This window comes from Aptenodytes patagonicus, chromosome 1 (genome assembly GCF_965638725.1).
Source record: "Aptenodytes patagonicus chromosome 1, bAptPat1.pri.cur, whole genome shotgun sequence".
NCBI classification, from domain to species: domain Eukaryota; kingdom Metazoa; phylum Chordata; class Aves; order Sphenisciformes; family Spheniscidae; genus Aptenodytes; species Aptenodytes patagonicus.
The window spans coordinates 105,319,711-105,593,669 of NC_134949.1; positions in this window are offsets into that span (position 1 = coordinate 105,319,711).

The following is a 273,959-nucleotide window of genomic DNA, read 5'->3' on the forward strand; positions in this document are numbered from 1 at the left end:
CTGCGTGAAAGGAGAGGAAGAGTCGGCGGTGGAAGGCGGCAAAGGCGAGAATATGGCGGCAACTGCGTGAAAGTAGAGGAAGATTTGGCGCTGGAAGGCGGCAAAGGCGAGAATATGGCAGCCCGTGCGTGAAAGGAGAGGAAGAGTCGGCGCTGGAAGGCGGCAAAGGCGAGAATATGGCGGCACGTACCTGAAAGGAGAGGAAGATTTGGCGCTGGAAGGCGGCAAAGGCGAGAATATGGCAGCCCGTGCGTGAAAGGAGAGGAAGAGTCGGCGCTGTTAGGCGGCAAAGGCGAGAATATGGCGGCACGTACCTGAAAGGAGAGGAAGAGTCGGCGCTGTTAGGCGGCAAAGGCGAGAATATGGCGGCAACTGCGTGAAAGGAGAGGAAGAGTCGGCGCTGGAAGGCGGCAAAGGCGAGAATATGGCGGCAGCTGCGTGAAAGGAGAGGAAGAGTCGGCGCTGGAAGGCGGCAAAGGCGAGAATATGGCGGCACGTACCTGAAAGGAGAGGAAGAGTCGGCGCTGGAAGGCGGCAAAGGCGAGAATATGGCGGCAGGTGCGTGAAAGGAGAGGAAGAGTCGGCGCTGGAAGGCGGCAAAGGCGAGAATCTGGCGGCAAGTACCTGAAAGGAGAGGAAGATTTGGCGCTGGAAGACGGCAAAGGCGAGAATATGGCGGCAGCTGCGTGAAAGGAGAGGAAGAGTCGGCGGTGGAAGGCGGCAAAGGCGAGAATATGGCGGCAGCTGCGTAAAAGGAGAGGAAGAGTCGGCGCTGGAAGGCGGCAAAGGCGAGAATATGGCGGCAGGTGCGTGAAAGGAGAGGAAGAGTCGGCAGTGGAAGGCGGCAAAGGCCAGAATATTGCGGCAACTGCGTGAAAGTAGAGGAACATTTGGCGCTAGAAGGCGGCAAAGGCGAGAATATGGCAGCCCGTGCGTGAAAGGAGAGGAAGAGTCGGCACTGGAAGGCGGCAAAGGCGAGAATATGGCGGCACGTACCTGAAAGGAGAGGAAGAGTCGGCGCTGGAAGGCGGCAAAGGCGAGAATATGGCAGCCCGTGCGTGAAAGGAGAGGAAGAGTCGGCGCTGGAAGGCGGCAAAGGCGAGAATATGGCCACACGTACCTGAAAGGAGAGGAAGAATCGGCAGTGGAAGGCGGCAAAGGCGAGAATATGGCAGCCCGTGCGTGAAAGGAGAGGAAGAGTCGGCGCTGGAAGGCGGCAAAGGCGAGAATATGGCGGCACGTACCTGAAAGGAGAGGAAGATTTGGCGCTGGAAGGCGGCAAAGGCAAGAATATGGCGGCACGTACCTGAAAGGAGAGGAAGAGTCGGCGCTGGAAGGCGGCAAAGGCGAGAATATGGCGGCAGGTGCGTGAAGGGAGAGGAAGAGTCGGCGCTGGAAGGCGGCAAAGGCGAGAATATGGCGGCAACTGCGTGAAAGGAGAGGAAGATTTGGTGCTGGAAGGCGGCAAAGGCGAGAATATTGCGGCAGCTGCGTGAAAGGAGAGGAAGAGTCGGCGGTGGAAGGCGGCAAAGGCGAGAATATGGCGGCAACTGCGTGAAAGTAGAGGAAGATTTGGCGCTGGAAGGCGGCAAAGGCGAGAATATGGCAGCCCGTGCGTGAAAGGAGAGGAAGAGTCGGCGCTGGAAGGCGGCAAAGGCGAGAATATGGCGGCACGTACCTGAAAGGAGAGGAAGATTTGGCGCTGGAAGGCGGCAAAGGCGAGAATATGGCAGCCCGTGCGTGAAAGGAGAGGAAGAGTCGGCGCTGTTAGGCGGCAAAGGCGAGAATATGGCGGCACGTACCTGAAAGGACAGGAAGAGTCGGCGCTGTTAGGCGGCAAAGGCGAGAATATGGCGGCAACTGCGTGAAAGGAGAGGAAGAGTCGGCGCTGGAAGGCGGCAAAGGCGAGAATATGGCGGCAGCTGCGTGAAAGGAGAGGAAGAGTCGGCGCTGGAAGGCGGCAAAGGCGAGAATATGGCGGCACGTACCTGAAAGGAGAGGAAGAGTCGGCGCTGGAAGGCGGCAAAGGCGAGAATATGGCGGCAGGTGCGTAAAAGGAGAGGAAGAGTCGGCGCTGGAAGGCGGCAAAGGCGAGAATCTGGCGGCAAGTACCTGAAAGGAGAGGAAGATTTGGCGCTGGAAGACGGCAAAGGCGAGAATATGGCGGCAGCTGCGTGAAAGGAGAGGAAGAGTCGGCGGTGGAAGGCGGCAAAGGCGAGAATATGGCGGCAGCTGCGTGAAAGGAGAGGAAGAGTCGGCGCTGGAAGGCGGCAAAGGCGAGAATATGGCGGCAGGTGCGTGAAAGGAGAGGAAGAGTCGGCAGTGGAAGGCGGCAAAGGCCAGAATATTGCGGCAACTGCGTGAAAGTAGAGGAACATTTGGCGCTAGAAGGCGGCAAAGGCGAGAATATGGCAGCCCGTGCGTGAAAGGAGAGGAAGAGTCGGCACTGGAAGGCGGCAAAGGCGAGAATATGGCGGCACGTACCTGAAAGGAGAGGAAGATTTGGCGCTGGAAGGCGGCAAAGGCGAGAATATGGCAGCCCGTGCGTGAAAGGAGAGGAAGAGTCGGCGCTGGAAGGCGGCAAAGGCGAGAATATGGCGGCAACTGCGTGAAAGGAGAGGAAGAGTCGGTGGTGGAAGGCGGGAAATGCGAGAATATGGCGGCAGGTGCCTGAAAGGAGAGGAAGAGTCGGCGCTGGAAGGCGGCAAAGGCGAGAATATGGCGGCACGCACGTGAAAGTACAGGAAGAGTCGGCGCTGGAAGGCGGCAAAGGCGAGAATATGGCGGCCTGTGCGTGAAAGGAGAGGAAGATTTGGCGCTGGAAGGCGGCAAAGGCGAGAATATGGCGGCAACTGCGTGAAAGTAGAGGAAGAGTCGGCGCTGGAAGGCGGCAAAAGCGAGAATATGGCGGCACGTACCTGAAAGGAGAGGAAGAGTCGGCGGTGGAAGGCGGGAAATGCGAGAATATGGCGGCAGCTGCGTGAAAGGAGAGGAAGAGTCGGCGCTGGAAGGCGGCAAAGGCGAGAATATGGCGGCACGTACCTGAAAGTAGAGGAAGATTTGGCGTTGGAAGGCGGCAAAGGCAAGAATATGGCGGCACGTACCTGAAAGGAGAGAAGGAGTCGGCGCTGGAAGGCGGCAAAGGCGAGAATATGGCGGCACGTACCTGAAAGTAGAGGAAGATTTGGCGCTGGAAGGCGGCAAAGGTTAGAATATGGCAGCCCGTGCGTGAAAGGAGAGGAAGAGTCGGCGCTGGAAGGCGGCAAAGGCGAGAATATGGCGGCAACTGCGTGAAAGGAGAGGAAGAGTCGGCGCTGGAAGGCAGCAAAGGCGAGAATATGGCAGCACGTACCTGAAAGGAGAGGAAGAGTCGGCGCTGGAAGGCGGCAAAGGCGAGAATATGGCCACACGTACCTGAAAGGAGAGGAAGAATCGGCAGTGGAAGGCGGCAAAGGCGAGAATATGGCAGCCCGTGCGTGAAAGGAGAGGAAGAGTCGGCGCTGGAAGGCGGCAAAGGCGAGAATATGGCGACACGTACCTGAAAGGAGAGGAAGAATCGGCAGTGGAAGGCGGCAAAGGCGAGAATATGGCGGCACGTACCTGAAAGGACAGGAAGAGTCGGCGCTGTTAGGCGGCAAAGGCGAGAATATGGCGGCAACTGCGTGAAAGGAGAGGAAGAGTCGGCGCTGGAAGGCGGCAAAGGCGAGAATATGGCGGCAGCTGCGTGAAAGGAGAGGAAGAGTCGGCGCTGGAAGGCGGCAAAGGCGAGAATATGGCGGCACGTACCTGAAAGGAGAGGAAGAGTCGGCGCTGGAAGGCGGCAAAGGCGAGAATATGGCGGCAGGTGCGTGAAAGGAGAGGAAGAGCCGGCGCTGGAAGGCGGCAAAGGCGAGAATCTGGCGGCAAGTACCTGAAAGGAGAGGAAGATTTGGCGCTGGAAGACGGCAAAGGCGAGAATATGGCGGCAGCTGCGTGAAAGGAGAGGAAGAGTCGGCGGTGGAAGGCGGCAAAGGCGAGTATATGGCGGCACGTACCTGAAAGGACAGGAAGAGTCGGCGCTGGAAGGCGGCAAAGGCGAGAATATGGCGGCAGGTGCGTGAAAGGAGAGGAAGAGTCGGCAGTGGAAGGCGGCAAAGGCCAGAATATTGCGGCAACTGCGTGAAAGTAGAGGAACATTTGGCGCTAGAAGGCGGCAAAGGCGAGAATATGGCAGCCCGTGCGTGAAAGGAGAGGAAGAGTCGGCACTGGAAGGCGGCAAAGGCGAGAATATGGCGGCACGTACCTGAAAGGAGAGGAAGAGTCGGCGCTGGAAGGCGGCAAAGGCGAGAATATGGCAGCCCGTGCGTGAAAGGAGAGGAAGAGTCGGCGCTGGAAGGCGGCAAAGGCGAGAATATGGCGGCAACTGCGTGAAAGGAGAGGAAGAGTCGGTGGTGGAAGGCGGGAAATGCGAGAATATGGCGGCAGGTGCCTGAAAGGAGAGGAAGAGTCGGCGCTGGAAGGCGGCAAAGGCGAGAATATGGCGGCACGCACGTGAAAGTACAGGAAGAGTCGGCGCTGGAAGGCGGCAAAGGCGAGAATATGGCGGCCTGTGCGTGAAAGGAGAGGAAGATTTGGCGCTGGAAGGCGGCAAAGGCGAGAATATGGCGGCAACTGCGTGAAAGTAGAGGAAGAGTCGGCGCTGGAAGGCGGCAAAGGCAAGAATATGGCGGCAACTGCGTGAAAGGAGAGGAAGAATCGGCGCTGGAAGGCGGCAAATGCGAGAATATGGCGGCAGCTGCGTGAAAGGAGAGGAAGAGTCGGCGCTGGAAGGCGGCAAAGGCGAGAATATGGCGGCACGTACCTGAAAGTAGAGGAAGATTTGGCGCTGGAAGGCGGCAAAGGTTAGAATATGGCAGCCCGTGCGTGAAAGGAGAGGAAGAGTCGGCGCTGGAAGGCGGCAAAGGCGAGAATATGGCGGCAACTGCGTGAAAGGAGAGGAAGAGTCGGCGCTGGAAGGCAGCAAAGGCGAGAATATGGCAGCACGTACCTGAAAGGAGAGGAAGAGTCGGCGCTGGAAGGCGGCAAAGGCGAGAATATGGCGGCAACTGCGTGAAAGGAGAGGAAGAGTCGGCGCTGGAAGGCAGCAAAGGCGAGAATATGGCAGCACGTACCTGAAAGGAGAGGAAGAGTCGGCGCTGGAAGGCGGCAAAGGCGAGAATATGGCGGCACGCACGTGAAAGTACAGGAAGAGTCGGCGCTGGAAGGCGGCAAAGGCGAGAATATGGCGGCAGCTGCGTGAAAGGAGAGGAAGAGTCGGCGGTGGAAGGCGGCAAAGGCGAGAATATGGCGGCAACTGCGTGAAAGTAGAGGAAGAGTCGGCGCTGGAATGCGGCAAAAGCGAGAATATGGCGGCACGTACCTGAAAGGAGAGGAAGAGTCGGCGGTGGAAGGCGGCAAAAGCGAGAATATGGCGGCAGCTGCGTGAAAGGAGAGGAAGAGTCGGCGCTGGAAGGCGGCAAAGGCGAGAATATGGCGGCACGTACCTAAAAGTAGAGGAAGATTTGGCGCTGGAAGGCGGCAAAGGCAAGAATATGGCGGCACGTACCTGAAAGGAGAGAAGGAGTCGGCGCTGGAAGGCGGCAAAGGCGAGAATATGGCGGCACGTACCTGAAAGTAGAGGAAGATTTGGCGCTAGAAGGCGGCAAAGGTTAGAATATGGCAGCCCGTGCGTGAAAGGAGAGGAAGAGTCGGCGCTGGAAGGCGGCAAAGGCGAGAATATGGCGGCAACTGCGTGAAAGGAGAGGAAGAGTCGGCGCTGGAAGGCAGCAAAGGCGAGAATATGGCAGCACGTACCTGAAAGGAGAGGAAGAGTCGGCGCTGGAAGGCGGCAAAGGCGAGAATATGGCCACACGTACCTGAAAGGAGAGGAAGAATCGGCAGTGGAAGGCGGCAAAGGCGAGAATATGGCAGCCCGTGCGTGAAAGGAGAGGAAGAGTCGGCGCTGGAAGGCGGCAAAGGCGAGAATATGGCGGCACGTACCTGAAAGGAGAGGAAGAATCGGCAGTGGAAGGCGGCAAAGGCGAGAATATGGCGTCACGTACCTGAAAGGAGAGGAAGAGTCGGCGCAGGAAGGCGGCAAAGGCGAGAATATGGCGGCAGGTGCGAGAAACGAGAGGAAGAGTCGGCGCTGGAAGGCGGCAAAGGCGAGAATATGGCGGCAAGTACCTGAAAGGAGAGGAAGATTTGGCGCTGGAAGGCAGCAAACGAGAGAATATGGCGGCAGGTGCGTGAAAGGAGAGGAAGAATCGGCAGTGGAAGGCGGCAAAGGCGAGAATATGGCAGCACGCACCTGAAAGAACAGGAAGAGTCGGTGCAGGAAGGCGGCAAAGGCGAGAATATGGCGGCAGGTGCGTGAAAGGAGAGGAAGAGTCGGCGCTGGAAGGCGGCAAAGGCGAGAATATGGCGGCAAATGCGTGAAAGGAGAGGAAGATTTGGCGCTGGAAGGCGGCAAAGGCGAGAATATTGCGGCAGCTGCGTGAAAGGAGAGGAAGAGTCGGCGCTGGAAGGCGGCAAAGGCGAGAATATGGCGGCAACTGCATGAAAGTAGAGGAAGATTTGGCGCTGGAAGGCGGCAAAGGCGAGAATATGGCAGCCCGTGCGTGAAAGGAGAGGAAGAGTCGGCAGTGGAAGGCGGCAAAGGCGAGAATATGGCGGCACGTACCTGAAAGGAGAGGAAGATTTGGCGCTGGAAGGCGGCAAAGGCGAGAATATGGCAGCCCGTGCGTGAAAGGAGAGGAAGAGTCGGCGCTGGAAGGCGGCAAAGGCGAGAATATGGCAGCACGTACCTGAAAGGACAGGAAGATTCGGCGCTGGAAGGCGGCAAAGGCGGGAATATGGCGGCACGTACCTGAAAGGAGAGGAAGAGTCGGCGCTGCAAGGCGGCAAAGGCGAGAATATGGCAGCCCGTGCGTGAAAGGAGAGGAAGAGTCGGCGCTGGAAGGCGGCAAAGGCGAGAATATGGCGGCACGTACCTGAAAGGAGAGGAAGATTTGGCGCTGGAAGGCGGCAAAGGCAAGAATATGGCGGCACGTACCTGAAAGGAGAGGAAGAGTCGGCGCTGGAAGGCGGCAAAGGCGAGAATATGGCGGCAGGTGCGTGAAGGGAGAGGAAGAGTCGGCGCTGGAAGGCGGCAAAGGTGAGAATATGGCGGCAACTGCGTGAAAGGAGAGGAAGATTTGGTGCTGGAAGGCGGCAAAGGCGAGAATATTGCGGCAGCTGCGTGAAAGGAGAGGAAGAGTCGGCGGTGGAAGGCGGCAAAGGCGAGAATATGGCGGCAACTGCGTGAAAGTAGAGGAAGATTTGGCGCTGGAAGGCGGCAAAGGCGAGAATATGGCAGCCCGTGCGTGAAAGGAGAGGAAGAGTCGGCAGTGGAAGGCGGCAAAGGCGAGAATATGGCGGCAACTGCGTGAAAGTAGACGAAGATTTGGCGCTAGAAGGCGGCAAAGGCGAGAATATGGCAGCCCGTGCGTGAAAGTAGAGGAAGATTTGGCGCTGTTAGGCGGCAAATGCGAGAATATGGCGGCACGTACCTGAAAGGACAGGAAGAGTCGGCGCTGTTAGGCGGCAAAGGCGAGAATATGGCGGCAACTGCGTGAAAGGAGAGGAAGAGTCGGCGCTGGAAGGCGGCAAAGGCGAGAATATGGCGGCAGCTGCGTGAAAGGAGAGGAAGAGTCGGCGCTGGAAGGCGGCAAAGGCGAGAATATGGCGGCACGTACCTGAAAGGAGAGGAAGAGTCGGCGCTGGAAGGCGGCAAAGGCGAGAATATGGCGGCAGGTGCGTGAAAGCAGAGGAAGAGTCGGCGCTGGAAGGCGGCAAAGGCGAGAATCTGGCGGCAAGTACCTGAAAGGAGAGGAAGATTTGGCGCTGGAAGACGGCAAAGGCGAGAATATGGCGGCAGCTGCGTGAAAGGAGAGGAAGAGTCGGCGCTGGAAGGCGGCAAAGGCGAGAATATGGCGGCAGCTGCGTGAAAGGAGAGGAAGAGTCGGCGCTGGAAGGCGGCAAAGGCGAGAATATGGCGGCAGGTGCGTGAAAGGAGAGGAAGAGTCGGCAGTGGAAGACGGCAAAGGCGAGAATATTGCGGCAACTGCGTGAAAGTAGAGGAACATTTGGCGCTAGAAGGCGGCAAAGGCGAGAATATGGCAGCCCGTGCGTGAAAGGAGAGGAAGAGTCGGCGCTGGAAGGCGGCAAAGGCGAGAATATGGCGGCCTGTGCGTGAAAGGAGAGGAAGAGTTGGCGCTGGAAGGCGGCAAAGGCGAGAATATGGCGGCAACTGCGTGAAAGTAGAGGAAGAGTCGGCGCTGGAAGGCGGCAAAAGCGAGAATATGGCGGCACGTACCTGAAAGGAGAGGAAGAGTCGGCGGTGGAAGGCGGGAAATGCGAGAATATGGCGGCAGCTGCGTGAAAGGAGAGGAAGAGTCGGCGCTGGAAGGCGCCAAAGGCGAGAATATGGCGGCACGTGCATGAAAGGAGAGGAAGATTTGGCGCTGGAAGGCGGCAAAGGTTAGAATATGGCAGCCCGTGCGTGAAAGGAGAGGAAGAGTCGGCGCTGGAAGGCGGCAAAGGCGAGAATATGGCGGCAACTGCGTGAAAGGAGAGGAAGAGTCGGCGCTGGAAGGCGGCAAAGGCGAGAATATGGCGGCAACTGCGTGAAAGGAGAGGAAGAGTCGGCGCTGGAAGGCGGCAAAGGCGAGAATATGGCGGCACGTACCTGAAAGGAGAGGAAGAGTCGGCGCTGGAAGGCGGCAAAGGCGAGAATATGGCCACACGTACCTGAAAGGAGAGGAAGAATCGGCAGTGGAAGGCGGCAAAGGCGAGAATATGGCAGCCCGTGCGTGAAAGGAGAGGAAGAGTCGGCGCTGGAAGGCGGCAAAGGCGAGAATATGGCGACACGTACCTGAAAGGAGAGGAAGAATCGGCAGTGGAAGGCGGCAAAGGCGAGAATATGGCGGCACGTACCTGAAAGGAGAGGAAGAGTCGGCGCAGGAAGGCGGCAAAGGCGAGAATATGGCGGCAGGTGCGAGAAACGAGAGGAAGAGTCGGCGCTGGAAGGCGGCAAAGGCGAGAATATGGCGGCAAGTACCTGAAAGGAGAGGAAGATTTGGCGCTGGAAGGCAGCAAACGAGAGAATATGGCGGCAGGTGCGTGAAAGGAGAGGAAGAATCGGCAGTGGAAGTCGGCAAAGGCGAGAATATGGCAGCACGCACCTGAAAGAACAGGAAGAGTCGGTGCAGGAAGGCGGCAAAGGCGAGAATATGGCGGCAGGTGCGTGAAAGGAGAGGAAGAGTCGGCGCTGGAAGGCGGCAAAGGCGAGAATATGGCGGCAAATGCGTGAAAGGAGAGGAAGAGTCGGCGCTGGAAGGCGGCAAAGGCGAGAATATTGCGGCAGCTGCGTGAAAGGAGAGGAAGAGTCGGCGGTGGAAGGCGGCAAAGGCGAGAATATGGCGGCAACTGCGTGAAAGTAGAGGAAGATTTGGCGCTGGAAGGCGGCAAAGGCGAGAATATGGCAGCCCGTGCGTGAAAGGAGAGGAAGAGTCGGCAGTGGAAGGCGGCAAAGGCGAGAATATGGCGGCACGTACCTGAAAGGAGAGGAAGATTTGGCGCTGGAAGGCGGCAAAGGCGAGAATATGGCAGCCCGTGCGTGAAAGGAGAGGAAGAGTCGGCGCTGTTAGGCGGCAAAGGCGAGAATATGGCGGCACGTACCTGAAAGGAGAGGAAGAGTCGGCGCTGTTAGGCGGCAAAGGCGAGAATATGGCGGCAACTGCGTGAAAGGATAGGAAGAGTCGGCACTGGAAGGCGGCAAAGGCGAGAATATGGCGGCAGCTGCGTGAAAGGAGAGGAAGGGTCGGCGCTGGAAGGCGGCAAAGGCGAGAATATGGCGGCACGTACCTGAAAGGAGAGGAAGAGTCGACGCAGGAAGGCGGCAAAGGCGAGAATATGGCGGCAGGTGCGTGAAAGGAGAGGAAGAGTCGGCGGTGGAAGGCGGCAAAGGCGAGAATATGGCGGCACGTACCTGAAAGGACAGGAAGAGTCGGCGCTGGAAGGCGGCAAAGGCGAGAATATGGCGGCAGGTGCGTGAAAGGAGAGGAAGAGTCGGCAGTGGAAGGCGGCAAAGGCGAGAATATTGCGGCAACTGCGTGAAAGTAGAGGAAGATTTGGCGCTAGAAGGCGGCAAAGGCGAGAATATGGCAGCCCGTGCGTGAAAGGAGAGGAAGAGTCGGCACTGGAAGGCGGCAAAGGCGAGAATATGGCGGCACGTACCTGAAAGGAGAGGAAGAGTCGGCGGTGGAAGGCGGCAAAGGCGAGAATATGGCGGCACGTACCTGAAAGGAGAGGAAGAGTCGGCGCTGGAAGGCGGCAAAGTCAAGAATATGGCGGCAGGTGCGTGAAAGGAGAGGAAGAGTCGGCGCTGGAAGGCGGCAAAGGCTAGAACATGGCGGCACGCACGTGAAAGGACAGGAAGAGTCGGCGCTGGAAGGCGGCAAAGGCGAGAATATGGCGGCAACTGCGTGAAAGGAGAGGAAGAGTCGGCGCTGGAAGGCGGCAAAGGCGAGAATATGGCGGCACGTACCTGAAAGGAGAGGAAGATTTGGCGCTGGAAGGCGGCAAAGGCGAGAATATGGCGGCAGCTGCGTGAAAGGAGACGAAGAGTCGGCGGTGGAAGGCGGCAAAGGCGAGAATATGGCGGCAACTGCGTGAAAGTAGAGGAAGAGTCGGCGCTGGAAGGCGGCAAAAGCGAGAATATGGCGGCACGTACCTGAAAGGAGAGGAAGAGTCGGCGGTGGAAGGCGGGAAATGCGAGAATATGGCGGCAGCTGCGTGAAAGGAGAGGAAGAGTCGGCGCTGGAAGGCAGCAAAGGCGAGAATATGGCAGCACGTACCTGAAAGGAGAGGAAGAGTCGGCGGTGGAAGGCGGCAAAGGCGAGAATATGGCGGCACGTACCTGAAAGGAGAGGAAGATTTGGCGCTGGAAGGCGGCAAAGGCGAGAATATGGCGGCCCGTGCGTGAAAGGAGAGGAAGAGTCGGCGCTGGAAGGCGGCAAAGGCGAGAATATGGCGGCAGGTGCGTGAAAGGAGAGGAAGAGTCGGCGCTGGAAGGCAGCAAAGGCGAGAATATGGCAGCACGTACCTGAAAGGAGAGGAAGAGTCGGCGCTGGAAGGCGGCAAAGGCGAGAATATGGCGACACGTACCTGAAAGGAGAGGAAGAATCGGCAGTGGAAGGCGGCAAAGGCGAGAATATGGCAGCCCGTGCGTGAAAGGAGAGGAAGAGTCGGCGGTGGAAGGCGGCAAAGGCGAGAATATGGCGGCAACTGCGTGAAAGTAGAGGAAGATTTGGCGCTAGAAGGCGGCAAAGGCGAGAATATGGCAGCCCGTGCGTGAAAGGAGAGGAAGAGTCGGCGCTGGAAGGCGGCAAAGGTGAGAATATGGCGGCACGTACCTGAAAGGAGAGGAAGAGTCGGTGCTGGAAGGCGGCAAAGGCGAGAATATGGCGGCAAGTACCTGAAAGGAGAGGAAGATTTGGCGCTGGAAGGCGGCAAAGGCGAGAATATGGCGGCAGCTGCGTGAAAGGAGAGGAAGAGTCGGCGGTGGAAGACGGCAAAGGCGAGAATATGGCGGCACGTACCTGAAAGGAGAGGAAGAGTCGGCGCTGGAAGGCGGCAAAGGCGAGAATATGGCGGCACGTACCTGAAAGGAGAGGAACAGTCGGCGCTGTTAGGCGGCAAAGGCGAGAATATGGCGGCAACTGCGTGAAAGGATAGGAAGAGTCGGCACTGGAAGGCGGCAAAGGCGAGAATATGGCGGCAGCTGCGTGAAAGGAGAGGAAGGGTCGGCGCTGGAAGGCGGCAAAGGCGAGAATATGGCGGCACGTACCTGAAAGGAGAGGAAGAGTCGACGCAGGAAGGCGGCAAAGGCGAGAATATGGCGGCAGGTGCGTGAAAGGAGAGGAAGAGTCGGCGGTGGAAGGCGGCAAAGGCGAGAATATGGCGGCACGTACCTGAAAGGACAGGAAGAGTCGGCGCTGGAAGGCGGCAAAGGCGAGAATATGGCGGCAGGTGCGTGAAAGGAGAGGAAGAGTCGGCAGTGGAAGGCGGCAAAGGCGAGAATATTGCGGCAACTGCGTGAAAGTAGAGGAAGATTTGGCGCTAGAAGGCGGCAAAGGCGAGAATATGGCAGCCCGTGCGTGAAAGGAGAGGAAGAGTCGGCACTGGAAGGCGGCAAAGGCGAGAATATGGCGGCACGTACCTGAAAGGAGAGGAAGAGTCGGCGGTGGAAGGCGGCAAAGGCGAGAATATGGCGGCACGTACCTGAAAGGAGAGGAAGAGTCGGCGCTGGAAGGCGGCAAAGTCAAGAATATGGCGGCAGGTGCGTGAAAGGAGAGGAAGAGTCGGCGCAGGAAGGCGGCAAAGGCGAGAACATGGCGGCACGCACGTGAAAGGACAGGAAGAGTCGGCGCTGGAAGGAGGCAAATGCGAGAATATGGCGGCAGGTGCGTGAAAGGAGAGGAAGAGTCGGCGCTGGAAGGCGGCAAAGGCGAGAATATGGCGGCAAGTACGTCAAAGGAGAGGAAGATTTGGCGCTGGAAGGCGGCAAAGGCGAGAATATGGCGGCAGCTGCGTGAAAGGAGAGGAAGAGTCGGCGGTGGAAGGCGGCAAAGGCGAGAATATGGCGGCAACTGCGTGAAAGTAGAGGAAGAGTCGGCGCTGGAAGGCGGCAAAAGCGAGAATATGGCGGCACGTACCTGAAAGGAGAGGAAGAGTCGGCGGTGGAAGGCGGGAAATGCGAGAATATGGCGGCAGCTGCGTGAAAGGAGAGGAAGAGTCGGCGCTGGAAGGCAGCAAAGGCGAGAATATGGCAGCACGTACCTGAAAGGAGAGGAAGAGTCGGCGGTGGAAGGCGGGAAATGCGAGAATATGGCGGCAGCTGCGTGAAAGGAGAGGAAGAGTCGGCGCTGGAAGGTGGCAAAGGCGAGAATATGGCGGCAGCTGCGTGAAAGGAGAGGAAGAGTCGGCGCTGGAAGGCGGCAAAGGTGAGAATATGGCGGCACGTACCTGAAAGGAGAGAAGGAGTCGGCGCTGTAAGGCGGCAAAGGCGATAATATGGCGGCACGTACCTGAAAGTAGAGGAAGATTTGGCGCTGGAAGGCGGCAAAGGCGAGAATATGGCAGCCCGTGCGTGAAAGGAGAGGAAGAGTCGGCGCTGGAAGGCGGCAAAGGCGAGAATATGGCGGCAACTGCGTGAAAGGAGAGGAAGAGTCGGCGCTGGAAGGCAACAAAGGCGAGAATATGGCAGCACGTACCTGAAAGGAGAGGAAGAGTCGGCGCTGGAAGGCGGCAAAGGCGAGAATATGGCGACACGTACCTCAAAGGAGAGGAAGATTTGGCGCTGGAAGGAGGCAAAGGCGAGAATATGGCAGCCCGCACCTGAAAGTACAGGAAGAGTCGGCGCTGGAAGGCAGCAAAGGCGAGAATATGGCGGCACGTACCTGAAAGTAGGGGAAGATTTGGCGCTGGAAGGCGGCAAAGGCGAGAATATGGCAGCCCGTGCGTGAAAGGAGAGGAAGAGTCGGCGCTGGAAGGCGGCAAAGGCGAGAATATGGCGGCAGCTGCGTGAAAGTAGAGGAAGAGTCGGCGCTGGAAGGCAGCAAAGGCGAGAATATGGCAGCACGTACCTGAAAGGAGAGGAAGAGTCGGCGCTGGAAGGCGGCAAAGGCGAGAATATGGCGACACGTACCTGAAAGGAGAAGAATAATCGGCAGTGGAAGGCGGCAAAGGCGAGAATATGGCAGCCCGTGCGTGAAAGGAGAGGAAGAGTCGGTGGTGGAAGGCGGCAAAGGCGATATATGGCGACACGTACCTGAAAGGAGAGGAAGAATCGGCAGTGGAAGGCGGCAAAGGCGAGAATATGGCGGCACGTACCTGAAAGGAGAGGAAGAGTCGGCGCAGGAAGGCGGCAAAGGCGAGAATATGGTGGCAGGTGCGAGAAACGAGAGGAAGAGTCGGCGCTGGAAGGCGGCAAAGGCGAGAATATGGCGGCACGTACCTGAAAGGAGAGGAAGATTTGGCGCTGGAAGGCAGCAAACGAGAGAATATGGCGGCAGGTGCGTGAAAGGAGAGGAAGAATCGGCAGTGGAAGGCGGCAAAGGCGAGAATATGGCAGCACGCACCTGAATGGACAGGAAGAGTCGGCGCAGGAAGGTGGTAAAGGCGAGAATATGGCGGCAGGTGCGTGAAAGGAGAGGAAGAGTCGGCGCTAGAAGGCGGCAAAGGCGAGAATATGGCGGCAACTGCGTGAAAGGAGAGGAAGATTTGGCGCTGGAAGGCGGCAAAGGCGAGAATATGGCAGCCCGTGCGTGAAAGGAGAGGAAGAGTCGGCACTGGAAGGCGGCAAAGGCGAGAATATGGCGGCACGTACCTGAAAGGAGAGGAAGAGTCGGCGCTCGAAGGCGGCAAAGGCGAGAATATGGCAGCACGCACCTGAAAGGAGAGGAAGAGTCGGCGCTGGAAGGCGGCAAAGGCGGGAATATGGCGGCACGTACCTGAAAGGAGAGGAAGAGTCGGCGCTGGAAGGCGGCAAAGGCGAGAATATGGCAGCCCGTGCATGAAAGGAGAGGAAGAGTCGGCGCTGGAAGGCGGCAAAGGTGAGAATATGGCGGCAGCTGCGTGAAAGGAGAGGAAGATTTGGCGCTGGAAGGCGGCAAAGGCAAGAATATGGCGGCAGGTGCGTGAAAGGAGAGGAAGAGTCGGCGGTGGAAGGCGGCAAAGGCGAGAATATGGCGGCAGGTGCGTGAAAGGAGAGGAAGAGTCGGCGCTGGAAGGCGGCAAAGGCGAGAATATGGCGGCACGTACCTGAATGGAGAGGAAGATTTGGCGCTGGAAGGCGGCAAAGGCGAGAATATGGCAGCAGCTGCGTGAAAGGAGAGGAAGAGTCGGCGGTGGAAGGCGGCAAAGGCGAGAATATGGCGTCAACTGCGTGAAAGGAGAGGAAGAGTCGGCGCTGGAAGGCGGCAAAGGCGAGAATATGGTGGCAACTGTGTGAAAGTAGAGGAAGATTTGGCGCTGGAAGGCGGCAAAGGCGAGAATATGGCGGCAGGTGCGTGAAAGGAGAGGAAGAGTCGGCGCTGGAAGGCGGCAAAGGTGAGAATATGGCGACACGTACCTGAAAGGAGAGAAGGAGTCGGCGCTGGAAGGCGGCAAAGGCGATAATATGGCGGCACGTACCTGAAAGTAGAGGAAGATTTGGCGCTGGAAGGCGGCAAAGGCGAGAATATGGCAGCCCGTGCGTGAAAGGAGAGGAAGAGTCGGCGCTGGAAGGCGGCAAAGGCGAGAATATGGCGGTAGGTGCGTGAAAGGAGAGGAAGAGTCGGCGCTGGAAGGTGGCAAAGGCGGGAATATGGCGGCACGTACCTGAAAGGAGAGGAAGAGTCGGCGCTGGAAGGCGGCAAAGGCGAGAATATGGCGACACGTACCTCAAAGGAGAGGAAGATTTGGCGCTGGAAGGCGGCAAACGAGAGAATATGGCGGCAGGTGCGTGAAAGGAGAGGAAGAATCGGCAGTGGAAGGCGGCAAAGGCGAGAATATGGCAGCACGCACCTGAAAGGACAGGAAGAGTCGGCGCTGGAAGGCGGCAAAGGCGGGAATATGGCGGCAGCTGCGTGAAAGGAGAGGAAGAGTCGGCGCTGGAAGGCGGCAAAAGCGAGAATATTGTAGCCCGTGCGTGAAAGGAGAGGAAGAGTCGGGGCTGGAAGGCGGCAAAGGCGAGAATATGGCGGCAACTGCGTGAAAGGAGAGGAAGAGTCGGCGCTGGAAGGCAGCAAAGGCGAGAATATGGCAGCACGTACCTGAAAGGAGAGGAAGATTTGGCGCTGGAAGGCGGCAAAGGCGAGAATATGGCGACACGTACCTCAAAGGAGAGGAAGAGTCGGCGCTGGAAGGCGGCAAAGGCGAGAATATGGCAGCCCGTGCGTGAAAGGAGAGGAAGAGTCGGCGCTTGAAGGCGGCAAAGGCGAGAATATGGCGGCACGTACCTGAAAGGAGAGGAAGATTTGGCGCTGGAAGGCAGCAAAGGCAAGAATATGGCGGCACGTACCTGAAAGGAGAGGAAGAGTCGGCGCAGGAAGGCGGCAAAGGCGAGAATATGGCGGCAGGTGCGTGAAAGGAGAGGAAGAGTCGGCGCTGGAAGGCGGCAAAGGCGAGAATATGGCGGCAGGTACCTGAAAGGAGAGGAAGATTTGGCGCTGGAAGGCGGCAAAGGCGAGAATATGGCGGCAGCTGCGTGAAAGGAGAGGAAGAGTCGGCGGTGGAAGGCGGCAAAGGCGAGAATATGGCGGCAACTGCGTGAAAGTAGAGGAAGATTTGGCGCTAGAAGGCGGCAAAGGCGAGAATATGGCAGCCCGTGCGTGAAAGGAGAGGAAGAGTCGGCAGTGGAAGGCGGCAAAGGCGAGAATATGGCGGCAACTGCGTGAAAGTAGAGGAAGATTGGGCGCTAGAAGGCGGCAAAGGCGAGAATATGGCAGCCCGTGCGTGAAAGGAGAGGAAGAGTCGGCGCTGTTAGGCGGCAAAGGCGAGAATATGGCGGCACGTACCTGAAAGGACAGGAAGAGTCGGCGCTGTTAGGCGGCAAACGCGAGAATATGGCGGCAACTGCGTGAAAGGAGAGGAAGAGTCGGCGCTGGAAGGCGGCAAAGGCGAGAATATGGCGGCACGTACCTGAAAGGAGAGGAAGAGTCGGCGCTGGAAGGCGGCAAAGGCGAGAATATGGCGGCAGGTGCGTGAAAGCAGAGGAAGAGTCGGCGCTGGAAGGCGGCAAAGGCGAGAATATGGCGGCACGCACGTGAAAGGACAGGAAGAGGCGGCGGTGGAAGGCGGCAAAGGCGAGAATATGGCGGCAACTGCGTGAAAGGAGAGGAAGAGTCGGTGCTGGAAGGCGGCAAAGGCGAGAATATGGCGGCAAGTACCTGAAAGGAGAGGAAGATTTGGCGCTGGAAGGCGGCAAAGGCGAGAATATGGCGTCAGCTGCGTGAAAGGAGAGGAAGAGTCGGCGGTGGAAGGCGGCAAAGGCGAGAATATGGCGGCAACAGCGTGAAAGTAGAGGAAGAGTCGGCGCTGGAAGGCGGCAAGGGCGAGAATATGGCGGCACGTACCTGAAAGGAGAGGAAGAGTCGGCGGTGGAAGGCGGCAAAGGCGAGAATATGGCGGCAGGTGCGTGAAAGGAGAGGAAGAGTCGGCAGTGGAAGGCGGCAAAGGCGAGAATATGGCGGCACGTACCTGAAAGGAGAGGAAGAGTCGGCGCTGGAAGGCGGCAAACGAGAGAATATGGCGGCAGGTGCGTGAAAGGAGAGGAAGAATCGGCAGTGGAAGGCGGCAAAGGCGAGAATATGGCAGCACGCACCTGAAAGGACAGGAAGAGTCGGCGCTGGAAGGCGGCAAAGGCGGGAATATGGCGGCACGTACCAGAAAGGAGAGGAAGAGTCGGCGCTGGAAGGCGGCAAATGCGAGAATATGGCAGCCCGTGCGTGAAAGGAGAGGAAGAGTCGGCGCTGGAAGGCGGCAAAGTCGAGAATATGGCGGCAGCTGCGTGAAAGGAGAGGAAGATTTGGTGCTGGAAGGCGGCAAAGGCAAGAATATGGCGGCACGTACCTGAAAGGAGAGGAAGAGTCGGCGCAGGAAGGCGGCAAAGGCGAGAATATGGCGGCAGGTGCGTGAAAGGAGAGGAAGAGTCAGCGCTGGAAGGCGGCAAAGGCGAGAATATGGCGGCAGGTGCGTGAAAGGAGAGAAAGAGTCGGCGCAGGAAGGCGGCAAAGGCGAGAATATGGCGGCAGGTGCGTGAAAGGAGAGGAAGAGTCGGCGCTGGAAGGCGGCAAAGGCGAGAATATGGCGGCAAGTACCTGAAAGGAGAGGAAGAGTCGGCGCAGGAAGGCGGCAAAGGCGAGAATATGGCGGCAGCTGCGTGAAAGGAGAGGAAGAGTCGGTGGTGGAAGGCGGCAAAGGCGAGAATATGGCGGCAAGTACCTGAAAGGAGAGGAAGAGTCGGCGCTGGAAGGCGGCAAAGGCGAGAATATGGCGGCAAGTACCTGAAAGGAGAGGAAGAGTCGGCGCTGTTAGGCGGCACAGGCGAGAATATGGCGGCACGTACCTGAAAGGAGAGGAAGAGTCGGCGCAGGAAGGCGGCAAAGGCGAGAATATGGCGGCAGGTGCGTGAAAGGAGAGGAAGAGTCGGCGCTGGAAGGCGGCAAAGGCGAGAATATGGCGGCAGGTACCTGAAAGGAGAGGAAGATTTGGCGCTGGAAGGCGGCAAAGGCGAGAATATGGCGGCAGCTGCGTGAAAGGAGAGGAAGAGTCGGCGGTGGAAGGCGGCAAAGGCGAGAATATGGCGGCAACTGCGTGAAAGTAGAGGAAGATTTGGCGCTGGAAGGCGGCAAAGGCGAGAATATGGCAGCCCGTGCGTGAAAGGAGAGGAAGAGTCGGCAGTGGAAGGCGGCAAAGGCGAGAATATGGCGGCAACTGCGTGAAAGTAGAGGAAGATTGGGCGCTAGAAGGCGGCAAAGGCGAGAATATGGCAGCCCGTGCGTGAAAGGAGAGGAAGAGTCGGCGCTGTTAGGCGGCAAAGGCGAGAATATGGCGGCACGTACCTGAAAGGACAGGAAGAGTCGGCGCTGTTAGGCGGCAAACGCGAGAATATGGCGGCAACTGCGTGAAAGGAGAGGAAGAGTCGGCGCTGGAAGGCGGCAAAGGCGAGAATATGGCGGCACGTACCTGAAAGGAGAGGAAGAGTCGGCGCTGGAAGGCGGCAAAGGCGAGAATATGGCGGCAGGTGCGTGAAAGCAGAGGAAGAGTCGGCGCTGGAAGGCGGCAAAGGCGAGAATATGGCGGCACGCACGTGAAAGGACAGGAAGAGGCGGCGGTGGAAGGCGGCAAAGGCGAGAATATGGCGGCAACTGCGTGAAAGGAGAGGAAGAGTCGGTGCTGGAAGGCGGCAAAGGCGAGAATATGGCGGCAAGTACCTGAAAGGAGAGGAAGATTTGGCGCTGGAAGGCGGCAAAGGCGAGAATATGGCGTCAGCTGCGTGAAAGGAGAGGAAGAGTCGGCGGTGGAAGGCGGCAAAGGCGAGAATATGGCGGCAACAGCGTGAAAGTAGAGGAAGAGTCGGCGCTGGAAGGCGGCAAGGGCGAGAATATGGCGGCACGTACCTGAAAGGAGAGGAAGAGTCGGCGGTGGAAGGCGGCAAAGGCGAGAATATGGCGGCAGGTGCGTGAAAGGAGAGGAAGAGTCGGCGCTGGAAGGCGGCAAAGGTGAGAATATGGCGGCACGTACCTGAAAGGAGAGGAAGAGTCGGCGCTGGAAGGCGGCAAACGAGAGAATATGGCGGCAGGTGCGTGAAAGGAGAGGAAGAATCGGCAGTGGAAGGCGGCAAAGGCGAGAATATCGCAGCACGCACCTGAAAGGACAGGAAGAGTCGGCGCTGGAAGGCGGCAAAGGCGGGAATATGGCGGCACGTACCAGAAAGGAGAGGAAGAGTCGGCGCTGGAAGGCGGCAAATGCGAGAATATGGCAGCCCGTGCGTGAAAGGAGAGGAAGAGTCGGCGCTGGAAGGCGGCAAAGTCGAGAATATGGCGGCAGCTGCGTGAAAGGAGAGGAAGATTTGGTGCTGGAAGGCGGCAAAGGCAAGAATATGGCGGCACGTACCTGAAAGGAGAGGAAGAGTCGGCGCAGGAAGGCGGCAAAGGCGAGAATATGGCGGCAGGTGCGTGAAAGGAGAGGAAGAGTCAGCGCTGGAAGGCGGCAAAGGCGAGAATATGGCGGCAGGTGCGTGAAAGGAGAGAAAGAGTCGGCGCAGGAAGGCGGCAAAGGCGAGAATATGGCGGCAGGTGCGTGAAAGGAGAGGAAGAGTCGGCGCTGGAAGGCGGCAAAGGCGAGAATATGGCGGCAAGTACCTGAAAGGAGAGGAAGAGTCGGCGCAGGAAGGCGGCAAAGGCGAGAATATGGCGGCAGCTGCGTGAAAGGAGAGGAAGAGTCGGTGGTGGAAGGCGGCAAAGGCGAGAATATGGCGGCAAGTACCTGAAAGGAGAGGAAGAGTCGGCGCTGGAAGGCGGCAAAGGCGAGAATATGGCGGCAAGTACCTGAAAGGAGAGGAAGAGTCGGCGGTGGAAGGCGGCAAAGGCGAGAATATGGCGGCACCTGCGGGAAAGGAGAGGAAGATTTGGCGCTGGAAGGCGGCAAAGGCGAGAATATGGCAGCACGTACCTGAAAGGAGAGGAAGATTTGGCGCTGGAAGGCGGCAAAGGCGAGAATATGGCGACACGTACCTCAAAGGAGAGGAAGAGTCGGCGCTGGAAGGCGGCAAAGGCGAGAATATGGCAGCCCGTGCGTGAAAGGAGAGGAATAGTCGGCGCTGGAAGGCGGCAAAGGCGAGAATATGGCGGCACGTACCTGAAAGGAGAGGAAGATTTGGCGCTGGAAGGCGGCAAAGGCAAGAATATGGCGGCACGTACCTGAAAGGAGAGGAAGAGTCGGCGCAGGAAGGCGGCAAAGGCGAGAATATGGCGGCAGGTGCGTGAAAGGAGAGGAAGAGTCGGCGCTGGAAGGCGGCAAAGGCGAGAATATGGCGGCAAGTACCTGAAAGGAGAGGAAGAGTCGGCGCTGGAAGGCGGCAAAGGCGAGAATATGGCGGCAACTGCGTGAAAGTAGAGGAAGATTTGGCGCTGGAAGGCGGAAAAGGCGAGAATATGGCAGCCCGTGCGTGAAAGGAGAGGAAGAGTCGGCAGTGGAAGGCGGCAAAGGCGAGAATATGGCGGCAACTGCGTGAAAGTAGAGGAAGATTGGGCGCTAGAAGGCGGCAAAGGCGAGAATATGGCAGCCCGTGCGTGAAAGGAGAGGAAGAGTCGGCGCTGTTAGGCGGCACAGGCGAGAATATGGCGGCACGTACCTGAAAGGACAGGAAGAGTCGGCGCTGTTAGGCGGCAAACGCGAGAATATGGCGGCAACTGCGTGAAAGGAGAGGAAGAGTCGGCGCTGGAAGGCGGCAAAGGCGAGAATATGGCGGCAACTGCGTGAAAGTAGAGGAAGAGTCGGCGCTGGAAGGCGGCAAAGGCGAGAATATGGCGGCACGTACCTGAAAGGAGAGGAAGAGTCGGCGCAGGAAGGCGGCAAAGGCGAGAATATGGCGGCAGGTGCGTGAAAGCAGAGGAAGAGTCGGCGCTGGAAGGCGGCAAAGGCGAGAATATGGCGGCACGCACGTGAAAGGACAGGAAGAGGCGGCGGTGGAAGGCGGCAAAGGCAAGAATATGGCGGCACGTACCTGAAAGGAGAGGAAGAGTCGGCGCAGGAAGGCGGCAAAGGCGAGAATATGGCGGCAGCTGCGTGAAAGGAGAGGAAGAGTCGGCGCTGGAAGGCGGCAAAGTCGAGACTATGGCGGCAGGTGCGTGAAAGGAGAGGAAGAGTCGGCGGTGGAAGGCGGCAAAGGCGAGAATATGGCGGCAACTGCGTGAAAGTAGAGGAAGATTTGGCGCTGGAAGGCGGAAAAGGCGAGAATATGGCAGCCCGTGCGTGAAAGGAGAGGAAGAGTCGGCAGTGGAAGGCGGCAAAGGCGAGAATATGGCGGCAACTGCGTGAAAGTAGAGGAAGATTGGGCGCTAGAAGGCGGCAAAGGCGAGAATATGGCAGCCCGTGCGTGAAAGGAGAGGAAGAGTCGGCGCTGTTAGGCGGCACAGGCGAGAATATGGCGGCACGTACCTGAAAGGACAGGAAGAGTCGGCGCTGTTAGGCGGCAAACGCGAGAATATGGCGGCAACTGCGTGAAAGGAGAGGAAGAGTCGGCGCTGGAAGGCGGCAAAGGCGAGAATATGGCGGCAACTGCGTGAAAGTAGAGGAAGAGTCGGCGCTGGAAGGCGGCAAAGGCGAGAATATGGCGGCACGTACCTGAAAGGAGAGGAAGAGTCGGCGCAGGAAGGCGGCAAAGGCGAGAATATGGCAGCAGGTGCGTGAAAGCAGAGGAAGAGTCGGCGCTGGAAGGCGGCAAAGGCGAGAATATGGCGGCACGCACGTGAAAGGACAGGAAGAGGCGGCGGTGGAAGGCGGCAAAGGCGAGAATATGGCGGCAACTGCGTGAAAGGAGAGGAAGAGTCGGCGCTGGAAGGCGGCAAAGGCGAGAATATGGCGGCAAGTACCTGAAAGGAGAGGAAGATTTGGCGCTGGAAGGCGGCAAAGGCGAGAATATGGCGTCAGCTGCGTGAAAGGAGAGGAAGAGTCGGCGGTGGAAGGCGGCAAAGGCGAGAATATGGCGGCAACAGCGTGAAAGGAGAGGAAGAGTCGGCGCTGGAAGGCGGCAAAGGCGAGAATATGGCGGCACGTACCTGAAAGGACAGGAAGAGTCGGCGGTGGAAGGCGGGAAATGCGAGAATATGGCGGCAGGTGCGTGAAAGGAGAGGAAGAGTCGGCGCTGGAAGGCGGCAAAGGTGAGAATATGGCGGCACGTACCTGAAAGGAGAGGAAGAGTCGGCGCTGGAAGGCGGCAAACGAGAGAATATGGCGGCAGGTGCGTGAAAGGCGAGGAAGAATCGGCAGTGGAAGGCGGCAAAGGCGAGAATATGGCAGCACGCACCTGAAAGGAGAGGAAGAGTCGGCGCTGGAAGGCGGCAAAGGCGGGAATATGGCGGCACGTACCTGAAAGGAGAGGAAGAGTCGGCGCTGGAAGGCGGCAAATGCGAGAATATGGCAGCCCGTGCGTGAAAGGAGAGGAAGAGTCGGCGCTGGAAGGCGGCAAAGGCGAGAATATGGCGGCAGCTGCGTGAAAGGAGAGGAAGAGTCGGCGCTGGAAGGCAGCAAAGGCAAGAATATGGCGGCACGTACCTGAAAGGAGAGGAAGATTTGGCGCTGGAAGGTGGCAAAGGCGACAATATGGCGGCAGCTGCGTGAAAGGAGAGGAAGAGTCGGCGGTGGAAGGCGGCAAAGGCAAGAATATGGCGGCACGTACCTGAAAGGAGAGGAAGAGTCGGCGCAGGAAGGCGGCAAAGGCGAGAATATGGCGGCAGGTGCGTGAAAGGAGAGGAAGAGTCGGCGCTGGAAGGCGGCAAAGGCGAGAATATGGCGGCAAGTACCTGAAAGGAGAGGAAGAGTCGGCGCAGGAAGGCGGCAAAGGCGAGAATATGGCGGCAGCTGCGTGAAAGGAGAGGAAGAGTCGGTGGTGGAAGGCGGCAAAGGCGAGAATATGGCGGCAAGTACCTGAAAGGAGAGGAAGAGTCGGCGGTGGAAGGCGGCAAAGGCGAGAATATGGCGGCAACTGCGTGAAAGGAGAGGAAGATTTGGCGCTGGAAGGCGGCAAAGGCGAGAATATGGCAGCCCGTGCGTGAAAGGAGAGGAAGAGTCGGCAGTGGAAGGCGGCAAAGGCGAGAATATGGCGGCAACTGCGTGAAAGTAGAGGAAGATTTGGCGCTAGAAGGCGGCAAAGGCGAGAATATGGCAGCCCGTGCGTGAAAGGAGAGGAAGAGTCGGCGCTGGAAAGCGGCAAAGGCGAGAATATGGCGGCACGTACCTGAAAGGAGAGGAAGAGTCGGCGCTCGAAGGCGGCAAAGGCGAGAATATGGCGGCACGTACCTGAAAGGAGAGGAAGAGTCGGCGCTGGAAGGCGGCAAAGTCGAGAATATGGCGGCAGGTGCGTAAAAGGAGAGGAAGAGTCGGTGGTGGAAGGCAGCATAGGCGAGAATATGGCGGCAGGTGCGTGAAAGGAGAGGAAGAGTTGGCGCTGGAAGGCGGCAAAGGCGAGAATATGGCAGCAACTGCGTGAAAGGAGAGTTAGAGTCGGCGCTGGAAGGCGGCAAAGGCGAGAATATCGCGGCAAGTACCTGAAAGGAGAGGAAGATTTGGCGCTGGAAGGCGGTAAAGGCGAGAATATGGCGGCAGCTGCGTGAAAGGAGAGGAAGAGTCGGCGGTGGAAGGCGGCAAAGGCGAGAATATGGCGGCAACTGCGTGAAAGTAGAGGAAGTTTTGGCGCTGGAAGGCGGCAAAGGCGAGAATATGGCGGCACGTACCTGAAAGGAGAGGAAGATTTGGCGCTGGAAGGCGGCAAAGGCGAGAATATGGCGGCAGGTGCGTGAAAGGAGAGGAAGAGTCGGCAGTGGAAGGCGGCAAAGGCGAGAATATGGCGGCACGTACCTGAAAGGAGAGGAAGATTTGGCGCTGGAAGGCGGCAAACGAGAGAATATGGCGGCAGGTGCGTGAAAGGAGAGGAAGAATCGGCAGTGGAAGGCGGCAAAGGCGAGAATATGGCAGCACGCACCTGAAAGGACAGCAAGAGTCGGCGCTGGAAGGCGGCAAATGCGGGAATATGGCGGCACGTACCTGAAAGGAGAGGAAGAGTCGGCGCTGGAAGGCGGCAAAAGCGAGAATATTGTAGCCCGTGCGTGAAAGGAGAGGAAGAGTCGGGGCTGGAAGGCGGCAAAGGCGAGAATATGGCGGCAAGTACCTGAAAGGAGAGGAAGATTTGGCGCTGGAAGGCGGCAAAGGCGAGAATATGGCGGCAACTGCGTGAAAGGAGAGGAAGAGTCGGCGCTGGAAGGCGGCAAAGGCGAGGATATGGCAGCCCGTGCGTGAAAGGAGAGGAAGAGTCGGCAGTGGAAGGCGGCAAAGGCGAGAATATGGCGGCAGCTGCGTGAAAGGAGAGGAAGATTGGGCGCTAGAAGGCGGCAAAGGTTAGAATATGGCAGCCCGTGCGTGAAAGGAGAGGAAGAGTCGGCGCTGTTAGGCGGCAAAGGCGAGAATATGGCGGCACGTACCTGAAAGGACAGGAAGAGTCGGCGCTGGAAGGCGGCAAACGCGAGAATATGGCGGCAACTGCGTGAAAGGAGAGGAAGAGTCGGCGCTGGAAGGCGGCAAAGGCGAGAATATGGCGGCAACTGCGTGAAAGTAGAGGAAGAGTCGGCGCTGGAAGGCGGCAAAGGCGAGAATATGGCGGCACGTACCTGAAAGGAGAGGAAGAGTCGGCGCAGGAAGGCGGCAAAGGCGAGAATATGGCGGCAGGTGCGTGAAAGGAGAGGAAGAGTCGGCGCAGGAAGGCGGCAAAGGCGAGAATATGGCGGCAGCTGCGTGAAAGGAGAGGAAGAGTCGGCGGTGGAAGGCGGCAAAGGCGAGAATATGGCGGCAACTGCGTGAAAGTAAAGGAAGATTTGGCGCTGGAAGGCGGCAAAGGTGAGAATATGGCAGCCCGTGCGTGAAAGGAGAGGAAGAGTCGGCGCTGGAAGGCGGCAAAGGCGAGAATATGGCGGCAACTGCGTGAAAGTAGAGGAAGATTTGGCGCTAGAAGGCGGCAAAGGTGAGAATATGGCAGCCCGTGCGTGAAACGAGAGGAAGAGTCGGCACTGGAAGGCGGCAAAGGCGAGAATATCGCGGCACGTACCTCAAAGGAGAGGAAGAGTCGGCGCTGGAAGGCGGCAAAGTCAAGAATATGGCGGCAGGTGCGTGAAAGGAGAGGAAGAGTCGGTGGTGGAAGGCAGCAAAGGCGAGAATATGGCGGCAGCTGCGTAAAAGGAGAGGAAGAGTCGGCGCTGGAAGGCGGCAAAGGCGAGAATATGGCGGCACGCACGTGAAAGGAGAGGAAGAGGCGGCGCTGGAAGGCGGCAAAGGCGAGAATATGGCGGCAACTGCGTGAAAGGAGAGGAAGAGTCGGCGGTGGAAGGCGGCAAAGGCGAGAATATGGCGGCAACTGCGTGAAAGTAAAGGAAGATTTGGCGCTGGAAGGCGGCAAAGGCGAGAATATGGCGGCAGCTGCGTGAAAGGAGAGGAAGAGTCGGCGCTGGAAGGCGGCAAAGGCGAGAATATGGCGGCACGTACCTGAAAGGAGAGGAAGATTTGGCGCTGGAAGGCGGCAAACGAGAGAATATGGCGGCAGGTGAGTGAAAGGAGAGGAAGAATCGGCAGTGGAAGGCGGCAAAGGCGAGAATATGGCAGCACGCACCTGAAAGGACAGGAAGAGTCGGCGCTGGAAGGCGGCAAAGGCGGGAATATGGCGGCACGTACCTGAAAGGAGAGGAAGAGTCGGCGCTGGAAGACGGCAAAGGCGAGAATATGGCAGCCCGTGCGTGAAAGGAGAGGAAGAGTCGGCGCTGGAAGGCGGCAAAGGCGAGAATATGGCGGCAGCTGCGTGAAAGGAGAGGAAGAGTCGGCGCTGGAAGGCGGCAAAGGCAAGAATATGGCGGCACGTACCTGAAAGGAGAGGAAGAGTCGGCGCTGGAAGGCGGCAAAGGCGAGAATATGGCGGCAGGTGCGTGAAAGGAGAGGAAGAGTCGGCGCTGGAAGGCGGCAAAGGCGAGAATATGGCGGCACGTACCTGAAAGGAGAGGAAGAGTCGGCGCTGGAAGGCGGCAAAGTCGAGACTATGGCGGCAGGTGCGTGAAAGGAGAGGAAGAGTCGGTGGTGGAAGGCAGCATAGGCGAGAATATGGCGGCAGGTGCGTGAAAGGAGAGGAAGAGTCGGCGCTGGAAGGAGGCAAAGGCGAGAATATGGCGCCACGCACGTGAAAGGAGAGGAAGAGTCGGCGCTGTTAGGCGGCAAAGGCGAGTATATGGCGTCAGCTGCGTGAAAGGAGAGGAAGAGTCGGCGGTGGAAGGCGGCAAAGGCGAGAATATGGCGGCAACTGCGTGAAAGGAGAGGAAGAGTCGGCGGTGGAAGGCGGCAAAGGCGAGAATATGGCGGCACGTACCTGAAAGGAGAGGAAGAGTCGGCGGTGGAAGGCGGCAAAGGCGAGAATATGGCGGCAACTGCGTGAAAGTAAAGGAAGATTTGGCGCTGGAAGGCGGCAAAGGCGAGAATATGGCAGCCCGTGCGTGAAAGGAGAGGAAGAGTCGGCGCTGGAAGGCGGCAAAGGCGAGAATATGGCGGCAACTGCGTGAAAGTAGAGGAAGATTTGGCGCTAGAAGGCGGCAAAGGCGAGAATATGGCAGCCCGTGCGTGAAAGGAGAGGAAGAGTCGGCACTGGAAGGCGGCAAAGGCGAGAATATCGCGGCACGTACCTGAAAGGAGAGGAAGAGTCGGCGCTGGAAGGCGGCAAAGTCAAGAATATGGCGGCAGGTGCGTGAAAGGAGAGGAAGAGTCGGTGGTGGAAGGCAGCAAAGGCGAGAATATGGCGGCAGCTGCGTAAAAGGAGAGGAAGAGTCGGCGCTGGAAGGCGGCAAAGGCGAGAATATGGCGGCACGCACGTGAAAGGACAGGAAGAGTCGGCGCTGGAAGGCGGCAAAGGCGAGAATATGGCGGCAACTGCGTGAAAGGAGAGGAAGAGTCGGCGCTGGAAGGCGGCAAAGGCGAGAATATGGCGGCAGCTGCGTGAAAGTAAAGGAAGATTTGGCGCTGGAAGGCGGCAAAGGCGAGAATATGGCGGCAGCTGCGTGAAAGGAGAGGAAGAGTCGGCGCTGGAAGGCGGCAAAGGCGAGAATATGGCGGCAACTGCGTGAAAGTAGAGGAAGAGTCGGCGCTGGAAGGCGGCAAAGGCGAGAATATGGCGGCACGTACCTGAAAGGAGAGGAAGAGTCGGCGGTGGAAGGCGGCAAAGGCGAGAATATGGCGGCAGCTGCGTGAAAGGAGAGGAAGAGTCGGCGCTGGAAGGCGGCAAAGGCGAGAATATGGCGGCACGTACCTGAAAGGAGAGGAAGATTTGGCGCTGGAAGGCGTCAAACGAGAGAATATGGCAGCAGGTGAGTGAAAGGAGAGGAATAATCGGCAGTGGAAGGCGGCAAAGGCGAGAATATGGCAGCACGCACCTGAAAGGACAGGAAGAGTCGGCGCTGGAAGGCGGCAAAGGCGGGAATATGGCGGCACGTACCTGAAAGGAGAGGAAGAGTCGGCGCTGGAAGGCGGCAAAGGCGAGAATATGGCGGCAGCTGCGTGAAAGTAGAGGAAGATTTGGCGCTGGAAGGCGGCAAAGGCAAGAATATGGCGGCACGTACCTGAAAGGAGAGGAAGAGTCGGCGCAGGAAGGCGGCAAAGGCGAGAATATGGCAGCCCGTGCGTGAAAGGAGAGGAAGAGTCAGCGCTGGAAGGCGGCAAAGGCGAGAATATGGCGGCACGTACCTGAAAGGAGAGGAAGATTTGGCGCTGGAAGGCGGCAAAGGCAAGAATATGGCGGCACGTACCTGAAAGGAGAGGAAGAGTCGGCGCAGGAAGGCGGCAAAGGCGAGAATATGGCGGCAGGTGCGTGAAAGGAGAGGAAGAGTTGGCGCAGGAAGGCGGCAAAGGCGAGAATATGGCGGCAAGTACCTGAAAGGAGAGGAAGATTTGGCGCTGTTAGGCGGCAAAGGCGAGAATATTGCGGCAGCTGCGTGAAAGGAGAGGAAGAGTCGGCGGTGGAAGGCAGCAAAGGCGAGAATATGGCGGCAACTGCGTGAAAGTAGAGGAAGATTTGGCGCTGGAAGGCGGCAAAGTCGAGACTATGGCGGCAGGTGCGTGAAAGGAGAGGAAGAGTCGGCGGTGGAAGGCGGCAAAGGCGAGAATATGGCGGCAACTGCGTGAAAGTAGAGGAAGATTTGGCGCTGGAAGGCGGAAAAGGCGAGAATATGGCAGCCCGTGCGTGAAAGGAGAGGAAGAGTCGGCAGTGGAAGGCGGCAAAGGCGAGAATATGGCGGCAACTGCGTGAAAGTAGAGGAAGATTGGGCGCTAGAAGTCGGCAAAGGCGAGAATATGGCAGCCCGTGCGTGAAAGGAGAGGAAGAGTCGGCGCTGTTAGGCGGCACAGGCGAGAATATGGCGGCACGTACCTGAAAGGACAGGAAGAGTCGGCGCTGTTAGGCGGCAAACGCGAGAATATGGCGGCAACTGCGTGAAAGGAGAGGAAGAGTCGGCGCTGGAAGGCGGCAAAGGCGAGAATATGGCGGCAACTGCGTGAAAGTAGAGGAAGAGTCGGCGCTGGAAGGCGGCAAAGGCGAGAATATGGCGGCACGTACCTGAAAGGAGAGGAAGAGTCGGCGCAGGAAGGCGGCAAAGGCGAGAATATGGCGGCAGGTGCGTGAAAGCAGAGGAAGAGTCGGCGCTGGAAGGCGGCAAAGGCGAGAATATGGCGGCACGCACGTGAAAGGACAGGAAGAGGCGGCGGTGGAAGGCGGCAAAGGCGAGAATATGGCGGCAACTGCGTGAAAGGAGAGGAAGAGTCGGCGCTGGAAGGCGGCAAAGGCGAGAATATGGCGGCAAGTACCTGAAAGGAGAGGAAGATTTGGCGCTGGAAGGCGGCAAAGGCGAGAATATGGCGTCAGCTGCGTGAAAGGAGAGGAAGAGTCGGCGGTGGAAGGCGGCAAAGGCGAGAATATGGCGGCAACAGCGTGAAAGTAGAGGAAGAGTCGGCGCTGGAAGGCGGCAAAGGCGAGAATATGGCGGCACGTACCTGAAAGGAGAGGAAGAGTCGGCGGTGGAAGGCGGGAAATGCGAGAATATGGCGGCAGGTGCGTGAAAGGAGAGGAAGAGTCGGCGCTGGAAGGCGGCAAAGGCAAGAATATGGCGGCACGTACCTGAAAGGAGAGGAAGAGTCGGCGCAGGAAGGCGGCAAAGGCGAGAATATGGCGGCAGGTGCGTGAAAGGAGAGGAAGAGTCGGCGCAGGAAGGCGGCAAAGGCGAGAATATGGCGGCAAGTACCTGAAAGGAGAGGAAGATTTGGCGCTGTTAGGCGGCAAAGGCGAGAATATTGCGGCAGCTGCGTGAAAGGAGAGGAAGACTCGGCGGTGGAAGGCAGCAAAGGCGAGAATATGGCGGCAACTGCGTGAAAGTAGAGGAAGATTTGGCGCTGGAAGGCGGCAAAGTCGAGACTATGGCGGCAGGTGCGTGAAAGGAGAGGAAGAGTCGGCGGTGGAAGGCGGCAAAGGCGAGAATATGGCGGCAACTGCGTGAAAGTAGAGGAAGATTTGGCGATGGAAGGCGGAAAAGGCGAGAATATGGCAGCCCGTGCGTGAAAGGAGAGGAAGAGTCGGCAGTGGAAGGCGGCAAAGGCGAGAATATGGCGGCAACTGCGTGAAAGTAGAGGAAGATTGGGCGCTAGAAGGCGGCAAAGGCGAGAATATGGCAGCCCGTGCGTGAAAGGAGAGGAAGAGTCGGCGCTGTTAGGCGGCACAGGCGAGAATATGGCGGCACGTACCTTAAAGGACAGGAAGAGTCGGCGCTGTTAGGCGGCAAACGCGAGAATATGGCGGCAACTGCGTGAAAGGAGAGGAAGAGTCGGCGCTGGAAGGCGGCAAAGGCGAGAATATGGCGGCAACTGCGTGAAAGTAGAGGAAGAGTCGGCGCTGGAAGGCGGCAAAGGCGAGAATATGGCGGCACGTACCTGAAAGGAGAGGAAGAGTCGGCGCAGGAAGGCGGCAAAGGCGAGAATATGGCGGCAGGTGCGTGAAAGCAGAGGAAGAGTCGGCGCTGGAAGGCGGCAAAGGCGAGAATATGGCGGCACGCACGTGAAAGGACAGGAAGAGGCGGCGGTGGAAGGCGGCAAAGGCGAGAATATGGCGGCAACTGCGTGAAAGGAGAGGAAGAGTCGGCGCTGGAAGGCGGCAAAGGCGAGAATATGGCGGCAAGTACCTGAAAGGAGAGGAAGATTTGGCGCTGGAAGGCGGCAAAGGCGAGAATATGGCGTCAGCTGCGTGAAAGGAGAGGAAGAGTCGGCGGTGGAAGGCGGCAAAGGCGAGAATATGGCGGCAACAGCGTGAAAGTAGAGGAAGAGTCGGCGCTGGAAGGCGGCAAAGGCGAGAATATGGCGGCACGTACCTGAAAGGAGAGGAAGAGTCGGCGGTGGAAGGCGGGAAATGCGAGAATATGGCGGCAGGTGCGTGAAAGGAGAGGAAGAGTCGGCGCTGGAAGGCGGCAAAGGTGAGAATATGGCGGCACGTACCTGAAAGGAGAGGAAGAGTCGGTGCTGGAAGGCGGCAAACGAGAGAATATGGCGGCAGGTGCGTGAAAGGAGAGGAAGAGTCGGCAGTGGAAGGCGGCAAAGGCGAGAATATGGCAGCACGCACCTGAAAGGACAGGAAGAGTCGGCGCTGGAAGGCGGCAAAGGCGGGAATATGGCGGCACGTACCTGAAAGGAGAGGAAGAGTCGGCGCTGGAAGGCGGCAAATGCGAGAATATGGCAGCCCGTGCGTGAAAGGAGAGGAAGAGTCGGCGCTGGAAGGCGGCAAAGGCGAGAATATGGCGGCAGCTGCGTGAAAGGAGAGGAAGAGTCGGCGCTGGAAGGCAGCAAAGGCAAGAATATGGCGGCACGTACCTGAAAGGAGAGGAAGATTTGGCGCTGGAAGGCGGCAAAGGCGAGAATATGGCGGCAGCTGCGTGAAAGGAGAGGAAGAGTCGGCGGTGGAAGGCGGCAAAGGCAAGAATATGGCGGCACGTACCTGAAAGGAGAGGAAGAGTCGGCGCAGGAAGGCGGCAAAGGCGAGAATATGGCGGCAGGTGCGTGAAAGGAGAGGAAGAGTCGGCGCTGGAAGGCGGCAAAGGCGAGAATATGGCGGCAAGTACCTGAAAGGAGAGGAAGATTTGGCGCTGGAAGGCGGCAAAGGCGAGAATATGACGGCACGTACCTGAAAGGAGAGGAAGAGTCAGCGGTGGAAGGCGGGAAATGCGAGAATATGGCGGCAGGTGCGTGAAAGGAGAGGAAGAGTCGGCAGTGGAAGGCGGCAAAGGCGAGAATATGGCGGCACGTACCTGAAAGGAGAGGAAGATTTGGCGCTGGAAGGCGGCAAACGAGAGAATATGGCGGCAACTGCGTGAAAGGAGAGGAAGAGTCGGCGCTGGAAGGCGGCAAAGGCGAGAATATGGCGGCAACTGCGTGAAAGTAGAGGAAGAGTCGGCGCTGGAAGGCGGCAAAGGCGAGAATATGGCGGCACGTACCTGAAAGGAGAGGAAGAGTCGGCGCAGGAAGGCGGCAAAGGCGAGAATATGGCGGCAGCTGCGTGAAAGGAGAGGAAGAGTCGGCGGTGGAAGGCGGCAAAGGCAAGAATATGGCGGCACGTACCTGAAGGAGAGGAAGAGTCGGCGCAGGAAGGCGGCAAAGGCGAGAATATGGCGGCAGGTGCGTGAAAGTAGAGGAAGATTTGGCGCTGGAAGGCGGCAAAGGCGAGAATATGGCGTCAGCTGCGTGAAAGGAGAGGAAGAGTCGGCAGTGGAAGGCGGCAAAGGCGAGAATATGGCGGCAACTGCGTGAAAGTAGAGGAAGATTTGGCGCTAGAAGGCGGCAAAGGCGAGAATATGGCAGCCCGTGCGTGAAAGGAGAGGAAGAGTCGGCGCTGGAAAGCGGCAAAGGCGAGAATATGGCGGCACGTACCTGAAAGGAGAGGAAGAGTCGGCGCTCGAAGGCGGCAAAGGCGAGAATATGGCGGCACGTACCTGAAAGGAGAGGAAGATTTGGCGCTGGAAGGCGGCAAAGTCGAGAATATGGCGGCAGGTGCGTGAAATGAGAGGAAGAGTCGGTGGTGGAAGGCAGCATAGGCGAGAATATGGCGGCAGGTGCGTGAAAGGAGAGGAAGAGTTGGCGCTGGAAGGCGGCAAAGGCGAGAATATGGCAGCAACTGCGTGAAAGGAGAGTTAGAGTCGGCGCTGGAAGGCGGCAAAGGCGAGAATATCGCGGCAAGTACCTGAAAGGAGAGGAAGATTTGGCGCTGGAAGGCGGTAAAGGCGAGAATATGGCGGCAGCTGCGTGAAAGGAGAGGAAGAGTCGGCGGTGGAAGGCGGCAAAGGCGAGAATATGGCGGCAACTGCGTGAAAGTAGAGGAAGATTTGGCGCTGGAAGGCGGCAAAGGCGAGAATATGGCGGCACGTACCTGAAAGGAGAGGAAGAGTCGGCGGTGGAAGGCGGGAAATGCGAGAATATGGCGGCAGCTGCGTGAAAGGAGAGGAAGAGTCGGCAGTGGAAGGCGGCAAAGGCGAGAATATGGCGGCACGTACCTGAAAGGAGAGGAAGATTTGGCGCTGGAAGGCGGCAAACGAGAGAATATGGCGGCAGGTGCGTGAAAGGAGAGGAAGAATCGGCAGTGGAAGGCGGCAAAGGCGAGAATATGGCAGCACGCACCTGAAAGGACAGGAAGAGTCGGCGCTGGAAGGCGGCAAAGGCGGGAATATGGCAGCACGTACCTGAAAGGAGAGGAAGAGTCGGCGCTGGAAGGCGGCAAAAGCGAGAATATTGTAGCCCGTGCGTGAAAGGAGAGGAAGAGTCAGGGCTGGAAGGCGGCAAAGGCGAGAATATGGCGGCAACTGCGTGAAAGGAGAGGAAGAGTCGGCGCTGGAAGGCAGCAAAGGCGAGAATATGGCAGCACGTACCTGAAAGGAGAGGAAGATTTGGCGCTGGAAGGCGGCAAAGGCGAGAATATGGCGACACGTACCTCAAAGGAGAGGAAGAGTCGGCGCTGGAAGGCGGCAAAGGCGAGGATATGGCAGCCCGTGCGTGAAAGGAGAGGAATAGTCGGCGCTGGAAGGCGGCAAAGGCGAGAATATGGCGGCACGTACCTGAAAGGAGAGGAAGAGTCGGCGCTGGAATGCGGCAAAGGCAAGAATATGGCGGCACGTACCAGAAAGGAGAGGAAGAGTCGGCGCAGGAAGGCGGCAAAGGCGAGAATATGGCGGCAGGTGCGTGAAAGGAGAGGAAGAGTCGGCGCTGGAAGGCGGCAAAGGCGAGAATATGGCGGCAAGTACCTGAAAGGAGAGGAAGGTTTGGCGCTGGAAGGCGGCAAAGGCGAGAATATGGCGGCAGGTGCGTGAAAGGAGAGGAAGAGTCGGCGGTGGAAGGCGGCAAAGGCGAGAATATGGCGGCAACTGCGTGAAATAGAGGAAGATTTGGCGCTGGAAGGCGGCAAAGGCGAGAATATGGCAGCCCGTGCGTGAAAGGAGAGGAAGAGTCGGCAGTGGAAGGCGGCAAAGGCGAGAATATGGCGGCAACTGCGTGAAAGTAGAGGAAGATTGGGCGCTAGAAGGCGGCAAAGGCGAGAATATGGCAGCCCGTGCGTGAAAGGAGAGGAAGAGTCGGCGCTGTTAGGCGGCAAAGGCGAGAATATGGCGGCAGCTGCGTGAAAGGAGAGGAAGAGTCGGCGGTGGAAGGCGGCAAAGGCAAGAATATGGCGGCACGTACCTGAAAGGAGAGGAAGAGTCGGCGCAGGAAGGCGGCAAAGGCGAGAATATGGCGGCAGGTGCGTGAAAGGAGAGGAAGAGTCGGCGCTGGAAGGCGGCAAAGGCGAGAATATGGCGGCAAGTACCTGAAAGGAGAGGAAGAGTCGGCGCAGGAAGGCGGCAAAGGCGAGAATATGGCGGCAGCTGCGTGAAAGGAGAGGAAGAGTCGGTGGTGGAAGGCGGCAAAGGCGGGAATATGGCGGCAGCTGCGTGAAAGGAGAGGAAGAGTCGGCGCTGGAAGGCGGCAAAGGCGAGAATATGGCGGCACGTACCTGAAAGGAGAGGAAGAGTCGGCGGTGGAAGGCGGCAAAGGCGAGAATATGGCGGCAACTGCGTGAAAGTAGAGGAAGATTTGGCGCTGGAAGGCGGCAAAGGCGAGAATATGGCAGCCCGTGCGTGAAAGGAGAGGAAGAGTCGGCAGTGGAAGGCGGCAAAGGCGAGAATATGGCGGCAACTGCGTGAAAGTAGAGGAAGATTTGGCGCTAGAAGGCGGCAAAGGCGAGAATATGGCAGCCCGTGCGTGAAAGGAGAGGAAGAGTCGGCGCTGGAAAGCGGCAAAGGCGAGAATATGGCGGCACGTACCTGAAAGGAGAGGAAGAGTCGGCGCTCGAAGGCGGCAAAGGCGAGAATATGGCGGCACGTACCTGAAAGGAGAGGAAGATTTGGCGCTGGAAGGCGGCAAAGTCGAGAATATGGCGGCAGGTGCGTGAAATGAGAGGAAGAGTCGGTGGTGGAAGGCAGCATAGGCGAGAATATGGCGGCAGGTGCGTGAAAGGAGAGGAAGAGTCGGCGCTGGAAGGCGGCAAAGGCGAGAATATGGCAGCAACTGCGTGAAAGGAGAGTTAGAGTCGGCGCTGGAAGGCGGCAAAGGCGAGAATATCGCGGCAAGTACCTGAAAGGAGAGGAAGATTTGGCGCTGGAAGGCGGTAAAGGCGAGAATATGGCGGCAGCTGCGTGAAAGGAGAGGAAGAGTCGGCGGTGGAAGGCGGCAAAGGCGAGAATATGGCGGCAACTGCGTGAAAGTAGAGGAAGTTTTGGCGCTGGAAGGCGGCAAAGGCGAGAATATGGCGGCACGTACCTGAAAGGAGAGGAAGAGTCGGCGGTGGAAGGCGGGAAATGCGAGAATATGGCGGCAGCTGCGTGAAAGGAGAGGAAGAGTCGGCAGTGGAAGGCGGCAAAGGCGAGAATATGGCGGCACGTACCTGAAAGGAGAGGAAGATTTGGCGCTGGAAGGCGGCAAACGAGAGAATATGGCGGCAGGTGCGTGAAAGGAGAGGAAGAATCGGCAGTGGAAGGCGGCAAAGGCGAGAATATGGCAGCACGCACCTGAAAGGACAGGAAGAGTCGGCGCTGGAAGGCGGCAAAGGCGGGAATATGGCAGCCCGTGCGTGAAAGGAGAGGAAGAGTCGGCGCTGTTAGGCGGCAAAGGCGAGAATATGGCGGCAGCTGCGTGAAAGGAGAGGAAGAGTCGGCGGTGGAAGGCGGCAAAGGCAAGAATATGGCGGCACGTACCTGAAAGGAGAGGAAGAGTCGGCGCAGGAAGGCGGCAAAGGCGAGAATATGGCGGCAGGTGCGTGAAAGGAGAGGAAGAGTCGGCGCTGGAAGGCGGCAAAGGCGAGAATATGGCGGCAAGTACCTGAAAGGAGAGGAAGAGTCGGCGCAGGAAGGCGGCAAAGGCGAGAATATGGCGGCAGCTGCGTGAAAGGAGAGGAAGAGTCGGTGGTGGAAGGCGGCAAAGGCGGGAATATGGCGGCAGCTGCGTGAAAGGAGAGGAAGAGTCGGCGCTGGAAGGCGGCAAAGGCGAGAATATGGCGGCACGTACCTGAAAGGAGAGGAAGAGTCGGCGGTGGAAGGCGGCAAAGGCGAGAATATGGCGGCAACTGCGTGAAAGTAGAGGAAGATTTGGCGCTGGAAGGCGGCAAAGGCGAGAATATGGCAGCCCGTGCGTGAAAGGAGAGGAAGAGTCGGCAGTGGAAGGCGGCAAAGGCGAGAATATGGCGGCAACTGCGTGAAAGTAGAGGAAGATTTGGCGCTAGAAGGCGGCAAAGGCGAGAATATGGCAGCCCGTGCGTGAAAGGAGAGGAAGAGTCGGCGCTGGAAAGCGGCAAAGGCGAGAATATGGCGGCACGTACCTGAAAGGAGAGGAAGAGTCGGCGCTCGAAGGCGGCAAAGGCGAGAATATGGCGGCACGTACCTGAAAGGAGAGGAAGATTTGGCGCTGGAAGGCGGCAAAGTCGAGAATATGGCGGCAGGTGCGTGAAATGAGAGGAAGAGTCGGTGGTGGAAGGCAGCATAGGCGAGAATATGGCGGCAGGTGCGTGAAAGGAGAGGAAGAGTTGGCGCTGGAAGGCGGCAAAGGCGAGAATATGGCAGCAACTGCGTGAAAGGAGAGTTAGAGTCGGCGCTGGAAGGCGGCAAAGGCGAGAATATCGCGGCAAGTACCTGAAAGGAGAGGAAGATTTGGCGCTGGAAGGCGGTAAAGGCGAGAATATGGCGGCAGCTGCGTGAAAGGAGAGGAAGAGTCGGCGGTGGAAGGCGGCAAAGGCGAGAATATGGCGGCAACTGCGTGAAAGTAGAGGAAGTTTTGGCGCTGGAAGGCGGCAAAGGCGAGAATATGGCGGCACGTACCTGAAAGGAGAGGAAGAGTCGGCGGTGGAAGGCGGGAAATGCGAGAATATGGCGGCAGCTGCGTGAAAGGAGAGGAAGAGTCGGCAGTGGAAGGCGGCAAAGGCGAGAATATGGCGGCACGTACCTGAAAGGAGAGGAAGATTTGGCGCTGGAAGGCGGCAAACGAGAGAATATGGCGGCAGGTGCGTGAAAGGAGAGGAAGAATCGGCAGTGGAAGGCGGCAAAGGCGAGAATATGGCAGCACGCACCTGAAAGGACAGGAAGAGTCGGCGCTGGAAGGCGGCAAAGGCGGGAATATGGCAGCACGTACCTGAAAGGAGAGGAAGAGTCGGCGCTGGAAGGCGGCAAAAGCGAGAATATTGTAGCCCGTGCGTGAAAGGAGAGGAAGAGTCAGGGCTGGAAGGCGGCAAAGGCGAGAATATGGCGGCAAGTGCGTGAAAGGAGAGGAAGAGTCGGCGCTGGAAGGCAGCAAAGGCGAGAATATGGCAGCACTTACCTGAAAGGAGAGGAAGATTTGGCGCTGGAAGGCGGCAAAGGCGAGAATATGGCGACACGTACCTCAAAGGAGAGGAAGAGTCGGCGCTGGAAGGCGGCAAAGGCGAGGATATGGCAGCCCGTGCGTGAAAGGAGAGGAATAGTCGGCGCTGGAAGGCGGCAAAGGCGAGAATATGGCGGCACGTACCTGAAAGGAGAGGAAGAGTCGGCGCTGGAAGGCGGCAAAGGCAAGAATATGGCGGCACGTACCTGAAAGGAGAGGAAGAGTCGGCGCAGGAAGGCGGCAAAGGCGAGAATATGGCGGCAGGTGCGTGAAAGGAGAGGAAGAGTCGGCGCTGGAAGGCGGCAAAGGCGAGAATATGGCGGCAAGTACCTGAAAGGAGAGGAAGGTTTGGCGCTGGAAGGCGGCAAAGGCGAGAATATGGCGGCAGGTGCGTGAAAGGAGAGGAAGAGTCGGCGGTGGAAGGCGGCAAAGGCGAGAATATGGCGGCAACTGCGTGAAATAGAGGAAGATTTGGCGCTGGAAGGCGGCAAAGGCGAGAATATGGCAGCCCGTGCGTGAAAGGAGAGGAAGAGTCGGCAGTGGAAGGCGGCAAAGGCGAGAATATGGCGGCAACTGCGTGAAAGTAGAGGAAGATTGGGCGCTAGAAGGCGGCAAAGGCGAGAATATGGCAGCCCGTGCGTGAAAGGAGAGGAAGAGTCGGCGCTGTTAGGCGGCAAAGGCGAGAATATGGCGGCACGTACCTGAAAGGACAGGAAGAGTCGGCGCTGGAAGGCGGCAAACGCGAGAATATGGCGGCAACTGCGTGAAAGGAGAGGAAGAGTCGGCGCTGGAAGGCGGCAAAGGCAAGAATATGGCGGCAACTGCGTGAAAGTAGAGGAAGAGTCGGCGCTGGAAGGCGGCAAAGGCGAGAATATGGCGGCACGTACCTGAAAGGAGAGGAAGAGTCGGCGCAGGAAGGCGGCAAAGGCGAGAATATGGCGGCAGGTGCGTGAAAGGAGAGGAAGAGTCGGTGCAGGAAGGCGGCAAAGGCGAGAATATGGCGGCAGCTGCGTGAAAGGAGAGGAAGAGTCGGCGGTGGAAGGCGGCAAAGGCGAGAATATGGCGGCAACTGCGTGAAAGTAAAGGAAGATTTGGCGCTGGAAGGCGGCAAAGGTGAGAATATGGCAGCCCGTGCGTGAAAGGAGAGGAAGAGTCGGCGCTGGAAGGCGGCAAAGGCGAGAATATGGCGGCAACTGCGTGAAAGTAGAGGAAGATTTGGCGCTAGAAGGCGGCAAAGGTGAGAATATGGCAGCCCGTGCGTGAAAGGAGAGGAAGAGTCGGCGCTGGAAGGCGGCAAAGGCGAGAATATCGCGGCACGTACCTGAAAGGAGAGGAAGAGTCGGCGCTGGAAGGCGGCAAAGTCAAGAATATGGCGGCAGGTGCGTGAAAGGAGAGGAAGAGTCGGTGGTGGAAGGCAGCAAAGGCGAGAATATGGCGGCAGCTGCGTAAAAGGAGAGGAAGAGTCGGCGCTGGAAGGCGGCAAAGGCGAGAATATGGCGGCACGCACGTGAAAGGACAGGAAGAGGCGGCGCTGGAAGGCGGCAAAGGCGAGAATATGGCGGCAACTGCGTGAAAGGAGAGGAAGAGTCGGCGGTGGAAGGCGGCAAAGGCGAGAATATGGCGGCAACTGCGTGAAAGTAAAGGAAGATTTGGCGCTGGAAGGCGGCAAAGGCGAGAATATGGCGGCAGCTGCGTGAAAGGAGAGGAAGAGTCGGCGCTGGAAGGCGGCAAAGGCGAGAATATGGCGGCAGCTGCGTGAAAGGAGAGGAAGAGTCGGCGCTGGAAGGCGGCAAACGAGAGAATATGGCGGCAGGTGAGTGAAAGGAGAGGAAGAATCGGCAGTGGAAGGCGGCAAAGGCGAGAATATGGCAGCACGCACCTGAAAGGACAGGAAGAGTCGGCGCTGGAAGGCGGCAAAGGCGGGAATATGGCGGCACGTACCTGAAAGGAGAGGAAGAGTCGGCGCTGGAAGGCGGCAAAGGCGAGAATATGGCAGCCCGTGCGTGAAAGGAGAGGAAGAGTCGGCGCTGGAAGGCGGCAAAGGCGAGAATATGGCGGCAGCTGCGTGAAAGGAGAGGAAGAGTCGGCGCTGGAAGGCGGCAAAGGCAAGAATATGGCGGCACGTACCTGAAAGGAGAGGAAGAGTCGGCGCAGGAAGGCGGCAAAGGCGAGAATATGGCGGCAGGTGCGTGAAAGGAGAGGAAGAGTCGGCAGTGGAAGGCGGCAAAGGCGAGAATATGGCGGCACGTACCTGAAAGGAGAGGAAGAGTCGGCGCTGGAAGGCGGCAAAGTCGAGACTATGGCGGCAGGTGCGTGAAAGGAGAGGAAGAGTCGGTGGTGGAAGGCAGCATAGGCGAGAATATGGCGGCAGGTGCGTGAAAGGAGAGGAAGAGTCGGCGCTGGAAGGAGGCAAAGGCGAGAATATGGCGCCACGCACGTGAAAGGACAGGAAGAGTCGGCGCTGTTAGGCGGCAAAGGCGAGAATATGGCGTCAGCTGCGTGAAAGGAGAGGAAGAGTCGGCGGTGGAAGGCGGCAAAGGCGAGAATATGGCGGCAACTGCGTGAAAGGAGAGGAAGAGTCGGCGCTGGAAGGCGGCAAAGGCGAGAATATGGCGGCAGCTGCGTGAAAGGAGAGGAAGAGTCGGCGGTGGAAGGCGGCAAAGGCGAGAATATGGCGGCAACTGCGTGAAAGTAAAGGAAGATTTGGCGCTGGAAGGCGGCAAAGGCGAGAATATGGCAGCCCGTGCGTGAAAGGAGAGGAAGAGTCGGCGCTGGAAGGCGGCAAAGGCGAGAATATGGCGGCAACTGCGTGAAAGTAGAGGAAGATTTGGCGCTAGAAGGCGGCAAAGGCGAGAATATGGCAGCCCGTGCGTGAAAGGAGAGGAAGAGTCGGCACTGGAAGGCGGGAAAGACGAGAATATCGCGGCACGTACCTGAAAGGAGAGGAAGAGTCGGCGCTGGAAGGCGGCAAAGTCAAGAATATGGCGGCAGGTGCGTGAAAGGAGAGGAAGAGTCGGTGGTGGAAGGCAGCAAAGGCGAGAATATGGCGGCAGCTGCGTAAAAGGAGAGGAAGAGTCGGCGCTGGAAGGCGGCAAAGGCGAGAATATGGCGGCACGCACGTGAAAGGACAGGAAGAGGCGGCGCTGGAAGGCGGCAAAGGCGAGAATATGGCGGCAACTGCGTGAAAGGAGAGGAAGAGTCGGCGGTGGAAGGCGGCAAAGGCGAGAATATGGCGGCAGCTGCGTGAAAGTAAAGGAAGATTTGGCGCTGGAAGGCGGCAAAGGCGAGAATATGGCGGCAGCTGCGTGAAAGGAGAGGAAGAGTCGGCGCTGGAAGGCGGCAAAGGCGAGAATATGGCGGCAACTGCGTGAAAGTAGAGGAAGAGTCGGCGCTGGAAGGCGGCAAAGGCGAGAATATGGCGGCACGTACCTGAAAGGAGAGGAAGAGTCGGCGGTGGAAGGCGGGAAATGCGAGAATATGGCGGCAGCTGCGTGAAAGGAGAGGAAGAGTCGGCGCTGGAAAGCGGCAAAGGCGAGAATATGGCGGCACGTACCTGAAAGGAGAGGAAGATTTGGCGCTGGAAGGCGGCAAACGAGAGAATATGGCAGCAGGTGAGTGAAAGGAGAGGAAGAATCGGCAGTGGAAGGCGGCAAAGGCGAGAATATGGCAGCACGCACCTGAAAGGAGAGGAAGAGTCGGCGCTGGAAGGCGGCAAAGGCGGGAATATGGCGGCACGTACCTGAAAGGAGAGGAAGAGTCGGCGCTGGAAGGCGGCAAAGGCGAGAATATGGCGGCAGCTGCGTGAAAGTAGAGGAAGATTTGGCGCTGGAAGGCGGCAAAGGCAAGAATATGGCGGCACGTACCTGAAAGGAGAGGAAGAGTCGGCGCAGGAAGGCGGCAAAGGCGAGAATATGGCAGCCCGTGCGTGAAAGGAGAGGAAGAGTCGGCGCTGGAAGGCGGCAAAGGCGAGAATATGGCGGCACGTACCTGAAAGGAGAGGAAGATTTGGCGCTGGAAGGCGGCAAAGGCAAGAATATGGCGGCACGTACCTGAAAGGAGAGGAAGAGTCGGCGCAGGAAGGCGGCAAAGGCGAGAATATGGCGGCAGGTGCGTGAAAGGAGAGGAAGAGTCGGCGCTGGAAGGCGGCAAAGGCGAGAATATGGCGGCAAGTACCTGAAAGGAGAGGAAGATTTGGCGCTGTTAGGCGGCAAAGGCGAGAATATGGCGGCAGCTGCGTGAAAGGAGAGGAAGAGTCGGCGGTGGAAGGCAGCAAAGGCGAGAATATGGCGGCAACTGCGTGAAAGTAGAGGAAGATTTGGCGCTGGAAGGCGGCAAAGGCGAGAATATGGCAGACCGTGCGTGAAAGTAGAGGAAGAGTCGGCAGTGGAAGGCGGCAAAGGCGAGAATATGGCGGCAACTGCGTGAAAGTAGAGGAAGATTTGGCGCTAGAAGGTGGCAAAGGCGAGAATATGGCAGCCCATGCGTGAAAGGAGAGGAAGAGTCGGCGCTGGAAGGCGGCAAAGGCGAGAATATGGCGGCACGTACCTGAAAGGACAGGAAGAGTCGGCGCTGTTAGGCGGCAAAGGCGAGAATATGGCGGCAACTGCGTGAAAGGAGAGGAAGAGTCGGCGCTGGAAGGCGGCAAAGGCGAGAATATGGCGGCAGCTGCGTGAAAGGAGAGGAAGAGTCGGCGCTGGAAGGCGGCAAAAGCGAGAATATGGCGGCACGTACCTGAAAGGAGAGGAAGAGTCGGCGCAGGAAGGCGGCAAAGGCGAGAATATGGCGGCAGGTGCGTGAAAGGAGAGGAAGAGTCGGCGCTGGAAGGCGGCAAAGGCGAGAATATGGCGGCAAGTACCTGAAAGGAGAGGAAGATTTGGCGCTGGAAGGCGGCAAAGGCGAGAATATGGCGGCAGCTGCGTGAAAGGAGAGGAAGAGTCGGCGGTGGAAGGCGGCAAAGGCGAGAATATGGCGGCAACTGCGTGAAAGTAGAGGAAGATTTGGCGCTGGAAGGCGGCAAAGGCGAGAATATGGCAGACCGTGCGTGAAAGGAGAGGAAGAGTCGGCAGTGGAAGGCGGCAAAGGCGAGAATATGGCGGCAACTGCGTCAAAGTAGAGGAAGATTTGGTGCTAGAAGGCGGCAAAGGCGAGAATATGGCAGCCCGTGCGTGAAAGGAGAGGAAGAATCGGCAGTGGAAGGCGGCAAAGGCGAGAATATGGCGGCACGTACCTGAAAGGAGAGGAAGAGTCGGCGCTGGAAGGCGGCAAAGGCGAGAATATGGCGGCAACTGCGTGAAAGTAGAGGAAGAGTCGGCGGTGGAAGGCGGCAAAGGCGAGAATATGGCGGCACGTACCTGAAAGGAGAGGAAGAGTCGGCGGTGGAAGGCGGGAAATGCGAGAATATGGCGGCAGCTGCGTGAAAGGAGAGGAAGAGTCGGCGCTGGAAGGCGGCAAAGGCGAGAATATGGCGGCACGTACCTGAAAGGAGAGGAAGATTTGGCGCTGGAAGGCGGCAAACGAGAGAATATGGCAGCAGGTGAGTGAAAGGAGAGGAAGACTCGGCAGTGGAAGGCGGCAAAGGCGAGAATATGGCAGCACGCACCTGAAAGGACAGGAAGAGTCGGCGCTGGAAGGCGGCAAAGGCGGGAATATGGCGGCACGTACCTGAAAGGAGAGGAAGAGTCGGCGCTGGAAGGCGGCAAAGGCGAGAATATGGCGGCAGCTGCGTGAAAGTAGAGGAAGATTTGGCGCTGGAAGGCGGCAAAGGCAAGAATATGGCGGCACGTACCTGAAAGGAGAGGAAGAGTCGGCGCAGGAAGGCGGCAAAGGCGAGAATATGGCAGCCCGTGCGTGAAAGGAGAGGAAGAGTCAGCGCTGGAAGGCGGCAAAGGCGAGAATATGGCGGCACGTACCTGAAAGGAGAGGAAGATTTGGCGCTGGAAGGCGGCAAAGGCAAGAATATGGCGGCACGTACCTGAAAGGAGAGGAAGAGTCGGCGCAGGAAGGCGGCAAAGGCGAGAATATGGCGGCAGGTGCGTGAAAGGAGAGGAAGAGTCGGCGCTGGAAGGCGGCAAAGGCGAGAATATGGCGGCAAGTACCTGAAAGGAGAGGAAGATTTGGCGCTGTTAGGCGGCAAAGGCGAGAATATTGCGGCAGCTGCGTGAAAGGAGAGGAAGAGTCGGCGGTGGAAGGCAGCAAAGGCGAGAATATGGCGGCAACTGCGTGAAAGTAGAGGAAGATTTGGCGCTGGAAGGCGGCAAAGGCGAGAATATGGCAGCCCGTGCGTGAAAGTAGAGGAAGAGTCGGCAGTGGAAGGCGGCAAAGGCGAGAATATGGCGGCAACTGCGTGAAAGTAGAGGAAGATTTGGCGCTAGAAGGTGGCAAAGGCGAGAATATGGCAGCCCATGCGTGAAAGGAGAGGAAGAGTCGGCGCTGGAAGGCGGCAAAGGCGAGAATATGGCGGCACGTACCTGAAAGGACAGGAAGAGTCGGCGCTGTTAGGCGGCAAAGGCGAGAATATGGCGGCAACTGCGTGAAAGGAGAGGAAGAGTCGGCGCTGGAAGGCGGCAAAGGCGAGAATATGGCGGCAGCTGCGTGAAAGGAGAGGAAGAGTCGGCGCTGGAAGGCGGCAAAAGCGAGAATATGGCGGCACGTACCTGAAAGGAGAGGAAGAGTCGGCGCAGGAAGGCGGCAAAGGCGAGAATATGGCGGCAGGTGCGTGAAAGGAGAGGAAGAGTCGGCGCTGGAAGGCGGCAAAGGCGAGAATATGGCGGCAAGTACCTGAAAGGAGAGGAAGATTTGGCGCTGGAAGGCGGCAAAGGCGAGAATATGGCGGCAGCTGCGTGAAAGGAGAGGAAGAGTCGGCGGTGGAAGGCGGCAAAGGCGAGAATATGGCGGCAACTGCGTGAAAGTAGAGGAAGATTTGGCGCTGGAAGGCGGCAAAGGCGAGAATATGGCAGACCGTGCGTGAAAGGAGAGGAAGAGTCGGCAGTGGAAGGCGGCAAAGGCGAGAATATGGCGGCAACTGCGTCAAAGTAGAGGAAGATTTGGTGCTAGAAGGCGGCAAAGGCGAGAATATGGCAGCCCGTGCGTGAAAGGAGAGGAAGAATCGGCAGTGGAAGGCGGCAAAGGCGAGAATATGGCGGCACGTACCTGAAAGGAGAGGAAGAGTCGGCGCAGGAAGGCGGCAAAGTCGAGAATATGGCGGCAGGTGCGTGAAAGGAGAGGAAGAGTCGGCGCTGGAAGGCGGCAAAGGCGAGAATATGGCGGCACGTACCTGAAAGGAGAGGAAGATTTGGCGCTGGAAGGCGGCAAAGGCGAGAATATGGCGGCAGCTGCGTGAAAGGAGAGGAAGAGTCGGCAGTGGAAGGCGGCAAAGGCAAGAATATGGCGGCACGTACCTGAAAGGAGAGGAAGAGTCGGCGCAGGAAGGCGGCAAAGGCGAGAATATGGCGGCAGGTGCGTGAAAGTAGAGGAAGAGTCGGCGCTGGAAGGCGGCAAAGGCGAGAATATGGCGGCAAGTACCTGAAAGGAGAGGAAGAGTCGGCGCAGGAAGGCGGCAAAGGCGAGAATATGGCGGCAGCTGCGTGAAAGGACAGGAAGAGTCGGTGGTGGAAGGCGGCAAAGGCGAGAATATGGCGGCAAGTACCTGAAAGGAGAGGAAGAGTCGGCGCTGGAAGGCGGCAAAGGCGAGAATATGGCGGCAAGTACCTGAAAGGAGAGGAAGAGTCGGCGGTGGAAGGCGGCAAAGGCGAGAATATGGCGGCAACTGCGTGAAAGTAGAGGAGGATTTGGCGCTGGAAGGCGGCAAAGGCGAGAATATGGCAGCCCGTGCGTGAAAGGAGAGGAAGAGTCGGCAGTGGAAGGCGGCAAAGGCGAGAATATGGCGGCAACTGCGTGAAAGTAGAGGAAGATTTGGCGCTAGAAGGCGGCAAAGGCGAGAATATGGCAGCCCGTGCGTGAAAGGAGAGGAAGAGTCGGCGCTGGAAGGCGGCAAAGGCGAGAATATGGCGGCACGTACCTGAAAGGAGAGGAAGAGTCGGCGCTCGAAGGCGGCAAAGGCGAGAATATGGCGGCACGTACCTGAAAGGAGAGGAAGAGTCGGCGCTCGAAGGCGGCAAAGGCGAGAATATGGCGGCAGCTGCGTGAAAGGAGAGGAAGAGTCGGCGCTGGAAGGCGGCAAAGTCGAGAATATGGCGGCAGGTGCGTGAAAGGAGAGGAAGAGTCGGTGGTGGAAGGCAGCATAGGCGAGAATATGGCGGCAGGTGCGTGAAAGGAGAGGAAGAGGCGGTGCTGTTAGGCGGCAAAGGCGAGAATATGGCGCCACGCACGTGAAAGGACAGGAAGAGTCGGCGCTGTTAGGCGGCAAAGGCGAGAATATGGCGGCAACTGCGTGAAAGGAGAGGAAGAGTCGGCGCTGGAAGGCGGCAAAGGCGAGAATATGGCGGCAACTGCGTGAAAGGAGAGGAAGAGTCGGCGCTGGAAGGCAGCAAAGGCGAGAATATGGCGGCACGTACCTGAAAGGAGAGGAAGAGCCGGCGGTGGAATGCGGCAAACGCGAGAATATGGCGACACGTACCTCAAAGGAGAGGAAGAGTTGGCGCTGGAAGGCGGCAAAGGCGAGAATATGGCAGCAACTGCGTGAAAGGAGAGTTAGAGTCGGCGCTGGAACGCGGCAAAGGCGAGAATATCGCGGCAAGTACCTGAAAGGAGAGGAAGATTTGGCGCTGGAAGGCGGTAAAGGCGAGAATATGGCGGCAGCTGCGTGAAAGGAGAGGAAGAGTCGGCGGTGGAAGGCGGCAAAGGCGAGAATATGGCGGCAACTGCGTGAAAGTAGAGGAAGATTTGGCGCTGGAAGGCGGCAAAGGCGAGAATATGACGGCACGTACCTGAAAGGAGAGGAAGAGTCAGCGGTGGAAGGCGGGAAATGCGAGAATATGGCGGCAGGTGCGTGAAAGGAGAGGAAGAGTCGGCAGTGGAAGGCGGCAAAGGCGAGAATATGGCGGCACGTACCTGAAAGGAGAGGAAGATTTGGCGCTGGAAGGCGGCAAACGAGAGAATATGGCGGCAGGTGCGTGAAAGGAGAGGAAGAATCGGCGCTGGAAGGCGGCAAAGGCGAGAATATGGCAGCACGCACCTGAAAGGACAGGAAGAGTCGGCGCTGGAAGGCGGCAAAGGCGGGAATATGGCGGCACGTACCTGAAAGGAGAGGAAGAGTCGGCGCTGGAAGGCGGCAAAAGCGAGAATATTGTAGCCCGTGCGTGAAAGGAGAGGAAGAGTCAGGGCTGGAAGGCGGCAAAGGCGAGAATATGGCGGCAACTGCGTGAAAGGAGAGGAAGAGTCGGCGCTGGAAGGCAGCAAAGGCGAGAATATGGCAGCACGTACCTGAAAGGAGAGGAAGATTTGGCGCTGGAAGGCGGCAAAGGCGAGAATATGGCGACACGTACCTCAAAGGAGAGGAAGAGTCGGCGCTGGAAGGCGGCAAAGGCGAGAATATGGCAGCCCGTGCGTGAAAGGAGAGGAAGAGTCGGCGCTGGAAGGCGGCAAAGGCGAGAATATGGCGGCACGTACCTGAAAGGAGAGGAAGATTTGGCGCTGGAAGGCGGCAAAGGCAAGAATATGGCGGCACGTACCTGAAAGGAGAGGAAGAGTCGGCGCAGGAAGGCGGCAAAGGCGAGAATATGGCGGCAGGTGCGTGAAAGGAGAGGAAGAGTCGGCGCTGGAAGGCGGCAAAGGCGAGAATCTGGCGGCAAGTACCTGAAAGGAGAGGAAGATTTGGCGCTGGAAGGCGGCAAAGGCGAGAATATGGCGGCAGGTGCGTGAAAGGAGAGGAAGAGTCGGCGGTGGAAGGCGGCAAAGGCGAGAATATGGCGGCAACTGCGTGAAAGTAGAGGAAGATTTGGCGCTGGAAGGTGGCAAAGGCGAGAATATGGCAGCCCGTGCGTGAAAGGAGAGGAAGAGTCGGCAGTGGAAGGCGGCAAAGGCGAGAATATGGCGGCAACTGCGTGAAAGTAGAGGAAGATTGGGCGCTAGAAGGCGGCAAAGGCGAGAATATGGCAGCCCGTGCGTGAAAGGAGAGGAAGAGTCGGCGCTGGAAGGCGGCAAAGGCGAGAATATGGCGGCACGTACCTGAAAGGAGAGGAAGAGTCGGCGCTGGAAGGCGGCAAAGGCGAGAATATGGCGGCAACTGCGTGAAAGTAGAGGAAGAGTCGGCGCTGGAAGGCGGCAAAGGCGAGAATATGGCGGCACGTACCTGAAAGGAGAGGAAGAGTCGGCGCAGGAAGGCGGCAAAGGCGAGAATATGGCGGCAGGTGCATGAAAGGAGAGGAAGAGTCGGCGCTGGAAGGCGGCAAAGGTGAGAATATGGCGGCAAGTACCTGAAAGGAGGGGAAGATTTGGCGCTGGAAGGCGGCAAAGGCGAGAATATGGCGGCAGCTGCGTGAAAGGAGAGGAAGAGTCGGCGCTGGAAGGCGGCAAAGGCGAGAATATGGCGGCAACTGCGTGAAAGTAAAGGAAGATTTGGCGCTGGAAGGCGGCAAAGGCGAGAATATGGCAGCCCGTGCGTGAAAGGAGAGGAAGAGTCGGCAGTGGAAGGCGGCAAAGGCGAGAATATGGTGGCAACTGCGTGAAAGTAGAGGAAGATTTGGCGCTAGAAGGCGGCAAAGGCGAGAATATGGCGGCACGTACCTGAAAGGAGAGGAAGAGTCGGCGCTGGAAGGCGGCAAAGGCGAGAATATCGCGGCACGTACCTGAAAGGAGAGGAAGAGTCGGCGCTGGAAGGCGGCAAAGGCAAGAATATGGCGGCAGGTGCGTGAAAGGAGAGGAAGAGTCGGTGGTGGAAGGCAGCAAAGGCGAGAATATGGCGGCAGCTGCGTAAAAGGAGAGGAAGAGTCGGCGCTGGAAGGCGGCAAAGGCGAGAATATGGCGGCACGCACGTGAAAGGAGAGGAAGAGGCGGCGCTGGAAGGCGGCAAAGGCGAGAATATGGCGGCAACTGCGTGAAAGGAGAGGAAGAGTCGGCGCTGGAAGGCGGCAAAGGCGAGAATATGGCGGCAAGTACCTGAAAGGAGAGGAAGATTTGGCGCTGGAAGGCTTCAAAGGCGAGAAAATGGCGGCAGCTGCGTGAAAGGAGAGGAAGAGTTGGCGCTGGAAGGCGGCAAAGGCGAGAATATGGCGGCAAATGCGTGAAAGTAGAGGAAGAGTCGGCGGTGGAAGGCGGCAAAGGCGAGAATATGGCGGCACGTACCTGAAAGGAGAGGAAGAGTCGGCGGTGGAAGGCGGGAAATGCGAGAATATGGCGGCAGCTGCGTGAAAGGAGAGGAAGAGTCGGCGCTGGAAGGCGGCAAAGGCGAGAATATGGCGGCACGTACCTGAAAGGAGAGGAAGATTTGGCGCTGGAAGGCGGCAAACGAGAGAATATGGCGGCAGGTGAGTGAAAGGAGAGGAAGAATCGGCAGTGGAAGGCGGCAAAGGCGAGAATATGGCAGCACGCACCTGAAAGGACAGGAAGAGTCGGCGCTGGAAGGCGGCAAAGGCGGGAATATGGCGGCACGTACCTGAAAGGAGAGGAAGAGTCGGCGCTGGAAGACGGCAAAGGCGAGAATATGGCAGCCCGTGCGTGAAAGGAGAGGAAGAGTCGGCGCTGGAAGGCGGCAAAGGCGAGAATATGGCGGCAGCTGCGTGAAAGGAGAGGAAGATTTGGCGCTGGAAGGCGGCAAAGGCAAGAATATGGCGGCACGTACCTGAAAGGAGAGGAAGAGTCGGCGCAGGAAGGCGGCAAAGGCGAGAATATGGCGGCAACTGCGTGAAAGTAGAGGAAGAGTCGGCGCTGTAAGGCGGTAAAGGCGAGAATATGGCGGCACGTACCTGAAAGGAGAGGAAGAGTCGGCGCTGGAAGGCGGCAAAGTCGAGACTATGGCGGCAGGTGCGTGAAAGGAGAGGAAGAGTCGGCGCTGGAAGGAGGCAAAGGCGAGAATATGGCGCCACGCACGTGAAAGGACAGGAAGAGTCGGCGGTGGAAGGCGGCAAAGGCGAGAATATGGCGGCAACTGCGTGAAAGGAGAGGAAGAGTCGGCGCTGGAAGGCGGCAAAGTCGAGACTATGGCGGCAGGTGCGTGAAAGGAGAGGAAGAGTCGGCGGTGGAAGGCGGCAAAGGCGAGAATATGGCGGCAGCTGCGTGAAAGGAGAGGAAGAGTCGGCGGTGGAAGGCGGCAAAGGCGAGAATATGGCGGCAACTGCGTGAAAGTAGAGGAAGATTTGGCGCTGGAAGGCGGCAAAGGCGAGAATATGGCGGCACGTACCTGAAAGGAGAGGAAGAGTCGGCGGTGGAAGGCGGGAAATGCGAGAATATGGCGGCACGTACCTGAAAGGAGAGGAAGATTTGGCGCTGGAAGGCGGCAAACGACAGAATATGGCGGCAGGTGCGTGAAAGGAGAGGAAGAATCGGCAGTGGAAGGCGGCAAAGGCGAGAATATGGCAGCACGCACCTGAAAGGACAGGAAGAGTCGGCGCTGGAAGGCGGCAAAGGCGAGAATATCGCGGCAAGTACCTGAAAGGAGAGGAAGAGTCGGCGCTGGAAGGCGGCAAAGGCGAGAATATGGCGGCAGCTGCGTGAAAGTAGAGGAAGATTTGGCGCTGGAAGGCGGCAAACGAGAGAATATGGCGGCAGGTGCGTGAAAGGAGAGGAAGAATCGGCAGTGGAAGGCGGCAAAGGCGAGAATATGGCAGCACGCACCTGAAAGGACAGGAAGAGTCGGCGCTGGAAGGCGGCAAAGGCGGGAATATGGCGGCACGTACCTGAAAGGAGAGGAAGAGTCGGCGCTGGAAGGCGGCAAAGGCGAGAATATGGCGGCAGGTGCGTGAAAGGAGAGGAAGAGTCGGCGCTGGAAGGCGGCAAAGGCGAGAATATGGCGGCACGTACCTGAAAGGAGAGGAAGATTTGGCGCTGGAAGGCGGCAAAGGCAAGAATATGGCGGCACGTACCTGAAAGGAGAGGAAGAGTCGGCGCAGGAAGGCGGCAAAGGCGAGAATATGGCGGCAGGTGCGTGAAAGGAGAGGAAGAGTCGGCGCTGGAAGGCGGCAAAGGCGAGAATATGGCGGCAAGTACCTGAAAGGAGAGGAAGATTTGGCGCTGGAAGGCGGCAAAGGCGAGAATATGGCGGCAGGTGCGTGAAAGGAGAGGAAGAGTCGGCGGTGGAAGGCGGCAAAGGCGAGAATATGGCGGCAACTGCGTGAAAGTAGAGGAAGATTTGGCGCTGGAAGGTGGCAAAGGCGAGAATATGGCAGCCCGTGCGTGAAAGGAGAGGAAGAGTCGGCAGTGGAAGGCGGCAAAGGCGAGAATATGGCGGCAACTGCGTGAAAGTAGAGGAAGATTGGGCGCTAGGAGGCGGCAAAGGCGAGAATATGGCAGCCCGTGCGTGAAAGGAGAGGAAGAGTCGGCGCTGGAAGGCGGCAAAGGCGAGAATATGGCGGCACGTACCTGAAAGGAGAGGAAGAGTCGGCGCTGGAAGGCGGCAAAGGCGAGAATATGGCGGCAACTGCGTGAAAGTAGAGGAAGAGTCGGCGCTGGAAGGCGGCAAAGGCGAGAATATGGCGGCACGTACCTGAAAGGAGAGGAAGAGTCGGCGCAGGAAGGCGGCAAAGGCGAGAATATGGCGGCAGGTGCATGAAAGGAGAGGAAGAGTCGGCGCTGGAAGGCGGCAAAGGTGAGAATATGGCGGCAAGTACCTGAAAGGAGAGGAAGATTTGGCGCTGGAAGGCGGCAAAGGCGAGAATATGGCGGCAGCTGCGTGAAAGGAGAGGAAGAGTCGGCGCTGGAAGGCGGCAAAGGCGAGAATATGGCGGCAACTGCGTGAAAGTAAAGGAAGATTTGGCGCTGGAAGGCGGCAAAGGCGAGAATATGGCAGCCCGTGCGTGAAAGGAGAGGAAGAGTCGGCAGTGGAAGGCGGCAAAGGCGAGAATATGGTGGCAACTGCGTGAAAGTAGAGGAAGATTTGGCGCTAGAAGGCGGCAAAGGCGAGAATATGGCGGCACGTACCTGAAAGGAGAGGAAGAGTCGGCGCTGGAAGGCGGCAAAGGCGAGAATATCGCGGCACGTACCTGAAAGGAGAGGAAGAGTCGGCGCTGGAAGGCGGCAAAGGCAAGAATATGGCGGCAGGTGCGTGAAAGGAGAGGAAGAGTCGGTGGTGGAAGGCAGCAAAGGCGAGAATATGGCGGCAGCTGCGTAAAAGGAGAGGAAGAGTCGGCGCTGGAAGGCGGCAAAGGCGAGAATATGGCGGCACGCACGTGAAAGGAGAGGAAGAGGCGGCGCTGGAAGGCGGCAAAGGCGAGAATATGGCGGCAACTGCGTGAAAGGAGAGGAAGAGTCGGCGCTGGAAGGCGGCAAAGGCGAGAATATGGCGGCAAGTACCTGAAAGGAGAGGAAGATTTGGCGCTGGAAGGCTTCAAAGGCGAGAAAATGGCGGCAGCTGCGTGAAAGGAGAGGAAGAGTTGGCGCTGGAAGGCGGCAAAGGCGAGAATATGGCGGCAAATGCGTGAAAGTAGAGGAAGAGTCGGCGCTTGAAGGCGGCAAAGGCGAGAATATGGCGGCACGTACCTGAAAGGAGAGGAAGAGTCGGCGGTGGAAGGCGGGAAATGCGAGAATATGGCGGCAGCTGCGTGAAAGGAGAGGAAGAGTCGGCGCTGGAAGGCGGCAAAGGCGAGAATATGGCGGCACGTACCTGAAAGGAGAGGAAGATTTGGCGCTGGAAGGCGGCAAACGAGAGAATATGGCGGCAGGTGAGTGAAAGGAGAGGAAGAATCGGCAGTGGAAGGCGGCAAAGGCGAGAATATGGCAGCACGCACCTGAAAGGACAGGAAGAGTCGGCGCTGGAAGGCGGCAAAGGCGGGAATATGGCGGCACGTACCTGAAAGGAGAGGAAGAGTCGGCGCTGGAAGACGGCAAAGGCGAGAATATGGCAGCCCGTGCGTGAAAGGAGAGGAAGAGTCGGCGCTGGAAGGCGGCAAAGGCGAGAATATGGCGGCAGCTGCGTGAAAGGAGAGGAAGATTTGGCGCTGGAAGGCGGCAAAGGCAAGAATATGGCGGCACGTACCTGAAAGGAGAGGAAGAGTCGGCGCAGGAAGGCGGCAAAGGCGAGAATATGGCGGCAACTGCGTGAAAGTAGAGGAAGAGTCGGCGCTGTAAGGCGGTAAAGGCGAGAATATGGCGGCACGTACCTGAAAGGAGAGGAAGAGTCGGCGCTGGAAGGCGGCAAAGTCGAGACTATGGCGGCAGGTGCGTGAAAGGAGAGGAAGAGTCGGCGCTGGAAGGAGGCAAAGGCGAGAATATGGCGCCACGCACGTGAAAGGACAGGAAGAGTCGGCGGTGGAAGGCGGCAAAGGCGAGAATATGGCGGCAACTGCGTGAAAGGAGAGGAAGAGTCGGCGCTGGAAGGCGGCAAAGGCGAGAATATGGCGGCAACTGCGTGAAAGGAGAGGAAGAGTCGGCGGTGGAAGGCGGCAAAGGCGAGAATATGGCGGCAGCTGCGTGAAAGGAGAGGAAGAGTCGGCGGTGGAAGGCGGCAAAGGCGAGAATATGGCGGCAACTGCGTGAAAGTAGAGGAAGATTTGGCACTGGAAGGCGGCAAAGGCGAGAATATGGCGGCACGTACCTGAAAGGAGAGGAAGAGTCGAAGGTGGAAGGCGGGAAATGCGAGAATATGGCGGCACGTACCTGAAAGGAGAGGAAGATTTGGCGCTGGAAGGCGGCAAACGACAGAATATGGCGGCAGGTGCGTGAAAGGAGAGGAAGAATCGGCAGTGGAAGGCGGCAAAGGCGAGAATATGGCGGCACGCACGTGAAAGGAGAGGAAGAGGCGGCGCTGGAAGGCGGCAAAGGCGAGAATATGGCGGCAACTGCGTGAAAGGAGAGGAAGAGGCGGCGCTGGAAGGCGGCAAAGGCGAGAATATGGCGGCAAGTACCTGAAAGGAGAGGAAGATTTGGCGCTGGAAGGCTTCAAAGGCGAGAAAATGGCGGCAGCTGCGTGAAAGGAGAGGAAGAGTTGGCGCTGGAAGGCGGCAAAGGCGAGAATATGGCGGCAGCTGCGTGAAAGGAGAGGAAGAGTCGGCGCTTGAAGGCGGCAAAGGCGAGAATATGGCGGCACGTACCTGAAAGGAGAGGAAGAGTCGGCGGTGGAAGGCGGGAAATGCGAGAATATGGCGGCAGCTGCGTGAAAGGAGAGGAAGAGTCGGCGCTGGAAGGCGGCAAAGGCGAGAATATGGCGGCACGTACCTGAAAGGAGAGGAAGATTTGGCGCTGGAAGGCGGCAAACGAGAGAATATGGCGGCAGGTGAGTGAAAGGAGAGGAAGAATCGGCAGTGGAAGGCGGCAAAGGCGAGAATATGGCAGCACGCACCTGAAAGGACAGGAAGAGTCGGCGCTGGAAGGCGGCAAAGGCGGGAATATGGCGGCACGTACCTGAAAGGAGAGGAAGAGTCGGCGCTGGAAGACGGCAAAGGCGAGAATATGGCAGCCCGTGCGTGAAAGGAGAGGAAGAGTCGGCGCTGGAAGGCGGCAAAGGCGAGAATATGGCGGCAGCTGCGTGAAAGGAGAGGAAGATTTGGCGCTGGAAGGCGGCAAAGGCAAGAATATGGCGGCACGTACCTGAAAGGAGAGGAAGAGTCGGCGCAGGAAGGCGGCAAAGGCGAGAATATGGCGGCAACTGCGTGAAAGTAGAGGAAGAGTCGGCGCTGTAAGGCGGTAAAGGCGAGAATATGGCGGCACGTACCTGAAAGGAGAGGAAGAGTCGGCGCTGGAAGGCGGCAAAGTCGAGACTATGGCGGCAGGTGCGTGAAAGGAGAGGAAGAGTCGGCGCTGGAAGGAGGCAAAGGCGAGAATATGGCGCCACGCACGTGAAAGGACAGGAAGAGTCGGCGGTGGAAGGCGGCAAAGGCGAGAATATGGCGGCAACTGCGTGAAAGGAGAGGAAGAGTCGGCGCTGGAAGGCGGCAAAGGCGAGAATATGGCGGCAACTGCGTGAAAGGAGAGGAAGAGTCGGCGGTGGAAGGCGGCAAAGGCGAGAATATGGCGGCAGCTGCGTGAAAGGAGAGGAAGAGTCGGCGGTGGAAGGCGGCAAAGGCGAGAATATGGCGGCAACTGCGTGAAAGTAGAGGAAGATTTGGCACTGGAAGGCGGCAAAGGCGAGAATATGGCGGCACGTACCTGAAAGGAGAGGAAGAGTCGAAGGTGGAAGGCGGGAAATGCGAGAATATGGCGGCACGTACCTGAAAGGAGAGGAAGATTTGGCGCTGGAAGGCGGCAAACGACAGAATATGGCGGCAGGTGCGTGAAAGGAGAGGAAGAATCGGCAGTGGAAGGCGGCAAAGGCGAGAATATGGCAGCACGCACCTGAAAGGACAGGAAGAGTCGGCGCTGGAAGGCGGCAAAGGCGAGAATATGGCGGCAGCTGCGTGAAAGTAGAGGAAGATTTGGCGCTGGAAGGCGGCAAACGAGAGAATATGGCGGCAGGTGCGTGAAAGGAGAGGAAGAATCGGCAGTGGAAGGCGGCAAAGGCGAGAATATGGCAGCACGCACCTGAAAGGACAGGAAGAGTCGGCGCTGGAAGGCGGCAAAGGCGGGAATATGGCGGCACGTACCTGAAAGGAGAGGAAGAGTCGGCGCTGGAAGGCGGCAAAGGCGAGAATATGGCGGCAGCTGCGTGAAAGTAGAGGAAGATTTGGCGCTGGAAGGCGGCAAACGAGAGAATATGGCGGCAGGTGCGTGAAAGGAGAGGAAGAATCGGCAGTGGAAGGCGGCAAAGGCGAGAATATGGCAGCACGCACCTGAAAGGACAGGAAGAGTCGGCGCTGGAAGGCGGCAAAGGCGGGAATATGGCGGCACGTACCTGAAAGGAGAGGAAGAGTCGGCGCTGGAAGGCGGCAAAGGCGAGAATATGGCGGCAGGTGCCTGGAAGGAGAGGAAGAGTCAGGGCTGGAAGGCGGCAAAGGCAAGAATATGGCGGCAACTGCGTGAAAGGAGAGGAAGAGTCGGCGCTGGAAGGCGGCAAAGGCGAGAATATGGCGGCACGTACCTGAAAGGAGAGGAAGAGTCGGCGCAGGAAGGCGGCAAAGGCGAGAATATGGCGGCAGGTGCGTGAAAGGAGAGGAAGAGTCGGCGCTGGAAGGCGGCAAAGGCGAGAATATGGCGGCACGTACCTGAAAGGAGAGGAAGATTTGGCGCTGGAAGGCGGCAAAGGCGAGAATATTGCGGCAGCTGCGTGAAAGGAGAGGAAGAGTCGGCGGTGGAAGGCAGCAAAGGCGAGAATATGGCGGCAACTGCGTGAAAGTAGAGGAAGATTTGGCGCTGGAAGGCGGCAAAGGCGAGAATATGGCAGCCCGTGCGTGACAGGAGAGGAAGAGTCGGCAGTGGAAGGCGGCAAAGGCGACAATATGGCGGCAACTGCGTGAAAGTAGAGGAAGATTTAGCGCTAGAAGGTGGCAAAGGCGAGAATATGGCAGCCCATGCGTGAAAGGAGAGGAAGAGTCGGCGCTGGAAGGCGGCAAAGGCGAGAATATGGCGGCACGTACCTGAAAGGACAGGAAGAGTCGGCGCCGTTAGGCGGCAAAGGCGAGAATATGGCGGCAACTGCGTGAAAGGAGAGGAAGAGTCGGCGCTGGAAGGCGGCAAAGGCGAGAATATGGCGGCAGCTGCGTGAAAGGAGAGGAAGAGTCGGCGCTGGAAGGCGGCAAAAGCGAGAATATGGCGGCACGTACCTGAAAGGAGAGGAAGAGTCGGCGGTGGAAGGCGGCAAAGGCGAGAATATGGAGGCAGGTGCGTGAAAGGAGAGGAAGAGTCGGCGCTGGAAGGCGGCAAAGGCGAGAATATGGCGGCAAGTACCTGAAAGGAGAGGAAGATTTGGCGCTGGAAGGCGGCAAAGGCGAGAATATGGCGGCAGCTGCGTGAAAGGAGAGGAAGAGTCGGCGCTGGAAGGCGGCAAAGGCGAGAATATGGCGGCAACTGCGTGAAAGTAAAGGAAGATTTGGCGCTGGAAGGCGGCAAAGGCGAGAATATGGCAGCCCGTGCGTGAAAGGAGAGGAAGAGTCGGCAGTGGAAGGCGGCAAAGGCGAGAATATGGCGGCAACTGCGTGAAAGTAGAGGAAGATTTGGCGCTAGAAGGCGGCAAAGGCGAGAATATGGCAGCCCGTGCGTGAAAGGAGAGGAAGAATCGGCAGTGGAAGGCGGCAAAGGCGAGAATATGGCGGCACGTACCTGAAAGGAGAGGAAGAGTCGGCGCTGGAAGGCGGCAAAGTCAAGAATATGGCGGCAGGTGCGTGAAAGCAGAGGAAGAGTCGGCGCTGGAAGGCGGCAAAGGCGAGAATATGGCGGCACGCACGTGAAAGGACAGGAAGAGGCGGCGGTGGAAGGCGGCAAAGGCGAGAATATGGCGGCAACTGCGTGAAAGGAGAGGAAGAGTCGGCGCTGGAAGGCGGCAAAGGCGAGAATATGGCGGCACGTACCTGAAAGGAGAGGAAGAGTCGGCGCTGGAAGGCGGCAAAGGCGAGAATATGGCGGCAGCTGCGTGAAAGGAGAGGAAGAGTCGGCGGTGGAAGGCGGCAAAGGCGGGAATATGGCGGCACGTACCTGAAAGGAGAGGAAGAGTCGGCGCTGGAAGGCGGCAAATGCGAGAATATGGCAGCCCGTGCGTGAAAGGAGAGGAAGAGTCGGCGCTGGAAGGCGGCAAAGGCGAGAATATGGCGGCAGCTGCGTGAAAGGAGAGGAAGATTTGGCGCTGGAAGGCGGCAAAGGCAAGAATATGGCGGCACGTACCAGAAAGGAGAGGAAGAGTCGGCGCTGGAAGGCGGCAAAGGCGAGAATATGGCGGCAACTGCGTGAAAGTAGAGGAAGAGTCGGCGCTGTAAGGCGGTAAAGGCGAGAATATGGCGGCACGTACCTGAAAGGAGAGGAAGAGTCGGCGCTGGAAGGCGGCAAAGTCGAGACTATGGCGGCAGGTGCGTGAAAGGAGAGGAAGAGTCGGTGGTGGAAGGCAGCATAGGCGAGAATATGGCGGCAGGTGCGTGAAAGGAGAGGAAGAGTCGGCGCTGGAAGGAGGCAAAGGCGAGAATATGGCGCCACGCACGTGAAAGGACAGGAAGAGTCGGCGGTGGAAGGCGGCAAAGGCGAGAATATGGCGGCAACTGCGTGAAAGGAGAGGAAGAGTCGGCGCTGGAAGGCGGCAAAGGCGAGAATATGGCGGCAACTGCGTGAAAGGAGAGGAAGAGTCGGCGCTGGAAGGCGGCAAAGGCGAGAATATGGCGGCAGCTGCGTGAAAGGAGAGGAAGAGTCGGCGGTGGAAGGCGGCAAACGCGAGAATATGGCGGCACGTACCTGAAAGGAGAGGAAGAGTCGGCGCAGGAAGGCGGCAAAGGCGAGAATATGGCGGCACGTACCTGAAAGGAGAGGAAGAGTCGGCGGTGGAAGGCGGGAAATGCGAGAATATGGCGGCACGTACCTGAAAGGAGAGGAAGATTTGGCGCTGGAAGGCGGCAAACGACAGAATATGGCGGCAGGTGCGTGAAAGGAGAGGAAGAATCGGCAGTGGAAGGCGGCAAAGGCGAGAATATGGCAGCACGCACCTGAAAGGACAGGAAGAGTCGGCGCTGGAAGGCGGCAAAGGCGGGAATATGGCGGCACGTATCTGAAAGGAGAGGAAGAGTCGGCGCTGGAAGGCGGCAAAGGCGAGAATATGGCGGCAGCTGCGTGAAAGTAGAGGAAGATTTGGCGCTGGAAGGCGGCAAAGGCGAGAATATGGCAGCAACTGCGTGAAAGGAGAGTTAGAGTCGGCGCTGGAAGGCGGCAAAGGCGAGAATATCGCGGCAAGTACCTGAAAGGAGAGGAAGATTTGGCGCTGGAAGGCGGTAAAGGCGAGAATATGGCGGCAGCTGCGTGAAAGGAGAGGAAGAGTCGGCGGTGGAAGGCGGCAAAGGCGAGAATATGGCGGCAACTGCGTGAAAGTAGAGGAAGATTTGGCGCTGGAAGGCGGCAAAGGCGAGAATATGGCGGCAACTGCGTGAAAGGAGAGGAAGAGTCGGCGGTGGAAGGCGGGAAATGCGAGAATATGGCGGCAGCTGCGTGAAAGGAGAGGAAGAGTCGGCAGTGGAAGGCGGCAAAGGCGAGAATATGGCGGCACGTACCTGAAAGGAGAGGAAGATTTGGCGCTGGAAGGCGGCAAACGAGAGAATATGGCGGCAGGTGCGTGAAAGGAGAGGAAGAATCGGCAGTGGAAGGTGGCAAAGGCGAGAATATGGCAGCACGCACCTGAAAGGACAGCAAGAGTCGGCGCTGGAAGGCGGCAAAGGCGGGAATATGGCGGCACGTACCTGAAAGGAGAGGAAGAGTCGGCGCTGGAAGGCGGCAAAAGCGAGAATATGGCGGCAACTGCGTGAAAGGAGAGGAAGAGTCGGCGCTGGAAGGCAGCAAAGGCGAGAATATGGCAGCACGTACCTGAAAGGAGAGGAAGATTTGGCGCTGGAAGGCGGCAAAGGCGAGAATATGGCGACACGTACCTCAAAGGAGAGGAAGAGTCGGCGCTGGAAGGCGGCAAAGGCGAGAATATGGCAGCCCGTGCGTGAAAGGAGAGGAAGAGTCGGCGCTGGAAGGCGGCAAAGGCGAGAATATGGCGGCACGTACCTGAAAGGAGAGGAAGAGTCGGCGCTGGAAGGCGGCAAAGGCAAGAATATGGCGGCACGTACCTGAAAGGAGAGGAAGAGTCGGCGCAGGAAGGCGGCAAAGGCGAGAATATGGCGGCAGGTGCGTGAAAGGAGAGGAAGAGTCGGCGCTGGAAGGCGGCAAAGGCGAGAATATGGCGGCAAGTACCTGAAAGGAGAGGAAGATTTGGCGCTGGAAGGCGGCAAAGGCGAGAATATGGCGGCAGGTGCGTGAAAGGAGAGGAAGAGTCGGCGGTGGAAGGCGGCAAAGGCGAGAATATGGCGGCAACTGCGTGAAAGTAGAGGAAGATTTGGCGCTGGAAGGTGGCAAAGGCGAGAATATCGCAGCCCGTGCGTGAAAGGAGAGGAAGAGTCGGCAGTGGAAGGCGGCAAAGGCGAGAATATGGCGGCAACTGCGTGAAAGTAGAGGAAGATTGGGCACTAGAAGGCGGCAAAGGCGAGAATATGGCAGCCCGTGCGTGAAAGGAGAGGAAGAGTCGGCGCTGTTAGGCGGCAAAGGCGAGAATATGGCACCACGTACCTGAAAGGAGAGGAAGATTTGGCGCTGTTAGGCGGCAAAGGCGAGAATATGGCGGCAACTGCGTGAAAGGAGAGGGAGAGTCGGCGCTGGAAGGCGGCAAAGGCGAGAATATGGCGGCAACTGCGTGAAAGGAGAGGAAGAGTCGGCGCTGGAAGGCGGCAAAGGCGAGAATATGGCGGCACGTACCTGAAAGGAGAGGAAGAGTCGGCGCAGGAAGGCGGCAAAGGCGAGAATATGGCGGCAGGTGCGTGAAAGGAGAGGAAGAGTCGGCGCTGGAAGGCGGCAAAGGTGAGAATATGGCGGCAAGTACCTGAAAGGAGAGGAAGATTTGGCGCTGGAAGGCGGCAAAGGCAAGAATATGGCGGCAGCTGCGTGAAAGGAGAGGAAGAGTCGGCGGTGGAAGGCGGCAAAGGCGAGAATATGGCGGCAACTGCGTGAAAGTAAAGGAAGATTTGGCGCTGGAAGGCGGCAAAGGCGAGAATATGGCAGCCCGTGCGTGAAAGGAGAGGAAGAGTCGGCAGTGGAAGGCGGCAAAGGCGAGAATATGGTGGCAACTGCGTGAAAGTAGAGGAAGATTTGGCGCTAGAAGGCGGCAAAGGCGAGAATATGGCAGCCCGTGCGTGAAAGGAGAGGAAGAGTCGGCACTGGAAGGCGGCAAAGGCGAGAATATCGCGGCACGTACCTGAAAGGAGAGGAAGAGTCGGCGCTGGAAGGCGGCAAAGTCAAGAATATGGCGGCAGGTGCGTGAAAGGAGAGGAAGAGTCGGTGGTGGAAGGCAGCAAAGGCGAGAATATGGCGGCAGCTGCGTAAAAGGAGAGGAAGAGTCGGCGCTGGAAGGCGGCAAAGGTGAGAATATGGCGGCACGCACGTGAAAGGACAGGAAGAGGCGGCGCTGGAAGGCGGCAAAGGCGAGAATATGGCGGCAACTGCGTGAAAGGAGAGGAAGAGTCGGCGCTGGAAGGCGGCAAAGGCGAGAATATGGCGGCAAGTACCTGAAAGGAGAGGAAGAGTCGGCGCTGGAAGGCGGCAAAGGCGAGAATATGGCGGCAGCTGCGTGAAAGGAGAGGAAGAGTCGGCGCTGGAAGGCGGCAAAGGCGAGAATATGGCGGCAACTGCGTGAAAGTAGAGGAAGATTTGGCGCTGGAAGGCGGCAAAGGCGAGAATATGGCAGCACGTACCTGAAAGGAGAGGAAGAGTCGGCGGTGGAAGGCGGGAAATGCGAGAATATGGCGGCAGCTGCGTGAAAGGAGAGGAAGAGTCGGCGCTGGAAGGCGGCAAAGGCGAGAATATGGCGGCACGTACCTGAAAGGAGAGGAAGATTTGGCGCTGGAAGGCGGCAAACGAGAGAATATGGCGGCAGGTGCGTGAAAGGAGAGGAAGAATCGGCAGTGGAAGGCGGCAAAGGCGAGAATATGGCAGCACGCACCTGAAAGGAGAGGAAGAGTCGGCGCTGGAAGGCGGCAAAGGCGGGAATATGGCGGCACGTACCTGAAAGGAGAGGAAGAGTCGGCGCTGGAAGACGGCAAAGGCGAGAATATGGCAGCCCGTGCGTGAAAGGAGAGGAAGAGTCGGCGCTGGAAGGCGGCAAAGGCGAGAATATGGCGGCAGCTGCGTGAAAGGAGAGGAAGATTTGGCGCTGGAAGGCGGCAAAGGCAAGAATATGGCGGCACGTACCTGAAAGGAGAGGAAGAGTCGGCGCAGGAAGGCGGCAAAGGCGAGAATATTGCGGCAGGTGCGTGAAAGGAGAGGAAGAGTCGGCGCTGTAAGGCGGCAAAGGCGAGAATATGGCGGCAGGTGCGTGAAAGGAGAGGAAGAGTCGGCGCTGGAAGGCGGCAAAGTCGAGACTATGGCGGCAGGTGCGTGAAAGGAGAGGAAGAGTCGGTGGTGGAAGGCAGCATAGGCGAGAATATGGCGGCAGGTGCGTGAAAGGAGAGGAAGATTTGGCGCTGGAAGGCGGCAAAGGCGAGAATATGGCGCCACGCACGTGAAAGGACAGGAAGAGTCGGCGCTGGAAGGCGGCAAAGGCGAGAATATGGCGGCAACTGCGTGAAAGGAGAGGAAGAGTCGGCGCTGGAAGGCGGCAAAGGCGAGAATATGGCGGCAACTGCGTGAAAGGAGAGGAAGAGTCGGCGGTGGAAGGCGGCAAAGGCGAGAATATGGCGGCAGCTGCGTGAAAGGAGAGGAAGAGTCGGCGGTGGAAGGCGGCAAAGGCGAGAATATGGCGGCAACTGCGTGAAAGTAGAGGAAGATTTGGCACTGGAAGGCGGCAAAGGCGAGAATATGGCGGCACGTACCTGAAAGGAGAGGAAGAGTCGGCGGTGGAAGGCGGGAAATGCGAGAATATGGCGGCACGTACCTGAAAGGAGAGGAAGATTTGGCGCTGGAAGGCGGCAAAGGCGAGAATATGGCGGCAGGTGCGTGAAAGGAGAGGAAGAATCGGCAGTGGAAGGCGGCAAAGGCGAGAATATGGCAGCACGCACCTGAAAGGACAGGAAGAGTCGGCGCTGGAAGGCGGCAAAGGCGGGAATATGGCGGCACGTACCTGAAAGGAGAGGAAGATTTGGCGCTGGAAGGCGGCAAAGGCGAGAATATGGCGGCAGGTGCCTGAAAGGAGAGGAAGATTTGGCGCTGGAAGGCGGCAAACGAGAGAATATGGCGGCAGGTGCGTGAAAGGAGAGGAAGAATCGGCAGTGGAAGGCGGCAAAGGCGAGAATATGGCAGCACGCACCTGAAAGGACAGGAAGAGTCGGCGCTGGAAGGCGGCAAAGGCGGGAATATGGCGGCAGGTGCCTGAAAGGAGAGGAAGAGTCAGGGCTGGAAGGCGGCAAAGGCAAGAATATGGCGGCAACTGCGTGAAAGGAGAGGAAGAGTCGGCGCTGGAAGGCAGCAAAGGCGAGAATATGGCAGCACGTACCTGAAAGGAGAGGAAGATTTGGCGCTGGAAGGCGGCAAAGGCGAGAATATGGCGACACGTACCTCAAAGGAGAGGAAGAGTCGGCGCTGGAAGGCGGCAAAGGCGAGAATATGGCAGCCCGTGCGTGAAAGGAGAGGAAGAGTCGGCGCTGGAAGGCGGCAAAGGCGAGAATATGGCGGCACGTACCTGAAAGGAGAGGAAGATTTGGCGCTGGAAGGCGGCAAACGAGAGAATATGGCGGCACGTACCTGAAAGGAGAGGAAGAGTCGGCGCAGGAAGGCGGCAAAGGCGAGAATATGGCGGCAGGTGCGTGAAAGGAGAGGAAGAGTCGGCGCTGGAAGGCGGCAAAGGCGAGAATATGGCAGCCCGTGCGTGAAAGGAGAGGAAGAGTCGGCGCTGGAAGGCGGCAAAGGCGAGAATATTGCGGCAGGTGCGTGAAAGGAGAGGAAGAGTCGGCGCAGGAAGGCAGCAAAGGCGAGAATATGGCGGCAACTGCGTGAAAGGAGAGGAAGATTTGGCGCTGGAAGGCGGCAAAGGCGAGAATATGGCAGCCCGTGCGTGAAAGGAGAGGAAGAGTCGGCAGTGGAAGGCGGCAAAGGCGAGAATATGGCGGCACGTACCTGAAAGGACAGGTAGAGTCGGCGCTGTTAGGCGGCAAAGGCGAGTATATGGCGGCAAGTGCGTGAAAGGAGAGGAAGAGTCGGCGCTGGAAGGCGGCAAAGGCGAGAATATGGCGGCAACTGCGTGAAAGTAAAGGAAGAGTCGGCGCTGGAAGGCGGCAAAGGCGAGAATATGGCGGCAGGTGCGTGAAAGGAGAGGAAGAGTCGGCGCTGGAAGGCGGCAAAGGCGAGAATATGGCGGCACGTACCTGAAAGGAGAGGAAGAGTCGGCGCTGGAAGGCGGCAAAGGCGAGAATATGGCGGCAGCTGCGTGAAAGGGGAGGAAGAGTCGGCGCTGGAAGGCGGCAAAGGCGAGAATATGGCGGCAAGTACCTGAAAGGAGAGGAAGAGTCGGCGGTGGAAGGCGGCAAAGGTGAGAATATGGCGGCAGGTGCGTGAAAGGAGAGGAAGAGTCGGCGCTGTAAGGCGGTAAAGGCGAGAATATGGCGGCACGTACCTGAAAGGAGAGGAAGAGTCGGCGCTGGAAGGCGGCAAAGTCGAGACTATGGCGGCAGGTGCGTGAAAGGAGAGGAACACTCGGTGGTGGAAGGCAGCATAGGCGAGAATATGGCGGCAGGTGCGTGAAAGGAGAGGAAGAGTCGGCGCTGGAAGGAGGCAAAGGCGAGAATATGGCGCCACGCACGTGAAAGGACAGGAAGAGTCGGCGGTGGAAGGCGGCAAAGGCGAGAATATGGCGGCAACTGCGTGAAAGGAGAGGAAGACTCGGCGCTGGAAGGCGGCAAAGGCGAGAATATGGCGGCAACTGCGTGAAAGGAGAGGAAGAGTCGGCGGTGGAAGGCGGCAAAGGCGAGAATATGGCGGCAGCTGCGTGAAAGGAGAGGAAGAGTCGGCGGTGGAAGGCGGCAAAGGCGAGAATATGGCGGCAACTGCGTGAAAGTAGAGGAAGATTTGGCACTGGAAGGCGGCAAAGGCGAGAATATGGCGGCACGTACCTGAAAGGAGAGGAAGAGTCGGCGGTGGAAGGCGGGAAATGCGAGAATATGGCGGCACGTACCTGAAAGGAGAGGAAGATTTGGCGCTGGAAGGCGGCAAACGAGAGAATATGGCGGCAGGTGCGTGAAAGGAGAGGAAGAATCGGCAGTGGAAGGCGGCAAAGGCGAGAATATGGCAGCACGCACCTGAAAGGACAGGAAGAGTCGGCGCTGGAAGGCGGCAAAGGCGGGAATATGGCGGCACGTACCTGAAAGGAGAGGAAGAGTCGGCGCTGGAAGGCGGCAAAGGCGAGAATATGGCGGCAGGTGCCTGAAAGGACAGGAAGAGTCGGCGCTGGAAGGCGGCAAACGAGAGAATATGGCGGCAGGTGCGTGAAAGGAGAGGAAGAATCGGCAGTGGAAGGCGGCAAAGGCGAGTATATGGCAGCACGCACCTGAAAGGACAGGAAGAGTCGGCGCTGGAAGGCGGCAAAGGCGGGAATATGGTGGCACGTACCTGAAAGGAGAGGAAGAGTCGGCGGTGGAAGGCGGCAAAGGCGAGAATATGGCGGCAGGTGCCTGAAAGGAGAGGAAGAGTCAGGGCTGGAAGGCGGCAAAGGCAAGAATATGGCGGCAACTGCGTGAAAGGAGAGGAAGAGTCGGCGCTGGAAGGCAGCAAAGGCGAGAATATGGCAGCACGTACCTGAAAGGAGAGGAAGATTTGGCGCTGGAAGGCGGCAAAGGCGAGAATATGGCGGCACGTACCTCAAAGGAGAGGAAGAGTCGGCGCTGGAAGGCGGCAAAGGCGAGAATATGGCGGCAACTGCGTGAAAGGAGAGGAAGAGTCGGCGCTGGAAGGCAGCAAAGGCGAGAATATGGCGGCACGTACCTGAAAGGAGAGGAAGAGTCGGCGGTGGAAGGCGGCAAAGGCGAGAATATGGAGGCAGGTGCGTGAAAGGAGAGGAAGAGTCGGCGCTGGAAGGCGGCAAAGGCGAGAATATGGCGGCAAGTACCTGAAAGGAGAGGAAGATTTGGCGCTGGAAGGCGGCAAAGGCGAGAATATGGCGGCAGCTGCGTGAAAGGAGAGGAAGAGTCGGCGCTGGAAGGCGGCAAAGGCGAGAATATGGCGGCAACTGCGTGAAAGTAAAGGAAGATTTGGCGCTGGAAGGCGGCAAAGGCGAGAATATGGCAGACCGTGCGTGAAAGGAGAGGAAGAGTCGGCAGTGGAAGGCGGCAAAGGCGAGAATATGGCGGCAACTGCGTGAAAGTAGAGGAAGATTTGGCGCTAGAAGGCGGCAAAGGCGAGAATATGGCAGCCCGTGCGTGAAAGGAGAGGAAGAATCGGCAGTGGAAGGCGGCAAAGGCGAGAATATGGCGGCACGTACCTGAAAGGAGAGGAAGAGTCGGCGCTGGAAGGCGGCAAAGTCAAGAATATGGCGGCAGGTGCGTGAAAGCAGAGGAAGAGTCGGCGCTGGAAGGCGGCAAAGGCGAGAATATGGCGGCACGCACGTGAAAGGACAGGAAGAGGCGGCGGTGGAAGGCGGCAAAGGCGAGAATATGGCGGCAACTGCGTGAAAGGAGAGGAAGAGTCGGCGCTGGAAGGCGGCAAAGGCGAGAATATGGCGGCACGTACCTGAAAGGAGAGGAAGAGTCGGCGCTGGAAGGCGGCAAAGGCGAGAATATGGCGGCAGCTGCGTGAAAGGAGAGGAAGAGTCGGCGGTGGAAGGCGGCAAAGGCGGGAATATGGCGGCACGTACCTGAAAGGAGAGGAAGAGTCGGCGCTGGAAGGCGGCAAATGCGAGAATATGGCAGCCCGTGCGTGAAAGGAGAGGAAGAGTCGGCGCTGGAAGGCGGCAAAGGCGAGACTATGGCGGCAGGTGCGTGAAAGGAGAGGAACACTCGGTGGTGGAAGGCAGCATAGGCGAGAATATGGCGGCAGGTGCGTGAAAGGAGAGGAAGAGTCGGCGCTGGAAGGAGGCAAAGGCGAGAATATGGCGCCACGCACGTGAAAGGACAGGAAGAGTCGGCGGTGGAAGGCGGCAAAGGCGAGAATATGGCGGCAACTGCGTGAAAGGAGAGGAAGACTCGGCGCTGGAAGGCGGCAAAGGCGAGAATATGGCGGCAACTGCGTGAAAGGAGAGGAAGAGTCGGCGGTGGAAGGCGGCAAAGGCGAGAATATGGCGGCAACTGCGTGAAAGTAGAGGAAGATTTGGCACTGGAAGGCGGCAAAGGCGAGAATATGGCGGCACGTACCTGAAAGGAGAGGAAGAGTCGGCGCTGGAAGGCGGCAAAGGCGAGAATATGGCGGCACGTACCTGAAAGGAGAGGAAGATTTGGCGCTGGAAGGCGGCAAACGAGAGAATATGGCGGCAGGTGCGTGAAAGGAGAGGAAGAGTCGGCGCTGGAAGGCGGCAAAGGCGAGAATATGGCGGCAAGTACCTGAAAGGAGAGGAAGATTTGGCGCTGGAAGGCGGCAAAGGCGAGAATATGGCGGCAGCTGCGTGAAAGGAGAGGAAGAGTCGGCGCTGGAAGGCGGCAAAGGCGAGAATATGGCGGCAACTGCGTGAAAGTAAAGGAAGATTTGGCGCTGGAAGGCGGCAAAGGCGAGAATATGGCAGACCGTGCGTGAAAGGAGAGGAAGAGTCGGCAGTGGAAGGCGGCAAAGGCGAGAATATGGCGGCAACTGCGTGAAAGTAGAGGAAGATTTGGCGCTAGAAGGCGGCAAAGGCGAGAATATGGCAGCCCGTGCGTGAAAGGAGAGGAAGAGTCGGCAGTGGAAGGCGGCAAAGGCGAGAATATGGCGGCACGTACCTGAAAGGAGAGGAAGAGTCGGCGCTGGAAGGCGGCAAAGGCGAGAATATGGCGGCAGGTGCGTGAAAGCAGAGGAAGAGTCGGCGCTGGAAGGCGGCAAAGGCGAGAATATGGCGGCACGCACGTGAAAGGACAGGAAGAGGCGGCGGTGGAAGGCGGCAAAGGCGAGAATATGGCGGCAACTGCGTGAAAGGAGAGGAAGAGTCGGCGCTGGAAGGCGGCAAAGGCGAGAATATGGCGGCACGTACCTGAAAGGAGAGGAAGAGTCGGCGCTGGAAGGCGGCAAAGGCGAGAATATGGCGGCAGCTGCGTGAAAGGAGAGGAAGAGTCGGCGGTGGAAGGCGGCAAAGGCGGGAATATGGCGGCACGTACCTGAAAGGAGAGGAAGAGTCGGCGCTGGAAGGCGGCAAAGGCGAGAATATGGCAGCCCGTGCGTGAAAGGAGAGGAAGAGTCGGCGCTGGAAGGCGGCAAAGGCGAGAATATGGCGGCAGCTGCGTGAAAGGAGAGGAAGATTTGGCGCTGGAAGGCGGCAAAGGCAAGAATATGGCGGCACGTACCTGAAAGGAGAGGAAGAGTCGGCGCTGGAAGGCGGCAAAGGCGAGAATATGGCGGCAACTGCGTGAAAGTAGAGGAAGAGTCGGCGCTGTAAGGCGGTAAAGGCGAGAATATGGCGGCACGTACCTGAAAGGAGAGGAAGAGTCGGCGCTGGAAGGCGGCAAAGTCGAGACTATGGCGGCAGGTGCGTGAAAGGAGAGGAAGAGTCGGTGGTGGAAGGCAGCATAGGCGAGAATATGGCGGCAGGTGCGTGAAAGGAGAGGAAGAGTCGGCGCTGGAAGGAGGCAAAGGCGAGAATATGGCGCCACGCACGTGAAAGGACAGGAAGAGTCGGCGGTGGAAGGCGGCAAAGGCGAGAATATGGCGGCAACTGCGTGAAAGGAGAGGAAGAGTCGGCGCTGGAAGGCGGCAAACGCGAGAATATGGCGGCAGCTGCGTGAAAGGAGAGGAAGAGTCGGCGGTGGAAGGCGGCAAACGCGAGAATATGGCGGCAAGTACCTGAAAGGAGAGGAAGAGTCGGCGCAGGAAGGCGGCAAAGGCGAGAATATGGCGGAACGTACCTGAAAGGAGAGGAAGAGTCGGCGGTGGAAGGCGGGAAATGCGAGAATATGGCGGCACGTACCTGAAAGGAGAGGAAGATTTGGCGCTGGAAGGCGGCAAACGACAGAATATGGCGGCAGGTGCGTGAAAGGAGAGGAAGAATCGGCAGTGGAAGGCGGCAAAGGCGAGAATATGGCAGCACGCACCTGAAAGGACAGGAAGAGTCGGCGCTGGAAGGCGGCAAAGGCGGGAATATGGCGGCACGTATCTGAAAGGAGAGGAAGAGTCGGCGCTGGAAGGCGGCAAAGGCGAGAATATGGCGGCAGCTGCGTGAAAGTAGAGGAAGATTTGGCGCTGGAAGGCGGCAAAGGCGAGAATATGGCAGCAACTGCGTGAAAGGAGAGTTAGAGTCGGCGCTGGAAGGCGGCAAAGGCGAGAATATCGCGGCAAGTACCTGAAAGGAGAGGAAGATTTGGCGCTGGAAGGCGGTAAAGGCGAGAATATGGCGGCAGCTGCGTGAAAGGAGAGGAAGAGTCGGCGGTGGAAGGCGGCAAAGGCGAGAATATGGCGGCAACTGCGTGAAAGTAGAGGAAGATTTGGCGCTGGAAGGCGGCAAAGGCGAGAATATGGCGGCACGTACCTGAAAGGAGAGGAAGAGTCGGCGGTGGAAGGCGGGAAATGCGAGAATATGGCGGCAGCTGCGTGAAAGGAGAGGAAGAGTCGGCAGTGGAAGGCGGCAAAGGCGAGAATATGGCGGCACGTACCTGAAAGGAGAGGAAGATTTGGCGCTGGAAAGCGGCAAACGAGAGAATATGGCGGCAGGTGCGTGAAAGGAGAGGAAGAATCGGCAGTGGAAGGCGGCAAAGGCGAGAATATGGCAGCACGCACCTGAAAGGACAGCAAGAGTCGGCGCTGGAAGGCGGCAAAGGCGGGAATATGGCGGCACGTACCTGAAAGGAGAGGAAGAGTCGGCGCTGGAAGGCGGCAAAAGCGAGAATATGGCGGCAACTGCGTGAAAGGAGAGGAAGAGTCGGCAGTGGAAGGCGGCAAAGGCGAGAATATGGCAGCACGTACCTGAAAGGAGAGGAAGATTTGGCGCTGGAAGGCGGCAAAGGCGAGAATATGGCGACACGTACCTCAAAGGAGAGGAAGAGTCGGCGCTGGAAGGCGGCAAAGGCGAGAATATGGCAGCCCGTGCGTGAAAGGAGAGGAAGAGTCGGCGCTGGAAGGCGGCAAAGGCGAGAATATGGCGGCACGTACCTGAAAGGAGAGGAAGAGTCGGCGCTGGAAGGCGGCAAAGGCAAGAATATGGCGGCACGTACCTGAAAGGAGAGGAAGAGTCGGCGCAGGAAGGCGGCAAAGGCGAGAATATGGCGGCAGGTGCGTGAAAGGAGAGGAAGAGTCGGCGCTGGAAGGCGGCAAAGGCGGGAATATGGCGGCACGTACCTGAAAGGAGAGGAAGATTTGGCGCTGGAAGACGGCAAAGGCGAGAATATGGCGGCAGGTGCGTGAAAGGAGAGGAAGAGTCGGCGCTGGAAGGAGGCAAAGGCGAGAATATGGCGGCAACTGCGTGAAAGTAGAGGAAGATTTGGCGCTGGAAGGTGGCAAAGGCGAGAATATGGCAGCCCGTGCGTGAAAGGAGAGGAAGAGTCGGCAGTGGAAGGCGGCAAAGGCGAGAATATGGCGGCAACTGCGTGAAAGTAGAGGAAGATTGGGCGATAGAAGGCGGCAAAGGCGAGAATATGGCAGCCCGTGCGTGAAAGGAGAGGAAGAGTCGGCGCTGTTAGGCGGCAAAGGCGAGAATATGGCACCACGTACCTGAAAGGAGAGGAAGATTTGGCGCTGTTAGGCGGCAAAGGCGAGAATATGGCGGCAACTGCGTGAAAGGAGAGGGAGAGTCGGCGCTGGAAGGCGGCAAAGGCGAGAATATGGCGGCAACTGCGTGAAAGGAGAGGAAGAGTCGGCGCTGGAAGGCGGCAAAGGCGAGAATATGGCGGCACGTACCTGAAAGGAGAGGAAGAGTCGGCGCAGGAAGGCGGCAAAGGCGAGAATATGGCGGCAGGTGCGTGAAAGGAGAGGAAGAGTCGGCGCTGGAAGGCGGCAAAGGTGAGAATATGGCGGCAAGTACCTGAAAGGAGAGGAAGATTTGGCGCTGGAAGGCGGCAAAGGCAAGAATATGGCGGCAGCTGCGTGAAAGGAGAGGAAGAGTCGGCGGTGGAAGGCGGCAAAGGCGAGAATATGGCGGCAACTGCGTGAAAGTAAAGGAAGATTTGGTGCTGGAAGGCGGCAAAGGCGAGAATATGGCAGCCCGTGCGTGAAAGGAGAGGAAGAGTCGGCAGTGGAAGGCGGCAAAGGCGAGAATATGGTGGCAACTGCGTGAAAGTAGAGGAAGATTTGGCGCTAGAAGGCGGCAAAGGCGAGAATATGGCAGCCCGTGCGTGAAAGGAGAGGAAGAGTCGGCACTGGAAGGCGGCAAAGGCGAGAATATCGCGGCACGTACCTGAAAGGAGAGGAAGAGTCGGCGCTGGAAGGCGGCAAAGTCAAGAATATGGCGGCAGGTGCGTGAAAGGAGAGGAAGAGTCGGTGGTGGAAGGCAGCAAAGGCGAGAATATGGCGGCAGCTGCGTAAAAGGAGAGGAAGAGTCGGCGCTGGAAGGCGGCAAAGGTGAGAATATGGCGGCACGCACGTGAAAGGACAGGAAGAGGCGGCGCTGGAAGGCGGCAAAGGCGAGAATATGGCGGCAACTGCGTGAAAGGAGAGGAAGAGTCGGCGCTGGAAGGCGGCAAAGGCGAGAATATGGCGGCAAGTACCTGAAAGGAGAGGAAGATTTGGCGCTGGAAGGCTTCAAAGGCGAGAATATGGCGGCAGCTGCGTGAAAGGAGAGGAAGAGTCGGCGCTGGAAGGCGGCAAAGGCGAGAATATGGCGGCAACTGCGTGAAAGTAGAGGAAGATTTGGCGCTGGAAGGCGGCAAAGGCGAGAATATGGCAGCACGTACCTGAAAGGAGAGGAAGAGTCGGCGGTGGAAGGCGGGAAATGCGAGAATATGGCGGCAGCTGCGTGAAAGGAGAGGAAGAGTCGGCGCTGGAAGGCGGCAAAGGCGAGAATATGGCGGCACGTACCTGAAAGGAGAGGAAGATTTGGCGCTGGAAGGCGGCAAACGAGAGAATATGGCGGCAGGTGCGTGAAAGGAGAGGAAGAATCGGCAGTGGAAGGCGGCAAAGGCGAGAATATGGCAGCACGCACCTGAAAGGAGAGGAAGAGTCGGCGCTGGAAGGCGGCAAAGGCGGGAATATGGCGGCACGTACCTGAAAGGAGAGGAAGAGTCGGCGCTGGAAGACGGCAAAGGCGAGAATATGGCAGCCCGTGCGTGAAAGGAGAGGAAGAGTCGGCGCTGGAAGGCGGCAAAGGCGAGAATATGGCGGCAGCTGCGTGAAAGGAGAGGAAGATTTGGCGCTGGAAGGCGGCAAAGGCAAGAATATGGCGGCACGTACCTGAAAGGAGAGGAAGAGTCGGCGCAGGAAGGCGGCAAAGGCGAGAATATTGCGGCAGGTGCGTGAAAGGAGAGGAAGAGTCGGCGCTGTAAGGCGGCAAAGGCGAGAATATGGCGGCAGGTGCGTGAAAGGAGAGGAAGAGTCGGCGCTGGAAGGCGGCAAAGTCGAGACTATGGCGGCAGGTGCGTGAAAGGAGAGGAAGAGTCGGTGGTGGAAGGCAGCATAGGCGAGAATATGGCGGCAGGTGCGTGAAAGGAGAGGAAGATTTGGCGCTGGAAGGCGGCAAAGGCGAGAATATGGCGCCACGCACGTGAAAGGACAGGAAGAGTCGGCGGTGGAAGGCGGCAAAGGCGAGAATATGGCGGCAACTGCGTGAAAGGAGAGGAAGAGTCGGCGCTGGAAGGCGGCAAAGGCGAGAATATGGCGGCAACTGCGTGAAAGGAGAGGAAGAGTCGGCGGTGGAAGGCGGCAAAGGCGAGAATATGGCGGCAGCTGCGTGAAAGGAGAGGAAGAGTCGGCGGTGGAAGGCGGCAAAGGCGAGAATATGGCGGCAACTGCGTGAAAGTAGAGGAAGATTTGGCACTGGAAGGCGGCAAATGCGAGAATATGGCGGCACGTACCTGAAAGGAGAGGAAGAGTCGGCGGTGGAAGGCGGGAAATGCGAGAATATGGCGGCACGTACCTGAAAGGAGGGGAAGATTTGGCGCTGGAAGGCGGCAAAGGCGAGAATATGGCGGCAGGTGCGTGAAAGGAGAGGAAGAATCGGCAGTGGAAGGCGGCAAAGGCGAGAATATGGCAGCACGCACCTGAAAGGACAGGAAGAGTCGGCGCTGGAAGGCGGCAAAGGCGGGAATATGGCGGCACGTACCTGAAAGGAGAGGAAGAGTCGGCGCTGGAAGGCGGCAAAGGCGAGAATATGGCGGCAGGTGCCTGAAAGGAGAGGAAGATTTGGCGCTGGAAGGCGGCAAACGAGAGAATATGGCGGCAGGTGCGTGAAAGGAGAGGAAGAATCGGCAGTGGAAGGCGGCAAAGGCGAGAATATGGCAGCACGCACCTGAAAGGACAGGAAGATTTGGCGCTGGAAGGCGGCAAAGGCGGGAATATGGCGGCAGGTGCCTGAAAGGAGAGGAAGAGTCGGCGCTGGAAGGCGGCAAAGGCAAGAATATGGCGGCAACTGCGTGAAAGGAGAGGAAGAGTCGGCGCTGGAAGGCAGCAAAGGCGAGAATATGGCAGCACGTACCTGAAAGGAGAGGAAGATTTGGCGCTGGAAGGCGGCAAAGGCGAGAATATGGCGACACGTACCTCAAAGGAGAGGAAGAGTCGGCGCTGGAAGGCGGCAAAGGCGAGAATATGGCAGCCCGTGCGTGAAAGGAGAGGAAGAGTCGGCGCTGGAAGGCGGCAAAGGCGAGAATATGGCGGCACGTACCTGAAAGGAGAGGAAGATTTGGCGCTGGAAGGCGGCAAAGGCAAGAATATGGCGGCACGTACCTGAAAGGAGAGGAAGAGTCGGCGCAGGAAGGCGGCAAAGGCAAGAATATGGCGGCAGGTGCGTGAAAGGAGAGGAAGAGTCGGCGCTGGAAGGCGGCAAAGGCGAGAATATGGCAGCCCGTGCGTGAAAGGAGAGGAAGAGTCGGCGCTGGAAGGCGGCAAAGGCGAGAATATTGCGGCAGGTGCGTGAAAGGAGAGGAAGAGTCGGCGCAGGAAGGCAGCAAAGGCGAGAATATGGCGGCAACTGCGTGAAAGGAGAGGAAGATTTGGCGCTGGAAGGCGGCAAAGGCGAGAATATGGCAGCCCGTGCGTGAAAGGAGAGGAAGAGTCGGCAGTGGAAGGCGGCAAAGGCGAGAATATGGCGGCACGTACCTGAAAGGACAGGTAGAGTCGGCGCTGTTAGGCGGCAAAGGCGAGTATATGGCGGCAAGTGCGTGAAAGGAGAGGAAGAGTCGGCGCTGGAAGGCGGCAAAGGCGAGAATATGGCGGCAGCTGCGTGAAAGGAGAGGAAGAGTCGGCGCTGGAAGGCGGCAAAGGCGAGAATATGGCGGCAGGTGCGTGAAAGGAGAGGAAGAGTCGGCGCTGGAAGGCGGCAAAGGCGAGAATATGGCGGCACGTACCTGAAAGGAGAGGAAGAGTCGGCGCTGGAAGGCGGCAAAGGCGAGAATATGGCGGCAGCTGCGTGAAAGGGGAGGAAGAGTCGGCGCTGGAAGGCGGCAAAGGCGAGAATATGGCGGCAAGTACCTGAAAGGAGAGGAAGAGTCGGCGGTGGAAGGCGGCAAAGGTGAGAATATGGCGGCAGGTGCGTGAAAGGAGAGGAAGAGTCGGCGCTGTAAGGCGGTAAAGGCGAGAATATGGCGGCACGTACCTGAAAGGAGAGGAAGAGTCGGCGCTGGTAGGCGGCAAAGTCGAGACTATGGCGGCAGGTGCGTGAAAGGAGAGGAACACTCGGTGGTGGAAGGCAGCATAGGCGAGAATATGGCGGCAGGTGCGTGAAAGGAGAGGAAGAGTCGGCGCTGGAAGGAGGCAAAGGCGAGAATATGGCGCCACGCACGTGAAAGGACAGGAAGAGTCGGCGGTGGAAGGCGGCAAAGGCGAGAATATGGCGGCAACTGCGTGAAAGGAGAGGAAGACTCGGCGCTGGAAGGCGGCAAAGGCGAGAATATGGCGGCAACTGCGTGAAAGGAGAGGAAGAGTCGGCGGTGGAAGGCGGCAAAGGCGAGAATATGGCGGCAGCTGCGTGAAAGGAGAGGAAGAGTCGGCGGTGGAAGGCGGCAAAGGCGAGAATATGGCGGCAACTGCGTGAAAGTAGAGGAAGATTTGGCACTGGAAGGCGGCAAAGGCGAGAATATGGCGGCAGGTGCGTGAAAGGAGAGGAAGAGTCGGCGCAGGAAGGCGGCAAAGGCGAGAATATGGCGGCACGTACCTGAAAGGAGAGGAAGATTTGGCGCTGGAAGGCGGTAAACGAGAGAATATGGCGGCAGGTGCGTGAAAGGAGAGGAAGAATCGGCAGTGGAAGGCGGCAAAGGCGAGAATATGGCAGCACGCACCTGAAAGGACAGGAAGAGTCGGCGCTGGAAGGCGGCAAAGGCGGGAATATGGCGGCACGTACCTGAAAGGAGAGGAAGAGTCGGCGCTGGAAGGCGGCAAAGGCGAGAATATGGCGGCAGGTGCCTGAAAGGACAGGAAGAGTCGGCGCTGGAAGGCGGCAAACGAGAGAATATGGCGGCAGGTGCGTGAAAGGAGAGGAAGAATCGGCAGTGGAAGGCGGCAAAGGCGAGAATATGGCAGCACGCACCTGAAAGGACAGGAAGAGTCGGCGCTGGAAGGCGGCAAAGGCGGGAATATGGTGGCACGTACCTGAAAGGAGAGGAAGAGTCGGCGGTGGAAGGCGGCAAAGGCGAGAATATGGCGGCAGGTGCCTGAAAGGAGAGGAAGAGTCAGGGCTGGAAGGCGGCAAAGGCAAGAATATGGCGGCAACTGCGTGAAAGGAGAGGAAGAGTCGGCGCTGGAAGGCAGCAAAGGCGAGAATATGGCAGCACGTACCTGAAAGGAGAGGAAGATTTGGCGCTGGAAGGCGGCAAAGGCGAGAATATGGCGGCACGTACCTCAAAGGAGAGGAAGAGTCGGCGCTGGAAGGCGGCAAAGGCGAGAATATGGCGGCAACTGCGTGAAAGGAGAGGAAGAGTCGGCGCTGGAAGGCAGCAAAGGCGAGAATATGGCGGCACGTACCTGAAAGGAGAGGAAGAGCCGGCGGTGGAATGCGGCAAAGGCGAGAATATGGCGACACGTACCTCAAAGGAGAGGAAGAGTTGGCGCTGGAAGGCGGCAAAGGCGAGAATATGGCGGCAGGTGCGTGAAAGGAGAGTTAGAGTCGGCGCTGGAAGGCGGCAAAGGCGAGAATATCGCGGCAAGTACCTGAAAGGAGAGGAAGATTTGGCGCTGGAAGGCGGTAAAGGCGAGAATATGGCGGCAGGTGCGTGAAAGGAGAGGAAGAGTCGGCGGTGGAAGGCGGCAAAGGCGAGAATATGGCGGCAACTGCGTGAAAGTAGAGGAAGATTTGGCGCTGGAAGGTGGCAAAGGCGAGAATATGGCAGCCCGTGCGTGAAAGGAGAGGAAGAGTCGGCAGTGGAAGGCGGCAAAGGCGAGAATATGGCGGCAACTGCGTGAAAGTAGAGGAAGATTGGGCGCTAGAAGGCGGCAAAGGCGAGAATATGGCAGCCCGTGCGTGAAAGGAGAGGAAGAGTCGGCGCTGTTAGGCGGCAAAGGCGAGAATATGGCGGCACGTACCTGAAAGGACAGGAAGAGTCGGCGCTGTTAGGCGGCAAAGCCGAGAATATGGCGGCAACTGCGTGAAAGGAGAGGAAGAGTCGGCGCTGGAAGGCGGCAAAGGCGAGAATATGACGGCAACTGCGTGAAAGTAGAGGAAGAGTCGGCGCTGGAAGGCGGCAAAGGCGAGAATATGGCGGCACGTACCTGAAAGGAGAGGAAGAGTCGGCGCAGGAAGGCGGCAAAGGCGAGAATATGGCGGCAGGTGCGTGAAAGGAGAGGAAGAGTCGGCGCTGGAAGGCGGCAAAGGTGAGAATATGGCGGCAAGTACCTGAAAGGAGAGGAAGATTTGGCGCTGGAAGGCGGCAAAGGCGAGAATATGGCGGCAACTGCGTGAAAGGAGAGGAAGATTTGGCGGTGGAAGGCGGCAAAGGCGAGAATATGGCGGCAACTGCGTGAAAGTAAAGGAAGATTTGGCGCTGGAAGGCGGCAAAGGCGAGAATATGGCAGCCCGTGCGTGAAAGGAGAGGAAGAGTCGGCAGTGGAAGGCGGCAAAGGCGAGAATATGGTGGCAACTGCGTGAACGTAGAGGAAGATTTGGCGCTAGAAGGCGGCAAAGGCGAGAATATGGCAGCCCGTGCGTGAAAGGAGAGGAAGAGTCGGCACTGGAAGGCGGCAAAGGCGAGAATATCGCGGCACGTACCTGAAAGGAGAGGAAGAGTCGGCGCTGGAAGGCGGCAAAGTCAAGAATATGGCGGCAGGTGCGTGAAAGGAGAGGAAGAGTCGGTGGTGGAAGGCAGCAAAGGCGAGAATATGGCGGCAGCTGCGTAAAAGGAGAGGAAGAGTCGGCGCTGGAAGGCGGCAAAGGCGAGAATATGGCGGCACGCACGTGAAAGGACAGGAAGAGGCGGCGCTGGAAGGCGGCAAAGGCGAGAATATGGCGGCAACTGCGTGAAAGGAGAGGAAGAGTCGGCGCTGGAAGGCGGCAAAGGCGAGAATATGGCGGCAAGTACCTGAAAGGAGAGGAAGATTTGGCGCTGGAAGGCTTCAAAGGCGAGAATATGGCGGCAGCTGCGTGAAAGGAGAGGAAGAGTCGGCGGTGGAAGGCGGCAAAGGCGAGAATATGGCGGCAACTGCGTGAAAGTAGAGGAAGAGTCGGCGCTGGAAGGCGGCAAAGGCGAGAATATGGCGGCACGTACCTGAAAGGAGAGGAAGAGTCGGCGGTGGAAGGCGGGAAATGCGAGAATATGGCGGCAGCTGCGTGAAAGGAGAGGAAGAGTCGGCGCTGGAAGGCGGCAAAGGCGGGAATATGGCGGCACGTACCTGAAAGGAGAGGAAGAGCCGGCGCTGGAAGACGGCAAAGGCGAGAATATGGCAGCCCGTGCGTGAAAGTAGAGGAAGAGTCGGCGCTGGAAGGCGGCAAAGGCGGGAATATGGCGGCAGCTGCGTGAAAGGAGAGGAAGATTTGGCGCTGGAAGGCGGCAAAGGCAAGAATATGGCGGCACGTACCTGAAAGGAGAGGAAGAGTCGGCGCAGGAAGGCGGCAAAGGCGAGAATATGGCGCAGGTGCGTGAAAGGAGAGGAAGAGTCGGCGCTGTAAGGCGGTAAAGGCGAGAATATGGCGGCAACTGCGTGAAAGGAGAGGAAGAGTCGGCGGTGGAAGGCGGCAAAGTCGAGACTATGGCGGCAGGTGCGTGAAAGGAGAGGAAGAGTCGGTGGTGGAAGGCAGCATAGGCGAGAATATGGCGGCAGGTGCGTGAAAGGAGAGGAAGAGTCGGCGCTGGAAGGAGGCAAAGGCGAGAATATGGCGCCACGCACGTGAAAGGACAGGAAGAGTCGGCGCTGGAAGGCGGCAAAGGCGAGAATATGGCGGCAACTGCGTGAAAGGAGAGGAAGAGTCGGCGCTGGAAGGCGGCAAAGGCGAGAATATGGCGGCAACTGCGTGAAAGGAGAGGAAGAGTCGGCGGTGGAAGGCGGCAAAGGCGAGAATATGGCAGCAGCTGCGTGAAAGGAGAGGAAGAGTCGGCGGTGGAAGGCGGCAAAGGCGAGAATATGGCGGCAACTGCGTGAAAGGAGAGGAAGATTTGGCACTGGAAGGCGGCAAAGGCGAGAATATGGCGGCACGTACCTGAAAGGAGAGGAAGAGTCGGCGGTGGAAGGCGGGAAATGCGAGAATATGGCGGCACGTACCTGAAAGGAGAGGAAGATTTGGTGCTGGAAGGCGGCAAAGGCGAGAATATGGCGGCAGGTGCGTGAAAGGAGAGGAAGAATCGGCAGTGGAAGGCGGCAAAGGCGAGAATATGGCAGCACGCACCTGAAAGGACAGGAAGAGTCGGCGCTGGAAGGCGGCAAAGGCGAGAATATGGCAGCACGTACCTGAAAGGAGAGGAAGATTTGGCGCTGGAAGGCGGCAAAGGCGAGAATATGGCGACACGTACCTCAAAGGAGAGGAAGAGTCGGCGCTGGAAGGCGGCAAAGGCGAGAATATGGCAGCCCGTGCGTGAAAGGAGAGGAAGAGTCGGCGCTGGAAGGCGGCAAAGGCGAGAATATGGCGGCACGTACCTGAAAGGAGAGGAAGATTTGGCGCTGGAAGGCGGCAAAGGCAAGAATATGGCGGCACGTACCTGAAAGGAGAGGAAGAGTCGGCGCAGGAAGGCGGCAAAGGCGAGAATATGGCGGCAGGTGCGTGAAAGGAGAGGAAGAGTCGGCGCTGGAAGGCGGCAAAGGCGAGAATATGGCAGCCCGTGCGTGAAAGTAGAGGAAGAGTCGGCGCTGGAAGGCGGCAAAGGCGAGAATATTGCGGCAGGTGCGTGAAAGGAGAGGAAGAGTCGGCGCAGGAAGGCAGCAAAGGCGAGAATATGGCGGCAACTGCGTGAAAGGAGAGGAAGAGTCGGCAGTGGAAGGCGGCAAAGGCGAGAATATGGCGGCACGTACCTGAAAGGACAGGAAGAGTCGGCGCTGTTAGGCGGCAAAGGCGAGTATATGGCGGCAAGTGCGTGAAAGGAGAGGAAGAGTCGGCGCTGGAAGGCGGCAAAGGCGAGAATATGGCGGCAGCTGCGTGAAAGGAGAGGAAGAGTCGGCGCTGGAAGGCGGCAAAGGCGAGAATATGGCGGCAGGTGCGTGAAAGGAGAGGAAGAGTCGGCGCTGGAAGGCGGCAAAGGCGAGAATATGGCGGCACGTACCTGAAAGGAGAGGAAGAGTCGGCGCTGGAAGGCGGCAAAGGCGAGAATATGGCGGCAGCTGCGTGAAAGGGGAGGAAGAGTCGGCGCTGGAAGGCGGCAAAGGCGAGAATATGGCGGCAAGTACCTGAAAGGAGAGGAAGAGTCGGCGGTGGAAGGCGGCAAAGGTGAGAATATGGCGGCAGGTGCGTGAAAGGAGAGGAAGAGTCGGCGCTGTAAGGCGGTAAAGGCGAGAATATGGCGGCACGTACCTGAAAGGAGAGGAAGAGTCGGCGCTGGAAGGCGGCAAAGTCGAGACTATGGCGGCAGGTGCGTGAAAGGAGAGGAACACTCGGTGGTGGAAGGCAGCATAGGCGAGAATATGGCGGCAGGTGCGTGAAAGGAGAGGAAGAGTCGGCGCTGGAAGGAGGCAAAGGCGAGAATATGGCGCCACGCACGTGAAAGGACAGGAAGAGTCGGCGGTGGAAGGCGGCAAAGGCGAGAATATGGCGGCAACTGCGTGAAAGGAGAGGAAGACTCGGCGCTGGAAGGCGGCAAAGGCGAGAATATGGCGGCAACTGCGTGAAAGGAGAGGAAGAGTCGGCGGTGGAAGGCGGCAAAGGCGAGAATATGGCGGCAGCTGCGTGAAAGGAGAGGAAGAGTCGGCGGTGGAAGGCGGCAAAGGCGAGAATATGGCGGCAACTGCGTGAAAGTAGAGGAAGATTTGGCACTGGAAGGCGGCAAAGGCGAGAATATGGCGGCACGTACCTGAAAGGAGAGGAAGAGTCGGCGCTGGAAGGCGGCAAAGGCGAGAATATGGCGGCACGTACCTGAAAGGAGAGGAAGATTTGGCGCTGGAAGGCGGCAAACGAGAGAATATGGCGGCAGGTGCGTGAAAGGAGAGGAAGAATCGGCAGTGGAAGGCGGCAAAGGCGAGAATATGGCAGCACGCACCTGAAAGGACAGGAAGAGTCGGCGCTGGAAGGCGGCAAAGGCGGGAATATGGCGGCACGTACCTGAAAGGAGAGGAAGAGTCGGCGCTGGAAGGCGGCAAAGGCGAGAATATGGCGGCAGGTGCCTGAAAGGACAGGAAGAGTCGGCGCTGGAAGGCGGCAAACGAGAGAATATGGCGGCAGGTGCGTGAAAGGAGAGGAAGAATCGGCAGTGGAAGGCGGCAAAGGCGAGAATATGGCAGCACGCACCTGAAAGGACAGGAAGAGTCGGCGCTGGAAGGCGGCAAAGGCGGGAATATGGTGGCACGTACCTGAAAGGAGAGGAAGAGTCGGCGGTGGAAGGCGGCAAAGGCGAGAATATGGCGGCAGGTGCCTGAAAGGAGAGGAAGAGTCAGGGCTGGAAGGCGGCAAAGGCAAGAATATGGCGGCAACTGCGTGAAAGGAGAGGAAGAGTCGGCGCTGGAAGGCAGCAAAGGCGAGAATAAGGCAGCACGTACCTGAAAGGAGAGGAAGATTTGGCGCTGGAAGGCGGCAAAGGCGAGAATATGGCGGCACGTACCTCAAAGGAGAGGAAGAGTCGGCGCTGGAAGGCGGCAAAGGCGAGAATATGGCGGCAACTGCGTGAAAGGAGAGGAAGAGTCGGCGCTGGAAGGCAGCAAAGGCGAGAATATGGCGGCACGTACCTGAAAGGAGAGGAAGAGCCGGCGGTGGAATGCGGCAAACGCGAGAATATGGCGACACGTACCTCAAAGGAGAGGAAGAGTTGGCGCTGGAAGGCGGCAAAGGCGAGAATATGGCAGCAACTGCGTGAAAGGAGAGTTAGAGTCGGCGCTGGAAGGCGGCAAAGGCGAGAATATCTCGGCAAGTACCTGAAAGGAGAGGAAGATTTGGCGCTGGAAGGCGGTAAAGGCGAGAATATGGCGGCAGGTGCGTGAAAGGAGAGGAAGAGTCGGCGGTGGAAGGCGGCAAAGGCGAGAATATGGCGGCAACTGCGTGAAAGTAGAGGAAGATTTGGCGCTGGAAGGTGGCAAAGGCGAGAATATGGCAGCCCGTGCGTGAAAGGAGAGGAAGAGTCGGCAGTGGAAGGCGGCAAAGGCGAGAATATGGCGGCAACTGCGTGAAAGTAGAGGAAGATTGGGCGCTAGAAGGCGGCAAAGGCGAGAATATGGCAGCCCGTGCGTGAAAGGAGAGGAAGAGTCGGCGCTGTTAGGCGGCAAAGGCGAGAATATGGCGGCACGTACCTGAAAGGAGAGGAAGAGTCGGCGCTGTTAGGCGGCAAAGCCGAGAATATGGCGGCAACTGCGTGAAAGGAGAGGAAGAGTCGGCGCTGGAAGGCGGCAAAGGCGAGAATATGGCGGCAACTGCGTGAAAGTAGAGGAAGAGTCGGCGCTGGAAGGCGGCAAAGGCGAGAATATGGCGGCACGTACCTGAAAGGAGAGGAAGAGTCGGCGCAGGAAGGCGGCAAAGGCGAGAATATGGCGGCAGGTGCGTGAAAGGAGAGGAAGAGTCGGCGCTGGAAGGCGGCAAAGGCGAGAATATGGCGGCAAGTACCTGAAAGGAGAGGAAGATTTGGCGCTGGAAGGCGGCAAAGGCGAGAATATGGCGGCAGCTGCGTGAAAGGAGAGGAAGATTTGGCGGTGGAAGGCGGCAAAGGCGAGAATATGGCGGCAACTGCGTGAAAGTAAAGGAAGATTTGGCGCTGGAATGCGGCAAAGGCGAGAATATGGCAGCCCGTGCGTGAAAGGAGAGGAAGAGTCGGCAGTGGAAGGCGGCAAAGGCGAGAATATGGTGGCAACTGCGTGAACGTAGAGGAAGATTTGGCGCTAGAAGGCGGCAAAGGCGAGAATATGGCAGCCCGTGCGTGAAAGGAGAGGAAGAGTCGGCACTGGAAGGCGGCAAAGGCGAGAATATCGCGGCACGTACCTGAAAGGAGAGGAAGAGTCGGCGCTGGAAGGCGGCAAAGTCAAGAATATGGCGGCAGGTGCGTGAAAGGAGAGGAAGAGTCGGTGGTGGAAGGCAGCAAAGGCGAGAATATGGCGGCAGCTGCGTAAAAGGAGAGGAAGAGTCGGCGCTGGAAGGCGGCAAAGGCGAGAATATGGCGGCACGCACGTGAAAGGACAGGAAGAGTCGGCGCTGGAAGGCGGCAAAGGCGAGAATATGGCGGCAGCTGCGTGAAAGGAGAGGAAGAGTCGGCGGTGGAAGGCGGCAAAGGCGAGAATATGGCGGCAACTGCGTGAAAGTAGAGGAAGAGTCGGCGCTGGAAGGCGGCAAAGGCGAGAATATGGCGGCACGTACCTGAAAGGAGAGGAAGAGTCGGCGGTGGAAGGCGGGAAATGCGAGAATATGGCGGCAGCTGCGTGAAAGGAGAGGAAGAGTCGGCGCTGGAAGGCGGCAAAGGCGGGAATATGGCGGCACGTACCTGAAAGGAGAGGAAGAGCCGGCGCTGGAAGACGGCAAAGGCGAGAATATGGCAGCCCGTGCGTGAAAGGAGAGGAAGAGTCGGCGCTGGAAGGCGGCAAAAGCGAGAATATGGCGGCAGCTGCGTGAAAGGAGAGGAAGATTTGGCGCTGGAAGGCGGCAAAGGCAAGAATATGGCGGCACGTACCTGAAAGGAGAGGAAGAGTCGGCGCAGGAAGGCAGCAAAGGCGAGAATATGGCGGCAGGTGCGTGAAAGGAGAGGAAGAGTCGGCGCTGTAAGGCGGTAAAGGCGAGAATATGGCGGCAACTGCGTGAAAGGAGAGGAAGAGTCGGCGGTGGAAGGCGGCAAAGTCGAGACTATGGCGGCAGGTGCGTGAAAGGAGAGGAAGAGTCGGTGGTGGAAGGCAGCATAGGCGAGAATATGGCGGCAGGTGCGTGAAAGGAGAGGAAGAGTCGGCGCTGGAAGGAGGCAAAGGCGAGAATATGGCGCCACGCACGTGAAAGGACAGGAAGAGTCGGCGCTGGAAGGCGGCAAAGGCGAGAATATGGCGGCAACTGCGTGAAAGGAGAGGAAGAGTCGGCGCTGGAAGGCGGCAAAGGCGAGAATATGGCGGCAACTGCGTGAAAGGAGAGGAAGAGTCGGCGGTGGAAGGCGGCAAAGGCGAGAATATGGCAGCAGCTGCGTGAAAGGAGAGGAAGAGTCGGCGGTGGAAGGCGGCAAAGGCGAGAATATGGCGGCAACTGCGTGAAAGGAGAGGAAGATTTGGTGCTGGAAGGCGGCAAAGGCGAGAATATGGCGGCAGGTGCGTGAAAGGAGAGGAAGAATCGGCAGTGGAAGGCGGCAAAGGCGAGAACATGGCAGCACGCACCTGAAAGGACAGGAAGAGTCGGCGCTGGAAGGCGGCAAAGGCGGGAATATGGCGGCACGTACCTGAAAGGAGAGGAAGAGTCGGCGCTGGAAGGCGGCAAAGGCGAGAATATGGCGGCAGGTGCCTGAAAGGAGAGGAAGATTTGGCGCTGGAAGGCGGCAAACGAGAGAATATGGCGGCAGGTGCGTGAAAGGAGAGGAAGAATCGGCAGTGGAAGGCGGCAAAGGCGAGAATATGGCAGCACGCACCTGAAAGGACAGGAAGAGTCGGCGCTGGAAGGCGGCAAAGGCGGGAATATGGCGGCACGTACCTGAAAGGAGAGGAAGAGTCGGCGCTGGAAGGCGGCAAAGGCGAGAATATGGCGGCAGGTGCCTGAAAGGAGAGGAAGAGTCAGGGCTGGAAGGCGGCAAAGGCAAGAATATGGCGGCAACTGCGTGAAAGGAGAGGAAGAGTCGGCGCTGGAAGGCAGCAAAGGCGAGAATATGGCAGCACGTACCTGAAAGGAGAGGAAGATTTGGCGCTGGAAGGCGGCAAAGGCGAGAATATGGCGACACGTACCTCAAAGGAGAGGAAGAGTCGGCGCTGGAAGGCGGCAAAGGCGAGAATATGGCAGCCCGTGCGTGAAAGGAGAGGAAGAGTCGGCGCTGGAAGGCGGCAAAGGCGAGAATATGGCGGCACGTACCTGAAAGAACAGGAAGAGTCGGCGCTGGAAGGCGGCAAAGGCAAGAATATGGCGGCACGTACCTGAAAGGAGAGGAAGAGTCGGCGCAGGAAGGCGGCAAAGGCGAGAATATGGCGGCAGGTGCGTGAAAGGAGAGGAAGAGTCGGCGCTGGAAGGCGGCAAAGGCGAGAATATGGCGGCACGTACCTGAAAGGAGAGGAAGAGTCGGCGCTGGAAGGTGGCAAAGGCGAGAATATTGCGGCAGCTGCGTGAAAGGAGAGGAAGAGTCGGCGCAGGAAGGCAGCAAAGGCGAGAATATGGCGGCAACTGCGTGAAAGGAGAGGAAGATTTGGCGCTGGAAGGCGGCAAAGGCGAGAATATGGCAGCCCGTGCGTGAAAGGAGAGGAAGAGTCGGCAGTGGAAGGCGGCAAAGGCGAGAATATGGCGGCACGTACCTGAAAGGACAGGAAGAGTCGGCGCTGTTAGGCGGCAAAGGCGAGTATATGGTGGCAAGTGCGTGAAAGGAGAGGAAGAGTCGGCGCTGGAAGGCGGCAAAGGCGAGAATATGGCGGCAGCTGCGTGAAAGGAGAGGAAGAGTCGGCGCTGGAAGGCGGCAAAGGCGAGAATATGGCGGCAGGTGCGTGAAAGGAGAGGAAGAGTCGGCGCTGGAAGGCGGCAAAGGCGAGAATATGGCGGCACGTACCTGAAAGGAGAGGAAGAGTCGGCGCTGGAAGGCGGCAAAGGCGAGAATATGGCGGCAGCTGCGTGAAAGGGGAGGAAGAGTCGGCGCTGGAAGGCGGCAAAGGCGAGAATATGGCGGCAAGTACCTGAAAGGAGAGGAAGAGTCGGCGCAGGAAGGCGGCAAAGGCGAGAATATGGCGGCAGCTGCGTGAAAGGAGAGGAAGAGTCGGCGCTGTAAGGCGGTAAAGGCGAGAATATGGCGGCACGTACCTGAAAGGAGAGGAAGAGTCGGCGCTGGAAGGCGGCAAAGTCGAGACTATGGCGGCAGGTGCGTGAAAGGAGAGGAAGAGTCGGCGGTGGAAGGCGGCAAAGGCGAGAATATGGCGGCAACTGCGTGAAAGTAGAGGAAGATTTGGCACTGGAAGGCGGCAAAGGCGAGAATATGGCGGCACGTACCTGAAAGGAGAGGAAGAGTCGGCGGTGGAAGGCGGGAAATGCGAGAATATGGCGGCACGTACCTGAAAGGAGAGGAAGATTTGGCGCTGGAAGGCGGCAAAGGTGAGAATATGGCGGCAGGTGCATGAAAGGAGAGGAAGAATCGGCGCTGGAAGGCGGCAAAGGCGAGAATATGGCAGCACGCACCTGAAAGGACAGGAAGAGTCGGCGCTGGAAGGCGGCAAAGGCGGGAATATGGCGGCACGTACCTGAAAGGAGAGGAAGAGTCGGCGCTGGAAGGCGGCAAAGGCGAGAATATGGCGGCAGGTGCCTGAAAGGAGAGGAAGATTTGGCGCTGGAAGGCGGCAAACGAGAGAATATGGCGGCAGGTGCGTGAAAGGAGAGGAAGAATCGGCAGTGGAAGGCGGCAAAGGCGAGAATATGGCAGCACGCACCTGAAAGGACAGGAAGAGTCGGCGCTGGAAGGCGGCAAAGGCGGGAATATAGCGGCACGTACCTGAAAGGAGAGGAAGAGTCGGCGCTGGAAGGCGGCAAAGGCGAGAATATGGCGGCAGGTGCCTGAAAGGAGAGGAAGAGTCAGGGCTGGAAGGCGGCAAAGGCAAGAATATGGCGGCAACTGCGTGAAAGGAGAGGAAGAGTCGGCGCTGGAAGGCAGCAAAGGCGAGAATATGGCAGCACGTACCTGAAAGGAGAGGAAGATTTGGCGCTGGAAGGCGGCAAAGGCGAGAATATGGCGACACGTACCTGAAAGGAGAGGAACAGTCGGCGCTGGAAGGCGGCAAAGGCGAGAATATGGCAGCCCGTGCGTGAAAGGAGAGGAAGAGTCGGCGCTGGAAGGCGGCAAAGGCGAGAATATGGCGGCACGTACCTGAAAGGAGAGGAAGATTTGGCGCTGGAAGGCGGCAAAGGCAAGAATATGGCGGCACGTACCTGAAAGGAGAGGAAGAGTCGGCGCAGGAAGGCGGCAAAGGCGAGAATATGGCGGCAGGTGCGTGAAAGGAGAGGAAGAGTCGGCGCTGGAAGGCGGCAAAGGCGAGAATATGGCGGCACGTACCTGAAAGGAGAGGAAGAGTCGGCGCTGGAAGGTGGCAAAGGCGAGAATATTGCGGCAGCTGCGTGAAAGTAGAGGAAGAGTCGGCGGTGGAAGGCAGCAAAGGCGAGAATATGGCGGCAACTGCGTGAAAGGAGAGGAAGATTTGGCGCTGGAAGGCGGCAAAGGCGAGAATATGGCAGCCCGTGCGTGAAAGGAGAGGAAGAGTCGGCAGTGGAAGGCGGCAAAGGCGAGAATATGGCGGCACGTACCTGAAAGGACAGGAAGAGTCGGCGCTGTTAGGCGGCAAAGGCGAGTATATGGCGGCAAGTGCGTGAAAGGAGAGGAAGAGTCGGCGCTGGAAGGCGGCAAAGGCGAGAATATGGCGGCAGCTGCGTGAAAGGAGAGGAAGAGTCGGCGCTGGAAGGCGGCAAAGGCGAGAATATGGCGGCAGGTGCGTGAAAGGAGAGGAAGAGTCGGCGCTGGAAGGCGGCAAAGGCGAGAATATGGCGGCACGTACCTGAAAGGAGAGGAAGAGTCGGCGCTGGAAGGCGGCAAAGGCGAGAATATGGCGGCAGCTGCGTGAAAGGGGAGGAAGAGTCGGCGCTGGAAGGCGGCAAAGGCGAGAATATGGCGGCAAGTACCTGAAAGGAGAGGAAGAGTCGGCGCAGGAAGGCGGCAAAGGCGAGAATATGGCGGCAGCTGCGTGAAAGGAGAGGAAGAGTCGGCGCTGGAAGGCAGCAAAGGCGAGAATATGGCAGCACGTACCTGAAAGGAGAGGAAGATTTGGCGCTGGAAGGCGGCAAAGGCGAGAATATGGCGACACGTACCTGAAAGGAGAGGAACAGTCGGCGCTGGAAGGCGGCAAAGGCGAGAATATGGCAGCCCGTGCGTGAAAGGAGAGGAAGAGTCGGCGCTGGAAGGCGGCAAAGGCGAGAATATGGCGGCACGTACCTGAAAGGAGAGGAAGAGTCGGCGCTGGAAGGCGGCAAAGGCGAGAATATGGCGGCACGTACCTGAAAGGAGAGGAAGAGTCGGCGCAGGAAGGCGGCAAAGGCGAGAATATGGCGGCAGGTGCGTGAAAGGAGAGGAAGAGTCGACGCTGGAAGGCGGCAAAGGCGAGAATATGGCGGCACGTACCTGAAAGGAGAGGAAGAGTCGGCGCTGGAAGGTGGCAAAGGCGAGAATATTGCGGCAGCTGCGTGAAAGGAGAGGAAGAGTCGGCGGTGGAAGGCAGCAAAGGCGAGAATATGGCGGCAACTGCGTGAAAGGAGAGGAAGATTTGGCGCTGGAAGGCGGCAAAGGCGAGAATATGGCAGCCCGTGCGTGAAAGGAGAGGAAGAGTCGGCGCTGGAAGGCGGCAAAGGCGAGAATATGGCGGCAGCTGCGTGAAAGGAGAGGAAGAGTCGGCGCTGGAAGGCGGCAAAGGCGAGAATATGGCGGCAGGTGCGTGAAAGGAGAGGAAGAGTCGGCGCTGGAAGGCGGCAAAGGCGAGAATATGGCGGCACGTACCTGAAAGGAGAGGAAGAGTCGGCGCTGGAAGGCGGCAAAGGCGAGAATATGGCGGCAGCTGCGTGAAAGGGGAGGAAGAGTCGGCGCTGGAAGGCGGCAAAGGCGAGAATATGGCGGCAGCTGCGTGAAAGGAGAGGAAGAGTCGGCGCAGGAAGGCGGCAAAGGCGAGAATATGGCGGCAGCTGCGTGAAAGGAGAGGAAGAGTCGGCGCTGTAAGGCGGTAAAGGCGAGAATATGGCGGCACGTACCTGAAAGGAGAAGAAGAGTCGGCGCTGGAAGGCGGCAAAGTCGAGACTATGGCGGCAGGTGCGTGAAAGGAGAGGAAGAGTCGGTGGTGGAAGGCAGCATAGGCGAGAATATGGCGGCAGGTGCGTGAAAGGAGAGGAAGAGTCGGCGCTGGAAGGAGGCAAAGGCGAGAATATGGCGCCACGCACGTGAAAGGCCAGGAAGAGTCGGCGGTGGAAGGCGGCAAAGGCGAGAATATGGCGGCAACTGCGTGAAAGGAGAGGAAGAGTCGGCGCTGGAAGGCGGCAAAGGCAAGAATATGGCGGCAACTGCGTGAAAGGAGAGGAAGAGTCGGCGGTGGAAGGCGGCAAAGGCGAGAATATGGCGGCAGCTGCGTGAAAGGAGAGGAAGAGTCGGCGGTGGAAGGCGGCAAAGGCGAGAATATGGCGGCAACTGCGTGAAAGTAGAGGAAGATTTGGCACTGGAAGGCGGCAAAGGCGAGAATATGGCGGCACGTACCTGAAAGGAGAGGAAGAGTCGGCGGTGGAAGGCGGGAAATGCGAGAATATGGCGGCACGTACCTGAAAGGAGAGGAAGATTTGGCGCTGGAAGGCGGCAAACGAGAGAATATGGCGGCAGGTGCGTGAAAGGAGAGGAAGAATCGGCGCTGGAAGGCGGCAAAGGCGAGAATATGGCAGCACGCACCTGAAAGGACAGGAAGAGTCGGCGCAGGAAGGCGGCAAAGGCGGGAATATGGCGGCAAGTACCTGAAAGGAGAGGAAGAGTCGGCGCTGGAAGGCGGCAAAGGCGAGAATATGGCGGCAGCTGCGTGAAAGGAGAGGAAGAATCGGCAGTGGAAGGCGGCAAACGAGAGAATATGGCGGCAGGTGCGTGAAAGGAGAGGAAGAATCGGCAGTGGAAGGCGGCAAAGGCGAGAATATGGCAGCACGCACCTGAAAGGACAGGAAGAGTCGGCGGTGGAAGGCGGCAAAGGCGGGAATATGGCGGCACGTACCTGAAAGGAGAGGAAGAGTCGGCGCTGGAAGGCGGCAAAGGCGAGAATATGGCGGCAGGTGCCTGAAAGGAGAGGAAGAGTCAGGGCTGGAAGGCGGCAAAGGCAAGAATATGGCGGCAACTGCGTGAAAGGAGAGGAAGAGTCGGCGCTGGAAGGCAGCAAAGGCGAGAATATGGCAGCACGTACCTGAAAGGAGAGGAAGATTTGGCGCTGGAAGGCGGCAAAGGCGAGAATATGGCGACACGTACCTCAAAGGAGAGGAAGAGTCGGCGCTGGAAGGCGGCAAAGGCGAGAATATGGCAGCCCGTGCGTGAAAGGAGAGGAAGAGTCGGCGCTGGAAGGCGGCAAAGGCGAGAATATGGCGGCACGTACCTGAAAGGAGAGGAAGATTTGGCGCTGGAAGGCGGCAAAGGCGAGAATATGGCGGCACGTACCTGAAAGGAGAGGAAGAGTCGGCGCAGGAAGGCGGCAAAGGCGAGAATATGGCGGTAGGTGCGTGAAAGGAGAGGAAGAGTCGGCGCTGGAAGGCGGCAAAGGCGAGAATATGGCGGCACGTACCTGAAAGGAGAGGAAGAGTCGGCGCTGGAAGGTGGCAAAGGCGAGAATATTGCGGCAGCTGCGTGAAAGGAGAGGAAGAGTCGGCGGTGGAAGGCAGCAAAGGCGAGAATATGGCGGCAACTGCGTGAAAGGCGAGGAAGATTTGGCGCTGGAAGGCGGCAAAGGCGAGAATATGGCAGCCCGTGCGTGAAAGGAGAGGAAGAGTCGGCGCTGGAAGGCGGCAAAGGCGAGAATATGGCGGCAGCTGCGTGAAAGGAGAGGAAGAGTCGGCGCTGGAAGGCGGCAAAGGCGAGAATATGGCGGCAGGTGCGTGAAAGGAGAGGAAGAGTCGGCGCTGGAAGGCGGCAAAGGCGAGAATATGGCGGCACGTACCTGAAAGGAGAGGAAGATTTGGCGCTGGAAGGCGGCAAAGGCGAGAATATGGCGGCAGCTGCGTGAAAGGGGAGGAAGAGTCGGCGCTGGAAGGCGGCAAAGGCGAGAATATGGCGGCAAGTACCTGAAAGGAGAGGAAGAGTCGGCGCAGGAAGGCGGCAAAGGCGAGAATATGGCGGCAGCTGCGTGAAAGGAGAGGAAGAGTCGGCGCTGTAAGGCGGTAAAGGCGAGAATATGGCGGCACGTACCTGAAAGGAGAAGAAGAGTCGGCGCTGGAAGGCGGCAAAGTCGAGACTATGGCGGCAGGTGCGTGAAAGGAGAGGAAGAGTCGGTGGTGGAAGGCAGCATAGGCGAGAATATGGCGGCAGGTGCGTGAAAGGAGAGGAAGAGTCGGCGCTGGAAGGAGGCAAAGGCGAGAATATGGCGCCACGCACGTGAAAGGCCAGGAAGAGTCGGCGGTGGAAGGCGGCAAAGGCGAGAATATGGCGGCAACTGCGTGAAAGGAGAGGAAGAGTCGGCGCTGGAAGGCGGCAAAGGCAAGAATATGGCGGCAACTGCGTGAAAGGAGAGGAAGAGTCGGCGGTGGAAGGCGGCAAAGGCGAGAATATGGCGGCAGCTGCGTGAAAGGAGAGGAAGAGTCGGCGGTGGAAGGCGGCAAAGGCGAGAATATGGCGGCAACTGCGTGAAAGTAGAGGAAGATTTGGCACTGGAAGGCGGCAAAGGCGAGAATATGGCGGCACGTACCTGAAAGGAGAGGAAGAGTCGGCGGTGGAAGGCGGGAAATGCGAGAATATGGCGGCACGTACCTGAAAGGAGAGGAAGATTTGGCGCTGGAAGGCGGCAAACGAGAGAATATGGCGGCAGGTGCGTGAAAGGAGAGGAAGAATCGGCGCTGGAAGGCGGCAAAGGCGAGAATATGGCAGCACGCACCTGAAAGGACAGGAAGAGTCGGCGCAGGAAGGCGGCAAAGGCGGGAATATGGCGGCACGTACCTGAAAGGAGAGGAAGAGTCGGCGCTGGAAGGCGGCAAAGGCGAGAATATGGCGGCAGCTGCGTGAAAGGAGAGGAAGAATCGGCAGTGGAAGGCGGCAAACGAGAGAATATGGCGGCAGGTGCGTGAAAGGAGAGGAAGAATCGGCAGTGGAAGGCGGCAAAGGCGAGAATATGGCAGCACGCACCTGAAAGGACAGGAAGAGTCGGCGCTGGAAGGCGGCAAAGGCGGGAATATGGCGGCACGTACCTGAAAGGAGAGGAAGAGTCGGCGCTGGAAGGCGGCAAAGGCGAGAATATGGCGGCAGGTGCCTGAAAGGAGAGGAAGAGTCAGGGCTGGAAGGCGGCAAAGGCAAGAATATGGCGGCAACTGCGTGAAAGGAGAGGAAGAGTCGGCGCTGGAAGGCAGCAAAGGCGAGAATATGGCAGCACGTACCTGAAAGGAGAGGAAGATTTGGCGCTGGAAGGCGGCAAAGGCGAGAATATGGCGACACGTACCTCAAAGGAGAGGAAGAGTCGGCGCTGGAAGGCGGCAAAGGCGAGAATATGGCAGCCCGTGCGTGAAAGGAGAGGAAGAGTCGGCGCTGGAAGGCGGCAAAGGCGAGAATATGGCGGCACGTACCTGAAAGGAGAGGAAGATTTGGCGCTGGAAGGCGGCAAAGGCGAGAATATGGCGGCACGTACCTGAAAGGAGAGGAAGAGTCGGCGCAGGAAGGCGGCAAAGGCGAGAATATGGCGGCAGGTGCGTGAAAGGAGAGGAAGAGTCGGCGCTGGAAGGCGGCAAAGGCGAGAATATGGCGGCACGTACCTGAAAGGAGAGGAAGAGTCGGCGCTGGAAGGTGGCAAAGGCGAGAATATTGCGGCAGCTGCGTGAAAGGAGAGGAAGAGTCGGCGGTGGAAGGCAGCAAAGGCGAGAATATGGCGGCAACTGCGTGAAAGGCGAGGAAGATTTGGCGCTGGAAGGCGGCAAAGGCGAGAATATGGCAGCCCGTGCGTGAAAGGAGAGGAAGAGTCGGCGCTGGAAGGCGGCAAAGGCGAGAATATGGCGGCAGGTGCGTGAAAGGAGAGGAAGAGTCGGCGCTGGAAGGCGGCAAAGGCGAGAATATGGCGGCAGGTGCGTGAAAGGAGAGGAAGAGTCGGCGCTGGAAGGCGGCAAAGGCGAGAATATGGCGGCACGTACCTGAAAGGAGAGGAAGATTTGGCGCTGGAAGACGGCAAAGGCGAGAATATGGCGGCAGCTGCGTGAAAGGGGAGGAAGAGTCGGCGCTGGAAGGCGGCAAAGGCGAGAATATGGCGGCAAGTACCTGAAAGGAGAGGAAGAGTCGGCGCAGGAAGGCGGCAAAGGCGAGAATATGGCGGCAGCTGCGTGAAAGGAGAGGAAGAGTCGGCGCTGTAAGGCGGTAAAGGCGAGAATATGGCGGCACGTACCTGAAAGGAGAAGAAGATTCGGCGCTGGAAGGCGGCAAAGTCGAGACTATGGCGGCAGGTGCGTGAAAGGAGAGGAAGAGTCGGTGGTGGAAGGCAGCATAGGCGAGAATATGGCGGCAGGTGCGTGAAAGGAGAGGAAGAGTCGGCGCTGGAAGGAGGCAAAGGCGAGAATATGGCGCCACGCACGTGAAAGGCCAGGAAGAGTCGGCGGTGGAAGGCGGCAAAGGCGAGAATATGGCGGCAACTGCGTGAAAGGAGAGGAAGAGTCGGCGCTGGAAGGCGGCAAAGGCAAGAATATGGCGGCAACTGCGTGAAAGGAGAGGAAGAGTCGGCGGTGGAAGGCGGCAAAGGCGAGAATATGGCGGCAGCTGCGTGAAAGGAGAGGAAGAGTCGGCGGTGGAAGGCGGCAAAGGCGAGAATATGGCGGCAACTGCGTGAAAGTAGAGGAAGATTTGGCACTGGAAGGCGGCAAAGGCGAGAATATGGCGACACGTACCTGAAAGGAGAGGAAGAGTCGGCGGTGGAAGGCGGGAAATGCGAGAATATGGCGGCACGTACCTGAAAGGAGAGGAAGATTTGGCGCTGGAAGGCGGCAAACGAGAGAATATGGCGGCAGGTGCGTGAAAGGAGAGGAAGAATCGGCAGTGGAAGGCGGCAAAGGCGAGAATATGGCAGCACGCACCTGAAAGGACAGGAAGAGTCGGCGCTGGAAGGCGGCAAAGGCGGGAATATGGCGGCACGTACCTGAAAGGAGAGGAAGAGTCGGCGCTGGAAGGCGGCAAAGGCGAGAATATGGCGGCAGGTGCCTGAAAGGACAGGAAGAGTCGGCGCTGGAAGGCGGCAAACTAGAGAATGTGGCGGCAGGTGCGTGAAAGGAGAGAAAGAATCGGCAGTGGAAGGCGGCAAAGGCGAGAATATGGCGGCACGCACCTGAAAGGACAGGAAGAGTCGGCGCTGGAAGGCGGCAAAGGCGGGAATATGGCGGCACGTACCTGAAAGGAGAGGAAGAGTCGGCGCTGGAAGGCGGCAAAGGCGAGAATATGGCGGCAGGTGCCTGAAAGGAGAGGAAGAGTCAGGGCTGGAAGGCGGCAAAGGCAAGAATATGGCGGCAACTGCGTGAAAGGAGAGGAAGAGTCGGCGCTGGAAGGCGGCAAAGGCAAGAATATGGCGGCAACTGCGTGAAAGGAGAGGAAGAGTCGGCGGTGGAAGGCGGCAAAGGCGAGAATATGGCGGCAGCTGCGTGAAAGGAGAGGAAGAGTCGGCGGTGGAAGGCGGCAAAGGCGAGAATATGGCGGCAACTGCGTGAAAGTAGAGGAAGATTTGGCACTGGAAGGCGGCAAAGGCGAGAATATGGCGGCACGTACCTGAAAGGAGAGGAAGAGTCGGCGGTGGAAGGCGGGAAATGCGAGAATATGGCGGCACGTACCTGAAAGGAGAGGAAGATTTGGCGCTGGAAGGCGGCAAACGAGAGAATATGGCGGCAGGTGCGTGAAAGGAGAGGAAGAATCGGCGCTGGAAGGCGGCAAAGGCGAGAATATGGCAGCACGCACCTGAAAGGACAGGAAGAGTCGGCGCAGGAAGGCGGCAAAGGCGGGAATATGGCGGCACGTACCTGAAAGGAGAGGAAGAGTCGGCGCTGGAAGGCGGCAAAGGCGAGAATATGGCGGCAGCTGCGTGAAAGGAGAGGAAGAATCGGCAGTGGAAGGCGGCAAACGAGAGAATATGGCGGCAGGTGCGTGAAAGGAGAGGAAGAATCGGCAGTGGAAGGCGGCAAAGGCGAGAATATGGCAGCACGCACCTGAAAGGACAGGAAGAGTCGGCGCTGGAAGGCGGCAAAGGCGGGAATATGGCGGCACGTACCTGAAAGGAGAGGAAGAGTCGGCGCTGGAAGGCGGCAAAGGCGAGAATATGGCGGCAGGTGCCTGAAAGGAGAGGAAGAGTCAGGGCTGGAAGGCGGCAAAGGCAAGAATATGGCGGCAACTGCGTGAAAGGAGAGGAAGAGTCGGCGCTGGAAGGCAGCAAAGGCGAGAATATGGCAGCACGTACCTGAAAGGAGAGGAAGATTTGGCGCTGGAAGGCGGCAAAGGCGAGAATATGGCGACACGTACCTCAAAGGAGAGGAAGAGTCGGCGCTGGAAGGCGGCAAAGGCGAGAATATGGCAGCCCGTGCGTGAAAGGAGAGGAAGAGTCGGCGCTGGAAGGCGGCAAAGGCGAGAATATGGCGGCACGTACCTGAAAGGAGAGGAAGATTTGGCGCTGGAAGGCGGCAAAGGCGAGAATATGGCGGCACGTACCTGAAAGGAGAGGAAGAGTCGGCGCAGGAAGGCGGCAAAGGCGAGAATATGGCGGCAGGTGCGTGAAAGGAGAGGAAGAGTCGGCGCTGGAAGGCGGCAAAGGCGAGAATATGGCGGCACGTACCTGAAAGGAGAGGAAGAGTCGGCGCTGGAAGGTGGCAAAGGCGAGAATATTGCGGCAGCTGCGTGAAAGGAGAGGAAGAGTCGGCGGTGGAAGGCAGCAAAGGCGAGAATATGGCGGCAACTGCGTGAAAGGCGAGGAAGATTTGGCGCTGGAAGGCGGCAAAGGCGAGAATATGGCAGCCCGTGCGTGAAAGGAGAGGAAGAGTCGGCGCTGGAAGGCGGCAAAGGCGAGAATATGGCGGCAGGTGCGTGAAAGGAGAGGAAGAGTCGGCGCTGGAAGGCGGCAAAGGCGAGAATATGGCGGCAGGTGCGTGAAAGGAGAGGAAGAGTCGGCGCTGGAAGGCGGCAAAGGCGAGAATATGGCGGCACGTACCTGAAAGGAGAGGAAGATTTGGCGCTGGAAGACGGCAAAGGCGAGAATATGGCGGCAGCTGCGTGAAAGGGGAGGAAGAGTCGGCGCTGGAAGGCGGCAAAGGCGAGAATATGGCGGCAAGTACCTGAAAGGAGAGGAAGAGTCGGCGCAGGAAGGCGGCAAAGGCGAGAATATGGCGGCAGCTGCGTGAAAGGAGAGGAAGAGTCGGCGCTGTAAGGCGGTAAAGGCGAGAATATGGCGGCACGTACCTGAAAGGAGAAGAAGATTCGGCGCTGGAAGGCGGCAAAGTCGAGACTATGGCGGCAGGTGCGTGAAAGGAGAGGAAGAGTCGGTGGTGGAAGGCAGCATAGGCGAGAATATGGCGGCAGGTGCGTGAAAGGAGAGGAAGAGTCGGCGCTGGAAGGAGGCAAAGGCGAGAATATGGCGCCACGCACGTGAAAGGCCAGGAAGAGTCGGCGGTGGAAGGCGGCAAAGGCGAGAATATGGCGGCAACTGCGTGAAAGGAGAGGAAGAGTCGGCGCTGGAAGGCGGCAAAGGCAAGAATATGGCGGCAACTGCGTGAAAGGAGAGGAAGAGTCGGCGGTGGAAGGCGGCAAAGGCGAGAATATGGCGGCAGCTGCGTGAAAGGAGAGGAAGAGTCGGCGGTGGAAGGCGGCAAAGGCGAGAATATGGCGGCAACTGCGTGAAAGTAGAGGAAGATTTGGCACTGGAAGGCGGCAAAGGCGAGAATATGGCGACACGTACCTGAAAGGAGAGGAAGAGTCGGCGGTGGAAGGCGGGAAATGCGAGAATATGGCGGCACGTACCTGAAAGGAGAGGAAGATTTGGCGCTGGAAGGCGGCAAACGAGAGAATATGGCGGCAGGTGCGTGAAAGGAGAGGAAGAATCGGCAGTGGAAGGCGGCAAAGGCGAGAATATGGCAGCACGCACCTGAAAGGACAGGAAGAGTCGGCGCTGGAAGGCGGCAAAGGCGGGAATATGGCGGCACGTACCTGAAAGGAGAGGAAGAGTCGGCGCTGGAAGGCGGCAAAGGCGAGAATATGGCGGCAGGTGCCTGAAAGGACAGGAAGAGTCGGCGCTGGAAGGCGGCAAACTAGAGAATGTGGCGGCAGGTGCGTGAAAGGAGAGAAAGAATCGGCAGTGGAAGGCGGCAAAGGCGAGAATATGGCGGCACGCACCTGAAAGGACAGGAAGAGTCGGCGCTGGAAGGCGGCAAAGGCGGGAATATGGCGGCACGTACCTGAAAGGAGAGGAAGAGTCGGCGCTGGAAGGCGGCAAAGGCGAGAATATGGCGGCAGGTGCCTGAAAGGAGAGGAAGAGTCAGGGCTGGAAGGCGGCAAAGGCAAGAATATGGCGGCAACTGCGTGAAAGGAGAGGAAGAGTCGGCGCTGGAAGGCAGCAAAGGCGAGAATATGGCAGCCCGTGCGTGAAAGGAGAGGAAGAGTCGGCAGTGGAAGGCGGCAAAGGCGAGAATATGGCGGCACGTACCTGAAAGGACAGGAAGAGTCGGCGCTGTTAGGCGGCAAATGCGAGTATATGGCGGCAAGTGCGTGAAAGGAGAGGAAGAGTCGGCGCTGGAAGGCGGCAAAGGCGAGAATATGGCGGCAACTGCGTGAAAGGAGAGGAAGAGTCGGCGCTGGAAGGCGGCAAGGGCGAGAATATGGCAGCCCGTGCGTGAAAGGAGAGGAAGAGTCGGCGCTGGAAGGCGGCAAAGGCGAGAATATGGCGGCACGTACCTGAAAGGAGAGGAAGAGTCGGCGCTGGAAGGCGGCAAAGGCGAGGATATGGCGGCAGCTGCATGAAAGGGGAGGAAGAGTCGGCGCTGGAAGGCGGCAAAGGCGAGAATATGGCGGCAAGTACCTGAAAGGAGAGGAAGATTTGGCGCTGGAAGGCTTCAAAGGCGAGAATATGGCGGCAGCTGCGTGAAAGGAGAGGAAGAATCGGCAGTGGAAGGCGGCAAAGGCGAGAATATGGCGGCAACTGCGTGAAAGGAGAGGAAGAGTCGGCGCAGGAAGGCGGCAAAGGCGAGAATATGGCGGCACGTACCTGAAAGGAGAGGAAGAGTCGGCAGTGGAAGGCGGGAAATGCGAGAATATGGCGGCAGCTGCGTGAAAGGAGAGGAAGAGTCGGCGCTGGAAGGCGGCAAAGGCGAGAATATGGCGGCACGTACCTGAAAGGAGAGGAAGTGTCGGCGGTGGAAGGCGGGAAATGCGAGAATATGGCGGCAGCTGCGTGAAAGGAGAGGAAGAATCGGCAGTGGAAGGCGGCAAAGGCGAGAATATGGCAGCACGCACCTGAAAGGACAGGAAGAGTCGGCGCTGGAAGGCGGCAAAGGCGGGAATATGGCGGCACGTACCTGAAAGGAGAGGAAGAGTCGGCGCTGGAAGGCGGCAAAGGCGAGAATATGGCAGCCCGTGCGTGAAAGGAGAGGAAGAGTCGGCGGTGCAAGGCGGGAAATGCGAGAACATGGCGGCAACTCCGTGAAAGGAGAGGAAGATATGGCGCTGGAAGGCGGCAAAGGCAAGAATATGGCGGCACGTTCCTGAAAGGAGAGGAAGAGTCGGCACAGGAAGGAGGCAAAGGCGAGAATATGGCGGCAGGTGCGTGAAAGGAGAGGAAGAGTCAGCGCTAGAAGGCGGCAAAGGCGAGAATATGGCGGCACGTACCTGAAAGGAGAGGAAGATTTGGCGCTGGAAGGCAGCAAAGGCGAGAATATGGCGGCAGCTGCGTGAAAGGAGAGGAAGAGTCGGCGCTGGAAGGCGGCAAAGGCGAGAATATGGCGGCACGTACCTGAAAGGAGAGGAAGAGTCGGCGCAGGAAGGCGGCAAAGGCGAGAATATGGCGGCAGGTGCGTGAAAGGAGAGGAAGAGTCGGCGCTGGAAGGCGACAAAGGCGAGAATATCGCGGCAAGTACCTGAAAGGAGAGGAAGATTTGGCGGTGGAAGGCGGCAAAGGCGAGAATATGGCGGCAGCTGCGTGAAAGGAGAGGAAGAGTCGGCGGTGGAAGGCGGCAAAGGCGAGAATATGGCGGCAACTGCGTGAAAGTAGAGGAAGATTTGGCACTGGAAGGCGGCAAAGGCGAGAATATGGCGGCACGTACCTGAAAGGAGAGGAAGAGTCGGCGGTGGAAGGCGGCAAAGGCGAGAATATGGCGGCAACTGCGTGAAAGGAGAGGAAGAGTCGGCGCTGGAAGGCGGCAAAGGCAAGAATATGGCGGCAACTGCGTGAAAGGAGAGGAAGAGTCGGCGGTGGAAGGCGGCAAAGGCGAGAATATGGCGGCAGCTGCGTGAAAGGAGAGGAAGAGTCGGCGGTGGAAGGCGGCAAAGGCGAGAATATGGCGGCAACTGCGTGAAAGTAGAGGAAGATTTGGCACTGGAAGGCGGCAAAGGCGAGAATATGGCGGCACGTACCTGAAAGGAGAGGAAGAGTCGGCGGTGGAAGGCGGGAAATGCGAGAATATGGCGGCACGTACCTGAAAGGAGAGGAAGATTTGGCGCTGGAAGGCGGCAAACGAGAGAATATGGCGGCAGGTGCGTGAAAGGAGAGGAAGAATCGGCAGTGGAAGGCGGCAAAGGCGAGAATATGGCAGCACGCACCTGAGAGGACAGGAAGAGTCGGCGCTGGAAGGCGGCAAAGGCGGGAATATGGCGGCACGTACCTGAAAGGAGAGGAAGAGTCGGCGCTGGAAGGCGGCAAAGGCGAGAATATGGCGGCAGGTGCCTGAAAGGACAGGAAGAGTCGGCGCTGGAAGGCGGCAAACGAGAGAATATGGCGGCAGGTGCGTGAAAGGAGAGGAAGAATCGGCAGTGGAAGGCGGCAAAGGCGAGAATATGGCGGCACGCACCTGAAAGGACAGGAAGAGTCGGCGCTGGAAGGCGGCAAAGGCGGGAATATGGCGGCACGTACCTGAAAGGAGAGGAAGAGTCGGCGCTGGAAGGCGGCAAAGGCGAGAATATGGCGGCAGGTGCCTGAAAGGAGAGGAAGAGTCAGGGCTGGAAGGCGGCAAAGGCAAGAATATGGCGGCAACTGCGTGAAAGGAGAGGAAGAGTCGGCGCTGGAAGGCAGCAAAGGCGAGAATATGGCAGCACGTACCTGAAAGGAGAGGAAGATTTGGCGCTGGAAGGCGGCAAAGGCGAGAATATGGCGGCACGTACCTCAAAGGAGAGGAAGAGTCGGCGCTGGAAGGCGGCAAAGGCGAGAATATGGCAGCCCGTGCGTGAAAGGAGAGGAAGAGTCGGCGCTGGAAGGCGGCAAAGGCGAGAATATGGCGGCACGTACCTGAAAGGAGAGGAAGATTTGGCGCTGGAAGGCGGCAAAGTCAAGAATATGGCGGCAGGTGCGTGAAAGGAGAGGAAGAGTCGGTGGTGGAAGGCGGCAAAGGCGAGAATATGGCGGCAGCTGCGTGAAAGGAGAGGAAGAGTCGGCGCTGGAAGGCGGCAAAGGCGAGAATATGGCGGCACGTACCTGAAAGGAGAGGAAGAGTCGGCGCTGGAAGGCGGCAAAGGCGAGAATATGGCGGCACGTACCTGAAAGGAGAGGAAGAGTCGGCAGTGGAAGGCGGCAAAGGCGAGAATATGGCAGCCCGTGCGTGAACGGAGAGGAAGAGTCGGCAGTGGAAGGCGGCAAAGGCGAGAATATGGCGGCACGTACCTGAAAGGACAGGAAGAGTCGGCGCTGTTAGGCGGCAAATGCGAGTATATGGCGGCAAGTGCGTGAAAGGAGAGGAAGAGTCGGCGCTGGAAGGCGGCAAAGGCGAGAATATGGCGGCAGCTGCGTGAAAGGAGAGGAAGAGGCGGCGCTGGAAGGCGGCAAGGGCGAGAATATGGCAGCCCGTGCGTGAAAGGAGAGGAAGAGTCGGCGCTGGAAGGCGGCAAAGGCGAGAATATGGCGGCACGTACCTGAAAGGAGAGGAAGAGTCGGCGCTGGAAGGCGGCAAAGGCGAGGATATGGCGGCAGCTGCATGAAAGGGGAGGAAGAGTCGGCGCTGGAAGGCGGCAAAGGCGAGAATATGGCGGCAAGTATCTGAAAGGAGAGGAAGATTTGGCGCTGGAAGGCTTCAAAGGCGAGAATATGGCGGCAGCTGCGTGAAAGGAGAGGAAGAATCGGCAGTGGAAGGCGGCAAAGGCGAGAATATGGCGGCAACTGCGTGAAAGGAGAGGAAGAGTCGGCGCAGGAAGGCGGCAAAGGCGAGAATATGGCGGCACGTACCTGAAAGGAGAGGAAGAGTCGGCAGTGGAAGGCGGGAAATGCGAGAATATGGCGGCAGCTGCGTGAAAGGAGAGGAAGAGTCGGCGCTGGAAGGCGGCAAAGGCGAGAATATGGCGGCACGTACCTGAAAGGAGAGGAAGTGTCGGCGGTGGAAGGCGGGAAATGCGAGAATATGGCGGCAGCTGCGTGAAAGGAGAGGAAGAATCGGCAGTGGAAGGCGGCAAAGGCGAGAATATGGCAGCACGCACCTGAAAGGACAGGAAGAGTCGGCGCTGGAAGGCGGCAAAGGCAAGAATATGGCGGCACGTACCTGAAAGGAGAGGAAGAGTCGGCGCTGGAAGGCGGCAAAGGCGAGAATATGGCAGCCCGTGCGTGAAAGGAGAGGAAGAGTCGTCGGTGCAAGGCGGGAAATGCGAGAACATGGCGGCAACTCCGTGAAAGGAGAGGAAGATATGGCGCTGGAAGGCGGCAAAGGCAAGAATATGGCGGCACGTTCCTGAAAGGAGAGGAAGAGTCGGCCCAGGAAGGAGGCAAAGGCGAGAATATGGCGGCAGGTGCGTGAAAGGAGAGGTAGAGTCAGCGCTAGAAGGCGGCAAAGGCGAGAATATGGCGGCACGTACCTGAAAGGAGAGGAAGAGTCGGCGGTGGAAGGCGGGAAATGCGAGAATATGGCGGCACGTACCTGAAAGGAGAGGAAGATTTGGCGCTGGAAGGCGGCAAAGGCGAGAATATGGCGGCAGGTGCGTGAAAGGAGAGGAAGAATCGGCAGTGGAAGGCGGCAAAGGCGAGAATATGGCAGCACGCACCTGAAAGGACAGGAAGAGTCGGCGCTGGAAGGCGGCAAAGGCGGGAATATGGCGGCACGTACCTGAAAGGAGAGGAAGAGTCGGCGCTGGAAGGCGGCAAAGGCGAGAATATGGCGGCAGGTGCCTGAAAGGAGAGGAAGATTTGGCGCTGGAAGGCGGCAAACGAGAGAATATGGCGGCAACTGCGTGAAAGGAGAGGAAGAATCGGCAGTGGAAGGCGGCAAAGGCGAGAATATGGCGGCACGCACCTGAAAGGACAGGAAGAGTCGGCGCTGGAAGGCGGCAAAGGCGGGAATATGGCGGCACGTACCTGAAAGGAGAGGAAGAGTCGGCGCTGGAAGGCGGCAAAGGCGAGAACATGGCGGCAGGTGCCTGAAAGGAGAGGAAGAGTCAGGGCTGGAAGGCGGCAAAGGCAAGAATATGGCGGCAACTGCGTGAAAGGAGAGGAAGAGTCGGCGCTGGAAGGCAGCAAAGGCGAGAATATGGCAGCACGTACCTGAAAGGAGAGGAAGATTTGGCGCTGGAAGGCGGCAAAGGCGAGAATATGGCGGCACGTACCTCAAAGGAGAGGAAGAGTCGGCGCTGGAAGGCGGCAAAGGCGAGAATATGGCAGCCCGTGCGTGAAAGGAGAGGAAGAGTCGGCGCTGGAAGGCGGCAAAGGCGAGAATATGGCGGCACGTACCTGAAAGGAGAGGAAGATTTGGCGCTGGAAGGCGGCAAAGGCAAGAATACGGCGGCACGTACCTGAAAGGAGAGGAAGAGTCGGCGCAGGAAGGCGGCAAAGGCGAGAATATGGCGGCAGGTGCGTGAAAGGAGAGGAAGAGTCGGCGCTGGAAGGCGGCAAAGGTGAGAATATGGCGGCACGTACCTGAAAGGAGAGGAAGAGTCGGCGCTGGAAGGCGGCAAAGGCGAGAATATGGCGGCACGTACCTGAAAGGAGAGGAAGAGTCGGCAGTGGAAGGCGGCAAAGGCGAGAATATGGCAGCCCGTGCGTGAAAGGAGAGGAAGAGTCGGCAGTGGAAGGCGGCAAAGGCGAGAATATGGCGGCACGTACCTGAAAGGACAGGAAGAGTCGGCGCTGTTAGGCGGCAAATGCGAGTATATGGCGGCAAGTGCGTGAAAGGAGAGGAAGAGTCGGCGCTGGAAGGCGGCAAAGGCGAGAATATGGCGGCAGCTGCGTGAAAGGAGAGGAAGAGTCGGCGCTGGAAGGCGGCAAAGGCGAGAATATGGCAGCCCGTGCGTGAAAGGAGAGGAAGAGTCGGCGCTGGAAGGCGGCAAAGGCGAGAATATGGCGGCACGTACCTGAAAGGAGAGGAAGAGTCGGCGCTGGAAGGCGGCAAAGGCGAGGATATGGCGGCAGCTGCGTGAAAGGGGAGGAAGAGTCGGCGCTGGAAGGCGGCAAAGGCGAGAATATGGCGGCAAGTACCTGAAAGGAGAGGAAGATTTGGCGCTGGAAGGCTTCAAAGGCGAGAATATGGCGGCAGCTGCGTGAAAGGAGAGGAAGAATCGGCAGTGGAAGGCGGCAAAGGCGAGAATATGGCGGCAACTGCGTGAAAGTAGAGGAAGAGTCGGCGCTGGAAGGCGGCAAAGGCGAGAATATGGCGGCACGTACCTGAAAGGAGAGGAAGAGTCGGCAGTGGAAGGCGGGAAATGCGAGAATATGGCGGCAGCTGCGTGAAAGGAGAGGAAGATTTGGCGCTGGAAGGCGGCAAAGGCAAGAATATGGCGGCACGTACCTGAAAGGAGAGGAAGAGTCGGCGCAGGAAGGCGGCAAAGGCGAGAATATGGCGGCAGGTGCGTGAAAGGAGAGGAAGAGTCGGCGCTGGAAGGCGGCAAAGGCGAGAATATGGCGGCAAGTACCTGAAAGGAGAGGAAGAGTCGGCGCTGGAAGGCGGCAAAGCCGAGAATATGGCGGCAGGTGCGTGAAAGGAGAGGAAGAGTCGGCGGTGGAAGGCGGCAAAGGCGAGAATATGGCGGCAACTGCGTGAAAGGAGAGGAAGATTTGGCGCTGGAAGGCGGCAAAGGCGAGAATATGGCGGCAACTGCGTGAAAGTAGACGAAGATTGGGCGCTAGAAGGCAGCAAAGGCGAGAATATGGCAGCCCGTGCGTGAAAGGAGAGGAAGAGTCGGCACTGGAAGGCGGCAAAGGCGAGAATATGGCGGCACGTACCTGAAAGGAGAGGAACAGTCGGCGCTGGAAGGCGGCAAAGGCGAGAATATGGCGGCACGTACCTGAAAGGAGAGGAAGAGTCGGCGCTGGAAGGCGGCAAAGTCAAGAATATGGCGGCAGGTGCGTGAAAGGAGAGTAAGAGTCGGTGGTGGAAGGCAGCATAGGCGAGAATATGGCGGCAGGTGCGTGAAAGGAGAGGAAGAGTCGGCGCTGGAAGGCGGCAAAGGCGAGAATATGGCGGCACGTACCTGAAAGGAGAGGAAGAGTCGGCGCAGGAAGGCGGCAAAGGCGAGAATATGGCGGCAGGTGCGTGAAAGGAGAGGAAGAGTCGGCGCTGGAAGGCGGCAAAGGCGAGAATATGGCGGCAAGTACCTGAAAGGAGAGGAAGAGTCGGCGCTGGAAGGCGGCAAAGCCGAGAATATGGCGGCAGGTGCGTGAAAGGAGAGGAAGAGTCGGCGCTGGAAGGCGGCAAAGGCGAGAATATGGCGGCAACTGCGTGAAAGTAGACGAAGATTGGGCGCTAGAAGGCAGCAAAGGCGAGAATATGGCAGCCCGTGCGTGAAAGGAGAGGAAGAGTCGGCGCTGTTAGGCGGCAAAGGCGAGAATATGGCGGCACGTACCTGAAAGGACAGGAAGAGTCGGTGCTGTTAGGCGGCAAAGGCGAGAATATGGCGGCAACTGCGTGAAAGGAGAGGAAGAGTCGGCGCTGGAAGGCGGCAAAGGCGAGAATATGGCGGCAACTGCGTGAAAGGAGAGGAAGAGTCGGCGCTGGAAGGCGGCAAAGGCGAGAATATGGCGGCACGTACCTGAAAGGAGAGGAAGAGTCGACGCAGGAAGGCAGCAAAGGCGAGAATATGGCGGCAGGTGCGTGAAAGGAGAGGAAGAGTCGGCGCTGGAAGGCGGCAAAGGCGAGAATATGGCGGCAAGTACCTGAAAGGAGAGGAAGATTTGGCGCTGGAAGGCGGCAAAGGCGAGAATCTGGCGGCAGCTGCGTGAAAGGAGAGGAAGAGTCGGCGGTGGAAGGCGGCAAAGGCGAGAATATGGCGGCAACTGCGTGAAAGTAAAGGAAGATTTGGCGCTGGAAGGCGGCAAAGGCGAGAATATGGCAGCCCGTGCGTGAAAGGAGAGGAAGAGTCGGCAGTGGAAGGCGGCAAAGGCGAGAATATGGTGGCAACTGCGTGAAAGTAGAGGAAGATTTGTCGCTAGAAGGCGGCAAAGGCGAGATTATGGCAGCCCGTGCGTGAAAGGAGAGGAAGAGTCGGCACTGGAAGGCGGCAAAGTCAAGAATATGGCGGCAGGTGCGTGAAAGGAGAGGAAGAGTCGGTGGTGGAAGGCAGCAAAGGCGAGAATATGGCGGCAGCTGCGTAAAAGGAGAGGAAGAGTCGGCGCTGGAAGGCGGCAAAGGCGAGAATATGGCGGCACGCACGTGAAAGGACAGGAAGAGGCGGCGCTGGAAGGCGGCAAAGGCGAGAATATGGCGGCAACTGCGTGAAAGGAGAGGAAGAGTCGGCGCTGGAAGGCGGCAAAGGCAAGAATATGGCGGCAGCTGCATGAAAGGAGAGGAAGATTTGGCGCTGGAAGGCTTCAAAGGCGAGAATATGGCGGCAGCTGCGTGAAAGGAGAGGAAGAGTCGGCGCTGGAAGGCGGCAAAGGCGAGAATATGGCGGCAACTGCGTGAAAGTAGAGGAAGATTTGGCGCTGGAAGGCGGCAAAGGCGAGAATATGGCGGCACGTACCTGAAAGGAGAGGAAGAGTCGGCGGTGGAAGGCGGGAAATGCGAGAATATGGCGGCAGCTGCGTGAAAGGAGAGGAAGAGTCGGCGCTGGAAGGCGGCAAAGGCGAGAATATGGCGGCACGTACCTGAAAGGAGAGGAAGATTTGGCGCTGGAAGGCGGCAAAGGCGAGAATATGGCGGCAGCTGCGTGAAAGGAGAGGAAGAGTCGGCGGTGGAAGGCGGCAAATGCAAGAATATGGCGGCACGTACCTGAAAGGAGAGGAAGAGTCGGCGCAGGAAGGCGGCAAAGGCGAGAATATGGCGGCAGGTGCGTGAAAGGAGAGGAAGAGTCAGCGCTGGAAGGCGGCAAAGGCGAGAATATGGCGGCAAGTACCTGAAAGGAGAGGAAGATTTGGCGCTGGAAGGCGGCAAACGAGAGAATATGGCGGCAGGTGCGTGAAAGGAGAGGAAGAATCGGCGGTGGAAGGCGGCAAAGGCGAGAATATGGCGGCAACTGCGTGAAAGGAGAGGAAGATTTGGCGCTAGAAGGCGGCAAAGGCGAGAATATGGCAGCCCGTGCGTGAAAGGAGAGGAAGAGTCGGCACTGGAAGGCGGCAAAGGCGAGAATATGGCGGCACGTACCTGAAAGGAGAGGAACAGTCGGCGCTGGAAGGCGGCAAAGGCGAGAATATGGCGGCCCGTACCTGAAAGGAGAGGAAGAGTTGGCGCTGGAAGGCGGCAAAGTCAAGAATATGGCGGCAGGTGCGTGAAAGGAGAGGAAGAGTCGGTGGTGGAAGGCAGCAAAGGCGAGAATATGGCGGCAGCTGCGTGAAAGGAGAGGAAGAGTTGGCGCTGGAAGACGGCAAAGGCGAGAATATGGCGGCAGCTGCGTGAAAGGAGAGGAAGAGTCGGAGCTGGAAGGCGGCAAAGGCGAGAATATGGCGGCAACTGCGTGAAAGTAGAGGAAGAGTCGGCGCTGGAAGGCGGCAAAGGCGAGAATATGGCGGCACGTACCTGAAAGGAGAGGAAGAGTCGGCGGTGGAAGGCGGCAAAGGCGAGAATATGGCGGCAGCTGCGTGAAAGGAGAGGAAGAGTCGGCGCTGGAAGGCGGCAAAGGCAAGAATATGGCGGCACGTACCTGAAAGGAGAGGAAGATTTGGCGCTGGAAGGCGGCAAACGAGAGAATATGGCGGCAGGTGAGTGAAAGGAGAGGAAGAATCGGCAGTGGAAGGCGGCAAAGGCGAGAATATGGCAGCACGCACCTGAAAGGACAGGAAGAGTCGGCGCTGGAAGGCGGCAAAGGCGGGAATATGGCGGCACGTACCTGAAAGGAGAGGAAGAGTCGGCGCTGGAAGACGGCAAAGGCGAGAATATGGCAGCCCGTGCGTGAAAGGAGAGGAAGAGTCGGCGCTGGAAGGCGGCAAAGGCGAGAATATGGCGGCAGCTGCGTGAAAGGAGAGGAAGAGTCGGCGCTGGAAGGCGGCAAAGGCAAGAATATGGCGGCACGTACCTCAAAGGAGAGGAAGAGTCGGCGCTGGAAGGCGGCAAAGGCGGGAATATGGCGGCACGTACCTGAAAGGAGAGGAAGAGTCGGCGCTGGAAGGCGGCAAAGGCGAGAATATGGCGGCAGGTGCCTGAAAGGAGAGGAAGAGTCAGGGCTGGAAGGCGGCAAAGGCAAGAATATGGCGGCAACTGCGTGAAAGGAGAGGAAGAGTCGGCGCTGGAAGGCAGCAAAGGCGAGAATATGGCAGCACGTACCTGAAAGGAGAGGAAGATTTGGCGCTGGAAGGCGGCAAAGGCGAGAATATGGCGGCACGTACCTCAAAGGAGAGGAAGAGTCGGCGCTGGAAGGCGGCAAAGGCGAGAATATGGCACCCCGTGCGTGAAAGGAGAGGAAGAGTCGGCGCTGGAAGGCGGCAAAGGCGAGAATATGGCGGCACGTACCTGAAAGGAGAGGAAGATTTGGCGCTGGAAGGCGGCAAAGGCAAGAATATGGCGGCACGTACCTGAAAGGAGAGGAAGAGTCGGCGCAGGAAGGCGGCAAAGGCGAGAATATGGCGGCAGGTGCGTGAAAGGAGAGGAAGAGTCGGCGCTGGAAGGCGGCAAAGGCGAGAATATGGCGGCACGTACCTGAAAGGAGAGGAAGAGTCGGCGCTGGAAGGCGGCAAAGGCGAGAATATGGCGGCACGTACCTGAAAGGAAGGAAGAGTCGAGAAGGGGCAGAGGCGGCAAGCGAGAATATGGCGCCCGTGCGTGAAGAGAGTCGGCAGTGAAGCGGAAACAAGGACAGGAGAGACGGCGCTGTTAGGCAAATGCGAGTATATGGCGGCAAGTGCGTGAAAGGAGAGGAAGAGTCGGCGCTGGAAGGCGCAGGGTGGAAGGCGGCAAAGGCGAGAATATGGCAGCCGGCGGGTGAAGGAAGAGTCGGCGCTGGAGCGGCAAGGCGAGAATATGGCGGCACGTACCTGAAAGGAGAGGAAGAGTCGGCGCTGGAAGGCGGCAAAGGCGAGGATATGGCGGCAGCTGCGTGAAAGGGGAGGAAGAGTCGGCGCTGGAAGGCGGCAAAGGCGAGAATATGGCGGCAAGTACCTGAAAGGAGAGGAAGATTTGGCGCTGGAAGGCTTCAAAGGCGAGAATATGGCGGCAGCTGCGTGAAAGGAGAGGAAGAGTCGGCGCTGGAAGGCGGCAAAGGCGAGAATATGGCGGCAACTGCGTGAAAGTAGAGGAAGAGTCGGCGCTGGAAGGCGGCAAAGGCGAGAATATGGCGGCACGTACCTGAAAGGAGAGGAAGAGTCGGCAGTGGAAGGCGGGAAATGCGAGAATATGGCGGCAGCTGCGTGAAAGGAGAGGAAGATTTGGCGCTGGAAGGCGGCAAAGGCAAGAATATGGCGGCACGTACCTGAAAGGAGAGGAAGAGTCGGCGCAGGAAGGCGGCAAAGGCGAGAATATGGCGGCAGGTGCGTGAAAGGAGAGGAAGAGTCGGCGCTGGAAGGCGGCAAAGGCGAGAATATGGCGGCAAGTACCTGAAAGGAGAGGAAGAGTCGGCGCTGGAAGGCGGCAAAGCCGAGAATATGGCGGCAGGTGCGTGAAAGGAGAGGAAGAGTCGGCGGTGGAAGGCGGCAAAGGCGAGAATATGGCGGCAACTGCGTGAAAGGAGAGGAAGATTTGGCGCTGGAAGGCGGCAAAGGCGAGAATATGGCGGCAACTGCGTGAAAGTAGACGAAGATTGGGCGCTAGAAGGCAGCAAAGGCGAGAATATGGCAGCCCGTGCGTGAAAGGAGAGGAAGAGTCGGCGCTGTTAGGCGGCCAAGGCGAGAATATGGCGGCACGTACCTGAAAGGACAGAAAGAGTCGGTGCTGTTAGGCGGCAAAGGCGAGAATATGGCGGCAACTGCGTGAAAGGAGAGGAAGAGTCGGCGCTGGAAGGCGGCAAAGGCGAGAATATGGCGGCAACTGCGTGAAAGGAGAGGAAGAGTCGGCGCTGGAAGGCGGCAAAGGCGAGAATATGGCGGCACGTACCTGAAAGGAGAGGAAGAGTCGGCGCAGGAAGGCGGCAAAGGCGAGAATATGGCGGCAGGTGCGTGAAAGGAGAGGAAGAGTCGGCGCTGGAAGGCGGCAAAGCCGAGAATATGGCGGCACGTACCTGAAAGGAGAGGAAGAGTCGGCGGTGGAAGGCGGCAAAGGCAAGAATATGGCGGCACGTACCTGAAAGGAGAGGAAGAGTCGGCGCAGGAAGGCGGCAAAGGCGAGAATATGGCGGCAGGTGCGTGAAAGGAGAGGAAGAGTCGGCGCTGGAAGGCGGCAAAGGCGAGAATATGGCGGCACGTACCTGAAAGGAGAGGAAGAGTCGGCGCTGGAAGGCGGCAAAGGCGAGAATATGGCGGCACGTACCTGAAAGGAGAGGAAGAGTCGGCAGTGGAAGGCGGCAAAGGCGAGAATATGGCAGCCCGTGCGTGAAAGGAGAGGAAGAGTCGGCAGTGGAAGGCGGCAAAGGCGAGAATATGGCGGCACGTACCTGAAAGGACAGGAAGAGTCGGCGCTGTTAGGCGGCAAATGCGAGTATATGGCGGCAAGTGCGTGAAAGGAGAGGAAGAGTCGGCGCTGGAAGGCGGCAAAGGCGAGAATATGGCGGCAGCTGCGTGAAAGGAGAGGAAGAGTCGGCGCTGGAAGGCGGCAAAGGCGAGAATATGGCAGCCCGTGCGTGAAAGGAGAGGAAGAGTCGGCGCTGGAAGGCGGCAAAGGCGAGAATATGGCGGCACGTACCTGAAAGGAGAGGAAGAGTCGGCGCTGGAAGGCGGCAAAGGCGAGGATATGGCGGCAGCTGCGTGAAAGGGGAGGAAGAGTCGGCGCTGGAAGGCGGCAAAGGCGAGAATATGGGAGTCGGCGCTGGAAGGCGGCAAAGGCGAGGATATGGCGGCAGCTGCGTGAAAGGGGAGGAAGAGTCGGCGCTGGAAGGCGGCAAAGGCGAGAATATGGCGGCAAGTACCTGAAAGGAGAGGAAGATTTGGCGCTGGAAGGCTTCAAAGGCGAGAATATGGCGGCAGCTGCGTGAAAGGAGAGGAAGAATCGGCAGTGGAAGGCGGCAAAGGCGAGAATATGGCGGCAACTGCGTGAAAGTAGAGGAAGAGTCGGCGCTGGAAGGCGGCAAAGGCGAGAATATGGCGGCACGTACCTGAAAGGAGAGGAAGAGTCGGCAGTGGAAGGCGGGAAATGCGAGAATATGGCGGCAGCTGCGTGAAAGGAGAGGAAGATTTGGCGCTGGAAGGCGGCAAAGGCAAGAATATGGCGGCACGTACCTGAAAGGAGAGGAAGAGTCGGCGCAGGAAGGCGGCAAAGGCGAGAATATGGCGGCAGGTGCGTGAAAGGAGAGGAAGAGTCGGCGCTGGAAGGCGGCAAAGGCGAGAATATGGCGGCAAGTACCTGAAAGGAGAGGAAGAGTCGGCGCTGGAAGGCGGCAAAGCCGAGAATATGGCGGCAGGTGCGTGAAAGGAGAGGAAGAGTCGGCGGTGGAAGGCGGCAAAGGCGAGAATATGGCGGCAACTGCGTGAAAGGAGAGGAAGATTTGGCGCTGGAAGGCGGCAAAGGCGAGAATATGGCGGCAACTGCGTGAAAGTAGACGAAGATTGGGCGCTAGAAGGCAGCAAAGGCGAGAATATGGCAGCCCGTGCGTGAAAGGAGAGGAAGAGTCGGCGCTGTTAGGCGGCAAAGGCGAGAATATGGCGGCACGTACCTGAAAGGACAGGAAGAGTCGGTGCTGATAGGCGGCAAAGGCGAGAATATGGCGGCAACTGCGTGAAAGGAGAGGAAGAGTCGGCGCTGGAAGGCGGCAAAGGCGAGAATATGGCGGCAACTGCGTGAAAGGAGAGGAAGAGTCGGCGCTGGAAGGCGGCAAAGGCGAGAATATGGCGGCACGTACCTGAAAGGAGAGGAAGAGTCGGCGCAGGAAGGCGGCAAAGGCGAGAATATGGCGGCAGGTGCGTGAAAGGAGAGGAAGAGTCGGCGCTGGAAGGCGGCAAAGGCGAGAATATGGCGGCAAGTACCTGAAAGGAGAGGAAGATTTGGCGCTGGAAGGCGGCAAAGGCGAGAATCTGGCGGCAGCTGCGTGAAAGGAGAGGAAGAGTCGGCGGTGGAAGGCGGCAAAGGCGAGAATATGGCGGCAACTGCGTGAAAGTAAAGGAAGATTTGGCGCTGGAAGGCGGCAAAGGCGAGAATATGGCAGCCCGTGCGTGAAAGGAGAGGAAGAGTCGGCAGTGGAAGGCGGCAAAGGCGAGAATATGGTGGCAACTGCGTGAAAGTAGAGGAAGATTTGTCGCTAGAAGGCGGCAAAGGCGAGATTATGGCAGCCCGTGCGTGAAAGGAGAGGAAGAGTCGGCACTGGAAGGCGGCAAAGTCAAGAATATGGCGGCAGGTGCGTGAAAGGAGAGGAAGAGTCGGTGGTGGAAGGCAGCAAAGGCGAGAATATGGCGGCAGCTGCGTAAAAGGAGAGGAAGAGTCGGCGCTGGAAGGCGGCAAAGGCGAGAATATGGCGGCACGCACGTGAAAGGACAGGAAGAGGCGGCGCTGGAAGGCGGCAAAGGCGAGAATATGGCGGCAACTGCGTGAAAGGAGAGGAAGAGTCGGCGCTGGAAGGCGGCAAAGGCAAGAATATGGCGGCAGCTGCATGAAAGGAGAGGAAGATTTGGCGCTGGAAGGCTTCAAAGGCGATAATATGGCGGCAGGTGCGTGAAAGGAGAGGAAGAGTCGGCGGTGGAAGGCGGCAAAGGCGAGAATATGGCGGCAACTGCGTGAAAGTAGAGGAAGAGTCGGCGCTGGAAGGCGGCAAAGGCGAGAATATGGCGGCACGTACCTGAAAGGAGAGGAAGAGTCGGCGGTGGAAGGCGGGAAATGCGAGAATATGGCGGCAGCTGCGTGAAAGGAGAGGAAGAGTCGGCGCTGGAAGGCGGCAAAGGCGAGAATATGGCGGCACGTACCTGAAAGGAGAGGAAGATTTGGCGCTGGAAGGCGGCAAAGGCGAGAATATGGCGGCAGCTGCGTGAAAGGAGAGGAAGAGTCGGTGGTGGAAGGCGGCAAATGCAAGAATATGGCGGCACGTACCTGAAAGGAGAGGAAGAGTCGGCGCAGGAAGGCGGCAAAGGCGAGAATATGGCGGCAGGTGCGTGAAAGGAGAGGAAGAGTCAGCGCTGGAAGGCGGCAAAGGCGAGAATATGGCGGCAAGTACCTGAAAGGAGAGGAAGATTTGGCGCTGGAAGGCGGCAAACGAGAGAATATGGCGGCAGGTGCGTGAAAGGAGAGGAAGAATCGGCGGTGGAAGGCGGCAAAGGCGAGAATATGGCGGCAACTGCGTGAAAGTAGAGGAAGATTTGGCGCTAGAAGGCGGCAAAGGCGAGAATATGGCAGCCCGTGCGTGAAAGGAGAGGAAGAGTCGGTGCTGGAAGACGGCAAAGGCGAGAATATGGCGGCACGTACCTGAAAGGAGAGGAACAGTCGGCGCTGGAAGGCGGCAAAGGCGAGAATATGGCGGCACGTACCTGAAAGGAGAGGAAGAGTCGGCGCTGGAAGGCGGCAAAGTCAAGAATATGGCGGCAGGTGCGTGAAAGGAGAGGAAGAGTCGGTGGTGGAAGGCAGCAAAGGCGAGAATATGGCGGCAGCTGCGTGAAAGGAGAGGAAGAGTCGGCGCTGGAAGGCGGCAAAGGCGAGAATATGGCGGCAGCTGCGTGAAAGGAGAGGAAGAGTCGGCGCTGGAAGGCGGCAAAGGCGAGAATATGGCGGCAACTGCGTGAAAGTAGAGGAAGAGTCGGCGCTGGAAGGCGGCAAAGGCGAGAATATGGCGGCACGTACCTGAAAGGAGAGGAAGAGTCGGCGGTGGAAGGCGGGAAATGCGAGAATATGGCGGCAGCTGCGTGAAAGGAGAGGAAGAGTCGGCGCTGGAAGGCGGCAAAGGCAAGAATATGGCGGCACGTACCTGAAAGGAGAGGAAGATTTGGCGCTGGAAGGCGGCAAACGAGAGAATATGGCGGCAGGTGAGTGAAAGGAGAGGAAGAATCGGCAGTGGAAGGCGGCAAAGGCGAGAATATGGCAGCACGCACCTGAAAGGACAGGAAGAGTCGGCGCTGGAAGGCGGCAAAGGCGGGAATATGGCGGCACGTACCTGAAAGGAGAGGAAGAGTCGGCGCTGGAAGACGGCAAAGGCGAGAATATGGCAGCCCGTGCGTGAAAGGAGAGGAAGAGTCGGCGCTGGAAGGCGGCAAAGTCAAGAATATGGCGGCAGGTGCGTGAAAGGAGAGGAAGAGTCGGTGGTGGAAGGCAGCAAAGGCGAGAATATGGCGGCAGCTGCGTGAAAGGAGAGGAAGAGTCGGCGCTGGAAGGCGGCAAAGGCGAGAATATGGCGGCAGCTGCGTGAAAGGAGAGGAAGAGTCGGCGCTGGAAGGCGGCAAAGGCGAGAATATGGCGGCAACTGCGTGAAAGTAGAGGAAGAGTCGGCGCTGGAAGGCGGCAAAGGCGAGAATATGGCGGCACGTACCTGAAAGGAGAGGAAGAGTCGGCGGTGGAAGGCGGGAAATGCGAGAATATGGCGGCAGCTGCGTGAAAGGAGAGGAAGAGTCGGCGCTGGAAGGCGGCAAAGGCAAGAATATGGCGGCACGTACCTGAAAGGAGAGGAAGATTTGGCGCTGGAAGGCGGCAAACGAGAGAATATGGCGGCAGGTGAGTGAAAGGAGAGGAAGAATCGGCAGTGGAAGGCGGCAAAGGCGAGAATATGGCAGCACGCACCTGAAAGGACAGGAAGAGTCGGCGCTGGAAGGCGGCAAAGGCGGGAATATGGCGGCACGTACCTGAAAGGAGAGGAAGAGTCGGCGCTGGAAGACGGCAAAGGCGAGAATATGGCAGCCCGTGCGTGAAAGGAGAGGAAGAGTCGGCGCTGGAAGGCGGCAAAGGCGAGAATATGGCGGCAGCTGCGTGAAAGGAGAGGAAGAGTCGGCGCTGGAAGGCGGCAAAGGCAAGAATATGGCGGCACGTACCTCAAAGGAGAGGAAGAGTCGGCGCTGGAAGGCGGCAAAGGCGAGAATATGGCGGCACGTACCTGAAAGGAGAGGAAGATTTGGCGCTGGAAGGCGGCAAAGGCGAGAATATGGCGGCAGCTGCGTGAAAGGAGAGGAAGAGTCGGCGGTGGAAGGCGGCAAAGGCAAGAATATGGCGGCACGTACCTGAAAGGAGAGGAAGAGTCGGCGCAGGAAGGCGGCAAAGGCGAGAATATGGCGGCAGCTGCGTGAAAGGAGAGGAAGAGTCAGCGCTGGAAGGCGGCAAAGGCGAGAATATGGCGGCAAGTACCTGAAAGGAGAGGAAGATTTGGCGCTGGAAGGCGGCAAAGGCGAGAATATGGCGGCAGCTGCGTGAAAGGAGAGCAAGAGTCGGCGGTGGAAGGCGGCAAAGGCGAGAATATGGCGGCACGTACCTGAAAGGAGAGGAAGAGTCGGCGCTCGAAGGCGGCAAAGGCGAGAATATGGCGGCACGTACCTGAAAGGAGAGGAAGAGTCGGTGCTGGAAGGCGGGAAATGCGAGAATATGGCGGCAGCTGCGTGAAAGGAGAGGAAGAGTCGGCAGTGGAAGACGGCAAAGGCGAGAATATGGCGGCACGTACCTGAAAGTAGAGGAAGATTTGGCGCTGGAAGGCGGCAAACGAGAGAATATGGCGGCAGGTGCGTGAAAGGAGAGGAAGAATCGGCAGTGGAAGGCGGCAAAGGCGAGAATATGGCGGCAACTGCGTGAAAGTAGAGGAAGATTTGGCGCTAGAAGGCGGCAAAGGCGAGAATATGGCAGCCCGTGCGTGAAAGGAGAGGAAGAGTCGGCACTGGAAGGCGGCAAAGGCGAGAATATGGCGGCACGTACCTGAAAGGAGAGGAAGAGTCGGCGCTGGAAGGCGGCAAAGGCGAGAATATGGCGGCACGTACCTGAAAGGAGAGGAAGATTTGGCGCTGGAAGGCGGCAAACGAGAGAATATGGCGGCACGCACGTGAAAGGACAGGAAGAGGCGGCGCTGGAAGGCGGCAAAGGCGAGAATATGGCGGCAACTGCGTGAAAGGAGAGGAAGAGTCGGCGGTGGAAGGCGGCAAAGGCGAGAATATGGCGGCAACTCCGTGAAAGTAAAGGAAGATTTGGCACTGGAAGGCGGCAAAGGCGAGAATATGGCGGCAGCTGCGTGAAAGGAGAGGAAGAGTCGGCGCTGGAAGGCGGCAAAGGCGAGAATATGGCGGCAACTGGGTGAAAGTAGAGGAAGAGTCGGCGCTGGAAGGCGGCAAAGGCGAGAATATGGCGGCACGTACCTGAAAGGAGAGGAAGAGTCGGCGCTGGAAGGCGGGAAATGCGAGAATATGGCGGCAGCTCCGTGAAAGGAGAGGAAGACTCGGCGCTGGAAGGCGGCAAAGGCGAGAATATGGCGGCACGTACCTGAAAGGAGAGGAAGAGTCGGCGCTCGAAGGCGGCAAAGGCGAGAATATGGCGGCACGTACCTGAAAGGAGAGGAAGAGTCGGCGCTGGAAGGCGGGAAATGCGAGAATATGGCGGCAGCTGCGTGAAAGGAGAGGAAGAGTCGGCAGTGGAAGACGGCAAAGGCGAGAATATGGCGGCACGTACCTGAAAGGAGAGGAAGATTTGGCGCTGGAAGGCGGCAAACGAGAGAATATGGCGGCAGGTGCGTGAAAGGAGAGGAAGAATCGGCAGTGGAAGGCGGCAAAGGCGAGAATATGGCGGCAACTGCGTGAAAGTAGAGGAAGATTTGGCGCTAGAAGGCGGCAAAGGCGAGAATATGGCGGCAACTGCGTGAAAGGAGAGGAAGAGTCGGCACTGGAAGGCGGCAAAGGCGAGAATATGGCGGCACGTACCTGAAAGGAGAGGAAGAGTCGGCGCTGGAAGGCGGCAAAGGCGAGAATATGGCGGCACGTACCTGAAAGGAGAGGAAGAGTCGGCGCTGGAAGGCGGCAAAGTCAAGAATATGGCGGCAGCTGCGTGAAAGGAGAGGAAGGGTCGGTGGTGGAAGGCAGCAAAGGCGAGAATATGGCGGCAGCTGCGTGAAAGGAGAGGAAGAGTCGGCGCTGGAAGGCGGCAAAGGCGAGAATATGGCGGCAGCTGCGTGAAAGGATAGGAAGAGTCGGCGCTGGAAGGCGGCAAAGGCAAGAATATCGCGGCAACTGCGTGAAAGTAGAGGAAGATTTGGCGCTGGAAGGCGGCAAAGGCGAGAATATGGCGGCAGGTGCGTGAAAGGAGAGGAAGAGTCGGCGCTGGAAGGCGGCAAGGGCGAGAATATGGCGGCACGTACCTGAAAGGACAGGAAGAGTCGGCGCTGGAAAGCGGGAAATGTGAGAATATGGCGGCAGCTGCGTGAAAGGAGAGGAAGAGTCGGCGCTGGAAGGCAGCAAAGGCGAGAATATGGCGGCACGTACCTGATAGGAGAGGAAGATATGGCGCTGGAAGGCGGCAAACGAGAGAATATGGCGGCAGGTGCGTGAAAGGAGAGGAAGAATCGGCAGTGGAAGGCGGCAAAGGCGAGAATATGGCAGCACGCACCTGAAAGGAGAGGAAGAGTCGGCGCAGGAAGGCGGCAAAGGCGAGAATATGGCGGCAGGTGCGTGAAAGGAGAGGAAGAGTCGGCGCTGGAAGGCGGCAAAGGCGAGAATATGGCGGCACGTACCTGAAAGGAGAGGAAGATTTGGCGCTGGAAGGCGGCAAAGGCGAGAATATGGCGGCAGCTGCGTGAAAGGGGAGGAAGAGTCGGCGCTGGAAGGCGGCAAAGGCGAGAATATGGCGGCAACTGCGTGAAAGTAGAGGAAGATTTGGCGCTGGAAGGCGGCAAAGGCGAGAATATGGCAGCCCGTGCGTGAAAGGAGAGGAAGATTTGGCGCTGGAAGGCGGCAAAGGCGAGAATATGGCGGCAACTGCGTGAAAGTAGAGGAAGATTGGGCGCTAGAAGGCGGCAAAGGCGAGAATATGGTGGCAGCCCGTGCGTGAAAGGAGAGGAAGAGTCGGCACTGGAAGGCGGCAAACGCGAGAATATGGCGGCAGCTGCGTGAAAGTAGAGGAAGATTTGGCGCTGGAAGGCGGCAAAGGCGAGAATATGGCAGCCCGTGCGTGAAAGGAGAGGAAGAGTCGGCGGTGGAAGGCGGGAAATGCGAGAATATGGCGGCAACTGCGTGAAAGTAGAGGAAGATTTGGTGCTGGAAGGCGGCAAAGGCGAGAATATGGCGGCAGGTGCGTGAAAGGAGAGGAAGAGTCGGCAGTGGAAGGCGGCAAAGGCGAGAATATGGCGGCACGTACCTGAAAGGAGAGGAAAAGTCGGCGCTGGAAGGCGGCAAAGTCAAGAATATGGCGGCAGGTGCGTGAAAGGAGAGGAAGAGTCTGTAGTGGAAGGCAGCAAAGGCGAGAATATGGCAGCAGGTGCGTGAAAGGAGAGGAAGAGTCGGCGGTGTTAGGCGGCAAAGGCGAGAATATGGCGGCACGCACGTGAAAGGAGAGGAAGATTTGGCGCTGGAAGGCGGCAAAGGTGAGAATATGGCGGCAGCTGCGTGAAAGGAGAGGAAGAGTCGGCGCTGGAAGGCGGCAAAGGCGAGAATATGGCGGCACGTACCTGAAAGGAGAGGAAGATTTGGCGCTGGAAGGCGGCAAAGGTGAGAATATGGCGGCAGCTGCGTGAAAGGAGAGGAAGAGTCGGCGGTGGAAGGCGGCAAAGGCGAGAATATGGCGGCACGCACGTGAAAGGACTAGAAGAGGCGGCGCTGGAAGGCGGCAAAGGCGAGAATATGGCGGCAACTGCGTGAAAGGAGAGGAAGAGTCGGCGCTGGAAGGCGGCAAAGGCGAGAATATGGCGGCAGGTGCCTGAAAGGAGAGGAAGAGTCGGCGCTGGAAGGCGGCAAAGGCGAGAATATGGCGGCACGTACCTGAAAGGAGAGGAAGATTTGGCGCTGGAAGGCGGCAAAGGCGAGAATATGGCGGCAGCTGCGTGAAAGGAGAGGAAGAGTCGGCGGTGGAAGGCGGCAAAGGCGAGAATATGGCGGCAACTGCGTGAAAGGAGAGGAAGAGTCGGCGCTGGAAGGCGGCAAAGGCGAGAATATGGCAGCCCGTGCGTGAAAGGAGAGGAAGAGTCGGCGGTGGAAGGCGGGAAATGCGAGAATATGGCGGCAACTGCGTGAAAGTAGAGGAAGATTTGGTGCTAGAAGCCGGCAAAGGCGAGAATATGGCAGCCCGTGCGTGAAAGGAGAGGAAGAGTCGGCACTGGAAGGCGGCAAAGGCGAGAATATGGCGGCACGTACCTGAAAGGAGAGGAAAAGTCGGCGCTGGAAGGCGGCAAAGTCAAGAATATGGCGGCAGGTGCGTGAAAGGAGAGGAAGAGTCGGTAGTGGAAGGCAGCAAAGGCGAGAATATGGCAGCAGGTGCGTGAAAGGAGAGGAAGAGTCGGCGCTGGAAGGCGGCAAAGGCGAGAATATGGCGGCAACTGCGTGAAAGTAGAGGAAGATTTGGCGCTGGAAGGCGGCAAAGGCGAGAATATGGCAGCCCGTGCGTGAAAGGAGAGGAAGAGTCGGCAGTGGAAGGCGGCAAAGTCAAGAATATGGCGGCAGGTGCGTGAAAGGAGAGGAAGAGTCGGTAGTGGAAGGCAGCAAAGGCGAGAATATGGCAGCAGGTGCGTGAAAGGAGAGGAAGAGTCGGCGCTGGAAGGCGGCAAAGGCGAGAATATGGCGGCAACTGCGTGAAAGTAGAGGAAGATTTGGCGCTGGAAGGCGGCAAAGGCGAGAATATGGCAGCCCGTGCGTGAAAGGAGAGGAAGAGTCGGCAGTGGAAGGCGGCAAAGGCGAGAATATGGCGGCAACTGCGTGAAAGTAGAGGAAGATTGGGCGCTAGAAGGCGGCAAAGGCGAGAATATGGCAGCCCGTGCTTGAAAGGAGAGGAAGAGTCGGCACTGGAAGGCGGCAAAGGCGAGAATATGGCGGCAAGTACCTGAAAGGAGAGGAAGATTTGGCGCTGGAAGGCGGTAAAGGCGAGAATATTGCGGCAGCTGCGTGAAAGGAGAGGAAGAGTCGGCGGTGGAAGGCAGCAAAGGCGAGAATATGGCGGCAACTGCGTGAAAGTAGAGGAAGATTTGGCGCTGGAAGGCGGCAAAGGCGAGAATATGGCAGCCCGTGCGTGAAAGGAGAGGAAGAGTCGGCACTGGAAGGCGGCAAAGGCGAGAATATGGCGGCACGTACCTGAAAGGAGAGGAAAAGTCGGCGCTGGAAGGCGGCAAAGTCAAGAATATGGCGGCAGGTGCGTGAAAGAAGAGGAAGAGTCGGTAGTGGAAGGCAGCAAAGGCGAGAATATGGCGGCAGGTGCGTGAAAGGAGAGGAAGAGTCGGCGCTGTTAGGCGGCAAAGGCGAGAATATGGCGGCACGCACGTGAAAGGACAGGAAGAGTCGGCGGTGGAAGGCGGCAAAGGCGAGAATATGGCGGCAACTGCGTGAAAGGAGAGGAAGAGTCGGCGCTGGAAGGCGGCAAAGGCGAGAATATCGCGGCAAGTACCTGAAAGGAGAGGAAGATTTGGCGCTGGAAGGCGGCAAAGGCGAGAATATGGCGGCAGCTGCGTGAAAGGAGACGAAGAGTCGGCTCTGGAAGGCGGCAAAGGCGAGAATATGGCGGCAGGTGCGTGAAAGGAGAGGAAGAGTCGGTGGTGGAAGGCAGCAAAGGCGAGAATATGGCGGCAGCTGCGTGAAAGGAGAGGAAGAGTCGGCGCTGGAAGGCGGCAAAGGCGAGAATATGGCGGCACGCACCAGAAAGGACAGGAAGAGTCGGCGCTGGAAGGCGGCAAAGGCGAGAATATGGCGGCAACTGCGTGAAAGGAGAGGAAGAGTCGGCGCTGGAAGGCGGCAAAGGCAAGAATATGGCGGCAAGTACCTGAAAGGAGAGGAAGATTTGGCGCTGGAAGGCGGCAAAGGCGAGAATATGGCGGCAGCTGCGTGAAAGGAGAGGAAGAGTCGGCGCTGTAAGGCGGCAAAGGCGAGAATATGGCGGCACGTACCTGAAAGGAGAGGAAGAGTCGGCGCTGGAAGGCGGGAAATGTGAGAATATGGCGGCAGCTGCGTGAAAGGAGAGGAAGAGTCGGCGCTGGAAGGCAGCAAAGGCGAGAATATGGCGGCACGTACCTGAAAGGAGAGGAAGATATGGCGCTGGAAGGCGGCAAAGGCGGGAATATGGCGGCACGTACCTGAAAGGAGAGGAAGATTTGGCGCTGGAAGGCGGCAAAGGCGAGAATATGGCAGCCCGTGCGTGAAAGGAGAGGAAGACTCGGCGCTGGAAGGCGGCAAAGGCGAGAATATGGCGGCAGCTGCATGAAAGGAGAGGAAGATTTGGCGCTGGAAGGCGGCAAAGGCAAGAATATGGCGGCACGTACCTGAAAGGAGAGGAAGAGTCGGCGCAGGAAGGCGACAAAGGCGAGAATATGGCGGCAGGTGCGTGAAAGGAGAGGAAGAGTCGGCGCTGGAAGGCGGCAAAGGCGAGAATATGGCGGCACGTACCTGAAAGGAGAGGAAGATTTGGCGCTGGAAGGCGGCAAAGGCGAGAATATGGCGGCAGCTGCGTAAAAGGAGACGAAGAGTCGGCGGTGGAAGGCGGCAAATGCAAGAATATGGCAGCACGTACCTGAAAGGAGAGGAAGAGTCGGCGCAGGAAGGCGGCAAAGGCGAGAATATGGCGGCAGGTGCGTTAAAGGAGAGGAAGAGTCGGCGCTGGAAGGCGGCAAAGGTGAGAATATGGCGGCAGCTGCATGAAAGGAGAGGAAGTGTCGGCGGTGGAAGGCGGCAAAGGCGAGAATATGGCGGCACGTACCTGAAAGGAGAGGAAGAGTCGGCGCAGGAAGGCGGCAAAGGCGAGAATATGGCGGCAGGTGCGTGAAAGGAGAGGAAGAGTCGGCGCTGGAAGGCGGCAAAGGCGAGAATATGGCGGCAAGTACCTGAAAGGAGAGGAAGAGTCGGCGCTGGAAGGCGGCAAAGGCGAGAATATGGCGGCAGCTGCGTGAAAGGAGAGGAAGAGTCGGTGGTGGAAGGCGGCAAAGGCGAGAATATGGCGGCAACTGCGTGAAAGTAGAGGAAGATTTGGCGCTGGAAGGCGGCAAAGGCGAGAATATGGCGGCCCGTGCGTGAAAGTAGAGGAAGAGTCGGCAGTGGAAGGCGGCAAAGGCGAGAATATGGCGGCACGTACCTGAAAGGAGAGGAAAAGTCGGCGCTGGAAGGCGGCAAAGTCAAGAATATGGCGGCAGGTGCGTGAAAGGAGAGGAAGAGTCGGTAGTGGAAGGCAGCAAAGGCGAGAATATGGCGGCAGGTGCGTGAAAGGAGAGGAAGAGTCGGCGCTGTTAGGCGGCAAAGGCGAGAATATGGCGGCAACTGCGTGAAAGGAGAGGAAGAGTCGGCGGTGGAAGGCGGCAAAGGCGAGAATATGGCGGCAACTGCGTGAAAGGAGAGGAAGAGTCGGCGCTGGAAGGCGGCAAAGGCGAGAATATGGCGGCAAGTACCTGAAAGGAGAGGAAGATTTGACGCTGGAAGGCGGCAAAGGCGAGAATATGGCGGCAACTGCGTGAAAGGAGAGGAAGAGTCGGCGCTGGAAGGCGGCAAAGGCGAGAATATGGCGGCAACTGCGTGAAAGTAGAGGAAGAGTCGGCGGTGGAAGGCGGCAAAGGCGAGAATATGGCGGCACGTACCTGAAAGGAGAGGAAGAGTCGGCGGTGGAAGGCGGGAAATGCGAGAATATGGCGGCAGCTGCGTGAAAGGAGAGGAAGAGTCGGCGCTGGAAGGCGGCAAAGGCGAGAATATGGCAGCCCGTGCGTGAAAGGAGAGGAAGATTTGGCGCTGGAAGGCGGCAAACGAGAGAATAATGCGGCAGGTGCGTGAAAGGAGAGGAAGAGTCGGCAGTAGAAGGCGGCAAAGGAGAGAATATGGCAGCACGCACCTGAAAGGACTGGAAGAGTCGGCGCTGGAAGGCGGCAAAGGCGGGAATATGGCAGCCCGTGCGTGAAAGGAGAGGAAGAGTCGGCAGTGGAAGGCGGCAAAGGCGAGAATATGGCGGCACGTACCTGAAAGGAGAGGAAGATTTGGCGCTGGAAGGCGGCAAAGGCAAGAATATGGCGGCACGTACCTGAAAGGAGAGGAAGAGTCGGCGCAGGAAGGCGGCAAAGGCGAGAATATGGCGGCAACTGCGTGAAAGGAGAGGAAGAGTCGGCGCTGGAAGGCGGCAAAGGCGAGAATATGGCGGCAGGTGCGTGAAAGGAGAGGAAGATTTGGCGCTGGAAGGCGGCAAAGGCGAGAATATGGCGGCAGCTGCGTGAAAGGAGAGGAAGAGTCGGCGGTGGAAGGCGGCAAAGGCGAGAATATGGCGGCAGGTGCGTGAAAGGAGAGGAAGAGTCGGCGCTGGAAGGCGGCAAGGGCGAGAATATGGCGGCACGTACCTGAAAGGACAGGAAGAGTCAGCGCTGGAAAGCGGGAAATGTGAGAATATGGCGGCAGCTGCGTGAAAGGAGAGGAAGAGTCGGCGCTGGAAGGCAGCAAAGGCGAGAATATGGCGGCACGTACCTGAAAGGAGAGGAAGATATGGCGCTGGAAGGCGGCAAACGAGAGAATATGGCGGCAGGTGCGTGAAAGGAGAGGAAGAATCGGCAGTGGAAGGCGGCAAAGGCGAGAATATGGCGGCAGGTGCGTGAAAGGAGAGGAAGAGTCGGCGCTGGAAGGCGGCAAAGGCGAGAATATGGCGGCAACTGCGTGAAAGTAGAGGAAGATTTGGCGCTGGAAGGCGGCAAAGGCGAGAATATGGCAGCCCGTGCGTGAAAGGAGAGGAAGATTTGGCGCTGGAAGGCGGCAAAGGCGAGAATATGGCGGCAACTGCGTGAAAGTAGAGGAAGATTGGGCGCTAGAAGGCGGCAAAGGCGAGAATATGGCAGCCCGTGCGTGAAAGGAGAGGAAGAGTCGGCGGTGGAAGGCGGGAAATGCGAGAATATGGCGGCAACTGCGTGAAAGTAGAGGAAGATTTGGTGCTAGAAGCCGGCAAAGGCGAGAATATGGCAGCCCGTGCGTGAAAGGAGAGGAAGAGTCGGCAGTGGAAGGCGGCAAAGGCGAGAATATGGCGGCACGTACCTGAAAGGAGAGGAAAAGTCGGCGCTGGAAGGCGGCAAAGTCAAGAATATGGCGGCAGGTGCGTGAAAGGAGAGGAAGAGTCTGTAGTGGAAGGCAGCAAAGGCGAGAATATGGCAGCAGGTGCGTGAAAGGAGAGGAAGAGTCGGCGGTGTTAGGCGGCAAAGGTGAGAATATGGCGGCACGCACGTGAAAGGAGAGGAAGATTTGGCGCTGGAAGGCGGCAAAGGTGAGAATATGGCGGCAGCTGCGTGAAAGGAGAGGAAGAGTCGGCGCTGGAAGGCGGCAAAGGCGAGAATATGGCGGCATGTACCTGAAAGGAGAGGAAGATTTGGCGCTGGAAGGCGGCAAAGGTGAGAATATGGCGGCAGCTGCGTGAAAGGAGAGGAAGAGTCGGCGGTGGAAGGCGGCAAAGGCGAGAATATGGCGGCACGCACGTGAAAGGACAGGAAGAGGCGGCGCTGGAAGGCGGCAAAGGCGAGAATATGGCGGCAACTGCGTGAAAGGAGAGGAAGAGTCGGCGCTGGAAGGCGGCAAAGGCGAGAATATGGCGGCAGGTGCCTGAAAGGAGAGGAAGAGTCGGCGCTGGAAGGCGGCAAAGGCGAGAATATGGCGGCACGTACCTGAAAGGAGAGGAAGATTTGGCGCTGGAAGGCGGCAAAGGCGAGAATATGGCGGCAGCTGCGTGAAAGGAGAGGAAGAGTCGGCGGTGGAAGGCGGCAAAGGCGAGAATATGGCGGCAACTGCGTGAAAGGAGAGGAAGAGTCGGCGCTGGAAGGCGGCAAAGGCGAGAATATGGCAGCCCGTGCGTGAAAGGAGAGGAAGAGTCGGCGGTGGAAGGCGGGAAATGCGAGAATATGGCGGCAACTGCGTGAAAGTAGAGGAAGATTTGGTGCTAGAAGCCGGCAAAGGCGAGAATATGGCAGCCCGTGCGTGAAAGGAGAGGAAGAGTCGGCACTGGAAGGCGGCAAAGGCGAGAATATGGCGGCACGTACCTGAAAGGAGACGAAAAGTCGGCGCTGGAAGGCGGCAAAGTCAAGAATATGGCGGCAGGTGCGTGAAAGGAGAGGAAGAGTCGGTAGTGGAAGGCAGCAAAGGCGAGAATATGGCAGCAGGTGCGTGAAAGGAGAGGAAGAGTCGGCGGTGGAAGGCGGCAAAGGCGAGAATATGGCGGCAACTGCGTGAAAGTAGAGGAAGATTTGGCGCTGGAAGGCGGCAAAGGCGAGAATATGGCAGCCCGTGCGTGAAAGGAGAGGAAGAGTCGGCAGTGGAAGGCGGCAAAGGCGAGAATATGGCGGCAACTGCGTGAAAGTAGAGGAAGATTGGGCGCTAGAAGGCGGCAAAGGCGAGAATATGGCAGCCCGTGCGTGAAAGGAGAGGAAGAGTCGGCGCTGGAAGGCGGCAAAGGCGAGAATATGGCGGCAAGTACCTGAAAGGAGAGGAAGATTTGGCGCTGGAAGGCGGCAAAGGCGAGAATATTGCGGCAGCTGCGTGAAAGGAGAGGAAGAGTCGGCGGTGGAAGGCAGCAAAGGCGAGAATATGGCGGCAACTGCGTGAAAGTAGAGGAAGATTTGGCGCTGGAAGGCGGCAAAGGCGAGAATATGGCAGTCCGTGCGTGAAAGGAGAGGAAGAGTCGGCGGTGGAAGGCGGGAAATGCGAGAATATGGCGGCAACTGCGTGAAAGTAGAGGAAGATTTGGCGCTAGAAGGCGGCAAAGGCGAGAATATGGCAGCCCGTGCGTGAAAGGAGAGGAAGAGTCGGCACTGGAAGGCGGCAAAGGCAAGAATATGGCGGCACGTACCTGAAAGGAGAGGAAAAGTCGGCGCTGGAAGGCGGCAAAGTCAAGAATATGGCGGCAGGTGCGTGAAAGAAGAGGAAGAGTCGGTAGTGGAAGGCAGCAAAGGCGAGAATATGGCGGCAGGTGCGTGAAAGGAGAGGAAGAGTCGGCGCTGTTAGGCGGCAAAGGCGAGAATATGGCGGCACGCACGTGAAAGGAGAGGAAGAGTCGGCGGTGGAAGGCGGCAAAGGCGAGAATATGGCGGCAACTGCGTGAAAGGAGAGGAAGAGTCGGCGCTGGAAGGCGGCAAAGGCGAGAATATCGCGGCAAGTACCTGAAAGGAGAGGAAGATTTGGCGCAGGAAGGCGGCAAAGGCGAGAATATGGCGGCAGCTGCGTGAAAGGAGAGGAAGAGTCGGCTCTGGAAGGCGGCAAAGGCGAGAATATGGCGGCAGGTGCGTGAAAGGAGAGGAAGAGTCGGTGGTGGAAGGCAGCAAAGGCGAGAATATGGCGGCAGCTGCGTGAAAGGAGAGGAAGAGTCGGCGCTGGAAGGCGGCAAAGGCGAGAATATGGCGGCACGCACCAGAAAGGACAGGAAGAGTCGGCGCTGGAAGGCGGCAAAGGCGAGAATATGGCGGCAACTGCGTGAAAGGAGAGGAAGAGTCGGCGCTGGAAGGCGGCAAAGGCAAGAATATGGCGGCAAGTACCTGAAAGGAGAGGAAGATTTGGCGCTGGAAGGCGGCAAAGGCGAGAATATGGCGGCAGCTGCGTGAAAGGAGAGGAAGAGTCGGCGCTGTAAGGCGGCAAAGGCGAGAATATGGCGGCACGTACCTGAAAGGAGAGGAAGAGTCGGCGCTGGAAGGCGGGAAATATGAGAATATGGCGGCAGCTGCGTGAAAGGAGAGGAAGAGTCGGCGCTGGAAGGCAGCAAAGGCGAGAATATGGCGGCACGTACCTGAAAGGAGAGGAAGATATGGCGCTGGAAGGCGGCAAAGGCGGGAATATGGCGGCACGTACCTGAAAGGAGAGGAAGATTTGGCGCTGGAAGGCGGCAAAGGCGAGAATATGGCAGCCCGTGCGTGAAAGGAGAGGAAGACTCGGCGCTGGAAGGCGGCAAAGGCGAGAATATGGCGGCAGCTGCATGAAAGGAGAGGAAGATTTGGCGCTGGAAGGCGGCAAAGGCGGGAATATGGCGGCACGTACCTGAAAGGAGAGGAAGAGTCGGCGCAGGAAGGCGACAAAGGCGAGAATATGGCGGCAGGTGCGTGAAAGGAGAGGAAGAGTCGGCGCTGGAAGGCGGCAAAGGCGAGAATATGGCGGCACGTACCTGAAAGGAGAGGAAGATTTGGCGCTGGAAGGCGGCAAAGGCGAGAATATGGCGGCAGCTGCGTAAAAGGAGACGAAGAGTCGGCGGTGGAAGGCGGCAAAGTCAAGAATATGGCAGCACGTACCTGAAAGGAGAGGAAGAGTCGGCGCAGGAAGGCGGCAAAGGCGAGAATATGGCGGCAGGTGCGTTAAAGGAGAGGAAGAGTCGGCGCTGGAAGGCGGCAAAGGTGAGAATATGGCGGCAGCTGCATGAAAGGAGAGGAAGTGTCGGCGGTGGAAGGCGGCAAAGGCGAGAATATGGCGGCACGTACCTGAAAGGAGAGGAAGAGTCGGCGCAGGAAGGCGGCAAAGGCGAGAATATGGCGGCAGGTGCGTGAAAGGAGAGGAAGAGTCGGCGCTGGAAGGCGGCAAAGGCGAGAATATGGCGGCAAGTACCTGAAAGGAGAGGAAGAGTCGGCGCTGGAAGGCGGCAAAGGCGAGAATATGGCGGCAGCTGCGTGAAAGGAGAGGAAGAGTCGGTGGTGGAAGGCGGCAAAGGCGAGAATATGGCGGCAACTGCGTGAAAGTAGAGGAAGAGTCGGCGCAGGAAGGCGGCAAAGGCGAGAATATGGCGGCCCGTGCGTGAAAGGAGAGGAAGAGTCGGCACTGGAAGGCGGCAAAGGCGAGAATATGGCGGCACGTACCTGAAAGGAGAGGAAAAGTCGGCGCTGGAAGGCGGCAAAGTCAAGAATATGGCGGCAGGTGCGTGAAAGGAGAGGAAGAGTCGGTAGTGGAAGGCAGCAAAGGCGAGAATATGGCGGCAGGTGCGTGAAAGGAGAGGAAGAGTCGGCGCTGTTAGGCGGCAAAGGCGAGAATATGGCGGCACGCACGTGAAAGGACAGGAAGAGTCGGCGGTGGAAGGCGGCAAAGGCGAGAATATGGCAGCAACTGCGTGAAAGGAGAGGAAGAGTCGGCGCTGGAAGGCGGCAAAGGCGAGAATATGGCGGCAAGTACCTGAAAGTAGAGGAAGATTTGGCGCAGGAAGGCGGCAAAGGCGAGAATATGGCGGCAGCTGCGTGAAAGGAGAGGAAGAGTCGGCTCTGGAAGGCGGCAAAGGCGAGAATATGGCGGCAGGTGCGTGAAAGGAGAGGAAGAGTCGGTGGTGGAAGGCAGCAAAGGCGAGAATATGGCGGCAGCTGCGTGAAAGGAGAGGAAGAGTCGGCGCTGGAAGGCGGCAAAGGCGAGAATATGGCGGCACGCACCAGAAAGGACAGGAAGAGTCGGCGCTGGAAGGCGGCAAAGGCGAGAATATGGCGGCAACTGCGTGAAAGGAGAGGAAGAGTCGGCGCTGGAAGGCGGCAAAGGCAAGAATATGGCGGCAAGTACCTGAAAGGAGAGGAAGATTTGGCGCTGGAAGGCGGCAAAGGCGAGAATATGGCGGCAGCTGCGTGAAAGGAGAGGAAGAGTCGGCGCTGTAAGGCGGCAAAGGCGAGAATATGGCGGCACGTACCTGAAAGGAGAGGAAGAGTCGGCGCTGGAAGGCGGGAAATATGAGAATATGGCGGCAGCTGCGTGAAAGGAGAGGAAGAGTCGGCGCTGGAAGGCAGCAAAGGCGAGAATATGGCGGCACGTACCTGAAAGGAGAGGAAGATATGGCGCTGGAAGGCGGCAAAGGCGGGAATATGGCGGCACGTACCTGAAAGGAGAGGAAGATTTGGCGCTGGAAGGCGGCAAAGGCGAGAATATGGCAGCCCGTGCGTGAAAGGAGAGGAAGACTCGGCGCTGGAAGGCGGCAAAGGCGAGAATATGGCGGCAGCTGCATGAAAGGAGAGGAAGATTTGGCGCTGGAAGGCGGCAAAGGTGGGAATATGGCGGCACGTACCTGAAAGGAGAGGAAGAGTCGGCGCAGGAAGGCGACAAAGGCGAGAATATGGCGGCAGGTGCGTGAAAGGAGAGGAAGAGTCGGCGCTGGAAGGCGGCAAAGGCGAGAATATGGCGGCACGTACCTGAAAGGAGAGGAAGATTTGGCGCTGGAAGGCGGCAAAGGCGAGAATATGGCGGCAGCTGCGTAAAAGGAGACGAAGAGTCGGCGGTGGAAGGCGGCAAAGTCAAGAATATGGCAGCACGTACCTGAAAGGAGAGGAAGAGTCGGCGCAGGAAGGCGGCAAAGGCGAGAATATGGCGGCAGGTGCATTAAAGGAGAGGAAGAGTCGGTGCTGGAAGGCGGCAAAGGTGAGAATATGGCGGCAGCTGCATGAAAGGAGAGGAAGTGTCGGCGGTGGAAGGCGGCAAAGGCGAGAATATGGCGGCACGTACCTGAAAGGAGAGGAAGAGTCGGCGCTGGAAGGCAGCAAAGGCGAGAATATGGCAGCACGTACCTGAAAGGAGAGGAAGATTTGGCGCTGGAAGGCGGCAAAGGCGAGAATATGGCGACACGTACCTCAAAGGAGAGGAAGAGTCGGCGCTGGAAGGCGGCAAAGGCGAGAATATGGCAGCCCGTGCGTGAAAGGAGAGGAAGAGTCGGCGCTGGAAGGCGGCAAAGGCGAGAATATGGCGGCACGTACCTGAAAGAACAGGAAGAGTCGGCGCTGGAAGGCGGCAAAGGCAAGAATATGGCGGCACGTACCTGAAAGGAGAGGAAGAGTCGGCGCAGGAAGGCGGCAAAGGCGAGAATATGGCGGCAGGTGCGTGAAAGGAGAGGAAGAGTCGGCGCTGGAAGGCGGCAAAGGCGAGAATATGGCGGCACGTACCTGAAAGGAGAGGAAGAGTCGGCGCTGGAAGGTGGCAAAGGCGAGAATATTGCGGCAGCTGCGTGAAAGGAGAGGAAGAGTCGGCGCAGGAAGGCAGCAAAGGCGAGAATATGGCGGCAACTGCGTGAAAGGAGAGGAAGATTTGGCGCTGGAAGGCGGCAAAGGCGAGAATATGGCAGCCCGTGCGTGAAAGGAGAGGAAGAGTCGGCAGTGGAAGGCGGCAAAGGCGAGAATATGGCGGCACGTACCTGAAAGGACAGGAAGAGTCGGCGCTGTTAGGCGGCAAAGGCGAGTATATGGTGGCAAGTGCGTGAAAGGAGAGGAAGAGTCGGCGCTGGAAGGCGGCAAAGGCGAGAATATGGCGGCAGCTGCGTGAAAGGAGAGGAAGAGTCGGCGCTGGAAGGCGGCAAAGGCGAGAATATGGCGGCAGGTGCGTGAAAGGAGAGGAAGAGTCGGCGCTGGAAGGCGGCAAAGGCGAGAATATGGCGGCACGTACCTGAAAGGAGAGGAAGAGTCGGCGCTGGAAGGCGGCAAAGGCGAGAATATGGCGGCAGCTGCGTGAAAGGGGAGGAAGAGTCGGCGCTGGAAGGCGGCAAAGGCGAGAATATGGCGGCAAGTACCTGAAAGGAGAGGAAGAGTCGGCGCAGGAAGGCGGCAAAGGCGAGAATATGGCGGCAGCTGCGTGAAAGGAGAGGAAGAGTCGGCGCTGTAAGGCGGTAAAGGCGAGAATATGGCGGCACGTACCTGAAAGGAGAGGAAGAGTCGGCGCTGGAAGGCGGCAAAGTCGAGACTATGGCGGCAGGTGCGTGAAAGGAGAGGAAGAGTCGGCGGTGGAAGGCGGCAAAGGCGAGAATATGGCGGCAACTGCGTGAAAGTAGAGGAAGATTTGGCACTGGAAGGCGGCAAAGGCGAGAATATGGCGGCACGTACCTGAAAGGAGAGGAAGAGTCGGCGGTGGAAGGCGGGAAATGCGAGAATATGGCGGCACGTACCTGAAAGGAGAGGAAGATTTGGCGCTGGAAGGCGGCAAAGGTGAGAATATGGCGGCAGGTGCATGAAAGGAGAGGAAGAATCGGCGCTGGAAGGCGGCAAAGGCGAGAATATGGCAGCACGCACCTGAAAGGACAGGAAGAGTCGGCGCTGGAAGGCGGCAAAGGCGGGAATATGGCGGCACGTACCTGAAAGGAGAGGAAGAGTCGGCGCTGGAAGGCGGCAAAGGCGAGAATATGGCGGCAGGTGCCTGAAAGGAGAGGAAGATTTGGCGCTGGAAGGCGGCAAACGAGAGAATATGGCGGCAGGTGCGTGAAAGGAGAGGAAGAATCGGCAGTGGAAGGCGGCAAAGGCGAGAATATGGCAGCACGCACCTGAAAGGACAGGAAGAGTCGGCGCTGGAAGGCGGCAAAGGCGGGAATATAGCGGCACGTACCTGAAAGGAGAGGAAGAGTCGGCGCTGGAAGGCGGCAAAGGCGAGAATATGGCGGCAGGTGCCTGAAAGGAGAGGAAGAGTCAGGGCTGGAAGGCGGCAAAGGCAAGAATATGGCGGCAACTGCGTGAAAGGAGAGGAAGAGTCGGCGCTGGAAGGCAGCAAAGGCGAGAATATGGCGGCACGTACCTGAAAGGAGAGGAAGATTTGGCGCTGGAAGGCGGCAAAGGCGAGAATATGGCGACACGTACCTGAAAGGAGAGGAACAGTCGGCGCTGGAAGGCGGCAAAGGCGAGAATATGGCAGCCCGTGCGTGAAAGGAGAGGAAGAGTCGGCGCTGGAAGGCGGCAAAGGCGAGAATATGGCGGCACGTACCTGAAAGGAGAGGAAGATTTGGCGCTGGAAGGCGGCAAAGGCAAGAATATGGCGGCACGTACCTGAAAGGAGAGGAAGAGTCGGCGCAGGAAGGCGGCAAAGGCGAGAATATGGCGGCAGGTGCGTGAAAGGAGAGGAAGAGTCGGCGCTGGAAGGCGGCAAAGGCGAGAATATGGCGGCACGTACCTGAAAGGAGAGGAAGAGTCGGCGCTGGAAGGTGGCAAAGGCGAGAATATTGCGGCAGCTGCGTGAAAGTAGAGGAAGAGTCGGCGGTGGAAGGCAGCAAAGGCGAGAATATGGCGGCAACTGCGTGAAAGGAGAGGAAGATTTGGCGCTGGAAGGCGGCAAAGGCGAGAATATGGCAGCCCGTGCGTGAAAGGAGAGGAAGAGTCGGCAGTGGAAGGCGGCAAAGGCGAGAATATGGCGGCACGTACCTGAAAGGACAGGAAGAGTCGGCGCTGTTAGGCGGCAAAGGCGAGTATATGGCGGCAAGTGCGTGAAAGGAGAGGAAGAGTCGGCGCTGGAAGGCGGCAAAGGCGAGAATATGGCGGCAGCTGCGTGAAAGGAGAGGAAGAGTCGGCGCTGGAAGGCGGCAAAGGCGAGAATATGGCGGCAGGTGCGTGAAAGGAGAGGAAGAGTCGGCGCTGGAAGGCGGCAAAGGCGAGAATATGGCGGCACGTACCTGAAAGGAGAGGAAGAGTCGGCGCTGGAAGGCGGCAAAGGCGAGAATATGGCGGCAGCTGCGTGAAAGGGGAGGAAGAGTCGGCGCTGGAAGGCGGCAAAGGCGAGAATATGGCGGCAAGTACCTGAAAGGAGAGGAAGAGTCGGCGCAGGAAGGCGGCAAAGGCGAGAATATGGCGGCAGCTGCGTGAAAGGAGAGGAAGAGTCGGCGCTGGAAGGCAGCAAAGGCGAGAATATGGCAGCACGTACCTGAAAGGAGAGGAAGATTTGGCGCTGGAAGGCGGCAAAGGCGAGAATATGGCGACACGTACCTGAAAGGAGAGGAACAGTCGGCGCTGGAAGGCGGCAAAGGCGAGAATATGGCAGCCCGTGCGTGAAAGGAGAGGAAGAGTCGGCGCTGGAAGGCGGCAAAGGCGAGAATATGGCGGCACGTACCTGAAAGGAGAGGAAGATTTGGCGCTGGAAGGCGGCAAAGGCAAGAATATGGCGGCACGTACCTGAAAGGAGAGGAAGAGTCGGCGCAGGAAGGCGGCAAAGGCGAGAATATGGCGGCAGGTGCGTGAAAGGAGAGGAAGAGTCGGCGCTGGAAGGCGGCAAAGGCGAGAATATGGCGGCACGTACCTGAAAGGAGAGGAAGAGTCGGCGCTGGAAGGTGGCAAAGGCGAGAATATTGCGGCAGCTGCGTGAAAGTAGAGGAAGAGTCGGCGGTGGAAGGCAGCAAAGGCGAGAATATGGCGGCAACTGCGTGAAAGGAGAGGAAGATTTGGCGCTGGAAGGCGGCAAAGGCGAGAATATGGCAGCCCGTGCGTGAAAGGAGAGGAAGAGTCGGCGCTGGAAGGCGGCAAAGGCGAGAATATGGCGGCAGCTGCGTGAAAGGAGAGGAAGAGTCGGCGCTGGAAGGCGGCAAAGGCGAGAATATGGCGGCAGGTGCGTGAAAGGAGAGGAAGAGTCGGCGCTGGAAGGCGGCAAAGGCGAGAATATGGCGGCACGTACCTGAAAGGAGAGGAAGAGTCGGCGCTGGAAGGCGGCAAAGGCGAGAATATGGCGGCAGCTGCGTGAAAGGGGAGGAAGAGTCGGCGCTGGAAGGCGGCAAAGGCGAGAATATGGCGGCAAGTACCTGAAAGGAGAGGAAGAGTCGGCGCAGGAAGGCGGCAAAGGCGAGAATATGGCGGCAGCTGCGTGAAAGGAGAGGAAGAGTCGGCGCTGTAAGGTGGTAAAGGCGAGAATATGGCGGCACGTACCTGAAAGGAGAAGAAGAGTCGGCGCTGGAAGGCGGCAAAGTCGAGACTATGGCGGCAGGTGCGTGAAAGGAGAGGAAGAGTCGGTGGTGGAAGGCAGCATAGGCGAGAATATGGCGGCAGGTGCGTGAAAGGAGAGGAAGAGTCGGCGCTGGAAGGAGGCAAAGGCGAGAATATGGCGCCACGCACGTGAAAGGCCAGGAAGAGTCGGCGGTGGAAGGCGGCAAAGGCGAGAATATGGCGTCAACTGCGTGAAAGGAGAGGAAGAGTCGGCGCTGGAAGGCGGCAAAGGCAAGAATATGGCGGCAACTGCGTGAAAGGAGAGGAAGAGTCGGCGGTGGAAGGCGGCAAAGGCGAGAATATGGCGGCAGCTGCGTGAAAGGAGAGGAAGAGTCGGCGGTGGAAGGCGGCAAAGGCGAGAATATGGCGGCAACTGCGTGAAAGTAGAGGAAGATTTGGCACTGGAAGGCGGCAAAGGCGAGAATATGGCGGCACGTACCTGAAAGGAGAGGAAGAGTCGGCGGTGGAAGGCGGGAAATGCGAGAATATGGCGGCACGTACCTGAAAGGAGAGGAAGATTTGGCGCTGGAAGGCGGCAAACGACAGAATATGGCGGCAGGTGCGTGAAAGGAGAGGAAGAATCGGCGCTGGAAGGCGGCAAAGGCGAGAATATGGCGGCACGTACCTGAAAGGAGAGGAAGAGTCGGCGCTGGAAGGCGGCAAAGGCGAGAATATGGCGGCAGGTGACTGAAAGGAGAGGAAGATTTGGCGCTGGAAGGCGGCAAACGAGAGAATATGGCGGCAGGTGCGTGAAAGGAGAGGAAGAATCGGCAGTGGAAGGTGGCAAAGGCGAGAATATGGCAGCACGCACCTGAAAGGACAGGAAGAGTCGGCGCTGGAAGGCGGCAAAGGCGGGAATATGGCGGCACGTACCTGAAAGGAGAGGAAGAGTCGGCGCTGGAAGGCGGCAAAGGCGAGAATATGGCGGCAGGTGCCTGAAAGGAGAGGAAGAGTCAGGGCTGGAAGGCGGCAAAGGCAAGAATATGGCGGCAACTGCGTGAAAGGAGAGGAAGAGTCGGCGCTGGAAGGCAGCAAAGGCGAGAATATGGCAGCACGTACCTGAAAGGAGAGGAAGATTTGGCGCTGGAAGGCGGCAAAGGCGAGAATATGGCGACACGTACCTCAAAGGAGAGGAAGAGTCGGCGCTGGAAGGCGGCAAAGGCGAGAATATGGCGGCACGTACCTGAAAGGAGAGGAAGATTTGGCGCTGGAAGGCGGCAAAGGCAAGAATATGGCGGCACGTACCTGAAAGGAGAGGAAGAGTCGGCGCAGGAAGGCGGCAAAGGCGAGAATATGGCGGCAGGTGCGTGAAAGGAGAGGAAGAGTCGACGCTGGAAGGCGGCAAAGGCGAGAATATGGCGGCACGTACCTGAAAGGAGAGGAAGAGTCGGCGCTGGAAGGTGGCAAAGGCGAGAATATTGCGGCAGCTGCGTGAAAGGAGAGGAAGAGTCGGCGGTGGAAGGCAGCAAAGGCGAGAATATGGCGGCAACTGCGTGAAAGGAGAGGAAGATTTGGCGCTGGAAGGCGGCAAAGGCGAGAATATGGCAGCCCGTGCGTGAAAGGAGAGGAAGAGTCGGCGCTGGAAGGCGGCAAAGGCGAGAATATGGCGGCAGCTGCGTGAAAGGAGAGGAAGAGTCGGCGCTGGAAGGCGGCAAAGGCGAGAATATGGCGGCAGGTGCGTGAAAGGAGAGGAAGAGTCGGCGCTGGAAGGCGGCAAAGGCGAGAATATGGCGGCACGTACCTGAAAGGAGAGGAAGAGTCGGCGCTGGAAGGCGGCAAAGGCGAGAATATGGCGGCAGCTGCGTGAAAGGGGAGGAAGAGTCGGCGCTGGAAGGCGGCAAAGGCGAGAATATGGCGGCAGCTGCGTGAAAGGAGAGGAAGAGTCGGCGCAGGAAGGCGGCAAAGGCGAGAATATGGCGGCAGCTGCGTGAAAGGAGAGGAAGAGTCGGCGCTGTAAGGCGGTAAAGGCGAGAATATGGCGGCACGTACCTGAAAGGAGAAGAAGAGTCGGCGCTGGAAGGCGGCAAAGTCGAGACTATGGCGGCAGGTGCGTGAAAGGAGAGGAAGAGTCGGTGGTGGAAGGCAGCATAGGCGAGAATATGGCGGCAGGTGCGTGAAAGGAGAGGAAGAGTCGGCGCTGGAAGGAGGCAAAGGCGAGAATATGGCGCCACGCACGTGAAAGGCCAGGAAGAGTCGGCGGTGGAAGGCGGCAAAGGCGAGAATATGGCGGCAACTGCGTGAAAGGAGAGGAAGAGTCGGCGCTGGAAGGCGGCAAAGGCAAGAATATGGCGGCAACTGCGTGAAAGGAGAGGAAGAGTCGGCGGTGGAAGGCGGCAAAGGCGAGAATATGGCGGCAGCTGCGTGAAAGGAGAGGAAGAGTCGGCGGTGGAAGGCGGCAAAGGCGAGAATATGGCGGCAACTGCGTGAAAGTAGAGGAAGATTTGGCACTGGAAGGCGGCAAAGGCGAGAATATGGCGGCACGTACCTGAAAGGAGAGGAAGAGTCGGCGGTGGAAGGCGGGAAATGCGAGAATATGGCGGCACGTACCTGAAAGGAGAGGAAGATTTGGCGCTGGAAGGCGGCAAACGAGAGAATATGGCGGCAGGTGCGTGAAAGGAGAGGAAGAATCGGCGCTGGAAGGCGGCAAAGGCGAGAATATGGCAGCACGCACCTGAAAGGACAGGAAGAGTCGGCGCAGGAAGGCGGCAAAGGCGGGAATATGGCGGCACGTACCTGAAAGGAGAGGAAGAGTCGGCGCTGGAAGGCGGCAAAGGCGAGAATATGGCGGCAGCTGCGTGAAAGGAGAGGAAGAATCGGCAGTGGAAGGCGGCAAACGAGAGAATATGGCGGCAGGTGCGTGAAAGGAGAGGAAGAATCGGCAGTGGAAGGCGGCAAAGGCGAGAATATGGCAGCACGCACCTGAAAGGACAGGAAGAGTCGGCGGTGGAAGGCGGCAAAGGCGGGAATATGGCGGCACGTACCTGAAAGGAGAGGAAGAGTCGGCGCTGGAAGGCGGCAAAGGCGAGAATATGGCGGCAGGTGCCTGAAAGGAGAGGAAGAGTCAGGGCTGGAAGGCGGCAAAGGCAAGAATATGGCGGCAACTGCGTGAAAGGAGAGGAAGAGTCGGCGCTGGAAGGCAGCAAAGGCGAGAATATGGCAGCACGTACCTGAAAGGAGAGGAAGATTTGGCGCTGGAAGGCGGCAAAGGCGAGAATATGGCGACACGTACCTCAAAGGAGAGGAAGAGTCGGCGCTGGAAGGCGGCAAAGGCGAGAATATGGCAGCCCGTGCGTGAAAGGAGAGGAAGAGTCGGCGCTGGAAGGCGGCAAAGGCGAGAATATGGCGGCACGTACCTGAAAGGAGAGGAAGATTTGGCGCTGGAAGGCGGCAAAGGCGAGAATATGGCGGCACGTACCTGAAAGGAGAGGAAGAGTCGGCGCAGGAAGGCGGCAAAGGCGAGAATATGGCGGCAGGTGCGTGAAAGGAGAGGAAGAATCGGCAGTGGAAGGCGGCAAAGGCGAGAATATGGCAGCACGCACCTGAAAGGACAGGAAGAGTCGGCGCTGGAAGGCGGCAAAGGCGGGAATATAGCGGCACGTACCTGAAAGGAGAGGAAGAGTCGGCGCTGGAAGGCGGCAAAGGCGAGAATATGGCGGCAGGTGCCTGAAAGGAGAGGAAGAGTCAGGGCTGGAAGGCGGCAAAGGCAAGAATATGGCGGCAACTGCGTGAAAGGAGAGGAAGAGTCGGCGCTGGAAGGCAGCAAAGGCGAGAATATGGCAGCACGTACCTGAAAGGAGAGGAAGATTTGGCGCTGGAAGGCGGCAAAGGCGAGAATATGGCGACACGTACCTGAAAGGAGAGGAACAGTCGGCGCTGGAAGGCGGCAAAGGCGAGAATATGGCAGCCCGTGCGTGAAAGGAGAGGAAGAGTCGGCGCTGGAAGGCGGCAAAGGCGAGAATATGGCGGCACGTACCTGAAAGGAGAGGAAGATTTGGCGCTGGAAGGCGGCAAAGGCAAGAATATGGCGGCACGTACCTGAAAGGAGAGGAAGAGTCGGCGCAGGAAGGCGGCAAAGGCGAGAATATGGCGGCAGGTGCGTGAAAGGAGAGGAAGAGTCGGCGCTGGAAGGCGGCAAAGGCGAGAATATGGCGGCACGTACCTGAAAGGAGAGGAAGAGTCGGCGCTGGAAGGTGGCAAAGGCGAGAATATTGCGGCAGCTGCGTGAAAGTAGAGGAAGAGTCGGCGGTGGAAGGCAGCAAAGGCGAGAATATGGCGGCAACTGCGTGAAAGGAGAGGAAGATTTGGCGCTGGAAGGCGGCAAAGGCGAGAATATGGCAGCCCGTGCGTGAAAGGAGAGGAAGAGTCGGCAGTGGAAGGCGGCAAAGGCGAGAATATGGCGGCACGTACCTGAAAGGACAGGAAGAGTCGGCGCTGTTAGGCGGCAAAGGCGAGTATATGGCGGCAAGTGCGTGAAAGGAGAGGAAGAGTCGGCGCTGGAAGGCGGCAAAGGCGAGAATATGGCGGCAGCTGCGTGAAAGGAGAGGAAGAGTCGGCGCTGGAAGGCGGCAAAGGCGAGAATATGGCGGCAGGTGCGTGAAAGGAGAGGAAGAGTCGGCGCTGGAAGGCGGCAAAGGCGAGAATATGGCGGCACGTACCTGAAAGGAGAGGAAGAGTCGGCGCTGGAAGGCGGCAAAGGCGAGAATATGGCGGCAGCTGCGTGAAAGGGGAGGAAGAGTCGGCGCTGGAAGGCGGCAAAGGCGAGAATATGGCGGCAAGTACCTGAAAGGAGAGGAAGAGTCGGCGCAGGAAGGCGGCAAAGGCGAGAATATGGCGGCAGCTGCGTGAAAGGAGAGGAAGAGTCGGCGCTGGAAGGCAGCAAAGGCGAGAATATGGCAGCACGTACCTGAAAGGAGAGGAAGATTTGGCGCTGGAAGGCGGCAAAGGCGAGAATATGGCGACACGTACCTGAAAGGAGAGGAACAGTCGGCGCTGGAAGGCGGCAAAGGCGAGAATATGGCAGCCCGTGCGTGAAAGGAGAGGAAGAGTCGGCGCTGGAAGGCGGCAAAGGCGAGAATATGGCGGCACGTACCTGAAAGGAGAGGAAGATTTGGCGCTGGAAGGCGGCAAAGGCAAGAATATGGCGGCACGTACCTGAAAGGAGAGGAAGAGTCGGCGCAGGAAGGCGGCAAAGGCGAGAATATGGCGGCAGGTGCGTGAAAGGAGAGGAAGAGTCGGCGCTGGAAGGCGGCAAAGGCGAGAATATGGCGGCACGTACCTGAAAGGAGAGGAAGAGTCGGCGCTGGAAGGTGGCAAAGGCGAGAATATTGCGGCAGCTGCGTGAAAGTAGAGGAAGAGTCGGCGGTGGAAGGCAGCAAAGGCGAGAATATGGCGGCAACTGCGTGAAAGGAGAGGAAGATTTGGCGCTGGAAGGCGGCAAAGGCGAGAATATGGCAGCCCGTGCGTGAAAGGAGAGGAAGAGTCGGCGCTGGAAGGCGGCAAAGGCGAGAATATGGCGGCAGCTGCGTGAAAGGAGAGGAAGAGTCGGCGCTGGAAGGCGGCAAAGGCGAGAATATGGCGGCAGGTGCGTGAAAGGAGAGGAAGAGTCGGCGCTGGAAGGCGGCAAAGGCGAGAATATGGCGGCACGTACCTGAAAGGAGAGGAAGAGTCGGCGCTGGAAGGCGGCAAAGGCGAGAATATGGCGGCAGCTGCGTGAAAGGGGAGGAAGAGTCGGCGCTGGAAGGCGGCAAAGGCGAGAATATGGCGGCAAGTACCTGAAAGGAGAGGAAGAGTCGGCGCAGGAAGGCGGCAAAGGCGAGAATATGGCGGCAGCTGCGTGAAAGGAGAGGAAGAGTCGGCGCTGTAAGGTGGTAAAGGCGAGAATATGGCGGCACGTACCTGAAAGGAGAAGAAGAGTCGGCGCTGGAAGGCGGCAAAGTCGAGACTATGGCGGCAGGTGCGTGAAAGGAGAGGAAGAGTCGGTGGTGGAAGGCAGCATAGGCGAGAATATGGCGGCAGGTGCGTGAAAGGAGAGGAAGAGTCGGCGCTGGAAGGAGGCAAAGGCGAGAATATGGCGCCACGCACGTGAAAGGCCAGGAAGAGTCGGCGGTGGAAGGCGGCAAAGGCGAGAATATGGCGTCAACTGCGTGAAAGGAGAGGAAGAGTCGGCGCTGGAAGGCGGCAAAGGCAAGAATATGGCGGCAACTGCGTGAAAGGAGAGGAAGAGTCGGCGGTGGAAGGCGGCAAAGGCGAGAATATGGCGGCAGCTGCGTGAAAGGAGAGGAAGAGTCGGCGGTGGAAGGCGGCAAAGGCGAGAATATGGCGGCAACTGCGTGAAAGTAGAGGAAGATTTGGCACTGGAAGGCGGCAAAGGCGAGAATATGGCGGCACGTACCTGAAAGGAGAGGAAGAGTCGGCGGTGGAAGGCGGGAAATGCGAGAATATGGCGGCACGTACCTGAAAGGAGAGGAAGATTTGGCGCTGGAAGGCGGCAAACGACAGAATATGGCGGCAGGTGCGTGAAAGGAGAGGAAGAATCGGCGCTGGAAGGCGGCAAAGGCGAGAATATGGCGGCACGTACCTGAAAGGAGAGGAAGAGTCGGCGCTGGAAGGCGGCAAAGGCGAGAATATGGCGGCAGGTGACTGAAAGGAGAGGAAGATTTGGCGCTGGAAGGCGGCAAACGAGAGAATATGGCGGCAGGTGCGTGAAAGGAGAGGAAGAATCGGCAGTGGAAGGTGGCAAAGGCGAGAATATGGCAGCACGCACCTGAAAGGACAGGAAGAGTCGGCGCTGGAAGGCGGCAAAGGCGGGAATATGGCGGCACGTACCTGAAAGGAGAGGAAGAGTCGGCGCTGGAAGGCGGCAAAGGCGAGAATATGGCGGCAGGTGCCTGAAAGGAGAGGAAGAGTCAGGGCTGGAAGGCGGCAAAGGCAAGAATATGGCGGCAACTGCGTGAAAGGAGAGGAAGAGTCGGCGCTGGAAGGCAGCAAAGGCGAGAATATGGCAGCACGTACCTGAAAGGAGAGGAAGATTTGGCGCTGGAAGGCGGCAAAGGCGAGAATATGGCGACACGTACCTCAAAGGAGAGGAAGAGTCGGCGCTGGAAGGCGGCAAAGGCGAGAATATGGCGGCACGTACCTGAAAGGAGAGGAAGATTTGGCGCTGGAAGGCGGCAAAGGCAAGAATATGGCGGCACGTACCTGAAAGGAGAGGAAGAGTCGGCGCAGGAAGGCGGCAAAGGCGAGAATATGGCGGCAGGTGCGTGAAAGGAGAGGAAGAGTCGACGCTGGAAGGCGGCAAAGGCGAGAATATGGCGGCACGTACCTGAAAGGAGAGGAAGAGTCGGCGCTGGAAGGTGGCAAAGGCGAGAATATTGCGGCAGCTGCGTGAAAGGAGAGGAAGAGTCGGCGGTGGAAGGCAGCAAAGGCGAGAATATGGCGGCAACTGCGTGAAAGGAGAGGAAGATTTGGCGCTGGAAGGCGGCAAAGGCGAGAATATGGCAGCCCGTGCGTGAAAGGAGAGGAAGAGTCGGCGCTGGAAGGCGGCAAAGGCGAGAATATGGCGGCAGCTGCGTGAAAGGAGAGGAAGAGTCGGCGCTGGAAGGCGGCAAAGGCGAGAATATGGCGGCAGGTGCGTGAAAGGAGAGGAAGAGTCGGCGCTGGAAGGCGGCAAAGGCGAGAATATGGCGGCACGTACCTGAAAGGAGAGGAAGAGTCGGCGCTGGAAGGCGGCAAAGGCGAGAATATGGCGGCAGCTGCGTGAAAGGGGAGGAAGAGTCGGCGCTGGAAGGCGGCAAAGGCGAGAATATGGCGGCACGTACCTGAAAGGAGAGGAAGAGTCGGCGCTGGAAGGCGGCAAAGGCGAGAATATGGCGGCAGGTGACTGAAAGGAGAGGAAGATTTGGCGCTGGAAGGCGGCAAACGAGAGAATATGGCGGCAGGTGCGTGAAAGGAGAGGAAGAATCGGCAGTGGAAGGTGGCAAAGGCGAGAATATGGCAGCACGCACCTGAAAGGACAGGAAGAGTCGGCGCTGGAAGGCGGCAAAGGCGGGAATATGGCGGCACGTACCTGAAAGGAGAGGAAGAGTCGGCGCTGGAAGGCGGCAAAGGCGAGAATATGGCGGCAGGTGCCTGAAAGGAGAGGAAGAGTCAGGGCTGGAAGGCGGCAAAGGCAAGAATATGGCGGCAACTGCGTGAAAGGAGAGGAAGAGTCGGCGCTGGAAGGCAGCAAAGGCGAGAATATGGCAGCACGTACCTGAAAGGAGAGGAAGATTTGGCGCTGGAAGGCGGCAAAGGCGAGAATATGGCGACACGTACCTCAAAGGAGAGGAAGAGTCGGCGCTGGAAGGCGGCAAAGGCGAGAATATGGCGGCACGTACCTGAAAGGAGAGGAAGATTTGGCGCTGGAAGGCGGCAAAGGCAAGAATATGGCGGCACGTACCTGAAAGGAGAGGAAGAGTCGGCGCAGGAAGGCGGCAAAGGCGAGAATATGGCGGCAGGTGCGTGAAAGGAGAGGAAGAGTCGACGCTGGAAGGCGGCAAAGGCGAGAATATGGCGGCACGTACCTGAAAGGAGAGGAAGAGTCGGCGCTGGAAGGTGGCAAAGGCGAGAATATTGCGGCAGCTGCGTGAAAGGAGAGGAAGAGTCGGCGGTGGAAGGCAGCAAAGGCGAGAATATGGCGGCAACTGCGTGAAAGGAGAGGAAGATTTGGCGCTGGAAGGCGGCAAAGGCGAGAATATGGCAGCCCGTGCGTGAAAGGAGAGGAAGAGTCGGCGCTGGAAGGCGGCAAAGGCGAGAATATGGCGGCAGCTGCGTGAAAGGAGAGGAAGAGTCGGCGCTGGAAGGCGGCAAAGGCGAGAATATGGCGGCAGGTGCGTGAAAGGAGAGGAAGAGTCGGCGCTGGAAGGCGGCAAAGGCGAGAATATGGCGGCACGTACCTGAAAGGAGAGGAAGAGTCGGCGCTGGAAGGCGGCAAAGGCGAGAATATGGCGGCAGCTGCGTGAAAGGGGAGGAAGAGTCGGCGCTGGAAGGCGGCAAAGGCGAGAATATGGCGGCAGCTGCGTGAAAGGAGAGGAAGAGTCGGCGCAGGAAGGCGGCAAAGGCGAGAATATGGCGGCAGCTGCGTGAAAGGAGAGGAAGAGTCGGCGCTGTAAGGCGGTAAAGGCGAGAATATGGCGGCACGTACCTGAAAGGAGAAGAAGAGTCGGCGCTGGAAGGCGGCAAAGTCGAGACTATGGCGGCAGGTGCGTGAAAGGAGAGGAAGAGTCGGTGGTGGAAGGCAGCATAGGCGAGAATATGGCGGCAGGTGCGTGAAAGGAGAGGAAGAGTCGGCGCTGGAAGGAGGCAAAGGCGAGAATATGGCGCCACGCACGTGAAAGGCCAGGAAGAGTCGGCGGTGGAAGGCGGCAAAGGCGAGAATATGGCGGCAACTGCGTGAAAGGAGAGGAAGAGTCGGCGCTGGAAGGCGGCAAAGGCAAGAATATGGCGGCAACTGCGTGAAAGGAGAGGAAGAGTCGGCGGTGGAAGGCGGCAAAGGCGAGAATATGGCGGCAGCTGCGTGAAAGGAGAGGAAGAGTCGGCGGTGGAAGGCGGCAAAGGCGAGAATATGGCGGCAACTGCGTGAAAGTAGAGGAAGATTTGGCACTGGAAGGCGGCAAAGGCGAGAATATGGCGGCACGTACCTGAAAGGAGAGGAAGAGTCGGCGGTGGAAGGCGGGAAATGCGAGAATATGGCGGCACGTACCTGAAAGGAGAGGAAGATTTGGCGCTGGAAGGCGGCAAACGAGAGAATATGGCGGCAGGTGCGTGAAAGGAGAGGAAGAATCGGCGCTGGAAGGCGGCAAAGGCGAGAATATGGCAGCACGCACCTGAAAGGACAGGAAGAGTCGGCGCAGGAAGGCGGCAAAGGCGGGAATATGGCGGCACGTACCTGAAAGGAGAGGAAGAGTCGGCGCTGGAAGGCGGCAAAGGCGAGAATATGGCGGCAGCTGCGTGAAAGGAGAGGAAGAATCGGCAGTGGAAGGCGGCAAACGAGAGAATATGGCGGCAGGTGCGTGAAAGGAGAGGAAGAATCGGCAGTGGAAGGCGGCAAAGGCGAGAATATGGCAGCACGCACCTGAAAGGACAGGAAGAGTCGGCGGTGGAAGGCGGCAAAGGCGGGAATATGGCGGCACGTACCTGAAAGGAGAGGAAGAGTCGGCGCTGGAAGGCGGCAAAGGCGAGAATATGGCGGCAGGTGCCTGAAAGGAGAGGAAGAGTCAGGGCTGGAAGGCGGCAAAGGCAAGAATATGGCGGCAACTGCGTGAAAGGAGAGGAAGAGTCGGCGCTGGAAGGCAGCAAAGGCGAGAATATGGCAGCACGTACCTGAAAGGAGAGGAAGATTTGGCGCTGGAAGGCGGCAAAGGCGAGAATATGGCGACACGTACCTCAAAGGAGAGGAAGAGTCGGCGCTGGAAGGCGGCAAAGGCGAGAATATGGCAGCCCGTGCGTGAAAGGAGAGGAAGAGTCGGCGCTGGAAGGCGGCAAAGGCGAGAATATGGCGGCACGTACCTGAAAGGAGAGGAAGATTTGGCGCTGGAAGGCGGCAAAGGCGAGAATATGGCGGCACGTACCTGAAAGGAGAGGAAGAGTCGGCGCAGGAAGGCGGCAAAGGCGAGAATATGGCGGCAGGTGCGTGAAAGGAGAGGAAGAGTCGGCGCTGGAAGGCGGCAAAGGCGAGAATATGGCGGCACGTACCTGAAAGGAGAGGAAGAGTCGGCGCTGGAAGGTGGCAAAGGCGAGAATATTGCGGCAGCTGCGTGAAAGGAGAGGAAGAGTCGGCGGTGGAAGGCAGCAAAGGCGAGAATATGGCGGCAACTGCGTGAAAGGCGAGGAAGATTTGGCGCTGGAAGGCGGCAAAGGCGAGAATATGGCAGCCCGTGCGTGAAAGGAGAGGAAGAGTCGGCGCTGGAAGGCGGCAAAGGCGAGAATATGGCGGCAGCTGCGTGAAAGGAGAGGAAGAGTCGGCGCTGGAAGGCGGCAAAGGCGAGAATATGGCGGCAGGTGCGTGAAAGGAGAGGAAGAGTCGGCGCTGGAAGGCGGCAAAGGCGAGAATATGGCGGCACGTACCTGAAAGGAGAGGAAGATTTGGCGCTGGAAGGCGGCAAAGGCGAGAATATGGCGGCAGCTGCGTGAAAGGGGAGGAAGAGTCGGCGCTGGAAGGCGGCAAAGGCGAGAATATGGCGGCAAGTACCTGAAAGGAGAGGAAGAGTCGGCGCAGGAAGGCGGCAAAGGCGAGAATATGGCGGCAGCTGCGTGAAAGGAGAGGAAGAGTCGGCGCTGTAAGGCGGTAAAGGCGAGAATATGGCGGCACGTACCTGAAAGGAGAAGAAGAGTCGGCGCTGGAAGGCGGCAAAGTCGAGACTATGGCGGCAGGTGCGTGAAAGGAGAGGAAGAGTCGGTGGTGGAAGGCAGCATAGGCGAGAATATGGCGGCAGGTGCGTGAAAGGAGAGGAAGAGTCGGCGCTGGAAGGAGGCAAAGGCGAGAATATGGCGGCACGCACGTGAAAGGAGAGGAAGAGTCGGCGGTGGAAGGCGGCAAAGGCGAGAATATGGCGGCAACTGCGTGAAAGGAGAGGAAGAGTCGGCAGTGGAAGGCGGCAAAGGCAAGAATATGGCGGCAACTGCGTGAAAGGAGAGGAAGAGTCGGCGGTGGAAGGCGGCAAAGGCGAGAATATGGCGGCAGCTGCGTGAAAGGAGAGGAAGAGTCGGCGGTGGAAGGCGGCAAAGGCGAGAATATGGCGGCAACTGCGTGAAAGTAGAGGAAGATTTGGCACTGGAAGGCGGCAAAGGCGAGAATATGGCGGCACGTACCTGAAAGGAGAGGAAGAGTCGGCGGTGGAAGGCGGCAAAGGCGAGAATATGGCGGCACGTACCTGAAAGGAGAGGAAGATTTGGCGCTGGAAGGCGGCAAACGAGAGAATATGGCGGCAGGTGCGTGAAAGGAGAGGAAGAATCGGCGCTGGAAGGCGGCAAAGGCGAGAATATGGCAGCACGCACCTGAAAGGACAGGAAGAGTCGGCGCAGGAAGGCGGCAAAGGCGGGAATATGGCGGCACGTACCTGAAAGGAGAGGAAGAGTCGGCGCTGGAAGGCGGCAAAGGCGAGAATATGGCGGCAGCTGCGGGAAAGGAGAGGAAGAATCGGCAGTGGAAGGCGGCAAACGAGAGAATATGGCGGCAGGTGCGTGAAAGGAGAGGAAGAATCGGCAGTGGAAGGCGGCAAAGGCGAGAATATGGCAGCACGCACCTGAAAGGACAGGAAGAGTCGGCGCTGGAAGGCGGCAAAGGCGGGAATATGGCGGCACGTACCTGAAAGGAGAGGAAGAGTCGGCGCTGGAAGGCGGCAAAGGCGAGAATATGGCGGCAGCTGCGTGAAAGGAGAGGAAGAGTCGGCGCTGGAAGGCGGCAAAGGCGAGAATATGGCGGCAGGTGCGTGAAAGGAGAGGAAGAGTCGGCGCTGGAAGGCGGCAAAGGCGAGAATATGGCGGCACGTACCTGAAAGGAGAGGAAGATTTGGCGCTGGAAGGCGGCAAAGGCGAGAATATGGCGGCAGCTGCGTGAAAGGGGAGGAAGAGTCGGCGCTGGAAGGCGGCAAAGGCGAGAATATGGCGGCAAGTACCTGAAAGGAGAGGAAGAGTCGGCGCAGGAAGGCGGCAAAGGCGAGAATATGGCGGCAGCTGCGTGAAAGGAGAGGAAGAGTCGGCGCTGTAAGGCGGTAAAGGCGAGAATATGGCGGCACGTACCTGAAAGGAGAAGAAGAGTCGGCGCTGGAAGGCGGCAAAGTCGAGACTATGGCGGCAGGTGCGTGAAAGGAGAGGAAGAGTCGGTGGTGGAAGGCAGCATAGGCGAGAATATGGCGGCAGGTGCGTGAAAGGAGAGGAAGAGTCGGCGCTGGAAGGAGGCAAAGGCGAGAATATGGCGGCACGCACGTGAAAGGAGAGGAAGAGTCGGCGGTGGAAGGCGGCAAAGGCGAGAATATGGCGGCAACTGCGTGAAAGGAGAGGAAGAGTCGGCAGTGGAAGGCGGCAAAGGCAAGAATATGGCGGCAACTGCGTGAAAGGAGAGGAAGAGTCGGCGGTGGAAGGCGGCAAAGGCGAGAATATGGCGGCAGCTGCGTGAAAGGAGAGGAAGAGTCGGCGGTGGAAGGCGGCAAAGGCGAGAATATGGCGGCAACTGCGTGAAAGTAGAGGAAGATTTGGCACTGGAAGGCGGCAAAGGCGAGAATATGGCGGCACGTACCTGAAAGGAGAGGAAGAGTCGGCGGTGGAAGGCGGCAAAGGCGAGAATATGGCGGCACGTACCTGAAAGGAGAGGAAGATTTGGCGCTGGAAGGCGGCAAACGAGAGAATATGGCGGCAGGTGCGTGAAAGGAGAGGAAGAATCGGCGCTGGAAGGCGGCAAAGGCGAGAATATGGCAGCACGCACCTGAAAGGACAGGAAGAGTCGGCGCAGGAAGGCGGCAAAGGCGGGAATATGGCGGCACGTACCTGAAAGGAGAGGAAGAGTCGGCGCTGGAAGGCGGCAAAGGCGAGAATATGGCGGCAGCTGCGGGAAAGGAGAGGAAGAATCGGCAGTGGAAGGCGGCAAACGAGAGAATATGGCGGCAGGTGCGTGAAAGGAGAGGAAGAATCGGCAGTGGAAGGCGGCAAAGGCGAGAATATGGCAGCACGCACCTGAAAGGACAGGAAGAGTCGGCGCTGGAAGGCGGCAAAGGCGGGAATATGGCGGCACGTACCTGAAAGGAGAGGAAGAGTCGGCGCTGGAAGGCGGCAAAGGCGAGAATATGGCGGCAGGTGCCTGAAAGGAGAGGAAGAGTCAGGGCTGGAAGGCGGCAAAGGCAAGAATATGGCGGCAACTGCGTGAAAGGAGAGGAAGAGTCGGCGCTGGAAGGCAGCAAAGGCGAGAATATGGCAGCACGTACCTGAAAGGAGAGGAAGATTTGGCGCTGGAAGGCGGCAAAGGCGAGAATATGGCGACACGTACCTCAAAGGAGAGGAAGAGTCGGCGGTGGAAGGCGGCAAAGGCGAGAATATGGCAGCCCGTGCGTGAAAGGAGAGGAAGAGTCGGCGCTGGAAGGCGGCAAAGGCGAGAATATGGCGGCACGTACCTGAAAGGAGAGGAAGATTTGGCGCTGGAAGGCGGCAAAGGCGAGAATATGGCGGCACGTACCTGAAAGGAGAGGAAGAGTCGGCGCAGGAAGGCGGCAAAGGCGAGAATATGGCGGCAGGTGCGTGAAAGGAGAGGAAGAGTCGGCGGTGGAAGGCGGCAAAGGCGAGAATATGGCGGCAACTGCGTGAAAGTAGAGGAAGATTTGGCACTGGAAGGCGGCAAAGGCGAGAATATGGCGGCAACTGCGTGAAAGGAGAGGAAGAGTCGGCGGTGGAAGGCGGCAAAGGCGAGAATATGGCGGCAACTCCGTGAAAGTAAAGGAAGATTTGGCGCTGGAAGGCGGCAAAGGCGAGAATATGGCGGCAGCTGCGTGAAAGGAGAGGAAGAGTCGGCGCTGGAAGGCGGCAAAGGCGAGAATATGGCGGCACGCACGTGAAAGGACAGGAAGAGGCGGCGCTGGAAGGCGGCAAAGGCGAGAATATAGCGGCAACTGCGTGAAAGGAGAGGAAGAGTCGGCGGTGGAAGGCGGCAAAGGCGAGAATATGGCGGCAACTCCGTGAAAGTAAAGGAAGATTTGGCGCTGGAAGGCGGCAAAGGCGAGAATATGGCGGCAGCTGCGTGAAAGGAGAGGAAGAGTCGGCGCTGGAAGGCGGCAAAGGCGAGAATATGGCGGCAACTGCGTGAAAGTAGAGGAAGAGTCGGCGGTGGAAGGCGGCAAAGGCGAGAATATGGCGGCACGTACCTGAAAGGAGAGGAAGAGTCGGCGCTGGAAGGCGGGAAATGCGAGAATATGGCGGCAGCTGCGTGAAAGGAGAGGAAGAGTCGGCGCTGGAAGGCGGCAAAGGCGAGAATATGGCGGCACGTACCTGAAAGGAGAGGAAGAGTCGGCGCTCGAAGGCGGCAAAGGCGAGAATATGGCGGCACGTACCTGAAAGGAGAGGAAGAGTCGGTGCTGGAAGGCGGGAAATGCGAGAATATGGCGGCAGCTGCGTGAAAGGAGAGGAAGAGTCGGCAGTGGAAGACGGCAAAGGCGAGAATATGGCGGCACGTACCTGAAAGTAGAGGAAGATTTGGCGCTGGAAGGCGGCAAACGAGAGAATATGGCGGCAGGTGCGTGAAAGGAGAGGAAGAATCGGCAGTGGAAGGCAGCAAAGGCGAGAATATGGCGGCAACTGCGTGAAAGTAGAGGAAGATTTGGCGCTAGAAGGCGGCAAAGGCGAGAATATGGCAGCCCGTGCGTGAAAGGAGAGGAAGAGTCGGCACTGGAAGGCGGCAAAGGCGAGAATATGGCGGCACGTACCTGAAAGGAGAGGAAGAGTCGGCGCTGGAAGGCGGCAAAGGCGAGAATATGGCGGCACGTACCTGAAAGGAGAGGAAGATTTGGCGCTGGAAGGCGGCAAACGAGAGAATATGGCGGCACGCACGTGAAAGGACAGGAAGAGGCGGCGCTGGAAGGCGGCAAAGGCGAGAATATGGCGGCAACTGCGTGAAAGGAGAGGAAGAGTCGGCGGTGGAAGGCGGCAAAGGCGAGAATATGGCGGCAACTCCGTGAAAGTAAAGGAAGATTTGGCACTGGAAGGCGGCAAAGGCGAGAATATGGCGGCAGCTGCGTGAAAGGAGAGGAAGAGTCGGCGCTGGAAGGCGGCAAAGGCGAGAATATGGCGGCAACTGGGTGAAAGTAGAGGAAGAGTCGGCGCTGGAAGGCGGCAAAGGCGAGAATATGGCGGCACGTACCTGAAAGGAGAGGAAGAGTCGGCGCTGGAAGGCGGGAAATGCGAGAATATGGCGGCAGCTCCGTGAAAGGAGAGGAAGACTCGGCGCTGGAAGGCGGCAAAGGCGAGAATATGGCGGCACGTACCTGAAAGGAGAGGAAGAGTCGGCGCTCGAAGGCGGCAAAGGCGAGAATATGGCGGCACGTACCTGAAAGGAGAGGAAGAGTCGGCGCTGGAAGGCGGGAAATGCGAGAATATGGCGGCAGCTGCGTGAAAGGAGAGGAAGAGTCGGCAGTGGAAGACGGCAAAGGCGAGAATATGGCGGCACGTACCTGAAAGGAGAGGAAGATTTGGCGCTGGAAGGCGGCAAACGAGAGAATATGGCGGCAGGTGCGTGAAAGGAGAGGAAGAATCGGCAGTGGAAGGCGGCAAAGGCGAGAATATGGCGGCAACTGCGTGAAAGTAGAGGAAGATTTGGCGCTAGAAGGCGGCAAAGGCGAGAATATGGCGGCAACTGCGTGAAAGGAGAGGAAGAGTCGGCACTGGAAGGCGGCAAAGGCGAGAATATGGCGGCACGTACCTGAAAGGAGAGGAAGAGTCGGCGCTGGAAGGCGGCAAAGGCGAGAATATGGCGGCACGTACCTGAAAGGAGAGGAAGAGTCGGCGCTGGAAGGCGGCAAAGTCAAGAATATGGCGGCAGCTGCGTGAAAGGAGAGGAAGGGTCGGTGGTGGAAGGCAGCAAAGGCGAGAATATGGCGGCAGCTGCGTGAAAGGAGAGGAAGAGTCGGCGCTGGAAGGCGGCAAAGGCGAGAATATGGCGGCAGCTGCGTGAAAGGATAGGAAGAGTCGGCGCTGGAAGGCGGCAAAGGCAAGAATATCGCGGCAACTGCGTGAAAGTAGAGGAAGATTTGGCGCTGGAAGGCGGCAAAGGCGAGAATATGGCGGCAGGTGCGTGAAAGGAGAGGAAGAGTCGGCGCTGGAAGGCGGCAAGGGCGAGAATATGGCGGCACGTACCTGAAAGGACAGGAAGAGTCGGCGCTGGAAAGCGGGAAATGTGAGAATATGGCGGCAGCTGCGTGAAAGGAGAGGAAGAGTCGGCGCTGGAAGGCAGCAAAGGCGAGAATATGGCGGCACGTACCTGATAGGAGAGGAAGATATGGCGCTGGAAGGCGGCAAACGAGAGAATATGGCGGCAGGTGCGTGAAAGGAGAGGAAGAATCGGCAGTGGAAGGCGGCAAAGGCGAGAATATGGCAGCACGCACCTGAAAGGAGAGGAAGAGTCGGCGCAGGAAGGCGGCAAAGGCGAGAATATGGCGGCAGGTGCGTGAAAGGAGAGGAAGAGTCGGCGCTGGAAGGCGGCAAAGGCGAGAATATGGCGGCACGTACCTGAAAGGAGAGGAAGATTTGGCGCTGGAAGGCGGCAAAGGCGAGAATATGGCGGCAGCTGCGTGAAAGGAGAGGAAGAGTCGGCGGTGGAAGGCGGCAAAGGCGAGAATATGGCGGCAACTGCGTGAAAGTAGAGGAAGATTTGGCGCTGGAAGGCGGCAAAGGCGAGAATATGGCAGCCCGTGCGTGAAAGGAGAGGAAGATTTGGCGCTGGAAGGCGGCAAAGGCGAGAATATGGCGGCAACTGCGTGAAAGTAGAGGAAGATTGGGCGCTAGAAGGCGGCAAAGGCGAGAATATGGTGGCAGCCCGTGCGTGAAAGGAGAGGAAGAGTCGGCACTGGAAGGCGGCAAACGCGAGAATATGGCGGCAGCTGCGTGAAAGTAGAGGAAGATTTGGCGCTGGAAGGCGGCAAAGGCGAGAATATGGCAGCCCGTGCGTGAAAGGAGAGGAAGAGTCGGCGGTGGAAGGCGGGAAATGCGAGAATATGGCGGCAACTGCGTGAAAGTAGAGGAAGATTTGGTGCTGGAAGGCGGCAAAGGCGAGAATATGGCGGCAGGTGCGTGAAAGGAGAGGAAGAGTCGGCAGTGGAAGGCGGCAAAGGCGAGAATATGGCGGCACGTACCTGAAAGGAGAGGAAAAGTCGGCGCTGGAAGGCGGCAAAGTCAAGAATATGGCGGCAGGTGCGTGAAAGGAGAGGAAGAGTCTGTAGTGGAAGGCAGCAAAGGCGAGAATATGGCAGCAGGTGCGTGAAAGGAGAGGAAGAGTCGGCGGTGTTAGGCGGCAAAGGCGAGAATATGGCGGCACGCACGTGAAAGGAGAGGAAGATTTGGCGCTGGAAGGCGGCAAAGGTGAGAATATGGCGGCAGCTGCGTGAAAGGAGAGGAAGAGTCGGCGCTGGAAGGCGGCAAAGGCGAGAATATGGCGGCACGTACCTGAAAGGAGAGGAAGATTTGGCGCTGGAAGGCGGCAAAGGTGAGAATATGGCGGCAGCTGCGTGAAAGGAGAGGAAGAGTCGGCGGTGGAAGGCGGCAAAGGCGAGAATATGGCGGCACGCACGTGAAAGGACAGGAAGAGGCGGCGCTGGAAGGCGGCAAAGGCGAGAATATGGCGGCAACTGCGTGAAAGGAGAGGAAGAGTCGGCGCTGGAAGGCGGCAAAGGCGAGAATATGGCGGCAGGTGCCTGAAAGGAGAGGAAGAGTCGGCGCTGGAAGGCGGCAAAGGCGAGAATATGGCGGCACGTACCTGAAAGGAGAGGAAGATTTGGCGCGGGAAGGCGGCAAAGGCGAGAATATGGCGGCAGCTGCGTGAAAGGAGAGGAAGAGTCGGCGGTGGAAGGCGGCAAAGGCGAGAATATGGCGGCAACTGCGTGAAAGGAGAGGAAGAGTCGGCGCTGGAAGGCGGCAAAGGCGAGAATATGGCAGCCCGTGCGTGAAAGGAGAGGAAGAGTCGGCGGTGGAAGGCGGGAAATGCGAGAATATGGCGGCAACTGCGTGAAAGTAGAGGAAGATTTGGTGATAGAAGCCGGCAAAGGCGAGAATATGGCAGCCCGTGCGTGAAAGGAGAGGAAGAGTCGGCACTGGAAGGCGGCAAAGGCGAGAATATGGCGGCACGTACCTGAAAGGAGACGAAAAGTCGGCGCTGGAAGGCGGCAAAGTCAAGAATATGGCAGCCCGTGCGTGAAAGGAGAGGAAGAGTCGGCGCTGGAAGGCGGCAAAGGCGAGAATATGGCGGCAGCTGCGTGAAAGGAGAGGAAGAGTCGGCGCTGGAAGGCGGCAAAGGCAAGAATATGGCGGCACGTACCTCAAAGGAGAGGAAGAGTCGGCGCTGGAAGGCGGCAAAGGCGAGAATATGGCGGCACGTACCTGAAAGGAGAGGAAGATTTGGCGCTGGAAGGCGGCAAAGGCGAGAATATGGCGGCAGCTGCGTGAAAGGAGAGGAAGAGTCGGCGGTGGAAGGCGGCAAAGGCAAGAATATGGCGGCACGTACCTGAAAGGAGAGGAAGAGTCGGCGCAGGAAGGCGGCAAAGGCGAGAATATGGCGGCAGCTGCGTGAAAGGAGAGGAAGAGTCAGCGCTGGAAGGCGGCAAAGGCGAGAATATGGCGGCAAGTACCTGAAAGGAGAGGAAGATTTGGCGCTGGAAGGCGGCAAAGGCGAGAATATGGCGGCAGCTGCGTGAAAGGAGAGCAAGAGTCGGCGGTGGAAGGCGGCAAAGGCGAGAATATGGCAGCCCGTGCGTGAAAGGAGAGGAAGAGTCGGCAGTGGAAGGCGGCAAAGGCGAGAATATGGCGGCAACTGCGTGAAAGTAGAGGAAGATTTGGCGCTAGAAGGCGGCAAAGGCGAGAATATGGAAGCCCGTGCGTGAAAGGAGAGGAAGAGTCGGCGCTGGAAGGCGGCAAACGAGAGAATATGGCGGCACGTACCTGAAAGGAGAGGAAGAGTCGGCGCTCGAAGGCGGCAAAGGCGAGAATATGGCGGCACGTACCTGAAAGGAGAGGAAGAGTCGGCGCTGGAAGGCGGGAAATGCGAGAATATGGCGGCAGCTGCGTGAAAGGAGAGGAAGAGTCGGCAGTGGAAGACGGCAAAGGCGAGAATATGGCGGCACGTACCTGAAAGGAGAGGAAGATTTGGCGCTGGAAGGCGGCAAACGAGAGAATATGGCGACAGGTGCGTGAAAGGAGAGGAAGAATCGGCAGTGGAAGGCGGCAAAGGCGAGAATATGGCGGCAACTGCGTGAAAGTAGAGGAAGATTTGGCGCTAGAAGGCGGCAAAGGCGAGAATATGGCGGCACGCACGAGAAAGGACAGGAAGAGTCGGCGCTGGAAGGCGGCAAAGGCGAGAATATGGCGGCAACTGCGTGAAAGGAGAGGAAGAGTCGGCGGTGGAAGGCGGCAAAGGCGAGAATATGGCGGCAACTGCGTGAAAGGAGAGGAAGAGTCGGCGGTGGAAGGCGGCAAAGGCGAGAATATGGCGGCAACTCCGTGAAAGTAAAGGAAGATTTGGCGCTGGAAGGCGGCAAAGGCGAGAATATGGCGGCAGCTGCGTGAAAGGAGAGGAAGAGTCGGCGCTGGAAGGCGGCAAAGGCGAGAATATGGCGGCACGCACGTGAAAGGACAGGAAGAGGCGGCGCTGGAAGGCGGCAAAGGCGAGAATATGGCGGCAACTGCGTGAAAGGAGAGGAAGAGTCGGCGGTGGAAGGCGGCAAAGGCGAGAATATGGCGGCAACTCCGTGAAAGTAAAGGAAGATTTGGCGCTGGAAGGCGGCAAAGGCGAGAATATGGCGGCAGCTGCGTGAAAGGAGAGGAAGAGTCGGCGCTGGAAGGCGGCAAAGGCGAGAATATGGCGGCAACTGCGTGAAAGTAGAGGAAGAGTCGGCGGTGGAAGGCGGCAAAGGCGAGAATATGGCGGCACGTACCTGAAAGGAGAGGAAGAGTCGGCGCTGGAAGGCGGGAAATGCGAGAATATGGCGGCAGCTGCGTGAAAGGAGAGGAAGAGTCGGCGCTGGAAGGCGGCAAAGGCGAGAATATGGCGGCACGTACCTGAAAGGAGAGGAAGAGTCGGCGCTCGAAGGCGGCAAAGGCGAGAATATGGCGGCACGTACCTGAAAGGAGAGGAAGAGTCGGTGCTGGAAGGCGGGAAATGCGAGAATATGGCGGCAGCTGCGTGAAAGGAGAGGAAGAGTCGGCAGTGGAAGACGGCAAAGGCGAGAATATGGCGGCACGTACCTGAAAGTAGAGGAAGATTTGGCGCTGGAAGGCGGCAAACGAGAGAATATGGCGGCAGTTGCGTGAAAGGAGAGGAAGAATCGGCAGTGGAAGGCAGCAAAGGCGAGAATATGGCGGCAACTGCGTGAAAGTAGAGGAAGATTTGGCGCTAGAAGGCGGCAAAGGCGAGAATATGGCAGCCCGTGCGTGAAAGGAGAGGAAGAGTCGGCACTGGAAGGCGGCAAAGGCGAGAATATGGCGGCACGTACCTGAAAGGAGAGGAAGAGTCGGCGCTGGAAGGCGGCAAAGGCGAGAATATGGCGGCACGTACCTGAAAGGAGAGGAAGATTTGGCGCTGGAAGGCGGCAAACGAGAGAATATGGCGGCACGCACGTGAAAGGACAGGAAGAGGCGGCGCTGGAAGGCGGCAAAGGCGAGAATATGGCGGCAACTGCGTGAAAGGAGAGGAAGAGTCGGCGGTGGAAGGCGGCAAAGGCGAGAATATGGCGGCAACTCCGTGAAAGTAAAGGAAGATTTGGCACTGGAAGGCGGCAAAGGCGAGAATATGGCGGCAGCTGCGTGAAAGGAGAGGAAGAGTCGGCGCTGGAAGGCGGCAAAGGCGAGAATATGGCGGCAACTGGGTGAAAGTAGAGGAAGAGTCGGCGCTGGAAGGCGGCAAAGGCGAGAATATGGCGGCACGTACCTGAAAGGAGAGGAAGAGTCGGCGCTGGAAGGCGGGAAATGCGAGAATATGGCGGCAGCTCCGTGAAAGGAGAGGAAGACTCGGCGCTGGAAGGCGGCAAAGGCGAGAATATGGCGGCACGTACCTGAAAGGAGAGGAAGAGTCGGCGCTCGAAGGCGGCAAAGGCGAGAATATGGCGGCACGTACCTGAAAGGAGAGGAAGAGTCGGCGCTGGAAGGCGGGAAATGCGAGAATATGGCGGCAGCTGCGTGAAAGGAGAGGAAGAGTCGGCAGTGGAAGACGGCAAAGGCGAGAATATGGCGGCACGTACCTGAAAGGAGAGGAAGATTTGGCGCTGGAAGGCGGCAAACGAGAGAATATGGCGGCAGGTGCGTGAAAGGAGAGGAAGAATCGGCAGTGGAAGGCGGCAAAGGCGAGAATATGGCGGCAACTGCGTGAAAGTAGAGGAAGATTTGGCGCTAGAAGGCGGCAAAGGCGAGAATATGGCGGCAACTGCGTGAAAGGAGAGGAAGAGTCGGCACTGGAAGGCGGCAAAGGCGAGAATATGGCGGCACGTACCTGAAAGGAGAGGAAGAGTCGGCGCTGGAAGGCGGCAAAGGCGAGAATATGGCGGCACGTACCTGAAAGGAGAGGAAGAGTCGGCGCTGGAAGGCGGCAAAGTCAAGAATATGGCGGCAGCTGCGTGAAAGGAGAGGAAGGGTCGGTGGTGGAAGGCAGCAAAGGCGAGAATATGGCGGCAGCTGCGTGAAAGGAGAGGAAGAGTCGGCGCTGGAAGGCGGCAAAGGCGAGAATATGGCGGCAGCTGCGTGAAAGGATAGGAAGAGTCGGCGCTGGAAGGCGGCAAAGGCAAGAATATCGCGGCAACTGCGTGAAAGTAGAGGAAGATTTGGCGCTGGAAGGCGGCAAAGGCGAGAATATGGCGGCAGGTGCGTGAAAGGAGAGGAAGAGTCGGCGCTGGAAGGCGGCAAGGGCGAGAATATGGCGGCACGTACCTGAAAGGACAGGAAGAGTCGGCGCTGGAAGGCGGCAAAGTCAAGAATATGGCGGCAGGTGCGTGAAAGGAGAGGAAGAGTCTGTAGTGGAAGGCAGCAAAGGCGAGAATATGGCAGCAGGTGCGTGAAAGGAGAGGAAGAGTCGGCAGTGGAAGACGGCAAAGGCGAGAATATGGCGGCACGTACCTGAAAGTAGAGGAAGATTTGGCGCTGGAAGGCGGCAAACGAGAGAATATGGCGGCAGGTGCGTGAAAGGAGAGGAAGAATCGGCAGTGGAAGGCAGCAAAGGCGAGAATATGGCGGCAACTGCGTGAAAGTAGAGGAAGATTTGGCGCTAGAAGGCGGCAAAGGCGAGAATATGGCAGCCCGTGCGTGAAAGGAGAGGAAGAGTCGGCACTGGAAGGCGGCAAAGGCGAGAATATGGCGGCACGTACCTGAAAGGAGAGGAAGAGTCGGCGCTGGAAGGCGGCAAAGGCGAGAATATGGCGGCACGTACCTGAAAGGAGAGGAAGATTTGGCGCTGGAAGGCGGCAAACGAGAGAATATGGCGGCACGCACGTGAAAGGACAGGAAGAGGCGGCGCTGGAAGGCGGCAAAGGCGAGAATATGGCGGCAACTGCGTGAAAGGAGAGGAAGAGTCGGCGGTGGAAGGCGGCAAAGGCGAGAATATGGCGGCAACTCCGTGAAAGTAAAGGAAGATTTGGCACTGGAAGGCGGCAAAGGCGAGAATATGGCGGCAGCTGCGTGAAAGGAGAGGAAGAGTCGGCGCTGGAAGGCGGCAAAGGCGAGAATATGGCGGCAACTGGGTGAAAGTAGAGGAAGAGTCGGCGCTGGAAGGCGGCAAAGGCGAGAATATGGCGGCACGTACCTGAAAGGAGAGGAAGAGTCGGCGCTGGAAGGCGGGAAATGCGAGAATATGGCGGCAGCTCCGTGAAAGGAGAGGAAGACTCGGCGCTGGAAGGCGGCAAAGGCGAGAATATGGCGGCACGTACCTGAAAGGAGAGGAAGAGTCGGCGCTCGAAGGCGGCAAAGGCGAGAATATGGCGGCACGTACCTGAAAGGAGAGGAAGAGTCGGCGCTGGAAGGCGGGAAATGCGAGAATATGGCGGCAGCTGCGTGAAAGGAGAGGAAGAGTCGGCAGTGGAAGACGGCAAAGGCGAGAATATGGCGGCACGTACCTGAAAGGAGAGGAAGATTTGGCGCTGGAAGGCGGCAAACGAGAGAATATGGCGGCAGGTGCGTGAAAGGAGAGGAAGAATCGGCAGTGGAAGGCGGCAAAGGCGAGAATATGGCGGCAACTGCGTGAAAGTAGAGGAAGATTTGGCGCTAGAAGGCGGCAAAGGCGAGAATATGGCGGCAACTGCGTGAAAGGAGAGGAAGAGTCGGCACTGGAAGGCGGCAAAGGCGAGAATATGGCGGCACGTACCTGAAAGGAGAGGAAGAGTCGGCGCTGGAAGGCGGCAAAGGCGAGAATATGGCGGCACGTACCTGAAAGGAGAGGAAGAGTCGGCGCTGGAAGGCGGCAAAGTCAAGAATATGGCGGCAGCTGCGTGAAAGGAGAGGAAGGGTCGGTGGTGGAAGGCAGCAAAGGCGAGAATATGGCGGCAGCTGCGTGAAAGGAGAGGAAGAGTCGGCGCTGGAAGGCGGCAAAGGCGAGAATATGGCGGCAGCTGCGTGAAAGGATAGGAAGAGTCGGCGCTGGAAGGCGGCAAAGGCAAGAATATCGCGGCAACTGCGTGAAAGTAGAGGAAGATTTGGCGCTGGAAGGCGGCAAAGGCGAGAATATGGCGGCAGGTGCGTGAAAGGAGAGGAAGAGTCGGCGCTGGAAGGCGGCAAGGGCGAGAATATGGCGGCACGTACCTGAAAGGACAGGAAGAGTCGGCGCTGGAAAGCGGGAAATGTGAGAATATGGCGGCAGCTGCGTGAAAGGAGAGGAAGAGTCGGCGCTGGAAGGCAGCAAAGGCGAGAATATGGCGGCACGTACCTGATAGGAGAGGAAGATATGGCGCTGGAAGGCGGCAAACGAGAGAATATGGCGGCAGGTGCGTGAAAGGAGAGGAAGAATCGGCAGTGGAAGGCGGCAAAGGCGAGAATATGGCAGCACGCACCTGAAAGGAGAGGAAGAGTCGGCGCAGGAAGGCGGCAAAGGCGAGAATATGGCGGCAGGTGCGTGAAAGGAGAGGAAGAGTCGGCGCTGGAAGGCGGCAAAGGCGAGAATATGGCGGCACGTACCTGAAAGGAGAGGAAGATTTGGCGCTGGAAGGCGGCAAAGGCGAGAATATGGCGGCAGCTGCGTGAAAGGAGAGGAAGAGTCGGCGGTGGAAGGCGGCAAAGGCGAGAATATGGCGGCAACTGCGTGAAAGTAGAGGAAGATTTGGCGCTGGAAGGCGGCAAAGGCGAGAATATGGCAGCCCGTGCGTGAAAGGAGAGGAAGATTTGGCGCTGGAAGGCGGCAAAGGCGAGAATATGGCGGCAACTGCGTGAAAGTAGAGGAAGATTGGGCGCTAGAAGGCGGCAAAGGCGAGAATATGGTGGCAGCCCGTGCGTGAAAGGAGAGGAAGAGTCGGCACTGGAAGGCGGCAAACGCGAGAATATGGCGGCAGCTGCGTGAAAGTAGAGGAAGATTTGGCGCTGGAAGGCGGCAAAGGCGAGAATATGGCAGCCCGTGCGTGAAAGGAGAGGAAGAGTCGGCGGTGGAAGGCGGGAAATGCGAGAATATGGCGGCAACTGCGTGAAAGTAGAGGAAGATTTGGTGCTGGAAGGCGGCAAAGGCGAGAATATGGCGGCAGGTGCGTGAAAGGAGAGGAAGAGTCGGCAGTGGAAGGCGGCAAAGGCGAGAATATGGCGGCACGTACCTGAAAGGAGAGGAAAAGTCGGCGCTGGAAGGCGGCAAAGTCAAGAATATGGCGGCAGGTGCGTGAAAGGAGAGGAAGAGTCTGTAGTGGAAGGCAGCAAAGGCGAGAATATGGCAGCAGGTGCGTGAAAGGAGAGGAAGAGTCGGCGGTGTTAGGCGGCAAAGGCGAGAATATGGCGGCACGCACGTGAAAGGAGAGGAAGATTTGGCGCTGGAAGGCGGCAAAGGTGAGAATATGGCGGCAGCTGCGTGAAAGGAGAGGAAGAGTCGGCGCTGGAAGGCGGCAAAGGCGAGAATATGGCGGCACGTACCTGAAAGGAGAGGAAGATTTGGCGCTGGAAGGCGGCAAAGGTGAGAATATGGCGGCAGCTGCGTGAAAGGAGAGGAAGAGTCGGCGGTGGAAGGCGGCAAAGGCGAGAATATGGCGGCACGCACGTGAAAGGACAGGAAGAGGCGGCGCTGGAAGGCGGCAAAGGCGAGAATATGGCGGCAACTGCGTGAAAGGAGAGGAAGAGTCGGCGCTGGAAGGCGGCAAAGGCGAGAATATGGCGGCAGGTGCCTGAAAGGAGAGGAAGAGTCGGCGCTGGAAGGCGGCAAAGGCGAGAATATGGCGGCACGTACCTGAAAGGAGAGGAAGATTTGGCGCGGGAAGGCGGCAAAGGCGAGAATATGGCGGCAGCTGCGTGAAAGGAGAGGAAGAGTCGGCGGTGGAAGGCGGCAAAGGCGAGAATATGGCGGCAACTGCGTGAAAGGAGAGGAAGAGTCGGCGCTGGAAGGCGGCAAAGGCGAGAATATGGCAGCCCGTGCGTGAAAGGAGAGGAAGAGTCGGCGGTGGAAGGCGGGAAATGCGAGAATATGGCGGCAACTGCGTGAAAGTAGAGGAAGATTTGGTGATAGAAGCCGGCAAAGGCGAGAATATGGCAGCCCGTGCGTGAAAGGAGAGGAAGAGTCGGCACTGGAAGGCGGCAAAGGCGAGAATATGGCGGCACGTACCTGAAAGGAGACGAAAAGTCGGCGCTGGAAGGCGGCAAAGTCAAGAATATGGCGGCAGGTGCGTGAAAGGAGAGGAAGAGTCGGTAGTGGAAGGCAGCAAAGGCGAGAATATGGCAGCAGGTGCGTGAAAGGAGAGGAAGAGTCGGCGCTGGAAGGCGGCAAAGGCGAGAATATGGCGGCAACTGCGTGAAAGTAGAGGAAGATTTGGCGCTGGAAGGCGGCAAAGGCGAGAATATGGCAGCCCGTGCGTGAAAGGAGAGGAAGAGTCGGCAGTGGAAGGCGGCAAAGGCGAGAATATGGCGGCAACTGCGTGAAAGTAGAGGAAGATTGGGCGCTAGAAGGCGGCAAAGGCGAGAATATGGCAGCCCGTGCGTGAAAGGAGAGGAAGAGTCGGCACTGGAAGGCGGCAAAGGCGAGAATATGGCGGCAAGTACCTGAAAGGAGAGGAAGATTTGGCGCTGGAAGGCGGTAAAGGCGAGAATATTGCGGCAGCTGCGTGAAAGGAGAGGAAGAGTCGGCGGTGGAAGGCAGCAAAGGCGAGAATATGGCGGCAACTGCGTGAAAGTAGAGGAAGATTTGGCGCTGGAAGGCGGCAAAGGCGAGAATATGGCAGCCCGTGCGTGAAAGGAGAGGAAGAGTCGGCACTGGAAGGCGGCAAAGGCGAGAATATGGCGGCACGTACCTGAAAGGAGAGGAAAAGTCGGCGCTGGAAGGCGGCAAAGTCAAGAATATGGCGGCAGGTGCGTGAAAGAAGAGGAAGAGTCGGTAGTGGAAGGCAGCAAAGGCGAGAATATGGCGGCAGGTGCGTGAAAGGAGAGGAAGAGTCGGCGCTGTTAGGCGGCAAAGGCGAGAATATGGCGGCACGCACGTGAAAGGAGAGGAAGAGTCGGCGGTGGAAGGCGGCAAAGGCGAGAATATGGCGGCAACTGCGTGAAAGGAGAGGAAGAGTCGGCGCTGGAAGGCGGCAAAGGCGAGAATATGGCGGCAACTGCGTGAAAGTAGAGGAAGATTTGGCGCTGGAAGGCGGCAAAGGCGAGAATATGGCAGCCCGTGCGTGAAAGGAGAGGAAGATTTGGCGCTGGAAGGCGGCAAAGGCGAGAATATGGCGGCAACTGCGTGAAAGTAGAGGAAGATTGGGCGCTAGAAGGCGGCAAAGGCGAGAATATGGTGGCAGCCCGTGCGTGAAAGGAGAGGAAGAGTCGGCACTGGAAGGCGGCAAACGCGAGAATATGGCGGCAGCTGCGTGAAAGTAGAGGAAGATTTGGCGCTGGAAGGCGGCAAAGGCGAGAATGTGGCAGCCCGTGCGTGAAAGGAGAGGAAGAGTCGGCGGTGGAAGGCGGGAAATGCGAGAATATGGCGGCAACTGCGTGAAAGTAGAGGAAGATTTGGTGCTGGAAGGCGGCAAAGGCGAGAATATGGCGGCAGGTGCGTGAAAGGAGAGGAAGAGTCGGCAGTGGAAGGCGGCAAAGGCGAGAATATGGCGGCACGTACCTGAAAGGAGAGGAAAAGTCGGCGCTGGAAGGCGGCAAAGTCAAGAATATGGCGGCAGGTGCGTGAAAGGAGAGGAAGAGTCTGTAGTGGAAGGCAGCAAAGGCGAGAATATGGCAGCAGGTGCGTGAAAGGAGAGGAAGAGTCGGCGGTGTTAGGCGGCAAAGGCGAGAATATGGCGGCACGCACGTGAAAGGAGAGGAAGATTTGGCGCTGGAAGGCGGCAAAGGTGAGAATATGGCGGCAGCTGCGTGAAAGGAGAGGAAGAGTCGGCGCTGGAAGGCGGCAAAGGCGAGAATATGGCGGCACGTACCTGAAAGGAGAGGAAGATTTGGCGCTGGAAGGCGGCAAAGGTGAGAATATGGCGGCAGCTGCGTGAAAGGAGAGGAAGAGTCGGCGGTGGAAGGCGGCAAAGGCGAGAATATGGCGGCACGCACGTGAAAGGACAGGAAGAGGCGGCGCTGGAAGGCGGCAAAGGCGAGAATATGGCGGCAACTGCGTGAAAGGAGAGGAAGAGTCGGCGCTGGAAGGCGGCAAAGGCGAGAATATGGCGGCAGGTGCCTGAAAGGAGAGGAAGAGTCGGCGCTGGAAGGCGGCAAAGGCGAGAATATGGCGGCACGTACCTGAAAGGAGAGGAAGATTTGGCGCTGGAAGGCGGCAAAGGCGAGAATATGGCGGCAGCTGCGTGAAAGGAGAGGAAGAGTCGGCGGTGGAAGGCGGCAAAGGCGAGAATATGGCGGCAACTGCGTGAAAGGAGAGGAAGAGTCGGCGCTGGAAGGCGGCAAAGGCGAGAATATGGCAGCCCGTGCGTGAAAGGAGAGGAAGAGTCGGCGGTGGAAGGCGGGAAATGCGAGAATATGGCGGCAACTGCGTGAAAGTAGAGGAAGATTTGGTGATAGAAGCCGGCAAAGGCGAGAATATGGCAGCCCGTGCGTGAAAGGAGAGGAAGAGTCGGCACTGGAAGGCGGCAAAGGCGAGAATATGGCGGCACGTACCTGAAAGGAGACGAAAAGTCGGCGCTGGAAGGCGGCAAAGTCAAGAATATGGCGGCAGGTGCGTGAAAGGAGAGGAAGAGTCGGTAGTGGAAGGCAGCAAAGGCGAGAATATGGCAGCAGGTGCGTGAAAGGAGAGGAAGAGTCGGCGCTGGAAGGCGGCAAAGGCGAGAATATGGCGGCAACTGCGTGAAAGTAGAGGAAGATTTGGCGCTGGAAGGCGGCAAAGGCGAGAATATGGCAGCCCGTGCGTGAAAGGAGAGGAAGAGTCGGCAGTGGAAGGCGGCAAAGGCGAGAATATGGCGGCAACTGCGTGAAAGTAGAGGAAGATTGGGCGCTAGAAGGCGGCAAAGGCGAGAATATGGCAGCCCGTGCGTGAAAGGAGAGGAAGAGTCGGCACTGGAAGGCGGCAAAGGCGAGAATATGGCGGCAAGTACCTGAAAGGAGAGGAAGATTTGGCGCTGGAAGGCGGTAAAGGCGAGAATATTGCGGCAGCTGCGTGAAAGGAGAGGAAGAGTCGGCGGTGGAAGGCAGCAAAGGCGAGAATATGGCGGCAACTGCGTGAAAGTAGAGGAAGATTTGGCGCTGGAAGGCGGCAAAGGCGAGAATATGGCAGCCCGTGCGTGAAAGGAGAGGAAGAGTCGGCACTGGAAGGCGGCAAAGGCGAGAATATGGCGGCACGTACCTGAAAGGAGAGGAAAAGTCGGCGCTGGAAGGCGGCAAAGTCAAGAATATGGCGGCAGGTGCGTGAAAGAAGAGGAAGAGTCGGTAGTGGAAGGCAGCAAAGGCGAGAATATGGCGGCAGGTGCGTGAAAGGAGAGGAAGAGTCGGCGCTGTTAGGCGGCAAAGGCGAGAATATGGCGGCACGCACGTGAAAGGACAGGAAGAGTCGGCGGTGGAAGGCGGCAAAGGCGAGAATATGGCGGCAACTGCGTGAAAGGAGAGGAAGAGTCGGCGCTGGAAGGCGGCAAAGGCGAGAATATCGCGGCAAGTACCTGAAAGGAGAGGAAGATTTGGCGCTGGAAGGCGGCAAAGGCGAGAATATGGCGGCAGCTGCGTGAAAGGAGAGGAAGAGTCGGCTCTGGAAGGCGGCAAAGGCGAGAATATGGCGGCAGGTGCGTGAAAGGAGAGGAAGAGTCGGTGGTGGAAGGCAGCAAAGGCGAGAATATGGCGGCAGCTGCGTGAAAGGAGAGGAAGAGTCGGCGCTGGAAGGCGGCAAAGGCGAGAATATGGCGGCACGCACCAGAAAGGACAGGAAGAGTCGGCGCTGGAAGGCGGCAAAGGCGAGAATATGGCGGCAACTGCGTGAAAGGAGAGGAAGAGTCGGCGCTGGAAGGCGGCAAAGGCAAGAATATGGCGGCAAGTACCTGAAAGGAGAGGAAGATTTGGCGCTGGAAGGCGGCAAAGGCGAGAATATGGCGGCAGCTGCGTGAAAGGAGAGGAAGAGTCGGCGCTGTAAGGCGGCAAAGGCGAGAATATGGCGGCACGTACCTGAAAGGAGAGGAAGAGTCGGCGCAGGAAGGCGACAAAGGCGAGAATATGGCGGCAGGTGCGTGAAAGGAGAGGAAGAGTCGGCGCTGGAAGGCGGCAAAGGCGAGAATATGGCGGCACGTACCTGAAAGGAGAGGAAGATTTGGCGCTGGAAGGCGGCAAAGGCGAGAATATGGCGGCAGCTGCGTAAAAGGAGACGAAGAGTCGGCGGTGGAAGGCGGCAAATGCAAGAATATGGCAGCACGTACCTGAAAGGAGAGGAAGAGTCGGCGCAGGAAGGCGGCAAAGGCGAGAATATGGCGGCAGGTGCGTTAAAGGAGAGGAAGAGTCGGCGCTGGAAGGCGGCAAAGGTGAGAATATGGCGGCAGCTGCATGAAAGGAGAGGAAGTGTCGGCGCTGGAAGGCGGCAAAGGCGAGAATATGGCGGCACGTACCTGAAAGGAGAGGAAGAGTCGGCGCAGGAAGGCGGCAAAGGCGAGAATATGGCAGCAGGTGCGTGAAAGGAGAGGAAGAGTCGGCGCTGGAAGGCGGCAAAGGCGAGAATATGGCGGCAAGTACCTGAAAGGAGAGGAAGAGTCGGCGCTGGAAGGCGGCAAAGGCGAGAATATGGCGGCAGCTGCGTGAAAGGAGAGGAAGAGTCGGTGGTGGAAGGCGGCAAAGGCGAGAATATGGCGGCAACTGCGTGAAAGTAGAGGAAGATTTGGCGCTGGAAGGCGGCAAAGGCGAGAATATGGCGGCCCGTGCGTGAAAGTAGAGGAAGAGTCGGCAGTGGAAGGCGGCAAAGGCGAGAATATGGCGGCACGTACCTGAAAGGAGAGGAAAAGTCGGCGCTGGAAGGCGGCAAAGTCAAGAATATGGCGGCAGGTGCGTGAAAGGAGAGGAAGAGTCGGTAGTGGAAGGCAGCAAAGGCGAGAATATGGCGGCAGGTGCGTGAAAGGAGAGGAAGAGTCGGCGCTGTTAGGCGGCAAAGGCGAGAATATGGCGGCAACTGCGTGAAAGGAGAGGAAGAGTCGGCGGTGGAAGGCGGCAAAGGCGAGAATATGGCGGCAACTGCGTGAAAGGAGAGGAAGAGTCGGCGCTGGAAGGCGGCAAAGGCGAGAATATGGCGGCAAGTACCTGAAAGGAGAGGAAGATTTGACGCTGGAAGGCGGCAAAGGCGAGAATATGGCGGCAGCTGCGTGAAAGGAGAGGAAGAGTCGGCGCTGGAAGGCGGCAAAGGCGAGAATATGGCGGCAACTGCGTGAAAGTAGAGGAAGAGTCGGCGGTGGAAGGCGGCAAAGGCGAGAATATGGCGGCACGTACCTGAAAGGAGAGGAAGAGTCGGCGGTGGAAGGCGGGAAATGCGAGAATATGGCGGCAGCTGCGTGAAAGGAGAGGAAGAGTCGGCGCTGGAAGGCGGCAAAGGCGAGAATATGGCAGCCCGTGCGTGAAAGGAGAGGAAGATTTGGCGCTGGAAGGCGGCAAACGAGAGAATAATGCGGCAGGTGCGTGAAAGGAGAGGAAGAGTCGGCAGTAGAAGGCGGCAAAGGCGAGAATATGGCAGCACGCACCTGAAAGGACTGGAAGAGTCGGCGCTGGAAGGCGGCAAAGGCGGGAATATGGCAGCCCGTGCGTGAAAGGAGAGGAAGAGTCGGCAGTGGAAGGCGGCAAAGGCGAGAATATGGCGGCACGTACCTGAAAGGAGAGGAAGATTTGGCGCTGGAAGGCGGCAAAGGCAAGAATATGGCGGCACGTACCTGAAAGGAGAGGAAGAGTCGGCGCAGGAAGGCGGCAAAGGCGAGAATATGGCGGCAACTGCGTGAAAGGAGAGGAAGAGTCGGCGCTGGAAGGCGGCAAAGGCGAGAATATGGCGGCAGGTGCGTGAAAGGAGAGGAAGATTTGGCGCTGGAAGGCGGCAAAGGCGAGAATATGGCGGCAGCTGCGTGAAAGGAGAGGAAGAGTCGGCGGTGGAAGGCGGCAAAGGCGAGAATATGGCGGCAACTGCGTGAAAGGAGAGGAAGAGTCGGCGCTGGAAGGCGGCAAGGGCGAGAATATGGCGGCACGTACCTGAAAGGACAGGAAGAGTCGGCGCTGGAAAGCGGGAAATGTGAGAATATGGCGGCAGCTGCGTGAAAGGAGAGGAAGAGTCGGCGCTGGTAGGCAGCAAAGGCGAGAATATGGCGGCACGTACCTGAAAGGAGAGGAAGATATGGCGCTGGAAGGCGGCAAACGAGAGAATATGGCGGCAGGTGCGTGAAAGGAGAGGAAGAATCGGCAGTGGAAGGCGGCAAAGGCGAGAATATGGCGGCAGGTGCGTGAAAGGAGAGGAAGAGTCGGCGCTGGAAGGCGGCAAAGGCGAGAATATGGCGGCAACTGCGTGAAAGTAGAGGAAGATTTGGCGCTGGAAGGCGGCAAAGGCGAGAATATGGCAGCCCGTGCGTGAAAGGAGAGGAAGATTTGGCGCTGGAAGGCGGCAAAGGCGAGAATATGGCGGCAACTGCGTGAAAGTAGAGGAAGATTGGGCGCTAGAAGGCGGCAAAGGCGAGAATATGGCAGCCCGTGCGTGAAAGGAGAGGAAGAGTCGGCACTGGAAGGCGGCAAACGCGAGAATATGGCGGCAGCTGCGTGAAAGTAGAGGAAGATTTGGCGCTGGAAGGCGGCAAAGGCGAGAATATGGCAGCCCGTGCGTGAAAGGAGAGGAAGAGTCGGCGGTGGAAGGCGGGAAATGCGAGAATATGGCGGCAACTGCGTGAAAGTAGAGGAAGATTTGGTGCTAGAAGCCGGCAAAGGCGAGAATATGGCAGCCCGTGCGTGAAAGGAGAGGAAGAGTCGGCAGTGGAAGGCGGCAAAGGCGAGAATATGGCGGCACGTACCTGAAAGGAGAGGAAAAGTCGGCGCTGGAAGGCGGCAAAGTCAAGAATATGGCGGCAGGTGCGTGAAAGGAGAGGAAGAGTCTGTAGTGGAAGGCAGCAAAGGCGAGAATATGGCAGCAGGTGCGTGAAAGGAGAGGAAGAGTCGGCGGTGTTAGGCGGCAAAGGTGAGAATATGGCGGCACGCACGTGAAAGGAGAGGAAGATTTGGCGCTGGAAGGCGGCAAAGGTGAGAATATGGCGGCAGCTGCGTGAAAGGAGAGGAAGAGTCGGCGCTGGAAGGCGGCAAAGGCGAGAATATGGCGGCACGTACCTGAAAGGAGAGGAAGATTTGGCGCTGGAAGGCGGCAAAGGTGAGAATATGGCGGCAGCTGCGTGAAAGGAGAGGAAGAGTCGGCGGTGGAAGGCGGCAAAGGCGAGAATATGGCGGCACGCACGTGAAAGGACAGGAAGAGGCGGCGCTGGAAGGCGGCAAAGGCGAGAATATGGCGGCAACTGCGTGAAAGGAGAGGAAGAGTCGGCGCTGGAAGGCGGCAAAGGCGAGAATATGGCGGCAGGTGCCTGAAAGGAGAGGAAGAGTCGGCGCTGGAAGGCGGCAAAGGCGAGAATATGGCGGCACGTACCTGAAAGGAGAGGAAGATTTGGCGCTGGAAGGCGGCAAAGGCGAGAATATGGCGGCAGCTGCGTGAAAGGAGAGGAAGAGTCGGCGGTGGAAGGCGGCAAAGGCGAGAATATGGCGGCAACTGCGTGAAAGGACAGGAAGAGTCGGCGCTGGAAGGCGGCAAAGGCGAGAATATGGCAGCCCGTGCGTGAAAGGAGAGGAAGAGTCGGCGGTGGAAGGCGGGAAATGCGAGAATATGGCGGCAACTGCGTGAAAGTAGAGGAAGATTTGGTGCTAGAAGCCGGCAAAGGCGAGAATATGGCAGCCCGTGCGTGAAAGGAGAGGAAGAGTCGGCACTGGAAGGCGGCAAAGGCGAGAATATGGCGGCACGTACCTGAAAGGAGACGAAAAGTCGGCGCTGGAAGGCGGCAAAGTCAAGAATATGGCGGCAGGTGCGTGAAAGGAGAGGAAGAGTCGGTAGTGGAAGGCAGCAAAGGCGAGAATATGGCAGCAGGTGCGTGAAAGGAGAGGAAGAGTCGGCGGTGGAAGGCGGCAAAGGCGAGAATATGGCGGCAACTGCGTGAAAGTAGAGGAAGATTTGGCGCTGGAAGGCGGCAAAGGCGAGAATATGGCAGCCCGTGCGTGAAAGGAGAGGAAGAGTCGGCAGTGGAAGGCGGCAAAGGCGAGAATATGGCGGCAACTGCGTGAAAGTAGAGGAAGATTGGGCGCTAGAAGGCGGCAAAGGCGAGAATATGGCAGCCCGTGCGTGAAAGGAGAGGAAGAGTCGGCGCTGGAAGGCGGCAAAGGCGAGAATATGGCGGCAAGTACCTGAAAGGAGAGGAAGATTTGGCGCGGGAAGGCGGCAAAGGCAAGAATATGGCGGCAGCTGCGTGAAAGGAGAGGAAGAGTCGGCGGTGGAAGGCAGCAAAGGTGAGAATATGGCGGCAACTGCGTGAAAGTAGAGGAAGATTTGGCGCTGGAAGGCGGCAAAGGCGAGAATATGGCAGTCCGTGCGTGAAAGGAGAGGAAGAGTCGGCGGTGGAAGGCGGGAAATGCGAGAATATGGCGGCAACTGCGTGAAAGTAGAGGAAGATTTGGCGCTAGAAGGCGGCAAGGCGAGAATATGGCAGCCCGTGCGTGAAAGGAGAGGAAGAGTCGGCACTGGAAGGCGGCAAAGGCGAGAATATGGCGGCACGTACCTGAAAGGAGAGGAAAAGTCGGCGCTGGAAGGCGGCAAAGTCAAGAATATGGCGGCAGGTGCGTGAAAGAAGAGGAAGAGTCGGTAGTGGAAGGCAGCAAAGGCGAGAATATGGCGGCAGGTGCGTGAAAGGAGAGGAAGAGTCGGCGCTGTTAGGCGGCAAAGGCGAGAATATGGCGGCACGCACGTGAAAGGAGAGGAAGAGTCGGCGGTGGAAGGCGGCAAAGGCGAGAATATGGCGGCAACTGCGTGAAAGGAGAGGAAGAGTCGGCGCTGGAAGGCGGCAAAGGCGAGAATATCGCGGCAAGTACCTGAAAGGAGAGGAAGATTTGGCGCAGGAAGGCGGCAAAGGCGAGAATATGGCGGCAGCTGCGTGAAAGGAGAGGAAGAGTCGGCTCTGGAAGGCGGCAAAGGCGAGAATATGGCGGCAGGTGCGTGAAAGGAGAGGAAGAGTCGGTGGTGGAAGGCAGCAAAGGCGAGAATATGGCGGCAGCTGCGTGAAAGGAGAGGAAGAGTCGGCGCTGGAAGGCGGCAAAGGCGAGAATATGGCGGCACGCACCAGAAAGGACAGGAAGAGTCGGCGCTGGAAGGCGGCAAAGGCGAGAATATGGCGGCAACTGCGTGAAAGGAGAGGAAGAGTCGGCGCTGGAAGGCGGCAAAGGCAAGAATATGGCGGCAAGTACCTGAAAGGAGAGGAAGATTTGGCGCTGGAAGGCGGCAAAGGCGAGAATATGGCGGCAGCTGCGTGAAAGGAGAGGAAGAGTCGGCGCTGTAAGGCGGCAAAGGCGAGAATATGGCGGCACGTACCTGAAAGGAGAGGAAGAGTCGGCGCTGGAAGGCGGGAAATATGAGAATATGGCGGCAGCTGCGTGAAAGGAGAGGAAGAGTCGGCGCTGGAAGGCAGCAAAGGCGAGAATATGGCGGCACGTACCTGAAAGGAGAGGAAGATATGGCGCTGGAAGGCGGCAAAGGCGGGAATATGGCGGCACGTACCTGAAAGGAGAGGAAGATTTGGCGCTGGAAGGCGGCAAAGGCGAGAATATGGCAGCCCGTGCGTGAAAGGAGAGGAAGACTCGGCGCTGGAAGGCGGCAAAGGCGAGAATATGGCGGCAGCTGCATGAAAGGAGAGGAAGATTTGGCGCTGGAAGGCGGCAAAGGCGGGAATATGGCGGCACGTACCTGAAAGGAGAGGAAGAGTCGGCGCAGGAAGGCGACAAAGGCGAGAATATGGCGGCAGGTGCGTGAAAGGAGAGGAAGAGTCGGCGCTGGAAGGCGGCAAAGGCGAGAATATGGCGGCACGTACCTGAAAGGAGAGGAAGATTTGGCGCTGGAAGGCGGCAAAGGCGAGAATATGGCGGCAGCTGCGTAAAAGGAGACGAAGAGTCGGCGGTGGAAGGCGGCAAAGTCAAGAATATGGCAGCACGTACCTGAAAGGAGAGGAAGAGTCGGCGCAGGAAGGCGGCAAAGGCGAGAATATGGCGGCAGGTGCGTTAAAGGAGAGGAAGAGTCGGCGCTGGAAGGCGGCAAAGGTGAGAATATGGCGGCAGCTGCATGAAAGGAGAGGAAGTGTCGGCGGTGGAAGGCGGCAAAGGCGAGAATATGGCGGCACGTACCTGAAAGGAGAGGAAGAGTCGGCGCAGGAAGGCGGCAAAGGCGAGAATATGGCGGCAGGTGCGTGAAAGGAGAGGAAGAGTCGGCGCTGGAAGGCGGCAAAGGCGAGAATATGGCTGCAAGTACCTGAAAGGAGAGGAAGAGTCGGCGCTGGAAGGCGGCAAAGGCGAGAATATGGCGGCAGCTGCGTGAAAGGAGAGGAAGAGTCGGTGGTGGAAGGCGGCAAAGGCGAGAATATGGCGGCAACTGCGTGAAAGTAGAGGAAGAGTCGGCGCAGGAAGGCGGCAAAGGCGAGAATATGGCGGCCCGTGCGTGAAAGGAGAGGAAGAGTCGGCACTGGAAGGCGGCAAAGGCGAGAATATGGCGGCACGTACCTGAAAGGAGAGGAAAAGTCGGCGCTGGAAGGCGGCAAAGTCAAGAATATGGCGGCAGGTGCGTGAAAGGAGAGGAAGAGTCGGTAGTGGAAGGCAGCAAAGGCGAGAATATGGCGGCAGGTGCGTGAAAGGAGAGGAAGAGTCGGCGCTGTTAGGCGGCAAAGGCGAGAATATGGCGGCACGCACGTGAAAGGACAGGAAGAGTCGGCGGTGGAAGGCGGCAAAGGCGAGAATATGGCGGCAACTGCGTGAAAGGAGAGGAAGAGTCGGCGCTGGAAGGCGGCAAAGGCGAGAATATGGCGGCACGTACCTGAAAGGAGAGGAAGATTTGGCGCTGGAAGGCGGCAAAGGCGAGAATATGGCGGCAGCTGCGTGAAAGGAGAGGAAGAGTCGGCGCTGGAAGGCGGCAAAGGCGAGAATATGGCGGCAACTGCGTGAAAGTAGAGGAAGAGTCGGCGGTGGAAGGCGGCAAAGGCGAGAATATGGCGGCACGTACCTGAAAGGAGAGGAAGAGTCGGCGGTGGAAGGCGGGAAATGCGAGAATATGGCGGCAGCTGCGTGAAAGGAGAGGAAGAGTCGGCGCTGGAAGGCGGCAAAGGCGAGAATATGGCAGCCCGTGCGTGAAAGGAGAGGAAGATTTGGCGCTGGAAGGCGGCAAACGAGAGAATAATGCGGCAGGTGCGTGAAAGGAGAGGAAGAGTCGGCAGTAGAAGGCGGCAAAGGCGAGAATATGGCAGCACGCACCTGAAAGGACTGGAAGAGTCGGCGCTGGAAGGCGGCAAAGGCGGGAATATGGCAGCCCGTGCGTGAAAGGAGAGGAAGAGTCGGCAGTGGAAGGCGGCAAAGGCGAGAATATGGCGGCACGTACCTGAAAGGAGAGGAAGATTTGGCGCTGGAAGGCGGCAAAGGCAAGAATATGGCGGCACGTACCTGAAAGGAGAGGAAGAGTCGGCGGTGGAAGGCGGCAAAGGCGAGAATATGGCGGCAGGTGCGTGAAAGGAGAGGAAGAGTCGGCGCTGGAAGGCGGCAAAGGCGAGAATATGGCGGGAGGTGCGTGAAAGGAGAGGAAGATTTGGCGCTGGAAGGCGGCAAAGGCGAGAATATGGCGGCAGCTGCATGAAAGGGGAGGAAGAGTCGGCGGTGGAAGGCGGCAAAGGCGAGAATATGGCGGCAACTGCATGAAAGTAGAGGAAGATTTGGCGCTGGAAGGCGGCAAAGGCGAGAATATGGCAGCCCGTGCGTGAAAGGAGAGGAAGAGTCGGCGGTGGAAGGCGGCAAAGGCGAGAATATGGCGGCAACTGCGTGAAAGTAGAGGATGATTTGGCGCTAGAAGGCGGCAAAGGCGAGAATATGGCAGCACGCACCTGAAAGAACAGGAAGAGTCGGCGCTGGAAGGCGGCAAAGGCGAGAATATGGCAGTAGGTGCGTGACAGGAGAGGAAGAGTCGGCGCTGGAAGACGGCAAAGGCGAGAATATGGCAGCCCGTGCGTGAAAGGAGAGGAAGAGTCGGCGCTGGAAGGCGGCAAAGGCGAGAATATGGCGGCACGTACCTGAAAGGAGAGGAAGAGTCGGCGCTGGAAGGCGGCAAAGGCGAGAATATGGCGGCAGGTGCGTGAAAGGAGAGGAAGAGTCGGCGCTGGAAGGCGGCTAAGGCGAGAATATGGCAGCACGTCCCTGAAAGGAGAGGAAGATTTGGCGCTGGAAGGTGGCAAAGGCGAGAATATGGCGGCAGGTGCGTGAAAGGAGAGGAAGAATCGGCAGTGGAAGGCGGCAAAGGCGAGAATATGGCAGCACGCACCTGAAAGAACAGGAAGAGTCGGCGCTGGAAGGCGGCTAAGGCGGGAATATGGTGGCAACTGCGTGAAAGGAGAGGAAGAGTCGGCGCTGGAACGCGGCAAAGGCGAGAATATAGCAGCACGCACCTGAAAGAACAGGAAGAGTCGGCGCTGGAAGGCGGCAAAGGCGAGAATATGGTGGCAACTGCGTGAAAGGAGAGGAAGAGTCGGCGCTGGAAGACGGCAAAGGCGAGAATATGGCGGCACGTACCTGAAAGGAGAGGAAGATTTGGCGCTGGAAGGCGGCAAAGGCGAGAATATGGCGGCACGTACCTGAAAGGAGAGGAAGAGTCGGTGCTGGAAGGCGGCAAAGGCGAGAATATGGCGGCAACTGCGTGAAAGGAGAGGAAGAGTCGGCAGTGGAAGACGGCAAAGGCGAGAATATGGCGGCAGGTGCGTGAAAGGAGAGGAAGATTTGGCGCTGGAAGGCGGCAAAGGCGAGAATATGGCGGCACGTACCTGAAAGGAGAGGAAGAGTCGGCGCTGGAAGGCGGCAAAGTCAAGAATATGGCGGCAGGTGCGTGAAAGGAGAGGAAGATTTGGCGCTGGAACGCGGCAAAGGCGAGAATATCGCGGCAAGTACCTGAAAGTAGAGGAAGATTTGGCGCGGGAAGGCGGCAAAGGCGAGAATATGGCGGCAGCTGCGTGAAAGGAGAGGAAGATTTGGCGCTGGAAGGCGGCAAAGGCGAGAATATGGCGGCAGCTGCGTGAAAGGAGAGGAAGAGTCGGCGCTGGAAGGCGGCAAAGGTGAGAATATGGCGGCAGGTGCCTGAAACGAGAGGAAGAGTCGGCGCTGGAAGGCGGCAAAGGCGAGAATATGGCGGTAGGTGCGTGAATGGAGAGGAAGACTCGGCGGTGGAAGGCGGCAAAGGCAAGAATATGGCGGCAGCTGTGTGAAAGGAGAGGAAGAGTCGGCGGTTGAAGGCGGGAAATGCGAGAATATGGTGGCAACTGCGTGAAAGGAGAGGAAGACTCGGCAGTGGAAGACGGCAAAGGCGAGAATATGGCGGCACGTACCTGAAAGGTGAGGAAGATTTGGCGCTGGAAGGCGGCAAAGGCGAGAATATGGCGGCACGTACCTGAAAGGAGAGGAAGAGTCGGCGGTGGAAGGCGGGAAATGCGAGAATATGGCGGCAGCTGCGTGAAAGGAGAGGAAGAGTCGGCAGTGGAAGACAGCAAAGGCGAGAATATGGCAGCCCGTGCGTGAAAGGAGAGGAAGATTTGGCGCTGGAAGGCGGCAAAGGCGAGAATATGGCGGCAGGTGCGTGAAAGGAGAGGAAGAGTCGGCAGTAGAAGGCGGCAAACTCGAGAATATGGCAGCACGCACCTGAAAGGACTGGAAGAGTCGGCGCTGGAAGGCGGCAAAGGCGAGAATATGGCGGCACGTACCTGAAAGGAGAGGAAGATTTGGCGCTGGAAGGCGGCAAAGGCAAGAATATGGTGGCACGTACCTGAAAGGAGAGGAAGAGTCGGCGCAGGAAGGCGGTAAAGGCGAGAATATGGCGGCAGGTGCGTGAAAGGAGAGGAAGAGTCGGCGCTGGAAGGCGGCAAAGGCGAGAATATGGCGGCAACTGCGTGAAAGTAGAGGAAGATTTGGCGCTGGAAGGCGGCAAAGGCGAGAATATGGCGGCAGGTGCGTGAAAGGAGAGGAAGAGTCGGCGCTGGAAGGCGGCTAAGGCGAGAATATGGCAGCACGTCCCTGAAAGGAGAGGAAGATTTGGCGCTGGAAGGTGGCAAAGGCGAGAATATGGCGGCAGGTGCGTGAAAGGAGAGGAAGAATCGGCAGTGGAAGGCGGCAAAGGCGAGAATATGGCAGCACGCACCTGAAAGAACAGGAAGAGTCGGCGCTGGAAGGCGGCTAAGGCGGGAATATGGTGGCAACTGCGTGAAAGGAGAGGAAGAGTCGGCGCTGGAACGCGGCAAAGGCGAGAATATAGCAGCACGCTCCTGAAAGAACAGGAAGAGTCGGCGCTGGAAGGCGGCAAAGGCGAGAATATGGTGGCAACTGCGTGAAAGGAGAGGAAGAGTCGGCGCTGGAAGGCGGCAAAGGCGAGAATATGGCGGCACGTACCTGAAAGGAGAGGAAGAGTCGGTGCTGGAAGGCGGCAAAGGCGAGAATATGGCGGCAACTGCGTGAAAGGAGAGGAAGAGTCGGCAGTGGAAGACGGCAAAGGCGAGAATATGGCGGCAGGTGCGTGAAAGGAGAGGAAGATTTGGCGCTGGAAGGCGGCAAAGGCGAGAATATGGCGGCACGTACCTGAAAGGAGAGGAAGAGTCGGCGCTGGAAGGCGGCAAAGTCAAGAATATGGCGGCAGGTGCGTGAAAGGAGAGGAAGATTTGGCGCTGGAACGCGGCAAAGGCGAGAATATCGCGGCAAGTACCTGAAAGTAGAGGAAGATTTGGCGCGGGAAGGCGGCAAAGGCGAGAATATGGCGGCAGCTGCGTGAAAGGAGAGGAAGATTTGGCGCTGGAAGGCGGCAAAGGCGAGAATATGGCGGCAGCTGCGTGAAAGGAGAGGAAGAGTCGGCGCTGGAAGGCGGCAAAGGTGAGAATATGGCGGCAGGTGCCTGAAACGAGAGGAAGAGTCGGCGCTGGAAGGCGGCAAAGGCGAGAATATGGCGGTAGGTGCGTGAATGGAGAGGAAGACTCGGCGGTGGAAGGCGGCAAAGGCAAGAATATGGCGGCAGCTGTGTGAAAGGAGAGGAAGAGTCGGCGGTTGAAGGCGGGAAATGCGAGAATATGGTGGCAACTGCGTGAAAGGAGAGGAAGACTCGGCAGTGGAAGACGGCAAAGGCGAGAATATGGCGGCACGTACCTGAAAGGTGAGGAAGATTTGGCGCTGGAAGGCGGCAAAGGCGAGAATATGGCGGCACGTACCTGAAAGGAGAGGAAGAGTCGGCGGTGGAAGGCGGGAAATGCGAGAATATGGCGGCAGCTGCGTGAAAGGAGAGGAAGAGTCGGCAGTGGAAGACAGCAAAGGCGAGAATATGGCAGCCCGTGCGTGAAAGGAGAGGAAGATTTGGCGCTGGAAGGCGGCAAAGGCGAGAATATGGCGGCAGGTGCGTGAAAGGAGAGGAAGAGTCGGCGCTGGAAGGCGGCAAACTCGAGAATATGGCGGCAGCTGCGTGAAAGGATAGGAAGAGTCGGCGCTGGAAGGCGGCAAAGGCGAGAAGATGGCAGCACGTACCTGAAAGGAGAGGAAGATTTGGCGCTGGAAGGCGGCAAAGGCGAGAATATGGCGGCAGGTGCGTGAAAGGAGAGGAAGAGTCGGTGGTGGAAGGCAGCAAAGGCGAGAATATGGCGGCAGCTGCGTGAAAGGAGAGGAAGAGTCGGCGCTGGAAGGCGGCAAAGGCGAGAATATGGCGGCACGCACCAGAAAGGACAGGAAGAGTCGGCGCTGGAAGGCGGCAAAGGCGAGAATATGGCGGCAACTGCGTGAAAGGAGAGGAAGAGTCGGCGCTGGAAGGCGGCAAAGGCAAGAATATGGCGGCAAGTACCTGAAAGGAGAGGAAGATTTGGCGCTGGAAGGCGGCAAAGGCGAGAATATGGCGGCAGCTGCGTGAAAGGAGAGGAAGAGTCGGCGCTGTAAGGCGGCAAAGGCGAGAATATGGCGGCACGTACCTGAAAGGAGAGGAAGAGTCGGCGCTGGAAGGCGGGAAATGTGAGAATATGGCGGCAGCTGCGTGAAAGGAGAGGAAGAGTCGGCGCTGGAAGGCAGCAAAGGCGAGAATATGGCGGCACGTACCTGAAAGGAGAGGAAGATATGGCGCTGGAAGGCGGCAAAGGCGGGAATATGGCGGCACGTACCTGAAAGGAGAGGAAGATTTGGCGCTGGAAGGCGGCAAAGGCGAGAATATGGCAGCCCGTGCGTGAAAGGAGAGGAAGACTCGGCGCTGGAAGGCGGCAAAGGCGAGAATATGGCGGCAGCTGCATGAAAGGAGAGGAAGATTTGGCGCTGGAAGGCGGCAAAGGCGGGAATATGGCGGCACGTACCTGAAAGGAGAGGAAGAGTCGGCGCAGGAAGGCGACAAAGGCGAGAATATGGCGGCAGGTGCGTGAAAGGAGAGGAAGAGTCGGCGCTGGAAGGCGGCAAAGGCGAGAATATGGCGGCACGTACCTGAAAGGAGAGGAAGATTTGGCGCTGGAAGGCGGCAAAGGCGAGAATATGGCGGCAGCTGCGTAAAAGGAGACGAAGAGTCGGCGGTGGAAGGCGGCAAAGTCAAGAATATGGCAGCACGTACCTGAAAGGAGAGGAAGAGTCGGCGCAGGAAGGCGGCAAAGGCGAGAATATGGCGGCAGGTGCGTTAAAGGAGAGGAAGAGTCGGCGGTGGAAGGCGGCAAAGGCGAGAATATGGCGGCAGCTGCATGAAAGGAGAGGAAGTGTCGGCGGTGGAAGGCGGCAAAGGCGAGAATATGGCGGCACGTACCTGAAAGGAGAGGAAGAGTCGGCGCAGGAAGGCGGCAAAGGCGAGAATATGGCGGCAGGTGCGTGAAAGGAGAGGAAGAGTCGGCGCTGGAAGGCGGCAAAGGCGAGAATATGGCGGCAAGTACCTGAAAGGAGAGGAAGAGTCGGCGCTGGAAGGCGGCAAAGGCGAGAATATGGCGGCAGCTGCGTGAAAGGAGAGGAAGAGTCGGTGGTGGAAGGCGGCAAAGGCGAGAATATGGCGGCAACTGCGTGAAAGTAGAGGAAGATTTGGCGCTGGAAGGCGGCAAAGGCGAGAATATGGCGGCCCGTGCGTGAAAGTAGAGGAAGAGTCGGCAGTGGAAGGCGGCAAAGGCGAGAATATGGCGGCACGTACCTGAAAGGAGAGGAAAAGTCGGCGCTGGAAGGCGGCAAAGTCAAGAATATGGCGGCAGGTGCGTGAAAGGAGAGGAAGAGTCGGTAGTGGAAGGCAGCAAAGGCGAGAATATGGCGGCAGGTGCGTGAAAGGAGAGGAAGAGTCGGCGCTGTTAGGCGGCAAAGGCGAGAATATGGCGGCACGCACGTGAAAGGACAGGAAGAGTCGGCGGTGGAAGGCGGCAAAGGCGAGAATATGGCGGCAACTGCGTGAAAGGAGAGGAAGAGTCGGCGCTGGAAGGCGGCAAAGGCGAGAATATGGCGGCACGTACCTGAAAGGAGAGGAAGATTTGGCGCTGGAAGGCGGCAAAGGCGAGAATATGGCGGCAGCTGCGTGAAAGGAGAGGAAGAGTCGGCGCTGGAAGGCGGCAAAGGCGAGAATATGGCGGCAACTGCGTGAAAGTAGAGGAAGAGTCGGCGGTGGAAGGCGGCAAAGGCGAGAATATGGCGGCACGTACCTGAAAGGAGAGGAAGAGTCGGCGGTGGAAGGCGGGAAATGCGAGAATATGGCGGCAGCTGCGTGAAAGGAGAGGAAGAGTCGGCGCTGGAAGGCGGCAAAGGCGAGAATATGGCAGCCCGTGCGTGAAAGGAGAGGAAGATTTGGCGCTGGAAGGCGGCAAACGAGAGAATAATGCGGCAGGTGCGTGAAAGGAGAGGAAGAGTCGGCAGTAGAAGGCGGCAAAGGCGAGAATATGGCAGCACGCACCTGAAAGGACTGGAAGAGTCGGCGCTGGAAGGCGGCAAAGGCGGGAATATGGCAGCCCGTGCGTGAAAGGAGAGGAAGAGTCGGCAGTGGAAGGCGGCAAAGGCGAGAATATGGCGGCACGTACCTGAAAGGAGAGGAAGATTTGGCGCTGGAAGGCGGCAAAGGCAAGAATATGGCGGCACGTACCTGAAAGGAGAGGAAGAGTCGGCGCAGGAAGGCGGCAAAGGCGAGAATATGGCGGCAGGTGCGTGAAAGGAGAGGAAGAGTCGGCGCTGGAAGGCGGCAAAGGCGAGAATATGGCGGGAGGTGCGTGAAAGGAGAGGAAGATTTGGCGCTGGAAGGCGGCAAAGGCGAGAATATGGCGGCAGCTGCATGAAAGGGGAGGAAGAGTCGGCGGTGGAAGGCGGCAAAGGCGAGAATATGGCGGCAACTGCATGAAAGTAGAGGAAGATTTGGCGCTGGAAGGCGGCAAAGGCGAGAATATGGCAGCCCGTGCGTGAAAGGAGAGGAAGAGTCGGAGGTGGAAGGCGGCAAAGGCGAGAATATGGCGGCAACTGCGTGAAAGTAGAGGATGATTTGGCGCTAGAAGGCGGCAAAGGCGAGAATATGGCAGCACGCACCTGAAAGAACAGGAAGAGTCGGCGCTGGAAGGCGGCAAAGGCGAGAATATGGCAGTAGGTGCGTGACAGGAGAGGAAGAGTCGGCGCTGGAAGACGGCAAAGGCGAGAATATGGCAGCCCGTGCGTGAAAGGAGAGGAAGAGTCGGCGCTGGAAGGCGGCAAAGGCGAGAATATGGCGGCACGTACCTGAAAGGAGAGGAAGAGTCGGCGCTGGAAGGCGGCAAAGGCGAGAATATGGCGGCAGGTGCGTGAAAGGAGAGGAAGAGTCGGCGCTGGAAGGCGGCTAAGGCGAGAATATGGCAGCACGTCCCTGAAAGGAGAGGAAGATTTGGCGCTGGAAGGCAGCAAACGAGAGAATATGGCGGCAGGTGCGTGAAAGGAGAGGAAGAATCGGCAGTGGAAGGCGGCAAAGGCGAGAATATGGCAGCACGCACCTGAAAGAACAGGAAGAGTCGGCGCTGGAAGGCGGCTAAGGCGGGAATATGGTGGCAACTGCGTGAAAGGAGAGGAAGAGTCGGCGCTGGAACGCGGCAAAGGCGAGAATATAGCAGCACGCACCTGAAAGAACAGGAAGAGTCGGCGCTGGAAGGCGGCAAAGGCGAGAATATGGTGGCAACTGCGTGAAAGGAGAGGAAGAGTCGGCGCTGGAAGACGGCAAAGGCGAGAATATGGCGGCACGTACCTGAAAGGAGAGGAAGAGTCGGCGCTGGAAGGCGGCAAAGGCGAGAATATGGCGGCACGTACCTGAAAGGAGAGGAAGAGTCGGTGCTGGAAGGCGGCAAAGGCGAGAATATGGCGGCAACTGCGTGAAAGGAGAGGAAGAGTCGGCAGTGGAAGACGGCAAAGGCGAGAATATGGCGGCAGGTGCGTGAAAGGAGAGGAAGATTTGGCGCTGGAAGGCGGCAAAGGCGAGAATATGGCGGCACGTACCTGAAAGGAGAGGAAGAGTCGGCGCTGGAAGGCGGCAAAGTCAAGAATATGGCGGCAGGTGCGTGAAAGGAGAGGAAGATTTGGCGCTGGAACGCGGCAAAGGCGAGAATATCGCGGCAAGTACCTGAAAGTAGAGGAAGATTTGGCGCGGGAAGGCGGCAAAGGCGAGAATATGGCGGCAGCTGCGTGAAAGGAGAGGAAGATTTGGCGCTGGAAGGCGGCAAAGGCGAGAATATGGCGGCAGCTGCGTGAAAGGAGAGGAAGAGTCGGCGGTGGAAGGCGGCAAAGGTGAGAATATGGCGGCAGGTGCCTGAAACGAGAGGAAGAGTCGGCGCTGGAAGGCGGCAAAGGCGAGAATATGGCGGTAGGTGCGTGAATGGAGAGGAAGACTCGGCGGTGGAAGGCGGCAAAGGCAAGAATATGGCGGCAGCTGTGTGAAAGGAGAGGAAGAGTCGGCGGTTGAAGGCGGGAAATGCGAGAATATGGTGGCAACTGCGTGAAAGGAGAGGAAGACTCGACAGTGGAAGACGGCAAAGGCGAGAATATGGCGGCACGTACCTGAAAGGTGAGGAAGATTTGGCGCTTGAAGGCGGCAAAGGCGAGAATATGGCGGCACGTACCTGAAAGGAGAGGAAGAGTCGGCGGTGGAAGGCGGGAAATGCGAGAATATGGCGGCAGCTGCGTGAAAGGAGAGGAAGAGTCGGCAGTGGAAGACAGCAAAGGCGAGAATATGGCAGCCCGTGCGTGAAAGGAGAGGAAGATTTGGCGCTGGAAGGCGGCAAAGGCGAGAATATGGCGGCAGGTGCGTGAAAGGAGAGGAAGAGTCGGCAGTAGAAGGCGGCAAACTCGAGAATATGGCAGCACGCACCTGAAAGGACTGGAAGAGTCGGCGCTGGAAGGCGGCAAAGGCGAGAATATGGCGGCACGTACCTGAAAGGAGAGGAACATTTGGCGCTGGAAGGCGGCAAAGGCAAGAATATGGTGGCACGTACCTGAAAGGAGAGGAAGAGTCGGCGCAGGAAGGCGGTAAAGGCGAGAATATGGCGGCAGGTGCGTGAAAGGAGAGGAAGAGTCGGCGCTGGAAGGCGGCAAAGGCGAGAATATGGCGGCAACTGCGTGAAAGTAGAGGAAGATTTGGCGCTGGAAGGCGGCAAAGGCGAGAATATGGCAGCCCGTGCGTGAAAGGAGAGGAAGAGTCGGCGGTGGAAGGCGGCAAAGGCGAGAATATGGCGGCAACTGCGTGAAAGTAGAGGATGATTTGGCGCTAGAAGGCGGCAAAGGCGAGAATATGGCGGCAAGTGCCTGAAAGGAGAGGAAGAGTCGGCGCTGGAAGGCGGGAAATGCGAGAATATGGCAGTAGGTGCGTGACAGGAGAGGAAGAGTCGGCGGTGGAAGGCGGGAAATGCGAGAAGATGGCGGCAACTGCGTGAAAGGAGAGGAAGAGTCGGTGCTGGAAGACGGCAAAGGCGAGAATATGGCGGCCAGTACCTGAAAGGAGAGGAAGATTTGGCGCTGGAAGACGGCAAAGGCGAGAATATGGCGGCACGTACCTGAAAGGAGAGGAAGAGTCGGCGCTGGAAGGCGGCAAAGTCGAGAATATGGCGGCAGCTGCGTGAAAGGATAGGAAGAGTCGGCGCTGGAAGGCGGCAAAGGCGAGAATATGGCAGCACGTACCTGAAAGGAGAGGAAGATTTGGCGCTGGAAGGCAGCAAACGAGAGAATATGGCGGCAGGTGCGTGAAAGGAGAGGAAGAATCGGCAGTGGAAGGCGGCAAAGGCGAGAATATGGCAGCAGGCACCTGAAAGAACAAGAAGAGTCGGCGCTAGAAGGCGGCAAAGGCGAGAATATGGTGGCAACTGCGTGAAAGGAGAGGAAGAGTCGGCGGTGGAAGGCGGCAAAGGCGAGAATATGGCAGCACGCACCTGAAAGAACAGGAAGAGTCGGCGCTGGAAGGCGGCAAAGGCGAGAATATGGTGGCAACTGCGTTAAAGGAGAGGAAGAGTCGGCGCTGGAAGACGGCAAAGGTGAGAATATGGCGGCAGGTGCGTGAAAGGAGAGGAAGAGTCGGCGGTGGAAGGCGGCAAAGGCGAGAATATGGCGGCACGTACCTGAAAGGAGAGGAAGAGTCGGCGCTGGAAGGCGGCAAAGGCGAGAATATGGCGGCAGCTGCGTGAAAGGAGAGGAAGAGTCGGCAGTGGAAGGCGGCAATGGCGAGAATATGGCAGCACGTACCTGAAAGGAGAGGAAGACTTGGCACTGGAAGGCAGCAAACGAGAGAATATGGCGGCAGGTGCGTGAAAGGAGAGGAAGAATCGGCAGTGGAAGGCGGCAAAGGCGAGAATATGGCAGCACGCACCTGAAAGAACAGGAAGAGTCAGCAGTGGAAGACGGCAAAGGCGAGAATATGGCGGCAGGTGCGTGAAAGGAGAGGAAGAGTCGGCGCTGGAAGGCGGCAAAGGCGAGAATATGGCGGCAGGTGCCTGAAAGGAGAGGAAGAGTCGGCGCTGGAAGGCGGCAAAGGCGAGAATATGGCGGTAGGTGCGTGAAAGGAGAGGAAGAGTCGGTAGTGGAAGGCAGCAAAGGCGAGAATATGGCGGCAGGTGCGTGAAAGGAGAGGAAGAGTTGGCGCTGTTAGGCGGCAAAGGCGAGAATATGGCGGCACGCACGTGAAAGGAGAGGAAGAGTCGGCGCAGGAAGGCGGCAAAGGCGAGAATATGGCGGCAGCTGCGTGAAAGGAGAGGAAGAGTCGGCGGTGGAAGGCGGCAAAGGCGAGAATATGGCGGCAACTGCGTGAAAGTAGAGGAAGAGTCGGCGGTGGAAGGCGGCAAAGGCGAGAATATGGCAGCACGTACCTGAAAGGAGAGGAAGAGTCGGCGGTGGAAGGCGGCAAATGCGAGAATATGGCAGCACGCACCTGAAAGGACTGGAAGAGTCGGCGCTGGAAGGCGGCAAAGGCGGGAATATGGCGTCAAGTACCTGAAAGGAGAGGAAGATTTGGCGCTGGAAGGCGGCAAAGGCGAGAATATGGCGGCACGTACCTGAAAGGAGAGGAAGAGTCGGCGCTGGAAGGCGGCAAACGAGAGAATATGGCGGCAGCTGCGTGAAAGGAGAGGAAGAGTCGGCGGTGGAAGGCGGCAAAGGCGAGAATATGGCGGCAACTCCGTGAAAGGAGAGGAAGAGTCGGCGGTGGAAGGCGGCAAAGGCGAGAATATGGCGGCAACTGCGTGAAAGTAGAGGAAGAGTCGGCGCTGGAAGGCGGCAAAGGCGAGAATATGGCGGCACGTACCTGAAAGGAGAGGAAGAGTCGGCGGTGGAAGGCGGGAAATGCGAGAATATGGCGGCAGCTGCGTGAAAGGAGAGGAAGAGTCGGCAGTGGAAGACGGCAAAGGCGAGAATATGGCGGCACGTACCTGAAAGGAGAGGAAGATTTGGCGCTGGAAGGCGGCAAACGAGAGAATATGGCGGCAGGTGCGTGAAAGGAGAGGAAGAGTCGGCAGTAGAAGGCGGCAAACTCGAGAATATGGCGGCAAGTACCTGAAAGAAGAGGAAGATTTGGCGCTGGAAGGCGGCAAAGGCGAGAATATGGCGGCAGCTGCGTGAAAGGAGAGGAAGAGTCGGCGGTGGAAGGCGGCAAAGGCGAGAATATGGCGGCAACTGTGTGAAAGTAGAGGAAGATTTGGCGCTGGAAGGCGGCAAAGGCGACAATATGGCAGCCCGTGCGTGAAAGGAGAGGAAGAGTCGGCGGTGGAAGGCGGCAAAGGCGAGAATATGGCGGCAACTGCGTGAAAGTAGAGGATGATTTGGCGCTAGAAGGCGGCAAAGGCGAGAATATGGCGGCAAGTGCCTGAAAGGAGAGGAAGAGTCGGCGCTGGAAGGCGGCAAAGGCGAGAATATGGCAGTAGGTGCGTGACAGGAGAGGAAGAGTCGGCGGTGGAAGGCGGGAAATGCGAGAAGATGGCGGCAACTGCGTGAAAGGAGAGGAAGAGTCGGCGCTGGAAGACGGCAAAGGCGAGAATATGGCGGCCAGTACCTGAAAGGAGAGGAAGATTCAGCGCTGGAAGGCGGCAAAGGCGAGAATATGGCGGCACGTACCTGAAAGGAGAGGAAGAGTCGGCGATGGAAGGCGGCAAAGGCGAGAATATGGCGGCAGCTGCGAGAAAGGATAGGAAGAGTCGGCGCTGGAAGGCGGCAAAGGCGAGAATATGGCAGCACGTACCTGAAAAGAAAGGAAGATTTGGCGCTGGAAGGCAGCAAACGAGAGAATATGGCGGCAGGTGCGTGAAAGGAGAGGAAGAATCGGCAGTGGAAGGCGGCAAAGGCGAGAATATGGCAGCACGCACCTGAAAGAACAGGAAGAGTCGGCGCTGGAAGGCGGCAAAGTCGAGAATATGGTGGCAACTGCGTGAAAGGAGAGGAAAAGTCGGCGGTGGAAGGCGGCAAAGGCGAGAATATGGCAGCACGCACCTGAAAGAACAGGAAGAGTCGGCGCTGGAAGGCGGCAAAGGCGAGAATATGGTGGCAACTGCGTGAAAGGAGAGGAAGAGTCGGCGCTGGAAGACGGCAAAGGTGAGAATATGGCGGCAGGTGCGTGAAAGGAGAGGAAGAGTCGGCGCTGGAAGGCGGCAAAGGCGAGAATATGGCGGCACGTACCTGAAAGGAGAGGAAGAGTCGGCGCAGGAAGGCGGCAAATGCGAGAATATGGCGGCAGGTGCGTGAAAGGAGAGGAAGATTTGGCGCTGGCACGCGGCAAAGGCGAGAATATCGCGGCAAGTACCTGAAAGTAGAGGAAGATTTGGCGCGGGAAGGCGGCAAAGGCGAGAATATGGCGGCAGCTGCGTGAAAGGAGAGGAAGATTTGGCGCTGGAAGGCGGCAAAGGCGAGAATATGGCGGCAGCTGCGTGAAAGGAGAGGAAGAGTCGGCGCTGGAAGGCGGCAAAGGTGAGAATATGGCGGCAGGTGCCTGAAACGAGAGGAAGAGTCGGCGCTGGAAGGCGGCAAAGGCGAGAATATGGCGGCACGTACCTGAAAGGAGAGGAAGAGTCGGCGCTGGAAAGCGGCAAAGGTGAGAATATGGCGGCAGCTGCGTGAAAGGAGAGGAAGAGTCGGCGCTGGAAGGCGGCAAAGGCGAGAATATGGCGGCAGGTGCGTGAAAGGAGAGGAAGAGTCGGCGCTGGAAGGCAGCAAAGGCGAGAATATGGCGGCACGTACCTGAAAGGAGAGGAAGATTTGGCGCTGGAAGGCGGCAAAGGCGAGAATATGGCGGCAGCTGCGTGAAAGGATAGGAAGAGTCGGCGCTGGAAGGCGCCAAAGGCGAGAATATGGCAGCACGTACCTGAAAGGAGAGGAAGATTTGGCGCTGGAAGGCAGCAAACGAGAGAATATGGCGGCAACTGTGTGAAAGTAGAGGAAGAATCGGCAGTGGAAGGCAGCAAAGGCGAGAATATGGCAGCACGTCCCAGAAAGAACAGGAAGAGTCAGCGCTGGAAGGCGGCAAAGGCGAGAATATGGCGGCACGTACCTGAAAGGAGAGGAAGAGTCGGCGCTGGAAGGCGGCAAAGGCGAGAATATGGCGGCAGGTGCCTGAAAGGAGAGGAAGAGTCGGCGCTGGAAGGCGGCAAAGGCGAGAATATGGCAGTAGGTGCGTGACAGGAGAGGAAGAGTCGGCGGTGGAAGGCGGGAAATGCGAGAACATGGCGGCAACTGCGTGAAAGGAGAGGAAGAGTCGGTGCTGGAAGACGGCAAAGGCGACAATATGGCGGCCAGTACCTGAAAGGAGAGGAAGATTTGGCGCTGGAAGGCGGCAAAGGCGAAAATATGGCGGCACGTACCTGAAAGGAGAGGAAGAGTCGGCGCTGGAAGGCGGCAAAGGCGAGAATATGGCGGCAGCTGCTTGAAAGGATAGGAAGAGTCGGCGCTGGAAGGCGGCAAAGGCGAGAAGATGGCAGCACGTACCTGAAAGGAGAGGAAGATTTGGCGCTGGAAGGCGGCAAAGGCGAGAATATGGCGGCAGGTGCGTGAAAGGAGAGGAAGAATCGGCAGTGGAAGGCGGCAATGGCGAGAATATTGCAGCACGCACCTGAAAGAACAGGAAGAGTCGGCGCTGGAAGGCGGCAAAGGCGAGAATATGGTGGCAACTGCGTGAAAGGAGAGGAAGAGTCGGCGCTGGAAGGCGGCAAAGGCGAGAATATGGCAGCACGCTCCTGAAAGAACAGGAAGAGTCGGTACTGGAAGGCGGCAAAGGCGAGAATATGGTGGCAACTGCGTGAAAGGAGAGGAAGAGTCGGCGCTGGAACGCGGCAAAGGCGAGAATATGGCGGCACGCACCTGAAAGGAGAGGAAGATTTGGCGCTGGAAGGCGTCAAAGGCGAGAATATGGCGGCACGTACCTGAAAGGAGAGGAACAGTCGGCGCTGGAAGGCGGCAAAGGCGAGAATATGGCGGCAGGTGCGTGAAAGGAGAGGAAGATTTGGCGCTGGAACACAGCAAAGGCGAGAATATCGCGGCAAGTACCTGAAAGTAGAGGAAGACTTGGCGCGGGAAGGCGGCAAAGGCAAGAATATGGCGGCAGCTGCGTGAAAGGAGAGGAAGATTTGGCGCTAGAAGGCGGCAAAGGCGAGAATATGGCGGCAGCTGCGTGAAAGGAGAGGAAGAGTCGGCGCTGGAAGGCGGCAAAGGCGAGAATATGGCGGTAGGTGCGTGAAAGGAGAGGAAGAGTCGGCGGTGGAAGGCGGCAAAGGCAAGAATATGGCGGCAGCTGCGTGAAAGGAGAGGAAGAGTCGGCGGTTGAAGGCGGGAAATGCGAGAATATGGTGGCAACTGCGTGAAAGTAGAGGAAGAGTCGGCACTGGAAGACGGCAAAGGCGAGAATATGGCGGCACGTACCTGAAAGGAGAGGAAGATTTGGCGCTGGAAGGCGGCAAAGGCGAGAATATCGCGGCACGTACCTGAAAGGAGAGGAAGAGTCGGCGCTGGAAGGCGGCAAAGGCGAGAATATGGCGGCAGGTGCGTAAAAGGAGAGGAAGAGTCGGCGCTGGAAGGCGGCAAAGGCGAGAATATGGCGGTAGGTGCGTGAAAGGAGAGGAAGAGTCGGTGGTGGAAGGCAGCAAAGGCGAGAATATGGCGGCAGGTGCGTGAAAGGAGAGGAAGAGTCGGCGCTGGAAGGCGGCAAAGGCGGGAATATGGCGGCAGGTGCGTGAAAGGAGAGGAAGAGTCGGCGCTGGAAGGCGGCAAAGGCGAGAATATGGTGGTAGGTACGTGAAAGGAGAGGAAGACTCGGCGGTGGAAGGCGGCAAAGGCAAGAATATGGCGGCAGCTGCGTGAAAGGAGAGGAAGAGTCGGCGGTGGAAGGCGGGAAATGCGAGAACATGGCGGCAACTGCGTGAAAGGAGAGGAAGAGTCGGCGCTGGAAGACGGCAAAGGTGAGAATATGGCGGCACGTACCTGAAAGGAGAGGAAGAGTCGGCGCTGGAAGGCGGAAAAGGCGAGAATATGGCGGCAGGTGCGTGAAAGGAGAGGAAGAGTCGGCGCTGGAAGGCAGCAAAGGCGAGAATATGGCGGCACGTACCTGAAAGGAGAGGAAGATTTGGCGCTGGAAGGCGGCAAAGGCGAGAATATGGCGGCACGTACCTGAAAGGAGAGGAAGAGTCGGCGCTGGAAGGCGGCAAAGGCGAGAATATGGCGGCAGCTGCGTGAAAGGATAGGAAGAGTCGGCGCTGGAAGGCGCCAAAGGCGAGAATATGGCAGCACGTACCTGAAAGGAGAGGAAGATTTGGCGCTGGAAGGCGGCAAAGGCGAGAATATGGCGGCACGTACCTGAAAGGAGAGGAAGAGTCGGCAGTGGAAGACGGCAAAGGCGAGAATATGGCGGCACGTACCTAAAAGGAGAGGAAGATTTGGCGGTGGAAGGCGGCAAACGAGAGAATATGGCGGCACGTACCTGAAAGGAGAGGAAGAGTCGGCGCTGGAAGGCGGCAAAGGCGAGAATATGGCGGCAGGTGCGTGAAAGGAGAGGAAGAGTCGGCGCTGGAAGGCAGCAAAGGCGAGAATATGGCGGCACGTACCTGAAAGGAGAGGAAGATTTGGCGCTGGAAGGCGGCAAAGGCGAGAATATGGCGGCAGCTGCGTGAAAGGATAGGAAGAGTCGGCGCTGGAAGGCGCCAAAGGCGAGAATATGGCAGCACGTACCTGAAAGGAGAGGAAGATTTCGCGCTGGAAGGCAGCAAACGAGAGAATATGGCGGCAACTGTGTGAAAGTAGAGGAAGAATCGGCAGTGGAAGGCAGCAAAGGCGAGAATATGGCAGCACGTCCCTGAAAGAACAGGAAGAGTCAGCGCTGGAAGGCGGCAAAGGCGAGAATATGGCGGCACGTACCTGAAAGGAGAGGAAGAGTCGGCGCTGGAAGGCGGCAAAGGCGTGAATATGGCGGCAGCTGCGTGAAAGGATAGGAAGAGTCGGCGCTGGAAGGCGGCAAAGGCGAGAAGATGGCAGCACGTACCTGAAAGGAGAGGAAGATTTGGCGCTGGAAGGCAGCAAACGAGAGAATATGGCGGCAGGTGCGTGAAAGGAGAGGAAGAATCGGCAGTGGAAGGCGGCAATGGCGAGAATATTGCAGCACGCACCTGAAAGAACAGGAAGAGTCGGCGCTGGAAGGCGGCAAAGGCGAGAATATGGTGGCAACTGCGTGAAAGGAGAGGAAGAGTCGGCGGTGGAAGGCGGCAAAGGCGAGAATATGGCAGCACGCTCCTGAAAGAACAGGAAGAGTCGGCGCTGGAAGGCGGCAAAGGCGAGAATATGGTGGCAACTGCGTGAAAGGAGAGGAAGAGTCGGCGCTGGAACGCGGCAAAGGCGAGAATATGGAGGCACGCACCTGAAAGGAGAGGAAGATTTGGCGCTGGAAGGCGTCAAAGGCGAGAATATGGCGGCACGTACCTGAAAGGAGAGGAAGAGTCGGCGCTGGAAGGCGGCAAAGGCGAGAATATGGCGGCAGGTGCGTGAAAGGAGAGGAAGATTTGGCGCTGGAACACAGCAAAGGCGAGAATATCGCGGCAAGTACCTGAAAGTAGAGGAAGATTTGGCGCGGGAAGGCGGCAAAGGCAAGAATATGGCGGCAGCTGCGTGAAAGGAGAGGAAGATTTGGCGCTAGAAGGCGGCAAAGGCGAGAATATGGCGGCAGCTGCGTGAAAGGAGAGGAAGAGTCGGCGCTGGAAGGCGGCAAAGGCGAGAATATGGCGGCAACTCCATGAAAGGAGAGGAAGAGTCGGCGCTGGAAGGCGGCAAAGGCGAGAATATGGCGGTAGGTGCGTGAAAGGAGAGGAAGAGTCGGCGCTGTTAGGCGGCAAAGGCAAGAATATGGCGCCAGCTGCGTGAAAGGAGAGGAAGAGTCGGCGGTTGAAGGCGGGAAATGCGAGAATATGGTGGCAACTGCGTGAAAGTAGAGGAAGAGTCGGCACTGGAAGACGGCAAAGGCGAGAATATGGCGGCACGTACCTGAAAGAAGAGAAAGATTTGGCGCTGGAAGGCGGCAAAGGCGAGAATATGGCGGCACGTACCTGAAAGGAGAGGAAGAGTCGGCGCTGGAAGGCGGCAAAGGCGAGAATATGGCGGCAGGTGCATAAAAGGAGAGGAAGAGTCGGCGCTGGAAGGCGGCAAAGGCGAGAATATGGCGGTAGGTGCGTGAAAGGAGAGGAAGAGTCGGTGGTGGAAGGCAGCAAAGGCGAGAATATGGCGGCAGGTGCGTGAAAGGAGAGGAAGAGTCGGCGCTGGAAGGCGGCAAAGGCGGGAATATGGCGGCAGGTGCGTGAAAGGAGAGGAAGAGTCGGCGCTGGAAGGCGGCAAAGGCGAGAATATGGCGGCAGCTGCGTGAAAGGAGAGGAAGACTCGGCGGTGGAAGGCGGCAAAGGCAAGAATATGGCGGCAGCTGCGTGAAAGGAGAGGAAGAGTCGGCGGTGGAAGGCGGGAAAGGCGAGAACATGGCGGCAACTGCGTGAAAGGAGAGGAAGAGTCGGCGCTGGAAGACGGCAAAGGTGAGAATATGGCGGCACGTACCTGAAAGGAGAGGAAGAGTCGGCGCTGGAAGGCGGCAAAGGCGAGAATATGGCGGCACGTACCTGAAAGGAGAGGAAGAGTCGGTGCTGGAAGGCGGCAAAGGCGAGAATATGGCGGCAACTGCGTGAAAGGAGAGGAAGAGTCGGCAGTGGAAGACGGCAAAGGCAAGAATATGGCGGCAGGTGCGTGAAAGGAGAGGAAGAGTCGGCGCTGGAAGGCGGAAAAGGCGAGAATATGGCGGCAGGTGCGTGAAAGGAGAGGAAGATTTGGCGCTGGAAGGCGGCAAAGGCAAGAATATGGCGGCACGTACCTGAAAGGAGAGGAAGATTTGGCGCTGGAAGGCGGCAAAGGCGAGAATATGGCGGCACGTACCTGAAAGGAGAGGAAGAGTCGGCGCTGGAAGGCGGCAAAGGCGAGAATATGGCGGCAGCTGCGTGAAAGGATAGGAAGAGTCGGCGCTGGAAGGCGCCAAAGGCGAGAATATGGCAGCACGTACCTGAAAGGAGAGGAAGATTTGGCGCTGGAAGGCAGCAAACGAGAGTATATGGCGGCAACTGCGTGAAAGGAGAGGAAGAGTCGGCAGTGGAAGACGGCAAAGGCAAGAATATGGCGGCAGGTGCGTGAAAGGAGAGGAAGAGTCGGCGCTGGAAGGCGGAAAAGGCGAGAATATGGCGGCAGGTGCGTAAAAGGAGAGGAAGAGTCGGCGCTGGAAGGCGGCAAAGGCGAGAATATGGCGGCACGTACCTGAAAGGAGAGGAAGAGTCGGCGCTGGAAGGCGGCAAAGGCGAGAATATGGCGGCAGGTGCCTGAAAGGAGAGGAAGAGTCGGCGCTGGAAGGCGGCAAAGGCGAGAATATGGCAGTAGGTGCGTGACAGGAGAGGAAGAGTCGGCGGTGGAAGGCGGGAAATGCGAGAACATCGCGGCAACTGCGTGAAAGGAGAGGAAGAGTCGGTGCTGGAAGACGGCAAAGGCGACAATATGGCGGCACGTACCTGAAAGGAGAGGAAGATTTGGCGCTGGAAGGCGGCAAAGGCGAGAATATGGCGGCACGTACCTGAAAGGAGAGGAAGAGTCGGCGCTGGAAGGCGGCAAAGGCGAGAATATGGCGGCACGTACCTGAAAGGAGAGGAAGATTTGGCGCTGGAAGGCGGCAAAGGCGAGAATATGGCAGCCCATGCGTGAAAGGAGAGGAAGAGTCGGCGGTGGAAGGCGGCAAAGGCGAGAATATGGCGGCAACTGCGTGAAAGTAGAGGATGATTTGGCGCTAGAAGGCGGCAAAGGCGAGAATATGGTGGCAAGTGCCTGAAAGGAGAGGAAGAGTCGGCGCTGGAAGGCGGCAAAGGCGAGAATATGGCAGTAGGTGCGTGACAGGAGAGGAAGAGTCGGCACTGGAAGGCGGGAAATGCGAGAAGATGGCGGCAACTGCGTGAAAGGAGAGGAAGAGTCGGCGCTGGAAGACGGCAAAGGCGAGAATATGGCGGCCAGTACCTGAAAGAAGAGGAAGATTCGGCGCTGGAAGGCGGCAAAGGCGAGAATATGGCGGCACGTACCTGAAAGGAGAGGAAGAGTCGGCGCTGGAAGGCGGCAAAGGCGAGAATATGGCGGCAGGTGCGTGAAAGGAGAGGAAGAGTCGGCGCTGGAAGGCGGCAAAGGCGAGAATATGGCAGCACGTACCTGAAAAGAGAGGAAGATTTGGCGCTGGAAGGCAGCAAACGAGAGAATATGGCGGCAGGTGCTTGAAAGGAGAGGAAGAAACGGCAGTGGAAGGCGGCAAAGGCGAGAATATGGCAGCACGCACGTGAAAGAACAGGAAGAGTCGGCGCTGGAAGGCGGCAAAGGCGAGAATATGGCGGCACGTACCTGAAAGGAGAGGAACAGTCGGCGGTGGAAGGCGGCAAAGGCGAGAATATGGCGGCACGTACCTGAAAGGAGAGGAAGAGTCGGCGCTGGAAGGCGGCAAAGGCGAGAATATTGCGGCACGTACCGGAAAGGAGAGGAAGAGTCGGCGCTGGAAGGCGGCAAAGGCGAGAATATGGCGGCAGCTGCGTGAAAGGAGAGGAAGAGTCGGCGCTGGAAGGCGGCAAAGGCGAGAATATGGCGGTAGGTACGTGAAAGGAGAGGAAGACTCGGCGGTGGAAGGCGGCAAAGGCAAGAATATGGCGGCAGTTGTGTGAAAGGAGAGGAAGATTTGGCGCTGGAAGGCGGCAAAGGCGAGAATATGGCGGCAGCTGCGTGAAAGGAGAGGAAGAGTCAGCGGTGGAAGGCGGCAAAGGCGAGAATATGGCGGCAACTGCGTGAAAGTAGAGGAAGATTTGGCGCTGGAAGGCGGCAAAGGCGAGAATATGGCAGCCCGTGCGTGAAAGGAGAGGAAGAGTCGGCGGTGGAAGGCGGGAAATGCGAGAATATGGCGGCAACTGCGTGAAAGTAGAGGAAGATTTGGCGCTAGAAGGCGGCAAAGGCGAGAATATGGCAGCCCGTGCGTGAAAGGAGAGGAAGAGTCGGCAGTGGAAGGCGGCAAAGGCGAGAATATGGCGGCACGTACCTGAAAGGAGAGGAAAAGTCGGCGCTGCAAGGCGGCAAAGTCAAGAATATGGCGGCAGGTGCGTGAAAGGAGAGGAAGAGTCGGTAGTGGAAGGCAGCAAAGGCGAGAATATGGCGGCAACTGCGTGAAAGGAGAGGAAGAGTCGGCGCTGTTAGGCGGCAAAGGCGAGAATATGGCGGCAGCTGCGTGAAAGGAGAGGAAGAGTCGGCGGTGGAAGGCGGCAAAGGCGAGAATATGGCGGCACTGCGTGAAAGGAGAGGAAGAGTCGGCGCTGGAAGGCGGCAAAGGCGAGAATATGGCGGCAAGTACCTGAAAGGAGAGGAAGAGTCGGCGCTGGAAGGCGGCAAATGCGAGAATATGGCGGCAGCTGCGTGAAAGGAGAGGAAGAGTCGGCGCTGGAAGGCGGCAAAGGCGAGAATATGGCGGCAACTGCGTGAAAGTAGAGGAAGAGTCGGCGCTGGAAGGCGGCAAAGGCGAGAATATGGCGGCACGTACCTGAAAGGAGAGGAAGAGTCGGCGCTGGAAGGCGGCAAAGGCGAGAATATGGCGGCACGTACCTGAAAGGAGAGGAAGATTTGGCGCTGGAAGGCGGCAAAGGCGAGAATATGGCAGCCCATGCGTGAAAGGAGAGGAAGAGTCGGCGGTGGAAGGCGGCAAAGGCGAGAATATGGCGGCAACTGCGTGAAAGTAGAGGATGATTTGGCGCTAGAAGGCGGCAAAGGCGAGAATATGGTGGCAAGTGCCTGAAAGGAGAGGAAGAGTCGGCGCTGGAAGGCGGCAAAGGCGAGAATATGGCAGTAGGTGCGTGACAGGAGAGGAAGAGTCGGCACTGGAAGGCGGGAAATGCGAGAAGATGGCGGCAACTGCGTGAAAGGAGAGGAAGAGTCGGCGCTGGAAGACGGCAAAGGCGAGAATATGGCGGCCAGTACCTGAAAGAAGAGGAAGATTCGGCGCTGGAAGGCGGCAAAGGCGAGAATATGGCGGCACGTACCTGAAAGGAGAGGAAGAGTCGGCGCTGGAAGGCGGCAAAGGCGAGAATATGGCGGCAGGTGCGTGAAAGGATAGGAAGAGTCGGCGCTGGAAGGCGGCAAAGGCGAGAATATGGCAGCACGTACCTGAAAAGAGAGGAAGATTTGGCGCTGGAAGGCAGCAAACGAGAGAATATGGCGGCAGGTGCTTGAAAGGAGAGGAAGAAACGGCAGTGGAAGGCGGCAAAGGCGAGAATATGGCAGCACGCACGTGAAAGAACAGGAAGAGTCGGCGCTGGAAGGCGGCAAAGGCGAGAATATGGCGGCACGTACCTGAAAGGAGAGGAACAGTCGGCGGTGGAAGGCGGCAAAGGCGAGAATATGGCGGCACGTACCTGAAAGGAGAGGAAGAGTCGGCGCTGGAAGGCGGCAAAGGCGAGAATATTGCGGCACGTACCGGAAAGGAGAGGAAGAGTCGGCGCTGGAAGGCGGCAAAGGCGAGAATATGGCGGCAGCTGCGTGAAAGGAGAGGAAGAGTCGGCGCTGGAAGGCGGCAAAGGCGAGAATATGGCGGTAGGTACGTGAAAGGAGAGGAAGACTCGGCGGTGGAAGGCGGCAAAGGCAAGAATATGGCGGCAGTTGTGTGAAAGGAGAGGAAGATTTGGCGCTGGAAGGCGGCAAAGGCGAGAATATGGCGGCAGCTGCGTGAAAGGAGAGGAAGAGTCAGCGGTGGAAGGCGGCAAAGGCGAGAATATGGCGGCAACTGCGTGAAAGTAGAGGAAGATTTGGCGCTGGAAGGCGGCAAAGGCGAGAATATGGCAGCCCGTGCGTGAAAGGAGAGGAAGAGTCGGCGGTGGAAGGCGGGAAATGCGAGAATATGGCGGCAACTGCGTGAAAGTAGAGGAAGATTTGGCGCTAGAAGGCGGCAAAGGCGAGAATATGGCAGCCCGTGCGTGAAAGGAGAGGAAGAGTCGGCAGTGGAAGGCGGCAAAGGCGAGAATATGGCGGCACGTACCTGAAAGGAGAGGAAAAGTCGGCGCTGCAAGGCGGCAAAGTCAAGAATATGGCGGCAGGTGCGTGAAAGGAGAGGAAGAGTCGGTAGTGGAAGGCAGCAAAGGCGAGAATATGGCGGCAACTGCGTGAAAGGAGAGGAAGAGTCGGCGCTGTTAGGCGGCAAAGGCGAGAATATGGCGGCAGCTGCGTGAAAGGAGAGGAAGAGTCGGCGGTGGAAGGCGGCAAAGGCGAGAATATGGCGGCACTGCGTGAAAGGAGAGGAAGAGTCGGCGCTGGAAGGCGGCAAAGGCGAGAATATGGCGGCAAGTACCTGAAAGGAGAGGAAGAGTCGGCGCTGGAAGGCGGCAAATGCGAGAATATGGCGGCAGCTGCGTGAAAGGAGAGGAAGAGTCGGCGCTGGAAGGCGGCAAAGGCGAGAATATGGCGGCAACTGCGTGAAAGTAGAGGAAGAGTCGGCGCTGGAAGGCGGCAAAGGCGAGAATATGGCGGCACGTACCTGAAAGGAGAGGAAGAGTCGGCGGTGGAAGGCGGGAAATGCGAGAATATGGCGGCAGCTGCGTGAAAGGAGAGGAAGAGTCGGCGCTGGAAGACGGCAAAGGCGAGAATATGGCGGCACGTACCTGAAAGTAGAGGAAGATTTGGCGCTGGAAGGCGGCAAAGGCGAGAATATGGCGGCAGGTGCGTGAAAGGATAGGAAGAGTCGGCGGTGGAAGGCGGCAAACTCGAGAATATGGCAGCACGCACCTGAAAGGACTGGAAGAGTCGGTAGTGGAAGGCAGCAAAGGCGGGAATATGGCAGCCCGTGCGTGAAAGGAGAGGAAGAGTCGGCGCTGGAAGGCGGCAAAGGCGAGAATATGGCGGCACGTACCTGAAAGGAGAGGAAGATTTGGCGCTGGAAGGCGGCAAAGGCGAGAATATCGCGGCAGGTGCGTGAAAGGAGAGGAACAGTTGGCGCTGGAAGGCGGCAAAGGCGAGAATATGGCGGCAAGTACCTGAAAGGAGAGGAAGATTTGGCGCTGGAAGGTGGCAAAGGCGAGAATATGGCGGCAGCTGCGTGAAAGGAGAGGAAGAGTCGGCGGTGGAAGGCGGCAAAGGCGAGAATATGGCGGCACGTACCTGAAAGGAGAGGAAGATTTGGCGCTGGAAGGCGGCAAAGGCGAGAATATGGCAGCCCGTGCGTGAAAGGAGAGGAAGAGTCGGCGGTGGAAGGCGGCAAAGGCGAGAATATGGCGGCAACTGCGTGAAAGTAGAGGATGATTTGGCGCTAGAAGGCGGCAAAGGCGAGAATATGGTGGCAAGTGCCTGAAAGGAGAGGAAGAGTCGGCGCTGGAAGGCGGCAAAGGCGAGAATATGGCAGTAGGTGCGTGACAGGAGAGGAAGAGTCGGCACTGGAAGGCGGGAAATGCGAGAAGATGGCGGCAACTGCGTGAAAGGAGAGGAAGAGTCGGCGCTGGAAGACGGCAAAGGCGAGAATATGGCGGCCAGTACCTGAAAGAAGAGGAAGATTCGGCGCTGGAAGGCGGCAAAGGCGAGAATATGGCGGCACGTACCTGAAAGGAGAGGAAGAGTCGGCGCTGGAAGGCGGCAAAGGCGAGAATATGGCGGCAGGTGCGTGAAAGGATAGGAAGAGTCGGCGCTGGAAGGCGGCAAAGGTGAGAATATGGCAGCACGTACCTGAAAAGAGAGGAAGATTTGGCGCTGGAAGGCAGCAAACGAGAGAATATGGCGGCAGGTGCGTGAAAGGAGAGGAAGAATCGGCAGTGGAAGGCGGCAAAGGCGAGAATATGGCAGCACGCACGTGAAAGAACAGGAAGAGTCGGCGCTGGAAGGCGGCAAAGTCGAGAATATGGTGGCAACTGCGTGAAAGGAGAGGAAGAGTCGGCGGTGGAAGGCGGCAAAGGCGACAATATGGCAGCACGCACCTGAAAGAACAGGAAGAGTCGGCGCTGGAAGGCGGCAAAGGCGAGAATATGGTGGCAACTGCGTGAAAGGAGAGGAAGAGTCGGCGCTGGAAGACGGCAAAGGTGAGAATATGGCGGCAGGTGCGTGAAAGTAGAGGAAGAGTCGGCGCTGGAAGGCGGCAAAGGCGAGAATATGGCAGCCAGTAACTGAAAGGAGAGGAAGATTTGGCGCTGGAAGGCGGCAAAGGCAAGAATATGGCGGCACGTACCTGAAAGGAGAGGAAGAGTCGGCGCAGGAAGGCGGCGAAGGCGAGAATATGGCGGCAGGTGCGTGAAAGGAGAGGAAGAGTTGGCGCTGGAAGGCGGCAAAGGCGAGAATATGGCGGCAAGTACCTGAAAGGAGAGGAAGATTTGGCGCTGGAAGGCGGCAAAGGCGAGAATATGGCGGCAGCTGCGTGAAAGGAGAGGAAGAGTCGGCGGTGGAAGGCGGCAAAGGCGAGAATATGGCGGCAACTGCGGGAAAGGAGAGGAAGATTTGGCGCTGGAAGGCGGCAAAGGCGAGAATATGGCGGCAGCTGCGTGAAAGGAGAGGAAGAGTCGGCGCTGGAAGGCGGCAAAGGCGAGAATATGGCGGCAACTGCGTGAAAGTAGAGGATGATTTGGCGCTAGAAGGCGGCAAAGGCGAGAATATGGTGGCAAGTGCCTGAAAGGAGAGGAAGAGTCGGCGCTGGAAGGCGGCAAAGGCGAGAATATGGCAGTAGGTGCGTGACAGGAGAGGAAGAGTCGGCACTGGAAGGCGGGAAATGCGAGAAGATGGCGTCAACTGCGTGAAAGGAGAGGAAGAGTCGGCGCTGGAAGACGGCAAAGGCGAGAATATGGCGGCCAGTACCTGAAAGAAGAGGAAGATTCGGCGCTGGAAGGCGGCAAAGGCGAGAATATGGCGGCACGTACCTGAAAGGAGAGGAAGAGTCGGCGCAGGAAGGCGGCAAAGGCGAGAATATGGCGGCAGGTGCGTGAAAGGATAGGAAGAGTCGGCGCTGGAAGGCGGCAAAGGCGAGAATATGGCAGCACGTACCTGAAAAGAGAGGAACATTTGGCGCTGGAAGGCAGCAAACGAGAGAATATGGCGGCAGGTGCGTGAAAGGAGAGGAAGAATCGGCAGTGGAAGGCGGCAAACGCGAGAATATGGCAGCACGCACGTGAAAGAACAGGAAGAGTCGGCGCTGGAAGGCGGCAAAGTCGAGAATATGGTGGCAACTGCGTGAAAGGAGAGGAAGAGTCGGCGGTGGAAGGCGGCAAAGGCGACAATATGGCAGCACGCTCCTGAAAGAACAGGAAGAGTCGGCGCTGGAAGGCGGCAAAGGCGAGAATATGGTGGCAACTGCGTGAAAGGAGAGGAAGAGTCGGCGCTGGAAGACGGCAAAGGTGAGAATATGGCGGCAGGTGCGTGAAAGTAGAGGAAGATTTGGCGCTGGAAGGCGGCAAAGGCGAGAATATGGCGGCAACTGCATGAAAGGAGAGGAAGAGTCGGCGCTGGAAGGCGGCAAAGGCGAGAATATGGCGGCAGCTGCGTGAAAGGAGAGGAAGAGTCGGCGCTGGAAGGCGGCAAAGGCGAGAATATGGCGGCAACTGCGTGAAAGTAGAGGAAGAGTCGGCGCTGGAAGGCGGCAAAGGCGAGAATATGGCGGCACGTACCTGAAAGGAGAGGAAGAGTCGGCGGTGGAAGGCGGGAAATGCGAGAATATGGCGGCAGCTGCGTGAAAGGAGAGGAAGAGTCGGCGCTGGAAGACGGCAAAGGCGAGAATATGGCGGCACGTACCTGAAAGTAGAGGAAGATTTGGCGCTGGAAGGCGGCAAACGAGAGAATATGGCGGCAGGTGCGTGAAAGGAGAGGAAGAGTCGGCGGTGGAAGGCGGCAAACTCGAGAATATGGCAGCACGCACCTGAAAGGACTGGAAGAGTCGGTAGTGGAAGGCAGCAAAGGCGGGAATATGGCAGCCCGTGCGTGAAAGGAGAGGAAGAGTCGGCGCTGGAAGGCGGCAAAGGCGAGAATATGGCGGCACGTACCTGAAAGGAGAGGAAGATTTGGCGCTGGAAGGCGGCAAAGGCGAGAATATCGCGGCAGGTGCGTGAAAGGAGAGGAACAGTTGGCGCTGGAAGGCGGCAAAGGCGAGAATATGGCGGCAAGTACCTGAAAGGAGAGGAAGATTTGGCGCTGGAAGGCGGCAAAGGCGAGAATATGGCGGCAGCTGCGTGAAAGGAGAGGAAGAGTCGGCGGTGGAAGGCGGCAAAGGCGAGAATATGGCGGCACGTACCTGAAAGGAGAGGAAGATTTGGCGCTGGAAGGCGGCAAAGGCGAGAATATGGCAGCCCGTGCGTGAAAGGAGAGGAAGAGTCGGCGGTGGAAGGCGGCAAAGGCGAGAATATGGCGGCAACTGCGTGAAAGTAGAGGATGATTTGGCGCTAGAAGGCGGCAAAGGCGAGAATATGGTGGCAAGTGCCTGAAAGGAGAGGAAGAGTCGGCGCTGGAAGGCGGCAAAGGCGAGAATATGGCAGTAGGTGCGTGACAGGAGAGGAAGAGTCGGCACTGGAAGGCGGGAAATACGAGAAGATGGCGGCAACTGCGTGAAAGGAGAGGAAGAGTCGGCGCTGGAAGACGGCAAAGGCGAGAATATGGCGGCCAGTACCTGAAAGAAGAGGAAGATTCGGCGCTGGAAGGCGGCAAAGGCGAGAATATGGCGGCACGTACCTGAAAGGAGAGGAAGAGTCGGCGCTGGAAGGCGGCAAAGGCGAGAATATGGCGGCAGGTGCGTGAAAGGATAGGAAGAGTCGGCGCTGGAAGGCGGCAAAGGCGAGAATATGGGAGCACGTACCTGAAAAGAGAGGAAGATTTGGCGCTGGAAGGCAGCAAACGAGAGAATATGGCGGCAGGTGCGTGAAAGGAGAGGAAGAATCGGCAGTGGAAGGCGGCAAAGGCGAGAATATGGCAGCACGCACGTGAAAGAACAGGAAGAGTCGGCGCTGGAAGGCGGCAAAGTCGAGAATATGGTGGCAACTGCGTGAAAGGAGAGGAAGAGTCGGCGGTGGAAGGCGGCAAAGGCGACAATATGGCAGCACGCACCTGAAAGGAGAGGAAGAGTCGGCGCTGGAAGGCGGCAAAGGCGAGAATATGGTGGCAACTGCGTGAAAGGAGAGGAAGAGTCGGCGCTGGAAGACGGCAAAGGTGAGAATATGGCGGCAGGTGCGTGAAAGTAGAGGAAGAGTCGGCGCTGGAAGGCGGCAAAGGCGAGAATATGGCAGCCAGTAACTGAAAGGAGAGGAAGATTTGGCGCTGGAAGGCGGCAAAGGCAAGAATATGGCGGCACGTACCTGAAAGGAGAGGAAGAGTCGGCGCAGGAAGGCGGCGAAGGCGAGAATATGGCGGCAGGTGCGTGAAAGGAGAGGAAGAGTTGGCGCTGGAAGGCGGCAAAGGCGAGAATATGGCGGCAAGTACCTGAAAGGAGAGGAAGATTTGGCGCTGGAAGGCGGCAAAGGCGAGAATATGGCGGCAGCTGCGTGAAAGGAGAGGAAGAGTCGGCGGTGGAAGGCGGCAAAGGCGAGAATATGGCGGCAACTGCGGGAAAGGAGAGGAAGATTTGGCGCTGGAAGGCGGCAAAGGCGAGAATATGGCGGCAGCTGCATGAAAGGAGAGGAAGAGTCGGCGCTGGAAGGCGGCAAAGGCGAGAATATGGCGGCAACTGCGTGAAAGTAGAGGATGATTTGGCGCTAGAAGGCGGCAAAGGCGAGAATATGGTGGCAAGTGCCTGAAAGGAGAGGAAGAGTCGGCGCTGGAAGGCGGCAAAGGCGAGAATATGGCAGTAGGTGCGTGACAGGAGAGGAAGAGTCGGCACTGGAAGGCGGGAAATGCGAGAAGATGGCGTCAACTGCGTGAAAGGAGAGGAAGAGTCGGCGCTGGAAGACGGCAAAGGCGAGAATATGGCGGCCAGTACCTGAAAGAAGAGGAAGATTCGGCGCTGGAAGGCGGCAAAGGCGAGAATATGGCGGCACGTACCTGAAAGGAGAGGAAGAGTCGGCGCAGGAAGGCGGCAAAGGCGAGAATATGGCGGCAGGTGCGTGAAAGGATAGGAAGAGTCGGCGCTGGAAGGCGGCAAAGGCGAGAATATGGCAGCACGTACCTGAAAAGAGAGGAACATTTGGCGCTGGAAGGCAGCAAACGAGAGAATATGGCGGCAGGTGCGTGAAAGGAGAGGAAGAATCGGCAGTGGAAGGCGGCAAACGCGAGAATATGGCAGCACGCACGTGAAAGAACAGGAAGAGTCGGCGCTGGAAGGCGGCAAAGTCGAGAATATGGTGGCAACTGCGTGAAAGGAGAGGAAGAGTCGGCGGTGGAAGGCGGCAAAGGCGACAATATGGCAGCACGCTCCTGAAAGAACAGGAAGAGTCGGCGCTGGAAGGCGGCAAAGGCGAGAATATGGTGGCAACTGCGTGAAAGGAGAGGAAGAGTCGGCGCTGGAAGACGGCAAAGGTGAGAATATGGCGGCAGGTGCGTGAAAGTAGAGGAAGATTTGGCGCTGGAAGGCGGCAAAGGCGAGAATATGGCGGCAACTGCATGAAAGGAGAGGAAGAGTCGGCGCTGGAAGGCGGCAAAGGCGAGAATATGGTGGCAACTGCGTGAAAGGAGAGGAAGAGTCGGCGGTGGAAGGCGGCAAAGGCGACAATATGGCAGCACGCTCCTGAAAGAACAGGAAGAGTCGGCGCTGGAAGGCGGCAAAGGCGAGAATATGGTGGCAACTGCGTGAAAGGAGAGGAAGAGTCGGCGCTGGAAGACGGCAAAGGTGAGAATATGGCGGCAGGTGCGTGAAAGTAGAGGAAGATTTGGCGCTGGAAGGCGGCAAAGGCGAGAATATGGCGGCAACTGCATGAAAGGAGAGGAAGAGTCGGCGCTGGAAGGCGGCAAAGGCGAGAATATGGCGGCAGGTGCGTGAAAGGAGAGGAAGATTTGGCGCTGGAAAGCGGCAAAGGCGAGAATATGGCGGCAACTGCGTGAAAGGAGAGGAAGAGTCGGCGCTGGAAAGCGGCAAAGGTGAGAATATGGCGGCAGGTGCCTGAAAGGAGAGGAAGAGTCGGCGCTGGAAGGCGGCAAAGGCGAGAATATGGCGGTAGTTGCGTGAAAGGAGAGGAAGACTCGGCGGTGGAAGGCGGCAAAGGGAAGAATATGGCGGCAGCTGCGTGAAAGGAGAGGAAGAGTCGGCGGTTGAAGGCGGGAAATGCGAGAATATGGTGGCAGGTGCGTGACAGGAGAGGAAGATTTGGCGCTGGAAGGCGGCAAAGGCGAGAATATGGCGGCACGTACCTGAAAGGAGAGGAAGAGTCGGCGCTGGAAGGCGGCAAAGGCGAGAATATGGCGGCAGGTGCGTGAAAGGAGAGGAAGAGTCGGCGCTGGAACGTGGCAAAGGCGAGAATATGGCGGCACGTGCGTGAAAGGAGAGGAAGAGTCGGCGCTGGAAGGCGGCAAAGGCGAGAATATGGCGGCAGGTGCGTGAAAGGAGAGGAAGAGTCGGCGCTGGAAGGCGGCAAACGAGAGAATATGGCGGCAGCTGCGTGAAAGGAGAGGAAGAGTCGGCGCTGGAAGGCGGCAAAGGCGAGAAGATGGCAGCACGTACCTGATAGGAGAGGAAGATTTGGCGCTGGAAGGCAGCAAACGAGAGAATATGGCGGCAGGTGCGTGAAAGGAGAGGAAGAATCGGCAGTGGATGGCGGCAAAGGCGAGAATATGGCAGCACGCACCTGAAAGAACAGGAAGAGTCGGCGCTGGAAGGCGGCAAAGGCGAGAAGATGACGGCAGGTGCGTGAAAGGAGAGGCGGAGTCGGGCGTGGCAAGTGGCAAAGGCTAGTATATGAGGGCAGGTGCGTGAAAGGAGAGGAGGAGTCGGGGGTGGAAGGCGGCAAAGGCGAGAATATGGCAGCACGCTCCTGAAAGAACAGGAAGAGTCGGCGCTGGAAGGCGGCAAAGGCGAGAATATGGCAGCACGTACCTGAAAGGAGAGGAAGAGTCGGCGCTGGAAGGCGGCAAAGGCGACAATATGGCAGCCCGTGCGTGAAAGGAGAGGAAGAGTCGGCGCTGGAAGGCGGCAAAGGCGAGAATATGGCGGTAGGTGCGTGACAGGAGAGGAAGAGTCGGCGCTGGAAGGCGGCAAAGGCAAGAATATGGCGGCAGCTGCGTGAAAGGAGAGGAAGAGTCGGCAGTGGAAGGCGGGAAATGCGAGAACATGGCGGCAACTGCGTGAAAGGAGAGAAAGAGTCGGCGCTGGAAGACGGCAAAGGTGAGAATATGGCGGCACGTACCTTAAAGTAGAGGAAGATTTGGCGCTGGAAGACGGCAAAGGCGAGAATATGGCGGCACGTACCTGAAAGGAGAGGAAGAGTCGGCGCTGGAAGGCGGCAAAGGCGACAATATGGCGGCAGCTGCGTGAAAGGAGAGGAAGAGTCGGCGCTGGAAGGCGGCAAAGGCGAGAATATGGCGGCACGTACCTGAAAGGAGAGGAACAGTCGGCGGTGGAAGGCGGCAAAGGCGAGAATATGGCGGCACGTACCTGAAAGGAGAGGAAGAGTCGGCGCTGGAAGGCGGCAAAGGCGAAAATATTGCGGCACGTACCTGAAAGGAGAGGAAGAGTCGGCGCTGGAAGGCGGCAAAGGCGAGAATATGGTGGCAGCTGCGTGAAAGCAGAGGAAGAGTCGGCGCTGGAAGGCGGCAAAGGCGAGAATATGGCGGTAGGTACGTGAAAGGAGAGGAAGACTCGGCGGTGGAAGGCGGCAAAGGCAAGAATATGGCGGCAGTTGTGTAAAAGGAGAGGAAGATTTGGCGCTGGAAGGCGGCAAAGGCGAGAATATGGCGGCAGCTGCGTGAAAGGAGAGGAAGAGTCGGCGGTGGAAGGCGGCAAAGGCAAGAATATGGCGGCAGCTGCGTGAAAGTAGAGGAAGATTTGGCGCTGGAAGGCGGCAAAGGCGAGAATATGGCAGCCCGTGAGTGAAAGGAGAGGAAGAGTCGGCGGTGGAAGGCGGGAAATGCGAGAATATGGCGGCAACTGCGTGAAAGTAGAGGAAGAGTCGGCGCTAGAAGTCGGCAAAGGCGAGAATATGGCAGCCCGTGCGTGAAAGGAGAGGAAGAGTCGGCAGTGGAAGGCGGCAAAGGCGAGAATATGGCGGCACGTACCTGAAAGGAGAGGAAAAGTCGGCGCTGGAAGGCGGCAAAGTCAAGAATATGGCGGCTGGTGCGTGAAAGGAGAGGAAGAGTCGGTAGTGGAAGGCAGCAAAGGCGAGAATATGGCGGCAGGTGCGTGAAAGGAGAGGAAGAGTTGGCGCTGTTAGGCGGCAAAGGCGAGAATATGGCGGCACGCACGTGAAAGGACAGGAAGAGATGGCGGTGGAAGGCGGCAAAGGCGAGAATATGGCGGCAACTGCGTGAAAGGAGAGGAAGAGTCGGCGCTGGAAGGCGGCAAAGGCGAGAATATGGCGGCAAGTACCTGAAAGGAGAGGAAGATTTGGCGCTGGAAGGCGGCAAAGGCGAGAATATGGCGGCAGCTGCGTGAAAGGAGAGGAAGAGTCGGCGGTGGAAGGCGGCAAAGGCCAGAATATGGCGGCAACTGCGTGAAAGTAGAGGAAGAGTCGGCGCTGGAAGGCGGCAAAGGCGAGAATATGGCGGCACGTACCTGAAAGGAGAGGAAGAGTCGGCGGTGGAAGGCGGGAAATGCGAGAATATGGCGGCAGCTGCGTGAAAGGAGAGGAAGAGTCGGCAGTGGAAGACGGCAAAGGCGAGAATATGGCGGCACGTACCTGAAAGGAGAGGAAGATTTGGCGCTGGAAGGCGGCAAACGAGAGAATATGGCGGCAGGTGCGTGAAAGGAGAGGAAGAGTCGGCGCTGGAAGGCGGCAAATGCGAGAATATGGCAGCACGCACCTGAAAGGAGAGGAAGAGTCGGCGCTGGAAGGCGGCAAAGGCGGGAATATGGCGGCACGTACCTGAAAGGAGAGGAAGAGTCGGCGCTGGAAGGCGGCAAAGGCGACAATATGGCGGCAGCTGCGTGAAAGGAGAGGAAGATTTGGCGCTGGAAGGCGGCAAAGGCGAGAATATGGCGGCACGTACCTGAAAGGAGAGGAAGAGTCGGCGCTGGAAGGCGGCAAAGGCGAGAATATGGCGGCACGTACCTGAAAGGAGAGGAAGAGTCGGCGCTGGAAGGCGGCAAAGGCGAAAATATTGCGGCACGTACCTGAAAGGAGAGGAAGAGTCGGCGCTGGAAGGCGGCAAAGGTGAGAATATGGCGGCAGGTGCGTGAAAGGAGAGGAAGAGTCGGCGCTGGAAGGCGGCAAAGGCGAGAATATGGCGGCACGTACCTGAAAGGAGAGGAAGAGTCGGCGCAGGAAGGCGGCAAATGCGAGAATATGGCGGCAGGTGCGTGAAAGGAGAGGAAGATTTGGCGCTGGCACGCGGCAAAGGCGAGAATATCGCGGCAAGTACCTGAAAGGAGAGGAAGATTTGGCGCGGGAAGGCGGCAAAGGCGAGAATATGGCGGCAGCTGCGTGAAAGGAGAGGAAGATTTGGCGCTGGAAGGCGGCAAAGGCGAGAATATGGCGGCAGCTGCGTGAAAGGAGAGGAAGAGTCGGCGCTGGAAGGCGGCAAAGGTGAGAATATGGCGGCAGGTGCCTGAAACGAGAGGAAGAGTCGGCGCTGGAAGGCGGCAAAGGCGAGAATATGGCGGCACGTACCTGAAAGGAGAGGAAGAGTCGGCGCTGGAAAGCGGCAAAGGTGAGAATATGGCGGCAGCTGCGTGAAAGGAGAGGAAGAGTCGGCGGTTGAAGGCGGGAAATGCGAGAATATGGTGGCAACTACGTGAAAGGAGAGGAAGAGTCGGCAGTGGAAGACGGCAAAGGCGAGAATATGGCGGCACGTACCTGAAAGGAGAGGAAGAGTCGGCGCTGGAAGGTGGCAAAGGCGAGAATATGGCGGCAGGTGCGTGAAAGGAGAGGAAGACTTGGCACTGGAAGGCGGCAAAGGCGAGAATATGGCGGCACGCACCTGAAAGGACAGGAAGAGTCGGCGCTGGAAGGCGGCAAAAGCGAGAATATGGCGGCACGTACCTGAAAGGAGAGGAAGAGTCGGCAGTGGAAGACGGCAAAGGCGAGAATATGGCGGCACGTACCTAAAAGGAGAGGAAGATTTGGCGGTGGAAGGCGGCAAACGAGAGAATATGGCGGCACGTACCTGAAAGGAGAGGAAGAGTCGGCGTTGGAAGGCGGCAAAGGCGAGAATATGGCGGCAGGTGCGTGAAAGGAGAGGAAGAGTCGGCGCTGGAAGGCGGCAAAGGCGAGAATATGGCGGCACGTACCTGAAAGGAGAGGAAGATTTGGCGCTGGAAGGCGGCAAAGGCGAGAATATGGCGGCAGCTGCGTGAAAGGATAGGAAGAGTCGGCGCTGGAAGGCGGCAAAGGCGAGAAGATGGCAGCACGTACCTGAAAGGAGAGGAAGATTTGGCGCTGGAAGGCAGCAAACGAGAGAATATGGCGGCAGGTGCGTGAAAGGAGAGGAAGAATCGGCAGTGGAAGGCGGCAATGGCGAGAATATTGCAGCACGCACCTGAAAGAACAGGAAGAGTCGGCGCTGGAAGGCGGCAAAGGCGAGAATATGGTGGCAACTGCGTGAAAGGAGAGGAAGAGTCGGCGCTGGAAGGCGGCAAAGGCGAGAATATGGCAGCACGCTCCTGAAAGAACAGGAAGAGTCGGCGCTGGAAGACGGCAAAGGCGAGAATATGGTGGCAACTGCGTGAAAGGAGAGGAAGAGTCGGCGCTGGAAGGCGGCAAAGGCGAGAATATGGCGGCACGCACCTGAAAGGAGAGGAAGATTTGGCGCTGGAAGGCGTCAAAGGCGAGAATATGGCGGCACGTACCTGAAAGGAGAGGAAGAGTCGGCGCTGGAAGGCGGCAAAGGCGAGAATATGGCGGCAGGTGCGTGAAAGGAGAGGAAGATTTGGCGCTGGAACACAGCAAAGGCGAGAATATCGCGGCAAGTACCTGAAAGTAGAGGAAGATTTGGCGCGGGAAGGCGGCAAAGGCAAGAATATGGCGGCAGCTCCGTGAAAGGAGAGGAAGATTTGGCGCTAGAAGGCGGCAAAGGCGAGAATATGGCGGCAGCTGCGTGAAAGGAGAGGAAGAGTCGGCGCTGGAAGGCGGCAAAGGCGAGAATATGGCGGCAACTCCGTGAAAGGAGAGGAAGAGTCGGCGCTGGAAGGCGGCAAAGGCGAGAATATGGCGGTAGGTGCGTGAAAGGAGAGGAAGAGTCGGCGGTGGAAGGCGGCAAAGGCAAGAATATGGCGGCAGCTGCGTGAAAGGAGAGGAAGAGTCGGCGGTTGAAGGCGGGAAATGCGAGAATATGGTGGCAACTGCGTGAAAGTAGAGGAAGAGTCGGCACTGGAAGACGGCAAAGGCGAGAATATGGCGGCACGTACCTGAAAGGAGAGGAAGATTTGGCGCTGGAAGGCGGCAAAGGCGAGAATATGGCGGCACGTACCTGAAAGGAGAGGAAGAGTCGGCGCTGGAAGGCGGCAAAGGCGAGAATATGGCGGCAGGTGCGTAAAAGGAGAGGAAGAGTCGGCGCTGGAAGGCGGCAAAGGCGAGAATATGGCGGTAGGTGCGTGAAAGGAGAGGAAGAGTCGGTGGTGGAAGGCAGCAAAGGCGAGAATATGGCGGCAGGTGCGTGAAAGGAGAGGAAGAGTCGGCGCTGGAAGGCGGCAAAGGCGGGAATATGGCGGCAGGTGCGTGAAAGGAGAGGAAGAGTCGGCGCTGGAAGGCGGCAAAGGCGAGAATATGGCGGTAGGTACGTGAAAGGAGAGGAAGACTCGGCGGTGGAAGGCGGCAAAGGCAAGAATATGGCGGCAGCTGCGTGAAAGGAGAGGAAGAGTCGGCGGTGGAAGGCGGGAAATGCGAGAACATGGCGGCAACTGCGTGAAAGGAGAGGAAGAGTCGGCGCTGGAAGACGGCAAAGGTGAGAATATGGCGGCACGTACCTGAAAGGAGAGGAAGATTTGGCGCTGGAAGGCGGCAAAGGCGAGAATATGGCGGCACGTACCTGAAAGGAGAGGAAGAGTCGGTGCTGGAAGGCGGCAAAGGCGAGAATATGGCGGCAACTGCGTGAAAGGAGAGGAAGAGTCGGCAGTGGAAGACGGCAAAGGCAAGAATATGGCGGCAGGTGCGTGAAAGGAGAGGAAGAGTCGGCGGTGGAAGGCGGAAAAGGCGAGAATATGGCGGCAGGTGCGTGAAAGGAGAGGAAGAGTCGGCGCTGGAAGGCAGCAAAGGCGAGAATATGGCGGCACGTACCTGAAAGGAGAGGAAGATTTGGCGCTGGAAGGCGGCAAAGGCGAGAATATGGTGGCACGTACCTGAAAGGAGAGGAAGAGTCGGCGCTGGAAGGCGGCAAAGGCGAGAATATGGCGGCAGCTGTGTGAAAGGATAGGAAGAGTTGGCGCTGGAAGGCGCCAAAGGCGAGAATATGGCAGCACGTACCTGAAAGGAGAGGAAGATTTGGCGCTGGAAGGCGGCAAAGGCGAGAATATGGCGGCACGTACCTGAAAGGAGAGGAAGAGTCGGCAGTGGAAGACGGCAAAGGCGAGAATATGGCGGCACGTACCTAAAAGGAGAGGAAGATTTGGCGGTGGAAGGCGGCAAACGAGAGAATATGGCGGCACGTACCTGAAAGGAGAGGAAGAGTCGGCGCTGGAAGGCGGCAAAGGCGAGAATATGGCGGCAGGTGCGTGAAAGGAGAGGAAGAGTCGGCGCTGGAAGGCAGCAAAGTCGAGAATATGGCGGCACGTACCTGAAAGGAGAGGAAGATTTGGCGCTGGAAGGCGGCAAAGGCGAGAATATGGCGGCAGCTGCGTGAAAGGATAGGAAGAGTCGGCGCTGGAAGGCGCCAAAGGCGAGAATATGGCAGCACGTACCTGAAAGGAGAGGAAGATTTGGCCCTGGAAGGCGGCAAAGGCGAGAATATGGCGGCAACTGTGTGAAATAGAGGAAGAATCGGCAGTGGAAGGCAGCAAAGGCGAGAATATGGCAGCACGTCCCTGAAAGAACAGGAAGAGTCAGCGCTGGAAGGCGGCAAAGGCGAGAATATGGAGGCACGTACCTGAAAGGAGAGGAAGAGTCGGCGCTGGAAGGCGGCAAAGGCGAGAATATGGCGGCAGGTGCCTGAAAGGAGAGAAAGAGTCGGCGCTGGAAGGCGGCAAAGGCGAGAATATGGCAGTAGGTGCGTGACAGGAGAGGAAGAGTCGGCGGTGGAAGGCGGGAAATGCGAGAACATGGCGGCAACTGCGTGAAAGGAGAGGAAGAGTCGGTGCTGGAAGACGGCAAAGGCGACAATATGGCGGCCAGTACCTGAAAGGAGAGGAAGATTTGGCGCTGGAAGGCGGCAAAGGCGAGAATATGGCGGCACGTACCTGAAAGGAGAGGAAGAGTCGGCGCTGGAAGGCGGCAAAGGCGAGAATATGGCGGCAGCTGCGTGAAAGGATAGGAAGAGTCGGCGCTGGAAGGCGGCAAAGGCGAGAAGATGGCAGCACGTACCTGAAAGGAGAGGAAGATTTGGCGCTGGAAGGCAGCAAACGAGAGAATATGGCGGCAGGTGCGTGAAAGGAGAGGAAGAATCGGCAGTGGAAGGCGGCAATGGCGAGAATATTGCAGCACGCACCTGAAAGAACAGGAAGAGTCGGCGCTGGAAGGCGGCAAAGGCGAGAATATGGTGGCAACTGCGTGAAAGGAGAGGAAGAGTCGGCGGTGGAAGGCGGCAAAGGCGAGAATATGGCAGCACGCTCCTGAAAGAACAGGAAGAGTCGGCGCTGGAAGGCGGCAAAGGCGAGAATATGGTGGCAACTGCGTGAAAGGAGAGGAAGAGTCGGCGGTGGAAGGCGGCAAAGGCGAGAATATGGAGGCACGCACCTGAAAGGAGAGGAAGATTTGGCGCTGGAAGGCGTCAAAGGCGAGAATATGGCGGCACGTACCTGAAAGGAGAGGAAGAGTCGGCGCTGGAAGGCGGCAAAGGCGAGAATATGGCGGCAGGTGCGTGAAAGGAGAGGAAGATTTGGCGCTGGAACACAGCAAAGGCGAGAATATCGCGGCAAGTACCTGAAAGTAGAGGAAGATTTGGCGCGGGAAGGCGGCAAAGGCAAGAATATGGCGGCAGCTGCGTGAAAGGAGAGGAAGATTTGGCGCTAGAAGGCGGCAAAGGCGAGAATATGGCGGCAGCTGCGTGAAAGGAGAGGAAGAGTCGGCGCTGGAAGGCGGCAAAGGCGAGAATATGGCGGCAACTCCGTGAAAGGAGAGGAAGAGTCGGCGCTGGAAGGCGGCAAAGGCGAGAATATGGCGGTAGGTGCGTGAAAGGAGAGGAAGAGTCGGCGGTGGAAGGCGGCAAAGGCAAAAATATGGCGGCAGCTGCGTGAAAGGAGAGGAAGAGTCGGCGGTTGAAGGCGGGAAATGCGAGAATATGGTGGCAACTGCGTGAAAGTAGAGGAAGAGTCGGCACTGGAAGACGGCAAAGGCGAGAATATGGCGGCACGTACCTGAAAGGAGAGGAAGATTTGGCGCTGGAAGGCGGCAAAGGCGAGAATATGGCAGCCCGTGCGTGAAAGGAGAGGAAGAGTCGGCGCTGGAAGGCGGCAAAGGCGAGAATATGGCGGCAGGTGCGTAAAAGGAGAGGAAGAGTCGGCGCTGGAAGGCGGCAAAGGCGAGAATATGGCGGTAGGTGCGTGAAAGGAGAGGAAGAGTCGGTGGTGGAAGGCAGCAAAGGCGAGAATATGGCGGCAGGTGCGTGAAAGGAGAGGAAGAGTCGGCGCTGGAAGGCGGCAAAGGCGGGAATATGGCGGCAGGTGCGTGAAAGGAGAGGAAGAGTCGGCGCTGGAAGGCGGCAAAGGCGAGAATATGGCGGTAGGTACGTGAAAGGAGAGGAAGACTCGGCGGTGGAAGGCGGCAAAGGCAAGAATATGGCGGCAGGTGCGTGAAAGGAGAGGAAGAGTCGGCGCTGGAAGGCAGCAAAGGCGAGAATATGGCGGCACGTACCTGAAAGGAGAGGAAGATTTGGCGCTGGAAGGCGGCAAAGGCGAGAATATGGTGGCACGTACCTGAAAGGAGAGGAAGAGTCGGCGCTGGAAGGCGGCAAAGGCGAGAATATGGCGGCAGCTGTGTGAAAGGATAGGAAGAGTCGGCGCTGGAAGGCGCCAAAGGCGAGAATATGGCAGCACGTACCTGAAAGGAGAGGAAGATTTGGCGCTGGAAGGCGGCAAAGGCGAGAATATGGCGGCACGTACCTGAAAGGAGAGGAAGAGTCGGCAGTGGAAGACGGCAAAGGCGAGAATATGGCGGCACGTACCTAAAAGGAGAGGAAGATTTGGCGGTGGAAGGCGGCAAACGAGAGAATATGGCGGCACGTACCTGAAAGGAGAGGAAGAGTCGGCGCTGGAAGGCGGCAAAGGCGAGAATATGGCGGCAGGTGCGTGAAAGGAGAGGAAGAGTCGGCGCTGGAAGGCAGCAAAGTCGAGAATATGGCGGCACGTACCTGAAAGGAGAGGAAGATTTGGCGCTGGAAGGCGGCAAAGGCGAGAATATGGCGGCAGCTGCGTGAAAGGATAGGAAGAGTCGGCGCTGGAAGGCGCCAAAGTCGAGAATATGGCAGCACGTACCTGAAAGGAGAGGAAGATTTGGCCCTGGAAGGCAGCAAACGAGAGAATATGGCGGCAACTGTGTGAAAGTAGAGGAAGAATCGGCAGTGGAAGGCAGCAAAGGCGAGAATATGGCAGCACGTCCCTGAAAGAACAGGAAGAGTCAGCGCTGGAAGGCGGCAAAGGCGAGAATATGGCGGCACGTACCTGAAAGGAGAGGAAGAGTCGGCGCTGGAAGGCGGCAAAGGCGAGAATATGGCGGCAGGTGCCTGAAAGGAGAGGAAGAGTCGGCGCTGGAAGGCGGCAAAGGCGAGAATATGGCAGTAGGTGCGTGACAGGAGAGGAAGAGTCGGCGGTGGAAGGCGGGAAATGCGAGAACATGGCGGCAACTGCGTGAAAGGAGAGGAAGAGTCGGTGCTGGAAGACGGCAAAGGCGACAATATGGCGGCCAGTACCTGAAAGGAGAGGAAGATTTGGCGCTGGAAGGCGGCAAAGGCGAGAATATGGCGGCACGTACCTGAAAGGAGAGGAAGAGTCGGCGCTGGAAGGCGGCAAAGGCGAGAATATGGCGGCAGCTGCGTGAAAGGATAGGAAGAGTCGGCGCTGGAAGGCGGCAAAGGCGAGAAGATGGCAGCACGTACCTGAAAGGAGAGGAAGATTTGGCGCTGGAAGGCAGCAAACGAGAGAATATGGCGGCAGGTGCGTGAAAGGAGGGGAAGAATCGGCAGTGGAAGGCGGCAATGGCGAGAATATTGAGGCACGCACCTGAAAGAACAGGAAGAGTCGGCGCTGGAAGGCGGCAAAGGCGAGAATATGGTGGCAACTGCGTGAAAGGAGAGGAAGAGTCGGCGCTGGAAGGCGGCAAAGGCGAGAATATGGCAGCACGCTCCTGAAAGAACAGGAAGAGTCGGCGCTGGAAGGCGGCAAAGGCGAGAATATGGTGGCAACTGCGTGAAAGGAGAGGAAGAGTCGGCGCTGGAACGCGGCAAAGGCGAGAATATGGAGGCACGCACCTGAAAGGAGAGGAAGATTTGGCGCTGGAAGGCGTCAAAGGCGAGAATATGGCGGCACGTACCTGAAAGGAGAGGAAGAGTCGGCGCTGGAAGGCGGCAAAGGCGAGAATATGGCGGCAGGTGCGTGAAAGGAGAGGAAGATTTGGCGCTGGAACACAGCAAAGGCGAGAATATCGCGGCAAGTACCTGAAAGTAGAGGAAGATTTGGCGCGGGAAGGCGGCAAAGGCAAGAATATGGCGGCAGCTGCGTGAAAGGAGAGGAAGATTTGGCGCTAGAAGGCGGCAAAGGCGACAATATGGCGGCAGCTGCGTGAAAGGAGAGGAAGAGTCGGCGCTGGAAGGCGGCAATGGCGAGAATATGGCGGCAACTCCGTGAAAGGAGAGGAAGAGTCGGCGCTGGAAGGCGGCAAAGGCGAGAATATGGCGGTAGGTGCGTGAAAGGAGAGGAAGAGTCGGCGGTGGAAGGCGGCAAAGGCAAGAATATGGCGGCAGCTGCGTGAAAGGAGAGGAAGAGTCGGCGGTTGAAGGCGGGAAATGCGAGAATATGGTGGCAACTGCGTGAAAGTAGAGGAAGAGTCGGCACTGGAAGACGGCAAAGGCGAGAATATGGCGGCACGTACCTGAAAGGAGAGGAAGATTTGGCGCTGGAAGGCGGCAAAGGCGAGAATATGGCGGCACGTACCTGAAAGGAGAGGAAGAGTCGGCGCTGGAAGGCGGCAAAGGCGAGAATATGGCGGCAGGTGCGTAAAAGGAGAGGAAGAGTCGGCGCTGGAAGGCGGCAAAGGCGAGAATATGGCGGTAGGTGCGTGAAAGGAGAGGAAGAGTCGGTGGTGGAAGGCAGCAAAGGCGAGAATATGGCGGCAGGTGCGTGAAAGGAGAGGAAGAGTCGGCGCTGGAAGGCGGCAAAGGCGGGAATATGGCGGCAGGTGCGTGAAAGGAGAGGAAGAGTCGGCGCTGGAAGGCGGCAAAGGCGAGAATATGGCGGTAGGTACGTGAAAGGAGAGGAAGACTCGGCGGTGGAAGGCGGCAAAGGCAAGAATATGGCGGCAGCTGCGTGAAAGGAGAGGAAGAGTCGGCGGTGGAAGGCGGGAAATGCGAGAACATGGCGGCAACTGCGTGAAAGGAGAGGAAGAGTCGGCGCTGGAAGACGGCAAAGGTGAGAATATGGCGGCACGTACCTGAAAGGAGAGGAAGATTTGGCGCTGGAAGGCGGCAAAGGCGAGAATATGGCGGCACGTACCTGAAAGGAGAGGAAGAGTCGGTGCTGGAAGGCGGCAAAGGCGAGAATATGGCGGCAACTGCGTGAAAGGAGAGGAAGAGTCGGCAGTGGAAGACGGCAAAGGCAAGAATATGGCGGCAGGTGCGTGAAAGGAGAGGAAGAGTCGGCGCTGGAAGGCGGAAAAGGCGAGAATATGGCGGCAGGTGCGTGAAAGGAGAGGAAGAGTCGGCGCTGGAAGGCGGCAAAGGCGAGAATATGGCGGCACGTACCTGAAAGGAGAGGAAGAGTCGGCGCAGGAAGGCGGCAAATGCGAGAATATGGCGGCAGGTGCGTGAAAGGAGAGGAAGATTTGGCGCTGGCACGCGGCAAAGGCGAGAATATCGCGGCAAGTACCTGAAAGTAGAGGAAGATTTGGCGCGGGAAGGCGGCAAAGGCGAGAATATGGCGGCAGCTGCGTGAAAGGAGAGGAAGATTTGGCGCTGGAAGGCGGCAAAGGCGAGAATATGGCGGCAGCTGCGTGAAAGGAGAGGAAGAGTCGGCGCTGGAAGGCGGCAAAGGTGAGAATATGGCGGCAGGTGCCTGAAACGAGAGGAAGAGTCGGCGCTGGAAGGCGGCAAAGGCGAGAATATGGCGGCACGTACCTGAAAGGAGAGGAAGAGTCGGCGCTGGAAGGCGGCAAAGGTGAGAATATGGCGGCAGCTGCGTGAAAGGAGAGGAAGAGTCGGCGGTTGAAGGCGGCAAATGCGAGAATATGGTGGCAACTACGTGAAAGGAGAGGAAGAGTCGGCAGTGGAAGACGGCAAAGGCGAGAATATGGCGGCACGTACCTGAAAGGAGAGGAAGAGTCGGCGCTGGAAGGTGGCAAAGGCGAGAATATGGCGGCAGGTGCGTGAAAGGAGAGGAAGAGTCGGCGCTGGAAGGCGGCAAAGGCGAGAATATGGCGGCACGCACCTGAAAGGACAGGAAGAGTCGGCGCTGGAAGGCGGCAAAAGCGAGAATATGGCGGCACGTACCTGAAAGGAGAGGAAGAGTCGGCAGTGGAAGACGGCAAAGGCGAGAATATGGCGGCACGTACCTAAAAGGAGAGGAAGATTTGGCGGTGGAAGGCGGCAAAGGCGAGAATATGGCGGCACGTACCTGAAAGGAGAGGAAGAGTCGGCGCTGGAAGGCGGCAAAGGCGAGAATATGGCGGCAGGTGCGTGAAAGGAGAGGAAGAGTCGGCGCTGGAAGGCGGCAAAGGCGAGAATATGGCGGCACGTACCTGAAAGGAGAGGAAGATTTGGCGCTGGAAGGCGGCAAAGGCGAGAATATGGCGGCAGCTGCGTGAAAGGATAGGAAGAGTCGGCGCTGGAAGGCGGCAAAGGCGAGAATATGGCAGCACGTACCTGAAAGGAGAGGAAGATTTGGCGCTGGAAGGCAGCAAACGAGAGAATATGGCGGCAACTGTGTGAAAGTAGAGGAAGAATCGGCAGTGGAAGGCAGCAAAGGCGAGAATATGGCAGCACGTCCCTGAAAGAACAGGAAGAGTCAGCGCTGGAAGGCGGCAAAGGCGAGAATATGGCGGCACGTACCTGAAAGGAGAGGAAGAGTCGGCGCTGGAAGGCGGCAAAGGCGAGAATATGGCGGCAGGTGCCTGAAAGGAGAGGAAGAGTCGGCGCTGGAAGGCGGCAAAGGCGAGAATATGGCAGTAGGTGCGTGACAGGAGAGGAAGAGTCGGCGGTGGAAGGCGGGAAATGCGAGAACATGGCGGCAACTGCGTGAAAGGAGAGGAAGAGTCGGTGCTGGAAGACGGCAAAGGCGACAATATGGCGGCCAGTACCTGAAAGGAGAGGAAGATTTGGCGCTGGAAGGCGGCAAAGGCGAGAATATGGCGGCACGTACCTGAAAGGAGAGGAAGAGTCGGCGCTGGAAGGCGGCAAAGGCGAGAATATGGCGGCAGCTGCGTGAAAGGATAGGAAGAGTCGGCGCTGGAAGGCGGCAAAGGCGAGAAGATGGCAGCACGTACCTGAAAGGAGAGGAAGATTTGGCGCTGGAAGGCAGCAAACGAGAGAATATGGCGGCAGGTGCGTGAAAGGAGAGGAAGAATCGGCAGTGGAAGGCGGCAATGGCGAGAATATTGCAGCACGCACCTGAAAGAACAGGAAGAGTCGGCGCTGGAAGGCGGCAAAGGCGAGAATATGGTGGCAACTGCGTGAAAGGAGAGGAAGAGTCGGCGCTGGAAGGCGGCAAAGGCGAGAATATGGCAGCACGCTCCTGAAAGAACAGGAAGAGTCGGCGCTGGAAGGCGGCAAAGGCGAGAATATGGTGGCAACTGCGTGAAAGGAGAGGAAGAGTCGGCGCTGGAACGCGGCAAAGGCGAGAATATGGCGGCACGCACCTGAAAGGAGAGGAAGATTTGGCGCTGGAAGGCGTCAAAGGCGAGAATATGGCGGCACGTACCTGAAAGGAGAGGAAGAGTCGGCGCTGGAAGGCGGCAAAGGCGAGAATATGGCGGCAGGTGCGTGAAAGGAGAGGAAGATTTGGCGCTGGAACACAGCAAAGGCGAGAATATCGCGGCAAGTACCTGAAAGTAGAGGAAGATTTGGCGCGGGAAGGCGGCAAAGGCAAGAATATGGCGGCAGCTGCGTGAAAGGAGAGGAAGATTTGGCGCTAGAAGGCGGCAAAGGCGAGAATATGGCGGCAGCTGCGTGAAAGGAGAGGAAGAGTCGGCGCTGGAAGGCGGCAAAGGCGAGAATATGGCGGCAACTCCGTGAAAGGAGAGGAAGAGTCGGCGCTGGAAGGCGGCAAAGGCGAGAATATGGCGGTAGGTGCGTGAAAGGAGAGGAAGAGTCGGCGGTGGAAGGCGGCAAAGGCAAGAATATGGCGGCAGCTGCATGAAAGGAGAGGAAGAGTCGGCGGTTGAAGGCGGGAAATGCGAGAATATGGTGGCAACTGCGTGAAAGTAGAGGAAGAGTCGGCACTGGAAGACGGCAAAGGCGAGAATATGGCGGCACGTACCTGAAAGGAGAGGAAGATTTGGCGCTGGAAGGCGGCAAAGGCGAGAATATGGCGGCACGTACCTGAAAGGAGAGGAAGAGTCGGCGCTGGAAGGCGGCAAAGGCGAGAATATGGCGGCAGGTGCGTAAAAGGAGAGGAAGAGTCGGCGCTGGAAGGCGGCAAAGGCGAGAATATGGCGGTAGGTGCGTGAAAGGAGAGGAAGAGTCGGTGGTGGAAGGCAGCAAAGGCGAGAATATGGCGGCAGGTGCGTGAAAGGAGAGGAAGAGTCGGCGCTGGAAGGCGGCAAAGGCGGGAATATGGCAGCAGGTGCGTGAAAGGAGAGGAAGAGTCGGCGCTGGAAGGCGGCAAAGGCGAGAATATGGCGGTAGGTACGTGAAAGGAGAGGAAGACTCGGCGGTGGAAGGCGGCAAAGGCAAGAATATGGCGGCAGCTGCGTGAAAGGAGAGGAAGAGTCGGCGGTGGAAGGCGGGAAATGCGAGAACATGGCGGCAACTGCGTGAAAGGAGAGGAAGAGTCGGCGCTGGAAGACGGCAAAGGTGAGAATATGGCGGCACGTACCTGAAAGGAGAGGAAGATTTGGCGCTGGAAGGCGGCAAAGGCGAGAATATGGCGGCACGTACCTGAAAGGAGAGGAAGAGTCGGTGCTGGAAGGCGGCAAAGGCGAGAATATGGCGGCAACTGCGTGAAAGGAGAGGAAGAGTCGGCAGTGGAAGACGGCAAAGGCAAGAATATGGCGGCAGGTGCGTGAAAGGAGAGGAAGAGTCGGCGGTGGAAGGCGGAAAAGGCGAGAATATGGCGGCAGGTGCGTGAAAGGAGAGGAAGAGTCGGCGCTGGAAGGCAGCAAAGGCGAGAATATGGCGGCACGTACCTGAAAGGAGAGGAAGATTTGGCGCTGGAAGGCGGCAAAGGCGAGAATATGGTGGCACGTACCTGAAAGGAGAGGAAGAGTCGGCGCTGGAAGGCGGCAAAGGCGAGAATATGGCGGCAGCTGTGTGAAAGGATAGGAAGAGTCGGCGCTGGAAGGCGCCAAAGGCGAGAATATGGCAGCACGTACCTGAAAGGAGAGGAAGATTTGGCGCTGGAAGGCGGCAAAGGCGAGAATATGGCGGCACGTACCTGAAAGGAGAGGAAGAGTCGGCAGTGGAAGACGGCAAAGGCGAGAATATGGCGGCACGTACCTAAAAGGAGAGGAAGATTTGGCGGTGGAAGGCGGCAAACGAGAGAATATGGCGGCACGTACCTGAAAGGAGAGGAAGAGTCGGCGCTGGAAGGCGGCAAAGGCGAGAATATGGCGGCAGGTGCGTGAAAGGAGAGGAAGAGTCGGCGCTGGAAGGCAGCAAAGTCGAGAATATGGCGGCACGTACCTGAAAGGAGAGGAAGATTTGGCGCTGGAAGGCGGCAAAGGCGAGAATATGGCGGCAGCTGCGTGAAAGGATAGGAAGAGTCGGCGCTGGAAGGCGCCAAAGGCGAGAATATGGCAGCACGTACCTGAAAGGAGAGGAAGATTTGGCCCTGGAAGGCAGCAAACGAGAGAATATGGCGGCAACTGTGTGAAATAGAGGAAGAATCGGCAGTGGAAGGCAGCAAAGGCGAGAATATGGCAGCACGTCCCTGAAAGAACAGGAAGAGTCAGCGCTGGAAGGCGGCAAAGGCGAGAATATGGAGGCACGTACCTGAAAGGAGAGGAAGAGTCGGCGCTGGAAGGCGGCAAAGGCGAGAATATGGCGGCAGGTGCCTGAAAGGAGAGAAAGAGTCGGCGCTGGAAGGCGGCAAAGGCGAGAATATGGCAGTAGGTGCGTGACAGGAGAGGAAGAGTCGGCGGTGGAAGGCAGGAAATGCGAGAACATGGCGGCAACTGCGTGAAAGGAGAGGAAGAGTCGGTGCTGGAAGACGGCAAAGGCGACAATATGGCGGCCAGTACCTGAAAGGAGAGGAAGATTTGGCGCTGGAAGGCGGCAAAGGCGAGAATATGGCGGCACGTACCTGAAAGGAGAGGAAGAGTCGGCGCTGGAAGGCGGCAAAGGCGAGAATATGGCGGCAGCTGCGTGAAAGGATAGGAAGAGTCGGCAGTGGATGGCGGCAAAGGCGAGAAGATGGCAGCACGTACCTGAAAGGAGAGGAAGATTTGGCGCTGGAAGGCAGCAAACGAGAGAATATGGCGGCAGGTGCGTGAAAGGAGAGGAAGAATCGGCAGTGGAAGGCGGCAATGGCGAGAATATTGCAGCACGCACCTGAAAGAACAGGAAGAGTCGGCGCTGGAAGGCGGCAAAGGCGAGAATATGGTGGCAACTGCGTGAAAGGAGAGGAAGAGTCGGCGGTGGAAGGCGGCAAAGGCGAGAATATGGCAGCACGCTCCTGAAAGAACAGGAAGAGTCGGCGCTGGAAGGCGGCAAAGGCGAGAATATGGTGGCAACTGCGTGAAAGGAGAGGAAGAGTCGGCGCTGGAACGCGGCAAAGGCGAGAATATGGAGGCACGCACCTGAAAGGAGAGGAAGATTTGGCGCTGGAAGGCGTCAAACGCGAGAATATGGCGGCACGTACCTGAAAGGAGAGGAAGAGTCGGCGCTGGAAGGCGGCAAAGGCGAGAATATGGCGGCAGGTGCGTGAAAGGAGAGGAAGATTTGGCGCTGGAACACAGCAAAGGCGAGAATATCGCGGCAAGTACCTGAAAGTAGAGGAAGATTTGGCGCGGGAAGGCGGCAAAGGCAAGAATATGGCGGCAGCTGCGTGAAAGGAGAGGAAGATTTGGCGCTAGAAGGCGGCAAAGGCGAGAATATGGCGGCAGCTGCGTGAAAGGAGAGGAAGAGTCGGCGCTGGAAGGCGGCAAAGGCGAGAATATGGCGGCAACTCCGTGAAAGGAGAGGAAGAGTCGGCGGTGGAAGGCGGCAAAGGCAAGAATATGGCGGCAGCTGCGTGAAAGGAGAGGAAGAGTCGGCGGTTGAAGGCGGGAAATGCGAGAATATGGTGGCAACTGCGTGAAAGTAGAGGAAGAGTCGGCACTGGAAGACGGCAAAGGCGAGAATATGGCGGCACGTACCTGAAAGGAGAGGAAGAGTCGGCGCTGGAAGGCGGCAAAGGCGAGAATATGGCGGCAGGTGCGTAAAAGGAGAGGAAGAGTCGGCGCTGGAAGGCGGCAAAGGCGAGAATATGGCGGTAGGTGCGTGAAAGGAGAGGAAGAGTCGGTGGTGGAAGGCAGCAAAGGCGAGAATATGGCGGCAGGTGCGTGAAAGGAGAGGAAGAGTCGGCGCTGGAAGGCGGCAAAGGCGGGAATATGGCGGCAGGTGCGTGAAAGGAGAGGAAGAGTCGGCGCTGGAAGGCGGCAAAGGCGAGAATATGGCGGTAGGTACGTGAAAGGAGAGGAAGACTCGGCGGTGGAAGGCGGCAAAGGCAAGAATATGGCGGCAGGTGCGTGAAAGGAGAGGAAGAGTCGGCGCTGGAAGGCAGCAAAGGCGAGAATATGGCGGCACGTACCTGAAAGGAGGGGAAGATTTGGCGCTGGAAGGCGGCAAAGGCGAGAATATGGTGGCACGTACCTGAAAGGAGAGGAAGAGTCGGCGCTGGAAGGCGGCAAAGGCGAGAATATGGCGGCAGCTGTGTGAAAGGATAGGAAGAGTCGACGCTGGAAGGCGCCAAAGGCGAGAATATGGCAGCACGTACCTGAAAGGAGAGGAAGATTTGGCGCTGGAAGGCGGCAAAGGCGAGAATATGGCGGCACGTACCTGAAAGGAGAGGAAGAGTCGGCAGTGGAAGACGGCAAAGGCGAGAATATGGCGGCACGTACCTAAAAGGAGAGGAAGATTTGGCGGTGGAAGGCGGCAAACGAGAGAATATGGCGGCACGTACCTGAAAGGAGAGGAAGAGTCGGCGCTGGAAGGCGGCAAAGGCGAGAATATGGCGGCAGGTGCGTGAAAGGAGAGGAAGAGTCGGCGCTGGAAGGCAGCAAAGGCGAGAATATGGCGGCACGTACCTGAAAGGAGAGGAAGATTTGGCGCTGGAAGGCGGCAAAGGCGAGAATATGGCGGCAGCTGCGTGAAAGGATAGGAAGAGTCGGCGCTGGAAGGCGCCAAAGGCGAGAATATGGCAGCACGTACCTGAAAGGAGAGGAAGATTTGGCCCTGGAAGGCAGCAAACGAGAGAATATGGCGGCAACTGTGTGAAAGTAGAGGAAGAATCGGCAGTGGAAGGCAGCAAAGGCGAGAATATGGCAGCACGTCCCTGAAAGAACAGGAAGAGTCAGCGCTGGAAGGCGGCAAAGGCGAGAATATGGCGGCACGTACCTGAAAGGAGAGGAAGAGTCGGCGCTGGAAGGCGGCAAAGGCGAGAATATGGCGGCAGGTGCCTGAAAGGAGAGGAAGAGTCGGCGCTGGAAGGCGGCAAAGGCGAGAATATGGCAGTAGGTGCGTGACAGGAGAGGAAGAGTCGGCGGTGGAAGGCGGGAAATGCGAGAACATGGCGGCAACTGCGTGAAAGGAGAGGAAGAGTCGGTGCTGGAAGACGGCAAAGGCGACAATATGGCGGCCAGTACCTGAAAGGAGAGGAAGATTTGGCGCTGGAAGGCGGCAAAGGCGAGAATATGGCGGCACGTACCTGAAAGGAGAGGAAGAGTCGGCGCTGGAAGGCGGCAAAGGCGAGAATATGGCGGCAGCTGCGTGAAAGGATAGGAAGAGTCGGCGCTGGAAGGCGGCAAAGGCGAGAAGATGGCAGCACGTACCTGAAAGGAGAGGAAGATTTGGCGCTGGAAGGCAGCAAACGAGAGAATATGGCGGCAGGTGCGTGAAAGGAGAGGAAGAATCGGCAGTGGAAGGCGGCAATGGCGAAAATATTGCAGCACGCACCTGAAAGAACAGGAAGAGTCGGCGCTGGAAGGCGGCAAAGGCGAGAATATGGTGGCAACTGCGTGAAAGGAGAGGAAGAGTCGGCGCTGGAAGGCGGCAAAGGCGAGAATATGGCAGCACGCTCCTGAAAGAACAGGAAGAGTCGGCGCTGGAAGGCGGCAAAGGCGAGAATATGGTGGCAACTGCGTGAAAGGAGAGGAAGAGTCGGCGCTGGAACGCGGCAAAGGCGAGAATATGGAGGCACGCACCTGAAAGGAGAGGAAGATTTGGCGCTGGAAGGCGTCAAAGGCGAGAATATGGCGGCACGTACCTGAAAGGAGAGGAAGAGTCGGCGCTGGAAGGCGGCAAAGGCGAGAATATGGCGGCAGGTGCGTGAAAGGAGAGGAAGATTTGGCGCTGGAACACAGCAAAGGCGAGAATATCGCGGCAAGTACCTGAAAGTAGAGGAAGATTTGGCGCGGGAAGGCGGCAAAGGCAAGAATATGGCGGCAGCTGCGTGAAAGGAGAGGAAGATTTGGCGCTAGAAGGCGGCAAAGGCGACAATATGGCGGCAGCTGCGTGAAAGGAGAGGAAGAGTCGGCGCTGGAAGGCGGCAAAGGCGAGAATATGGCGGCAACTCCGTGAAAGTACAGGAAGAGTCGGCGCTGGAAGGCGGCAAAGGCGAGAATATGGCGGTAGGTGCGTGAAAGGAGAGGAAGAGTCGGCGGTGGAAGGCGGCAAAGGCAAGAATATGGCGGCAGCTGCGTGAAAGGAGAGGAAGAGTCGGCGGTTGAAGGCGGGAAATGCGAGAATATGGTGGCAACTGCGTGAAAGTAGAGGAAGAGTCGGCACTGGAAGACGGCAAAGGCGAGAATATGGCGGCACGTACCTGAAAGGAGAGGAAGATTTGGCGCTGGAAGGCGGCAAAGGCGAGAATATGGCGGCACGTACCTGAAAGGAGAGGAAGAGTCGGCGCTGGAAGGCGGCAAAGGCGAGAATATGGCGGCAGGTGCGTAAAAGGAGAGGAAGAGTCGGCGCTGGAAGGCGGCAAAGGCGAGAATATGGCGGTAGGTGCGTGAAAGGAGAGGAAGAGTCGGTGGTGGAAGGCAGCAAAGGCGAGAATATGGCGGCAGGTGCGTGAAAGGAGAGGAAGAGTCGGCGCTGGAAGGCGGCAAAGGCGGGAATATGGCGGCAGGTGCGTGAAAGGAGAGGAAGAGTCGGCGCTGGAAGGCGGCAAAGGCGAGAATATGGCGGTAGGTACGTGAAAGGAGAGGAAGACTCGGCGGTGGAAGGCGGCAAAGGCAAGAATATGGCGGCAGCTGCGTGAAAGGAGAGGAAGAGTCGGCGGTGGAAGGCGGGAAATGCGAGAACATGGCGGCAACTGCGTGAAAGGAGAGGAAGAGTCGGCGCTGGAAGACGGCAAAGGTGAGAATATGGCGGCAGCTGCGTGAAAGGAGAGGAAGAGTCGGCAGTGGAAGACGGCAAAGGCGAGAATATGGCGGCAGCTGCGTGAAAGGAGAGGAAGACTCGGCGCTGGAAGGCGGAAAAGGCGAGAATATGGCGGCAGGTGCGTGAAAGGAGAGGAAGAGTCGGCGCTGGAAGGCGGCAAAGGCGAGAATATGGCGGCACGTACCTGAAAGGAGAGGAAGATTTGGCGCTGGAAGGCGGCAAAGGCGAGAATATGGCGGCACGTACCTGAAAGGAGAGGAAGAGTCGGCGCTGGAAGGCGGCAAAGGCGAGAATATGGCGGCAGCTGCGTGAAAGGATAGGAAGAGTCGGCGCTGGAAGGCGCCAAAGGCGAGAATATGGCAGCACGTACCTGAAAGGAGAGGAAGATTTGGCGCTGGAAGGCAGCAAACGAGAGTATATGGCGGCAACTGTGTGAAAGTAGAGGAAGAATCGGCAGTGGAAGGCGGCAAAGGCGAGAATATGGCAGCACGTACCTGAAAGAACAGGAAGAGTCGGCGCTGGAAGGCGGCAAAGGCGAGAATATGGCGGCACGTACCTGAAAGGAGAGGAAGAGTCGGCGCTGGAAGGCGGCAAAGGCGAGAATATGGCGGCAGGTGCCTGAAAGGAGAGGAAGAGTCGGCGCTGGAAGGCGGCAAAGGCGAGAATATGGCAGTAGGTGCGTGACAGGAGAGGAAGAGTCGGCGGTGGAAGGCGGGAAATGCGAGAACATGGCGGCAACTCCGTGAAAGGAGAGGAAGAGTCGGTGCTGGAAGACGGCAAAGGCGAGAATATGGCGGCCAGTACCTGAAAGGAGAGGAAGATTTGGCGCTGGAAGGCGGCAAAGGCGAGAATATGGCGGCACGTACCTGAAAGGAGAGGAAGAGTCGGAGCTGGAAGACGGCAAAGGCGAGAATATGGCGGCACGTACCTGAAAGGAGAGGAACAGTCGGCGGTGGAAGGCGGCAAAGGCGATAATATGGCGGCACGTACCTGAAAGGAGAGGAAGATTTGGCGCTGGAAGGCGGCAAAGGCGAGAATATGGCGGCAGGTGCGTGAAAGGAGAGGAAGAATCGGCAGTGGAAGGCGGCAATGGCGAGAATATGGCAGCACGCACCTGAAAGAACAGGAAGAGTCGGCGCTGGAAGGCGGCAAAGGCGAGAATATGGTGGCAACTGCGTGAAAGGAGAGGAAGAGTCGGCGGTGGAAGGCGGCAAAGGCGAGAATATGGCAGCACGCTCCTAAAAGAACAGGAAGAGTCGGCGCTGGAAGGCGGCAAAGGCGAGAATATGGTGGCAACTGCGTGAAAGGAGAGGAAGAGTCGGCGCTGGAACGCGGCAAAGGCGAGAATATGGCGGCACGCACCTGAAAGGAGAGGAAGATTTGGCGCTGGAAGGCGTCAAAGGCGAGAATATGGCGGCACGTACCTGAAAGGAGAGGAAGAGTCGGCGCTGGAAGGCGGCAAAGGCGAGAATATGGCGGCAGGTGCGTGAAAGGAGAGGAAGATTTGGCGCTGGAACACGGCAAAGGCGAGAATATCGCGGCAAGTACCTGAAAGTAGAGGAAGATTTGGCGCGGGAAGGCGGCAAAGGCAAGAATATGGCGGCAGCTGCGTGAAAGGAGAGGAAGATTTGGCGCTAGAAGGCGGCAAAGGCGAGAATATGGCGGCAGCTGCGTGAAAGGAGAGGAAGAGTCGGCGCTGGAAGGCGGCAAAGGCGAGAATATGGCGGCAACTCCGTGAAAGGAGAGGAAGAGTCGGCGCTGGAAGGCGGCAAAGGCGAGAATATGGCGGTAGGTGCGTGAAAGGAGAGGAAGACTCGGCGGTGGAAGGCGGCAAAGGCAAGAATATGGCGGCAGCTGCGTGAAAGGAGAGGAAGAGTCGGCGGTTGAAGGCGGGAAATGCGAGAATATGGTGGCAACTGCGTGAAAGTAGAGGAAGAGTCGGCAGTGGAAGACGGCAAAGGCGAGAATATGGCGGCACGTACCTGAAAGGAGAGGAAGAGTCGGCGCTGGAAGGCGGCAAAGGCGAGAATATGGCGGTAGGTGCGTGAAAGGAGAGGAAGACTCGGCGGTGGAAGGCGGCAAAGGCAAGAATATGGCGGCAGCTGCGTGAAAGGAGAGGAAGAGTCGGCGGTTGAAGGCGGCAAAGGCGAGAATATGGTGGCAACTGCGTGAAAGTAGAGGAAGATTTGGCGCTGGAAGGCGGCAAAGGCGAGAATATGGCGGCACGTACCTGACAGGAGAGGAAGAGTCGGCGGTGGAAGGCGGCAAAGGCGAGAATATGGCGGCAGGTGCCTGAAAGGAGAGGAAGAGTCGGCGCTGGAAGGCGGCAAAGGCGAGAATATGGCGGTAGGTACGTGAAAGGAGAGGAAGACTCGGCGGTGGAAGGCGGCAAAGGCAAGAATATGGCGGCAGCTGCGTGAAAGGAGAGGAAGAGTCGGCGGTGGAAGGCGGGAAATGCGAGAACATGGCGGCAACTGCGTGAAAGGAGATGAAGAGTCGGCGCGGGAAGACGGCAAAGGTGAGAATATGGCGGCACGTACCTGAAAGGAGAGGAAGATTTGGCGCTGGAAGGCGGCAAAGGCGAGAATATGGCGGCAGGTGCGTGAAAGGAGAGGAAGAGTCGGCGCTGGAAGGCGGCAAAGGCGAGAATATGGCGGCAACTGCGTGAAAGGAGAGGAAGAGTCGGCGCTGGAAGGTGGCAAAGGCGAGAATATGGCGGCAGGTGCGTGAAAGGAGAGGAAGAGTCGGCGCTGGAAGGCGTCAAAGGCGAGAATATGGCGGCACGTACCTGAAAGGAGAGGAAGAGTCGGCGCTGGAAGGCGGCAAAGGCGAGAATATGGCGGCAGGTGCGTGAAAGGAGAGGAAGATTTGGCGCTGGAACACGGCAAAGGCGAGAATATCGCGGCAAGTACCTGAAAGTAGAGGAAGATTTGGCGCGGGAAGGCGGCAAAGGCAAGAATATGGCGGCAGCTGCGTGAAAGGAGAGGAAGATTTGGCGCTAGAAGGCGGCAAAGGCGAGAATATGGCGGCAGCTGCGTGAAAGGAGAGGAAGAGTCGGCGCTGGAAGGCGGCAAAGGCGAGAATATGGCGGCAACTCCGTGAAAGGAGAGGAAGAGTCGGCGCTGGAAGGCGGCAAAGGCGAGAATATGGCGGTAGGTGCGTGAAAGGAGAGGAAGACTCGGCGGTGGAAGGCGGCAAAGGCAAGAATATGGCGGCAGCTGCGTGAAAGGAGAGGAAGAGTCGGCGGTTGAAGGCGGGAAATGCGAGAATATGGTGGCAACTGCGTGAAAGTAGAGGAAGAGTCGGCAGTGGAAGACGGCAAAGGCGAGAATATGGCGGCACGTACCTGAAAGGAGAGGAAGAGTCGGCGCTGGAAGGCGGCAAAGGCGAGAATATGGCGGTAGGTGCGTGAAAGGAGAGGAAGACTCGGCGGTGGAAGGCGGCAAAGGCAAGAATATGGCGGCAGCTGCGTGAAAGGAGAGGAAGAGTCGGCGGTTGAAGGCGGCAAAGGCGAGAATATGGTGGCAACTGCGTGAAAGTAGAGGAAGATTTGGCGCTGGAAGGCGGCAAAGGCGAGAATATGGCGGCACGTACCTGACAGGAGAGGAAGAGTCGGCGGTGGAAGGCGGCAAAGGCGAGAATATGGCGGCAGGTGCCTGAAAGGAGAGGAAGAGTCGGCGCTGGAAGGCGGCAAAGGCGAGAATATGGCGGTAGGTACGTGAAAGGAGAGGAAGACTCGGCGGTGGAAGGCGGCAAAGGCAAGAATATGGCGGCAGCTGCGTGAAAGGAGAGGAAGAGTCGGCGGTGGAAGGCGGGAAATGCGAGAACATGGCGGCAACTGCGTGAAAGGAGATGAAGAGTCGGCGCGGGAAGACGGCAAAGGTGAGAATATGGCGGCACGTACCTGAAAGGAGAGGAAGATTTGGCGCTGGAAGGCGGCAAAGGCGAGAATATGGCGGCAGGTGCGTGAAAGGAGAGGAAGAGTCGGCGCTGGAAGGCGGCAAAGGCGAGAATATGGCGGCAACTGCGTGAAAGGAGAGGAAGAGTCGGCGCTGGAAGGTGGCAAAGGCGAGAATATGGCGGCAGGTGCGTGAAAGGAGAGGAAGAGTCGGCGCTGGAAGGCGGCAAAGGCGAGAATATGGCGGCACGTACCTGAAAGGAGAGGAAGAGTCGGCGCTGGAAGACGGCAAAGGCGAGAATATGGCGGCAGGTGCGTGAAAGGAGAGGAAGAGTCGGCGCTGGAACGCGGCAAAGGCGAGAATATGGCGGCACGCACCTGAAAGGACAGGAAGAGTCGGCGGTGGAAGGCGGCAAAGGCGAGAATATGGCGGCACGTACCTGAAAGGAGAGGAAGAGTCGGCGCTGGAAGGCGGCAAAGGCGGGAATATGGCGGCAGCTGCGTGAAAGGAGAGGAAGAGTCGGCGCTGGAAGACGGCAAAGGCGAGAATATGGCGGCACGTACCTGAAAGGAGAGGAAGAGTCGGCGCTGGAAGGCGGCAAAGGCGAGAATATGGCGGTAGGTGCGTGACAGGAGAGGAAGAGTCGGCGGTGGAAGGCGGGAAATGCGAGAACATGGCGGCAACTGCGTGAAAGGAGAGGAGGACTCGGGGGTGGAAGGCGGCAAAGGCGAGAATATGGCAGCACACTCCTGAAAGAACAGGAAGAGTCGGCGCTGGAAGGCGGCAAAGGCGAGAATATGGCGGCACGTACCTGAAAGGAGAGGAAGAGTCGGCGCTGGAAGGCGGAAAGGCGACTATATGGCGGCAACTCCGTGAAAGGAGAGGAAGAGTCGGCGCTGGAAGGCGGCAAAGGCGAGAATATGGCGGTAGGTGCGTGAAAGGAGAGGAAGACTCGGCGGTGGAAGGCGGCAAAGGCAAGAATATGGCGGCAGCTGCATGAAAGGAGAGGAAGAGTCGGCGGTGGAAGGCGGGAAATGCGAGAACATGGCGGCAACTGCGTGAAAGGAGAGGAAGAGTCGGTGGTGGAAGGCGGCAAAGGCGAGAATATGGCGGCAGCTGCGTGAAAGGAGAGGAAGAGTCGGCGCTGGAAGGCGGCAAAGGCGAGAATATCGCGGCAAGTACCTGAAAGTAGAGGAAGATTTGGCGCGGGAAGGCGGCAAAGGCGAGAATATGGCGGCACGTACCTGAAAGGAGAGGAAGAGTCGGCGCTGGAAGGCGGCAAAGGCGAGAATATGGCGGCAGCTGCGTGAAAGGATAGGAAGAGTCGGCGCTGGAAGGCGCCAAAGGCGAGAATATGGCAGCACGTACCTGAAAGGAGAGGAAGATTTGGCGCTGGAAGGCAGCAAACGAGAGAATATGGCGGCAACTCTGTGAAAGTAGAGGAAGAATCGGCAGTGGAAGGCAGCAAAGGCGAGAATATGGCGGCACGTACCTGAAAGGACAGGAAGAGTCGGCGCTGGAAGGCGGCAAAGGCGAGAATATGGCGGCACGTACCTGAAAGGAGAGGAAGAGTCGGCGCTGGAAGGCGGCAAAGGCGAGAATATGGCAGTAGGTGCGTGACAGGAGAGGAAGATTCGGCGGTGGAAGGCGGGAAATGCGAGAACATGGCGGCAACTGCGTGAAAGGAGAGGAAGAGTCGGTGCTGGAAGACGGCAAAGGCGAGAATATGGCGGCCAGTACCTGAAAGGAGAGGAAGATTTGGCGCTGGAAGGCGGCAAAGGCGAGAATATGGCGGCACGTACCTGAAAGGAGAGGAAGAGTCGGCGCTGGAAGGCGGCAAAGGCGAGAATATGGCGGCAGCTGCGTGAAAGGATAGGAAGAGTCGGCGCTGGAAGGCGCCAAAGGCGAGAATATGGCGGCAACTGCGTGAAAGTAGAGGAAGATTTGGCGCTGGAAGGCAGCAAACGAGAGAATATGGCGGCAGGTGCGTGAAAGTAGAGGAAGAATCGGCAGTGGAAGGCGGCAATGGCGAGAATATGGCAGCACGCACCTGAAAGAACAGGAAGAGTCGGCGCTGGAAGGCGGCAAAGGCGAGAATATGGTGGCAACTGCGTGAAAGGAGAGGAAGAGTCGGTGGTGGAAGGCGGCAAAGGCGAGAATATGGCGGCACGTACCTGAAAGGAGAGGAAGAGTCGGCGCTGGAAGGCGGCAAAGGCGAGAATATGGCGGCAGGTGCCTGAAAGGAGAGGAAGAGTCGGCGCTGGAAGGCGGCAAAGGCGAGAATATGGCAGTAGGTGCGTGACAGGAGAGGAAGAGTCGGCGGTGGAAGGCGGGAAATGCGAGAACATCGCGGCAACTGCGTGAAAGGAGAGGAAGAGTCGGTGCTGGAAGACGGCAAAGGCGACAATATGGCGGCCAGTACCTGAAACGAGAGGAAGATTTGGCGCTGGAAGGCAGCAAACGAGAGAATATGGCGGCAGGTGCGTGAAAGGAGAGGAAGAATCGGCAGTGGAAGGCGGCAATGGCGAGAATATTGCAGCACGCACCTGAAAGAACAGGAAGAGTCGGCGCTGGAAGGCGGCAAAGGCGAGAATATGGTGGCAACTGCGTGAAAGGAGAGGAAGAGTCGGCGCTGGAAGGCGGCAAAGGCGAGAATATGGCAGCACGCTCCTGAAAGAACAGGAAGAGTCGGCGCTGGAAGGCGGCAAAGGCGAGAATATGGTGGCAACTGCGTGAAAGGAGAGGAAGAGTCGGCGCTGGAACGCGGCAAAGGCGAGAATATGGCGGCACGCACCTGAAAGGAGAGGAAGATTTGGCGCTGGAAGGCGTCAAAGGCGAGAATATGGCGGCACGTACCTGAAAGGAGAGGAAGAGTCGGCGCTGGAAGGCGGCAAAGGCAAGAATATGGCGGCAGGTGCGTGAAAGGAGAGGAAGATTTGGCGCTAGAAGGCGGCAAAGGCGAGAATATGGCGGCAGCTGCGTGAAAGGAGAGGAAGAGTCGGCGCTGGAAGGCGGCAAAGGCGAGAATATGGCGGCAACTCCGTGAAAGGAGAGGAAGAGTCGGCGCTGGAAGGCGGCAAAGGCGAGAATATGGCGGTAGGTGCGTGAAAGGAGAGGAAGAGTCGGCGGTGGAAGGCGGCAAAGGCAAGAATATGGCGGCAGCTGCGTGAAAGGAGAGGAAGAGTCGGCGGTTGAAGGCGGGAAATGCGAGAATATGGTGGCAACTGCGTGAAAGTAGAGGAAGAGTCGGCACTGGAAGACGGCAAAGGCGAGAATATGGCGGCACGTACCTGAAAGCAGAGGAAGATTTGGCGCTGGAAGGCGGCAAAGGCGAGAATATGGCGGCACGTACCTGAAAGGAGAGGAAGAGTCGGCGCTGGAAGGCGGCAAAGGCGAGAATATGGCGGCAGGTGCGTAAAAGGAGAGGAAGAGTCGGCGCTGGAAGGCGGCAAAGGCGAGAATATGGCGGTAGGTGCGTGAAAGGAGAGGAAGAGTCGGTGGTGGAAGGCAGCAAAGGCGAGAATATGGCGGCAGGTGCGTGAAAGGAGAGGAAGAGTCGGCGCTGGAAGGCGGCAAAGGCGGGAATATGGCGGCAGGTGCGTGAAAGGAGAGGAAGAGTCGGCGCTGGAAGGCGGCAAAGGCGAGAATATGGCGGTAGGTACGTGAAAGGAGAGGAAGACTCGGCGGTGGAAGGCGGCAAAGGCAAGAATATGGCGGCAGCTGCGTGAAAGGAGAGGAAGAGTCGGCGGTGGAAGGCGGGAAATGCGAGAACATGGCGGCAACTGCGTGAAAGGAGAGGAAGAGTCGGCGCTGGAAGACGGCAAAGGTGAGAATATGGCGGCACGTACCTGAAAGGAGAGGAAGATTTGGCGCTGGAAGGCGGCAAAGGCGAGAATATGGCGGCAGGTGCGTGAAAGGAGAGGAAGAGTCGGCGCTGGAAGGCGGCAAAGGCGAGAATATGGCGGCAACTGCGTGAAAGGAGAGGAAGAGTCGGCGCTGGAAGGTGGCAAAGGCGAGAATATGGCGGCAGCTGCGTGAAAGGAGAGGAAGAGTCGGCGGTGGAAGGCGGGAAATGCGAGAACATGGCGGCAACTGCGTGAAAGGAGATGAAGAGTCGGCGCTGGAAGACGGCAAAGGTGAGAATATGGCGGCACGTACCTGAAAGGAGAGGAAGATTTGGCGCTGGAAGGCGGCAAAGGCGAGAATATGGCGGCAGGTGCGTGAAAGGAGAGGAAGAGTCGGCGCTGGAAGGCGGCAAAGGCGAGAATATGGCGGCAACTGCGTGAAAGGAGAGGAAGAGTCGGCGCTGGAAGGTGGCAAAGGCGAGAATATGGCGGCAGGTGCGTGAAAGGAGAGGAAGAGTCGGCGCTGGAAGGCGGCAAAGGCGAGAATATGGCGGCACGTACCTGAAAGGAGAGGAAGAGTCGGCGCTGGAAGACGGCAAAGGCGAGAATATGGCGGCAGGTGCGTGAAAGGAGAGGAAGAGTCGGCGCTGGAACGCGGCAAAGGCGAGAATATGGCGGCACGCACCTGAAAGGACAGGAAGAGTCGGCGGTGGAAGGCGGCAAAGGCGAGAATATGGCGGCACGTACCTGAAAGGAGAGGAAGAGTCGGCGCTGGAAGGCGGCAAAGGCGGGAATATGGCGGCAGGTGCGTGAAAGGAGAGGAAGAGTCGGCGCTGGAAGACGGCAAAGGCGAGAATATGGCGGCACGTACCTGAAAGGAGAGGAAGAGTCGGCGCTGGAAGGCGGCAAAGGCGAGAATATGGCGGTAGGTGCGTGACAGGAGAGGAAGAGTCGGCGGTGGAAGGCGGGAAATGCGAGAACATGGCGGCAACTGCGTGAAAGGAGAGGAGGACTCGGGGGTGGAAGGCGGCAAAGGCGAGAATATGGCGGCACGTACCTGAAAGGAGAGGAAGAGTCGGCGCTGGAAGGCGGAAAGGCGACTATATGGCGGCAACTCCGTGAAAGGAGAGGAAGAGTCGGCGCTGGAAGGCGGCAAAGGCGAGAATATGGCGGTAGGTGCGTGAAAGGAGAGGAAGACTCGGCGGTGGAAGGCGGCAAAGGCAAGAATATGGCGGCAGCTGCATGAAAGGAGAGGAAGAGTCGGCGGTGGAAGGCGGGAAATGCGAGAACATGGCGGCAACTGCGTGAAAGGAGAGGAAGAGTCGGTGGTGGAAGGCGGCAAAGGCGAGAATATGGCGGCAGCTGCGTGAAAGGAGAGGAAGAGTCGGCGCTGGAAGGCGGCAAAGGCGAGAATATCGCGGCAAGTACCTGAAAGTAGAGGAAGATTTGGCGCGGGAAGGCGGCAAAGGCGAGAATATGGCGGCACGTACCTGAAAGGAGAGGAAGAGTCGGCGCTGGAAGGCGGCAAAGGCGAGAATATGGCGGCAGCTGCGTGAAAGGATAGGAAGAGTCGGCGCTGGAAGGCGCCAAAGGCGAGAATATGGCAGCACGTACCTGAAAGGAGAGGAAGATTTGGCGCTGGAAGGCAGCAAACGAGAGAATATGGCGGCAACTCTGTGAAAGTAGAGGAAGAATCGGCAGTGGAAGGCAGCAAAGGCGAGAATATGGCGGCACGTACCTGAAAGGACAGGAAGAGTCGGCGCTGGAAGGCGGCAAAGGCGAGAATATGGCGGCACGTACCTGAAAGGAGAGGAAGAGTCGGCGCTGGAAGGCGGCAAAGGCGAGAATATGGCAGTAGGTGCGTGACAGGAGAGGAAGATTCGGCGGTGGAAGGCGGGAAATGCGAGAACATGGCGGCAACTGCGTGAAAGGAGAGGAAGAGTCGGTGCTGGAAGACGGCAAAGGCGAGAATATGGCGGCCAGTACCTGAAAGGAGAGGAAGATTTGGCGCTGGAAGGCGGCAAAGGCGAGAATATGGCGGCACGTACCTGAAAGGAGAGGAAGAGTCGGCGCTGGAAGGCGGCAAAGGCGAGAATATGGCGGCAGCTGCGTGAAAGGATAGGAAGAGTCGGTGCTGGAAGGCGCCAAAGGCGAGAATATGGCGGCAACTGCGTGAAAGTAGAGGAAGATTTGGCGCTGGAAGGCAGCAAACGAGAGAATGTGGCGGCAGGTGCGTGAAAGTAGAGGAAGAATCGGCAGTGGAAGGCGGCAATGGCGAGAATATGGCAGCACGCACCTGAAAGAACAGGAAGAGTCGGCGCTGGAAGGCGGCAAAGGCGAGAATATGGTGGCAACTGCGTGAAAGGAGAGGAAGAGTCGGTGGTGGAAGGCGGCAAAGGCGAGAATATGGCGGCACGTACCTGAAAGGAGAGGAAGAGTCGGCGCTGGAAGGCGGCAAAGGCGAGAATATGGCGGCAGGTGCCTGAAAGGAGAGGAAGAGTCGGCGCTGGAAGGCGGCAAAGGCGAGAATATGGCAGTAGGTGCGTGACAGGAGAGGAAGAGTCGGCGGTGGAAGGCGGGAAATGCGAGAACATCGCGGCAACTGCGTGAAAGGAGAGGAAGAGTCGGTGCTGGAAGACGGCAAAGGCGACAATATGGCGGCCAGTACCTGAAACGAGAGGAAGATTTGGCGCTGGAAGGCGGCAAAGGCGAGAATATGGCGGCACGTACCTGAAAGTAGAGGAAGAGTCGGCGCTGGAAGGCGGCAAAGGCGAGAATATGGCGGCAGCTGCGTGAAAGGATAGGAAGAGTCGGCGCTGGAAGGCGGCAAAGGCGAGAAGATGGCAGCACGTACCTGAAAGGAGAGGAAGATTTGGCGCTGGAAGGCAGCAAACGAGAGAATATGGCGGCAGGTGCGTGAAAGGAGAGGAAGAATCGGCAGTGGAAGGCGGCAATGGCGAGAATATTGCAGCACGCACCTGAAAGAACAGGAAGAGTCGGCGCTGGAAGGCGGCAAAGGCGAGAATATGGTGGCAACTGCGTGAAAGGAGAGGAAGAGTCGGCGCTGGAAGGCGGCAAAGGCGAGAATATGGCAGCACGCTCCTGAAAGAACAGGAAGAGTCGGCGCTGGAAGGCGGCAAAGGCGAGAATATGGTGGCAACTGCGTGAAAGGAGAGGAAGAGTCGGCGCTGGAACGCGGCAAAGGCGAGAATATGGCGGCACGCACCTGAAAGGAGAGGAAGATTTGGCGCTGGAAGGCGTCAAAGGCGAGAATATGGCGGCACGTACCTGAAAGGAGAGGAAGAGTCGGCGCTGGAAGGCGGCAAAGGCAGGAATATGGCGGCAGGTGCGTGAAAGGAGAGGAAGATTTGGCGCTAGAAGGCGGCAAAGGCGAGAATATGGCGGCAGCTGCGTGAAAGGAGAGGAAGAGTCGGCGCTGGAAGGCAGCAAAGGCGAGAATATGGCGGCAACTCCGTGAAAGGAGAGGAAGAGTCGGCGCTGGAAGGCGGCAAAGGCGAGAATATGGCGGTAGGTGCGTGAAAGGAGAGGAAGAGTCGGCGGTGGAAGGCGGCAAAGGCAAGAATATGGCGGCAGCTGCGTGAAAGGAGAGGAAGAGTCGGCGGTTGAAGGCGGGAAATGCGAGAATATGGTGGCAACTGCGTGAAAGTAGAGGAAGAGTCGGCACTGGAAGACGGCAAAGGCGAGAATATGGCGGCACGTACCTGAAAGCAGAGGAAGATTTGGCGCTGGAAGGCGGCAAAGGCGAGAATATGGCGGCACGTACCTGAAAGGAGAGGAAGAGTCGGCGCTGGAAGGCGGCAAAGGCGAGAATATGGCGGCAGGTGCGTAAAAGGAGAGGAAGAGTCGGCGCTGGAAGGCGGCAAAGGCGAGAATATGGCGGTAGGTGCGTGAAAGGAGAGGAAGAGTCGGTGGTGGAAGGCAGCAAAGGCGAGAATATGGCGGCAGGTGCGTGAAAGGAGAGGAAGAGTCGGCGCTGGAAGGCGGCAAAGGCGGGAATATGGCGGCAGGTGCGTGAAAGGAGAGGAAGAGTCGGCGGTGGAAGGCGGCAAAGGCGAGAATATGGCGGTAGGTACGTGAAAGGAGAGGAAGACTCGGCGGTGGAAGGCGGCAAAGGCAAGAATATGGCGGCAGCTGCGTGAAAGGAGAGGAAGAGTCGGCGGTGGAAGGCGGGAAATGCGAGAACATGGCGGCAACTGCGTGAAAGGAGAGGAAGAGTCGGCGCTGGAAGACGGCAAAGGTGAGAATATGGCGGCACGTACCTGAAAGGAGAGGAAGATTTGGCGCTGGAAGGCGGCAAAGGCGAGAATATGGCGGCACGTACCTGAAAGGAGAGGAAGAGTCGGTGCTGGAAGGCGGCAAAGGCGAGAATATGGCGGCAACTGCGTGAAAGGAGAGGAAGAGTCGGCAGTGGAAGACGGCAAAGGCGAGAATATGGCGGCAGCTGCGTGAAAGGAGAGGAAGACTCGGCGCTGGAAGGCGGAAAAGGCGAGAATATGGCGGCAGGTGCGTGAAAGGAGAGGAAGAGTCGGCGCTGGAAGGCGGCAAAGGCGAGAATATGGCGGCACGTACCTGAAAGGAGAGGAAGATTTGGCGCTGGAAGGCGGCAAAGGCGAGAATATGGCGGCACGTACCTGAAAGGAGAGGAAGAGTCGGCGCTGGAAGGCGGCAAAGGCGAGAATATGGCGGCAGCTGCGTGAAAGGATAGGAAGAGTCGGCGCTGGAAGGCGCCAAAGGCGAGAATATGGCAGCACGTACCTGAAAGGAGAGGAAGATTTGGCGCTGGAAGGCAGCAAACGAGAGTATATGGCGGCAACTGTGTGAAAGTAGAGGAAGAATCGGCAGTGGAAGGCAGCAAAGGCGAGAATATGGCAGCACGTACCTGAAAGAACAGGAAGAGTCGGCGCTGGAAGGCGGAAAAGGCGAGAATATGGCAGTAGGTACGTGACAGGAGAGGAAGAGTCGGTGCTGGAAGGCGGCAAAGGCGAGAATATGGCGGCAACTGCGTGAAAGGAGAGGAAGAGTCGGCAGTGGAAGACGGCAAAGGCGAAAATATGGCGGCAGGTGCGTGAAAGGAGAGGAAGAGTCGGCGCTGGAAGGCGGCAAAGGCGAGAATATGGCGGCAGGTGCGTGAAAGGAGAGGAAGAGTCGGCGCTGGAAGGCGGCAAAGGCGAGAATATGGCGGCAGGTGCGTGAAAGGAGAGGAAGATTTGGCGCTGGAACACGGCAAAGGCGAGAATATGGCGGCACGTACCTGAAAGGAGAGGAAGAGTCGGCGCTGGAAGGCGGCAAAGGCGAGAATATGGCGGCAGCTGCGTGAAAGGAGAGGAAGAGTCGGCGCTGGAAGGCGCCAAAGGCGAGAATATGGCAGCACGTACCTGAAAGGAGAGGAAGATTTGGCGCTGGAAGGCAGCAAACGAGAGAATATGGCGGCAACTGTGTGAAAGTAGAGGAAGAATCGGCAGTGGAAGGCGGCAAAGGCGAGAATATGGCAGCACGTACCTGAAAGAACAGGAAGAGTCGGCGCTGGAAGGCGGCAAAGGCGAGAATATGGCGGCACGTACCTGAAAGGAGAGGAAGAGTCGGCGCTGGAAGGCGGCAAAGGCGAGAATATGGCGGCAGGTGCCTGAAAGGAGAGGAAGAGTCGGCAGTGGAAGACGGCAAAGGCGAGAATATGGCGGCAGCTGCGTGAAAGGAGAGGAAGACTCGGCGCTGGAAGGCGGAAAAGGCGAGAATATGGCGGCAGGTGCGTGAAAGGAGAGGAAGAGTCGGCGCTGGAAGGCGGCAAAGGCGAGAATATGGCGGCACGTACCTGAAAGGAGAGGAAGATTTGGCGCTGGAAGGCGGCAAAGGCGAGAATATGGCGGCAGGTACCTGAAAGGAGAGGAAGAGTCGGCGCTGGAAGGCGGCAAAGGCGAGAATATGGCGGCAGCTGCGTGAAAGGATAGGAAGAGTCGGCGCTGGAAGGCGCCAAAGGCGAGAATATGGCAGCACGTACCTGAAAGGAGAGGAAGATTTGGCGCTGGAAGGCAGCAAACGAGAGTATATGGCGGCAACTGTGTGAAAGTAGAGGAAGAATCGGCAGTGGAAGGCAGCAAAGGCGAGAATATGGCAGCACGTACCTGAAAGAACAGGAAGATTTGGCGCTGGAAGGCGGCAAAGGCGAGAATATGGCGGCACGTACCTGAAAGGAGAGGAAGAGTCGGCGCTGGAAGGCGGCAAAGGCGAGAATATGGCGGCAGGTGCCTGAAAGGAGAGGAAGAGTCGGCGCTGGAAGGCGGCAAAGGCGAGAATATGGCAGTAGGTACGTGACAGGAGAGGAAGAGTCGGTGCTGGAAGGCGGCAAAGGCGAGAATATGGCGGCAACTGCGTGAAAGGAGAGGAAGAGTCGGCAGTGGAAGACGGCAAAGGCGAGAATATGGCGGCAGGTGCGTGAAAGGAGAGGAAGAGTCGGCGCTGGAAGGCGGCAAAGGCGAGAATATGGCGGCAGGTGCCTGAAAGAACAGGAAGAGTCGGTGCTGGAAGGCGGCAAAGGCGAGAATATGGCGGCAACTGCGTGAAAGGAGAGGAAGAGTCGGCAGTGGAAGACGGCAAAGGCGAGAATATGGCGGCACGTACCTGAAAGGAGAGGAAGAGTCGGCGCTGGAAGGCGGCAAAGGCGAGAATATGGCGGCAGCTGCGTGAAAGGAGAGGAAGAGTCGGCGCTGGAAGGCGCCAAAGGCGAGAATATGGCAGCACGTACCTGAAAGGAGAGGAAGATTTGGCGCTGGAAGGCAGCAAACGAGAGAATATGGCGGCAACTGTGTGAAAGTAGAGGAAGAATCGGCAGTGGAAGGCGGCAAAGGCGAGAATATGGCAGTAGGTGCGTGACAGGAGAGGAAGAGTCGGCGGTGGAAGGCGGGAAATGCGAGAACATGGCGGCAACTCCGTGAAAGGAGAGGAAGAGTCGGTGCTGGAAGACGGCAAAGGCGAGAATATGGCGGCCAGTACCTGAAAGGAGAGGAAGATTTGGCGCTGGAAGGCGGCAAAGGCGAGAATATGGCGGCACGTACCTGAAAGGAGAGGAAGAGTCGGCGCTGGAAGACGGCAAAGGCGAGAATATGGCGGCACGTACCTGAAAGGAGAGGAACAGTCGGCGGTGGAAGGCGGCAAAGGCGATAATATGGCGGCACGTACCTGAAAGGAGAGGAAGATTTGGCGCTGGAAGGCGGCAAAGGCGAGAATATGGCGGCAGGTGCGTGAAAGGAGAGGAAGAATCGGCAGTGGAAGGCGGCAATGGCGAGAATATGGCAGCACGCACCTGAAAGAACAGGAAGAGTCGGCGCTGGAATGCGGCAAAGGCGAGAATATGGTGGCAACTGCGTGAAAGGAGAGGAAGAGTCGGCGGTGGAAGGCGGCAAAAGCGAGAATATGGCAGCACGCTCCTAAAAGAACAGGAAGAGTCGGCGCTGGAAGGCGGCAAAGGCGAGAATATGGTGGCAACTGCCTGAAAGGACAGGAAGAGTCGGCGCTGGAAGGCGGCAAAGGCGAGAATATGGCGGCACGTACCTGAAAGGAGAGGAAGATTTGGCGCTGGAAGGCGTCAAAGGCGAGAATATGGCGGCACGTACCTGAAAGGAGAGGAAGAGTCGGCGCTGGAAGGCGGCAAAGGCGAGAATATGGCGGCAGGTGCGTGAAAGGAGAGGAAGATTTGGCGCTGGAACACGGCAAAGGCGAGAATATCGCGGCAAGTACCTGAAAGTAGAGGAAGATTTGGCGCGGGAAGGCGGCAAAGGCAAGAATATGGCGGCAGCTGCGTGAAAGGAGAGGAAGATTTGGCGCTAGAAGGCGGCAAAGGCGAGAATATGGCGGCAGCTGCGTGAAAGGAGAGGAAGAGTCGGCGCTGGAAGGCGGCAAAGGCGAGAATATGGCGGCAACTCCGTGAAAGGAGAGGAAGAGTCGGCGCTGGAAGGCGGCAAAGGCGAGAATATGGCGGTAGGTGCGTGAAAGGAGAGGAAGACTCGGCGGTGGAAGGCGGGAAATGCGAGAATATGGTGGCAACTGCGTGAAAGTAGAGGAAGAGTCGGCAGTGGAAGACGGCAAAGGCGAGAATATGGCGGCACGTACCTGAAAGGAGAGGAAGATTTGGCGCTGGAAGGCGGCAAAGGCGAGAATATGGCGGCAGGTGCCTGAAAGGAGAGGAAGAGTCGGCGCTGGAAGGCGGCAAAGGCGAGAATATGGCGGTAGGTGCGTGAAAGGAGAGGAAGACTCGGCGGTGGAAGGCGGCAAAGGCAAGAATATGGCAGCACATACCTGAAAGGAGAGGAAGAGTCGGCGCTGGAAGGCGGCAAAGGCGAGAATATGGTGGCAACTGCGTGAAAGTAGAGGAAGATTTGGCGCTGGAAGGCGGCAAAGGCGAGAATATGGCGGCACGTACCTGACAGGAGAGGAAGAGTCGGCGGTGGAAGGCGGCAAAGGCGAGAATATGGCGGCAGGTGCCTGAAAGGAGAGGAAGAGTCGGCGCTGGAAGGCGGCAAAGGCGAGAATATGGCGGTAGGTGCGTGAAAGGAAAGGAAGAGTCGGCGCTGGAAGGCAGCAAAGGCGAGAATATGGCGGCAGGTGCGTGAAAGGAGAGGAAGAGTCGGCGCTGGAAGGCGGCAAAGGCGGGAATATGGCGGCAGGTGCGTGAAAGGAGAGGAAGAGTCGGCGCTGGAAGGCGGCAAAGGCGAGAATATGGCGGTAGGTACGTGAAAGGAGAGGAAGACTCGGCGGTGGAAGGCGGCAAAGGCAAGAATATGGCGGCAGCTGCGTGAAAGGAGAGGAAGAGTCGGCGGTGGAAGGCGGGAAATGCGAGAACATGGCGGCAACTGCGTGAAAGGAGATGAAGAGTCGGCGCTGGAAGACGGCAAAGGTGAGAATATGGCGGCACTTACCTGAAAGGAGAGGAAGATTTGGCGCTGCAACGCGGCAAAGGCGAGAATATGGCGGCAGGTGCGTGAAAGGAGAGGAAGAGTCGGCGCTGGAAGGCGGCAAAGGCGAGAATATGGCGGCAACTGCGTGAAAGGAGAGGAAGAGTCGGCGCTGGAAGGTGGCAAAGGCGAGAATATGGCGGCAGGTGCGTGAAAGGAGAGGAAGAGTCGGCGCTGGAAGGCGGCAAAGGCGAGAATATGGCGGCACGTACCTGAAAGGAGAGGAAGATTTGGCGCTGGAAGGCGGCAAAGGCGAGAATATGGCGGCACGTACCTGAAAGGAGAGGAAGAGTCGGCGCTGGAAGGCGGCAAAGGCGAGAATATGGCGGCAGCTGCGTGAAAGGATAGGAAGAGTCGGCGCTGGAAGGCGCCAAAGGCGAGAATATGGCAGCACGTACCTGAAAGGAGAGGAAGATTTGGCGCTGGAAGGCAGCAAACGAGAGTATATGGCGGCAACTGTGTGAAAGTAGAGGAAGAATCGGCAGTGGAAGGCAGCAAAGGCGAGAATATGGCAGCACGTACCTGAAAGAACAGGAAGAGTCGGCGCTGGAAGGCGGCAAAGGCGAGAATATGGCGGCACGTACCTGAAAGGAGAGGAAGAGTCGGCGCTGGAAGGCGGCAAAGGCGAGAATATGGCGGCAGGTGCCTGAAAGAACAGGAAGAGTCGGTGCTGGAAGGCGGCAAAGGCGAGAATATGGCGGCAACTGCGTGAAAGGAGAGGAAGAGTCGGCAGTGGAAGACGGCAAAGGCGAGAATATGGCGGCACGTACCTGAAAGGAGAGGAAGAGTCGGCGCTGGAAGGCGGCAAAGGCGAGAATATGGCGGCAGCTGCGTGAAAGGAGAGGAAGAGTCGGCGCTGGAAGGCGCCAAAGGCGAGAATATGGCAGCACGTACCTGAAAGGAGAGGAAGATTTGGCGCTGGAAGGCAGCAAACGAGAGAATATGGCGGCAACTGTGTGAAAGTAGAGGAAGAATCGGCAGTGGAAGGCGGCAAAGGCGAGAATATGGCAGTAGGTGCGTGACAGGAGAGGAAGAGTCGGCGGTGGAAGGCGGGAAATGCGAGAACATGGCGGCAACTCCGTGAAAGGAGAGGAAGAGTCGGTGCTGGAAGACGGCAAAGGCGAGAATATGGCGGCCAGTACCTGAAAGGAGAGGAAGATTTGGCGCTGGAAGGCGGCAAAGGCGAGAATATGGCGGCACGTACCTGAAAGGAGAGGAAGAGTCGGCGCTGGAAGACGGCAAAGGCGAGAATATGGCGGCACGTACCTGAAAGGAGAGGAACAGTCGGCGGTGGAAGGCGGCAAAGGCGATAATATGGCGGCACGTACCTGAAAGGAGAGGAAGATTTGGCGCTGGAAGGCGGCAAAGGCGAGAATATGGCGGCAGGTGCGTGAAAGGAGAGGAAGAATCGGCAGTGGAAGGCGGCAATGGCGAGAATATGGCAGCACGCACCTGAAAGAACAGGAAGAGTCGGCGCTGGAATGCGGCAAAGGCGAGAATATGGTGGCAACTGCGTGAAAGGAGAGGAAGAGTCGGCGGTGGAAGGCGGCAAAGGCGAGAATATGGCAGCACGCTCCTAAAAGAACAGGAAGAGTCGGCGCTGGAAGGCGGCAAAGGCGAGAATATGGTGGCAACTGCGTGAAAGGAGAGGAAGAGTCGGCGCTGGAACGCGGCAAAGGCGAGAATATGGCGGCACGCACCTGAAAGGAGAGGAAGATTTGGCGCTGGAAGGCGTCAAAGGCGAGAATATGGCGGCACGTACCTGAAAGGAGAGGAAGAGTCGGCGCTGGAAGGCGGCAAAGGCGAGAATATGGCGGCAGGTGCGTGAAAGGAGAGGAAGATTTGGCGCTGGAACACGGCAAAGGCGAGAATATCGCGGCAAGTACCTGAAAGTAGAGGAAGATTTGGCGCGGGAAGGCGGCAAAGGCAAGAATATGGCGGCAGCTGTGTGAAAGGAGAGGAAGATTTGGCGCTAGAAGGCGGCAAAGGCGAGAATATGGCGGCAGCTGCGTGAAAGGAGAGGAAGAGTCGGCGCTGGAAGGCGGCAAAGGCGAGAATATGGCGGCAACTCCGTGAAAGGAGAGGAAGAGTCGGCGCTGGAAGGCGGCAAAGGCGAGAATATGGCGGTAGGTGCGTGAAAGGAGAGGAAGACTCGGCGGTGGAAGGCGGGAAATGCGAGAATATGGTGGCAACTGCGTGAAAGTAGAGGAAGAGTCGGCAGTGGAAGACGGCAAAGGCGAGAATATGGCGGCACGTACCTGAAAGGAGAGGAAGATTTGGCGCTGGAAGGCGGCAAAGGCGAGAATATGGCGGCAGGTGCCTGAAAGGAGAGGAAGAGTCGGCGCTGGAAGGCGGCAAAGGCGAGAATATGGCGGTAGGTGCGTGAAAGGAGAGGAAGACTCGGCGGTGGAAGGCGGCAAAGGCAAGAATATGGCAGCACATACCTGAAAGGAGAGGAAGAGTCGGCGCTGGAAGGCGGCAAAGGCGAGAATATGGTGGCAACTGCGTGAAAGTAGAGGAAGATTTGGCGCTGGAAGGCGGCAAAGGCGAGAATATGGCGGCACGTACCTGACAGGAGAGGAAGAGTCGGCGGTGGAAGGCGGCAAAGGCGAGAATATGGCGGCAGGTGCCTGAAAGGAGAGGAAGAGTCGGCGCTGGAAGGCGGCAAAGGCGAGAATATGGCGGTAGGTGCGTGAAAGGAAAGGAAGAGTCGGCGCTGGAAGGCAGCAAAGGCGAGAATATGGCGGCAGGTGCGTGAAAGGAGAGGAAGAGTCGGCGCTGGAAGGCGGCAAAGGCGGGAATATGGCGGCAGGTGCGTGAAAGGAGAGGAAGAGTCGGCGCTGGAAGGCGGCAAAGGCGAGAATATGGCGGTAGGTACGTGAAAGGAGAGGAAGACTCGGCGGTGGAAGGCGGCAAAGGCAAGAATATGGCGGCAGCTGCGTGAAAGGAGAGGAAGAGTCGGCGGTGGAAGGCGGGAAATGCGAGAACATGGCGGCAACTGCGTGAAAGGAGATGAAGAGTCGGCGCTGGAAGACGGCAAAGGTGAGAATATGGCGGCACGTACCTGAAAGGAGAGGAAGATTTGGCGCTGGAAGGCGGCAAAGGCGAGAATATGGCGGCAGGTGCGTGAAAGGAGAGGAAGAGTCGGCGCTGGAAGGCGGCAAAGGCGAGAATATGGCGGCAACTGCGTGAAAGGAGAGGAAGAGTCGGCGCTGGAAGGTGGCAAAGGCGAGAATATGGCGGCAGGTGCGTGAAAGGAGAGGAAGAGTCGGCGCTGGAAGGCGGCAAAGGCGAGAATATGGCGGCACGTACCTGAAAGGAGAGGAAGAGTCGGCGCTGGAAGGCGGCAAAGGCGAGAATATGGCGGCAGGTGCGTGAAAGGAGAGGAAGAGTCGGCGCTGGAACGCGGCAAAGGCGAGAATATGGCGGCACGCACCTGAAAGGACAGGAAGAGTCGGCGGTGGAAGGCGGCAAAGGCGAGAATATGGCGGCACGTACCTGAAAGGAGAGGAAGAGTCGGCGCTGGAAGGCGGCAAAGGCGGGAATATGGCGGCAGGTGCGTGAAAGGAGAGGAAGAGTCGGCGCTGGAAGACGGCAAAGGCGAGAATATGGCGGCACGTACCTCAAAGGAGAGGAAGAGTCGGCGCTGGAAGGCGGCAAAGGCGAGAATATGGCGGTAGGTGCGTGACAGGAGAGGAAGAGTCGGCGGTGGAAGGCGGGAAATGCGAGAACATGGCGGCAACTGCGTGAAAGGAGAGGAGGACTCGGGGGTGGAAGGCGGCAAAGGCGAGAATATGGCAGCACACTCCTGAAAGAACAGGAAGAGTCGGCGCTGGAAGGCGGCAAAGGCGAGAATATGGCGGCACGTACCTGAAAGGAGAGGAAGAGTCGGCGCTGGAAGGCAGCAAAGGCGAGAATATGGCAGCCCGTGCGTGAAAGGAGAGGAAGAGTCAGCGCTGGAAGGCGGCAAAGGCGAGAATATGGCGGCACGTGCGTGAAAGCAGAGGAAGAGTCGGTGGTGGAAGGCAGCAAAGGCGAGAATATGGCGGCAGGTGCGTGAAAGGAGAGGAAGAGTCGGCGCTGGAAGGCGGCAAAGGCGAGAATATGGCGGCAGGTGCCTGAAAGGAGAGGAAGAGTCGGCGCTGGAAGGCGGCAAAGGCGAGAATATGGCGGTAGGTGCGTGAAAGGAGAGGAAGACTTGGCGGTGGAAGGCGGCAAAGGCAAGAATATGGCGGCAGCTGCATGAAAGGAGAGGAAGAGTCGGCGGTGGAAGGCGGGAAATGCGAGAACATGGCGGCAACTGCGTGAAAGGAGAGGAAGAGTCGGTGCTGGAAGGCGGCAAAGGCGAGAATATGGCGGCAGCTGCGTGAAAGGAGAGGAAGAGTCGGCGCTGGAAGGCGGCAAAGGCGAGAATATCGCGGCAAGTACCTGAAAGTAGAGGAAGATTTGGCGCGGGAAGGCGGCAAAGGCGAGAATATGGCGGCACGTACCTGAAAGGAGAGGAAGAGTCGGCGCTGGAAGGCGGCAAAGGCGAGAATATGGCGGCAGCTGCGTGAAAGGAGAGGAAGAGTCGGCGCTGGAAGGCAGCAAAGGCGAGAATATGGCGGCACGTACCTGAAAGGAGAGGAAGATTTGGCGCTGGAAGGCGGCAAAGGCGAGAATATGGCGGCACGTACCTGAAAGGAGAGGAAGAGTCGGCGCTGGAAGGCGGCAAAGGCGAGAATATGGCGGCAGCTGCGTGAAAGGATAGGAAGAGTCGGCGCTGGAAGGCGCCAAAGGCGAGAATATGGCAGCACGTACCTGAAAGGAGAGGAAGATTTGGCGCTGGAAGGCAGCAAACGAGAGAATATGGCGGCAACTCTGTGAAAGTAGAGGAAGAATCGGCAGTGGAAGGCAGCAAAGGCGAGAATATGGCGGCACGTACCTGAAAGGACAGGAAGAGTCGGCGCTGGAAGGCGGCAAAGGCGAGAATATGGCGGCACGTACCTGAAAGGAGAGGAAGAGTCGGCGCTGGAAGGCGGCAAAGGCGAGAATATGGCAGTAGGTGCGTGACAGGAGAGGAAGATTCGGCGGTGGAAGGCGGGAAATGCGAGAACATGGCGGCAACTGCGTGAAAGGAGAGGAAGAGTCGGTGCTGGAAGACGGCAAAGGCGAGAATATGGCGGCACGCACCTGAAAGGAGAGGAAGATTTAGCGCTGGAAGGCGGCAAAGGCGAGAATATGGCGACACGTACCTGACAGGAGAGGAAGAGTCGGCGGTGGAAGGCGGCAAAGGCGAGAATATGGCGGCAGGTGCCTGAAAGGAGAGGAAGAGTCGGCGCTGGAAGGCGGCAAAGGCGAGAATATGGCGGTAGGTGCGTGAAAGGAAAGGAAGAGTCGGCGCTGGAAGGCAGCAAAGGCGAGAATATGGCGGCAGGTGCGTGAAAGGAGAGGAAGAGTCGGCGCTGGAAGGCGGCAAAGGCGGGAATATGGCGGCAGGTGCGTGAAAGGAGAGGAAGAGTCGGCGCTGGAAGGCGGCAAAGGCGAGAATATGGCGGTAGGTACGTGAAAGGAGAGGAAGACTCGGCGGTGGAAGGCGGCAAAGGCAAGAATATGGCGGCAGCTGCGTGAAAGGAGAGGAAGAGTCGGCGGTGGAAGGCGGGAAATGCGAGAACATGGCGGCAACTGCGTGAAAGGAGATGAAGAGTCGGCGCTGGAAGACGGCAAAGGTGAGAATATGGCGGCACTTACCTGAAAGGAGAGGAAGATTTGGCGCTGCAACGCGGCAAAGGCGAGAATATGGCGGCAGGTGCGTGAAAGGAGAGGAAGAGTCGGCGCTGGAAGGCGGCAAAGGCGAGAATATGGCGGCAACTGCGTGAAAGGAGAGGAAGAGTCGGCGGTGGAAGGTGGCAAAGGCGAGAATATGGCGGCAGGTGCGTGAAAGGAGAGGAAGAGTCGGCGCTGGAAGGCGGCAAAGGCGAGAATATGGCGGCACGTACCTGAAAGGAGAGGAAGATTTGGCGCTGGAAGGCGGCAAAGGCGAGAATATGGCGGCACGTACCTGAAAGGAGAGGAAGAGTCGGCGCTGGAAGGCGGCAAAGGCGAGAATATGGCGGCAGCTGCGTGAAAGGATAGGAAGAGTCGGCGCTGGAAGGCGCCAAAGGCGAGAATATGGCAGCACGTACCTGAAAGGAGAGGAAGATTTGGCGCTGGAAGGCAGCAAACGAGAGTATATGGCGGCAACTGTGTGAAAGTAGAGGAAGAATCGGCAGTGGAAGGCAGCAAAGGCGAGAATATGGCAGCACGTACCTGAAAGAACAGGAAGAGTCGGCGCTGGAAGGCGGCAAAGGCGAGAATATGGCGGTAGGTGCGTGACAGGAGAGGAAGAGTTGGCGGTGGAAGGCGGGAAATGCGAGAACATGGCGGCAACTGCGTGAAAGGAGAGGAAGAGTCGGCACTGGAAGACGGCAAAGGCGAGAATATGGCGGCCAGTACCTGAAAGGAGAGGAAGATTTGGCGCTGGAAGGCGGCAAAGTCGAGAATATGGCGGCACGTACCTGAAAGGAGAGGAAGAGTCGGCGCTGGAAGGCGGCAAAGGCGAGAATATGGCGGCAGCTGCGTGAAAGGAGAGGAAGAGTCGGCGCTGGAAGGCGCCAAAGGCGAGAATATGGCAGCACGTACCTGAAAGGAGAGGAAGATTTGGCGCTGGAAGGCAGCAAACGAGAGAATATGGCGGCAACTGTGTGAAAGTAGAGGAAGAATCGGCAGTGGAAGGCGGCAAAGGCGAGAATATGGCAGTAGGTGCGTGACAGGAGAGGAAGAGTCGGCGGTGGAAGGCGGGAAATGCGAGAACATGGCGGCAACTCCGTGAAAGGAGAGGAAGAGTCGGTGCTGGAAGACGGCAAAGGCGAGAATATGGCGGCCAGTACCTGAAAGGAGAGGAAGATTTGGCGCTGGAAGGCGGCAAAGGCGAGAATATGGCGGCACGTACCTGAAAGGAGAGGAAGAGTCGGCGCTGGAAGACGGCAAAGGCGAGAATATGGCGGCACGTACCTGAAAGGAGAGGAACAGTCGGCGGTGGAAGGCGGCAAAGGCGATAATATGGCGGCACGTACCTGAAAGGAGAGGAAGATTTGGCGCTGGAAGGCGGCAAAGGCGAGAATATGGCGGCAGGTGCGTGAAAGGAGAGGAAGAATCGGCAGTGGAAGGCGGCAATGGCGAGAATATGGCAGCACGCACCTGAAAGAACAGGAAGAGTCGGCGCTGGAATGCGGCAAAGGCGAGAATATGGTGGCAACTGCGTGAAAGGAGAGGAAGAGTCGGCGGTGGAAGGCGGCAAAGGCGAGAATATGGCAGCACGCTCCTAAAAGAACAGGAAGAGTCGGCGCTGGAAGGCGGCAAAGGCGAGAATATGGTGGCAACTGCGTGAAAGGAGAGGAAGAGTCGGCGCTGGAACGCGGCAAAGGCGAGAATATGGCGGCACGCACCTGAAAGGAGAGGAAGATTTGGCGCTGGAAGGCGTCAAAGGCGAGAATATGGCGGCACGTACCTGAAAGGAGAGGAAGAGTCGGCGCTGGAAGGCGGCAAAGGCGAGAATATGGCGGCAGGTGCGTGAAAGGAGAGGAAGATTTGGCGCTGGAACACGGCAAAGGCGAGAATATCGCGGCAAGTACCTGAAAGTAGAGGAAGATTTGGCGCGGGAAGGCGGCAAAGGCAAGAATATGGCGGCAGCTGTGTGAAAGGAGAGGAAGATTTGGCGCTAGAAGGCGGCAAAGGCGAGAATATGGCGGCAGCTGCGTGAAAGGAGAGGAAGAGTCGGCGCTGGAAGGCGGCAAAGGCGAGAATATGGCGGCAACTCCGTGAAAGGAGAGGAAGAGTCGGCGCTGGAAGGCGGCAAAGGCGAGAATATGGCGGTAGGTGCGTGAAAGGAGAGGAAGACTCGGCGGTGGAAGGCGGGAAATGCGAGAATATGGTGGCAAGTGCGTGAAAGTAGAGGAAGAGTCGGCAGTGGAAGACGGCAAAGGCGAGAATATGGCGGCACGTACCTGAAAGGAGAGGAAGATTTGGCGCTGGAAGGCGGCAAAGGCGAGAATATGGCGGCAGGTGCCTGAAAGGAGAGGAAGAGTCGGCGCTGGAAGGCGGCAAAGGCGAGAATATGGCGGTAGGTGCGTGAAAGGAGAGGAAGACTCGGCGGTGGAAGGCGGCAAAGGCAAGAATATGGCAGCACATACCTGAAAGGAGAGGAAGAGTCGGCGCTGGAAGGCGGCAAAGGCGAGAATATGGTGGCAACTGCGTGAAAGTAGAGGAAGATTTGGCGCTGGAAGGCGGCAAAGGCGAGAATATGGCGGCACGTACCTGACAGGAGAGGAAGAGTCGGCGGTGGAAGGCGGCAAAGGCGAGAATATGGCGGCAGGTGCCTGAAAGGAGAGGAAGAGTCGGCGCTGGAAGGCGGCAAAGGCGAGAATATGGCGGTAGGTGCGTGAAAGGAAAGGAAGAGTCGGCGCTGGAAGGCAGCAAAGGCGAGAATATGGCGGCAGGTGCGTGAAAGGAGAGGAAGAGTCGGCGCTGGAAGGCGGCAAAGGCGGGAATATGGCGGCAGGTGCGTGAAAGGAGAGGAAGAGTCGGCGCTGGAAGGCGGCAAAGGCGAGAATATGGCGGTAGGTACGTGAAAGGAGAGGAAGACTCGGCGGTGGAAGGCGGCAAAGGCAAGAATATGGCGGCAGCTGCGTGAAAGGAGAGGAAGAGTCGGCGGTGGAAGGCGGGAAATGCGAGAACATGGCGGCAACTGCGTGAAAGGAGATGAAGAGTCGGCGCTTGAAGACGGCAAAGGTGAGAATATGGCGGCACGTACCTGAAAGGAGAGGAAGATTTGGCGCTGGAAGGCGGCAAAGGCGAGAATATGGCGGCAGGTGCGTGAAAGGAGAGGAAGAGTCGGCGCTGGAAGGCGGCAAAGGCGAGAATATGGCGGCAACTGCGTGAAAGGAGAGGAAGAGTCGGCGCTGGAAGGTGGCAAAGGCGAGAATATGGCGGCAGGTGCGTGAAAGGAGAGGAAGAGTCGGCGCTGGAAGGCGGCAAAGGCGAGAATATGGCGGCACGTACCTGAAAGGAGAGGAAGAGTCGGCGCTGGAAGGCGGCAAAGGCGAGAATATGGCGGCAGGTGCGTGAAAGGAGAGGAAGAGTCGGCGCTGGAACGCGGCAAAGGCGAGAATATGGCGGCACGCACCTGAAAGGACAGGAAGAGTCGGCGGTGGAAGGCGGCAAAGGCGAGAATATGGCGGCACGTACCTGAAAGGAGAGGAAGAGTCGGCGCTGGAAGGCGGCAAAGGCGGGAATATGGCGGCAGGTGCGTGAAAGGAGAGGAAGAGTCGGCGCTGGAAGACGGCAAAGGCGAGAATATGGCGGCACGTACCTCAAAGGAGAGGAAGAGTCGGCGCTGGAAGGCGGCAAAGGCGAGAATATGGCGGTAGGTGCGTGACAGGAGAGGAAGAGTCGGCGGTGGAAGGCGGGAAATGCGAGAACATGGCGGCAACTGCGTGAAAGGAGAGGAGGACTCGGGGGTGGAAGGCGGCAAAGGCGAGAATATGGCAGCACACTCCTGAAAGAACAGGAAGAGTCGGCGCTGGAAGGCGGCAAAGGCGAGAATATGGCGGCACGTACCTGAAAGGAGAGGAAGAGTCGGCGCTGGAAGGCAGCAAAGGCGAGAATATGGCAGCCCGTGCGTGAAAGGAGAGGAAGAGTCAGCGCTGGAAGGCGGCAAAGGCGAGAATATGGCGGCACGTGCGTGAAAGCAGAGGAAGAGTCGGTGGTGGAAGGCAGCAAAGGCGAGAATATGGCGGCAGGTGCGTGAAAGGAGAGGAAGAGTCGGCGCTGGAAGGCGGCAAAGGCGAGAATATGGCGGCAGGTGCCTGAAAGGAGAGGAAGAGTCGGCGCTGGAAGGCGGCAAAGGCGAGAATATGGCGGTAGGTGCGTGAAAGGAGAGGAAGACTTGGCGGTGGAAGGCGGCAAAGGCAAGAATATGGCGGCAGCTGCATGAAAGGAGAGGAAGAGTCGGCGGTGGAAGGCGGGAAATGCGAGAACATGGCGGCAACTGCGTGAAAGGAGAGGAAGAGTCGGTGCTGGAAGGCGGCAAAGGCGAGAATATGGCGGCAGCTGCGTGAAAGGAGAGGAAGAGTCGGCGCTGGAAGGCGGCAAAGGCGAGAATATCGCGGCAAGTACCTGAAAGTAGAGGAAGATTTGGCGCGGGAAGGCGGCAAAGGCGAGAATATGGCGGCACGTACCTGAAAGGAGAGGAAGAGTCGGCGCTGGAAGGCGGCAAAGGCGAGAATATGGCGGCAGCTGCGTGAAAGGAGAGGAAGAGTCGGCGCTGGAAGGCAGCAAAGGCGAGAATATGGCGGCACGTACCTGAAAGGAGAGGAAGATTTGGCGCTGGAAGGCGGCAAAGGCGAGAATATGGCGGCACGTACCTGAAAGGAGAGGAAGAGTCGGCGCTGGAAGGCGGCAAAGGCGAGAATATGGCGGCAGCTGCGTGAAAGGATAGGAAGAGTCGGCGCTGGAAGGCGCCAAAGGCGAGAATATGGCAGCACGTACCTGAAAGGAGAGGAAGATTTGGCGCTGGAAGGCAGCAAACGAGAGAATATGGCGGCAACTCTGTGAAAGTAGAGGAAGAATCGGCAGTGGAAGGCAGCAAAGGCGAGAATATGGCGGCACGTACCTGAAAGGACAGGAAGAGTCGGCGCTGGAAGGCGGCAAAGGCGAGAATATGGCGGCACGTACCTGAAAGGAGAGGAAGAGTCGGCGCTGGAAGGCGGCAAAGGCGAGAATATGGCAGTAGGTGCGTGACAGGAGAGGAAGATTCGGCGGTGGAAGGCGGGAAATGCGAGAACATGGCGGCAACTGCGTGAAAGGAGAGGAAGAGTCGGTGCTGGAAGACGGCAAAGGCGAGAATATGGCGGCCAGTACCTGAAAGGAGAGGAAGATTTGGCGCTGGAAGGCGGCAAAGGCGAGAATATGGCGGCACGTACCTGAAAGGAGAGGAAGAGTCGGCGCTGGAAGGCGGCAAAGGCGAGAATATGGCGGCAGCTGCGTGAAAGGATAGGAAGAGTCGGCGCTGGAAGGCGCCAAAGGCGAGAATATGGCAGCACGTACCTGAAAGGAGAGGAAGATTTGGCGCTGGAAGGCGGCAAAGGCGAGAATATGGCGGCAACTGCGTGAAAGGAGAGGAAGAGTCGGCGCTGGAAGGCGGCAAAGGCAAGAATATGGCGGCAGGTGCGTGAAAGGAGAGGAAGATTTGGCGCTGGAACACGGCAAAGGCGAGAATATCGCGGCAAGTACCTGAAAGTAGAGGAAGATTTGGCGCGGGAAGGCGGCAAAGGCAAGAATATGGCGGCACGTACCTGAAAGGAGAGGTAGATTTGGCGCTGGAAGGCGGCAAAGGTGAGAATATGGCGGCAGCTGCGTGAAAGGATAGGAAGAGTCGGCGCTGGAAGGCGGCAAAGGTGAGAATATGGCGGCAGGTGCCTGAAACGAGAGGAAGAGTCGGCGCTGGAAGGCGGCAAAGGCGAGAATATGGCGGTAGGTGCGTGAAAGGAGAGGAAGAGTCGGCGGTGGAAGGCGGCAAAGGCGAGAATATGGCGGCAACTGCGTGAAAGGAGAGGAAGATTTGGCGCTGGAAGGCGGCAAAGGCAAGAATATGGTGGCACGTACCTGAAAGGAGAGGAAGAGTCGGCGCTGGAAGGCAGCAAAGGCGAGAATATGGCGGCAGGTGCGTGAAAGGAGAGGAAGAGTCGGCGCTGGAACGCGGCAAAGGCGAGAATATGGCGGCACGCACCTGAAAGGATAGGAAGAGTCGGCGCTGGAAGGCGGCAAAGGCGAGAATATGGCGGCACGTACCTGAAAGTAGAGGAAGAGTCGGCGCTGGAAGGCGGCAAAGGCGAGAATATGGCGTCAGGTGCGTGATAGGAGAGGAAGAGTCGGCGCTGGAAGGCGGCAAAGGCGAGAAGATGGCAGCACGTCCCTGAAAGGAGAGGAAGATTTGGCGCTGGAAGGCAGCAAACGAGAGAATATGGCGGCAGGTGCGTGAAAGGAGAGGAAGAATCGGCAGTGCAAGGCGGCAATGGCGAGAATATGGCAGCACGCACCTGAAAGAACAGGAAGAGTCGGCGCTGGAAGGCGGCAAAGGCGAGAATATGGCGGCACGTACCTGAAAGGAGAGGAAGAGTCGGCGCTGGAAGGCGGCAAAGGCGAGAATATGGCGGCAGCTGCGTGAAAGGAGAGGAAGAGTCGGCGCTGGAAGGCGGCAAAGGCGAGAATATGGCGGTAGGTGCGTGACAGGAGAGGAAGACTCGGCGGTGGAAGGCGGCAAAGGCAAGAATATGGCGGCAGCTGCGTGAAAGGAGAGGAAGAGTCGGCGCTGGAACGCGGCAAAGGCGAGAATATGGCGGCACGCACCTGAAAGGAGAGGAAGATTTGGCGCTGGAAGGCGTCAAAGGCGAGAATATGGCGGCACGTACCTGAAAGGAGAGGAAGATTTGGCACTGGAAGGCGGCAAAGGCGAGAATATGGCGGCAGGTGCGTGAAAGGAGAGGAAGATTTGGCGCTGGAACACGGCAAAGGCGAGAATATCGCGGCAACTACCTGAAAGTAGAGGAAGATTTGGCGCGGGAAGGCGGCAAAGGCAAGAATATGGCGGCAGCTGCGTGAAAGGAGAGGAAGATTTGGCGCTGGAAGGCGGCAAAGGCGAGAATATGGCGGCAGCTGCGTGAAAGGAGAGGAAGAGTCGGCGCTGGAAGGCGGCAAAGGTGAGAATATGGCGGCAGGTGCCTGAAACGAGAGGAAGAGTCGGCGCTGGAAGGTGGCAAAGGCGAGAATATGGCGGTAGGTGCGTGAAAGGAGAGGAAGACTCGGCGGTGGAAGGCGGCAAAGGCAAGAATATGGCGGCAGCTGCGTGAAAGGAGAGGAAGAGTCAGCGGTTGAAGGCGGGAAATGCGAGAATATGGTGGCAACTGCGTGAAAGTAGAGGAAGAGTCGGCAGTGGAAGACGGCAAAGGCGAGAATATGGCGGCAGGTTCGTGAAAGGAGAGGAACAGTCGGCGCTGGAAGGCGGCAAAGGCGAGAATATGGCGGCAGCTGCGTGAAAGTGGAGGAAGAGTTGACGCTGGAAGGCGGCAAAGGTGAGAATATGGCGGCAACTGCGTGAAAGGAGAGGAAGATTTGGCGCTGGAAGGCGGCAAAGGCGAGAATATGGCGGCAACTGTGTGAAAGGAGAGGAAGAGTCGGCGGTAGAAGCCGGCAAAGGCGAGAATATCGCGGCACGTACCTGAAAGGAGAGGAAGAGTCGGCAGTGGAAGGCGGCAAAGGCGGGAATATGGCAGCACGTACCTGAAAGGAGAGGAAGAGTCGGCGCTGGAAGGCGGCAAACGAGAGAATATGGCGGCAGGTGCGTGAAAGGAGAGGAAGAGTCGGCGCTGGAACGCGGCAAAGGCGAGAATATGGCGGCACGCACCTGAAAGGAGAGGAAGAGTCGGCGGTGGAAGGCGGCAAATGCGAGAATATGGCGGCACGTACCTGAAAGGAGAGGAAGAGTCGGCGCTGGAAGGCGGCAAAGGCGAGAATATGGCGGCACGTACCTGAAAGAAGAGGAAGAGTCGGCGCTGGAAGGCGGCAAATGCGAGAATATGGCGGCAGCTGCGTGAAAGGATAGGAAGAGTCGGCGCTGGAAGCCGGCAAAGGCGAGAATATGGCAGCACGTACCTGAAAGGAGAGGAAGATTTGGCGCTGGAAGGCGGCAAAGGCGAGAATATGGCGGCACGTACCTGAAAGGAGAGGAAGAGTCGGCGCTGGAAGGCGGCAAAGGCGAGAATATGGCGGCAGCTGCGTGAAAGGAGAGGAAGAGTCGGCGCTGGAAGGCGGGAAATGCGAGAATATGGTGGCAACTGCGTGAAAGGAGAGGAAGAGTCGGCAGTGGAAGACGGCAAAGGCGAGAATATGGCGGCACGTACCTGAAAGGAGAGGAAGATTTGGCGCTGGAAGGCGGCAAAGGCGAGAATATGGCGGCACGTACCTGAAAGGAGAGGAAGAGTCGGCGCTGGAAGACGGCAAAGGCGAGAATATGGCGGCAGGTGCGTGAAAGGAGAGGAAGAGTCGGCGCTGGAAGGCGGCAAAGGCGAGAATATGGCGGCACGTACCTGAAAGGAGAGGAACAGTCGGCGGTGGAAGGCGGCAAAGGCGAGAATATGGCGGCACGTACCTGAAAGGAGAGGAAGAGTCAGCGCTGGAAGGCGGCAAAGGCGAGAATATGGCGGCAGCTGCGTGAAAGGAGAGGAAGAGTCGGCATTGGATGGCGACAAAGGCGAGAATATGGCAGCATGTACCTGAAAGGAGAGGAAGATTTGGCGCTGGAAGGCAGCAAACGAGAGAATATGGCGGCAACTGCGTGAAAGGAGAGGAAGAGTCGGCAGTGGAAGGCGGCAAAGGCGAGAATATGGCAGCACGCACCTGAAAGAACAGGAAGAGTCGGCGCTGGAAGGCGGCAAAGGCGAGAATATGGCGGCACGTACCTGAAAGGAGAGGAAGAGTCGGCGCTGGAAGGCGGCAAAGGCGAGAATATGGCGGCAGGTGCGTGAAAGGAGAGGAAGTTTTGGCGCTGGAACGCGGCAAAGGCGAGAATATCGCGGCAAGTACCTGAAAGTAGAGGAAGATTTGGCGCGGGAAGGCGGCAAAGGCGAGAACATGGCGGCAGCTGCGTGAAAGGAGAGGAAGATTTGGCGCTGGAAGGCGGCAAAGGCGAGAATATGGCGGCAACTGCGTGAAAGGACAGGAAGAGTCGGCGCTGGAAGGCGGCAAAGGCGAGAATATGGCGGCACGTACCTGAAAGGAGAGGAAGAGTCGGCGCTGGAAGGCGGCAAAGGCGAGAATATGGCGGCACGTACCTGAAAGGAGAGGAAGAGTCGGCACTGTAAAGCGGCAAAGGCGAGAATATGGCGGCAACTGCGTAAAAGGAGAGGAAGAGTCGGCGCTGGAAGGCGGCAAAGGCGAGAATATGGCAGCCCGTGCGTGAAAGGAGAGGAAGAGTCAGGGCTGGAAGGCGGCAAAGGCAAGAATATGGCAGCAACTGCGAGAAAGGAGAGGAAGATTTGGCGCTGGAAGGCGGCAAAGGCGAGAATATGGCGGCAACTGCGTGAAAGTAGAGGAAGATTTGGCGCTGGAAGGCGGCAAAGGCGAGAATATGGCAGCCCATGCGTGAAAGGAGAGGAAGAGTCGGCGCTGGAAGGCGGCAAAGGCGAGAATATGGCAGCCGTGCGTGAAAGGAGAGGAAGATTTGGCGCTGGAAGGCGGCAAATGCGAGAATATGGCGGCATGTACCTGAAAGGAGAGAAAGACTCAGCGGTGGAAGGCGGCAAAGGCAAGAATATGGCGGCAGCTGCGTGAAAGGAAATGAAGAGTCGGCGGTGGAAGGAGGGAAATGCGAGAACATGGCGGCAACTGCGTGAAAGGAGAGGAAGAGACGGCACTGGAAGACGGCAAAGGCGAGAATATGGCGGCACGTACCTGAAAGGAGAGGAAGAGTCGGCGCTGGAAGGCGGCAAAGGCGAGAATATGGCGGCAGGTGCGTGAAAGGAGAGGAAGATTTGGCGCTGGAACGCGGCAAAGGCGAGAATATCGCGGCAAGTACCTGAAAGTAGAGGAAGATTTGGCGCGGGAAGGCGGCAAAGGCGAGAACATGGCGGCAGCTGCGTGAAAGGAGAGGAAGATTTGGCGCTGGAAGGCGGCAAAGGCGAGAATATGGCGGCAGCTGCGTGAAAGGAGAGGAAGAGTCGGCGCTGGAAGGCGGCAAAGGCGAGAATATGGCGGCACGTACCTGAAAGGAGAGGAAGAGTCGGCGCTGGAAGGCGGCAAAGGCGAGAATATGGCGGCAGGTGCGTGAAAGGAGAGGAAGAGTCGGCACTGGAAAGCGGCAAAGGCGAGAATATGGCGGCAACTGCGTAAAAGGAGAGGAAGAGTCGGCGCTGGAAGGCGGCAAAGCCGAGAATATGGCAGCCCGTGCGTGAAAGGAGAGGAAGAGTCGGCGCTGGAAGGCGGCAAAGGCGAGAATATGGCGGCAGCTGCGAGAAAGGAGAGGAAGAGTCGGCGGTGGAAGGCGGCAAAGGCGAGAATATGGCGGCAACTGCGTGAAAGTAGAGGAAGATTTGGCGCTGGAAGGCGGCAAAGGCGAGAATATGGCAGCCCATGCGTGAAAGGAGAGGAAGAGTCGGCGCTGGAAGGCGGCAAAGGCGAGAATATGGCAGCCCGTGCGTGAAAGGAGAGGAAGATTTCGCGCTGGAAGGCGGCAAATGCGAGAATATGGCGGCATGTACCTGAAAGGAGAGAAAGACTCGGCGGTGGAAGGCGGCAAAGGCAAGAATATGGCGGCAGCTGCGTGAAAGGAAATGAAGAGTCGGCGGTGGAAGGCGGGAAATGCGAGAACATGGCGGCAACTGCGTGAAAGGAGAGGAAGAGTCGGCAGTGGAAGACGGCAAAGGCGAGAATATGGCGGCACGCACCTGAAAGGAGAGGAAGATTTAGCGCTGGAAGGCGGCAAAGGCGAAAATATGGCGGCACGTACCTGAAAGGAGAGGAAGAGTCGGCGCTGGAAGGCGGCAAAGGCGAGAATATGGCGGCACGTACCTGAAAGGAGAGGAAGATTTGGCGCTGGAAGGCGGCAAAGGCGAGAATATGGCGGCAACTACGTGAAAGGAGAGGAAGAGTCGGCGCTGGAAGGCGGCAAAGGCGAGAATATGGCGGCAGCTGAGTGAAAGGAGAGGAAGAGTCGGCGGTGGAAGGCGGCAAAGGCGAGAATATGGCAGCATTTGCGTGACAGGAGAGGAAGATTTGGCGCTGAAAGGCGGCAAAGGCGAGAATATGGCGGCACCTGCGTGAAAGGAGAGGAAGAGTCGGCGCTGGAAGGCGGCAAAGCCAAGAATATGGCGGCAGCTGCATGAAAGGAGAGGAAGATTTGGCGCTGGAAGGCGGCAAAGGCGAGAATATGGCGGCAGCTGCGTGAAGGGATAGGAAGAGTCGGCGCTGGAAGGCGGCAAAGGCGAGAATATGGCAGCACGTACCTGAAAGGAGAGGAAGATTTGGCGCTGGAAGACGGCAAACGAGAGAATATGGCGGCAGCTGCGTGAAAGGAGAGGAAGAGTCAGCACTGGAAGGCGGCAAAGGCGAGAATATGGCGGCACGTACCTGAAAGGAGAGGAAGATTTGGCGCTGGAACGCGGCAAACGAGAGAATATGGCGGCAGGTGCGTGAAAGGAGAGGAAGAATCGGCAGTGGAAGGCGGCAAAGGCGAGAATATGGCAGCACGCACCTGAAAGAACAGGAAGAGTCGGCGTTGGAAGGCGGTAAAGGCGAGAATATGGCGGCACGTACCTGAAAGGAGAGGAAGAGTCGGCGCTGGAAGGCGGTAAAGGCGAGAATATGCAGCCCGTGCGTGAAAGGAGAGGAAGAGTCGGCGCTGGAAGGCGGCAAAGGCGAGAATATGGCAGTAGGTGCGTGAAAGGAGAGGAAGAGTCGGCGCTGGAAGGCGGCAAAGGCAAGAATATGGCGGCAGCTGAGTGAAAGGAGAGGAAGAGTCGGCGGTGGAAGGCGGGAAATGCGAGAACATGGCGGCAACTCCGTGAAAGGAGAGGAAGAGTTGGTGCTGGAAGACGGCAAAGGCGAGAATATGGCGGCACGTACCTGAAAGGAGGGGAAGATTTGGCGCTGGAAGGCGGCAAAGGCGAGAATATGGCGGCAGCTGCGTGAAAGGAGAGGAAGAGTCGGCGCTGGAAGGCGGCAAAGGCGAGAATATGGCGGCAGGTGCGTGAAAGGAGAGGAAGAGTCGGCGCTGGAAGGCGGCAAAGGCGAGAATATGGCGGCACGTGCGTGAAAGGAGAGGAAGAGTCGGCGCTGGAAGGCGGCAAAGGCGAGAATATGGCGGCAGCTGCGTGAAAGGAGAGGAAGAGTCGGCGCTGGAAGGCGGCAAAGGCGAGAATATGGCGGCACGTGCGTGAAAGGAGAGGAAGAGTCGGCGCTGGAAGGCGGCAAAGGCGAGAATATGGCGGCACGTACCTGAAAGGAGAGGAAGAGTCGGCGCGGGAAGGCGGCAAAGGCGAGAATATGGCGGCACGTACCTGAAAGGAGAGGATGATTTGGCGCTGGAAGGCGGCAAAGGCGAGAATATGGCGGCAGCTGCGTGAAAGGAGAGGAAGAGTCGGCGGTGGAAGGCGGCAAAGGCGAGAATATGGCGGCAACTGCGTGAAAGGAGAGGAAGATTTGGCGCTGGAAGGCGGCAAAGGCGAGAATATGGCGGCAGCTGCGTGAAAGTACAGGAAGATTTGGCGCTGGAAGGCGGCAAAGGCGAGAATATGGCAGCCCGTGCGTGAAAGGAGAGGAAGATTTGGCGCTGGAAGGCGGCAAATGCGAGAATATGGCGGCAGGTGCGTCAAAGGAGAGGAAGACTCGGCGGTGGAAGGCGGCAAAGGCGAGAATATGGCGGCACGTACCTGAAAGGAGAGGAAGAGTCGGCGGTGGAAGGCGGGAAATGCGAGAATATGGCGGCAGGTGCGTGAAAGGAGAGGAAGAGTCGGCAGTGGAAGACGGCAAAGGCGAGAATATGGCGGCACGTACCTGAAAGGAGAGGAAGATTTGGCGCTGGAAGGCGGCAAAGGCGAGAATATGGCGGCAACTGCGTGAAAGGAGAGGAAGAGTCGGCGCTGGAAGGCGGCAAAGGCGAGAATATGGCGGCACGTACCTGAAAGGAGAGGAAGAGTCGGCGCTGGAAGGCGGCAAAGGCGAGAATATGGCAGCCCGTGCGTGAAAGGAGAGGAAGAGTCGGCGCTGGAAGGCGGCAAAGGCAAGAATATGGCGGCAGCTGCATGAAAGGAGAGGAAGAGTCGGCGGTGGAACGCGGCAAAGGCGAGAATATGGCGGCAGGTGTGTGAAAGTAGAGGAAGAGTCGGCGCTGGAAGGCGGCAAAGGCGAGAATATGGCGGCACGTACCTGAAAGGAGAGGAAGAGTCGGCGCTGGAAGGCGGCAAAGGCGAGAATATGGCGGCAGCTGCGTGAAAGGAGAGGAAGAGTCGGCGCTGGAAGGCGGCAAAGGCGAGAATATGGCGGCACGTGCATGAAAGGAGAGGAAGAGTCGGCGCTGGAAGGCGGCAAAGGCGAGAATATGGCGGCAGCTGCGTGAAAGGAGAGGAAGAGTCGGCGCTGGAAGGCGGCAAAGGCGAGAATATGGCGGCACGTGCGTGAAAGGAGAGGAAGAGTCGGCGCTGGAAGGCGGCAAAGGCGAGAATATGGCGGCACGTACCTGAAAGGAGAGGAAGAGTCGGCGCGGGAAGGCGGCAAAGGCGAGAATATGGCGGCACGTACCTGAAAGGAGAGGATGATTTGGCGCTGGAAGGCGGCAAAGGCGAGAATATGGCGGCAGCTGCGTGAAAGGAGAGGAAGAGTCGGCGGTGGAAGGCGGCAAAGGCGAGAATATGGCGGCAACTGCGTGAAAGGAGAGGAAGATTTGGCGCTGGAAGGCGGCAAAGGCGAGAATATGGCGGCAGCTGCGTGAAAGTACAGGAAGATTTGGCGCTGGAAGGCGGCAAAGGCGAGAATATGGCAGCCCGTGCGTGAAAGGAGAGGAAGATTTGGCGCTGGAAGGCGGCAAATGCGAGAATATGGCGGCAGGTGCGTCAAAGGAGAGGAAGACTCGGCGGTGGAAGGCGGCAAAGGCGAGAATATGGCGGCACGTACCTGAAAGGAGAGGAAGAGTCGGCGGTGGAAGGCGGGAAATGCGAGAATATGGCGGCAGGTGCGTGAAAGGAGAGGAAGAGTCGGCAGTGGAAGACGGCAAAGGCGAGAATATGGCGGCACGTACCTGAAAGGAGAGGAAGATTTGGCGCTGGAAGGCGGCAAAGGCGAGAATATGGCGGCAACTGCGTGAAAGGAGAGGAAGAGTCGGCGCTGGAAGGCGGCAAAGGCGAGAATATGGCGGCACGTACCTGAAAGGAGAGGAAGAGTTGGCGCTGGAAGGCGGCAAAGGCGAGAATATGGCAGCCCGTGCGTGAAAGGAGAGGAAGAGTCGGCGCTGGAAGGCGGCAAAGGCAAGAATATGGCGGCAGCTGCATGAAAGGAGAGGAAGAGTCGGCGGTGGAACGCGGCAAAGGCGAGAATATGGCGGCAGGTGTGTGAAAGTAGAGGAAGAGTCGGCGCTGGAAGGCGGCAAAGGCGAGAATATGGCGGCACGTACCTGAAAGGAGAGGAAGACTCGGCGCTGGAAGGCGGCAAAGGCGAGAATATGGCGGCAGCTGCGTGAAAGGAGAGGAAGAGTCGGCGCTGGAAGGCGGCAAAGGCGAGAATATGGCGGCACGTACCTGAAAGGAGAGGAAGAGTCGGCGCTGGAAGGCGGCAGAGGCGAGAATATGGCAGCACGCACCTGAAAGGACAGGAAAGTCGGCGCTGGAAGGCGGCAAAGGCGAGAATATGGCGGTAGGTGCGTGACAGGAGAGGAAGAGTCAGCGGTGGAAGGCGGGAAATGCGAGAACATGGCGGCAACTGCGTGAAAGGAGAGGAAGAGTTGGCGCTGGAAGACGTCAAAGGCGAGAATATGGCGGCCAGTACCTGAAAGGAGAGGAAGATTTGGCGCTGGAAGGCGGCAAAGGCGAGAATATGGCGGCACGTACCTGAAAGGAGAGGAAGAGTCGGCGCTGGAAGGCGGCAAAGGCGAGAATATGGCGGCACGTACCTGAAAGGAGAGGAAGAGTCGGCACTGGAAAGCGGCAAAGGCGAGAATATGGCGGCAACTGCGTAAAAGGAGAGGAAGAGTCGGCGCTGGAAGGCGGCAAAGGCGAGAATATGGCAGCCCGTGCGTGAAAGGAGAGGAAGAGTCGGCGCTGGAACACGGCAAAGGCGAGAATATCGCGGCAAGTACCTGAAAGTAGAGGAAGATTTGGCGCGGGAAGGCGGCAAAGGCGAGAATATGGCGGCAGCTGCGTGAAAGGAGAGGAAGATTTGGCGCTGGAAGGCGGCAAAGGCGAGAATATGGCGGCAACTGCGTGAAAGGAGAGGAAGAGTCGGCGCTGGAAGGCGGCAAAGGCGAGAATATGGCGGCATGTGCGTGAAAGGAGAGGCGGAGTCGGGCGTGGCAAGTGGCAAAGGCGAGTATATGAGGGCAGGTGCGTGAAAGTAGAGGAGGAGTCGGGGGTGGAAGGCGGCAAAGGCGAGAATATGGCAGCCCGTGCGTGAACGAAGAGGAAGAGTCGGCGCTGGAAGGCGGCAAAGGCGAGAATATGGCGGCAGGTGCCTGAAAGGAGAGGATGATTTGGCGCTGGAACGAGGCAAAGGCGAGAATATCGCGGCAAGTACCTGAAAGTAGAGGAAGATTTCGCGCGGGAAGGCGGCAAAGGCAAGAATATGGCGGCAGCTGCGTGAGAGGAGAGGAAGAGTCGGTGGTGGAAGGCGGCAAAGGCGAGAATATGGCGGCAGGTGCGTGAAAGGAGAGGAAGAGTCGGCGCTGGAAGGCGGCAAAGGTGACAATATGGCGGCACGTACCTGAACGGAGAGGAAGATTTGGCACTGGAAGGCGGCAAAGCGAGCATATGGCGGCACGTACCTGAAAGGAGAGGAAGAGTCGGCGCTGGAAGGCGGCAAAGGCGAGAATATGGCGGCAGGTGCGTGAAAGGAGAGGAAGAGTCGGCGCTGGAAGGCGGCAAAGGCGAGAATATCGCGGCAAGTACCTGAAAGTAGAGCAAGATTTGGCGCGGGAAGGCGGCAAAGGCGAGAATATGGCGGCAGGTGCCTGAAAGGAGAGGAAGAGTCGGCGGTGGAAGGCGGCAAAGGTGAGAATATGGCGGCCACTTCGTGAAAGGAGAGGAAGATTTGGCGCTGGAAGGCGGCAAAGGCGAGAGTATGGCGGCAGGTGCGTGAAAGGAGAGGAAGAGTCGGCGGTGGAAGGCGGCAAAGGCGAGAATATGGCGGCACGTACCTGAAAGGAGAGGAAGAGTCGGCGCTGGAAGGCGGCAAAGGCGAGAATATGGCGGCAGCTGCGTGAAAGGAGAGGAAGAGTCGGCGGTGGAAGGCGGCAAAGGCGAGAATATGGCGGCAGCTACATGAAAGAAGAGGAAGATTTGGCGCTGGAAGGCGGCAAAGGCGAGAATATGGCGGCAACTGTGTGAAAGGAGAGGAAGAGTCGGCGGTGGAAGGCGGCAAAGGCGAGAATATGGCGGCACGTACCTGAAAGGAGAGGAAGATTTGGCGCTGGAAGGCGGCAAAGGCGAGAATATGGCGGCAGCTGCGTGAAAGGAGAGGAAGAGTCGGCGCTGGAAGGCGGCAAAGGCGAGTATATGGCGGCAACTGCGTGAAAGTAGAGGAAGATTTGGCGCTGGAAGGCGGCAAAAGCGAGAATATGGCAGCCCGTGCGTGAAAGGAGAGGAAGATTTGGCGCTGGAAGGCGGCAAAGGCGAGAATATGGCGGCAACTGCGTGAAAGTAGAGGAAGATTTGGCGCTAGAAGGAGGCAAAGGCGAGAATATGGCAGCCCGTGTGTGAAAGGAGAGGAAGAGTCGGCAGTGGAAGGCGGCAACGGCGAGAATATGGCGGCACTTACCTGAAAGGAGAGGAAGAGTCGGCGCTGCAACGCGGCAAAGGCGAGAATATGGCGGTAGGTGCGTGAAAGGAGAGGAAGACTCGGAGGTGGAAGGCGGCAAAGGCAAGAATATGGCGGCAGCTGCGTGAAAGGAGAGGAAGAGTCGGCGCTGGAAGGCGGCAAAGGCGAGAATATGGCGTCAAGTACCTGAAAGGAGAGGAAGATTTGGCGCGGGAAGGCGGCAAAGGCGAGAATATGGCGGCACGTACCTGAAAGGACAGGAAGAGCCGGCGGTGGAAGGCGGCAAACGCGAGAATATGGCGGCACATACCTGAACGGAGAGGAAGACTCGGTGCTGGAAGGCGGCAAAGGCGAGAATATGGCGGCAGGTGCGTGAAAGGAGAGGAAGAGTCGGCGCTGGAAGGCGGCAAAGGCGAGAATATGGCGGCAACTGCGTGAAAGGAGAGGAAGAGTCGGCGGTGGAAGGCGGCAAAGGCGAGAATATGGCGGCCAGTACCTGAAAGGAGAGGAAGATTTGGCGCTGGAAGGCGGCAAAGGCGAGAATATGGCGGCACGTACCTGAAAGGAGAGTAAGATTTGGCGCTGGAAGGCGGCAAAGGCGAGAATATGGCGGCAGCTGCGTGAAAGGAGAGGAAGAATTAGCGCTGGAAAGCGGCAAAGGCGAGAATATGGCAGCCCGTGCGTGAAAGGAGAGGAAGAGTCGGCGCTGGAAGGCGGCAAAGGCGAGAATATGGCGGCAACTGCGTGAAAGGAGAGGAAGAGTCGGCGCTGGAAGGCGGCAAAGGCGAGAATATGGCGGCACGTACCTGAAAGGAGAGGAAGATTTGGCGCTGGAAGGCGGCAAAGGCGAGAATATGGCGGCAGCTGCGTGAAAGGAGAGGAAGAGTCGGCGCTGGAAGGCGGCAAACGCGAGTATATGGCGGCAACTGCGTGAAAGTAGAGGAAGATTTGGCGCTGGAAGGCGGCAAAGGCGAGAATATGGCAGCCCGTGCATGAAAGGAGAGGAAGAGTCGGCAGTGGAAGGCGGCAAAGGCGAGAATATGGCGGCAACTGCGTGAAAGTAGAGGAAGATTTGGCGCTAGAAGGAGGCAAAGGCGAGAATATGGCAGCCCGTGCGTGAAAGGAGAGGAAGAGTCGGCAGTGGAAGGCGGCAACGGCGAGAATATGGCGGCACTTACCTGAAAGGAGAGGAAGAGTCGGCGCTGCAATGCGGCAAAGGCGAGAATATGGCGGTAGGTGCGTGAAAGGAGAGGAAGACTCGGAGGTGGAAGGCGGCAAAGGCAAGAATATGGCGGCAGCTGCATGAAAGGAGAGGAAGAGTCGGCGCTGGAAGGCGGCAAAGGCGAGAATATGGCGGCAACTGCGTGAAAGGAGAGGAAGAGTCGGCGGTGGAAGGCGGCAAAGGCGAGAATATGGCGGCAACTGCGTGAAAGGAGAGGAAGATTTGGCGATGGAAGGCGGCAAAGGCGAGAATATGGCGGCACGTACCTGAAAGGAGAGGAAGAGTCGGCGCTGGAAGGCGGCAAAGGCGAGAATATGGCGGCAGGTGCGTGAAAGGAGAGTAAGATTTGGCGCTGGAACGCGGCAAAGGCGAGAATATGGCGGCAGCTGCGTGAAAGGAGTGGAAGAATTAGCGCTGGAAGGCGGCAAAGGCGAGAATATGGCAGCCCGTGCGTGAAAGGAGAGGAAGAGTCGGCGCTGGAAGGCGGCAAAGGCGAGAATATAGCGGCAGCTGCGTGAAAGGAGAGGAAGAGTCGGCGCTGGAAGGCGGCAAAGGCGAGAATATGGCAGCCCGTGCGTGAAAGGAGAGGAAGATTTGGCGCTGGAAGGCGGCAAATGCGAGAATATGGCGGCAGGTGCGTGAAAGGAGAGGAAGACTCGGCGGTGGAAGGCGGCAAAGGCAAGAATATGGCGGCAACTGCGTGAATGGAGAGGAAGAGTCGGCGGTGGAAGGCGGGAAATGCGAGAATATGGTGGCAACTGCGTGAAAGGAGAGGAAGATTTGGCGCTGGAACGCGGCAAAGGCGAGAATATGGCGGCACGTACCTGAAAGGAGAGGAAGAGTCGGCGCTGGAAGGCGGCAAAGGCGAGAATATGGCGGCACGTACCTGAAAGGAGAGGAAGAGTTCATGGTGGAAGGCGGCAAAGGCGAGAATATGGCGGCAGGTGCGTGAAAGGAGAGGAAGAGTCGGCGGTGGAAGGCGGCAAAGGCGAGAAAATGGTGGCACGTACCTGAAAGGAGAGGAAGAGTCAGCGCTGGAAGGCGGCAAAGGCGAGAATATGGCGGCACGTACCTGAAAGGAGAGGAAGAGTCGGCGCTGGAAGGCGGCAAAGGCGAGAATATAGCGGCAGCTGCGTGAAAGGATAGGAAGAGTCGGCGCTGGAAGGCGGCAAAGGCGAGAATATGGCAGCACGCACCTGAAAGAACAGGAAGAGTCGGCGGTGGAAGGCGGCAAAGGCGAGAATATGGCGGCAGGTGCGTGAAAGGAGAGGAAGAGTCGGTGCTGGAAGGCGGCAAAGGCGAGAATATGGCAGCACGCACCTGAAAGGACAGGAAAGTCGGCGCTGGAAGGCGGCAAAGGCGAGAATATGGCGGTAGGTGCGTGACAGGAGAGGAAGTGTCGGCGGTGGAAGGCGGGAAATGCGAGAACATGGCGGCAACTGCGTGAAAGGAGAGGAAGAGTTGGCGCTGGAAGACGTCAAAGGCGAGAATATGGCGGCCAGTACCTGAAAGGAGAGGAAGATTTGGCGCTGGAAGGCGGCAAAGGCGAGAATATGGCGGCACGTACCTGAAAGGAGAGGAAGAGTCGGCGCTGGAAGGCGGCAAAGGCGAGAATATGGCGGCAGGTGCGTGAAAGGAGAGGAAGATTTGGCGCTGGAACTTGTCAAAGGCGAGAATATCGCGGCAAGTACCTGAAAGTAGAGGAAGATTTGGCGCTGGAAGGCGGCAAAGGCGAGAATATGGCGGCAGCTGCGTGAAAGGAGAGGAAGATTTGGCGCTGGAAGGCGGCAAAGGCGAGAATATGGCGGCAACTCCGTGACAGGAGAGGAAGAGTCGGCGCTGGAAGGCGGCAAAGGTGAGAATATGGCGGCAGGTGCCTGCAAGGAGAGGAAGAGTCGGCGCTGGAAGGCGGCAAAGGCGAGAATATGGCGGTAGGTGCGTGAAAGGAGAGGAAGACTCGGCGGTGGAAGGCGGCAAAGGCAAGAATATGGCGGCAGCTGCGTGAAAGGAGAGGAAGAGTCGGCGTTGGAAGGCGGCAAAGGCAAGAATATGGCGGCACGTACCTGAAAGGAGAGGAAGAGTCGGCGGTGGAAGACTGCAAAGGTGAGAATATGGCGGCACGTACCTGAACGGAGAGGAAGATTTGGCGCTGGTAGGCGGCAAAGGCGAGAATATGGCGGCACGTACCTGAAAGGAGAGGAAGATTTGGCGCTGGAAGGCGGCAAAGGCGAGAATATGGCGGCAGGTGCGTGAAAGGAGAGGATGATTTGGCGCTGGAACGAGGCAAAGGCGAGAATATCGCGGCAAGTACCTGAAAGTAGAGGAAGATTTCGCGCGGGAAGGCGGCAAAGGCGAGAATATGGCGGCAACTGTGTCAAAGGAGAGGAAGAGTCGGCGGTGGAAGGCGGCAAAGGCGAGAATATGGCGGCACGTACCTGAAAGGAGAGGAAGATTTGGCGCTGGAAGACGGCAAAGGCGAGAATATGGCGGCAGCTGCGTGAAAGGAGAGGAAGTGTCGGCGGTGGAAGGCGGCAAAGGCGAGAATATGGCGGCAACTGCGTGAAAGTAGAGGAAGATTTGGCGCTGGAAGGCGGCAAAGGCGAGAATATGGCAGCCCGTGCGTGAAAGGAGAGGAAGAGTCGGCAGTGGAAGGCGGCAAAGGCGAGAATATGGCGGCAACTGCGTGAAAGTAGAGGAAGATTTGGCGCTAGAAGGTGGCAAAGGCGAGAATATGGCAGCCCGTACGTGAAAGGAGAGGAAGAGTCGGCAGTGGAAGGCGGCAAAGGCGAGAATATGGCGGCACTTACCTGAAAGGAGAGGAAGAGTCGGCGGTGGAAGGCGGCAAAGGCGAGAATATGGCAGTAGGTGCGTGAAAGGAGAGGAAGACTCGGAGGTGGAAGGCGGGAAAGGCAAGAATATGGCGGCAGCTGCGTGAAAGGAGAGGAAGAGTCGGCAGTGGAAGGCGGCAAAGGCGAGAATATGGCGTCAAGTACCTTAAAGGAGAGGAAGATTTGGCGCGGGAAGGCGGCAAACGAGAGAATATGGCGGCACGTACCTGAAAGGACAGGAAGAGCCGGCGGTGGAAGGCGGCAAACGCGAGAATATGGCGGCACGCACCTGAAAGGAGAGGAAGAGTCGGCGCTGGAAGGCGGCAAAGGCGAGAATATGGCGGCAGCTGCATGAAAGTAGAGGAAGATTTGGCGCTGGAAGACGGCAAAGGCGAGAATATGGCGGCATCTGCGTGAAAGGAGAGGAAGAGTCGGCGCTGGAAGGCGGCAAAGGCGAGAATATGGCAGCACGGACCAGAAAGGAGAGGAATATTTGGCGCTGGAAGGTGGCAAAGGCGAGAATATGGCGGCAGGTGCGTGAAAGGAGAGGAAGAGTCGGCGGTGGAAGGCGGCAAAGGCGAGAATATGGCGGCAACTGCGTGAAAGGAGAGGAAGAGTAGGCACTGGAAGGCGGCAAAGGCGAGAATATGGCAGCCCGTGCGTGAAAGGAGAGGAAGAGTCGGCGCTGGAAGGCGGCAAAGGCGAGAATATGGCAGCCCGTGCGTGAAAGGAGAGGAAGAGTCGGCGCTGGAAGGCGGCAAATGCGATAATATGGCGGCAGGTGCGTGAAAGGAGAGGAAGACTCGGAGGTGGAAGGCGGCAAAGGCAAGAATATGGCGGCAGGTGCGTGAAAGGAGAGGAAGAGTCGGCGCTGGAAGGCGGGAAATGCGAGAATATGGTGGCAACTGCGTGAAAGGAGAGGAATAGTCGGCAGTGGAAGACGGCAAAGGCGAGAATATGGCGGCACGTACCTGAAAGTAGAGGAAGAGTCGGCGCTGGAAGGCGGCAAAGGCGAGAATATGGCGGCACATACCTGAAAGGAGAGGAATAGTCGGCGCAGGAAGGCGGCAAAGGCAAGAATATGGCGGCAACTGCGTGAAAGGAGAGGAAGAGTCGGCGCTGGAAGGCGGGAAATGCGAGAATATGGTGGCAACTGCGTGAAAGGAGAGGAAGAGTCGGCAGTGGAAGACGGCAAAGGCGAGAATATGGCGGCACGTACCTGAAAGGAGAGGAAGATTTGGCGCTGGAAGGCGGCAAAGGCGAGAATATGGCGGCACGTACCTGAAAGGAGAGGAAGAGTCGGCGCAGGAAGGCGGCAAAGGCAAGAATATGGCGGCAGCTGCGTGAAAGGAGAGGAAGAGTCGGCGCTGGAAGGCGGGAAATGCGAGAATATGGTGGCAACTGCGTGAAAGGAGAGGAAGCGTCGGCACTGAAGACGGCAAAGGCGAGAATATGGCGGCCAGTACCTGAAAGGAGAGGAAGATTTGGCGCTGGAAGGCGGCAAAGGCGAGAATATGGCGGCACGTACCTGAAAGGAGAGGAAGAGTCGGCGCAGGAAGGCGGCAAAGGCGAGAATATGGCGGCAGGTGCGTGAAAGGAGAGGAAGATTTGGCGCTGGAACGCGGCAAAGGCGAGAATATCGCGGCAAGTACCTGAAAGTAGAGGAAGATTTGGCGCTGGAAGGCGGCAAAGGTGAGAATATGGCGGCACGTACCTGAAAGGAGAGGAAGAGTCGGCGCTGGAAGGCGGCAAAGGCGAGAATATGGCAGCCCGTGCGTGAAAGGAGAGGAAGAGTCGGCACTGGAAAGCGGCAAAGGCGAGAATATGGCGGCAACTGCGTGAAAGGAGAGGAAGAGTCGGCGCTGGAAGGCGGCAAAGGTGAGAATATGGCGGCCAGTACCTAAAAGTAGAGGAAGATTTGGCGCTGGAAGGCGGCAAAGGCGAGAATATGGCGGCAGGTGCGTGAAAGGAGAGGAAGAGTCGGCGGTGGAAGGCGGCAAAGGCGAGAATATGGCGGCAACTGCGTGAAAGGAGAGGAAGACTCGGCGGTGGAAGGCGGCAAAGGCGAGAATATGGCAGCCCGTGCGTGAAAGGAGAGGAAGAGTCGGCGCTGGAAGGCGGCAAAGGCGAGAATATGGCAGCCCGTGCGTGAAAGGAGAGGAAGATTTGGCGCTGGAAGGCGGCAAATGCGAGAATATGGCGGCAGCTGCGTGAAAGGAGAGGAAGACTCGGCGGTGGAAGGCGGCAAAGGCAAGAATATGGCGGCAGGTGCGTGAAAGGAGAGGAAGAGTCGGCGCTGGAAGGCGGGAAATGCGAGAATATGGTGGCAACTGCGTGAAAGGAGAGGAAGAGTCGGCAGTGGAAGACGGCAAAGGCGAGAATATGGCGGCACGTACCTGAAAGGAGAGGAAGATTTGGCGCTGGAAGGCGGGAAAGGCGAGAATATGGCGGCACGTACCTGAAAGGAGAGGAAGAGTCGGCGCTGGAAGGCGGCAAAGGCGAGAATATGGCGGCAGGTGTGTGAAAGGAGAGGAAGAGTCGGCGCTGGAAGGCGGCAAAGGCGAGAATATGGCGGCACGTACCTGAAAGGAGAGGAACAGTCGGCGGTGGAAGGCGGCAAAGGCGAGAATATGGCGGCACGTACCTGAAAGGAGAGGAAGAGTCGGCGCTGGAAGGCGGCAAAGCCGAGAATATGGCGGCAGCTGCGTGAAAGGATAGGAAGAGTCGGCGCTGGAAGGCGCCAAAGGCGAGAATATGGCAGCACGTACCTGAAAGGAGAGGAAGATTTGGCGCTGGAAGGCAGCAAACGAGAGAATATGGCGGCAACTGCGTGAAAGGAGAGGAAGAGTCGGCAGTGGAAGGCGGCAAAGGCGAGAATATGGCAGCACGCACCTGAAAGAACAGGAAGAGTCGGCGCTGGAAGGCGGGAAAGGCGAGAATATGGCAGCACGCACCTGAAAGGAGAGGAAGAGTCGGCGCTGGAAGGCGGCAAAGGCGAGAATATGGCGGCAGCTGCGTGAAAGGAGAGGAAGAGTCGGCGCTGGAACGCGGCAAAGGCGAGAACATGGCGGCAACTGCGTGAAAGGAGAGGAAGAGTCGGCGCTGGAAGGCGGCAAAGGCGAGAATATGGCGGCACGTACCTGAAAGGAGAGGAAGAGTCGGCGCTGGAAGACGGCAAAGGCGAGAATATGGCGGCACGTACCTGAAAGGAGAGGAAGAGTCGGCGGTGGAAGGCGGCAAACGCGAGAATATGGCAGCACATACCTGAAAGGAGAGGAAGACTCGGCGCTCGAAGGCGGCAAAGGCGAGAATATGGCGGCAGCTGCATGAAAGGAGAGGAAGAGTCGGCGCTGTAAGACGGCAAAGGCGAGAATATGGCGGCAACTGCGTGAAAGGAGAGGAAGAGTCGGCGGTGGAAGGCGGCAAAGGCGAGAATATGGCGGCCAGTACCTGAAAGGAGAGGAAGAGTCGGCGGTGGAAGGCGGCAAAGGCGAGAATATGGCGGCACGTACCTGAAAGGAGAGGAAGAGTCGGCGCTGGAAGGCGGCAAAGGCGAGAATATGGCGGCAGGTGCGTGAAAGGAGAGGAAGATTTGGCGCTGGAAGGTGGCAAAGGCGAGAATATGGCGGCAGCTGTGTGAAAGGAGAGGAAGAGTCGGCGGTGGAAGGCGGCAAAGGCGAGAATATGGCAGCCCGTGCGTGAAAGGAGAGGAAGAGTCGGCGCTGGAAGGCGGCAAAGGCGAGAATATGGCGGCAACTGCGTGAAAGGAGAGGAAGAGTCGGCGCTGGAAGGCGGCAAAGGTGAGAATATGGCGGCCAGTACCTAAAAGTAGAGGAAGGTTTGGCGCTGGAAGGCGGCAAAGGCGAGAATATGGCGGCAGCTGCGTGAAAGTAGAGGAAGATTTGGCGCTGGAAGGCGGCAAAGGCGAGAATATGGCAGCCCGTCCATGAAAGGAGAGGAAGAGTCGGCGCTGGAAGGCGGCAAAGGCGAGTATATGGCGGCCTGTGCGTGAAAGGAGAGGAAGATTTGGCGCTGGAAGGCGGCAAAGGCGAGAATATGGCGGCACATACCTGAAAGGAGAGGAAGATTCGGCGGTGGAAGGCGGCAAAGGCGAGAATATGGCGGCAGCTGCGTGAAAGGAGAGGAAGAGTCGGCGCTGGAAGGCGGGAAATGCGAGAATATGGTGGCAACTGCGTGAAAGGAGAGGAAGAGTCGGCAGTGGAAGACGGCAAAGGCGAGAATATGGCGGCAGGTGCGTGAAAGGAGAGGAAGATTTGGCGCGGGAAGGCGGCAAAGGCGAGAATATGGCGGCACGTACCTGAAAGGAGAGGAACAGTCGGCGGTGGAAGGCGGCAAAGGCGAGAATATGGCGGCACGTACCTGAAAGGAGAGGAAGAGTCAGCGCTGGAAGGCGGCAAAGGCGAGAATATGGCGGCAGCTGCGTGAAAGGAGAGGAAGAGTCGGCAGTGGATGGCGACAAAGGCGAGAATATGGCAGCACGTACCTGAAAGGAGAGGAAGATTTGGCGCTGGAAGGCAGCAAAGGCGAGAATATGGCAGCAACTGCGTGAAAGGAGAGGAAGAGTCGGCAGTGGAAGGCGGCAAAGGCGAGAATATGGCAGCACGCACCTGAAAGAACAGGAAGAGTCGGCGCTGGAAGGCGGCAAAGGCGAGAATATGACGGCAGATGCGTGAAAGGAGAGGAAGAGTCGGCGCTGGAAGGCGGCAAAGGCGAGAATATGGCGGCACGTACCTGAAAGGAGAGGAAGAGTCGGCGCTGGAAGGCGGCAAAGGCGAGAATATGGTGGCAGGTGCGTGAAAGGAGAGGAAGATTTGGCGCTGGAACGCGGCAAAGGCGAGAATATGGCGGCAAGTACCTGAAAGGAGAGGAAGATTTGGCGCGGGAAGGCGGCAAAGGCGAGAACATGGCGGCAGCTGCGTGAAAGGAGAGGAAGATTTGGTGCTGGAAGGCGGCAAAGGCGAGAATATGGCGGCAACTGCGTGAAAGGAGAGGAAGATTTGGTGCTGGAAGGCGGCAAAGGCGAGAATATGGCGGCACGTACCTGAAAGGAGAGGAAGATTTGGCGCTGGAAGGCGGCAAAGGTGAGAATATGGCGGCACGTACCTGAAAGGAGAGGAAGATTTGGCGCTGGAAGGTGGCAAAGGCGAGAATATGGCGGCAGCTGCGTGAAAGGAGAGGAAGAGTCGGCGGTGGAAGGCGGCAAAGGCGAGAATATGGCAGCCCGTGCGTGAAAGGAGAGGAAGAGTCGGCGCTGGAAGGCGGCAAAGGCGAGAATATGGCGGCAACTGCGTGAAAGGAGAGGAAGAGTCGGCGCTGGAAGGCGGCAAAGGTGAGAATATGGCGGCCAGTACCTAAAAGTAGAGGAAGGTTTGGCGCTGGAAGGCGGCAAAGGCGAGAATATGGCGGCAGCTGCGTGAAAGTAGAGGAAGATTTGGCGCTGGAAGGCGGCAAAGGCGAGAATATGGCAGCCCGTCCATGAAAGGAGAGGAAGAGTCGGCGCTGGAAGGCGGCAAAGGCGAGTATATGGCGGCCTGTGCGTGAAAGGAGAGGAAGATTTGGCGCTGGAAGGCGGCAAAGGCGAGAATATGGCGGCACATACCTGAAAGGAGAGGAAGATTCGGCGGTGGAAGGCGGCAAAGGCGAGAATATGGCGGCAGCTGCGTGAAAGGAGAGGAAGAGTCGGCGCTGGAAGGCGGGAAATGCGAGAATATGGTGGCAACTGCGTGAAAGGAGAGGAAGAGTCGGCAGTGGAAGACGGCAAAGGCGAGAATATGGCGGCAGGTGCGTGAAAGGAGAGGAAGAGTCGGCGCTGGAAGGCGGCAAAGGCGAGAATATGGCGGCACGTACCTGAAAGGAGAGGAAGAGTCGGCGGTGGAAGGCGGCAAAGGCGAGAATATGGCGGCACGTACCTGAAAGGAGAGGAAGAGTCAGCGCTGGAAGGCGGCAAAGGCGAGAATATGGCGGCAGCTGCGTGAAAGGAGAGGAAGAGTCGGCAGTGGATGGCGACAAAGGCGAGAATATGGCAGCACGTACCTGAAAGGAGAGGAAGATTTGGCGCTGGAAGGCAGCAAAGGCGAGAATATGGTGGCAACTGCGTGAAAGGAGAGGAAGAGTCGGCAGTGGAAGGCGGCAAAGGCGAGAATATGGCAGCACGCACCTGAAAGAACAGGAAGAGTCGGCGCTGGAAGGCGGCAAAGGCGAGAATATGGCGGCACGTACCTGAAAGGAGAGGAAGAGTCGGCGCTGGAAGGCGGCAAAGGCGAGAATATGGCGGCACGTACCTGAAAGGAGAGGAAGAGTCGGCGCTGGAAGGCGGCAAAGGCGAGAATATGGCGGCAGGTGCGTGAAAGGAGAGGAAGATTTGGCGCTGGAACGCGGCAAAGGCGAGAATATGGCGGCAAGTACCTGAAAGGAGAGGAAGATTTGGCGCGGGAAGGCGGCAAAGGCGAGAACATGGCGGCAGCTGCGTGAAAGGAGAGGAAGATTTGGTGCTGGAAGGCGGCAAAGGCGAGAATATGGCGGCAACTGCGTGAAAGGAGAGGAAGAGTCGGCGCTGGAAGGCGGCAAAGGCGAGAATATGGCGGCACGTACCTGAAAGGAGAGGAAGATTTGGCGCTGGAAGGCGGCAAAGGTGAGAATATGGCGGCACGTACCTGAAAGGAGAGGAAGAGTCGGCACTGGAAAGCGGCAAAGGCGAGAATATGGCGGCAACTGCATAAAAGGAGAGGAAGATTCGGCGCTGGAAGGCGGCAAAGGCGAGAATATGGCGGCAGCTGCGTGAAAGGAGAGGAAGATTCGGCGCTGGAAGGCGGCAAAGGCGAGAATATGGCAGCCCATGCGTGAAAGGAGAGGAAGAGTCGGCGCTGGAAGGCGGCAAAGGCGAGAATATGGCAGCCGTGCGTGAAAGGAGAGGAAGATTTGGCGCTGGAAGGCGGCAAATGCGAGAATATGGCGGCATGTACCTGAAAGGAGAGAAAGACTCGGCGGTGGAAGGCGGCAAAGGCAAGAATATGGCGGCAGCTGCGTGAAAGGAAATGAAGAGTCGGCGGTGGAAGGCGGGAAATGCGAGAACATGGCGGCAACTGCGTGAAAGGAGAGGAAGAGACAGCACTGGAAGACGGCAAAGGCGAGAATATGGCGGCCAGTACCTGAAAGGAGAGGAAGAGTCGGCGCTGGAAGGCGGCAAAGGCGAGAATATGGCGGCAGGTGCGTGAAAGGAGAGGAAGATTTGGCGCTGGAACGCGGCAAAGGCGAGAATATCGCGGCAAGTACCTGAAAGTAGAGGAAGATTTGGCGCTGGAAGGCGGCAAAGGCGAGAATATGGCGGTAGGTGCGTGAAAGGAGAGGAAGATTTGGCGCTGGAAGGCGGCAAAGGCGAGAATATGGCGGCAGCTGCGTGAAAGGAGAGGAAGATTTGGCGCTGGAAGGCGGCAAAGGCGAGAATATGGCGGCAGGTGCGTGAAAGGAGAGGAAGAGTCGGCGCTGGAAGGCGGCAAAGGCGAGAATATGGCAGCCCGTGCGTGAAAGGAGAGGAAGAGTCGGCGCTGGAAGGCGGCAAAGGCGAGAATATGGCGGCAGCTGCGTGAAAGGAGAGGAAGAGTCGGCGGTGGAAGGCGGCAAAGGCGAGAATATGGCAGCCAGTGCGTGAAAGGAGAGGAAGATTTGGCGCTGGAAGGCGGCAAAGGCGAGAATATGGCAGCCCATGCGTGAAAGGAGAGGAAGAGTCGGCGCTGGAAGGCGGCAAAGGCGAGAATATGGCAGCCCGTGCGTGAAAGGAGAGGAAGATTTCGCGCTGGAAGGCGGCAAATGCGAGAATATGGCGGCATGTACCTGAAAGGAGAGAAAGACTCGGCGGTGGAAGGCGGCAAAGGCAAGAATATGGCGGCAGCTGCGTGAAAGGAAATGAAGAGTCGGCGGTGGAAGGCGGGAAATGCGAGAACATGGCGGCAACTGCGTGAAAGGAGAGGAAGAGTCGGCGCTGGAAGGCGGCAAAGGCGAGAATATGGCGGCACGTACCTGAAAGGAGAGGAACAGTCGGCGGTGGAAGGCGGCAAAGGCGAGAATATGGCGGCACGTACCTGAAAGGAGAGGAAGAGTCGGCGCTGGAAGGCGGCAAAGGCGAGAATATGGCGGCAGCTGCGTGAAAGGAGAGGAAGAGTCGGCAGTGGAAGGCGGCAAAGGCGAGAATATGGCAGCACGCACCTGAAAGAACAGGAAGAGTCGGCGCTGGAAGGCGGCAAAGGCAAGAATATGGCAGCCCGTAAGTGAAAGGAGAGGAAGAGTCGGCGCTGGAAGGCGGCAAAGGCGAGTATATAGCGGCCTGTGCGTGAAAGGAGAGGAAGAGTCGGCGCTGGAAGGCGGCAAAGGCGAGAATATGGCAGCACGCACCTGAAAGGACAGGAAGAGTCGGTGGTGGAAGGCAGCAAAGGCGAGAATATGGCGGCAGCTTCGTGAAAGGAGAGGAAGAGTCGGCGCTGGAAGGCGGCAAAGGCGAGAATATGGCAGCATGTACCTGAAAGGAGAGGAAGATTTGGCGCTGGAAGGCGGCAAAGGCGAGAATATGGCGGCCAGTACCTGAAAGGAGAGGAAGATTTGGCACTGGAAGGCGGCAAAGGCGAGAATATGGCGGCAGGTGCGTGAAAGGAGAGGAAAAGTCGGCAGTGGAAGGCGGCAAAGGCGAGAATATGGCGGCACGTACCTGAAAGGAGAGGAAGAGTCGGCGCTGGAAGGCGGCAAAGGCGAGAATATGGCGGCACGTACCTGAAAGGAGAGGAAGAGTCGGCGGTGGAAGGCGGCAAACGCGAGAATATGGCAGCACATACCTGAAAGGAGAGGAAGACTCGGCGCTCGAAGGCGGCAAAGGCGAGAATATGGCGGCAGCTGCATGAAAGGAGAGGAAGAGTCGGCGCTGTAAGACGGCAAAGGCGAGAATATGGCGGCAACTGCGTGAAAGGAGAGGAAGAGTCGGCGGTGGAAGGCGGCAAAGGCGAGAATATGGCGGCACGTACCTGAAAGGAGAGGAAGAGTCGGCGGTGGAAGGCGGCAAAGGCGAGAATATGGCGGCACGTACCTGAAAGGAGAGGAAGAGTCGGCGCTGGAAGGCGGCAAAGGCGAGAATATGGCGGCAGGTGCGTGAAAGGAGAGGAAGATTTGGCGCTGGAAGGTGGCAAAGGCGAGAATATGGCGGCAGCTGCGTGAAAGGAGAGGAAGAGTCGGCGGTGGAAGGCGGCAAAGGCGAGAATATGGCAGCCCGTGCGTGAAAGGAGAGGAAGAGTCGGCGCTGGAAGGCGGCAAAGGCGAGAATATGGCGGCAACTGCGTGAAAGGAGAGGAAGAGTCGGCGCTGGAAGGCGGCAAAGGTGAGAATATGGCGGCCAGTACCTAAAAGTAGAGGAAGGTTTGGCGCTGGAAGGCGGCAAAGGCGAGAATATGGCGGCAGCTGCGTGAAAGTAGAGGAAGATTTGGCGCTGGAAGGCGGCAAAGGCGAGAATATGGCAGCCCGTCCATGAAAGGAGAGGAAGAGTCGGCGCTGGAAGGCGGCAAAGGCGAGTATATGGCGGCCTGTGCGTGAAAGGAGAGGAAGATTTGGTGCTGGAAGGCGGCAAAGGCGAGAATATGGCGGCACATACCTGAAAGGAGAGGAAGATTCGGCGGTGGAAGGCGGCAAAGGCGAGAATATGGCGGCAGCTGCGTGAAAGGAGAGGAAGAGTCGGCGCTGGAAGGCGGGAAATGCGAGAATATGGTGGCAACTGCGTGAAAGGAGAGGAAGAGTCGGCAGTGGAAGACGGCAAAGGCGAGAATATGGCGGCAGGTGCGTGAAAGGAGAGGAAGAGTCGGCGCTGGAAGGCGGCAAAGGCGAGAATATGGCGGCACGTACCTGAAAGGAGAGGAACAGTCGGCGGTGGAAGGCGGCAAAGGCGAGAATATGGCGGCACGTACCTGAAAGGAGAGGAAGAGTCAGCGCTGGAAGGCGGCAAAGGCGAGA